The following is a 288,358-nucleotide window of genomic DNA, read 5'->3' as shown; positions in this document are numbered from 1 at the left end:
AGCAGGCTCCCTGCTGAGCAGAGAGCCCGATGCGGGGCTCGATCCCAGGACGCTGGGATCATGACCTGAGCCGAAGGCAGCGGCTTTAACCCACTGAGCCACCCAGACGCCCCTCTATTTTTAACTTTTTGAGGAACATCCACACTATTTTCCAAAGTGGCTGTACCAACTTGCATTCCCACCAACAGTGTAAGAGGGTTCCCCTTTTTCCACAACCTCGCCAATATTTGTTGTTTCTTGCCTAGTCAATTTTGGCCATTCTAACTAGTGTAAGGTGGCATCTCAATGTGGTTTTGATTTGAATTTCCCTGATGGTTAATGATGATGAACATTTTTCATGTGTCTGTTAGCCATTTGTATGTCTTCTTTGGAGAAGTGTCTGTTCATATCTTCTGCCCATTTTTTGACTTGATTATTTGTTTTTTGGGTGTTGAGTTTGAGAAGTTCTTTACAGATCTTAGACATCAGCCCTTTATCTGTAGTGTCACTTGCAAATATCTTCTCCCATTCCATGGGTTGTCTCTTTGTTTTGTTGACTGTTTCCTTTGCTGTGCAGAAGCTTTTTATCTTGATGAAGTCCCAGAAGTTCATTTTTGCTTTTGTTTCCCTTGCCTTTGGAGATGTGTCTTGAAAGAAGTTGCTGTGACTGATGTCAAAAAGGTTACTGCCTTGGTTCTCCTCTAGGATTTTGATGGATTCCTGTCTAACATTGAGGTCTTTCATCCATTTAGAGTTTACCTTTGAATATGGTGTAAGAGAATGGTTGAGTTTCATTCTTCTGTATATAGTTGTCCAATTTTCCCAGCACCATTTATTGAAGAGACTATCTTTATTCCATTGGATAAGAGCCCCGACTCTTAACTGACTAAGCCGCCCAGGTGCCCCTGACTTTATTTAAATTTTTAAATATATTGGCATAGAGCTATTACAGTCATCTTATCATCTCTGTAACGTTTTTAAGAGCTGTAGCTTTGCACCTTATTCATTTTACATCTTGGTTATTTGTGCCTCCTCTCTTTTTTTCTCAAAATGTCTCTTTGGAAATTTATTGTCTATTCTTTGCAATGACCCAACTTTTATCTTGTTGATCATCTCTATCTTATGTTTGTTTCTTTTTCTTTACTGTCTGTTCTTTATTTTTCCTTTCCTTCTATTTACTTTGGATATAGTTACCAGTCTTTAAAAATTTCTTGAGATGGATGCTTAAGTCATTGATTTTAATTACATTTATCTCCTTCGTGATTTTATATATGCCATCATTATATATATATTATATATATAATATATATAAATATATATGGTTGTGTATATATATATTGCATATATGTGAGATAGATGTATATTCATAGAGAAATTACAGAAACAAAGAGTATAGTATTTTCAATTACATATCTATATCTCTAAATTTATCTCCCTCCTGACTTCTTATATGCTACTATTGTGTATTGTGTTTGTGTATGCATATATATTGTGTTTGTGTATGCATATATTTGTGTACTATATATAGTACAATACACAGTATTTAGTTTAAGCCTTCATATATTTTATATATATTTATAATACATATAGTAAATACTATGCTTTTTGTTCCTGTAATTCCCTTTAATCTGGGCTATTGCTGTAACTTGCTTTGACTAATAGAATGCAACATCATGACGTTGTGTAACATCCAAAGCTCGATTTAAGAGACTTGTTAATTTCTGCTGTGAGCCTGAGGTGCATGGAGAGGCTAATTCGAAGAGAACAGGGGCACTTCAGTCAAAAGCTGCATCAGACTTCTTGCCAGTCATGTGTATGGGCCATTTGCAGCATGGCCCAATTAAGCATAATGACTATAACCCTAGCTGATACCACACAGGACAGAAGAACCATCCAACTTAGCTCAGCTCACATTGCAGAATTGTGAAAGATTATAAAAGGTTGCTTTTGATTTAAGCCACAAAGGTTTACCAACCAGCAGCTGGCATCAAGGATTGAATGATTGTCATCTGAGCCCTGTCATACCAACGGGAGGAAATGACATTATTTCCTGTGGACTGGATGCCAGATACTAACCTTGAAAGTGTGAATAATAAATGTTATTGTCCTAAAGAGTAACATAAGTCAGTGAGGAGGTTGACATTGCTCCTGTTACATTGTATGATAACTAACTGGAATTTAAATAAAAACAGAAAACCCCAAAACAAAAAAAGAGTTAAGTGAATTTGGGCACTGTTGATGGGAATGTAAATAGGTATGTAAATACTGTGGAAAACAGTATGGAGGATCCTCAAAAAATTAAAAATGGAAATACTATCTGATCCCATAATTCCACTACTGAGTATTTACTCAAGGAAAACAAAAACACTAATTTGAAAAGAAATGTGCACCATTATGTTTACTGCAGCATTATTTACAATAGCCAAGATATGGGAATGACTGAAGTGTCCATTGATAGTTGAATGAATAAAGGGGATGTGGTAGATATATATACTGAATGAAGAGGGTGTGTGTGTGTGTGTGTGTGTTTGTGTTACTCAGCCATAAAATAATAAGATCTTGCCATTTGTTACAACATGGATGGTATTAAGTTAAGTGAAATAAGTCAGGCAGAGGAAAACAAATACCATATGATTTTACCTATATGTGGAACCTAAAAAAGAAAACAAATGAACAAACAAACATAAAGTAGAAACAGACCCATAAATATAGAGAATGAACTGATGGCTGTTGGAGGAAAAGGGGGTGGGAGGATGGGCAAAGTAAGTTGAAGGGGTTCGGGGGGTATAAGCTTCCAGATGAAATGAAGAAGTCACGGGATGAAAGGTAAAGCACAGGGAATATTGTCAATGGTATTGTAATAGTTTTTTATGGAGACAGTTGTAGCCACACTCATGGTAAGCACAGCGTAATAGATTTGTTGAATCACTATATTATATACTGCAACTAATGTAACATTTTATGTCAACCATGCTTCAGTTAAAAAAAAAAGGAATTGAGTGAATTAATACATGACCTTCCCTTTTTAAAAATTTTTAATAGTGATTACATGCAATGGTGATTATCCGGATAAATTTCTGTCAATTCTTCATTAAATGAAGAAGAAAAAAGTCAAATGTAGATTAGTAAAAAAAAAGAGTGGATGAAAATTAGCTGGATTGTGGCAAAAGAACTGGAAATGCTTGGAAAATTTTTGAGCTCTTTAATGCAATTATGTACTTCTCTGGATATGGGATCATCACATAAATATGGACTTGTAACAAATGTCTTTGTTATTTCCTATTAGAAGGTAAGTATTATTAGTAAATTAGGCTATATATCTGGTACATAATATAGAATCAGAAGTTAGCATGGGGATATTGTGTTTTTTGAAGTTCAGTTCCAGTTTTGAGTTCCTGTTATTATTAAGTTTCTCAAAAATAAAATAACCCTATATTTTTAAGAAACATGTCAGTATCTTAATACTTATTAATTGTCATATATTTATAGATTTTCAATGCAAAGCACAAAGCTATTAGTTATAATTCTATGCTCCATATTTCACAAATACATGCCCAGACTATCTATACAAGGTGGTCATATTTATCTTTAAGAAGAGGGACTTAAATTTTGCAGTGAATCCTGACAGCTAGTTCTTTAAACATAGTCTAAACTTTCCCATTTATTTAAGTCCTTTTTCTCTTGTTTATTTTCTCATGGAAAAAGAAAATGTTTCTTACAAATCACAAGGATAGTGCTCAGTAATTATTGCTTAAAGAAGCAAGTGATTAAAAAAAAAAACCAGAATTTTTAATTTTGGGGGGAAAAGGGAAGAATAAAAATATTAAAAAAGGAGACACACAGGGAGGGAAAAAGCTAGGTATTCAGCATTTAAAAAATACATTTTTATGGTATGCCCCATGTATCTTCACTGCCAAAACTGCCTTTTGCATAAAGAAATAAGATTTTTGTTGAGGAGGCTACAAACAGATTCTTCCAATTTTCATTTTCTCTATGGTGTGAAAGGAGTGCACTTTAACAGTGACAGACCTTTCATACTTTATACTGTTTTCATTTTAAAGAAGGAGAAAAATTCAAGGAACCAAAGGAATATCAATAGTTATTTGACATCATAAAAGACTGAAACTTTCAAGAAAATAAACATCAAAGCGTTTATTATTTCTGATGGAATACCATCTATCTCACTTCCTAGGAGTAGGCCGCTATGAGGACACATGGGATTTTTAGCATTTAAATACACACCGATATATTTCAGCATGTATTGCCTAGGAACAAGGACATTCTCCTCTATAAACAAAATACAGTTATTACACTGTGTAAATTTAGCATTGACAATTCTGTTATTTTCCACAGAGTTCATATGCAAATTTCCCCAATTGTCTCAATGGTATCTTTTACAACTTTTTGTTGTTTTATGTGATTCAAGATCCAACCAAGAATCATGTGTTAAAATTTCATTTGTCATGTCTCTTTAGTCTCCTTAATCTAGCGTGGTTTCCCAGCCTTTTTGTGTCTTTCATGATATTGCCATCTTTGAAAACATCCAGCTATTTGTGTTGAAAAATGTCCTTGTTTGGATCCTTTCCTCATGATTAAATCCCAGTTAAGCGTTTTTGACTGAAAGGCTACGGAGATGAGGTACTGCGGTTTCTGTGGTTTCTGTGGTTCCTGCGGCTCAGACTGCTACACTTGATTGTTTTGGTTACGGTGGTGTCTGTCAGACTTCGCACTATAATTGATACGTACTTTACAAAGATGCTTGACCCGATGTATAGCTTGTTCCTAACATTTCTACACCCATTAGTTTTCTTCTCTCTTTTTTAAAGATTTTCTTTATTTATTTGAGAGAGAGAGAGAGAAAGTGAGCACGAGTGGGGAGAGGAGGCAGAGGGAGAAGGAGAAGAAGACTCCTCACTGAGTGGGGAGCCCGATGAGGGCTTGATCCGAGGACCCCAGATACCTAAGCAACTGAGCCACCCGGGTGGTCATCCATTAGTTTTCTTGACTGAGTCAATGGTTACCTTGGTGGATACAATACAGTGATTCTGTTTCTATTGCCTGAGGGATTTTTGCCATTTTTTCTACTGAGGTAATGCGGTGCATGTGTTTTGTTTAGAGTTATCTAACGTCCTTGCTCCTTCCTAAACATATCCCAATTGGGTTTCCCTTCTCGAATTCAAATTCAAAACTCAAATTTCCACTCCCCTCTTCTCCTCCATGAGATTTGGAGTTCCTCCTCAACTCTGGGGGTGTGCCTAGATCAGTCTAGTCTCACCTCTCTGACCATGATGACCGCTTCAAGAATGCCCGTCATCCCATACCACAAGGAGATCAGTGGCTACATTTGTGCCGAGACTTCTGCAAACATGAAGCCATCTCTTTTTGGCAGGAAGTTTCTGAGGTAGCCGTGACTCTCTCCCAGGAGCTTCATACTGTGTGCCTAAATAAGTTACCCGGCTGACTACCCAGCAAGTACTGTTGTTATGGGCTGAATTACGTCCCTCCCTTCCCCCCTCCAATTCATACACTGGAGTATTGACCCCAATAGTGGAACTCAGAGTGTGACTGTATTTGGAGGTGGGCCTTTAAAGAGGTGATTAAGGTAAAATGAGGTCATACAGGTAGGTCCTAATCTAATGGGACTGGTATCCTTAAAAAGGAGAAGATTTTCGGGAGGGAGACAATCCATAAAAGACTTATTCTCACAAAACAAATTGAGGGTAGGGAGAGGGTGGTTGGTGATGGACATGGGGGAGGGTATGTGCTATGGTGAGTGCTGTGAAATGTGTAAGACTGATGATTCACAGACCTGTACCCCTGGGGCTAATGATCATTATATTTTAATGAAAATAATTTTTTAAAAAAGGAGAAGATTAAGACGCAGACATTCAGATAAAAGGCCATGTGAAGATAAAGGAAAAAGAGGGCCGTCCGCAAGCAAAGGAGAGAGCCCTCGGAACAAAGCAACCCCCAGCGGACACTTTGATCTCAGACTCCCAGCTTCCAGAACCATGAGGAAATAAATTTCTGCTGTTTAAGCCACCCAGTCTGTGGTACTTTGTGATGGCAGCCCCAGCAGACTAAAACAGCCATCTTGACGTGACATGATGGTGAGACTCCTGAGCTATGGAAATATCCTACGGAATCTGAGGATGGAACCAGAGTCACAGAATGCAGAGCGGAGAGATACATGTGAGATACAGAGAAGCAGCTCTCAAATCAACATTAACAGAAGCCAAACTTCCTGCAAAAAATATTGAGTTAAGCGAACCAGTACATTTTCTTAACTGCTCAGACCAATTTAAAATGTGTATTTTTTTCCTTCAAAATGCAGATTGCCACAGGTGCAGGGAGTATAGCCCCAGCAGACTAGCCCCTTCCTGCACAAGTCAAGAATTGCTGACCAGCTTCAGGTTATCTAGGTCACGCAAGGTGCAGGCAAGCTCTCAGAGCTCGAGTTTCCCAGGTAAGGGACGAACTGATCTGGTGACCACTGCGGGTAGGCTATGGGGAGCCGGTGAGCCTTCTTGTAATGGGTGTGGTCTTCCTTGAGACAGGGGAGAAGTTCTAGTTTAGAAGTGATGAGTGTTATCAAAGTGTGTAGAAATTGAAGAAGAAAATATGTAGAATTGGGCTTTGTCCTTTGTTCATTGATGGCTCTGCTCTCCTGTTCCCAATTTCTCGATCACATTGTGGCTCCTGTTCTTACAATCAAAATTATCATACTTATCTCTATTTCAATGGCAAGGTGTGAGTAGGAAGTGAACAATCTGTAGCCCATTTCAATTATTTTGGAGAGGAATCCTTGACCTCTAGTTACAGGTTCTGACCTGAATTTTCCTTATGTAATGCATCTGTGGTGGTACTTTAAAGAAAAGCAACTTGGGGCACCTGGGTGGCTCAGTGGGTTAAAGCCTCTGCCTTCGGCTCAGGTCATGATCTCGGGGTCCTGGGATTGAGCCCTGCATCGGGCTCTCTGCTCAGCGGGAAGCCTGCTTCCCCCCCAACCTCTCTGCCTGCCTCTCTGCCTACTTGTGATCTCTGTCTGTCAAATAAATAAATAAAATATTAAAAAAAAAAAAGAAAAGCAACTTGAATTTAAAACATAATGTAAAGTTTCACTGATGATTTCTGTGTTTGTTTTAGCTCTCCATGCTAATTAAAAATAAGATTTTGGGGGCGCCTGGGTGGCTCAGTTGGTTAAGCGGCTGCCTTCGGCTCAGGTCATGATCCCAGCGTCCTGGGATCAAGTCCCACATCGGGCTCCTTGCTCGGCAGGGAGCCTTCTTCTCCCTCTGCCTCTGCCTGCCACTCTGTCTGCCTGTGCTCGCTCTCTCGCTCTCTCTCTCTCTCTGACAAATAAATAAATAAAATCTTTTAAAAAAATAAAATAAAATAAAAATAAGTTTTTGTGGGGTGCCTCAGTTAGGCATTGGACTCCTGGTTTTGGCTCAGGTCATGGTCTCAGGATCCTGGAATAGAGCCCCGCCTCAGGCAACCCAATCAGCAGAGAGTCTACTCAAAAATTCTCTCTCTGCCCCTCCCTGGCTCACGCTCATGCTCACTCACTCTCTCTCTCTCTCAAATAAATAAAAATCTGTAAAAAAAAAAAAAAAGTATGAATCTTAGGGAATCATACTGAAATTAGTTTTCTCCCAATTATGCTAATATTGCATACTTTTAATGAGAGTAAGTGTATAAAATCTAATAAAATTCCTAGATTCAACTTCTAAGAACATGGAGAACTTCCATTTACTTATGACTTAAGCATAAATATGACTTCAAAAAGAGGTACAGTTTCTTTGGTTTTTATAAAGCAAAATTTACCATTTTAAAAAGAATTTATTTTTATTTCCAATAGATAAACATGACACCTTATCAAGTCTACTAAAAATCAAAGAAAAGGACTGTTAATCATAACATTTTTTTAAAAGATTTTATTTATTTATTTGACAGAGATCGCAAGTAGGCAGAGAGGCAGGCAGAGAGAGAGGAGGAAGCAGGCTCCCAAGGGAGCCTGATGCGGGACTCAATCCTAGGACCTCAGGACCATGACCTGAGCCGAAGGCAGAGGCCCCAACCCACTGAGCCACCCAGGCACCCCAGTCATAACATTTTTTGATTGAATGAGCCAGTTCTTGGTGGAATAGGTAGCAATTATAAAAGATGTCAGGGTCATCTCAGTTCCTAGATGTTTTGTATCAACTTCTTCATCTTGAGGTCCCTTCTGTATTTTTAAGGAAAAGCAACATGTGTACTACATAGGTTCTAGGAAGGCCCTGTGATTGATAGAGGAGTTGCTTGGATGGTTCAGGTTATTCGTTTTTACTTTAGTTAAAAGTGAAATCCTAGGGGCTCTGAGCGGCTCAGTAGGTTGGGCCTCTGCCTTCGGCTCAGGTCATGGTCTCAGGGTCCTGTGAAATTCTAGTTAGCAGAATGCTCTTGGGATCTAGATTACCTATATAACATTGTATCTAGATAAACTTGTAGCAGGATAAATTCCAAAAGCTTAGATTGTTAATCAATAAGCGTATCTTATTTTAAGCGAGTTCAAAAGGTGAAGACAAATTTTTCTCCAAAGTTTTTTTTTTTTTTTTAAGATTTTATTTATTTATTTGACAGACAGATCACAAGTAGGCAGAGAGGCAGGCAGAGAGAGGGGGCAAGCAGGCTCCCCGCTGAGCAGAGAGCCCAATGTGGGGCTCGATCCCAGGACCCTGGGATCATGACCTGAGCCGAAGGCAGAGGCTTTAACCCACTGAGCCACCCAGGCGCCCCTCCAAAGTTTTTAAATGTGTAAGATTTAGCAAAAATACAGTGGAACACTACCACCTCCACAGGTGTAACTTTGGTATTGACGGATAACTGTCATATTTTTGTGAAATACATGTAGTCTGCTCTCAAGGAAGAAAAACGTGATACATAAGGGCATCTCACTGCCTGGTGGTGAAACAAACAGGAACACTAGGGGAGGTTTCAGCCAGCCCTTCAATTGAACTTCAAGTGATGCGATCAAATTAAATAGAGTCACAGAACATTATTCTCTCTGACTTTTCCCTAAGACAGGTGCCCAGGCTTGTGACCTTAAACCTTTATTCTCTGAGGACATCCCGTAGCGGTTTGCTGAGATCATCCTTCCTATAGCTTCTTCCAGCCCCTCTTTCTTTCTGCTTTGTCAGTTGGTTTCAACCAACTATGGGTTAGCATCCCCTCCTCCCATGACCCTTCCAACCATCTCTGAGCATGGGGACTCCTCTTAATTTGGGTTTCCTTGAAAGATGGGGTGGGAATGTAGTTGAGTCCTTTGGATCCCAAGAAAGAAAGGGAGTGTGCATGGGCCCTCATCATTTGGGTTCTCATGCTGGATCAGTAAAACAAACCTCTACCCTTTGAAGATCCCTACTTTTCTTATTTATTTACTGCACCAGAAGAATCGTTTCATTTTTCTCCTTAGCCCTAAAGTTACATGACACTATTAACCATGCCCTTTCTAAACTTAGCAGCTATTATGACTTGGTTTATGGAACCCTGTATAACCAGATCCCTTAAACTTCACCCTTTCCATTTTCCTCTCAGCCATTCCTCTGCCACCTCTGTGCTCTAGCTGTATTGGGTTGGATTTCGCTGGTTTCAAATACGTAACTACCTCAAGGCATTCATAAATATTTGTGTCTAGAATGATTTCATAACACCCACACTGTATTTCACTCTGAGATCTTCTTTTCTCTCAGAAATCATCCTAAGTGCTTTTCAGGAACCTTAAATGCTACTTTCTGAGGCAAACCCGCTCAGAGGCAAGGCTATATTCCCCTGCCGGGTCCTGTAGCATCCTATACAACTCCTTTGCAGCAGACATCTTTAAAAACAAACTTTTGTAGTGTAAGTATGTGATTTGAAACTTAAAGAAGTTGGAAGAATAGTAAGTGGCACATTCCTTACCCTACTTCACCTGCTGTCCCCACACTCACACATAATATTTTTCTGAACCATTTCAGTGTAAGCTGCATATGTCATAGCTTTTTATCCTTAGCCACTTCAGAATATATTTTCTTTTTTTATTTTAAGATTTTGTTTATTTATTTGACAGAGATCACAAGTAGGCAGAGAGGCAGGCAGAGAGGGGGGCGGAATCAGGCTCCCCGCTGAGCAGAGCCTGATGCGGGGCTCGATCCCAGAAACCTGAGATCGTGACCTGAGCTGAAGGCAGCGGCTTAATCCACTGAGCCACACAGGCGCCCAGATTATATTTTCTAAGAATGGAGATATTCTCTATCATCCTCACAGAGTTATGAGCCTCAGTAAACTCAGTAAAACTGAACAATGATATATCACTTTTACTACTTACATCTATATATCATTTTTATTAATTCACCCACTAGGACAGGAAGTAGTTTGGGCTCATCTACTTTCCCCTTTAGTCATCTTTAATTCAGAAAACTTCCATAGGTTTTCTTTCATCTATCAATAAATATATATATATATATCTCTCTCTGTATGTGTGTGTGTGTGTGTGTGTGTGTGTGTGTATACATATATATATATATGTTAGGAATAGAGTCCTAGATTTTCTTTTAAACAGAGCTGATGTCCCTTCAGTTTTGTCTGATGTTTCATTGTCGTTACCTATGTGTTCTGTATTTCAGGCTAGAAGATTGCCTAAGTGACACTGTGTCATGTCAGAGATATCACTGATCTTTTAATTTTTTCCTTATGTCTGTTCTTGCTGGAGAGTAATCACCAAGAGGGCAGTGACCAAGTTCATTTTATTTACTTTTTTAGCTCCAGAACTAACTACAGGGCCTGGCACATTACAGGTACAAAATAAGTATTGACTGGAGTCACAAAGTAGATTTTCACATAACTTTTCAGAGCCCTGCCTGAAAGTGAGGAACAACTTCGCACTGTCGTGCAGGATTGCCTTGTTGCTACTAAATTAAAATGGGTCAGGATGGAAACCCCAGGATCCTTGTCTGGATCAAGAAGTAAAGCTAAGCTAGTTTTAGCTCCTTCGATAGCTTCTTCCTTTTATTGTTGCAAGATGCACAACCCTCGGTGATCAGCAAGCATGCCCCATTCTGAGTGGCCTTAGTGTGAAAGAATACACATTTCTCTTCATTTTGCCAAAAAAGCTGAAGGCATTTTTTCCCCTCAGACAGCCATGAATGCATATTAAACCAACTGTAATTGTCTGCTAAATGTATTTCATAAACAAGCAAACCAGAGCTAGATTTTTTTTTTGAGCCTTTAAAATACTTGGGATACTAAAAATATCCTGTCAACCTTGAGCACAAAGCTGTCAAGCCAGAAACATTCAGCTTTTCTGAAAAAGAATTCGGAGGAGGTTGGTGGAGAAACATTGAAATTCATTGTGAATCTCATTTTTTAAGAATGAGGAGGCAGCTATAACATTGATGTGTATTTATCCTAAATGAAAAGAATGAATGAATTCCACTCGCATTGTGAGATGCGCCACTTGGTGAGATTTTGCACATTATGAAAGTTTCTTCTTTTGCTTTTCACGAGTGATACCTGTGGCTGGTTTGTCAAACAGGTATATGTCATTAGAATGGTGAGATTAAAGCAAAGATATTTAAAAATGAGAATATGTCTCTATGTTTATCGACCTTGAAGAAATGTTCTCAAATATGAAAATGTCTCAAAATGTTTTGCAGAGTTTGACAAATTTTTAAAACCCTCCCGTTTGAAAAGTATCTACGGTAATGAACTGTTAGCAGAACTAAACCTGAGAAATATTTAAAAAAAAAAAAAAAGAAGAAAGAAAGAAAGGAAGAAAAAAAAAGGAGAGGCAGAAATGATCCTCACTGAAGAGTATTTTCCGCTGGGGAGTCTATCGGCATTCAGTTGTCTCATTTAATTATCCCTTGTGTGATTCAACCATTATTTATGAGCTTCTTCTTCTTAAAGAGCTCTGGGCTCTGCTTGCCAATGTTATGGCATATGATGAGGCAGGGGTGTGCGTGTGATAATGCATCCGTCCACACTGCTGGCATGTTTTCTATCTGAACTCATCAGCTGCCAAAAGGACGCAGAACTCTCTCTTTAAAGATAAAACACTAACTGGGGTTTCAACATTGTGTGGGATTTGGCAGGCATCACACGCTCCTGCATTATTTAGGTAGAATACAGTCCCTAAAATGTGCACAGTACATGTTCAATAAAAATCATTTGCATGGGATTTACACCCATCTCTGTCTGGTAATATCTGTGCCACTTGCACTGAGGAAATGAATTCACAGAAAAAGGATGATTTTAATTAATGGAGACGTTAAACATGCAAGCAACCGAAGAATTTTCACATTTTTACTTTCAACCCAAGCTCCCCTCCGCCCTCCATTCCCAGTTTGAGTTAAATACTCCATTGTGGACCTGCCTTGCTTTCTGCTGAGTTAAAATGTTGGGATGGCAGGAAAAGCAACAGAAACATCCCACTAGCCTCTGGATGGAAAAAAAAATAATAAAAAGAGGGGATGATGATTAATAGGGAAAAACACTGAAAAAATTTGGTTGCTGAATGTTGCCAGCAGTATGACAGATGCTTAAAACAAAATAAAATGAACTTGTAGCATTGATTTAGAATATAATATGGAGGTAAATGGTCTCTAATGAGGTTAACAGTGATTTTTATTACGAGTAGCTAAACTTGGCTCCATTTCAAGTTAAGAACTCATCCCTTATTAAAGATTTTTTTTTCCTGAAAATTATTGCTTCAGTTAGAACGAATTGGTACTTAATAGCTTTTAATTAAAATGGCGTCTGTAATGAGATTTTTTTTTTTCTTTTCCGTAGGAAAAGGAGATCCCTAACACTGAAAAATCTCTAATTGACCAGGACTCGAGGATGCCAGTAAACAAAAATTATTTAATAGAAATGACTAAGCCCATTGTGGTAAACCATTGATTCTACTAGCTTAGAACAGTTCACTAAATTGTATTCTCAAACTATATTTGCATAATGCAATAGATATATAGCTGAAACTGAAAAAAAATTAGTAAGATCTTATTCATATTTTAAAAGGACTAGGAATAATGGAACATGCTTTTAGTTTTACAGTGAGTGTCAGCCATTATTGTATTGATCTAGATTAGTTTCCTAAGAAACAGCCAACATGGTCAGAAGGAGTCTGCGTGTCTAATTTCTTTTAAAGAAATATTATAATCTTCAGTGTCATTAGTAAAAGCAGCAAATTTATCCATCTCTTCTGAGGTTTGATTCCCTTCCCTCTCACCATCCCCAACACTAAGTTAAGAATCTAACAAAGTTTAATTTATTTTATTTCCTTACTTATTTTAAAGATTTTATTTATTTATTTGATGGAGAGGGAGAGAGAGAGGGATAGAGTACAGCAGGGGCATCAGCAGAAGGAGAGGGAGAAAGCAGGCTCTCCACTGAGCAGAGAGCCCCTGGGATCATGACCTGAGCTGAAGGCAGATGCTTAACTGACTGAACCACCCAGGCATTCCTCTAACAAAGTTTAAAACAAAGAAATCCTATTTGTTATCTGTACACCTGGTATGTGTAAGGTCTTCCTCTAATCACTGAGCAAAAGGTCTTCTGCTAATCACTGAGCAAAACATGATTTCAAGTTTGACTTATTTGCGGTCAGAATTTTCTGTCAGTCATTTGGCCATTAAGATGAATAATTTAAGGCACCCACAAACAATCCCATATTTTAAGATTCTTTAAGGTTATCTCTACATCAATAATGTAATTTGAAATTAGGCACTTGCTATCTTCTTCTACTATCTCTGTGGAACTGCTTCAAAAGTATAACTAGTCATAATTATTAATATTAATGATAATGGTCATATCATCATTACTTTCAATTACCTAAATATGGTTATAAATATTTCAATATTAAAGAAACTGTCAATTAGGGCTGTTTTATTCATCTTACCTTCAATATGGACAAGATTCCGTATCATCTATAATTATTTATTTTACAAAATACAATAATCTTTGCTGTTCATAGATCAAATATAAATTTTTGTTATGTATAAGTTAAATTCCTTTTGAACATGAATGAGTAAATAATAAATTGTGATAAAATTTGTTTTCTTTCAAAAAGCAACTTATGTATTTTTAATTATTTTTAGTGATACATTTCAAATATAGAGAAAACCACAGAGAAGGAATACAACAAATGCCTTTTTACCCACTATTAGCAAAATGTTAACCTTTCCCATTTCAGCTTTAGAGATTTTTCAACTCGTCTCCAATTCAATAGCCCTTTCTCCTTCAGATAACTACTACCATGAAAGTAGCACTTGTCCTTCTTGACTATGTTTTATAGTTTGCTGCGTGTTACTGTATTGTACTATTTTGTTTTGAAACTTTATATAATTGGTACTAGACCATATGCATCATTCTGCAACTTGTTAAGTTGTTTTAACATTTATTCATAATGCTATAGGCAGATCTAGTTTTGTCATTTCAGTTGTGATGTAACAGTGGTTCTCAGAGTGGGGACTCAAAACCAGCAGCATCGCTGGGAACTTGTCAGCAACGCAGATTCTCAGGTCCCACTGCAGTCCCACTGAATCGGAAACTCCAGAGGGCAGCGCCCAGCCATCTGTGTTCCCATAAGCCCTCTAGGCGGCTCCGGTGCTGAAGTTTGAGAACCACTGCTACATACTGTTCTAGCACATAAATTTATTTATTCACTCTTACATTCATAGATATTTAGATTATTTCTATTTTTTTCAATATTACAAGCAATGCTTGAATGAACACTCTTGGGCATACGTTTTCTGCAGAAGTTGAATTGCCAGGTATAAGAAACAGATGTAGGACGATGCGAAAATGGAACTTTTGCTGTCTCAGTGTAGGCTGGAGTCCCAAGACAGCAGATTTGCTGATGAGCGATACCATCAGGAGAGGCTCTGATGAACTCACAAAAGCACCCAGGAAAGGAAGAATGAGCTTTCCTTGCCTGTCCAGACTAGGCAGCCCTGACGGCAACCCACGGTAGCCCGAGCCAAGTAAGGCTGATCCTGACCCCTTCTGTAAAGTTGCAGTGGAGCTCTGCTCATCTCTTCTCCAGAGAGGATTTGTTGTGAGAAGTGCAGTCAGATGACAGCCTCGAGCTGCTCCAGAGTCAGGATTTCCCCACAGCATCCAAGCCACAGGGTTGCTTTGGCCTGACCATTTCTGCCCAATGAGGAACTCATCAATGGCCAGTGTTTTTGCCAGAACATTCCACTGGGTGTGCCAAGATGTTTTCAGATTTACACCACAGTCTGAGGCTTTTCCTTTGCAATCTCCTTTTCTGTCCTCTTCTTGTAATTCTGATCAAAGTCTGAACTCTTTCCCTGCCTACCCCTTCTTCCTCTCTCTTTCACAGGTGTTATCCCCAGTAAATCCTTTACACTTGGTGTCTGTTTCCCATAGGACCCAAAATGACACACTCTCTTCCTCCCAATTCCAACATGACAAAACTATTTCCCAGAAATTTAAAAAAACCGTCGTTTGAATGGTGGGGGGAGGAAGCACAGAAGCAACATAATAAAACAAAACAAAACAAAACAAAACTAAGGGTCATGTTCTTCCTTTCCTATTACAGTCTCCTCCCCTTCAACAGGCTGGAGCTGGGGGACAGACAGAAACAACTTTTAACTCTGTAAAAAGTATATGGTATTTAAGTATTAAATACTAAATGCAACTGTCTTAAAGTAACCAGGGGACTTCAGATTCTTCAGTAACATGTGGCTGAATTATGGAACTTGTCACAGGAGAAAACATAGCTATTTTATGATTGCATTCTGCTTGTTACAAGTTTGAATTATAGGGGCGCCTGGGTTGCTCAGTAGTTGAACGTCTGTCTTTGGCTTGGGTTGTGATCCTGGGGTTCTGGGATCAAGCCCTGCATCAGGCTCTGCTCAGCAGGAAACCTGCTTCTCCCTCTCCCACTCCCCCTGCTTGTGTTCCCTCTCTTGTTGTGTCTCTCTCTGTCAAATGAATAAATAAAATCTTTTTTTTAAAAAAGTCTGAATTATACACATTTCAACATTTACTCGACATTGCCAAGTTCCTCTCCAAAGTAGGGGTTCCAATATATACTTCTGCTTGCAGGAATCAGGAATTCCTGTTTTCCCAATCAACAAAACTAAAAGCAACCTACAGAATAGGAGAAGATATTTTCAAATGATATATCCGATAAAGGGCTAGTGTCCAGAATATATAAAGAACTTGTATAACTCAACCCAAAAAACAAATAATCCAGTTAAAAATGGGCAGAAGACATGAATAAACATTTCTCCAAAGAAGACATCAAGATGGCCAAGAGGCACACGAGACAATGCTCATCATCACTTATCATTAGGGAATCACAAATCAAAAGTACAGCAAGATATCACTGATACAATGTCCTGTCAGAATGGCTAAAATCACCAACATAAGAAACAACAGGTGTTGGCAAGGATGTGGAGAAAAAGGAACACTTGTGCACTGTTGGTGGGAATGAAACTGATGCAGCCACTTTGGAACACAGTATGGAGTTTCCTCAAAAAGTTAAAAATAGAGGGGCACCTGGGTGGCTCAGTTAGTTATGGGTCTGACTCTGGCTCAGATCATGATCTGGGGTCCTGGGATGGAGCCTCATGTCATGATCTCCAGGTGGTGGGACTGAGTGCTGCATCAGGCTCCCAGCTCAGCAGGGAGTGTGCTTCTCCCTCTCCCTCTGCCCCTCCCCCCACTTGTGTGGTCTCTTTCTTTCCCTCTCTCAAATAAATAAATAAAATCTTAAAAAAAAAAGTTAAAACGAGAACAACCTTATGATCCAGTAATCACACTACTGGGTATTTGCATAAAGAATACAAGAACGCAGAGGCACCTGGGTGGCTCAGTGGGTTAAAGCCTCTGCCTTCCGCTCAGGTCATGATCCCAGGGTCTTGGGATGGAGCCCCGCATGGGGCTCTCTGCTCAGCGGGGAGCCTGCTTCCCCTTCTCTCTCTGCCTGCCTCTCTGCCTACTTGTGATCTCTGTCTGTCAAATAAAGAAATAAAATCTCAAAAAAAAAAAAAAGAATACAAGAACACTAATTCAGAGGGATACATGCACTCCAATGTTTACTAGAGCATTATTTACAATAGCCAAGATATGGAAGCAACCCAACCGTCCACTGACTGATGAATGGATAAAGAAGATGTGGTATAATACACACACACACACACACACACACACACACACACACACGCACACAGGAATACTATTTAGCCATAAAAAAGAATGAAGTCTTGCTATTTGCAATGGCATGGATGGAGCCAGAGAGTATGACGTTAAATGAAATAAGTCAGTCAGAGGAAGACAAATGCCATATGATTTCACTCTTATGTGGAATTTAAGAGACAAAATGAATAAGCAAAGGACAAAAAATAAGAGTGAGAGAAAGCAAGAAATAGACTCAATTATAGAGAACAATCTGAAGGTTATGGGGGGGATGGGTTAAATAGTTGATGAGGATTAAGGAATGGGCTTGTGGTGATGAGCACAGGGTGATGTATGTAAGTATTGAATTACTATATTGTACACCTGAAAGGAATATAACTCTGTATGTTAACAAACTGGAATTAAAATAAAAATTAAAAAAACAAAAAATAAAAGGAATTCTTATTTTCTCACATCCATGTCAATATTTCTGTTATTTAGCTAAAAGTTATATAATGGTTATAATAGGCAGGCTCTGTTCTAAGAATCTTGAGAATATTAACTCATTTATCGTAATAATTCTCAGGGCTCCTGGCTGACTTGATCAGTGGAGCATGTGGCTCTTGATCTCATGGTTCAAGCCTCACATTAGGTACAGTTACTTAAAAATTAAAAAAAAAACTTAAAAGAAATTATAACAATTCTCTGACACAAGTAATATTTCCATTTTACTGATGAGAAAATTAACATAGAGAGGTTAAATGATTTGCTATAGTCAGACAACCAATAAGTGGTAGGGTTAGGATTTGAAACCAGACAAGACATGTTATTTGAAAATTTTTACTAGTTTTTTTCCCATCTGTTAAGGTGTTATCTTGCATTTTCTTAATTATTGGTGAGACTGAACACAGATTTTTATGGTTACTGGCAATTCAAGTTTCTTTCCTATAAATCGTTTTTTGATATGCCCACTTTTTCATTGAATTATTTGATTTTCTCTTGCTTATTTGTAGGAGTTCTTTATAATTCTATGAAAAAAAAAGTTCTACACTGAGAATGCTGATGCCTATTTGAATTTATTTCAAGCATTTCATTAATTTTTATAACAATGTTATTATAAAGTATATTAATTAAAACAATAACAAGTGAAATATTACTATTATAATATAATAAAATAATGTATAATCATATATATTATGTTTATAATAATTCTTTTATCACAGTTAAATTAGCTTGATAGTTTTTTCTTTTCATTCTTCTCCAACTTTGGAAATAAGATATTTAATTTAGATTTTTAATGTTTACTCTAATTTTTTAACATACACAATTAGCTTTTAAATTTTCTAACAAGATCCAAAATTATTCAGTATCTGTATCCTTCTGACTATTATAAGAAACATTTCCTGTTTCAACTACCCACAGAACAACACCCCACTTCTTATTCTTTAGACCTTTTTCCATATCTTTCTTAATAAAATATTTTAGGTATAAGCATATTTGTTCCTCACAGCAAATGTTTGATTAAATTTACCAGCACATTTTTTATAGGTTCTGTGGTTATACACTCGTGTTTTATTTAACTCCCGTGTGTTCATTTTTCATTCTGCTGATGAACATGCTTTATTGATTCTTTCAAAATGTGTCTATGGATGACAAGATCTTAATCTTTTCATCTATGTAAAGATGAACATTTATTTTAATTCTTCATAAACAAATGTCCAAATTCATTTCCACTTTATCTATTATATAGTCTATGACATTCATGCCAAATGTCTTGGGAGAATTAACCTAATAACTTTAATAATATTTACATGAGGCTTCTAGGTGGGGAAACCTATAAAACAAAATGGATATGAAGTGAACAAAACTTCATATTACTTCCATTTTCTTTTAGCCACAAAGAAATAGAGGTTAAAAATGATAATATTAATATTATTTTGTTTCATTACACTTAGTTCTGAAAATGATCACCTTTTCTTCCTTCAAGTTCTCTATTAAATGTCTATAAAAATATTTCTATAAAGATGATAAAAAGAAGTGAAACAGAATTGTTAAATATTATATGTATATGCAGTTTCACTTACTACAAGTATGAATGGCTCTGAAGTAATCTTGTTCTTACCCTTTTATAAATCAAAACTCTTTGAACATGCATTTTTGCAGAGCTTGCTTTCAGCACTAGATTTTTCTCTTTGTATTCTCCAAGAAGAATTTTTAGAAAATGAAATATTATTTCCTCTTGGAAAGTGCATCACTACCTGGCATATTATTTAAATGTCCAAAATTTGTCCTTAGAAGGATTCATTTTGTTGGATTCCCATGTTTTGTGAAGAAAAACAAAATCAAAAAGACACGCTAATGTCTGTCATCCTAGACAATACTTATTAGTAACTTAAGAAGAAATAGTATATACACTGGACCTTGTCAACATGCACTCTTGTTTGTAAGGTTATCTTAAATTGCATAGATGGGAGAGCTGGATTCCCCCAACACTGAGTACTCCCTTTTGTGGTGATAGCTCACTGTAAACCAAAAAATGCCTATATGAAGAAACCCTACTGTAATAGTAATAATAAGATTGTTTTTTGTTAATTCCTTTGAAAGAGTTTTGCTTAAAATAATTTTTTATAAAGCTCATTTGACTTCTATGAAAAAACTTCTTAAATCTACTATCCTTAGTAAATATTCATCATGTTTTGGGAAATGTGTCTTGAGTTGATGTTGTCACAGTAACTGATTATCTTTTTGGGAATGCATCAACACTGAAATATATAATGCCATCAGAAAATATGGAAGGAACCTAAAATGATAGGTCATTCCCCATAATGTAGTAATTTCCCCAAGTCATTCGAAGACAAGCCTCACAGAAACAAAACAAATAAAAGACCAAGAATACTCTAAACAGGCTATATGAGCACAACTTATTCTCAGAGGTATACCACAACGCTATCATTGTGATTTAATACTCTGGTGAGTTTTTGTACTGAAGAAAGGAAGTTCCATAAACATTCCAGATTTAATCAATGAAACAAAGGCACTGAAGTCTTAGAAAAATAAGAAAGTAGAATTGGAAGCTAAATATTGTTGCTCCAATCTAAAGCATAAAAGTGTTTTCTAGGGTATACGTTACACCAAAATGGATGAAAGACCGGGCCTGGCAAACTCTCAGCTTGGACCTGGTCAAGTTGGCAATGACAGGCATGCTCATTAAAGATACTAGAAGTTACGCCAGCTACCTGGAAAGGGTCAAGATGGTGAAGTAGGGCTCCTTCTTTCCTCTCAGTCACCTCACTCCCAACACTTCTGAAGGGAAGAGCTGTCCATCCCTCCAACTCCCCAAACTCACCTATTAGGCTCCTCCAAAATATACTGGGTTTCCATTAACATTCCATGTACTGTGCTTGGTGCTGGAGTACAAAGGATATAAATAGGACTAACAGGAGAGCAAGTCTTTTCTTTTTAGTTGTTTACTGCTCTATCCCTATTGCTTGGCAGTGTCTGGAACACAGTTAGGGGGGGTTCAATAAATATGTGTTCAAAAATAAACATGCGGGAGTTCAATTAATAAAAGTGCCTAAAGTAGACTTAAAATGACCATAGATTCTTCGCTTTTCTACCCTTTGAGAGATGGAGTCTGATTTCCTTCCCCTTGAACCTGGGCCACTGATAGCAACTTGCCTGAACATACAGTGAGATGGCACTTGTGCTCTGGGACTTCTGAGGTCAGGTCACAAGAAGCCATACAATTTTTCCTTGTGCCTATATGAACAATCACTTTGGGAGCCTTGAGATACCCTCGAAGAATTCCTGCTACTCTGAGACCACCATGCAGAGAGGCCATTTGTAGGCATTCCAGAGGATGGTATCAGCTAAGCTAAGCCTTCAAGCTATCTCCTTCAAGACACCAGACAAATCAGAGGCCAGTTTGAATTACCCAGACTAGCTTATCCGCCAGCTGATACCAAGCAAGGCTTCAGCTGATGGCACATAGAGCAAGAAAACTGTCCAGATGAGCCCTGTTCAAATTCTTGACATATGACATTTGAGAAAATAACATGGTTGTTATTTCAAGTTGCTAAAGTTTAGAGTGGTTTATGATATAAAAATAGATAACTGGAACAGTCCCCCAACATTACAATTTAGGGTGGGAGTGAATAAAGATAGAAAGTCTAAGAGATTCGGATGAATAAACAGATATTTATAATCCAAAGTTTTGTTTTCTAAATCAGAGACAATAAACTAAACATAGAAGCCTGAGTGTTTACTCCTTGAAAGAAATGAAGTCTAAGCTGATGTATCCTTTGTGAGAGAGAAATAAATGAGAATATGATATGCTATCTAATAGTTTCTCCTTTTTGATTTAGATGGTTTATGTCAGTGAATGGAGCAAATAATAACTGCCCCCCTTTTTTTTTCATTAAAAAAGTTGTATTCCTCAGAGATTCTCTGTGGGATATTAGAGACTAGGTGTATAACACAAGGACACAAGGCATGAAATGTAGTAGTTGATTATCTAGAATTGACCCAGCTGCTGGGAACAAGGCAAATCATTTCTTATCACTTAGTGGTTGGTATCATGGAAGCTCTAGGTAGGGGGATGGTATTTTTTTTTTTTAAGATTTTATTATTTATTTGAGGGAATGGTATTTTTTACAGCATTTGAGGAACAGTATTTGGGGGCAATGTCTGGGGTGCTGCTTAGGCCTTTCACAAGATTGCTTTTTATTATTCCCTTAAAGGTCTCTTAAAGTAGAAAGCCATAGATTTTCTTTAGGGAAGACATTCAGTGTTTGTGAATGTAGAGCTACCATTAGTATTTGGACAAGAACTGAAAACCTCTGAACTAGTGTTGTTGAAATATTAGACATATTACAAATTAAATGTGGAGGTGGTTGAGCTGCTGCTTCTATAGCTGAGTGACCTAGAATTTTAAACTATGATCCATGAGGTGTTTTCCACCTTTTTTTTAAAGACGTTATTTATTTATTTGTTTGATTATTTATTTATTTATTTATCTGACAGAGAGCGAGAGAGCACATGAGTTGGGGGAAGAGCAGAGGGAGAGGGAAAAGCAGACTTCCTGCTGAGCAGGGAGCCTGAAGAGGGGATGGAAGGCAGACACTTGACCCACTGAGCCATCTAGGTGCCCCGAAGTATCTTCCACTTTCTAATTTATGAGTCCACATGTCCCTTAATTCTTACTTGGGCTGTTGGGAGTACTGTGAGGGCGCAGGCCACATCTGTACATCATTTAAGAGCCCTGGAGATCTCACACTCAACTTCCAATGGAGAACAAGGGCTGCATCCTCTGGGAAGTAGTAGGCACCCCCTTGAACTAGAAATCCTTGAAGGGCTCCATTAGGTTTCGGTGTGTGTGTCCTCTCTCCTGGAACTAGTACAACTGTATCATATGTGACAGTATATGGAGTATATCTTACATCTTTTTCTAGAACTACACCTGAATGCACTAGTGCTCTCTGATGCTGAAGAGTGAATGGGGATTAGCCGCTTAGTCCTTCTTAAAGTTCAGAGTGACTGGGTTTCCCCTTTCTGTGTTGTTTATTTTTTTTTTAAGATTTTATTTATTTATTTGAGAGAGAGAGAGTGACACAGAGCATGAGAGGGGAGAAGGTCAGAGGGAGAAACACACTTCCCGTGGAGTTGGGAGTCCAATGCGGGACTCAATCCCAGGACTACGGGATCATGACCTGAGCCAAAGGCAGTCGCTTAACTGACTGAGCCACCCACGCGCCCCTGTGCTGTTTAATTTTTATATTTTATTTTATTTTTAGTCAGGCTTCAACTGGAGGTGAGTGGGGAGAAATTTTCAAATAGATAAGTAAAGTAAGTATCATTATATGATTATGACACTGGACTAAAAATTTATTGCTAAAGAAAGCCTGTTCTTCAGTCTAAAATGATTTGAGGAGTTTTAGTCTAGAAGCAGTGGTAGGGGAAATAAAGTTTTCTTCTGGGGATAATAAAAAAAAGGGCTTTCACAGTTCACAGGACATAATAAGAACCCTACCTTGGCTCTAGCTAAAGGCTGGTGTAGAACAATAAAGGGAGTTTACCCTAACTGGAAAGGGAAGTGGGGAACATTCTGTGGAGGACCTAGGATCATGGGGCAGGAAGTTTGAAGGCTATTGTGAGGTATTTGGGGATAGTGGTGTATATTTAAGCAAGGAAATAATGAAATTAATGCAGTATTTTAAGATCAACTCAAGAAGATATTTAACAACTATTTGGAACTGAATGTATCCCAAACAGTTTTTATATGTCATCGAATTTATTATCACTATATGGAAATATTAGTCCCATTTTATAAATTAAGAAATTTAACCTTGACTGATGAACAAACTTGCCCAACATCACACACCTGAACAAGTGGAACAGTTGGGTTTTGACCCCAATTACCTAATTCCAAAGACCTGGCTCTTTCATGCATCCGGCATGTATCTAGAAATGAGTTAGTTAATTAAGCCAGAGCAGATTCAGGAGGGACAGCATGGCAACGACAAACGTGAGAGATATTGGGAAGTCAGATTCAAAGAGACTTGAGACTTAACAAGTGATGTGGAGGGTGACCTAGAAAGAAAGAGTGAAAACTACGAAGCTTCTTTCCTAGGTGGCTAGAAGAATGTCATTACTAGCAAAGCTTTGAGTAGCACTTCGATTGAGGGGAAAGATCTTCCCTAAAGTCTCCTCCAGTCTTCAAATCCTGCTTCTCTGTGTGAGTCTGGATTTATAAAGACTGATTTCCTACAGGGGTATGCTCAGTTTGAAGTGGCAAGTACTTAGCTGTCATACTCTGGGAACAAAACTGGGAGACAGTTAATTCACTATGTTTGGTGTGGCTAGATGGTGCCCTGGGGCGGATTAGCACTAGATCCAAGATCCAGCTAACAGAAGTCCCAGTGAAGACTATCAACGGCACAGGGCATGCTCGTAAAGAATGAGTGCTCTAATGAAGAAATGGGATGCACACAGACTTTCATATGTGATACCGCAGTCCCCGCAGTCATGCTTATTATCTAACATTTTCTCCTCTGCCTCCCAATGCCTGACACTGGTGCCTGCCTACTGCTATTTCATGGCTCTCCATTCCATCATTCCATCCAAACATGTCTTTCTTCAACAGATTCTCAAGCTATAGTGCCCCCTCCTTCCATCAACAATGGTGTAGGGAAAACCCTGCTTTGACCTATACATCATGTTGAAAATATGATGACCTTTACTACTACCTTTATGTTCCTAAGATATTTGAATTTTAATTGGCCAGTGAGGTAATGACCCTTTCAAGCTATAGCTCTAGTCTAATGAAGTAAGCACACCAACTGGAATGCTACGATTCGGGGTGCCCCCCAGAAGAATCTGAACCTGGTTCTCAACCAACCTCTCCCCAACTAGGGAATGTTGCCTATGGTTTTAGGTCAACTAAGAGCTGGCTTTGCCCAATACCACAATACAGCCTAAACTAGAGAGTAGCTACTTTCAAGGTTACTTTCTTATATAACTCTATAATTGTCACCCATTTTTTTCTCTTTTTTTCCCCCTTAATCTTAAGAAAAATAGAGAAATTTGAGACAAGATTCAAGTGGGAATTTATAAATAATTATTGACTTCATTTTAATTTATAGCTCATGGGCAAGCAGCTTAGAAGGTATAAAGAATCTTTTGGCTGCAGAACTGAGGCAAGAAGAGAAAACAAACGGAAACTGAAAGCAGTACCTCAAGTGTTTGGAGGAAGCACAGATCTCTCTCGCTGCTCACTCTGACGCTGCCCACCCTTCTGGCTGATGTATTCCTGCCCAGCGCTGCTTTGAGGGTGGCTGACCTATGGCAGAGGGAATCATGTGACCAAGTTAGTCTCTTCAGGGTATATTCAAATTATGTAGAACTGGTCTGAATTGTAAGAGGCAAGAAAATGCAAATATTATATTAAAACTTACAAATTATTTTTGTACATTGTTCTGCTTTTTTCTCATGACTTATTCAAAATGGATTTCCACTGTATTCCAATTGCAGCTAGTACCCTAGACACTCGCTCTCCATTTTTAGTCAAAAGTCTTCCATTAGTAAAAGTAAATTGAAATACATAACTTATTTGTCTCTTTTCTTCAGTTCCTTTATAAAAGTGAACATGTTCACATTTATCTCCACAGAGTTATTTCTTCGTCTCCTAATTTTTGGCTTGAGAGAGAGAAACAGAGAAAGGAAGAGGGAGAGAAGGTGTGTGTCCGTGTTGACAATTAGGCCTTTTATAAGGGAAACAAATTTTTTCCTAAACATTGGAAACATCTAGAAACAACAACATACTGAAATTAGCACTAATGGAGATCATTATTTATTATTTGAATGCCTGGGTTTTCTTAAGGATTGATATATCAAACTAACTATATGAATTAAATTTAGGAACTTCGAAGTTAAGACCTTTCCATTAGAAAACATTCATAAAGACAATAGGAAATGGAAATAATCCCTATCCACCAGTTTACTAGGCTTCAAAGGAAAATCACAAATTGTACACAAAAAAATAGGAGGATGAAAAGTATGGTAAGTGGGGGACTCAGCACTTTGAGGCAGCTTCCATTTTTGGTTAGGAACTCAGCATTGTATTCTTTCCTCTTTCTGAACATGCTCAAAAAAAAAAAAAAAAAAAAAAAGCCCATGGCACTAATTCATACCAGGAGAAAATGGTTGTCTCTTTACAGCTTTTCTTCTGTAAGGTATATTTGCATCATAACAGAGTTCACTCTTTGAAGCCATGTGGATAAACTTTCCACAGAGGCATTTTCAAGCATCAGTCAGCAGCAGATGGAAGAGATCTTTTGGGGAAGTAGCAAGGAGACTTGGAGATGTCACATCCTTGCAGAAAGATTCCTGTACCCCTCAGTGTGGCATAGTTAAGAGCTCCTGGACTAGATGGTGATTATGTTACTGAAAACGTGTGGTCAGATGACTCAGGGACCCATTCTGTCCCTTCCTTCTTAACTCCTGGCACTGAATAAATCCTCCAGAAGGAACCCTAACATAAGCCCAGAAACAAGAATGAAATTAGAATTTCCTGCCAGCTTTTTTGGAAAGGACCTTGAAACACAATAGAAATTGAGTTGAATTATAAATCAAAAAGAATTTTTTTTAATTGCATATTATACTCCTTAGGCCTAAAATTTGCTTCCCTTATGTAAGGTGCATTGCCTTCATTCAAAGAGCTTATGTTCTAGGGTGTTTCAATATAATGATTTTTAAAAGAAATAAAAATATTTATATCATCGCTAGAAGATCATCTAGATCTGAAGATAAGAAAACACATTTAATACTTTCTTTAGCAATTATTTTTAGTACACAAATTTCCATAGGATGCATTTGTAAAAGCACACCTTTGCCATTTGACTATGGACTCTCCTTGGCAGAGAAGGGGCTCAGGAAAATATACACACTGGTTCCAGACATACTCAAATGTGTACCTTTTGATCTTCTGATGGTATAAATACATACAGGGCACCTGGGAGCTAATTAACCTAAAATCTGGTTATGCTTTTCATCAGCAGATGGGCCTTCAGTTTAACTTCACCGGAGGAAAAAAAAATACGGTGATATCTCAATTATCAAATCACCTAAGAAGTAAATTGCTTTGAGTATACACCTATCCCTTATTTAATGACTTTAACTCTTTTCTGAAAAGACCTGCCACTAAGTAAAAAGCTGTCAAATGAAAAAAAAAATCTATTAATTCTAATAAGAAAATTTATGAAGAATTTCATCCCAAACCACAAAAAGAAATAAAAACATCATTGAAGAATAAAAAGAATTTTCTATCAGAAGGAAATAATCACTTAGCAAACAGGAAAACACCTTCTGTATGGTGTTTTATACACCTCCTGTATAAGAAATTGTATTTCTTATATATGTAGTTAGTGTATTTTGGGTAGAAAAGTCATTGTACTAAAAAAAAGAGAGAGAAAGAAAATAGAAAGTGTGATGTAAAAAGTTTCCTAGAGGCTTTTGCAAAAGTTCTTCCTCATTCTTCTTGATGAAGTTTTAGAATATAAGTGAGGTTGAGTGGGGTGGAGTCCGGAAGTCTTGAGATGTCTTTGGTGCAAAATAAAGTATGGGGACAGGACCCGTGGGCAGAAAGAGTTGCTGCCCTGGGGTTGTGAGGAGTGGCCCATCATATACTTGCAAGTTTGGAGGCGGTCAGGGATGGCATCAGTCTCTAAGGAATTTTGGAAGCAAGGTTTCCAGGATCTTGAGGGGCTAGCTGTTTTGGGGAAAAGATCATTTATTACCGTCTAATAAAACCTTAGTCATGAGACCCTTCAAATGTATATTGGTGGGCTGTATGCCTGGGGATGATTGCCAGCATGTATCTTGGAGGGTTTAGAGATAAAGGAAGTTTCCAAAGGAATTTTTATATGTTAAAGTATACTTACAGAATTCTGGTTGGGGGGTGGTTGGGGTGGGATGGGGCAGTCAGGCTAGGATTGCCTTTTGCCCTTAGCAAAGTATTAAGGTGGACACAGTTGAGTCCCTAGAGGAATGTCACTCTGCTTGTTTCAAGGACTTGTCAGTGGCTCTAGGTAGTAAGGAAATTTAATAACTTTTCTTCTGCCTTTGTTTCCCACATCATTCTGGGTGGACTTTTGGAAGTGACCTTTTCTTTCTCTTCTTATGGGCATTACTGATCATGGCCATGAGACCTAGAACCACGATAGGCATTTCAGATACCAGTGTGAGGATGAAGCTCACCTGGGAGGAAGACAAGACAGAAGTTCATGGAGGGATTAAGAGCCATTGGATTAATACAATTTTGCATCAAATTACTTAAGGTTGAAGGCATTCAAATTCATATAAGTAAGATTCTAGGTAAGGGCACTGGTAGAGGAATCATATTGGGGGCAAATTTGAAGAATAAACAGTCCCAGAGGAACACAGATCCTAGCAAAAATTGATGCTCATTGCACTGTGTCCTGTATGTCCAGACTACATGGAGAGACTAAAGGAGAAAGGGGGCTGCTGGGAGCCAGAGAGAGACTATTTATCTTCCATATAGCCATGATTGTTGTTTGTGGTTTACCTATTTGGAGGGGGGGAGGGCACATCCTACACTGGGTCAGAGGTTTGACTGTCACTGCTTAGATTCTTCCTAAAGAAAAGAAACATTGATAAATTACAGTTGGATTATGAAAATATGTCAGTAATTTGAAAGTCAGAGTACGTAAAATTGTTCCTGGGGTCTTGGGCTTTTAGATAAGCCAATAATAATGTGGTAGATTCTGACTAGGGGTATACCATCATTCCATGGATCAGGATGTTGGTAAATGGTGAGATCAGAATCACCCAAAGAACTGCTATCTCCAAATATCTCTCCTAACTGAGGCTACCATATTGTGTGAGGTAGACACCAATAGCCAGTTCATAAACAATGTGCATCTCTGTTGAAATGCAGAGTCGTTACTAGAGATAAAACACGAAGCCCATTGTTCTCCAACTGAGCACTGAAGTCACCTGGGGCCCCATTACAAATCCAAAGAGGCATGGTAAGATATTTTAAAATTGAGGAAAAATACAGTAACATCTGCTGGACATCATGTGAACTACTAGTTGAAGGTAATTAACATTTTTAACATGAGTTGCGATCTTCCTTTCAATGAGACTGGTGCAGACCAATTTGATTCCACAATTTGAGAAGTTTGTGTAGTGTTCAATAGGTGCTAAGTTTTTAGGACATAAGTGTATGTTAAGGTGCTTGGACCTAAATGCTTAATAAATGATACTGAAGGGTTTTTCTTTTGGCCTAAGGATGCTGTGAAACACTTACTGAGACAATTAAGAATGCCATGAACCAAGATAATATGGGACTCTGCATTCAGCTATTATCGTTTATTAATCATTTGACAATATTTTAACCACTTACATCAAATAAACACTGCATGGGTTTTTACGAAAAAGAGGGAAACAGAAAAGCTCCTTTGCATGTGGGTATGTGGTTTCAAAGAAGGCTTACTTGGAAAGCCATGAAAACTTTGGGTTCTGGAAGAGGGGAGAGAAGCAAAAAAGTAGAATGTAGCTAGTGAACAAAATGGTCATGACCTTTGTGATTTTGTCTAAGACCAGGCTTGCTGCTACTTACTACCCTGACAGACTTCAGGTCTGGTGTGATCTGGACCTACATTTCCAAAGCTTGGACTGAACTGGAATGTTTTTAAACAGAGTAAAGCAAATGGCCATTTGCTTATTATATTCTACTCTTTCTTTGGCATTGGTTTCCTCAAAATTAGATATGGCTTTAATAGAAAGCATTCAAGTTTAATAGATTTTTATGAAGCAGTCATTCTTCTTTATAAGACAAAGTCCAAAGCACCGAAATAATACCACAGAAAGAAAATATATAACTGATATTCTAATATCTATTGACCACGAGGAATCTTCTTTTTTCCATGTAAGCGATATCAGAAAACCATGATCAATAACTATCCAATATGCCTTAAGCTTCGCAACTTGCAAGACCCCCTCTGCATTACCTGTTATGACATAACTCCACTTTACTCAGACTCACAATACAAACAAATACCACTTTTATGTACCAAATTTTTGAGTGTAAGCATTCCCTGTGTTCAGGGTTAACACTAGAGTAATTTCTACCCATGGCTTTGCTTAAACTCTACTATTTCATCCAGAATTATTGTACAGTTTAACATTAAACAATAGAAGAACACTTGGGATTTCTTACCAACTTACTCAGACATTGACGGAAAGCATTCATAAACTGGGATTTTTTTTTTTTTTTTTGGATAGGTTGAAGAAATTCTCGTGTGTCAAAACTTTCCTTTAGATTATTCTCTTTTGAGTTATATCATCATTACTGGTTCATCTGCGCTTTTTTCTCTCCGTATCTGTCAAACAACTGAAATGATTTTGTGGAATTTTTTTCTCCATGTTAAATATAGGCTTTTTTTTTTTTCTTAAATCATTGCAATTGAGCATGTCATTTATCCTTCTGCCCATTTTTCTTATATTAAAAGGTCTCCTGCTGGAATTTAATTTCAAGTTAAATCTTTACCCCACCCTCAGGCTGTGAGACTGAATTAAATAAATCCCACTAAAAGTAATAAACCACTCTTAGCTGTGGTCTTGTGATATCAGTTGTCAGCCTGTCAGAGCGAATCTGAGTGTTAAATTCACTGCCTCTGCTAGTGAGGAAAGAATCAGAACACCAAAAAGCCCAGGATAGCAGAACTGCTACAGTCATTCTGGTTTTATCTCAGCAGCAGTACTTAGGCATGCAAGAAAATAACTTTGAAGGTGATTTTCTTGATGACACTCTTTTAAAATTCATATTGATGGTAAAACATAAAGGCTCCGCTATGGTTATTATACTTTATTTAGTGTGTTGCCAGCCTGCGAGATCTATCAACACAAAGGTAGATTTCTTGTTGGGAGGGAGGGACAAAACAGGAATATCGTCCTGATGGAGACTGATGAATGTTAGATGTGAAGTAAGTTAGTCAGGATTTGTGCTTAAATGTATGATTGAAAGGTAGACAGTTTAAGAGAAGGAAAGAAAAATAATATATGTCATCCATTTATTGTGAAAATTTACAAGGAGGTTAATCCACAGAACACAGACAATCTCTCGGACTTCCAAATGAAAATGCTCTGTAGAGGGGGACATGATACCCTCCCTCAATGAGCTCCCTTCAATACTGTGTCTGTGATGCAGGGACACTGGGAATGATCCCAGGACCAGGCTGGATTTATGGGTGTGACTAATAAAAGGTGACAGCTGGCTTCAAATCTGTTGGCTTGTCATTCAGTGGACCAATTTACAAAATACTTGTTTACCCTTAGAGCACTGAGGTTGTTCAAAAAGAAAGGTCTTTTTTTTTTTTTCAACATTAGTTTCTCCATATTAAATTCTGAAGAGTTAAAGTTTTAAAAAGAGCCAAAAATCAATATTGTCAGTGATCTGGTGTTTCTAAAGAACAGGACAACAGCTCAGATCAACTTCCTCCTCTCCATGGGTAAGCACAATATTGCCTTCTGTAGAAATAGAGCTGCACGAATTCCCGGGGGTGGGGGAGATGAACACAGATGATTCTCTGAACAAAATTGCAGTAGAGAATTCTGGCGTGTCGAAGATGATAGACATCTCCCGATAATTATTATAGTTGCAACCCTTACCTTTCTACAGACGTAATATCTTTATCCAGTCACGTGCTGGGCATATGGTTTACAATGATGCCTAGTAATTCCTCAAGCCCCTCCTCTCAGCCTTTTAAAAACTTCTTACTGCCTGATTTGGAAGTGGAACTGACTCTAGGGAAACCACGTTCTAGGAAATAGCCTTTTTTCCTTATTTTGGAAGTAATACGGACAGTAAATATTGTATTTAATTTCCTACACCTGAAAACATAGTCATATCCTTTCTTATCCTTAGGAAGAGATTATTTGCAAAATACAAATGCGAGGAATATATTTTTCAAGTTCTTATAGGAGACAGACAAACAATATATCACACTGATCTCTACTATACAATTGGACTCTTTAGATGGTGGAAAATACTTCCACATCTGCAGTTTGGTTGTTTAGCAGTGTTAATTCAAATAAAAGCCAGTTGATTTTGTACTCCAAGGCTGGGTCTTAATATTAAATCATTAGATTATATGTTTGTTACATTTTTTTGTATTTATAAACCTGTGCTAATTTATTTTCCCTTGAATTTTATTTGCTTATTTAGCAAGTTATCTGAAAAAAGGGAAGACCTAGAACTAGAGAGATCTGTTTTGAAGTCCACGCATTCCACCTACCAGTGGTTTAACCTCAGCCAACCCTACCATTCTGAGCCTCAGTTTACTCATTTGCACAATGGGATCACACTGTTTTCCTTATGGGATTATTGTAGGGATGAAGATTAACACATGAAGCATCTGCTGCAGGGCCTTGTATGTGTCAGACCCTCTCTTCTGACTCTGATTTACAATAGGTTTTGCTGCCTATGATAATCCAAATTAATTTGTTTAGCTAAAAATCTTATAATAAATGTCTTCCAAAAAATTAAGAGTATAAAGAATTTCTCAGTCAAGTACATGACTGATGATGTGAATAAAAAAAGATTTTCTTATTGAAATGTGTACTTGAGATCATGAAACTTGATTTTGGTCTTAACAGATTTTCACAAGACACATCAGTTTCTCAGTTAAAGAGTGAGTACACCACATGCAATTTTTTCACTTATTTACTCAACAATGATGTACCACTAGCCCAGTCTGGGCTAGGATCTCAGCAAAGCCTAGGACCCAAAAAGTGAGCAAAATTACCACCAAGCTGTTAACAGAACAGTGGGGAAGGCAGATGAGAAACCTGAAAAATCACAGCAGTGATAACATATGGCAGCACAAGGGGCTATGTGAACCATCAACAAACATCAACTGTAGCCCACAGGAAAGTTCCATTTCAAACCTTCTGCTCCTACCCCATTCCATACTTGCAATCGCTTTCTATTTTTATACCTGGGTCACAACTTATTTAAGATCTCAATATTCACCTAGAGGGAATATATGAAGAAATGAACACTTTCTAATGTTTTTGTGAGCCATTTGCTAATTTAACAATGGTAGATTTTACACCAAGCACCAGATCAAGTAAGGCTATACATGGTGGCAGTGGAGTCCAGCTGTTCAGAGATAAGCTAAACAGGTAGAATGCTAAGCCATAAAAAATGCCATAAGCCATAAAAAACATCCTTGTGGCCAGTATCTCTCCAAGACACGTATAACTGCTCAGTATTCTGAGATTTTTTTCCCCCTGTGAACTCGGAGATTTCCCAAGTACTTATTTTAATTGTAAAGTGAAATCCTATTAGAAAATATCAGTGAACAACATTGGAATCCCCCACTGAAAGAGTAGACTCTTATAATAAGAACCAAAATAAAGACAATAATGATAATAAAAACTGAAAACATCTAATGTTTATTGAGCACTTACTATGTGCTGGTCATTGTTCTAGCAGCTTATATCAACTCACTGGAGAGCAGCAAGCACATTAACAAAAGATTATAGTCATTGGTCACAAACTTCACCTCTGTGACAGGACAGGTAAATTTTGCCTAATATCACCAAAATTAGAAGAGTAAACCCTTTGGAAACTAAAGGGTAATCAGATTCTCCGGGCAAATATTCTTATAATGAAGGGGAGAAGATGGAGGGTGAGACAGCTAATGATTCCATGCTCATCCACCTAAGCCTCTAGGGCACAATGAATTTCTTTATTTCATAAACTTAAAAACATCCCTTTCCTCATTTATGTTGCTGTTGATTTAATTCAGTATGACCAAAAGGGATATGACTGGCAATTTCTTTTTTTTTAATTTTAATTTTTTAATTTTTTATAAACATATAATGTATTTTTATCCCCAGGGGTACAGGTCTGTGAATCGCCAGGTTTACACACTTCACAGCACTCACCATAGCACATACCCTCCCCAATGTCCATAACCCCCACCCCTCTCTCCCTCCCCCCCTCCCCCCCAGCAACCCTCAGTTTGTTTTGTGAGATTAAGAGCCACTTACGGTTTGTCTCCAATCCCATCTTGTTTCATTTATTCTTTTCCTACCCCCCAACCCCCCCACGTTGCATCTCCACTTCCTCATATCAGGGAGATCATATGATAGTTGTCTTTCTCCGATTGACTTATTTTGCTAAGCATAATATCCTCTAGTTCCATCCACGTCATATGACTGGCAATTTCTGACTTCCCCAAATCTCTTTGATTTTATTTATTTCATAGAGAAACATAGTTTTGATTTAGCATTTTAAAATCTGTTGCCACTTTTCTGGGATCCAGGCACAAAGTACATTTAGAGGCTGATGTATTGTTAATTTATAAACTAGATGAGATGCTTCCTCTTGGATAATGACAGGCATGTGGAGTGCCTCTTTATATATTTCTGTGTCTAGTCTAGTGCCGTGCACATCACTGATGTCTAACAGACATTCATTGACTGCTTTGACATGTGATTACAATATAAAGATTTTACTCCAGTTAATGCTAAGGAGATGCCATATTCCTATTTCCTTTTCTACAAATAACTGATGTCTTCTGAAGATGAGAAGGTCTTTGCCTTTAAAAAAATTCTTTTTCTTCATATCAAATTGAGTGTTAGAATTTTTTCTTTAATGTTTTGATGGCTCTGGGTACATATTTCAGTAATTCTAAATCAAATAATCCCGGAGTATGAGAGCTGGAAGAAACTGTCTGTAGCATTGTGTCCGGGGATTACAAACTCAAATGCCTCCAAGGGTCAGGCAGGTAACATAAATATGTGAATCTGACCGGGCTTAAGATCACTAGGAGGAGGAAAGCAAGGCCTGCAGCAAACTAGAGACTGCATACCTTGTCAAATTCAAACTCAATTCTGACCACAGAAAACAGATCTGAGGGTTATGTTTGATTCACCAGTTACCGATGGTAAACACTGAAGTTAATCCTTTAATTTTAATGATTATTGCATTTAATCCTTCCTGTGTCACTTTTTCAGGGTGTTCAAATGCCATCATATGGTTTAGGGTCAGAAGGAGCCTACCTAGCCTAACAAACTTAAATTACATGGTTGGTATATCTAGACTTGGTGAATTATTATCTAAGTAAATATGCAGAGGCAGGGGAGAGAGCCTTAAAATTACTTCCACTTGTGCTTTTTAGGTTTTTGAAATAAAGACGTAAAAATACTCTGGTGAATTTCTTTGTGTGTCTATTACTGGCTTTGAAGCCAGATAAATGAAGGCCTATCTTTTATGAGCTGTGTCACCTTGAACAACCTGCTAAATTCACTGAGCTTTCCTTTCCTTAACAGCACATCCAGTTTATTTACCATAAGTTGGTTTTAGGATTAAATAAGAAAAATTTCTGTAAAGGGCCAAGCACAAGGCTTGTTCAGATTTGATGATCAGACAATGTGTTTGCTCCCTCCTCTGCCTTAAGCCTCTTCCTTTCTTTTTCCCTGGATGTGGGCCTATAACTTCTTTTAACCAATTGGCAATAAATTGAGCTGCATTCTATGCTCTCACTCCAGCTGAGATCATCAACAGTGTTGTGGTTTTGTTTGTAATACATTGTTAGATGAGTCTTTTATATATAAAATGAATGTAAACATTTTCTTTAAGGAACTTCCTTGGAGTTGTACACCCTCTGGTTAAATGACAATTTGTATTCTTCAGAGCATATTATTATTATTGCTGTTGTTATTGTTATTATTTTGGTTAATGTATCTTTCCTCTTTGTATGTTTTCTTTCAAGAAAAATAAGATGTTACAGAAGGCCTCCAAATGTTATGGGGTCTTTAAATGTTTGCTGTAGGAAATCTGGGTCTCTAAAATTAGCGCTGGTAATTGGACAGGGTAAGAAGCTGCTGTGTTATCATTTGAACATGTTATCAGAATGGCTACAACTTAGAGTCTCGACTGGGTTCTCTGAAAAAGAAGCTCAACCAGACGCTCTGTTTCAAGATGCCGTAACTTTTTAGAATTAAAAAAAAAATTAATGAATTTGGTTATTGGTTCTGTGCTATGCGACCTCTCACACATACAAAAAGTGAAAACAGGAAACAGGACTGCTAGAGGCTTAATTAATTTAAAGCAGAACTTTGGGTGGGTAGTATCAGTTAGAAGAGTCCCCTTTTTGACTTACCGAGTAGGTTTTCTTTAGATGTGTATTAATAGGAATATGTTCTTTCAGTAAGCAAGGGGAACCCAAATGTGTTTTCCCTATAAAATTCTACTTCACTGAGAAATCATCAGAGCAGCATTTGTTAAGTATCTGGTGTATTTCTCATTGCTCTGCAACTAGTAGATCATGTATTTTAAAAAGTTTTAAAAAGTTAAAAAGGTAACAACTAAGAACACATTTGCTTGTCCTGTTGAACCTAATGGTATTCAGGCCACTTCTCTATAATTTTTGGCTGCTATCTCTGTAGGCAGTCCATTTTCTTCCTAAGTCCTGGCTACATATTGATCCGTGTGTGTGTGTGTGTGTGTGTGTGTGTGTGTGTGTGTGTGTGTGTGTGTGTGTGTTTTGACAGCTGTTCAGTTTAAGGGCGCAAATAAACTTTAAAATATCTCTTTATCCTTGGTGAACACTAATTGCTCTTAATTTTGTTTTATTTTTCTGGTTATTTGAAACTGTCTTTTTAAAATGTCATCTTGGCTGCCTCGGTAGCTCAGTCGGTAAGCGTCTGTCTTTGGCTCAGGTCCTGGGATCGAGTCCCACATCGGGCTCCCTGCTCAGCAGGAAGTCTGCTTCTCACTCTACTCTTGCTTGCTCTCTTTCTCTCTCTCAGATAAATAAAATCCTAGGAAAAAAAAGTTTAAAATGTCATCTTGTATCATTCCTAAATCATTCAGTCACTTTACATCACTCCTGTGATTTGTGGTTGTTACTGCGTGTGTCTTTTGAACAGTTTCCGTCAGGGATTTTTTGTTTGGTTGTGTTAACTGCCTTGCCACTTGTCATAATTCTTGATTAGTTTTTCGACTGACATGAGGAATGGGCCTCTCAACGTCTGCACCTCTTCTCCTCCACATGCTCTGGGTGCTTGCCATCTCCAAAACCATATCACTACACCATCTCTACATCATCACTACATCATCACTACATCATCTCACCCTCAGCCAGTTGGTGCTGGCAGTACGGCAGGGTGGAGAGGTGGGCAGTTACTATTTGCACATGTCATCAGAATGGCTACAAACTTGAGCCCCAATGGATTCTTCGGAAGAGAAGCTCAACCAAGTGTTCTCTTTCAAGACACCATAATTTGGGGCGCCTGCTCAGTGGGTTAAAGCCTCTGCCTTCAGCTCAGGTCATGACCTCAGGGTCCTGGGATCAAGCCCCGCATTGGGCTCTCTGCTCAGCAGGGGGCCTGCTTCCTCCTCTCTCTCTGCCTACTTCTCTGCCTACTTGTGATCTCTGTCTGTCAAATAAATAAATAAATAAAATCTTTAATAAAAAAAAAGACATCATAATTCTGCCTCTCATTCTCATCACTGCTCTTATCCTTCCAGCTCAGTCCTCCAGTTTTCCATCACCCCAAATTCTGCCACTCCACCCTCTTTGATTTCACCACCTTCTCACTGCGTCTCATCCCCTTGCATGCCCCCCTCTCCTTGTGCATCAGATGATATGCCATGGACTATCATGCTCTTTCCCCTGCATATACTCATTCTCAACCACATTTCCCCTCTCTTTCTTCATCAATCCTCACCTTCCTAGCAAAAACCCAACACAGGTTCATCCAGCTCTGGGGGCATCTGTGTGGCTCATAGGTTAGGCTTCCGACTCTTGATTTCAGGTCAGGTCATGATCTCAGGGTCATGAGATCTAGCCCCGAGTTGGGCTCCGTGCTGCGTGTGGAGTCTGCTTGAGATTCTCCCTCTCCCTCTGTGCTCCCCCTGCTCACACACATGTGCTCTCTCTCTCTGTTTCTAAAATAAATACATAAATAAAACCTTTTAAAAAAATCCAACTCCGATTGTCCAGATACTCTGCCTGTGTAGCTGGGCACAGCTGGGAAAAACAACACACCTTATGCATACTAGTTTCACATTAAATTCATGATTTAAACCACAAGTGGGCCTTATATATCTCAGAAAGCCAACCCTACTTCCCTCACTAACTCACTTCTCCCTCTCTTAGATGACTACTTCATTTCTTTCCTCTTCTCAAACTGGCTGCCAGTTTCCGCTGTCATCACACTCAGCTGATGGCCTTGCTTCCTGTTCCAGTCACGAAAGAACTTCCATGGGACATCACTGCCAGTACACAGTTTTCAAAGGAGTTAAAACTCTATTCTCAGAACATTCCAAAATCATTAAATCCAGTCAAAGAAAGCATTTACATCTTTGTTTGATGTTTTCAAGGTTCAAAAGTAATACGCACTTGTCATTACCAAGAAATTGAATGCCTGAGACTTTACTGGCTTTAGCACTGAAAAATCTACATCCCCAGAAACCTCTTGTTCTTATTAGGAAAACTGGAATAGTTTGTCATCTTACCAGAGGATAAAACACCATATAGGGAGACACAGCAAAAATGAAAAATGAGTAGTTTTACCTGACTGCCTTCCCTTTTTCCATAGCACTATGCTTATACCAATATATGTAAGCATACGTGCAACAAATACAGGTAGGTTGTCTTTTCTTTTACTGAAATTGCATACATTTCTCTGCAACTGTCTCCTTTTTTACTGATTATAAAAAAAGGGAATAAATTTCCCTTTAAAGAGTGTCAAAAAAAACGAAACTGAATGTTGTATTTCAACATAACTGGATCCAACCAGCTGAAGCTGATGAATAATCATGAACTTGAAGTGATTCCAGGACACTAGAATCTTAGTGGACCTAACCACTCTTTCCGGACCAAGGAACAATGGGAAGTGTTTAAGCAAATATGTATGGTTCCAGGGATTCACTTAGTATTACCTACAGTTTAGTTTTCAATCCTAATTGGTATAACCACATTAACTCCACCTTTATAACACTTAGAAAGTCCTGACTTTCTCTTTCAGAGAACCACTCGGTAAATTTTAATAAAATTTACTCAGTAAAACTTCCCTATGGAGTACTCCATTGACTAACCAGGTGAGTTTGCCTTTTTTCTTTCTTTCCTTCTTTTTTTTTTTTTTTTAAGTTTTGGTAGTCTTTGTTTTGAAACGTAATATTTAATGGTATATAATGGCTATATATAAATACACACACGTACAAGCATGTATATTATGTTATACACAGATGTCATACTTAATTTTGTTATCATTGTTTTAGTAAAGTCTCTCTTTTCCTTATTTCTTGCCTCTCCCCAATAGGTTGTGACTAAATTTCCTGTGTTAACCTGTGACATAATATTCTCTGATTTTCACCATGCTTATACTATACATATAAAATTGTGTATGATAAATAGTGACTTTTGGTCTCATTTGCTTAATAAAAAAAATGGTATCGTATTAAATTTAGGGTAGGAAGCCTCCAGAAATGGCTAAAAATGAACCCTCTTCCTGGTAATCACATCCTTGGCTAATCTCTTCCCCTCGAATGTGGGCTGGAGCAGACACTTTGCTTCTCATGAATACAGCAAATGTGATGGCAGATCAATTCCAAGATTAGGTCATTGAAGGCTGACTTCTAATGGGACGTCCCTTCGCTTGCTCATTTAGAAGAAGCCAGGTGCCATGTTTTAAGCTGCCTTTTGAAGAGGTTCAAGTGGCAAGGGATTGAGGGTAACCTTGGGTAACGGGGGAATTGAGGTTCTCAGTCCAATAGCCTGTAAGGAACTGAATTTTGCCAATAACTACTGAGTGGGCTTAGAAGCAGATTCTGCCCCCATTGAACTTATGGATAACTGCAAACCTAACTTACACATTGATCGCAGCCTGGTGAAAGACATGCCTGGGTCTCTGGATGAAGAGAAAAGTCTAAGATAATACTTGTGCTTTAAATCACTAAGTTTTGAGGTAATTTGCTATGTAGCAATAGATTATTTATTTATTTTTAAAGATTTTTTTAAAAAGATTTTTATTCATTTATTTATTTATTTGACAGAGATCACAAGTAGGCAGAGAGGCAGGCAGAGAGAGAGAGAGGAGGAAGCAGGCTCCCCGCTGAGCAGAGAGCCCGATGTGGGGCTCGATTCCAGGACTCTGGGATCATGACCTGAGCTGAAGGCAGAGGCTTAACCCAATGAGCCACCCAGGCACCCCTGTTTTTAAAGATTTTATTTATTCATTTCAGAGAGACAGAGAGAGAGAGAGAGTGCACACACAAGGTGGGGGGCAGAGGGAGAGAGAAAAGCAGACTCCCTGCTGAGCAGAGAGCCCAACCCAGGGCTCAATCCTAGGACTCTCAGCTTATGATTCATCTAAAGGCAGATGCTTAACTGAATGAGCCAGCCAGGTGCCCCACAACAGATTATTTAACATATTTCTTTAAACATTACTTTTCTCATTTAACCAAACGCTATGAAATCTGTTCACATTAATTGATGTAAGTTTGATTAATTCTTTGTAATGGCAGCAAAGTATTACCTGGTGGGGATCTGTCAAATTTATTCAAATATTTCTTTATGAATAGTCATTAATTTGCCACTATATTTCTGACAGTATAAAAGTTTTAAATTTGATGAATGTTTTGAAAATGCTATTATAGGTTTATTATCTTATTTTTGGTATTTCAGATATTCATTTAGAAATTGGGAAAACACACATGCAAGAAAAAATATTAAGGGAGTCACTTTTTTATACTGTATAAGGAAATCTAAATCAGATTTTGACAAAATAATTTTGCAATAAAATGCCATTATCAGAATTATACTTTATTTTTTGTTTGTTTGGAGAAAGCATTTTGAAACAGAAAGAGACACTTTAAGTCTATTAGCTATACAGATTCTCTTCAAATTCCCTGCAGGAGTATAAACTTAATAAAATTATTATTATTATTTTAAATTTAAATTTGAGTTAGTTAATATATAGTGTAGTATTGGTTTCAGGAGTAAAATTTAGTGATTCATCACTTACATATAACTTTAATAAAATTATTTAATCTTAGGATGGAATGAATGTTAAAAATTACCTAGTATAATCACATTTCATATCTTAACTCCCATTAAGTCCTTGCCATTGAAAGACATTTTAAACAGTAATTTCTAATTGTATAAATAATATAAATATGTATTTTTGTGTAAAAAAAATATGTTATGGATAATACTGAAGTTTCTCTCCTGCCACCCTGAGGGAACTAGGGATTTGTATATTGATATGTGGTATTGCGTATTCTTTTGTATGCTTTTGAAGACCTTTAATTCATATAGATAATGTCTATTGTTATTTGCTGAAACTATAAATTATATCATATTGTATATCTTTTTGTAAAATGCTTTTTTTTTTAAGATTTTATTTATTTATTTGACAGAGAGAGAAAGAGAACACAGAGAGGCAGAGAGGCAGGCAGAGGGAGAGGGGGAAGCAAGCTCCCTGCTAAGCAGGGAACTCCATCCTAGGACCCCAGGATCATGACCTGAGCCGAAGGCAGAGGCTTAACCCACTGAGCCAACCAGGCACCCTGCAAAACCCTTTATTAAGTGGCATTTGAAAATGTAATTTTAATACTGCCCTTTTCAGTGCTTTATGACTGATAATTAAACTTAAATAATGAAGAAAGGTGTTTCTTTCCTTCTTTGTTATTTTCATATTTATACTAAGTTATTTATTTTTGTTCCTTTATTATGTGGAATCAATATTGTTTTTACTTTCCAACAATGCACTGGCTTCCATTTGAACAAAATGATGTTAGTAGCTAAGCTGGCAAACAAAATTCTTTCCATTTAAAATATCTCTAAGTACATTTCACCCAAGAAAACATTTTGAAACCATGTGAAGCTGAAATCTTGCCTGCAAACAATTCTGACAATCACTTTTCTAGTTTAAGGCCTAGATATGTTTTTAACACTCAATGTCCTAATGCCTTTAAAACAAAATTTTTCAGCCTCAAAAGCAGAAGCACATTTTAAAAATGCCTGTTAGTAAACATTTCAGCCAAAATACACATTTGGGCTGCTAAATTCCCTTGGTGAACCAACTGTTTTGCTTCACAAATGGTTTTTAGGTTTGTCTTGATTCAACTCTATTCCTTCTTAAACATTACTGTGAGGATTCATGAATTAAAAGCCCTTCCTTCTTAGAATATCTGCACAATTTAGATTCAGTTGGGCAGATATTTACAGAGCACCTTCTTTGTGCTGACTATCATGACAGGTATTAATTCAATGATAAGTACACTACATGATCCTTGCCTTTAAGGAACATGTTCTCTAATGGGAGAGGAAAACAAAATCATGCAATTAATTTAGTATAACATGACAAGTGAGACTCATTAACTAGTTAATAAATCAATTGATGAATTCTTATTTCTAGAAACCTTTTAATGGATCAGGCATTATCCTATATGTCTGGCCTATCACAATTCTTGAAGGGACATGCAAAAGGGCTCAAAAAGTAGGTGCCCAATCTCTGTAGACAGAGGAGATGAGGATATGCTTTCTGAGAGATGACACCATCTCTCAGATGGTGTCAGATGGTCATTTCTGAGGATGCTGAGGATATGCTTTCTGAGAGATGACACCATCTCTCAGATGGTCTCAGATGGTCATTTCTGAGAGATGAACCAGGACTAGAAGAAAACAAAACAAACATTGTACATGCAAAGAAAACCATTATCAGCAAACATGTGATGTCAAGAAAAGAAGTGTGTTGCAGATATACTGCAACACATTTTAGCAGTGGGCATGGCAGCAAGGAAAGATCAACTGGGAGATCAACTGGGAGAAGCAGCAAAGACCAGGTCATGAAGGAACCTGCAGTTTATTCTAGGACACTAAGAAGTCAAGAGCTCACATTACATCTTATTATATATATACACCAATATTTATGCTGAAGCTCAGCATCATACAAACTCACTAACAATAAATTTAGGCTTTCTACTGTGGTATTAATTCTTACTAAAGAAAATCTGATAAATTTTCAATGGATTGGAAAAAGGATGTTTAGCAAATTGTACCTAGTAATATATTGGTGTTTAGGTATAATATGACTCACTGTGACAAAAAGTTCAGACTGAAGTATATTAACAGTCTGGTTTCCCTATAACATGATATGGTGGCAAGGACCTTACATTCCATTTTAATGTGAGATAATAATAATAATGTGAGAGTTTTCCATGATGCTTTTGGTTTAGTTTGACAGGCAAGGAATTTGTCTAACATTGAGTGGTATGTATGATAAGTTTATGATTCTAAAATGGCTAAAGTGATACTGACTTTCAAAAATTTCTACAGAGCTATCAAAATTTAAAAACATTATAAGGTGAGTTTTGGGGTTATCAATGTGATAGGAACACTTCATATTTTAGTCAGATTTTCACTGTTAAACTCACAGCAGAAATTTGGAAAAATCATGTAAGCCTCCTAGGTCTTAGTTTCTCTAGAACTGAGGGGATTAGATAAAAATCTTTTAGTCTGTTCCAGTTATAAAATTGTGCAAGTCAAAGTCACCAACTTTGTGGCAAACTTGATCCACTTCTGAATGGCAGAAATATGTAGTAGCTGAATTACTGGCAGAGTTGTCCATTATCAGATTATATTAGTTTATTAGTTTGATATTTACTAAGTACCTACAATATTGAAGTGCTATTATAGTTAATGAGAATATGGTGGCTGTGGTCATGTGTGCTAGAAAACAAATCTTTCTGCCTTTCTGACCTCATGGGTGCTGAGATGCACTGTGCTTCTTGGTCCATTTGTAGTTGGATAGGGCCACATGAGTACTTCTAGCTAAAGAGGTATCAATGAAACTGACATATGTCATTTCTGGGCCCTAGCAACTGGCGGTTAGAGATCCTCAAATGCGCTTTTTCCTCTACATGAAGATTGCCAATGGTCCAGATATCAACTGTTCTACCAGCCTGAGTTCTAGAGTGAACCCTCAGTTGAGTTACTATGGGCATACAGAATGAGTGAGAAGCAAACTTTGTTTTAAGCCAGCGAGATTTTGGGCTTGTGTATTATTGAAGGCAAACCTAGCCTATACTGACTGACAGAATGGGAAACAAGACTAACAAGGCCCCTGTTCTCATGGTACTTAAAATCTAGTGGGTGGTGATAGATAAATAATTTGAAACAAGTAAACCAAGTGATTTCAGATAGAGAATGGCTAGGTTGATGGGAGGGAGAATCTGATTTGGGATGGGTGATTATGGAAGGCCTCGTGATAGCTATTTGAAATGAAGCAAACTGAAAACAAGGAACAGCCATTTGAAGATCTCTGGAAAGAGCATTCCAGAACTACAAACAGCAAGTATGAAGGCCCTCAGATGGAACAAAGTTAGTATGTTCGAGAAATAAGAAAAGATCAATCTGACTGGAGCCCAAAGATTCTTTGTGAATTATAGCGGATAAGGTTACAAAGACAGACAATGGACTCTCAACTCTGGTGGCACATTAGATTCTCTTGGAATACTTCAACAAAATACCAATACCAGGCTGTAGCTCCAGAGATTCTGGAGTGGTAACAGGCATGAGTATTTAAATTAAAAGAAAACAAAATGAAAAAAAAAAAAGAAAACATTCCCTAGCTGATTCTAATGTGACCTAGGTAGAGACTCTCTGATGTAGAGTCTTGTAAGTTATGGGTAAGAAGGCTAGATTTTTACGCAAAGTTTTAGAAAATGTTTAGCAGAGAGAGGCGACAGGATCTAACTTTTGTTTTATAAAATCAGTCTGACTGAAATGTGGAAGATATATTATAGGATGAATCCAAAAGACTGTTGAGGAGGCTGTACCAGAAATTCTGATGAAAGAGGGTGGTAGCTTGGACCAGGTGTTAGCAGGGGACCAGTCTCATGCTTAAAATTTCTTGGTTTCCTCCTGAGTCCTTTATAGTTCAGCTCCATGGTGGAGAGATCTTGTAAACGTATAGATTAGGTCCTTTGATTTATCTTATTTTGAGAAATCATCTAATGGCTTCTCTTTGTACTAGAATAGATTATAAACTTCTCACAAAGACCCTGAAGGCTCCTGCCTATCACACTGCCCTTGTCCCAGAGCTCCCCATCTTGACCTTTGTACTACAGCTGCTGTTATTTCTGCGTGTGTTCTCTAAACATGCTGAGTTTATTTCCAGTTAGGGTACATGTGTTCTTTCTCCCTGGAATGTTCTTTCTCCAGATTTTTGCCTAGCTAGTGGCTTTTCATCCTTCAGGTCTCAGTTCAAAGGTAGCCTCTCAGAGTCATTTCCCAAGCTGTCTTTCTTTTCCCTCACTACTCTCTATTGCCCATTAGAAAGAAATGGTCTTCATAACACTCATTATTAGTTTTCTTGCTTAATTATTAGCTTACTTATTATTTCTTTCCTTCCCTTATATCGTAACTTCATCAAAGGAAACCAGTCTTGTTGGCTATAGCATTCTTATCATCTAGTAAGGTATAATTGCATAATATATGTTAGTTGATAACTGACTAAATAAAGCATCTGCTTTACTTTTCAAGTAGGTGATTTCCTGCCAAATTCACCTAAAGACATTTTTTTCTTTGCACTGTGCAGTTTGTCTTAAATTCTTTAAGAAAATTGATCACCATGCACACAGTGAAACTGACTTGAATGAAATATTTGGCTCATTGGTCTGCCACTAGAGAAAATACCAGCTGGCTACCAGCTGATGGTAAAAAGCTGAAATCTCCAAGTTCACTTACAATTTTGGTATTACAACGAGAAGGTGAATTGCAAAATATCATGACTATTATGTTCTAGATTTTCATTCTTTATATCTGGACCTGCTAGTCCTAGTAAATCAAGTTACTTTACTTTTTTTCCTTTTTTTTCATAACATCCTGTTTGCATTATGTCCCTCCCTCACTGTCCTGAAATTTCCACTGGGGAAGGGCAGACCGGAAGTAGACAAGAAGTATCATCTCCTTCCTTGTCTATGCTTACTTAGAATTACATATACTAAAGTTTGGGATTTTAGCTCTGGGCTAGGTTTGCTTATGCAGTCCTCTTTGGGCTGCAATCAAATTGTACAATTTTTCCACTGACAAGATTAATCTCTCAAGAAGCACGTTATGGCGCTCTGATGTTTATCATTTGTGCCAATGACAAATGTCTTTCAGTCATTGGCTGTGATGGTTATTTTTTAGTGTCAACTTTACTGGGCTGAGAAATTCCCAGATGGCTGGTAAAATATTATTTTGGGTATATCTGTGAGGGTATCTCCAGAAGAGATCAGCATTTGAATTAGCAGACTGAGTATCAACCTCACCACAGCTAGTGAGTATCATCCAATCCCTTGACACTCTGAACAGAACAAAAATGGCAAGGCAGGTGAAGAGTCTCTCCGCTTGAGCTAAGACATTTATCTTCTCCATCTTCAGATATTGGTGCTCCTGGTTCCTGGGCTTTTTGACTCAGATCAGGATTTATACCATCAGCACCCTGATTCTCAGACCACTGGAGCTGGACTGATTTCTACTACTGGTTTATCTGGTTCTCTAGCTTGCAGATGATAACCCAATGATGGGTGCACAGCTGGAAATATTCCTATGAAACTTAACCTTCTTATAGTTTAGTTTCCTTTTTCATTGTTCTTTAGGTACACTTGATTGTACATGTTTGAGTTACAGCCATTGAGTCAACTATCCAAGACTCTCATCTTTTCTCTGTTAGTACTAAAATGGGTGCTCCTTGAAGGATAATGCCATGTCTACATCATTATGTCTTCTTGGTGCTGAGGTAGCAAATAAATTCCATCTTTTGTGTCAACTACAAATAGATCGCTAGTGACTGCCTAGAGAGGCAATCTGAGGCTATGTTTGACATCACTGGGAAAGATTTTTATGTCAGATTAGCAATGCCTACCATGGTCATGCATGGAAAAGATAACTTTGAGGCTATGCATTTGCTACCTCTGTCTTTGTGGTTAAGTAGGTATCTATGATAGACAGGCATATGATAAACGTTTGCTAGTTAGATGAATAAACTTGAGTTTTATTTGGACAATCCTATGCAGAAAGAAAGTTCTTTTCATCCTAACCTTCAGAATTTCCTTTCTGACACATTAAACCCAATCGGTCCAGAAACTCTTCTTGGATTGGCCCGTTAACATCAATGCATTTTTTTGGCCTCACCCAAATTGAACTTCTAAAGTTGTCAATATCTACCATTTACTTCCCACTTAAATTATGTATTTGTCTTTAAACATTGTTTGTATATCCCTATCTATCTGAGGTAGTGGTATCTGTGATCTAGCCACTTTAATTTTGTTACATCTATGGCTATGACTGATCATGGTCAAGAATGATGAAGTAGACTAAGCATGCTCCGTGGTGTTCAAAGCTTAACTCTAAGATCTATTCTCTACTGCAAGGTCCTTCCCATATTATCAAAACCTGCTTTCGGGAAAGGGTCTGCTATTATACAATATAATACTTTTAAGATAGCATATTAACCTTTATAGGAGCATTTAAAAATGCCTTTTCTAATTCTAGAGTAAAAGTCTTATCTTCCATTTCAAGCCATGTTGATCAAGTAGTAAAATAATTTTTGAGCATTTAACATTTCTTTCCAGAAGCTTGTGTTCACTCCTCCTTCATATATATATCCTTTACAATTTTCCATCTTACACTTTATAATTTTTCATGATTATTATAATATTTATACAATCCAAACAGGACCTAAGAGAACATTTATAAAACAGCAAACAAACAAACATCAAGAAAATCAAGAACATCAAGAAAACAACAAAAATCTTGATATAAATGCCTAATGGCAATTTGAAAAATGCTATTCTTTCTGCCAACTAATTATACCTACATCCTTAGTCAAAATATGAAGATGGTTGTATTATTTTTGTAATCTAATGCTTGTCCAAAATTCAAATAATAAAATCTACTTCATAATTGTATTAGGAGCATACAGAGATATACACAGGTTAGCACAAGGACACTGTAATGGATACTCAACAGATGATAGGTATTATCAGTGTTAACTCTAGCCTGTATCTCAAACATGTTTTCCCTTCGCTACTGTGCCTGTGAAAATGTCACTTACTACTATATTAAACTTAAATATTTGTAGCAGTAAGGGGAGAATGAACATGACTTTGAAATTCTTCAACAAATCCCCACTTTGTTTTTTCCAACCAAGTGTTTTATAAGGACTGAGGACAAGTAGCAAAAATGATCGGTTTGAATTTCATATGGTTTTTCTGACTGTGCTTTTTGTGTGACTATTTCCCATAATAGAAGGTGAGTGGAAATGATTATGTCACTTTAGGTCCAAGTGGTAAGAAGGGTATGTGTTTGCTCCACGTTCTCTCTCTTTCTGAGGACTGTGGATTCAGACTCTGAGGGCTTGAGGTATGTGGAGACAAGACAAAAGTTGCTAGAGCCTCAGTCACCCCCGGGGTCACTCATGGAATTGTCATGAAGAAACTTAACTTACAGAGTTAAGATATTGAACATTTGGGGTTTATTACAGTGTTATTACAGTTTGTTTACAGTGGCTAACAATCACCAGATTAATTACAACACTCATTTTTCATTCAGATACCCTGGAATCTGCCTAGGCCTTGGCAAATTTGCATTACTTTCAACATCAAGCACAATTCATGACTCCATTGCTAACTGTGATTCTCACCCTTGTCTTAAATTTCAACTTTTGACATCTTAAATATCTAAACTTTGACACCTTAAGTATCAAAGATTTGGACATGCCATGTGTCAACAAATCTAGCAGAATATTCGTTTTACTGGCATTTTAAAGATGTTCTACCTTTTGGAACATCAAGGATGAAGCAAGACCACAACCGTGTACGCTATTCTTGTGAAGTCTTTCTTCAAACTTGCTTGGACTGATTATATATTTGATATTTTGGTATGTAAGTACTCTGTGGCCTATCAGGACAGTTAGCAGCCTGTTTTTTGAGTTAGGAATGTTACTGTCTTTTGTTTTCCAGATAGTCTCTGTATTAGGAAAGCCAGGATATTTATAAACATCCCTGAATGAAAACAGAACAAAACAAAACAAATCAAAACAAAACATCCAAAACAGAAGTTTTTGTTTGGATGGTGAAAAGGACTAAAAATCAAAGAGTAAATTACTTCAAATTGGTATCTTTCAACTATAATTTCACTAAGTTGTTGTTCGGAGCATTTTATGTCATATTTTCAAACATATTTTTTTCTTTATAATGGTAAAATAACGGTTATTTGGTCTTTTTCAAATCTGAGTCGTTTTGTGCACCAACACAATTGTCCATCAGTGGACATGTTATGAGAAAGGCCCAGAATGATAAGTTTACTTTATTTCAAACACCCAGTACCTTTGTAAGACTGCAAATAAAAAACCGTCTCCCAAATCTTCTCTGATAACTTCCAAAATAAATGGAAATTCTAAATTAAAAATATCAAATTACGTTATGTATGGAATTGGAATGTTTTAAATATTTTCATTTTCTTATATGAGGGAAGTCTAAACAATTTGGTACCCACCAAATATCGATCATAAACAGAAACTACAACTAGAATATAACGTTAATTCTGGGAGTGATAGTATGGTAACCATCATTAACTGACATCATAAATGATAATGTGCAATGAGACAGAAGAAGGTACAAACCTAGGTTTGAATTTTGGTTCTGCCACTAAATAATGTCACGATCTCGAGAACTTTAGCTAAATTTTCTGATTCAATTTTCTGACCTATAAAATGATGGATTAGAAATAATGCATATAAATAGTGTCTACCACATATTAGGTGCTCAATCATGACTGCAATTAGATTTTTTAGCTCTGAATTACATATGTAAGTCTTGTCATGTGGGACATGCTTGAATTCCATAAATCAGATATTTTTTTCTCATGTTTTAGAATCAGATATTGTGCTAATGTTACGGATAATTTTATATCAGCCAGCTCTTGCCACAATAATGCTATGTCACAAATCACCTCAAAATGCAGTGACTGACAATGGGAATTTATTGTCACGCTCTAAGGTCTGCAGGTCAACTGGGAGATCTGATTTAGGATAGGTTCATCTGTGCAGATCTGATTTAGGTGGCAAGGTCAGTTGAGTTCAGCTCCAGGCTGTGCATTAAATCCAAGTTGGCTCAATGTGTCTTTCATCTAGGGTCCAATTAGAAGGAGTAGCATCTACCTGGGGTGAGCTCTTCTTGTGTTGGATCACCAGGCACAAGAAGCCAGACAAACCATTCAGGGTCATTTGCTAATGTTCATTATAAAGCAAGTGACAAGGTTAAGTCTCAACTAGTAAAGTGGGAAAGTACAGTCATAATAGGTCGGAAGGCAAACAGATATTTTTGGAACACACAAAGTATCACCATATTTCAGAGTATAAGGTGCAAAGGAAAGAATAAAAAATGATTTAGGTCTTTAGAGCAGAAGAATCAAACAGAGGGTGTTGCTAGACTTTAGTTATTGTTCAAAAGACATGGAATAAGATGAGGAAGAGAAGAAAAATAAGAAAGAAAAATGGGCAGGCAGTTCTGAAGCCTGAAATGCAATAATATTAAGAAGAGACTTATTTTCAATAGAAATGATTTTTTTCAATAGAAATTATTTTAAAAGTATCAGCTAATTAAAAAAAAATACCATGTGTATTTAGCTTCAACACAGATTGAGATAGGCAAAGTATAGTTATTAACATGGACTTATGTGTATTCAAAATTCAGACTTATTCAGGCACAAGCTAGTTACTCTTACATCAACTTGGAAAAAGATATATTATTCATGCAATAAAACATATGGTGAATTTAAGTCAGGAAAATGATTATTTTACATGAAATAAACTGTTTCCACATAATGCTAAAACCATTTGGCAATGTCTATTTATATGGAAAAATATGTTTATATCTAATGACTCTATTAATTAAAACAGATCTATCAAAATACTCATTCTTTAATAAATTATTAGCTTTAGTTTCATTACTGTGTATGCTGGAGAATATATTTTTAAAAACATCACTTTAAAAATGTTTATTTAGACTTTTCATGTGCTCAGATTGATTCTCCTGAATAGACTCAATGAATATAGTTTTATAATAAAATATTACAATTAATTTTCATTTAAGTGTTCAATCAACAAATTGTGTAGATGCTGAAGATATAAAGATGAGTTAAAAATAAGAATCCCTGCCCTGAAGAAGTTCAGAGAAAACATGTAATATATAATTTTATATAATATGTTAGGAGCTGTAACTGGAGAATATACAGAATATACAAAATCATTTGTAGTACCTGGGAAGTAAATAATCATCTCTGTGGTGGTGTTTGGGTTGACTTGGAAGGATAAGCAGAGGTTGGTTAGGTGAGGTTTGGTAAGCAGCATTCAGTCAGAAGGAACAAGGAATGTGGCAATGTATAGAAATATGACAGATGAGGGGAGCCTGGGTAGCTCAGCCAGTTAAGTGTCTGGCTCTTGATTTTGGCTCAGGTTATAATCTCAGGGTCCTGAGATGAAGTCCTGTGTTGGGCTCTGCACTGAGTGTGGGGCCTGCTTGAGATTCTCTCTCCCTCTCTCTCCTTCCGCTCTGCCTCTCCTCCCACCCCCCACCCCCACTCTTGAGGAAAAGAAAAGAAAAATTAAAAAAAGAGAAAAAAAAAAACCATGACAGATGATAGCAGTTGTTGGAAATGAGTCATCTGATGTGGCTGTAGTATTCCTTTCATAGGGAAGTGGTAGAAGACATGGTTGGAAACATAGTATGGAGTCAGAATTAACAGACAAATTAGTCAGGTTGTCTGCTCTTCTTAGACCTTACACTCTTAGCTGCCTCAAGATAACCAATCATTTCTAGGCTCACAGAATTTTTGAAAACGGTTTCTGTTGGGGCTTGAATTGAGAACACATGAACACAAGGAATCTTGGGACAGTAATTTGCTTTCATAAGCATGGAAAATCAGCAGAGAAAGTCTTAAGAGAGAGAATGATAGAGTGAGAAGCATGGACAAGAGCAGATGTGGGCTCTGGAAAGAAAAGAAAAGAAAAGCAAGCAGCTCCTTTGGATCATAAAGCTTTCCAGGTCCTCATTCTGGAAGCCTGTGAGGCTAATGGTACTCTTAGCCTTGAACTCTTGGAGAGTCCCCTTTGGTTTAAGTTGCTTACTTTTAATTATATTCATCCAAACTCTCTTCCTAAGCCAATTCCAAACTTTGGCCTTTGACAGGTGAGTATTAGGAATACATTTAGATGTTATAATTGTATTAATTATACAATAACAGCAACGATGATACCTCACAGTAATTATGTGTTACTGGTAACAAGGTACATGTGAGCATACTTAACAAGTATTAACTCACTGAATCTTCCAAAGAATCTGATATCAGGTATTATTATGAAACCCGACTAATAGATGAGTAAACTAAATTGAAACATGAAGTAAACCATTTTTACCTAAGGTTGATATGCCAATCAACAGTAAAGCCTATTAGAAAAACTAATGCATTGATTTGGAGACTGATGAGATTCAGAAAAGCCAGTTAGGAAGTTGCTATAATATGGGCAACACCCAGGCTGGCATGTACCGAATGGACTAGTGGCAATGGGCAAGGTAAGAAGGTGAGTCAGGAGATATTTAGAAAATAGAACCAACAGAACTAAGACGTGAAGTGGGAGAGTTGCCAAGGATTTCCCCCAGATTTCTGGGTAGAAGAAAGGTAGGTGGTGGTGCTAGTCATGCTCTGAAAGAGTGTACCCTTTGATGGAGGCTGGGAAGGGTCCAAATGCAACACTGCCTTTGTCACTGTAATCTCTCCAGGTTATTCCATCCACTTATTTCTCCCCCTTCTCAGTTCCTGCAGTCTTCCCTCTCTCAACGTTACACCCTTGAATTTGGGAGGCTTACAGACTTTTAGATCTAGATCTCTTTGTCCATCTCCATCATCATCATCATCATCATCATCATCTCCAAAATCTATCCTCTTCGCTTTTCCCCAGACACCTGAACATTTGAAACTCAAAAAAAATGTGTTGTTGTATTCCATCTCATCCACCCTTTTCTTTCATTCTTTGTCACCCCTTGTTGAGGCAGTGAATGGAGAATGCTGTCCTAACCAAAAGGTGGAATGGCCAACAGGAAGGAGAAACTAGAAGAACAAGTAACATAAGGGATATTTTAAAATATAATTTTGCCATAATAGTTGCTTTTGGGGGAGGGATGGGGGGGAGAGCTTATTGATACTAGCTAGTATAAGGAGCAAATAAAGGGTAGAAAAGCAAATTATAAGATAAATATATACTGAATATAATATTTATAAATATATAAATATATCTTAAATATATTTATTCTTTTAAGTAGTTTCCATAGGAAATGAATGGATACTAGGTCACAGTTAGAGTGAGAAACTGGGTGAGGGCAAAACTTTGAGTGAAATTGATGAAGATTTGGACACTGACTGCCCCTACATGGATTTCTTCCTAAACCTCATGTCCTGTCCCTTTATCAGCTCTACTCTTTCTTGACTCAGCACCTGAACTCATATTCAGCTTTCACATTCACTATCCTTTACCTTTAGCCAACACTGCCTCACTTATTAACCCAATGATTACATTTTAGGCTATGTTTTACATTTGTTTTCTATTCTTTTGTAACTTATCTCATTCTGGTTTTGGCTTCCACCTTGCTGTACCCTACTCTGCAGGTGAAATATACAAAGCTTTCTATAACATTATCTATCCTCTTCAAGAGTGTTCATATCCCTTGTTCTGTATTTATGGTGTATTGTGATTATTTGGAATGACTGTAAGTGAGAGCATTTTGGTTAAGTTAAGGTTCTTACTATCAGAGAATTCTTAAATGGTTCCCCCAATCTGTCTCTCTATAACCAAAAGATGATTCTTCTTCCTTTATATCTGACATTCAACTACACTGACAAACCATCCTGGCTTGCCCAGGACTTTGCTGATTTAAGCACTGAAACTCCCACATTCCTGCAAACTCCTCAGTCTCAGGCAAATTGGGACAGTTGGTGACACTACATCCCTCCATGACCTTATGTAACTCATCTCTCCCTTTCATGAACCCAAAACCTAGTTAAGGTACTTAATTATTCCCTTCACTCTGGATTATTTCAATGGCCTTCTAACTGGTCTCCAGTCCTAATTTATTAAAACCCAACTGCCTTTGAACACCAGATTAATTTTCCTACACGGCTGTTCTGATAATGTCATTGTTTTGTTTAAATACTTTGAATGTCTCCCTTTTGCCCATCAAATGGAGGCTTAAATGTCATAGGCTTGTATTTAATGTCCTCCATAATCTTTCAACAGCCAAACTTTCTCATTTCCCTTTTGATGACTCACATGTCACTTCAGTATCTTTTAGAGATGTGCAGTCATTATGATAAACAACTATACTGTATTGTTAAAATTAGAATACTGAAGTGACTCAGTACAAATTTCTAGTTGATAAAATCTGGATAAAGCAACTTTTTGTGTGTATTTATTTACCTTTCTCTCTTTCCTAAATGCTTATGTTCAATTATAGAGTAGATCTTAAAAACAAATTAGTTTCTTTGTAGAACAAGTTCATGTTAGAATGGTTGTTACAGCCCATACAATAGGGAAATAATCATAAAATAATCTGGAAGGTAACAATGCTTTAGTAAGCCATGATTATTTTTCTCATCATCCTCACTGACAAAACTAACCTTGCTTTATAAATTATCATTATTTTTAAGAGGGTTCAATTACTACTTATAACTCTTCTAAATTCTGTTTTATTATTTCTTGTATTTTTTTTTTATTTCTTGTGTAGTTAAAAACCCAACAGCTCTCAATTGCATTATTTACTTGGCTTCACGATCATTTTTTAATGTACTAAAGAAAATATCCTCAGTGGGCCATGAAAACAATACCCTGTATATTTCTCTTTTCCATGACTGATAAGATAGTCTTTTTCACATGGAAGAATAACCTAGAGTTTTTTCATTTATCTTAAGCTTCTTTTTTTTCCCTGGGATTTTCAGGCTGTTTCTTCTCCTTATAGTTAGTTTTATTGATGGGTTTACTTCTGTCTTTTGAGGGGTTTAGGGCATCTCTATTTATAACCCTCCAAGCCTGGTCTAAACTCCTGAGGGGTTCTGCTGGCTCATCCACTTGCTCTCCTCCTTGTAAAGACTTTGGTGTAAATCCAGTGTTGCCCTTCAAAACAGGCAAGTGGCTATTAACAGTGCTTGGGACTTGCTAATATACATACTGCCATCCATCATCTTTTTGTCCTTTTGTTACTCAGATGCCAACAGTCTCAGCACTGGTCTCTGCTGTGACTTTTCCTCTATTTTAGGTGCATTTCTCATTAAGAATAAAAATGTGTAAACATTTTGTGTTTAATATGAATTGACTCTTTTAAAAATATTCTTAGGTTGACATTGCGTTTCAAATGAGAATGCCTTTTGGATTATATATGCTTTCATTTTCTTAGGTTGCTATATTAGAGTAAAAGTCTGTATCAATTACCCATTCTTTCCTGCTTTCCTCATTAACAACAATCTACATGTCCCTAGAAATAAATATCACGTATTGATCTGGAATGGGGCTTTTGAATGTGTGACAGATTTAAAACACGACCATAAATGCTTTGACACTTCTGCCTTCAAGAGATAGGGTCTAAGGTCCCTGTCATGAATTTAGGTAGGGTTGTGACTCTTTTGGCCAATGAGAATAAAAAGTCTCAGCAAATTGTTTTATGGGTATCAACAAACTAATTCTAAAGTTTATATGGAGAGGCAAAAAACCCAAAACAGCCAACACAATATTGAAGTAGAACAAAGTTGGAGGACTGATGTTATACATCTTCAAGTCCTATTATCAAGCTACAGTAATCAAAACAGTGTGGTATTGGTGAAAGAACAGGCAAACAAATCAATGGAACAGAACAGAGAGCTAAGAAATATACCCACAGAAATAAAGCAACCAAAGTTTAACAAAAGAACAATGGCAATATAATGGAGTAAAGATAGTCTTTTCCACAAATGGTGCTAGAACAACTGGACATCTATATTTTTTTTTTAAAGGAATCTAGACACAGACCTTATACTCTTCACAAAAATCAGCTCAAAATGGATCACAGACCTAAATTTAAAGTACAAAACCATAAAACTTCTAGAAGATAACACGGGAAAATGATGGGTATGATGATGTCCTTTTTAGATACAACACCAAAGACACGACCCATGAAAGTAATAATTGATAAGCTGAACTTCATTAAAATTAAAAACTTTTGCTTTGTAAAGACAGTGTCAGGAGAATGAGAAGAGGAGCCACAGATTGGGAAGGGGTATTTGCAAAAAACACATCTGAGAAAGGACTGTTAGCTAAAATACTTTGGGGTGCCTGGATGACTCTGTCAGTTAAGCGTCTGACTTTGGCTCGGGTCATGATCTCAGGGGTCTGGGATCAATCCCTGTCTTGGGCTCTGTGCTCAGTGGGGAGTCCAGGTGTCCCTCCCCCTTTTCCTCTGCACCTCCCTCCACTAGTGCTCTCTCTCAAATAAATAAATAAATAAAAACTTTAAACAAATATGGTTTATGTTGATATGCATAAAATAAGTTGCTGCGATTTTGATCACAATTACATTAAATCTATAGAAGCAGTTGGGAAAAATTGATATATTTACACCAAGTCTTCCTATTCGTGAACAAGGAATATCTCTCCATTTATTTAGTTCTTCTTTGATTTTGCTGACAGTTTTTATTTTATAGTTTTTTAAATAGATCTTGTACATATTTTGTTAGATTCATACCTAAGTAATTCATTGTTTTTGGTGCAAATGTAAATGGTACTATGTTTTTAATATTAAATTCCACTTGTTCATTTATGGTATATAGAAAAGCAATCAACTTTTCTACATTAACTTTGATACCCTGCAACCTTGCTATAATCCTTTATTAGTTCCAGGAGTTTTTTGTTTGGTTGGTTGAGTCTTTCAGATTTTTACGTTAGATGGTCATGTCATCTGCTAACAAAACAATTTTATTATTTCCTTCTAAATCTGTATTTTTCCTTTCTTTTTCTTTTCTTACATTAATAAGGAGTTCCTGTATGGTATTGAAAAGAAGTGGTGAGAGGGAACATCCTTGTATTGTACCTGAACTTAGTAAGGAAGCTTTATGTTTCTCACTTTCTTTTTTTTAAAGATTTTATTCGTTTATTTGAGAGAGAGAGAGAGCATAGGCAAGGGGAGCCGCAGGCAGAGGGAGAGGGAGAAGCACGCTCCCTGCTGAGCAAGAAGCCCAATGTGGGGCTTGATCCCAGGGCCCTGGGATCATGACCTAAACTGAAGGCAGCTGCTTAACCTACTGAGCACCCAGAAGTTCCTGTTTCCCACGTTTAAGTATGATGTTAGCTATAGATTTTTTGTAGATACTCCTTATAAAGTTGAGAAAATTCCTTTCTATTCCTAGTTAACTGAGAGTTTTTGCCAAGAATTAGTAGTTAAGATTTTGTCAGATGGGGTGCTTTTTTATACAATAATTCTGAGTGTCAGATGTGACTAGACTATTTAATTTCTAATTTTCAGTTTCTTCATCTATAAAAAGAAAACAGTAATGATACCTTTTGTTGTTGGCCTTTTTTTTTTATATATATAATTTTACAAGAGCATGCATGTAATAATGCCTGAGGCATAAAACCTCAGTAAATGCTAGCTATTATTCCTATTACACGTAATAATGATAAACATTTTTTTTTCTTTCAGTGAGACTAATGGTTGCTTTTTAAAAAGAAGTATGGTAGAACACATGGTACAAAATTTACCTGCTTAACCATTTTTGAGTGTAAGTTCAATAGTCTTATTAATCTCCAGAACTCTTTTTATCTTGCAAAACTGAAACTCTTCACACATTAAATAATTCCCATTTTCCCTTCTCTTTATCCCCTTAAAAACTAGCCCTCTATTTTCTGTCTCTATGAATTTGACTACTCAAGGTACCTCATGTAAGTGGAAGCATATAGTATTTGCATTTTTGTGACTGTTGCACTTAGCGTTATGTTCTCAACGTTGATCCATGCTGTAGCATGTGTCAGAATTTCCTTCCTTTTTAAGGCTGACTATATATTTATATGTAAATACTACTCTTTGTTTATTCTTTCATTCATTAATGGGCACTTAAATTGCTTCCAACTTTGGGCTATTGGGTATAACGTTGTTATATACATGGGTGTACAAATATCTCTTTGAGATCTTGCTTTCAAAACTTTTGGTTACATACCACGATGTGGAATCACTGTAACATATGGTAATTCTATTTTTAACTTATTGAGGAACCAACATACTTTTTTCCATAGTGGCTGCACCATTTTACATTTCCACTAACAGTGCATAAGGTTTCCAATTTCTCCATGTCTTCACTAACACTAGCTATTTTGTTCTTTTTTTTAATTTAAATTTAATTAACTAACATATATTACATCACTAGCTTCAGATGTAGTGTTCAATGATTTATCAATTGTGTTTAACACCCAATTTTTTTTTCTTTTCTTTTCTTTCCTTTTTCTGGGTAGTCATTTTAATGGGTATGAGGCAGTATCTCACTGTGGTTTTGATGTGCATTCACCCAGTGATTACTGATGTTGAGTATCTTTAAATGTGCTTATTGGCCATTAGTAAACGTTCTTTGGAGAATGTCTATTCAAATCTTTGCCCATTTAAAAATTATAATTATATATAAATATATAAATAAAAATGTGACTATTGTTGACTTGTAGGTATTCTTTATATATTCTGGGTATTCTTTATATATTCTGGGTATTAACTATAGGTGTTCTTTATATATTCTGGGTATTAACCGCCTTACCAGATACATGATTTGCAAGTATTTTCTCCCATTCTGTGGGTTGCATTTTCACTCTGTTAATTGTGTAATAGTTATATTTGCTTTTTAGAAAATATCTTGATATAGTATTAATTCAGTCAGAATCAAGTTTTAAAAATGAATCATCATAAATGTAGATATGATAGTAAAATTACCTTGAATCAGGGATGCTTCTCATTTTAAATCAAGCTTCACTTTGAGATTCACAGAATGGATAGCTGTGATGAGACAATCAAGTAATCAAAGGAATATTCCTTCCTAGCATGACATATTTTCAAGGGTAAAGGAATATTCCTAGTTTTTGAAACTTTGTGAGTCACTGTCAATTTCCAGTGAAATGTACAGTACCTATCAAGTGCTATACTAGTACCCTAACTGTAACTCACAGAGGCCATTACACTGACTTCTACCCAACATGCCTTGCAATTTGCTGATGGAAAACCTCTGTAGTCACTGTTGTAGCCTTTGAGGCATATGCAGGGACTTAGTGTAGTAGTTATTGATCTTATTTTGGCTTCAGGTAACGCTGCATAGAAGGAAGATCAGTTTTTCTTTCCTTTTAAAAAGTTCAATTTACTTTTCTTTGGTGTTGCCTTACAGTTACATACTTCGAAGTGTATTTTAATTGATCACTTGAAGTTTTCTCTATCCAGTTACCTATAAATCTCCATTATGCTTGCTTTAGCACAGATGCTTTAAATAAAGATTTATGTTCAATTCAGACTCCCAGTTAGAAAATGTATTCTCTTTCAGCTAGGCAGAAATCAGCATGAGAATTCTATGTAGTTTAGTAAAATAACAGGAACACCCTATGGAAGTTTAAAACTCACTAACCTTTGGGCAAAATTTCGACCTTTTTACATGTGAGAAATGGTGAAGTAAGCTTAATATATACGTTTTTAGGCATCAGTGAACAAAAACTTTTACCAGAAATTAAACACTTCATACATTCCCCCACCGTCCAAAAGAAAACAGGGAACCTTCTCTACCTGTAATATACTTTAAAATGCATTAATTATAGCTTAACTTGAGAAACTACTGAAAAGATATTAGGAGCAGATATTCGTATGCTGGAAAGAGAGGCAATTGGAGCCAAGAAACCTATCCTAGGTCTGCTCTGTCAGCAATTATCTCTGTGGCCAAGGGCAGGTCACTCATACTTTCTAGCTGTCATTTTCCTAATTAATTTAAGCCCACTGAAGGCTCTAGAGTTTATTTTCCTATATGTATACAGAAATTGTACAAAAGGTAAGGAAAATCCTTTTCCTTTTACAAATACACACACACACACACACACACACAAACCCCTTCCTCTTTGAACTCACCTCATGTCAATTAGTACTGTCAACTTAACTCATCTGAAATAACAGCATACAAGAAGGACTTACTTGCTTAATTACTTATATATCGCACTCAGAGGGCAGAGCACACATTATGATGAATCCTTTATAAATGCAGAATGGACAGAATAAATATATTATGGATCTTGTTACTGAGACTCATAATTTTTGATATATATCTATATTACTCTGGCAGGGCGTCAAATAATAGTCAAATGTATCAAAATAAGAAAAAGTCTTATATGAAAAGAGGGAAAGTTATGACTTTCACTGGACTTTGCTATACATACTAATTTCATCATGACAAAGAAGACTGTGAAAATTCTCTTTTTGTCATTAATATCTAGATCATATCCAGAAGTAAATGACCAGAAAGACAAAAGTGTTGAGAATCACTGACACAGGTGGGGAGGTTAAAATAATTAGGATATTTAGCCCAGATTGAGAAGTCGTAGGGGAAACTGATGACTACCTGTTCGTAATCAAAGTGATGCTATTTAGATTTGGGAAACAAAGCTGAGACCAGACAGTGGACATTCGGTAAATTTAATTTGAGTTTCATGGAAACAGAGTTTTATTCAATATGAGGAAAAATTTTCTAACAATTTGAAGAGTCTAATAATAGGTTGAGTTGCCTTGTGGGACAAACCATTTTCCATAATAGGAATCATTCAAGCAGAGGTGAGATCAGTAGACAAAACTCAAATGACTTTCCAGGAAGATAACCTAAATAAGCAAAATGGTTTAGCTGAGGCGAATGAGTAGAGTATATGCCACCTAAAGTTTGCCAGATCTCTGATTTTGCTAAAGAAGTAGGAAATTGGGATTTTTATGTTAGTTTTCTGATATATACATGTTGACTTAAATTTTTTTATATACTGTATGGACTAAACAAGAACCATCTGGCTCGAGCATAGCCTGATTCATCTAGTTTGATCTCTGAACTTCATTTCTTATACCTAGTAGCCTTGTCATTTGTAGGTCAATCACAGAAATGGGTGTTTGGAAGATGGGAACACTAAGAAGCTGGGGTATCAGGTCATCACACTTAAGGAATGAAGGGTATTTACAATTAATTTATGATGTAAAGTCATTGTATGTACTAAGCTATGCATATGCATAACCATATAGGACCAAGGACCATCTCTCCCAACAAAATCTTTTAGTATGAAAAAAACAAAAAACAAAAAAAAAAACAAAAAACACAAGGCTGTCAACATTTTCCCAGGCAGTGCTTTCAAAGTAAACTGTGTAAAGATAGAACAGAAGGGAGGAAACTTCATGTAGATTCTGTAGATCTGCACAGTGCTTCAGGTAATGAGGTCCTAGGATTCAAGGGCCGCCAATTAGGATTAGCATAATTCAAGAATTGGTTGTTGGTGATTTCCTGATTTTTTTCATCCTTATGAGGTCCTGTACTATTTATAACTCTTTGAATCTTTTAAAACAAAAGTTAAATTCTTTATTTTTCTTTTCTTCTTTTCTTTTTACTATTTAAATAAAATAGTACTATCTTTTTTCTCACTGGGAGTCTGGTCCAGAGCCTTCTCCAAGATTTCCACAAATCCTCAAGACTTATTTTCTCGGTACCCTTTTTTCTCTGCAAACTTCTTTTCACTCATGGCTGTTGCTCCTCTCAGCTCTGTATCAATCCAGATAAAAATCAGAAAGTGGAAACTATCAGGACAGGGGCCATTTAAAGGTGAGAGGAGGGAGGTGTAGCTGCTACCTAGTTCTAGCCAGTTGTTGGAGATACAGGCCTTTCCTTTTCCCACTGCATTATAGAAAGGCAGTTGTATCAGAATTTTTCCCTTCTATGAATTAAAGTGGTCTTCTTAGAAAGCAGTGATTTCAGCTGCTTTTGTTCTAAATTGTATTTTTTGTTGTTGTTTTCAATTACACAGAGATAGTATATATGTATGTGTTTTCCAAACACTTTATAGCATCTGGACATCTGCTGCCTGAAATCTGCTGAAAGTGAGCGGCTTAGAGTAAGTCTTAGAAAGACTGGAGATTGGGCAAGGGTTCATGCTGGTGGGAGAAAAGGTCCAAAACGAAAACTTCAGAAGCAGACATCATGGGGAGAGGAGAATGTGGAACGAGAATACAGATTTCTAGGTCTACCAGAATAACAGTTACCAGCATTGTTGTAGAGGTTGAAGAAATCCTCCTCTTTCCCCCCCCCTTTTTTTTAAGACCAAAGAGGGGGAGACTCTCTCATCCTTTTTCCTCTTCTTTCCTTCTTTTTTTTTTTTTTTTCTCTGTCTGACTCACTTTCATTATATGTGTTGGCCTAAATTACTATTAAGTGTTCCCAAATCATGGCAGGTTTCGTCTTGGCTATTAGACCTTCCTGCACTCAAATGAAGGAAGCTTTCCTTTCAGCGCTCTGCAAGTATGCCGTAAACCATCTAGCCCACTAGATCCCTAAGTGTGGTTCTCAGAAGCAATATCTCCATCAACTGGGAACTTGTTAGTTCTCCATTGCTCTTCTGGACAAGTAGTGTGGATTTATCTATGGTTCTGTGGAGGGACTGCATGCCCTTGTGGGTGTCCCTTTAATAGAGAAATTATGAGAGCAATCATCAGTAGAGTAAGTCAACTTTGGCACTAAGTCGTCTGGATTTGGTTGTCAGCCCTTTATAAGAATAATCTAGAAATTCTGTCATTTCGGAACTTTACAGATTATGGGAGTTATTCCCTACTGAATGAGGGAGCTATTGCTTCTATGTGGTAATGAGCTTGGGTAATCACGAGCAGCACCCTCTATTGTGAGAATTGTGAGATCATTCTTCCCCATCATCTTACCCTCCTCCCACTTTGGTCCTAGGTGGTTTACTGTCTAGGCAAGTCTGAGGAATCTTTCAGGTTCACTCTTGGTAATTCTGCTCATCTCTTGACACATGGTATCTATTCCTACTCAAAGCCTGTGATCCCACTAATTTTACTAACCCAGGAACTGTCACCATTAGCCATTTTTAGTCCACGTGGTTTAGAAAACCCAAAAACCTTGTCTGAAGGGGAGAGAAGTACAGTTTTAGAGAGGAGCAGAAATGAGAGAGAGAAGGAGAGAGGTGAAGAGGGAGACCAAAAGGAGAGAGATAGGCTTGATAGTGTTTGAGTTCCTATTTGCAGAAATTTCTGAGACCTGGCTAGATTTCAGTCCTGAAGAGAAGCCGTGAGACATTTGCCCTAACCTGGTCTGTGATGGATTTTTGCTATTTTAAGAAAAAAAAAATGCTGAGAAAGATATTCTGCTTCCTTTAGAAATTGTCATATCCAAGCAGAATGTTAAATTTAGTCATAAGAGATTTCTCTTTTAAAATGAGTCTGAAAAAAAAAGTGAATATAGAAGAAGCCTTCAGAGTTTGTATTATATTGGATTACTTTAGGTTTTCTTCTTTGTAGAAGTTGCATTATGTGGTGGGGAGTCACTTGGAGTCACTTGGATCTGGGTTTCCATCACAGGTCTATTAGCTGCAAGCTTTAGAAGTTTGAAATGTCATTTAAATTTTCTAAGCCTCAGTTTCCTCACCTTTATTGAAGGAATATGTCATTTACCATGCAGGATTGCTTTAAGAATTGGCATAAAAAATTAAAGTACCTAGCACAGTCTGATTTTAATACATTCAAATTTCATATCACATTTTCTAATTTTGAAGAAAACATCCCTCAAACATGAGATAGAAGTGTAACAAGTATACTAAGCAATAAAGCAAACTGAAAAACAAACCAACCCAGGATTATGCAAAAGAAGAAAAAAATCATCGGGGCACACAACATATTTTATAGATACAGATACAGATATATATCTTTTCTACTATATATATAATACATATATCTCTTTTATATATATATTTCTTCTATTAAGGCCTTCTGATTGGATGAATCTTACCCATATATTGGAAGGTAATTTGTTTTACTCAAAGTTTACTAATTTAAATGTTAATCTCATTCTAAAAATATCTTCACAGAGACATATAGATTAATGTTTGAACAAATATCTGGGTACTGTGGCTTAGCTAAGTTGACAGATAAAATTAACCATCACACTAAGACTGATTTTAAATTTAATTTTGTAATTTCTAGTACGAAGGAAAAAATGTGAAAAACACATTTATATGTAGTTTTTAAGAAGACATTTTCCTTAGCAGAGATAATTTCCCCATACATTATTATTTATAAACATGTGGCTACTTTTACCTCTTTTCAGAGTTTAACTAAATCAATTTTCTAGGTATCTTTGAATTAGAAACTATGCCAACTTCTGCGTCCTACCTGTCACCAAATTCTGTCATTTCTGACTCCAAAATCCTTTAAAAAATGTGTATTTCACTCCCTCACAAAGAGTTACAAGGCCTGAAAATCCTTAAAGTTGCCCATTAAGTAGGGTATGTAAGTCTGTATTGATGCCACAACAGAAACTGACATACTATTGCTCTGTGAGTCCTACAGAGTGGTGTTTTTTTTTTTTTCTCTTCTCAGATGTTGGAGCAGTTTGTGCTTTCATTAATTAAGCACCAGTAAAGCAGTTAACTTTTAGGTAGCTGTATATGTATACAGATATATATATCTGTGTATATACACTCAATGCTCCACATGAGTAGCACCCCATGCCTAGCTGAAGCTGACTAGGAGGACTGTTGGCCACCATTTTCTGTCACATGAACACCCTGGTTTACATGCTCATTGAAAGGAGCAGTATGGAAAATTATTTGCAGTGTTCTTTTCTTTTTCTTTGCTTCCTTCCTTGCTTCCTTGCTTCCTTCCTTCCTTCCTTCCTTCCTTCCCCTCTATGCTATGCTTCCATAGCTTAATACAAGCAGGGAAAATTATGATACTGTCCAGTGTGTAACTTGATCATACTTCATTAATCTAGATACAGCACTCAGTAGCATTGTGGTGTAAATCCTTGTTTTATATTCTGTCAATCCAGTCCATACCTGAATTGAAAGCTCCATGAGGGCAAACCCATATTTTTTCATCTCTGTTTCCTTCCTCATGCACAACAGGAAGGACTTCAGTGGCCACTGAGTGCATGGATGAGATCAGTTAGTCGAAGGCAAAGGAAATGACACTGAAATTTCTTTCAGCTCTAACTATGAACTTCCTGTGTGATGAGGTGGAAGTTTGACATTTCTGGGTATTTGTCATCAGCTTCCACACAGGGATAAAGCTAGTCTACTTGATAGACTTCTGAAAACTAATATAGGACAGTTAAAATACCACATAAATGCTAAATAATAAAGTGACAAGCACAATATGTCAGGGGACGCATGGTAATGCAACTATGTCTGTAAAACATTTACTGTATTTTGTCTCTAAAATGTACAACAACAACAACCCACCAAATGGCAGCATCTGTGCTCATTTCCTCCCTGGTCCTCGATATTTGGAATACTTTCAATGTTCAATGCCCAAAAATGCAATAAATATTTTTACTTTGGTACATTCTTATTTTAACACTGGAGTTGGTACCAGCCAGAATTGTGGGGTTACTCACATCACGTGACTCTTCCCACCATTCGATGTGTTTACAAGTGAAAACAAAATGAACATCGAAGGCAGCCTGGGAGGGAGAATAGATGAATGGGAGGAAGCACTGCAAAATGCACACTGAGGCGAAAGTGTGGAAGGCCCAAGAGGGGTACTGTTTATAGGCAGTCTTACTAGAGGTGGTGGGTGGGGGTAGGAGGTAGGCATAGTAGGTATGGATGAGCTCTGGTCTCTGAGCACCAGGCGGCACTACTGCCTTCTCTCCTGGTTACCATATACCTGTGTCAGGATGATTTCAGAAACCTAGATTCTGCAGGAAAGGCCGAAGGTTGGACAGCTAGGTGGGTTGGGAGAGAAATGCGTACATAACACCGAGATCAGAATATTCCTTATTTATCATGTCCCAGGAATGACTCTAATCATGGAATCCTGCCAGTCTTCAGTATTACACAAGACGTAACAGGACATGGTACGGTATTGTTAAATTCAAATATATGAATAGGAAAAACTCTTCAGCTTAGGGTAATATTAGATTATAAATTTATTGGCAAGTTGGCTTGTCAAGATCCTAAAGACAAAGAAATGTGTAGAAAACAACCAAACCAAATCAATCCAAACCAAAAATAATCACTGTAAGTTACTGAACATATATTTAACAGTGCACTGGTAGCATCAGGAAAATCTACTTGTAGTATCAAGAATATTCTTTCTCTTCTGTAGTAATTGGTTTCTTGAGGAGACTGAATTGTGTAGCTTCTCAGCTTTCCCTTTTCTGATTTGCTGTTAGTAAGCTTAGAAATGAATATGGGATCTAACTGCAGCCAGTATAATATTTTGCAGGATGGTAAAATCCCTGTCATATCCCTGGCTTCATCTCACATCTTGCTTATCCATTTTCATCTATGTCTTATGTTCTTTTTTCACTTTCACTTTTAATTTATTTTATCTTGTAGAAGTTTATATTCCCTTGAAAGCTTCTTTAAATGCTTTCTCAACTAAAAGGGGAAAAGCATGTGATTAATTACATGATTATAATAAATCTCCCTTAATATACATGGGTAGGTACCAAGAATCAATAGAATTACTCCTGCCCTCAAGAAGTTTACAACCAAATGACAGACTTGTGAGGACCTGTGCCCTAAATAAAGAATCTTTTTAAGATATAAGTTTTCGGAGTAGAGATATCTAAGAGTACACTCAAGGGAAGGAGGAATACTTGATTCCGCGATTAACTTTGTAGTTCTACTGTTGGCTTTGTGTGGCCTCGGGCGAGATGGATAACCCTCTCCAAGCATCAATTATTCATTAGTAAAAGGTAGCTTCATCTTGGGACAGTCAGACACTAGGATAATGTAAAGGGATGAAAGGAATTGGTGCATAATATTTGACTATTGTTATTTAACATTTGATTATAGTATCACTCCCAGTAAAATCAGTAGAAAAAAAGCCAATTTAAATCATGTACTGAAAAGAAAAGATGTACTCTGAGTGAAATTTAGCACATTTCAATAGGAAAGTGCCACACCACAGAGGGTACAGGTATGGGAGATGCTGTTTTCATTTTAAGCTTCTATTTTCAGCAGCTTGAGACAAATATTTGGAATTGTGTTCCTACTGTAAGAAAGTAAATATTTTTGAAAAAAAAACAAACAAACAGAAGACTCTCTAGGGTTTTAAGGCTAGAAAACAAAGAAACTGAAGAGAGTAAATTTGGGAGTATTCTCCACAGACTACTTTTAAGTAAATTTTAGAACAAACCTGACATTTACATTGACTTATTTTCCCAAACTTTTCCTCATTTTTGTTTTTAATATTTTATTCTTTTTTTAACAGATATGAAACAGATGTAACAGGGTACACTGCTTTGTGGAAAATGGTCGTGAGAATATTTTGGGATAAACGGAGAAGATACAGAAGACACAGAGGTAGAAGATACAGAAAGAGGCAGGTGACTTGATTATTACCTTTAGGCTTTATGGCTTTCGGGACATCATGGGCCAAAAATGATAAAACATAGTAGGTTCTGGAGTTAGATAGACCTAGGTAGATCCCAGTTTACCTAGTTTACCTAAATTGTTTACCTAGTTTACCAGTTTACCTAAATTGTTTACCTAGTTTACCCAGTTTACCTAAATTGAATTTAATTTGAATCTCTAGTTCAAATCTCTAGCAATTGATTCTAATTTGAATCTCTAGTTTACTAAGTAACATCCACTTAATATCAATCAAATTGGGGCTTCCCCACTCCAGATTTTATGTACCAGCAGTTGGGACAAATTACAGTTACCTTCATTTGTCAGTGCTGACATCTGCTGAAATATCTTCACGCAGGTCTGGTTCTGAGAGTGGTCTACACAGGTCACCCATTAGACCTCTCTCATTCCTTCCTTCCAAACCTCTAGGGGCAAGTTCAAGTCTCCCAGGACATATCCAACTACTCCTCTTCCACTCAGGGAAGGAGCTTTGCTTCTGTGCGCATCCCAGGTATGTGGGCTGTGGGCTTTCTCCTCTGCTGCCCTTTGGTCCTCAGGGGCCTGAGAGGGTTGACTGAATTAAACGCATTTGTGAGGAAACTGTGAGTCTCAGAGGGGCTCAGGAACTTGCCCATCACTTTATATTTCACATGGAGAGGAGCACATTTTCAAAGCAAAGTCCAAGTATTTTCATCACTTAAGTTCCTTCCATGATGCTGGGCTACCTCAGAATGAAAGTATTCGACCTTTTCAATTCCCATGCTAAATTCTATCATCTAGAACCACTGAGTTTAATTCATAATTTTAAGTTAAGCATAAACTGGGAAAATGAAGACCAGAGCTTCGAGGTCAGTGTTTCCCAAAATACATGCTACATCAGGATTACCTGGACCGCTTACTAAAAATGGATACTCTTGAGCCCTATCACAGCTCTCCAGGATTGGGATCTCTGGTAGCTAAGCCGTGAAATCTGAGTTATTAATAAACTCACCTCACAATTATTCCTCATCCCAAATTTTGCAAAACATGTTTTAAACATGTGTAAATAAATTTACTATGACCTTAGTATGGAGGGTCAGAAAGGTCTGAAATACAAGATACTATAGCTAACTACTTTTGAGGCCAGCTAACTACTGAAAACTTTGGAAACCAAGAAGTGACCTTCATACTGGGGTGGGGTGGGGGGAAGAGGAAGAAGAATGAGAAACAAAAGATGGGTTCCTGAGACAAATTTCCCCTCCTTCCTGATTTTGCCTATAGGCAGACCTGTGTGAGCATGTATAAGCCGGTGAGAAAACTTACTTAATATTTAAACCTAAAGTAACTTCTGGGTTAAGAACTATATTCTCAAATGAAATAACTCTGTTATTATTTTTAATTCCCCCTGCCCATTACCCCAAGGCATGAAGTGCTTGATATAGCAATCTAGGTGCTGGTACACTTTCAGAACCAAAGCAGCTTTTCTATTTTATTCTTCACATCACAGTAAAAATGTGTTAGATGGGTTGAATGTCTGGTTTCAAAATTTCAGAAATTTGCACCTAAATTGCACCTGTAAAATATGTCCTCACACATGCAAGCAAGTCATTTTACTTGCAAATTATTGTTTTGCATATGCAATTAACTTGCTTGCATCTGGATATACATTTTGTGGGACAATTAAGTGTTTATGTTAGAAAATTAGATCACTAATTTTATGTTCATTTATATAAAGCTTAGAACTTAAACTTCCAGAAATTTTTTCAGCAGAAAGATCAATATATGCTGCATATGGTCTAAATGGGTTTTGGGGGAACATTCTTTTATCCAGTCATTTGTTAATTTGACAAATATTTCCTAAATGCCTACTGTGGGTGCAATGCTGTGCTAGATGTTAGAGTTTCAATGATAAACCAGCAGCCCACATTGTGGAACATGGGTATTAACACTGTCCAGTTGGGTTTACAGAGACACGCATCTTGTAAGTATATTGTTTGGTAGCTTCAAAATAAGCATTTTTCATTATTTATAATCATCTAAATCTCAAGTTACTTCCCAATATGTGTCATACCAAGTTGAAAGTTGACAATTGCCATTTATTCCTTACTATGTCCAGCTGATGGAATGAATAATAAAATGAGGAAACCATTTCTGGATCTATTTTTCTTTCTTTCTTTGAGATGTATTTATTTTATTTATGAGAGAGAGAGAAAGAGAGAGAGAGCGAGAGCACGCCAGCTTGTGGGCTCATGTGTGCATGTGCACATGCATGTGAGCAAGGAAGGGGAGGGGCAGAGGGAGAAGGCAAGAGAGAATCCCAAGCAGACTCCCTGCTACGCTGAGTGCAGAGCCCTATGTGGAGTTCAGTCCCAGGACCCTGAGACCATGACTTAAGCAGAAATCACAAGTCCTTTGCTCAACCAACTTAGCTACCCAGGTGCCCTTATTTTGCTTTCTTTAAAATTCACAAAATCACTATGATAGTTCATGTGTTTTCTGTGGAATTGTTGGACTCTGCAACAGATATTACATGTATGATTCATAAAAGTATAATTTGGTCAAAATTAAAGGTTGAAATAGTTTTTGAATGAATGCCCTTCCAACGTGGATGATATTCAGGGATTTTGTGACAAACACTGAGGTTTTTACACTTCTCTGTGTGTATAAAACTGGATTTTAAAGGACTCAGTTTGTTGGAACACTCACTTCATGATTCAAGAGATATCATTTTGCACACCTCCACATTGTTTCATAAATAAAACTATTATTGATACACATGCATATATATGTATCTTATTTCTATAAAGTCTGTAGAAGAACAATGGTTTGTAAAATACATTCAATTTTTCATTCAGAATTTGATCATAATAATTGATTTATAGACATTTTGATTTGAAAACACCTTGAAGGTATTTTTGTTTCAGTTACCTTATTTCACAAGCAAGTAAACTGGGGATTGGGGAGATTAAATGAACTTTAAAGATCATATAGAAGCCAAGACAAAATACAAACGATATCTGTTATATACATCTTCATAATTTAAAAAATAAAACAAAACTTTTGTGAAGAAATGTAACAGAAAGCAACTAACATTATCTTTGTAGATCTTATGATGATACTGAATGTGGTCTTTAAATAAATGAAGGCATAAATTATATGAAGTCAGAAAAGAGTCAGAAAAGCAGGAGAAATCTATCCTCTTTCTAGGCTAATGTTCTAGTAACAACAAAGCCTGACACCCATCAAGAGCCAAGAAAGGGAAGCAAAGATGGTCAGAGAAGGAATAAGAACAGAGATATCTAGGCGTTTTATGTATGTACACATGGTCCTTTTTGTTTTAGTCAGATGCCTGTGTGGCTCAGTGGGTTAAACCTCTGCCTTCAGCTCAGGTGATGGTCTCGGGGTCAGCGGGGAGCCTGTTGTCCCCTCTCTCTCTGCCTGCCTCTCTGCCTACTTGTGATCTCTCTTCCTGTCAAGGAAATAAACTAAATCTTAAAAAAAAAAAGAAAACAGATGTCAAACATACATTAAGAAAATGACAAGAAAGCTTATTACATAGGACATAATTACAGAAGTGTGGGCTTGTTAGAAGAACTATGAAGAAGGTGAAGTACCTCTGGGCGAGTAACTGTGGAGCTAGTACCACCCCTAGACTTGAAGTAATAGGGGAGAATTGTTACTAGAACCTGGGAGAGAATTTTTCCCAGAGAGCTGCAATGGAGCAACACAGCCAGACTGAGGTGAGGGATCCTTGGGGAAAAATACCCAATATCATTCTCTCCTCAATTCTCATTTCCTGCTGCTGTTTTCATTGCCAAACTGTAACTGGAAGCTAGAGAGCAACGAAGCCCACTGATATCTCCCATATATTGGAAAGAAGGCTGGATAAAGAGGTATGGCTGGATAAAGAGGTATGGGCAAAGATCTGGAGATGTAAAGAGATCATGCATGGTAGACTCTTCCAAAAATGATTCAAGCACTGTCACAAGGTTGCGTTGATGTCCCAATGTTGTACAAGTTAAAATACAGTGAAAGAGAGGAAGGAAGGGAGGGAGGGAGGAAGAAAGGAAGAAACAAATGCTATTGAAACAAAAAGACCCATTTATATTATTGCTCAAATTAGATGGAAATTTATTTATCCCTTATATTACAGTCCAGAGATAGATAAATGATCAGACAGGTAGCTGTTGGGCTCCATGAAAGTATCCACTGTTATAGATTTATTCTCTCTTTTGCCTTGTTCAACACCACTGTGCTTACATTTTAGTCTGTACGAAGATCAAATTGTAGGAAAAGTGTGGAGGGCAAGTAGCTTTCTCTTAAGAAAGTGACTAAGACATTGCACATATCATTTTCTGGGTTGGATACAAATCTATACCTTCCCAAATTCTTTCAGTGTTGGACCCCTCTATGATCATCAGGTGTGTGCTTTGCCCTGGCCACCAGTGGCCTGATAATTCAGGGCAAGTGGCTGGGCATCCAGGATTGATCAGTCTTTTACCTTAGGAAAGCTGGGCCCTCTAGTCCATCTAGAGAAGTTCTGCACATTGAACAGATGAAATTTGCAAGTGACTAGCTGGGTATCATTGAAAAATCATTTTACATCTTGCATACTTCACTTCTCTTTATCCTCATCCCAGATCCCCTGAATTTACAACTCCCCAAAGAGCATCACCACTTTCATCCCTGGCTCCTAGGGCACCTGCAATAAGACGTTATCTATTCACATCCAGCTGATCAGTCCTGTTCCACGATGAAACTTGAGATAGGAATCTCCTTTAATAACACAATGAAAGAAACATGTATTTTGGGGAAGAGTGAGCTGTTTTTGCCAAAGGGGAACTAAATAAAGTCAAGAGTGATACCAAACAATGAACTAAAGCAAAATAAAATGCATACCATAACCCTTTGCACAAAATAGAACTAAAGTTTGCTTTTATTTGTATAGAAGCCAATGTGAAAAAGACATTGTTCATTCCTATGTTCATGATACCTAGGAAACAGAGAAAAAAACCCCACAAAACTTGTATCCTTAGGAGAATTCCACATTCTTGATATGAAGAGCAATAGAATTTTCTTCCTAAGTCCCAGATTAGTCACCAATACTATTGGAAGTAAGTAACAAAAAATCCCAGTAATTGTGATTTTATAATGAAGACATTTGATGACCTCACTTAAGAAATCTGGAAGTAGGGGCGCCTGGGTGGCTCAGTGGGTTAAAGCCTCTGCTTTCGGCTCAGGTCATGATCCCAGGGTCCTGGGATCGAGCCCCACATCGGGCTCTCTGCTCGGTGGGGAGCCTGCTTCCTCCTCTCTCTCTGCCTGCCTCTCTGACTACTTGTGATCTCTGTCTGTCAAATAAATAAATTTAAAAAAAAATCTGGAAGTAAGCATCCTACTTTTTATTTAGTGGCCCTTCAATATCATTAAGAGCCCAGGTTCTTTTCATCCTTTGCTTCCCCATCCTGTCTTTGATCTTTTAGCTTGTCTTCTCTTGGTGCCAAGATGTCAGTATTCCAAGCATCAAAAATAGGAAGTGGGGAAGGAAGTATAGGGCTAGGGAGAATTTTCCTCTCAAGTCTCTATTTTTATTGGGATAGGGAAAATTTCCTGCAATCTCCCACCCCACCCCAACCTCTATTTATATCACCTTGGCCAGAATTGGGTCATCATGGCCACTGGAACACACAAGAGAAGCTGGAGATATAAGCATCTTCCTTTTTTGAACCTGGGAATCTGGCATATAGAAGGAGGCTGAGAAAGATTGATGGGAGAGGCAGCTAGCAGTGTTTTTGTAAGTTCTCACAACATTATACTATGCACATGGCATATTCTGTACAGCTATACCTTAAGTGCTCTCCATATATGCTGATAGCATTGTATTACTATATGATACAATGGGAGTGATTCTTTGCAGTGAGGACAGATAGGGTACAAACGGGTGTAGCCTTGCTATGAATGCACCTAATCTGACTTGCATATTTTACAATACGGGAGACAGTGTTTAGACTAAGTGTTCTGGAAACCTGTTCCTGAATTTTATTTCTTTTATCCAGATTTTCAAGGCTAATGTATACAGCACTGAGCTCGAGATGATGCTCCCTGGCAAATGCCTGAGCATGGCTATTCAATTTTTCCATTTGTATATAGACCCAGCTCTAAGTTAGGGGTATGGCTGCCTGTCTTTGGGTGAAAACTAAGAAACCTAACGTGAATGTATGCTTGTTATCTTACTTGGAAGTAATCTTGCCGGGAGGCCAGAATTGTGCTCAAAAATAGTTTTGAATTGGCTTCTGTGCGTGCACAAATGGGCAATAAAGTCCCCCAAGATATACTCCATATTGTATTGCAGGAATCGTTATACCTGAAGAATTTTAGGGCAGGTGAAATCAAATGCTTGCCTGGACAAAAGTAAAATATCCATAAAGTACCCATAAAATGCTAAGCTTCCAGTCGTGCCATTTCCTGGTGTACCTTCTAAGATAAACTGTTAGTGAATATGCACCAAAATAACTAAATGAGGTAATTCATTGTATGGGGTTGTTATTTATAGACCAATTAAAAGAAATAGAATGGCTTCCAAAAATAACTACTTTAGTTTTAGAATAATTTCCCTGTGCTTCTTTTTGGCAATAATCAGCAAATAGGATTGGTGATTCAGACCATTACTAATATGAAGTAATAAAACTATACTGTTTTTATATAACACAATCTTTGCCTTTTTCTTCTTTAAAGTGAAGTGAGTTAACTTGTATTGAGTACTTTACCTACTTACATCTCTCAACACCAATAAGTAGACACTATCTTTAAAATGCTAAACAACTTAGAAAAAAGAAGTGATTTGTCCCAATCATACAATTTTAAGTGGTAGATCTAGGATAACAGGGCGGCTTGAATGCAGCGAGTCTAAAAGTGAACTAGGATAATTAGGAAACAGGAAAGAGAACTGCCCAGAGTTTCTGTTTGGCATAGACCCATGATCTTTGAGTTCAAGGTCATAGAGTGAAGGAGGTATAAAGTGTCTGTCTACTTTTTTCTCAAGTGGTGTCTACATCATGAGACAAAGCCTAGCATGTCATGAGGTGAAGTTTTCATAAGATTTTTCACAATCTATCTCCATCTGTTCCACAGCAAATGAAAATCCCACTTACTCCAACATTGGTTGTTGGTGGCATTGTTATTTTTCCCCCTTTTTCTTGGTTTTCATATGTACATTAGTGATAAGCTAGATGAGACTATGTCAGGCATTACTAATCAGATACAATTTTAAATTTGAAGTCTTGTTTTATGGATTTTTAAAGTGTGCTTACTTTTAATTACTTACTTTGTCTTGTTTTTAAAATTCCTAAACATGTCTTCTAAGGCTCTAATTTTATGCCTTAGTTTAATATTCAGACCCCCTCACACACACACTCCATAGATGGCACAGGAACAGCACATGGCCCGCACACACACACACACACACACACATTCATACACCATGCATACCACACAGGCACACACATTCACACACGCTTGCTTTCTTTTATATCTAGCAGCACTCACATGCAACTGAGCAGAAACGAGGAAATGGGAAAATGTATTCCTGGAAGGCGGTCTTCTAAAGTCAAATAACATAAGTAAGGGAGGATAATGGAGAGCCATACTGGCAGGGCTTACAGAGAACGAAATTTTTTCAAGTCATTCACCCATTCAGAGTATCAGTGACACAGACCTGTCTGAGTTGACTACTAATCACTCTGCTGGCCACATCACAGGCCATGTAATCCAAGGGACAGTGGTGTTTTGCTTTGTTTTTTAAAAAGATATTTATTTATTTACTCATTCACTCATTCATTCATTCATTCATTTTTGAGAGAGAGCATGAGCAAGGGAGGGACAGACAGGGAGGAAGAGGCAGAGAGAATCTGAAGCAGACTCTGTGCAGAGCACAACATGGGGCTTAATCCCAGGACCCTGAGATCATCACATGAGCCAAAACCAAGAGTCTGATGTTCAACTGACTGAGCCACCCAAGCGCCCTGGCACAGTGGTGTTTTATGGTTAGAAATGCCTAGTCTTGAGCACATTTTTCCCCATAGCATCTCAAGGGTCACCTTAGAGGACCCTAGAGGATCCAAATAGACTTTCATTTATCTCTATACATGTAAGATTTGTTTTTGTTCAAAGTGGATGATAAGTATTAACATGCATAGCCAAAGAACATTTGTGACAGGACATCACGAACCCAGGCTGGCAAGAATAGAAGAACAGAATCCAGGATAGAATCAGTTAGAAAGAATTCAATTACAAAAGGCACAATATTTCAGATTTATAATAGGAAGAAAGAAAAAAAATATATGATGGAATAGAATATAGGTAATTTGAAAGCCTGGGGGCAAGAGCAGGGTCTCTTTATTCCCTCCATTAGTAGTTTCTTGAATTATTTCAAGTTTTTCTGTCCCATAAGATTGTCTCATATCTCTGAAGCAAATCTGTTTTTTCCTTATCTTGAAAGATTTACTCTTATATATCTCAGAATTACTGAACGAGTTTTCACTTTGTTGGTGGAAGCTATACATCCAATAATCAGGCACAGTAGTGATAGTTATGAAGCAAAATTACAAAGGAATAATTGTATCATCCAATCTAGAATATCACATGATGCTTTGTAAGAGGCAGAAGTGAGTTGGAAAACTGTTAGTAAAAATGAGAATAACAATTTTTCCAGATGATTTTTCATTTCAAATTATTTTATGTCATCTTCAGGGCATGTGTGTTGAGAGAGTGCGGAAATGATGCAAAGTCAGTGCTAAGCATGACAACAACAACAACAGTAGAAAACTATGTACATTTTCCAAAAGTTGTTTTTTGGTCTCCTGGCAGAGATATAAAAAATATATCATCCTTTCTCTTAAAGGAACACATATACAACCATAATGCCAAATAGAAATTGTCTAAGCTTTAGTTTAAAATGGTAGATATGGAACTACCTGCCTAGGGTGGCAGAAAGTGCCTTGCAGAGGAGGTTAAATTTGAACTGTATCTTAGAAGATGGTCATAATTGGGACTTCTATCTAATGACAGTAAACTATACAATTTGAACTAACTTTCTCTCATTTTTAAAAAACACTGTATTTAATTCCAGTATAGTTAACATACAGTGCTATATTAGTTTCACGTGTACAATATAGTGATTCAAGAATTGTATCCACTACTCAGCGATCATCATGGTAAGCGCACTCTTTATTCCCCATCACCTATTTCACCCATCCCCCAACTCCCCTCACCTCTGGTTATCTTCAGATTGTTCTCTATAATTAAGAGTCTGTTTGCTACTTCCATATCTTGGCTATTGCAAATAATTCTGCAATAAACATAGGGGTGCATGTATCCCTTTGAATTAGTGTTTTTGTATTTTGGGGGTAAATATTCAGTAATGCAATTACTGGATCATAAGGTAGTTCTATATTTAAATTTTTGAGGAACCCCCTCCTACTGCTTTCCACAGTGGCTGCATCAGTTTGCATTCCACCAGCAGTACATGAGTGTTCCTTTTTCCCCACATCCTCACCAACACTTGCTGTTTCTTGTGTTTTTGGTTTTAGCCATTCTGACAGGTATGAAGTGTTATCTCATTGTAGTTTTGATTTACGTTTTCTTGACGATGTTGAACACCTTCTCATATGTCTGTTGGCCATCTGGATGTCTTGGAGGAATATCTGTTTATGTCTTCTGCCCATTTTTAAATCGGATTATTTGTTTCTTTGCTGTTGAGATCTATAAGGTCCTTATGTATTTTGGATACTAACCCTTTCTTGGATATGTCATTTACAAATATCTTCTCTCATTTTGTAAGTTATCTCTCAGTTTTATTGATTGTTTCCTTTGCTGTGCAAAAGCTTTTTATTTTAACGTAGCCCCAATAATTCATTTTTGCTTTTATTTCCCTTCTGTCAGGAGAGATTTCTAGAAAAATGCCACTTCTGGCCAATGTCAGAGAAATAACTCCTTGTGCTCTCTTCTAGGATTTTTATTGCTTCAGGTCTCACATTTAGGTCTTTGATCCATTTTGGGTTTATTTTTGTGTATGGGGTAAGAAAGTGGTCTGGTTTCATTCTTTGCATGTAGCTGTCCGGTTTTTCCAACGTCATTTGTTGAAGAGACTATCTTTGTCCCATAGCACATTCTTGCCTTTTCTGTTGAAGATTAATTGACCCTATAATTGTGGGCTTGTTTCTGTACTTTCTATCCTGTTTTACTGATCTGTGTGTCTGTTTTCGTGACAGTACCATACCATTTTTATCACTACAGCTTTGTAGTTTAACTTGAAATATGGGATTGTGATACCTCCAGTTTTATTTTTCTTTTTCAAGATTGCTTCTTTTTGAAGATTATTCTGGGTCTTTCGTGGCTCCATATAAATTTTAGGATTATTTGTTTTAGTTCTGTGAAAACTGGTGTTGGTATTTAGATAGGGATGGCATTAAATTAAATCTAAATAAATTAAATCTGTAGATGGCATTGGGGAATATGGACATTTTAACAATATTTGTTCTGAAATAAACTTTCTCTTTAGAACAGCTTAAAAGCTGCTCATAGGGACCCCTGGATGGCTCATTGGGTTGAGCCTCTGCCTTCAGCTCAGGTCATGATCTCAGGGTCCTGAGATCAAGCCCCGCATCGGGCTCTCTGCTCAGCAGGGAGCCTCCTTCCCCTGCCTCTCTCTGCCTGCCTCTGTGCCTACTTGTGATCTCTCTCTCTCTGTGTCAAATAAATACATAAAATAAAAAACTTAAAAAAATTTAAAAAGCTGCTCATAATTATTAAAAAACCTTAAATAAATAAAAGTGTTAAAAACAAAAACAAAAGCAATGAAAATGTACCAAGTAGGAAAAAAAAAAAAAAGAAAAAAGGAAAAAGGAAACATACCAAGTAGGATTCAGGGGAGGATAAAGGTCCAGGGAAGTAGACATGGCATTTGAGTTTGTTTTTCCCCTGGGGTACTTTTCAATTCTAGAAGGCACAGCTGAGAGGATGAAGGACTGAGAATCAGTTTTGAAAATCCTCAGGCTCTTGGCTTTGCGGCCAAGAGGTAAGGAAACTCCTTTTCTTAGGGTAGAAACCTCAAAGAGCTGTACCCTAGGAGTAAAGATAAACCAGTATGCTGCTTCTGAACTTGTATAACGATGATCCTAGAGTGTTAGTACTTGACAGATGTAAAGATAACTCCTCTCAGGAGAAATAACATTATCCTAGTTCTCAAGCTATTTCTATAAACAATTTGTAAATAAGATATTCAGTACAAATTTAAAAAAATTAATTAGGCACTCAGGAAGACAAAAATATTATGAACAAAACCCATAATGTAAAAATATCAGATGAAAGAAATAGCCTACAGTTATCAGACACAGACTTATTTATTTATTGATAATTCATAGCCACTTTACTCCCAAAAGTCCCGAACTGCAATATATCTATACAATACTGATAAACAATTTGTGGCACATCTATGCAAAGAAATAATACTCAGCAATACAAAGGGCTGCACTACTGATTCACCCAACCACATGAACAAATCCAGTGATGTGCTGACAACTGGCTCTATGGGGCAGGGAAAGCCTTAATTTGTAGTGTTTGTCAATTTCCATGATGTAAATATTCCTACTACAATATTCCCATTTCAACTTGCAGCCCCTGAATGCAGAGTTCGAAAGAGAGGCACACAATTGACTCCCACACTGGTTTGAGCTGGCTCCAGGGCACCATTGGATAAATGTCACAGACATGATGCTGAGCAAAAGAAGGACACACAAAAGGGTACACAGTATGTGATTTCATTTATACGAAGTTCTAGAACAGTAGTCTAAATTTAAATAAATAAATAAATAAATAAAGTGGTCACATTTGGGGACTTGGAATGAGGTATTCCCTAGAAGGGGCATGAGGGGATTTTCGGGAGGGAGAGAAGTATTCCATATTGTGGTAAGGGTAAGTATTACATAGGCACGACTATTTTATTTTTTTATTTTTTAAAGATTTTATTTATTTATTTGACAGAGAGAGATCACAAGTAGGCAGAGAGGCAGGCAGAGAGAGAGGAGGAAACAGGCTCCCTGCTGAGCAGAGAGCCCGATGCGGGGCTTGATCCCAGGACCCTGGGATCATGACCTGAGCCGAAGGCAGAGGTTTTAACCCACTGAGCCACCCAGGTGCCCCTAGGCATGACTATTTTAGATACAGACTTTAAAATAACCATGTTTACTGACTTAAAGGAGATAAATTCAGAAATTTAACAGAAAATCAAAAGGAAATTCTTGAATGGAAAAATTTAATGACAAAATTAAGAACTCAATGAGTACATTTATTGGCAAATTAGAGCTGAACGGGAGAATAGTTAGTAATCTAAATGACAGGTCAGAAGAAAATAACTAGACTGAAGCAATGAGACCACAAAGATGGAAAGATGGAAAATACAAAATATAAGCTGACATAGAAAGAAGGTACTACATACCTTATTTAGAACCCAAGAAGAGCACAGAAAGAGAATGGGTCAGATGCATTTCTGAAAAATAAATGATGGCCAAAAATTTTCCAAAACTTCTAACAGATATCGAGGCACAGATTCAAGAAACTGTTGAATCCAAGAGGTGGAGAAATTTAGGCTTATAATAAAATTGCTCAAAGTCAAAGATATAGGAAAAAATACTTAAAATCAACCAGAAAAAAGAGGAAGATTGCCTTCAAGGGAGTGATTCTTATATGCAGCTGACTTCTCTACAGAAAGAATGGAAGCCAAAAGAAAACTAAATGATGTCTTTATAATATTAAGAGAAAATAATTTCCAATATACAATTATATACTATTTGCATACTCAGTACAAATATTCTTCAACAATGATGCTGAAATAGGGAAATTCAAATAATTTATTTGTCAAAGTATATTGAAGTTTGACATCTACAGCCTTACAGTGAAGGAAATACTAGAGTGTCTTTTAGGCAGAAGGAAAATTATCCCAGAAGGAAATGAAAAGAGGTAGGTAGAAATGAAGAGCAAAAAACCTGTACAACCATGGGCTAATTTAAATGAATAAATAATATAATATCATCATAATATTACTATTATATTTATTGTAGCAGCTTATATATTATAATTTATAATTGGATTATATATAATTAGTATGTACTTACATAGTATATAATTAATATATAATTAACATAAAATATTATATATCATGTATTTATATAATTAAAATACATAAAAACCAATTGCATTTCATTCTGAAAAAGTATTAATGGAATCAAAAGTGTCTGTATTGCCTAGATAGAAGGTCAAGTGACTAGCTATTAGACCTGAGAATGTCAAGAACACAACAAAATATAATTGAATGAAATACTCCAATTAAAAGACCAATGAAATCATACCGCACTTAAAAAAATGAACTCTATGCTGTTTAAAAAAAGATGTACCTAATATATAAGGATTTAGACAGTTTGAAAGGATAAGAGAGGGAAAAAGGATGCCTCAGAATTTATCAGGTAAACAAGGATATATTTATAGCATTGTTTCTTTCTTTTTTTTTTTTAAGATTTTATTTATCTACCTGACAGACAAAGATCGCAAGTAGGCAGAGAAGCAGGCAGAGAGAGAGGAGGAAGGAGGAAGCAGGCTCCCTGCTGAGCGGGGAGCTCGATGCGGGACTCGATCCCAAGACCCTGGGATCATGACCTGAGCAGAAGGCAGAGGCCTCAACGCACTGAGCCACCCAGGCGCCCCTATAGCATTGTTTCTAAAGGCTACAATTCACACAGAATCAAGAGCAACATAGCATTTAGTGTGTGGGTTACAGAATGGAAGAGGACAGAAAACACTAACATAACTCTTATCCCTGATACATTTAAAACTGAGGCCAAAAAGGGGAAAGGCTTCCTATGATGAAATTTAAATTTCATGTGTCTTAATTGGTAGAATTGTAACACATTCCATAGGGCCAGTCTAGATCCGAGGATCAGTGATACCTGTATCTTTCATGGTTCCTGTACTAGGGAAACACACACATATGCCATATATGCCACTTAGGAAATTACTGTGTTCTCCTGACTATAACCAAAATAAATTGTTTGCTATTGTAATCAGTGTGATTTGTAATTATCCCATTTGGTCAAAATTTATTTATTTATTTATTTATTTGACAGAGAGAGATAGACACAGCAAGAGAGGGAACACAAGCAGGGGGAGTGGGGGAGAGAGACAGGCATCCCGCTGTGCAGGGAGCCCGATGTGGGGCTCGATCCCAGGACCCTGGGATCTTGACCTGAGCTGAAGGCAGACGCTTATTGATTGAGCCATCCAGGTGCCCCCAAAATTCATTTAATTAAGAGCAAATAATATCTTAAATTAAATAGTAGTGCAAGAGTGTAATTTATATCCAGTTAGAGCGACACACAAAATTTGTCGTGAGCAGCAATTAATGGACTTCACCTTTTGTTTATATAAAGAACAATTTTTTTTAAAGATTTTATTTATTTATTTGACAGAGATCACAAGTAGGCAGAGAGGCAGGCAGAGAGAGGGGGAAGCAGGGTCCCTGCTGAGCAGAGAGCCCGCTGTAGGGCTCGATCCCAGGACCCTGGGATCATGACGTGAGCCGAAGGCAGAGGCTTTAACCCACTGAGCCACCCAGGTGCCCCAAAGAACAATTTTTTTTTAAACTTTATTATCCATCTACCTCTGTCCATAAGCTTGAGCTATTTTAAGAACTGTTACAAGGTGTTTATTAGATGTAGCAATTTTACGAACTATTTTTTAATCATAGAGGCTATAATATTACTCTAGTTCTTCATTTTTTACACATTTCTTTTTAAAAATTTTCTCTTCTTGGTCAAAATTTTAATTTAACCAGTATTGCATGCTCTTCTTATATGGTTAAGTTCATATCCATGAAGCATTTTAACTCCTGGGGTGAATACCATTAGCTGATGCAGTACATTTACTTAATGAGACAATGATACAGTTAATTATCTGTAAGGAACTCAGAACTAATATAGCAAGACCCTCCATTTATAAGGAAAGCCACTACATACATATTTATATTAGTCTCTGCAGTGTGACTAACACTGGAAATTCACTGTACTTGTGGAAAAAAAAAAACAAACAAACAACCTAGAGGTCTCTGCCAAGTAGGATTTACTTTTTCTGATCAATTGTTAGAGGGTTTTAAATCCAGGAATCTCTTAGCTGGAAAAGTATTAAGTACAGGAGGGTAGCAGAGGAGATAGGAGGTTTTCTCCCCTACAGAGGTTGGCATTTTGGGGCTGGAGGTGGGGAGAGGCGAGCCAAAAAAGGAAAACATTCAATATAGAATTTAAAAACAATACATTGAAGTCAGGACCTCATTTTAAACAGAAGACAATTTGTTTTGGTTAAAGGTGTTTAAAAGGTTAGTATAAATTTAAGCCATGCTGAGTGTCCTTTGGAGAAAATCTATGATAAAGATATTTTTCAGCATGTAGGAGCAAAGTAACAAACTAAAAAATGTGTCTTGCTTCAGAGGTATTACTGTAATCCGTAATCGGTGAGTTATTTTGGCGGCAATTATGAATTGCTCAGTGGCCTGAAAGATCTTGGAAAACTTTAGGAATTACCTGAAGAAGCAAGAAGGGCTCCAGGGAGAGCTGCTAAGCTTCCTGCGCTGTGCCAATCCAAAAATCTACAAAACACATGGCCTCAAAGCTTTGCGTGGGGCGAAGTCTTAGAAGAGCACTTGTACCTTCCCCAGTGAAGGGAATTTACAGAGAAAAGCGGAAACGAAACCAAGCGGTAGGTAACACTGATTTCGGCAACTGTGCCAGACAGCACTCCCAGCACACTCAGCTGATGTTCTTAACCTGGCAATTGTTGGAGAAAAGACACTTAATCAAATCACTTTTGACTTCTGAAGTGGAAAACTTATAGGCAAAAGGAGACGAGGTTAATTATTTAGCCAAAGTCAGCCATGAACTCATCAGTAATTTGTGGAGAGAAGCCCACATCTTTATTCTAATACCATCTGACCCAACCAGCACGTCTGTTGTATACTTCATGATTATATTAAGGATTTGAATGAATGAAAGGTTATTGCCACTTTACGTGGCATAAAATTAAGGGTGGATAGAATGAAAATATATATCTTTTCATGGTCAAGGCCTAATGAATTTTCTTTCTGCCTTTATCTGGGGACATTCATGATCTAAAATTCTCTTTGCCCGTGAGGTGGTTCACTTTTCTGACAGTCCCCGCTTGCTGAAGCTTTTATTCCTGAAGACATAACTATCTTGTAAGTGGCCATACTTTTGCTCGTAATTTTAGCAAATATAAATAGATGACTCAGCCTTCTAATGAAGTGCATGTAGTGTCCTGTGGAACAAAATCCTGTCTTTATGTCATCTCTTACCTCAGCACCATCTGTGGAGGTCAGGAAGAGAGAGTTAACACACATCCCAGTCAATCCCTTGTGATGGTCCAACTGTGAAATGTAAATAGATTCATATAATGTATTTGACTGTATCCATGGTGATCTTCTAGACTACCATTTTCAAGTTTTGCTTAGGCTACAGCAGGAAATAGGGATTCATGTGCTTTTGATGGGAGAGAGGTGGAAGAATGAGAAACTATACCCCAATGTCAGTCAAAACAGAAATCTAATAGTTGAGAAGAATTCTAGCCTTTAACAACCAGGAAACAACACATAAACCCTAGTTGTGAGTTGAATGTGACTCAAATCATGATAGGGTCAGGTTACTCTGTTACCTCAATAGAGAAATGGCATAATTCAGAGATGTAGCTCTTGCTAATACCTGATCACAGAGCCCAGAGACCCAGGCTACACTAATCATAGTCATCATCTGCACCATTACCATTTTACAATCAAAGAGTTATTAATTTAAAAAAGTTAAATTCAAAATGAAAGTTATTAACCGAAAGTTATTATTAATTCTAGAAAGCAGTTTCACGTTGATAATGTCTTTGATTTTCACAGATAAGCAGGTGGGTATTACGATGGTTCATTTTATAGATGAGGAAATCAAGGCACAGGGCCATTAAATAATTTGCTTAAAGTCATATAGCTAATTAGTATCAGATTGGAGCCTCTTCACCATCAGACCTGGGCTCTTAATAGAGAAATTTCTCAAATAAGAAATTAACATTCTAATTTGTACCCTATGCAAAGACAGTGAAAATATTATTAATGATTTCAGCAGAGAGTATGACAGGAGCTGGGTAATATTAATGCTTAAGAATAAGTTTATCCTATTTGATTAAGATCTTTTATGAGGACTTTTTGGAACAATTTATTAACTTGGCCCCCAAAATATGGCAGAAGTTGTCAAGACAGTAGCATAAGCTTTTAGAGCTGCAAAATAGTGAATGTTAGAATAAAGATGTTATTTACTAAAATTAAATGAAATGTACATTACTGTTTCATTTTTACTTAAAAAAAAAAAAAATCTTTGAACAGGTAACCTAAGGCTTGATCAGAATAATTTCTGTTCCAAATGAGGAACTTGGTGGGAGATGTTCAGTTTAACTTCTGTGGGCCAATGCCATACTTAAATTAATTGCCAGTAAATGTGTTTTAATCATTAAGGACATATCCATTTGCTAAATCATCTAAATTCAATTTTTAAAATATTTGCTCCAAGAAATACCTTAAAAAAATAAAATATCTGCTCCAGAGTATTGATTCTATCAATTGTGTGACTCAAGAAATGTTATTTGACTAAAAAAACCCACCTAATTTCAGTGGTTTTAATTTTAGAGATACAGCTTCCTCATATAAATCAAGTCCTACCTCAGATAATTTCCAATTTTGAATTTTGCTCTAAGCTTGACAGAGAACAGAATCCTCTAGTTTTCTGTAGAACATGATTTCATTTTATCTCTTGTTGGTGAGGAAAGGTGGGTTGGGGGGAGGGGACTGTCACAAAAGCACTTACTGAATACTCTATCCTTTCTCCACTGTCATATTTTCAAATAACAACTTGAAGAATATTCTTCTTCGTTCTATCTGACCCTAGCCTAATTTGCTGTTGTCACTCGTTTCGTAAATACTGTCTATTGGTTCCAGACAAGGTGAAAGAAAAGGGTTTCTAAGAAATCTTCAGAGATACACAATAAACTTTAAGGCCTAACAATTTTATCTTTATTTTGTCCTTAGGAAAAAGACAGAGAGACATGGAAGAAAACGAATTTTTCTAAATATGTGTTGCTTAATGAGACTTTTCTATTTTCTCTCACATCACATTAATTGTTTTTAATTTTTCGAGCTATCTTGGCATTCATGTCATATGGAAAACTGAAGGAGCAGAGGGAGGCATTTATTTCCAGAAGAGGTCAGAGAGCATAATCAGGGGACACAACTAGTAAGTAATCAAGCATGCGGTACACACTTTCATTAAGGCCCATGTGTTGCAAAACCACAATATTTTAATTTTCTGGTTCCTGCTGTTCAGGCTAAAGAGGTTCTGTTAGGGTTTGTTTCAGTTATGTTTTGCAAAGGAGACAAGTGTGACATTTTCAGTGTTATTAGAGGTGCAATGTTTTATTCTGAGGTTCATCTTCACTTACATGAAAGGAAAAAACTCCTCATGATGGTTAAATAATAAAGAAGGCTGATTGCTTACAGAGTCAAGTAACAGGACTCGACTGTGTGCCATGATCCAATCTCTCCTTAAATCTTGAAATTCTTATCCAACTTAATGATGGCATCTGCTGGGAGGGAAAATTTCCATGGCACATCTTTGTAACAACCCCAAATCTCATGGAAAGAAGCCAGGAGGAAAAAAAAAATAACTAGATGAGTATAATCTTCTAGGAAAGATACACTTAGAATTTTTCTCCTAATGGGAACTTTGTTTGCTGACAGTGAACAGTCTACCCAGATAACACCAACAACATCTGCTCCTGTTGGTGAAAACTGACCTCTTAATCATGAGCTACTCACATCAGAATGACTGCGGGCTATTGGAACAACATGAGTTTTCCTCAAGAAGCCAGTTTTAACAATATCATACAGACTGAATGCCAAAATAATATTTTACCTTTTCGTTTTAAATGCAATTTGCTAAGACAAGGTAAAGGGAACACAGAACAGGGCAGAACAACAGATCAATCAGGTGAGATGAAGGTGATCTGATTTGTTTGGCACCTGCTCTAGGAGAGTAATGCTCAGGCATGCCTTTATTTCAACTTTCATTTGTCAATTTGAGGGCATCACCTCTTTTTTCTCTTCAGTAAGTCCATCTTTCCTGAGACTGTACCAGCTGTTTGTCTGGATTATAGGATGGCAGATACCAGCTTCCCGACCAACATGTCTGTGGGGAGAGAAAGGATATGGGGGCAAGGAACCACCAGGCTTTACAGGTTAAAGGTCCTTACCTTGAAATCTGTCTCGGGCCACTGACATGATAGAATATGACTTACATGTCATGTAGCTGGGGATTTTATGGCTGTTTTATTTGCTGTGATCCACAGCAGTTCACTCTGTTTTCTATCTATTATCACTGAAGGTAAAGCAGCAAAGTAGAAATATCTTTCTGTTGATACTCATGGCTAACTCGGGAACAGCCTCTCCTGGCCCGGTATTTTAGGTCCCTTTAGGTTCCCTAATTCTAGAGTGCAATCAGAGAACTTAAAAGGACCTAGGATCATCTAGTCCAATTCTACCTATGAATTCTTTCACAATATTCTTAGGAGAAAATCATCTTTCTTGCTTGTATGCTTTCAGTTATTTTATATAAGTTTTTCAACAGTGGCAGTAGGGAAAAGCCCAAATCTGCCTCTAGGTAATTTCCACAGTAAAAGAAAAACAAAAAAACCCCCCAAAAAACAACTGAACCTCTCTTCTATAGATCATCCCTTAGGATAAATGGAAAACAAAAACAAACAAGACTACAGAAAGCTTAAGTATTTCATTCTTTCCACACTTGAGTCCATTTATCAGGACTATCAAGAGACAAGTCCTTCTGTGATGATGTCTTACATGTCCTATGCTTGTAGATCTCTGTCCTGGCATCCTTCCAGTGGACACAACCTAGGGTATTTAGGTCTACTCTAAAGTGTGTTATGCGGAGAACGGAACAGAATGGGACTGATAGAACCAAAGGATTTCAGAGCTTAAAGGAACATTCAAATTTATTAAAAGCAGAAATGGGACCCAGAGAAGATAGACAACTTGTCTAATGTCACACAAATGGCCTCCACTTTCCCAGAACAATTGTCTTTTCCCAACCCCCCACCCCCCCGAAATGGAACTTCCTATTTTTTTTTAAGATTTTATTTGTTTATTTGTTTATTTATTTATATGTAGAAAAAGAGAGAGAGAGAGAGAGAGAGAGAGAACACGCAAGCAAGGTGAGGAGCAGAAGGAGAAGGACAAATGGGCTCTGTGCTCAGCACAAGTCCCAATCAGGGGCTCCATCCCACCATCCTGAGATCATGACCTGAGTCAAAATAATGAAGAGTCAGACATTTAACTGACTGAGCCACGCAGGCACCCCCGAGCTTCTTTTTAACGAAATATAATACTTTAGATATTATATGATCGGGCCAGTCCTGGTGATCATATGCATTTGCTTTTTTAAGAACCATATTATTTGGTTGTTTGTTTTATATTATTTACATGGACTATAGTTTAATCAGGTCCTATACAGTTATGTTTTCCCTTATGTTTTATCTTTTGAGGTTTAATCACGGTGCAAGCTTTTCAAGATGTTTTTGTATCTTTTCAATCAATACACCATCTATCCTTTTTTGACTTGTGCAACTGTCAGAATGTTTTCTGTGTCCTTGTTCAAATTATTGTTTGAAATAGCCAACAGAACAGAGACAGATAAACAAGCAAAAATAAAAATAAAAAATACAGCCTTGTGCCATGACATTGGGATCTAGCACTACACTGATAATCCATTAATCAAGACATTTTTTGGATTGTTGCTCAACCATGCATATTTATGCTTAACTGTGTACTCATCATGTTACGGTTTTCTTCCTTCCCTCCAAATGTTCTTTACAGGCCTATTTACAAAGATCATACTGGAAGTAAGACATTGTTTAAGATCCGATAACCCTACTGGAAAAGGAAAAGAGGTTACTGTGAAATAATTTAGTCTTAAACTCCTCATATTGCTTAGGGAGCTCCTCTTTTTTTTTTTTTTCTACAAGCTCACAAATCTGTTTAGTATCTTACCCTAGAATCTTGCCAGGAATTGATGGAAGTTTTGTAAACCTTTAATTTTTTAAAAACAATTTCTGAAATTCAGGACTTTTGTTGGACCTCACATATTCATAAATTCTCCCAATATTAGTGTTTTGGAAAACCATAAGTGCAAGTGCTTAATAACCTGGCACATAATTATGGTGAGCCTAACTTCAAATAGATTTAGCATTGTTTGTGCTCTGCTACTAACCAATCCTTGGTTTCAGTTTCCTTTTACTGATGCATGTTCTCTCATTTCTAAATTTTTTTAAAAATTAAATACTGAGTACATGAAAAGAACATTTATGTGTCATTTATGGAGAAAATGATATAAAAATACCCATGTGCATAGACACAGTTTAATACTTAGAACACTTCCATTAACTGTGAAGTCCTTTGGTTGCTTGCTCCTAATTCCATGTCTTTCCCTCCCCCACTGGAAAAAAAAAAAAGTGATATGTTAGTTTCTCCTTGCTTGTCTTTTTTGCTTCTCTGTGACTTTTTCCCATTGGCTCTCCTAGAGCCAAGATAGCAATTTTCATTGCAGTCTCCATTGGGTGAAGTGCTAGTGGTCACAGTTTTGTTTACAATTTTGTTGAGGGCTTTGTATTTTGGGAAATTCAAATTTAAGTGTGTATGTATGTCTCCTATTTGACTTCCCATCTTGGTACCTTGCTTTTATGTACTTTATTCCAGTGCCTTGAGGACTGTGAAGAAGTTCATTGGAGATTAGCAGATGCCCTCAAGTAGGCTTCTGTGGGATTTGCTCATCTCTCTGGCTCCTGTTGGCTCTTAGATTATGCCTTAGTCAGGTTAGTGATACGTTGACCTTAGGTTAGTGATACATTTATAAAAATAAGTTTTCTATGTCTTATCCAACATAAATCATTTTCAGCAGGAATAATGACTAAAATATGAAAGTGTGCTCTATGCTTTTGAGTTTGAGGTAATTCTCCTTGATGGAGAAAGCATAATCAAACAGGAGTAGTATCAATTCCATTATTCAGTAATATCATAAAATTGTGGCCCTATCTTCTGCTTTCAACATAGCTTCCATTTTAGAACTTTTCCCCACATCTTTATCTGCTCATTCTACTCTTGTACTTATTCTTAGTTCTGATCTTCTGTATTTGTTTGCTATTTTTAAGCAGATCTTATAATTTGTTTTGTCTTTTGGGAACTTTTCCTTTTTAAGCTCTTTGGTAATGGGATCATAATTATCTTTACAATGATATAACAGAGTTTTAGATTAAGAAACCTAGAACATTTCTAAGACCTTATGTAAAATTATTTTTTTCTGTTTTATAGATCCTCCTTATTTCATGGCTTTCCTCCTTTATGAAAATATCTTGGTTCCATATATTGTGGGGATGAAAGCCATAAAGAAGTTCTCTTCTCTGAAACCAGTGACTGTTCATTGTCCTGGGGAGTACTTTTCAATTGCAATGGGAAAGCAACAGATTTAGTAAGATATTAGGACAATATAGGTAGCCAAACTGACTTAGTTTAATAATGTACAGTCTGATTTCATTTGAAACATTTAGAAAAGAAGTTGGGTTGATCTACTCAGGGCTCTTTTCTACAAAAATAAAGTGCTTTTGGTGACTCCCAGTTCTTAGTATCCTACAAAGACGGGACCACTAAGTGGTTGAAATTGCTTTGGTATAATGGAAATAATTTTTGGCGTATTTCACCTAATTCAGATTTTAAATACTACTGGAATGCCTACTTTAAAGCTTATAAAACTAGGGGTGCCTGGGTGGCTCAGTGGGTTAAAGCCTCTGCCTTCAGCTTGGGTCATGATCCTGGGGTCCTGAGATCGAGCCCTGCACTGGGCTTTCTGCTCGGCAGGGAGCCTACTTCCTCCTCTTTCTCTGCCTGCCTCTCTGCCTACTTGTGATCTGTCTGTCAAATAAAGAAATAAAAGTCTTAAAAAAAGTAAAATAAAATAAAAAAATAAAGCTTATAAAACTAGATATAGGGGCACAGAGGTGGCTCAGTCTACGGAGCACCCAATTCTTGGTTTTGGCTCAGGTCATGATCTCAAGGTCATGAGATCGAGCCCTGCATCAGGCTCTACACTCCATGTGGAGTCTGCCTGAGGTCCTCTCTCTCTACCTCTTGTGTACACACTCACTCTCTCTAAAATAAATAAATAAATCTTTAAAAAAATAAATAAAAAAATAAAATTGATGAACTTATACTGACACATGATAATCACCCAAAGTCCACAGTTTATATTAAGGTTCACTCTTGGTTTTGTACATTCTATGGGTTTGGACATACGTGTAATGACATGTATCCATAATTACAATATAATAAAAGAGTATTTTCACTGCCTTAAAAATCCTCTCTATTCTGCTTATTTATTTCCCTCCAATCCCCAACCATTGATCTTTTTATTGCCGCCATGGATCTGTCTTCTCCACGTGTTATATAGAGTCATATAGTATGTTGCCATTTCAGATTGGTTTCTTTCACTTACAATATGTATTTAAGGTTTCTCCATGTCCTTTTGTGGCTTGATCATTTCTTTTTAATACTAAATAATATTCCATTATTTGGATGTACCATAGTTTATTTATATATTCACCTACTGAAGAACACCTTTGTTGCTTCCAAGTTTTGGCAATTATAAGTAAAGCTGTTAGAAATAAGTCAATTGGAGAAAGACAACTATTATATGATCTCCCTAATATGAGGAAGTGGAGAAGCAACATGGGGGGTGCGGGGGGTAGGAAAAGAATAAATGAAACAAGATGGGATCGGGAGGGAGACAAACCATAAGAGACTCTTAATCTCACAAAACAAACTGAGGGTTGCAGGGGGGAGGGGGGTAGGGAGAGGGTGGTTGGGATATGGACATTGGGAAGGGTCTGTTCTACGGTGAGTGCTGTGAAGTGTGTAAACCTGGTGATTCACAGACCTGCACCCCTGGGGCTAATAATACATTATATGTTAATAAAAAAATAAATTAAATTAAAATAATAAGTAAAGCTGTTATAAACATCTGTGTGCAGGGTTTTGTATGGACATAACTCTTTTGGGTAAATGCCAAGGAGCACAACTGCTGGATCATACGGTAGGGATACGTTTAGTTTTCTAAGAAACTGCCAAACTGTCTTCCAAAGTGGCTGTATCATTTTGCATTTCCAATAGCAAACTATGAGAGTTCCTGTTGTTCCACATCCTCATCAGCATTTGCTATTGTCAGTATTCCAACATATTTGAGATAAGAATGAGATACTTTGCAGTGGTATCTCATTGTTTTAATTTGCATTTCCTTGATGACAGATGATGTGGGGCATCTTTTCATATGCTTATTTGACATCTATATGTATTTCCTGGTGAGGTGTTTGTTAAAGTCTTTGGTCACTTTTTAATTGGGATGTTTGCTTTCTTACAGTTGAGCTTTAAGTATTCTTCACATATTTTGGATAACAGTCCTTTATCAGATGTGTCCTTTGCAAATGTTTCTCCCAGTCTGTGGCTTGTGTTCTCATTCTTTTAACATCACCTTTCATAGAGCAGAAGTTTTAAATTTCAATGAAGATCAACTTATCAATTATTTATTTCTTTTTCTTTTTTTTTTTTTGAAGATTTTTTATTTATTTATTGGACAGAGAGAAAGAGAGATCACAAGTAGGCAGAGAGGCAGGCAGAGAGAGAGGGGGAGGCAGGCTCTCTGCCGAGCAGAGAGCCTGATGAGGGGCTCAGTCCCAGGACCCTGAGATCATGACCTGAGACGAAGGCAGAGGCTTTAACTCACTGAGCCACCCAGGTGCCCCCTTATCAATTATTTCTTTCATACATCATGTCTTTGGTGTTGTATCTAAAAATGCATCACCATCAGATGACAGCTATACTAGTGGTGAGTACAGCATAACATAAAAGCTTGTCAAATCATTATGTTGTACACCTGAAACCAGTGTAACATTGTGTGTCGACTGTACTTCAATAAAAAATAAATAAATAAAAAAGGTATCATTATGCCCAAAGTCATCTAGGTTTTATTTATATGTTATATTCTAAGAATTATATATTATGTTCAGGTCTGTGACCCATTTTGAGTTCATTTTTGTGAAGGATGTAAGGTTTGTGTTTAGATTCACTTTTTTACACGTGCATGTCCAGTTGTTCTAGCACCATTTGTGGAAAAGACCACTTTTTGCTTCATTGTATTGCCTTTGTTCCTTTGTTAAAATTCAGTTGACTTTATTTATGTAGGCCTATTTCTTGGCTCTCTATTCTGTTCCATTGATCTGTTTGTCTATTCTTTCACCAATACCACACTGTCTTGATTATTGTAGCTTGATAATAAGTCTTAAAGGTGGATAGCATCAGTCCTCCAATTTTGTTCCCCTTCAACACTGTGTTGGCTATTCTGGGTCTCCTGCCCTTCCACATAAACTTTAGAACCAGTTTGTTGACATCCATAAAACAACTTGCTGGGATTTTGATTGCAACTGCTTTGAATCTATAGATTAAGTTGGAAAGACCTAACATCTTGACACAGTCTTCCTATTCATGAACATGGGATATCTCTCCTTTATATGGTTCTTCTTTTATTTCATTCATCAGAGTTTTGTAGTTTTCTTCATACAGATCTTATACATATATTTAGATATACATATATGTATATGCATACATATAGATCATATACATACAGTTTCTTCATATAGATCTTATACATATTTTGTTAGATTTACACCTGAGTTTTTAACTTGTTTAGATACTAATATAAATCATATTTTGTTTTTAATATCAAACTCCATTTGTATCAAATTCCATCAAACTTTATTCTCACATATAGGAAACAGATTGATTTTGTACATTAATTTCTATCTTAGAACCTTGCTATAATCATTTATTGGTAAAAGTTTTTTGGTCAGTTCTTCTGGATTTTCTACATGGATCACATAATCTAAGAACAAAGGCAGTCTTATTACTTCCTTCTAAACTATATACCATTTTTCTTTTCATGACTTATAGCATTACCAAGGACTTCCAATACAGTGTTAAGAAGAGTGGTAAGAGGGGACATCCTTGTCCTGTACCTGATATTAGTGTGAAAACTTTGAATGTCTCATTAAGTATGATGACAGCTATAGGTTTTTTTGGCAGATGGTTTTTATCAAGTTGAGAGATCTCCTCTGTATTCCTAACTTATTGAGAGTTTTAAATCATGAAGGCATGTTTGTAATAGTTAATTTTTGATGATTGTGGCACATTAAGTATTACATTTAAAATCCTTATTAATCTGATGAGAGGAAAGATTATCCTATGTACTATAAAATTTATTTAATTACTAATAAGAACATAAATCTACTGGGCATTTGCTTTTTTTAGAGAGAAATAAATCTATTGCTTGTTTATATATTTGACTTATGGGAGAGAGGGAGAGGGATGATCACATTTTCCTTGTTCATTAGTTTAAAAAAAAAAAAAAAAGTCCTCAGCTTCTGTCCATGATGGAATAAGAGGGTCCTGACTTACTGTTCATAAACAACTAGATAACTTGACAAAGTGTATGAAACAACCATTATCAAACATTGGGTAGTTGAGAGCCCTAGGGTAAGGAAAACAAGTGAGGTGAGCCTATGATCACCCTTACTTTCAGTCAGGTTGCACATTTTTGACCCTACTGCAGAGAAGGAAGTTCCAAGCTGAGCATTGGCAGTCTTGTTAAAAAGGGGAGGTAGACATTGGAATTGAGGATGCTTGAGAGATTGGAAGTTGAAGTTTTGGAGAAGAAGAAGCTACTGAGTAAAAAGAACTTCAGTAATTTGGATGGGAACCTCTTTTCCAGTCTTTGTTCAATACAAATTTGTGCATGGGTAGAATGAAATTTCATGAAGGTAGACAGAGGATCACTGGGAAAGTATAACCTGAACAATTCCTAGAGTTCACACAGAATGGAATGCTGATCAATTTTCAATGTTTTAGAGTAGAGACTCCTCATTTCATGCTCAGAGAATTAAGACTGACTTCAATAAAGTCATTCTTTAGTACGGCTCAATTACCCCTAAAATGAAGGGTACTTTAGATTACTCTAAAAACAAACCTGAAAAAAAGAACTGATTTGTAAGTAATTTATTTGCTTTCTAAAACAAATTTCAATTGTGCATACAGGAAGACAACAAAGTTTAATACACAGCATGATCGCAAATTCTAGCATCCAAGGAAAAATTGCTAGATGTGAAAACAGCATTTAATAGAAAAAATCAGTCACTATAAAGACATCCAGAAATAACAAAAGTATTAGAATTGACAGAGACAAATCATCTATTAGAATACACTTGTATGCTCAAACATTTAAAGGAAAATATAAATAAAAGGAGGAACAAATGGAATAAATAAAAAGAACCCAATGAAATCTTGGAAATCATAAAGAAAAAATCAATTTGAAATGACAATTTTTCTGAATGAGAGTAAAAACAGATTAGATATTATAGAGGAACAAACACCAATAAATTTGGAAATGGGGAATAGAAACTATCCAAATTGAAGCACATACAGAAAAAGACTAAAAATATTTGACAGAACCCAGTGACCTGTTGGGTCTTGTCTAGAAGAAACACTTGCAAGTGGAATCTCAGACAGAAAGAAGAGAAAGAATAAGGCAGGGAAAAAATTAGAGGAAATAATGGCTAAAATAGCTTCCAAATGTGATAAAAATGATAAATTGACAAATCTAAAGCTAAAATTGCTAAGAACCAATGAGGAAGAGAAAATCATCCGGGGGGGGGGGGGAACCCACACACAAAAAACCCCACATTGTGTACAGAGGAACAAACTTAAGAATAACTGAACATTTCTTATCAGAAACTTAAATCCAGAAGTAAATATGGCATCTTTAAAATGCTAAAAGATAAACTTAGCATAGAATTTGATAACTAGGGAAAATATCATTCAAGAATGATGACAACAGGAGTGGTCAGCAAGATGGTACAACAGGAAGACACAGAACTTGTTCCCCTACTGAGACACTGAGTTAACAGCAATATATGGTGCAAAAAGTCTTTATGAAAACTCAAGAAATCAGTTAAGAAGTCACAGTACTCTGGGCAAGCACAAAACCAAGAACAAGTGCACTGAAACAGGTTAAAAAAAAAAAAACGTTGTTGTTTTTAGCCCCCAACAGTTGGTCTCTTCCCCAGGCCAGTACAGCTTGGGGCAATTAGAAGGAAACAGAAATTTGTAGATTTTTCCTTGGGAAGGAAAGAGAAAAGTAGAATATACATCCAGTATCCCAACTTTTCAGGGAACTGAGGGACTAGTTTCTGTCTTACTTAACTTAGAATGTTGATGGAGTACCAGCATATTTTTGATGTTTGGGGACCACTGAGAACTAAGAACTCAGCAGCTTGTTGCTACATCAGAGAAGCTGTAGTACCAGTGATAGACACCAGAGGGAGCAAGAGAATAAAACCACTGGGGTGGGTGGGGGAGACAAGAAACTGGCAAATCTGTCTAATTGAGAAATGACCTACCCAAGACAAGCAAGATGAATCCCCCAAAAGGGCTGAGGTCTCCCAAATCTCTATCCAGGCTGACAGTGAAGGTCTTCCCTGTATAAAGCCAGTACTGTATGAAGCCAGGTGACTGTTTGTATGAATGTCCAAATTCCAGCAAAAACCAACCAAACCAAACCCCAAACCAAACCAAACCAAACCAAAACAAACAAACAAACAAAAAACAACAACATAAGAAAAAGGTAATATAGTTCAATCAAAGGAACAAAATTAATCTCCAGTAGCTTACCCTAAAGAAACAGATACATGAATTATCTGATGAAGAACTAAAGATAGCCATCTTAAAAAAGTTCAATGAGCTAAAAGAAAACAGATAAACAATTTACATGAACAAATACACAATACATGAACAAATGAAGAATATCAACAAAAATACAGAAGCTATATAAAAAAAAAGAAACAAACATTCTGAAGCTATAGAATACAATAAATAGAATACAATAACTGAATTGAAAAATTCACTTAGAGGTTCAAGAACAGGCTTTTCAATCAGGAAAAAAAATCAATAAAATAGATGTTAGGTCACTGGAAATTATCAAGTCAGAGGAACAGAGAAAAAAAATGAAGTGAAAAAAGCTTGCAGGTGACAATAAAGTGGACCAACATACTCATTATGGGAGTCTCAGAAAAAAGAAGATAAGAGAAATGGGCAGAAAGCTTATTTGAAAAAATGGTTAAAATTTTCCAAAGTCTGAAGAACAATATGGACATCGAAATGTAAGAGTTACAATAAACCCCAATTAGATCATAGACTACTTAACATGTCAGAACTAAACAGAATTTAACCTAAGAATGTAAGATTGTTTGTTAATTGTTAATTCATAAAATAAGTCAATGTAATTCACCATATTAACAGAAAAAGGGATAAAAGCTCTATGCTTATTCCAGTAGATAAAGAAAAAGTACTTAAGAAAATTCAACATCCATTTATGATTAAAAACTCTTAGCTAAGTAGATTTAGAAAATTTCCTCACTTTTATAAGTGTCCTCTATAAAAATGTACAACTAACATCACACTTAGAGATGAGATTTTGAACACTTTCTCCCTAAAACTGGAGACAAAGCGAGGACGCTCACTTTTCTCTGTAATCCTGTACTGAATATCATACTAAGAAAACTACAAAAACCTACTGAATCTAATAAGTGAATTATGTAAACTTGCAGACACATCAATAAATAAAAACTAACTACATACTAGCAACAAACAATTGGAAATTGAAATGTGAAAAAATACATACAATGAAAAGAAGAAAGTCTTAGGAATAATTTAGCATATCCTTACCTACAACGAAAAGTTTAAACTATTGCTGAGAGGAATGAAAGAAGGTCTAAATAAATGAAGTGATATACCTTGGTAATGCATCAGAAATTTCAATACTGTCAAAATGCCAATCTGCCCAAAATGATCTAGAGATTTGATACATTCTCAATCAAAATCTTGGCAAGCTTTGGGGCGCCTGGGTGGCTCAGTAGGTTAAAGCCTCTGCCTTTGGCTCAGGTCGTGATCCCAGGGTCCTGGGATCGAGCCCCACATCGGGCTCTCTGCTCTGCAGGGAGCTTGCTTCCTCCTCTCTCTCTGCCTGCCTCTCTGCCTACTTGTGATCTCTGTCTGTCCAATAAATAAATAAAATCTTTAAAAAAAAAAAATCTTGGCAAGCTTTTAAAAATACAGATAAAATAAAAAACTGATTATATAATTTATGTTAAAAAGTTAAAGGATCTGGGGGTGCCTGGGTGGCTCAGTTAGGCATCTGCTTTTGACTCAGGTCATGATCCTGGGATTGAGCATCTCATTGGGTTTCCCAGCTCAGTGGGGAGTCTGCTCCTCCCTCTGCTCCACCCCTGCTCAGGCTCTCATTCTCTCTCTCAAATAAATAAAATCTTAAAAAAAAAAAAAGTCAAAGATCTAGACAAGCCTATGTGATTTTCAAAAGAACAAATCTGGATTTCAAGACTTACTATAAAACTACAGTAGTGGTTTTGGTATTGGCATAATTAAGAAACTGAAAAGAATATCCTCCAAATGAGAGAAAATACTCATTGTGTATACAGTGACAAAGGAACTCTATCTGGAATACATGAAGAATAGTTGCAACTTAATAACAAGACAAATAACCCAATTAAAAAATGGCCAAAAATTCTGAACCAGCATCTCACAAAAAAGACCTATGAATGACTAATAAGTGCATGGAAATGTGTTCAACATATTTGAAAATATGCTCAACTTGTTCAACAGTATGGGCATTTCTTTTTTTTTCTTTTTCTGCCTCCAAATTTTTATTTAAATTCTAGTTAATTAACACGTAGTGTAATATTGGTTTCAGGAGTAGAATTCAGTGATTCATCACTTTGATGCAACACCCAGTGCTCATCACAGTTTGGACATTTCTTATAGAGCTAAATATACTCCTAACATATTACTCTGCCATTCTACTCCCCAGATATTCACCTAAAAATCAAAATGAAAATAAATGTTCACACAAGGTCTTATACAGGAATCTTCCTAATAGATGTCTTTGTAACAGCTGAAAATTTCAAACAACTCAACTGTTCATAATCAAGTGAATAAACAAATCACAATATAATAGTAAAATACTATCTGCAATAAAAAAAATGAACTACTGATATATATATGTGTGTATATACACACACACACACACACACATACACACACACACACACACAGAGTGGCTGAATCTCAAAAAATTTAAGCTGAAAATCTGGACACAAAAGAGTATATGACTCCATTTACATGTACATGTAGAAAAGACTGATTAATCTGATTTATAGTAATAGAAAGCAGATTAATAGCTGCTTAGAGCCAGGGTGAGGGCTGAGGTCAGGATGGAGAAATGATTAACTGAGAATGGGGACAAAGAAAATTCCTGGAATAATAGAAATAGATCTTGAATGTCATGGAGGTTATAAGGTTTACAACTGACCAAATCCATCAGGCTATCCACTTAAAATCACAATAATTTATAGTATGTAGTATAAACTTCAAAAAAAAAAAAAAGCTGACTTAAAAAAAAATCTTTTCCTTTAGTCATTTGTTTGTGGTAATATTGGCACATAGAAATTTAAATTTTTATCCAGTCAAAATATATCAATCTTTCTCTTCACAGTTTGTGAGTTTTGTGTTAAGTCTAGAAAAGCTTTCCTTGCATATTTCATAGAAAGGCTATTTGACTGAATGTTTTAATTTAATGTGCAGATTTGGCATCAGATAGCCACCAAAGACTGTTTACACTTAGGCAAATTAATCCCTATTTTATATTTTCCTCATTTTAAAATCTATGGAAAATTACAATTTCGACCTTAAATGGTAGACAGTGACAAAATATAGGTAAGTTAGAATACTAATGGAATGCATTAAAAGACTTACCACTAGCTATTTTATTATATTTTCTCAGTGTTTATCATTTGAACTATTACAAACATTAAGAGCAGTATAGAGATTATATGAACATGTGTGTATCCACTACCCAATTTTGTCAAATCATTATTTAACATTCTGCCAAATTTGTTTCAGATGTCCCTCTTTTAAAGGCAATTGAATTTCTTTTTGTACTCCTTGATTCCAGTCTTTCACCAAACTACATAAAATCATTTTACTGAAATTTGTGTGTATTTTTTTTTATCTATATGGTAAAGTCATTCTATTCATTTTGATTTTAAATTTCACATAAACGGAACACTGTACACATTATACAACTTGATTTTCTTAGTCAACATAATAGAGTTGAAATTTATCCATATTTTTACATGTTAGAACAATTTTGCTTTTTGAATTTTCACATTTATATTTTTAACCTATCTGAATTTTGTTTTTGTTGTAAAGTATGATTTAGGGTAGTTATTTACTGTGTTTTCTTTTCTTTTCTTTTTTTTTTTTAAGGTTAGCTGGTTTCAACACCATATGTGTAATATAAACCCTTTTTTCCTCATATATTCAAAATCATGTTATTTTATATTTGGTTATATGTGTATATATATATGCACATATATACATATTTAAAAGTATGAAAAATATTTGGGTATGTGTCTTGATTTTGTCTGCTGTTACTTAGATCTACATCTTTATCCATTAACTACCTCATTGTTTCAAATATTTTAGCTTTTTTATATAATTATTGCTGCTTTATTATATATATGAGTGTATATATGTATATATATATATGAAATGCTTATATAATCACAATGCTATAAATAATGTTAGTTTTTAAGTTTTAGACTTACCTTTTACAAAATATGGAAAACAATTATTGTTAGAGCTGAATATAAACATATGAATCTTGACAATTTAAAAATAGTATTAAAAGTAGCACATTTGGATAAAGGGAAGATTGGTGGAAGGAAGCTTAAGAGTGTTAAAACCCTAATCTTTCCAAGCAGGAAGTCAGTAGATACTGTCTAAGCTTACTAAATCAAGTAGTACAAGCCCGAATTTATTAAGTTCAAGTTTAAAGATCAATTCTAAACAGAAATCAGGAAGCAGAAGAACAGTGTAAATGTATTAGATGTTTTATCTTTTAAAGGACTCTCAATAGATAATATCCAAAGAGGTCAAATCATGATACAAGGGCACATATATATTACATAAATTATATTGGAAACTGCCAGAAGATCTAAAAATAGAATTTGTTACTAGTGAGTAATTATTCCTAGAGAATGTACTGTAGACTGGGAAAGAGATTTTAATTTATATTTTAAACATCTGCATGCATGACTTTCATAGTAAAAATAATTTAAAAACATAATTGTCTCCAGAGTATATTACTGGAGTTTGGGTAAATTATGCCAACTGTATGCTACAAGGCAAAAGCATAAGATCCAGGGGTTGGTGTGGGACTCTTTCCATTAAGTCTCCTTCTGAGGAATAAGGAGTTATCTGACCTTAAACATTACACAGGAAAAATAGCTCTGTAAGTAATTAATAGTCAAAATCCTAGCACCAATTTCAAAAGAGTCAATTTACAAGCTATTTATTCCTGGAATATTTAATCTCGTTTTTCTGGCAAGATCAAGAAAAGGTTTTCTGAAGATATGGCTTTTCTGATTAGGAAGGCTGAAAAGCTGGCTAGAGTATATACATGGTTAGAGTATAGACAGCATATATACATATATACGTATAGACAGAGAAAAAATATATGGCTAGTGAGTGTGTGTGTGTGTGTGTGTATATATACATATATGTATATATATATAAACAGGATCAGTTCTAATTTGTTAGCTGTTCTGCTTGGAATATTTGACTTTCTTAGAAAACAAGATCTTCAGTAAAGAGGCTGACTTCCTCTCAAATTATAGTCTTACATCTCCCAAGAAATGAATTTGAGAGCATCAACACTGATTCAGGAACATCTTTCATCTGTCATTCAAATGCCATCCTCGGGATTAGAGTCATAGCAAGGGAAATTGTTAAAACGTCAATATCATTCTCTTTATATTATGCAAGTTTCCTCCTGTTTGATCCCCTGTAGGTTATCACCAAGAGTGGATTCCTTCTTTAGGAATGCTATTACACTACTGAAACATTCATTACACCTCACATGCACACATTTTCAAAAGTAATTTCTTCTTTGGCCCTTCACTATTGAGACATAGAACTTCAAAGTGACTATCTCCCAGAACACTGAATTCTTGATATTTTTCTAATTTCCTAATTTCTCTTTCTCTTACTGAAAGTATTTGGGGAACCTAAATTTTCTCACTTATAGCTCTACTGCTAATGCCTTGGTTTAAAAAGCCTGTAAACTTACCTTCCATCAGGAACTGGTTTGTTAAGGTCTATTTTGGCCCAGCTCATCTGCCAAATTAGGATAAATCACACGCAGTGTTCCCAGGGTTATGAGAAGCAATAACCCTGGCTGATGATAAGCCAAAAAGAGCTATGGAAGAATATTTTTAGGTCTGATAGATTCCCTTGGATTATGCTCCACAGTCACCACAGATTATTTTATGAAAATGGGTTCATCAGCATCAAAAGAAAGGAATTTTATTTATTTTATTTTTGAGGGATTTTAGAATTCTATGCTTGTAAACACATAATAGTTTTTTGTTTTCAAGGTTTTAGGAATTTTTTCTTTCTGGTCATTGGAGTGTAAAGGAGGAGGGGAAGTAATTGTAAGGTACTTTGTATATTGGTCAAACTGACTCTTTAAGGTTCAGGGGTACTGCTGTCAAGCCGCCCTTATCTTATCAAATGATAAGAGCTATTTTATTCATTTTTTAAAAATATAATTTTCTGGCAAGCATACTATGATCTGCGTTAACATTTATATTCCCTCTGCCAAAGCACATGCAGTATGTTTGGACATATGGTCGCATTTTTCTGATCTTTTAACCTTTATTTATTCTACATACCCTATGGCAGAGGTAATCACTCGTGGGACTTGAATTGCCAGGAAAAAGCCCCATCTGGAATGTCTGAAAAAGAGGACTGCTTCCACGAGGGAAAACTTTTATAGATAGATATAATCATTTGAATGGAATAATTTCAGTTCCACTCTCGATGTTCATAATCTAGTGGTATAATATGTGGGAAAATAATCAATGGGAACTTTTTCTATATATCTTCTGTATGGTTAGCACCCTAAAAGATGGTGTAGTAAGCAACTGGTGCTACCCACCAACCTTGGTTAAGAAGTATTTTTTAAACCTTGGTCATAAAAATCTTAAAAAAACAAAATAATAATTAACATAGTATTATATTAATTTCAGGTATATGATATAGTGATTCAACAATTCTATACATTGCTCAATGCTCATCACCATAAGTATACTTTTAATCCCCTTTATTTCACCCATCTCCTTACCCTCCTCCCCTCTGGTAACCACCAATTTGTTCCCCAGATGTAAGAGTCTGTTTTTTTGAATCTTTCTTTCTTTGGTTTGTTGTTTTGTTTCTTAAATTCCACATAGGAGTGAAATACTCTATGTCTTTCTCTAACTTATTTCACTTAGCATTATACCCTCTAGATTCATTCATGTTGCTACAAATGACAAGATTTCATTTTTTTTTTTATGGCTGAATGATATTCAATACACACACACACAAACACACATATATCACTCTTCTTTATTCATTCATCTATTCAGTCATTATTATATGTACATAGTTATTATTAGATATAGTTTATCATATGATTTCATATACACACACACATATATATCAGTCTCCTTTATTCATCATAACCCAGTGGTTATATATATATAGTATATATATAGTAATATATGTATAGTTTATACACACACACACACACACACACACATACACAGTTACATATATATCACGCTTCTTTATTCATTCAAATATTGACGGGCACTTGGGCTATTCCTGTAATTTGGCAATTGTAAATAATGCTGCAATAAACATAGAAGTGCCTATACCATTCTGAATTAGTGTTTTTGTATTCTTTGGGTTAATAAGAAATCTTGAAACGTATTTTCACAAATAGCTAGTATATCATTTAGCTTTTATGTTTGCTACAAATGGTAGTGAATTCTTAAATTCAATGGCTTAAACAAGATAGACATTTAATTTTTTTTTCATAAAAAAGCATAAGAATTATGCAGCTTAGATCTGTGGAATAACAATATGACTTCCATACAACTGCCTTCAATGTTTCTGTTCTACTATTGCTATTGTGGTATCAGAATGGATAAAATAAACAAGACCCATCTATTTGCTGCCTATTTTAGACCTAAATTGAATTTAGGCAGATTGAATGTGAGGGGATGGTTCTCACCTATCATGCTAATGGATGTCAAAAGAAAGCTGGAGTAGCCATACTTATGTCAGACAAACTAGATTTTAAAACAAAGACTAATAAGAGATGAAGAGCATTATATCATAAGGGGTCTATCCATCAAGTAGATCTAACAATTGTAAATATATATGTGCTCCCAACTTGGAAGCACCCAAATATATAATCAATTCAGAACAAACATAAAGAAACTAATTGATAATAATACAATAATAGTAGGGGATATTTACACTCTACCTACAGCAACAGACAGATCATCAAAGCAGAAAATCCACAAGGAAACAATGGCTTGAATGACACACTGGACCAGATAGATTTACCAGATATAATCAGAACATTTCATCCCAAAGCAACAGACTACACATTCTTTTGGAGTGCACATGGAACATTCTCCAGAATAGATCACATACTTGGTCACAAATCAACTCTCAATGAATACAAAAAAAATTAAGATCATTCCATGCATATTTTCGGACCACAACACTATGAAATTGAAGTCAACCACAAGAAAAAATTTGGAAAATACATGGAGGTTAAAGAACATTCTACTGAAGAAATGAGTGGGCTAACCGGGAAATTAAAGAAGAAATTTTTAAAAGTACATGGAAGGGGATCCTGGGTGGCTCAGTGGGTTAAAGCCTCTGCCTTCGCTTCAGGTCATGATCCCAGTGTCCTGGGATCGAGCCCCGCATCGGGCTCTCTGCTCAGCCGGGAGCCTGTTTCCCACTTTTTCTCTGCCTGTCTCTCTGCCTACTTGTGATCTCTGTCAAATAAATTTAAAAAATCTTTAAAAAAAAAAAGTACATGGAAGCAAATGAAAATTAAAACATGACAGTCCAAAAAATTTGGGATGCAGCAAAAGCAGTCCTAAGAGGGACATATATTGCAATACAGGCCTACTTCAAGAAGTAACAAATAAAGTTACAAATAACACAACCTAATCTTACACTTGAAAGAACTAGAAAAGGAGCAGCAAATAAAGCCTAAAGCCAGCACAAGTGGGTAAATAATAAAGATTAGAGCAGAAATAAATGATATAGAAACAACAAAAAAGAATACTAGTAGAACAGCTCAATATAACTAAGAAAAATTGATGTAACTCAATGTAATGTACCTCAATGTAACTAATAAAATTAATAAACCCCTAGCCAGACTTATCAAAAAGAAAAAAAAAAGGACACAAATAAATGAAATCATTAATGAAAGGGAGGAGATCACAACCAACACCACAGAAATACAAATAATCATTAGAGAATATTATGAAAAACTATAATGCCAGCAAACTGGGCAATCTGGAAGAAATAGATAAATTTGAAATCTATAAAGAACTTAACAAACTCAACACCCAAAACACAAGATATCCAGGCAAGATACGAGCAGAAAACATGAACAGACATTTCTCTGAAGAAGACATACAAATGGCCAATAGACACATGAAAACATGCTCAACATCACTTGGCATCAGGGAAATACAAATCAAAACCACAATGAGATACCACCTCAGACTGGTCAGAATGGCTAAAATTAACAAGTCAGGAAACAATAGGTGTTGGTGAGGATGCAGAGAAAGGGGAACCCTCTTAAACTGTTGGTGAGAATGCAAGCTGCTGCAGCCACTCTAGAAAACAATATGGAGGTTCCTCAAAAAGTTGAAAATACAGTTATCTATGATGCAGAAATTACACTACTAGGTACTTAACCCAAAGATACAAATGGAGTGACCTGAAGGGGCACTTGCACCCCAATGTTTACACAACAATGTCCACAATTGTCAAACTATGAAAAGAGCCTGAATGTCCACAGATGAACTGATAAATAAGTTGTGATATATATATCACAACTTATTTATATATAACTTATTTATATATTTATATATATATATTTATATATAACTTATATATATCACACCTTATATATATACAACATATATGTGTGTGTGTGTGTGTATATATATATATAATGGAATACTACTCACCCATCAAAAAACAAAATATTGCCATTTGCCACGATGTAGATGGAACTAGAGGGTATTATTCTAAGTGACATAAGTCAATCAGAGAAAGACAATTATCATATGACCTCACTCATACATGGAAATTAAGAAACAAAACAGAGGATCACAGGGGAAGAGAGGGAAAAATAAAACAAGATGAAATGAGAGAGGGACACAAACCATAAGAGATTTTTAACCATAAGAAACAAACTGAGGGTTGCTGAGGGGAAAGAGGGATGAGGTAACTAGGTGATGGATGTTAAAGAGGGCATGGGATATAACGAACCCTGGGTATTATAGAAGACTGATAAATCACTGAACTCTACCTTTGAAACTAAAAATGCACTATATGTTCATTAATTGAATTTAAATTAAAAAAAGTAAAATTTTGAAGAGATACAAAATGTTACAAAATATACGCAAAGTTTAGCTTTTTTTTTTTTTTTAAAGATTTCATTTTTATTTATTTGACAGACAGAGATCACAAGTAGGCAGAGAGACAGGCAGAGAGAGGGGAGGAGGCAGGCTCCCCGGTGAGCAGAGAGCCCGATGCGGGGCTCTATCCCATGACCCTGAGATCATGACCTGAGCCAAAGGCAGAGGCTTTAACCTACTGAGCCACCCAGGTGCCCCAAAGTTTAGCTTTTTATGCTTAGTTTTTAAATTGTGCCATCAAATAAAAATAAATAAAAAAAATAGCTTCAGAGCCTATTCAGATGTACTTCTGAATCCCAGGAAGTAAAATGGAGGCTGGTGGAGTTGAGTCGCATGAGTTAATGTGCCCATGGAGAATCTGTTGTAGTAAAATATTGAATAAAAGTAGTCACTGAGGTCAGTTTTGCCTTTTCCTCATTCCCAATCTTGAGAACTCTTTTAATATTTCATAGTGATATATGATGTTTAAAGTAGGTTTAAAATTTAAAAACCAATTAAAGAAGTTCCTTTGTATTTATAATTTGCTAAATTTTAAATTATAAATGGTTGTTGAATTTTATCACATAAATTTTTACATTTATTAGGATGTCCAACAGCTTATTTTATTTATTGATTTATGCGGTGAAATATTGGTTCATTTTGACAATTAAATCAACTTTACATTTATGGAATAATTACATCTTAGTCATCCTTTTAAGATATCCCTAGATTCGGGGCGCCTGGGTGGCTCAGGCGCCTTCGGCTCGGATCATGGTCTCAGGGTCCTGGGATCGAGCCCTGCGTCGGGCTCTCTGCTCGGCGGGGAGCCTGCTTCCCCCTCTCTCTCTGCCTGCCTCTCTGCCTGCTTGTGATCTCTCTCTCTGTCAAATAAATAAATAAATAAATCTTTAAAAAAAAGATATCCCTAGATTCAATTTGCTGATATACTGTTTAATATTTTTAAATTTTTATTTATGAGAAAACTTGCTTATAATTATCCTTTTCAAATTATAACCTTATTAGGTTTTATTATTATGGTTCTATAGAATGAGTTGGGAAGCGATCACCATTTTTACATTTGTTAGAAAAATTCTTTAAGATTGATAAGGTTTCTATCTTCTACAATTAGAAAAATTTATGGCTGGGGGCCTGGGTGGCTCAGTAGGTTAAAGCCTCTGCCTTTGGCTCAGGTCATGATCCCAGGGTCCTGGGATGGAGCACCGAATTGAATTGAGCTCTCTGCTCAGCAGGGAGCCTGCTTCCTCCTCTCTCTCTGCCTGTCTCTCTGCCTATTTGTGACCTCTGTCTGTCAAATAAATAAATAAAATCTTAAAAAACAAAAAAAAAAGAAAAATTTACTGTTGACACCATCTGTGGGCTTTTTCATTATTGATACTGGTGTAACTTCCCTCCTTCCTTTCTTCCCTCCCTCCCTTCATTCATTCATTTGTTCATTCCTTCCTTTCTTCCTTTCCATTCCCCCAACCCTTGATCAGTATTGCTAAAGATCTATTAATTTTGGTAATATTTTCAGACTTAATGGATTTTTCTTTACTGTACATTTGCTATTTCATTATTTTTCTTGTTTTTATTATTTCATTCCTTCTATTTTATTTAGGTTTAATTTACTGTGATATTTCCTCATTTTGGAGACTACTACTTAGATAAATTATTTTTAGCTTTTTTCTTATTACTTAATACATGAACTTAAGACTATAAGCTCGTTTTTAAAACCTGCTTTTGCTCATCCCACAGATTCTGGTATATTGTATTTTCATTACCATTCAGTTAAAAATATCTTCTAATTTTTGTTGTGATTTCTTCTTTGAATCACAGAATACTTAGGAATATATTGCCCCATTTTTAAGTATGTAGATATTTTGTACCTATCTTTTTATTTATTTCTAGTTTAGTTCTATGAGGTCAGATAACAATACACATTATTTTAATTTTAAAATTTGGTTAGACATGCATTATATGCCCAATATGTGATGAAACTTTGATGACAAAAAAGAAATCCGCAGTTGTGTGAAGTATTGAGCTGAATTTATACTGTTTTATTTTCTGTATCTTTACTGATTTTATGTCTACTTGGCTTCTCAGTTATTGAAAAGGTAACTTAGCATCTATAATTGCGTATTTATTTCTTTTTTTAGTTCTTTTTTTATCTTGCTTTATGTTTGTAACTATATTTTCAGTGCATATAAAATTAACATTTTAAAATATTCCTTAGAATTGGTTTTCTTGGGGTACCTAGGTGGCTCAGTTGTTAAGTGTCTGCCTTTGGCTCAGGTCATGATCCCAGGGTCCTGGAATCGAGCTCTGCATTAGGCTCCCTGCTCGGCAGGAAGCCTGCATCTCCCTGTCCCACTCCCTATGCTGTGTTCCCTCTCTGGCTGTGTCTCTCTCTGTCAGATAAATAAATACAATACTAAAAAATAAATAAATAAATAAAAGAATTGGTCTTTTTATCATTATTAAGTACTTCTCTATTTCTTTAATAATCCCTCTTGCATCAAAGTCCACTTTAATGTTACTACCTTTTTTCATATAGTTGTATTGACTTGATTTTTTAATAAATAAATAAATTTTTTGGTAGAGTGCTTGAGAGTGTGCAGTGGAGGGGCGGGGGCAGAGGGAAAGGGAGAGAGAATCTTAAGTAGGTTCCATACCTACCATGAAGCCCAACGTGGGGCTTGATCTCACAATCCTGAGATCATAACATGAGCTGAAATCAAGAGTCAGACACTTAACTGACTGAGTCACTCAGGCACCCCTGCATTGATTTTCCTGAGCAGTGTTTGTACAGCATAGCTTTTTTTTCCCTATTCTTTAACCTTCAATCTTTTTGGCTTCATGTATTTAAGGTTTTTCTATTATAAACAGCATTAAATCATGTTTTGTTTTCTACTTCAGTCTTGAAATATAAATCTTCTAATTGGAGTGTTTAATTTAAAAGCATAATTACAAAATATGATTATTGATAGATGCAGGCTTATATCAAACACCTTACTAATTGTTTCCTTTATATCCCACAAGTTTTTTATTCACTTCATATTTGAATGGTATTTTTACAGAGACTAGAGCTCTATGCCTGCAGTTATTTTCTTTCCACACTTAAAACATACGATTCACTTATGCTTTGTTTCCATTGTTTCTATTGAGAGTTCAGTTGATAGTTTTATAATCTCTTTCTTTGAAAGTAATTTTTCAGGGCACCTGGGTGGCTCAGTTGGTTAAGCATCTTCCTTCTGCTTGGGTCATGATTCCAGGGTCTTGGGATCAAGCCCCATATCAGGGTCTCTGCTCAGCAGGGAGCCTGCTTCTCCTTCTCCTTCTGCCCCCAACTCCCGTTCATGTGCTTGTGCTCTCTCTGTTTCTCTCACAAAAATAGGTAAATAAAATCTTTTTTAAAAAATAAAAAGTATTTTGTCTTTTTACTCTTTACTTTTTTCTCCTTGTATTTGACTTTCAAGAGTTTCATGTTGTGTCTAGTTGTGATTTTCTTTCCATTTATCCTTTTCAGTGTTTTTATTTTCCAAATCTTTGTCTTAATTCTTTCAAAAGTTACAGACTATTGCTGTTCATTATTTCTCGAAATACTGCTTCAGCCTCTTTTTCTTACTCCTCATATTTTGTGTTTCCAATTACAAGTATCTTAGATCTTTTCATCATATCCCATATGTCAATCACATTTTTTTTTACATATCTTCTATATCTTTTGCTTTCTATGCTTTAAACTTGATTATTTTTTACTATTCTGCTTTCTAGATTACAAACATTCTTATGTGAGGTGTCCCTTTTATTAGTAAGCCCATGTATTCATTTCTTAAATTCAATTGTTGGGCTTACATTTGATTCCACTGTATAGTTTATAGTTGCTTATTAATTTTTACATCTTGTTAATGTCCTTGTGCATATTAATCACACTTGAGGTTCATGTTTCATAACTCTGAAATTTGAATTGTGCTATATGTCTGTTTCTATTCTGTGTTTTTTCTCTTGACCCTTTGTTTTGATAAGCCTAGTAATTTTGTATTAAATACTGTACATTTTGTATGAAAATTATAGTAGCTATGGACGATGACATTTTCCCCTAGAGACCATTCATCCTATTTACTCATAGAGAGCTTGAATGGAGTCAGATCACTTCATTTCACTCTGGGACTGAGCAAAGGCAAATTATAGTTTTTATAAGCTTTGATTTACCTTTGGATCGTCTCCACTGCTAAGATGTAGTCTTCTTGAATTCCGAACTTTGGGACTGGCATGTTTAATAATATCTTTATTCTCAAGGCTGTTTTGTTTTTGTTTTTTTTTCCTCTTCATTACAACTGCTGAAAACTAGCTTTGTTTTTTAGAGCTTTTCCATTTGGTTTCTTAGTTTCTTTCCTAGTGTAGTTAAAGAGTTCAACAGATACTCAAGTTAAACACTGTTGAGTGCTGGACCCAATTCACTGCATCTCCCTTCTCTTTTGAATTTTTGCTCCATACATGTCAGCTGCTGTGAAAGTCATGAACTTGAAGTTTTATCTCCTAAGCTCTGTGAAAATATCAAAAGCTCTTCTGGCTTTTTGGCCTCTTCATAGTGCCCTACTTCCCAGATTCTCATCCTCTCACTTGCACAAAAAATAGAGAAAATGCCTAGAGCAGAAAAGTAGCCTACAGAAAGTATCAGCTGACCTCTTTGCCACTCTATCAATTTCTTTCTCTCTGAACTGTATGTCCCTTACATACTGGCTTTTGGGACAGCTCTATTTTTTTTTTTTTAAATCCAGATTTTTAAAATATTTTCAATGGAATTATTGACTTGTAAAAAGCTACTCTATTTCATCTAGAGATGAACCCTGCCCCCCACTTTAAAATTAATATTATATTAATCTTTGCTGTAAGAATCAATAAAGAAAGTCACTAAAAGTTAAAAAAAATAGCCGTACTTTACTGGTGGGAAAACTGAAATTAAATAAAATGCTTATGGAATGCTTCCTATGAACAACTGGTGGAAGTATGCTTAAATGATAATTATAATTGCTTATAATACTGACAATAAAAGGCAAAATGTAGTTTTTTTATCTGATAGAGCTTATAATTTTGTAGGAAACACAAAATTATTTCACTGAATTATTAGAGAAACATGTCAGAATATGGTCATACACAGAAAAGTATGTTTACATTCTAGTTCAGAATTTGGTGAACTATATAGCCAAGTGGCAAATCTGGCCCATAGGCTATTTTCACAAACAGAGTTTTATAGGAATACAGCCACATTCATTCCTTCATATAGTGCTAAAATAGCATAATAGCAACAGAGTTTGGGTGGCCTACAATGCCAAATGTATTTATTAAAGTACTCTATTACAAAAATAATTTCCCAACCCTTTCTATACATTCAATACCATTTTAGACCACCATATTTTCTTTTCAAGATTGAATCATTTTTGTTAATAGAAAATTTCAAAATATATCCAAGAATTAATATACTTCTTCTTTTATTGCTACTTTAATATATTTCCTTGCTGGTTCAGGTGTAAGGACTTTAGTCTGTGGTTGCAATGTTGAATGATTGCTATTGCTTGCACTGAACCTACAACAAGATTGATTCTGTTTGCAACTGGTACGGTCTTCAATCTCCTTGCAAAATTCTTGTGCCCTCTGTTGTTGCATTTTTTCCTATCCTGGGTTCAATTTGTCTTGGTGAGACTCTAACTGGAAAAAATTACTTGAATTTTTGCCAGTTGTGGAGTCAGGAGGTTCAGTAGGGGCAAACAATCTCTTTTATGTCTGGATGCTTGCCATGGGACATTTTACTTCTCAAGGACCACCTCTTAGGGAATACTAGTTCACATGGAATATTCCTAGGAGGAACAGAGGACTCTAAACAGCCAACGATAATCTGTGTACTTGTCAGTTTAGAGTTCTCAATGAGGACATCTTTTCAAACTTATTTTTTCCTTCCTGGAATCTTCTTTTCTACCACCTTCCTCATTTTTTTATGGTGTTTCTTTAGTGATAGCACTCTTTATTCTCTGCCCCCCCCTACTCCTATTTTAAGAGAATTTTAAAAGCTTTGGCTCTTTAGTTTGAATTGCTCTTTGGGGCTTTGATCCATCCTATATTTTGTAGTACCTGGTACTTATTTTGGTTCTTTGTGTCAGTAATTGCAGAAGCCATTAAGAAAAGATTAATTGTTGGTTGAATTTCATTACTCTTGGAATTAATGGAAAGTCTATGGACTGAGATTGAAGAGGCAATAGAATAGTCCTGAAAATCTAGAGTGTATACACACACACACACACACACACACACACATTCTTTTAAATAAAAATAGAAAATGTAGGGGATAGATTTACAGAATATATTTCAGAGGCATCAGTGTTACACTTAAATACACGCAGCATGGATTCCTTAAGTTCCCACCCTAGAGTTCCTCAAACAACATAAAAATATAGGAATGGATGGAGAAGGAGAAACCTTCCAAAGGGAAGAAATTCATTTTCAAGGCAGGAGCTCTCATTAGGTGAATGAGTTAATACATGTGAGGTAACTGGATAAAAATAAAATTCAGTGTGAACAAATTGTTTTGTCACCATAAAGTCAAATGCTGGTCTGATGGATTCCCTCACTACTTGGCCAAAGTGATTGTTTAAATTATAATGTACATTTAAAATGCTGTCAATTCTTGTGAGTTTTCTACTTGATACATTCGATGCACATACAGGGGGTTACGGTCATATCTCCTGATGTTTCTTAACCAACTGAGCCACCCAGGTGCCCCTCTCCTGATGTTTCTTTGTGGATGTATGCTTAAGCAGTACTGGTGACCTAAAACCTCCAACATGATTCACACTCTGAAATTCTAATAGATGATACTGCCAGGATTCATTATAGACAATTATGCAAAACCACAGGTTCAGGTTAATGAAGGGGTTTATTACTGATAACATTTCAGTCCAACTGAATTTGGTGATGATTTTTCATACTAACTCTAAGTAGAGGGGTGAATGCCTACATAATGGAAATCACCACACTGGTCAGTCTAATGTAGGCTAGCCACAACCCCAAATCTACATAAATAAAATATTTTAAGTATGGCCCCTCATAGTTGATAGTGGATAATCATACAATTGACAATTTCCTCTTGACCACTGAATGGATTTTTCTATTAGATGTGGATGACTTAGAATTTGGGCTTAAACTTGGACATCTTTCTATCTAAAGAGCCATTTTGTTACCCTTTTTTTCTGTTTTCCTTTCTCACTCAAATGTGTTGTGAATGGAAGGTAGTATTTTGTTTGAAACAGCTATTGATGGGTTTTTAGGGTAAAAGCATCTAATTACTGGTGGGGAAAATCCCTCCAGCTCTCCTCTGTTTTTGAAAGATAAATGAAGAGACTGTGGATGTTTAACCAACTTCAATTACGTTTCCATTTAGTTCATGCTATTGAGGTTGATTTGTATGTAACCACAGTGAATTGTTCATGTCCAGAATCAGGGTTTTTTTCTCGTAATTGTAAGAGATCATAGTGGCATTTACACCTGCTAACCATAGGCTTTCATTAAGATGATTGATTGCTTGCATTGATTTGTTTGATATGTGGGCATTCCTGTGGTGTGAGTTTTCATTTTAAAATGTACACAGTTCATCATTTGGGCTCTTCTCTTGCATTGCTATTAATGGAATTTTGAGCATACATTCTTCCAAAAGGCTTTTCTTGATTAGATAGAAATGTATTGCCTTTGAAGGAATAAAATATGAATCACTGAATGCTTTTCTAGGTTGGAGAGTGGGACGCTTTGTGAGCATTATTATTCTTAACTTTTAGATGCCTCCTCAACTTGGTATCATTGATTGCCAGTTTATTTAGACATCTGCTCCTAGAGTTGGAAGCAGATTTATAATCAGAGAGATGTTCAATGTTTAACACTAAAAAGAGTAGAACCAACTCACACTGTTTCTTCCTAGGCCCCAGAGTACATTCTGAAACTCTTTGTGAACTATAAATAACCAAGATCATTGAACTAAATTAATCCCTGTTAACTAGGAAATCCCATTCATATATATAATTTTTAAAATATATGTAATTTTTAAAAAATGGGTAATTTTGTATAGAGGGAGAAAGAAATGTAGGTAAGCAAGTTCACTAATTCCAAGTTTTAGGGGCACCTGAGTGGCACAGTCAGTTAGGGGACTAACTCTTGGTTTTGGCACAGGTCATGATCTCAGGATCCTGAGATCAAGCCTGAGTTGGGCTCTGCCCTGAGTGTGGAGTCTGCTTAAGATTTTCTCTCCCTCTCCCTCTGCCTCCCATGCACTCTCTCTCTCATTCTCAAAATAAATATTTTTTTTTAAAAAAGAAAGTTTTAGAGGAAACTCTGGTAAAAAAAAAAAAGATGCCCCCTGCCTAGTAAAAAATTCTAGAATCTTTACTAAATTTTTAATGTAGCAAATTGGAATTGTAAACTAGATTTTGAATCTAGTAAACTGTAATTTGAAAACAAAAGAAATTTACATACTTACAGTGAATTGTATTGTGTTCCCTCCACCCCCAAAGATATATTCATGTCCTAACCCAAGTACATATGAATGTGACTATTTGAAAACGGGGTCTTTGAAGATCCATTTAAGTCAAGGATCGAGAGATGAGATCATTCCACATTTAGGGAGGGCCCTACATCCAACAATTTATATAAGAGAGGGAACTTTGACAGGCCACGGGGAGATCATGTGAGGATGGAGGCAGAGACTGAATTATGTTGCCACAAGGCAGGATGCTTGGGACGAGGATCCAGAATGGCAGAAGACTCCAGAAGCTACAAGAGGTGAGGGAAGATTCTCCCCTAGGGCCTTCAAATGAGGTGAATGGCCCCCAGCAGGGCGACTCATCTCTCTCAACCTGCCAACACCTAGATTTTGGACTTCTGGCTTCCAGAACAGTAAGAGACTTTAATTCTGTTGTTTGAAGCCACCACTCTTGTGGTTATTTGTTGCAATAGCTCTAGAAAATGACAATACTTATATTGTAGTCTATGTGAATGGCTCCTCCTAATATTTGTGTCATTTGCTACCTGCATGACTTAACTAGAGAGCCCGGATTTTCATGCTTAGAAAATATCCACTTTTCCATTGCAAAATTTACTTTGCAATGTAGGCATCCATGACACCTGATTCATGGAATCTCTGTATTGTACTTTTATTTATTTTTTTACCCCAGTCAAGAAATTACAGGTTCCTATAAAGCTTTCCTTCTGAAAGTTCAATCAAATTAGTCTTGAGGCTTGGGCATTTTACTTAGATTACTTAATAGCTCACTTTATGTTTTCTATGGTTGTCTCTTCAGCTTTTACACATTGCTTACAAATTTGGCACTTCATATAATTGTATTTTTTATTGTCCTTCACACAAAACCAGCATACACAAGAAATGGAAACACATACAAGTTAAGCTTCTTGCCCTTAAATGAAGAATAATAGGGACTCAGAAGGAGAACTTTCTCTTCCCAGAACACTTATTGTAGTTATTGACAGTATATTCAGGTGAGCACTTGGATATACAAAGATGGGCTTCATTTCAAATTGTTTCTTGGGTATAAATCTTATCTTGACTATGACACAAACTTTCCGAAAGCAGCAATTGCCTTAAATCCTGTACCTGAGCATTGCCTCCCTAGGGATATTCCTGGTGTAGTTGCTCGATAAATGCTAATCCAACTAAATTGATGTGTGGGCTTCTGACTCAGAGTTCAGTATTTTAGATCATTTCCAGAAATTCCTACAGGATAGTAAAAAATCATCCCATCCCTCTCTTCAATATCAATTACTTAATAGACTCTCAAGTTTAGCAGAGAATAAATTAAATATTATAGGCAAGATTTTATAAACTATAATCAATTGTTTAGGAGGGCACTAACCTCAGAAAAGAAACCCACGTAACATATTCCTAGAGGAAGGTAACTTTGGAAGCTAAATTGTGACAAGGTTTTTTTTTTTGTTTTTTTGTTTGTTTGTTTGTTTTGTTTTTTTTGGTGTGGGGAGGAGGAAATGGGTTACTTTAGTCCAATGGTGACTGGTGGGGGGTGGGGGGGTGGGGGGAACATGAATTGGTCACTCTGTATTGAACCTGAGTATTTCTTATTTTAATTGACAACACTCATATCTTTGAGCTTCTCATTTAGACTTTGATAAAATCAACTTGCAGAGGCAGATGGCAGGCTGTTATTTTTAATTCACAAGCCATGTTAAATGTATGCCATATGTTATAGAACTTTTCAGGCTCAGCCTTTTGAGTGCTACCACAATAAACTCACCAACTTACAGAAAAGGAAATCTGACAGGAAGAATTATGCACTTGCGGGTTACATTTTTGAAAACTGAAGTCAGTTACTTGTCTCTTTGCCTGATTTAAAGAGGGGGTGGGTGGGGAATAAAAAACGCGCAGCAAAATGAGAAGCCACACATTGAAATGGTAATATCTGTGTAAAAAAGAAATGGGATTAGGGGGTCTGATTGTTGCTCTGTATTCAGAGTGATATGTCACATCAACAGTATGACACCTCCAAAGAATATACGAGGCAGCCCGTTATAACCCAGGAAGGGACTGAAACATGAGTACTCATTTGTGTACTGCTAATGATCCTCAGTGGGGGACTCAACTCTCAGGCCCTCAGTAGTTCATATGTCAAATAAAAAAAGCTGTATTGGATAGTCTCTAAATCACAATCTGTACTCATGGTTAATCACCGCCATCTTTATAGGGGCCTTATTATAGAAAATTGTTCTTTTCTGGAAAAATTACTCGCTTATCAAGACTCTAAATTTCATAGACCTTCTTCCAATTGCCTTAATGAAGGCCAACATAGTAGTTATGGAAACATTTTATTGAGTTGTTTTTATGAAATCTACCTGTTTCTTTATCTTTATGTCTCAGATTATTTTTATCCATTACAGGTTTACTATCTGAGTAAATAAGTAAATAAGTAAAACTTATTACACTAGTAATAAGGATACAAGGAAAGATTCTGGCCACCTGCCTCTGTTCCTCTAGACACAAGTCAGTTTGTAAAGACATGATTCTAGGAACCTGAGTAGGATTTGGGGGAATTCAGGGATCTCTACTCAATGATGAGAAATTTTGTGTCTACTTATTGTAAGATTTAATATGAATATTAGTATTAAGAGTAACTTGTCTATAAAATGAGTTTTTATAAACTTGTAAGGTTTTTTTCTCCTTAAGCAGAATAACAAATACTTTCTGCTCCATGAGCAAAAGACGAGAGGGGAATGTCAGATGATATCAGAAGTATTTGAACTAGCCTGTTGAGGGTCTAGAGGGTAGAGATGGAAGAACATTCTGCACAAGAAATATAAAAGAAAGCTATGACTTTCAGAAAATAATTTATAAGGCTCTTCTTTTTTTATACAGGTTCCTCATCTTTTCAGTGTTCTCTATTCTTACTCTTAGAACCCTGAATATCACAACCATATTTAGTAGGAAGCACAAGAGGTAAGTCAGAATTTACCAGGTGTGTCTTGAGTAGGGTGGATGTAAGTTAAGAGAGCGCCTAATGCTGAAATCTGAGATTCTTTCATAGAGCATTCATTTGTTTGAATTAAGTTGTGCCTTCCCTTGAAGGTAGAGATTGCACAAGAAATGTGCCCTTTTTCATAACCCGGAGTCACCTCTGTATAGCACTTAGGGTCCTCTCTTATTGCAACTTCCTGATTTTTCTTCCAACCTTGCATGCTAATGTAGCAGCTCCCTGAGATGGCTTTCTTGCCCCTATCTGCCTTCACTTTTGCCACCACAAACAGCACTGAAGGAGAGCTTTCCTTTATTCCCACACCCCTACCCATACACACACTGTCCATGGCTCTCCTTTTCTTTCACATTTGCATATATACACATACAGGGCTGTGTTAGGCATCTGGTGTGTCCCTGCCGTTGTACAAAATAGGTACACTACTTTCATACATACCTCTTTGTGTGTTTCTTTCCCACTCTGAATCTGAATTTCTCAAAGGCAACAACTCTGTCCTATGTATTTTATTTCCCCAACATCTAGCTGGACCTACTACATAGTAAGGACACAAAGATGTGTTTACTGAGTGAAAAAGATGAATGAAAGTGCAATAAAGTCTGACTTAACAAACAACTTATCTAGTTAGGTCAAGAACTGCTTAGTTTCTAGGTCATTTATCCATTCATTCATTCATTAGACAACAGTGTCACTATTTATGGTATGGAGGAGGTGGATAACATCAGAACTCACTGTTTACTACTATGTAGAGTTTGCTGTTTGTGTACGTATATGTGCATGTAAATCTGCACATGTATATTTAGAATGAAATTAACTATTAAACTGGAAATTATTCATTTCACAGTGTTGGTTTAATCATTCCCACTGATCTTTCTGTTGCCTTCAAAGTTTCTAGAACATTTTTATATATAGATATCTGGTCAAAGTGTGCTGCACTGCCAACTGTAGTTGAGATTTAAGAGTCCAGAATAGACGGACCAGATGGGCAGCTTCCCTCACAGCAGAGTTTCCCAAAGTGCATTCAGCAGAATACTTGTTTCATGGGGTGTTAAATGGGATGTTACTAGGTGTTATGAGAAAAGGAACAGAGACAGACGAGAGAGAGAGAGAGAAATTATATATATATATATATATATATATAAAATACATATATAATTTATGTGAAAATAAATGGAAATTATATGTATAATATCTAGCATTTTTCATTTATTTTTTCATGAAATTTTAAAATTTTTAAGTATTTTAAAGAACTATTGTCCTATAAAATCTTAGAAAATTGTTGGATTATTAAATGGTAACTAAAAAGCATACTTCTGTCTGATTGTGATACTCATGTCTGCCACATTTCATGAATTCATAGTTTTAAGTGGATATGACATATTTGTGAGATCTGAGCTTGTCCTGAATTCTGGTATACATAAGCAATTTTTCTGGATATGATTTGACATCTGGCTTTTGACCATAGTATGATCGATTCCACTTATCATCTTGGTCCCCATTCTTTTCTACTCTTTATCAGGTAGTATCGAACGAGGAAATTGGAAATGGCTCAAGATATTTCAAGCAGAGAGGATTAAATTCAGGGAACTGATTAAAAAGTTTTTAGAAAGTCTTAGCAAATAGAAATAGAAGGAAACTGGAAACAAACAAACACACGGGGGAGACGTTGTTTGTTTAAAATCAAGATCTAAAGCTGCTGAATGATCCTAGGCTGGAGGTACCCTGTCCTCCTTAACTGAGTTGTTGGAGGAGTTGCTGTTTGTGTCTGCTATAAATGGAACCTCACTGATGCAACTGAGTTGGACTCATCCAGGAGGCTGCACTGACACTGCACGGCTGAAATTGCCACCAACACCGCTGGAGTCTACAGTCACCTAGAGTTACTCTTAGTTGCCCATGGATATTACTGCTGCTGCTGGACAGCTGGCCAGAAGGATGGGAAAAAAAAATGGGATCTCCCTTCTTCCTAATTTAATATCTCCTAGTATTACCTTCCATTGACCCATTGGAAATTCAACTAGCAAGGGGGTTTCAGCAATGTGGCATGCAAGCTTTCAGTCAGAGGTAAGAAGGAGATTGTAGAAAGACAAGGACGGAGATAAAAGCCACAGACACTCTAGAGCACAGTCCACTTCTTTGGGCACTTGACATCCACAAATGCCTTTCTATTCATACTTAAGCTTTTACAGGACAAGAAGCACTGAACCTCTACTTTACAGATTTACTACCGCTTTTACAAATAGAGCCCCAAATTTAAGCATTGGTAAAAATCCTTTGAGTTATTTACCAAACTTTACCATGTAGCTACATGGGTCCTCTGTGTAAAAGCCTGTGCTTTTTACCTTCATTTGCCTTTTTATGTAGCTTACAGTCTAAGGTTCATCACTGTAATTGTTTCCTCACAAATTTTCCCAACTTCTCAGTCTTTAGCTGTTCCCTTTGACAAAACTCAGTCTTACATATGCCACAATCAGCTAATTTTTTTCTATGCCTAATCTTTTTACAGGTAAGCCCTACTGGAGAAAAATCATGTAAAGTAGCTGCCTTGTATTGGAATAAGTTAAAATCACCAGCCTGAAGTGAGTATTCAATATTGCCCAGGACTTCTCTACAAAGCTCTTCCTCTACTATGTTCAATGATTATTTCAAAATTTCCCTTCTTTACATTCATTCAATTACATTGGGGAAAAAAAAGAAACCAACAGCTATAAGTTCTGTCGTTCCCCCCACCCAAGCCCAAATCTTACACGAATCTGCATCTTTATCTACTTCCCCTTCCATCCTTCTGCCACACACAGAAAAGTGTCCTTCATACTCTTGAAAGCTAATACCTTCTGTAAACCCAACGTCTCTATTTCTCAAAATCTCTGCTTCAAAAAATATATTCACACCATTATTTCAATCTCTACCTCTGCATTATTCCCATCACTAGATAAACCAATATAAAATTTTAAATCACAAAACAAAGCAAAACAACCTTCTATTGTCTTTCATTACCTTTTAGCTACTTTCTGTATTATAATTCATAAGCTGTCTAACTATACTGCTTGTTTCCTCATTTTCAAGGTCCTTTTCTCTGCACCCCACCTTGACTTCTGTTATCAACACCCTCCTGAGACTGCTTATGCCTACTAACCAGTGAACTCCTTTTAAGGAAATTCAGTGGACACTTTCATGTTCATCATACTTGGCATGGTTGACTACTTCCTTCATCTTGAAATTTATTCTTTTTGTTTGTTTGTTTGTTTGTTTGTTTCCCAAAATAACTTCTCTCTGAAAAAGCACTTCCTTCCATATGTTGATCTTTAGGTTCGTATCTTAGGAGGATGTTCTCCTTATCTATAGTCTTTTCCTAAAAGATTTCATTAATTCCTAAGGCTCCTGATGACTCTAAAATCCCCATCGCCAGCCAAGAGCAAGCCTCTGAGCTCCAACACATAACTAAATACAGAACTGAATTCTTTACAATTCCACTTACATCTCTCTCAGGCATCTCAAAATAAAAATCTCTAAAATGGAGTCCATGGCTTTCTCTTCTAAATCTACTTCTTCCGCCATCTTCCCCATCCCAGAAAATGATCCTATCCACTTGCAAAACCAGATGTTTGAGAATCATTCTTATTATTCCATTTTTTATCTTCTTCATTCATTTCACCAGTATGACCTATGAATTCCACAGGAACCATTTCTCTCCATCTTCACTGCTATCCAACATATCCAAGTTTCCATCATCTCCCAAATAAAGTCCACCCTCTTACTATGCTCCATGAGGTAGTAGATGGTAATAGTCTTGATATCTCTCTCCTGACTCTATCTCCAGTCTTATTCTCTCCATTTACTGCCTCTCAGCATCCTGGGATTCCTTTCAGTTCCTCAAATACATCAGTCTCTTCTCTGCTTTAGGATCATTTGTACTTCCATCTTTTCTGCCTGGAGCTTTCTTCCTCTGATACTCCAAATGCTCACATTTTCTTATCCTTCTTATGTAGTCAATGATGTTTCCTCATTGCCTTAGTTAGCTCCCATCAGGACCCTATTACAGTATTTACTTCCATCTTAGCACCTATTTTAATCTGTGATGATGTAATTTTGGCTTTATGGATTGACTGGGTCACTTTCTACGTTGCAAGCTCCAGAAGGCAGGAACTTTGTCAATTCCATTTAGTGACAGAAAGTCTAGTACCTGGCACATAATAGGTATTCAACAACATTTGGTGGAAAGAATGAAAAGCATGAAGATATCTGAATGGAATTGTAGACAGGTCTTGATAAAGGAATGTGATTGTTTGAATTTCATATGCTGAGCTCTAACAAAAAGCCTAAATAGAGAATTGCTCAGTTTTGAAAATTAAATAGAGGAAAGTAAGATTTTTCCACTGAGATTTGGACATTAATCATCTGTGGCCTATATCAAGCTTGTCCTCACAGAAGAAACTGTTTGTCAGCCCAACGATGGAGAGGATTTGAAGTTAATTGCTCCTGAGGACATACTATCATGAAACTGTTGGCAAGTGTCTATTAGGATTATTAGTTTATCTTAAAATGTCTTGGCTTTTGCATGTAGTTTATTCATAGACACAAAATTCTGGGTTTTGCATCACTTTCTCTTATAACAGAAGGCTGAAATGTTTGATATTATTGAAAGTATTGGGGAGAAACCAAGACAAATTCCACTTTGAATCATCTGTCTCTCTATTCTCATGAAGTGGAAATGAAATAGAAATAAGGATACTTGAGAGGTAACAAAATGCATTATTTTCCTTGGCCTAACAATTCTAGGGGTTGGGCAGAGGTTGGGTACTGTTGTTCTGTTAACATAAGGAGATAAAGGACTGTATGAAAACTCTTCCTTGCTTTATTCTGTCAAAACTCCTTCAGTTTCCATGGAAATAAGAGCAGAAAGGCCAATGACATGCAGCCACGGTGAGTGAGTTCTCCCTAACATACTTTGGTTGCTTATAGACACGGGTTTGTAGACTCAACTACTAATTTAAAGTATATTTATCTTTTAGTGTTTTGCCCATTTTTAAATTTTTATTTCTTTAACTGTGTAGTTTGCCCAGGATCATTAAAAAGGAGAGAAATAGGAAATAAAAGAAGAGAAACAAAAATTATGCAAGAAGATCTCTCCATGACTTTAATTTTAGTACACTTGTCTGGGTCTAATGAGGACTATGAGGAAAGGGTGAGGAATTTGGGAGACTTATTCACACTTTGCCTCTATTTTAAGAGTGATGGGAGCTACTCTTACCGTCACCCCGTCTCTCCCCAAAAGATAGAATGAATGGCAGTTTGAGTGATAATAAGGAAAAGAGGGGGAAAATTTTGAAGAATTCTGTGGTATTGCTCAAAAAAAAAAAAAAAAAAAAGAATGAGTGGAGACCAGGCAGAGAAATGACCCTGGAGAAATGACTGTCAATGAGGCCCACTGAGCTCTTTATTATTTATTGCATTTTTTATTTATATCATAGCTTACATATTTTCTCTTGAGAGTCTTTGCAAAATGTGAGCCCCCAAACTCTAAAAGGCACCTATTCAGAGGAAGTGAGACCTGGTTTTCAAATTATCAGAGCACCGCTTATCTCTTATTGATTTTCTTCTCATTTATTTCTGTTTCCTTAATTGAGATTCATCATTGATACCTGGAGTTTAAGATCATTGTATTTTGACTATGGTTGAAACTTTTATAATTATTAAATTATAACCAACCAGGAATGCTTGGAGACTATCTTAACTATTTCAAACATAATATTTTTCATTTCAATTACTAAGTTTGAGTTCCTTCCTTTCCACAGTACTGTGTGGAACACAGAATTTGATTCAGTACACTAAATGCAGACAACAAGTACTAATATAGCCAAATCTGGCTCTGAGTTCCTTAGCATTCAGGCAATAGTGTTATTGGTATTAAAAGACAGAGTCCTAAAGACAAAGAATGTCAGTTGCTCAGAAGAAGTTTCTTTGGTACTGGGAACCCAGATAGGTGTCTCAGGGATTTTTACACAAAGAAGACAATCTTTAATAGAGATAAGAATAGAGCCAAGGGCAAATTTTATATGCTGAATCTTATATAGTCCTATGTAGTCCTTCAATACATTTGGCCACATCAAGCTGGAGTAAAATTGAGTAATTGCAAACACATGGAAGCCAAAGATAGTGGTCCGGGGAATACTTTGGGTTCATCTAATAATAAAAATATACAGTACTAAGGGAAGTATGTCATATTTCAGAAGCACTACAATATAATCCCAGAAAAAAGTTAATTTTCTCCTATTCCACCAGAAGATAATAAAATAGTAAGCTGGACTATATTTTTAGCCTTTTTGTGGGCAAAATTGGAGCAACACTAATTCCTTATTGTTTGAGAAACTAACAAAATAAAAGTATTTTTTACCGTAAAATTAGTTTATAATTGTCTTATTTAAAAAGAAAACAAATAGAAACATCAGTAGGTGATGTGGAAACATCATCAGATGATTCAAAAGGACCATTTTCTGTCTCCGATGGCTATACATTTCAAAACATACACATTCAAAGACACACACACACACACATACGCACAAAGCCAAACAAAGAATTGCTGATTGATGCTAAGCTGAATATTTTATTTTTAGATTATAATTGAAGGAATTTGATTTACAATTTAAACAAGTGATATTTTTACAAAAGAAAAGATTTTTTTTTTCTCCTATGTATTTTTGGTAAAGGACAGAATTCCCTTTAGGAATGAAATATAGCTGGAGATCCATCCATTTTCTCTTTTATCATGGAAACGTATTCTAGCCTCTGTAAATCTCACAAATCCCTTAAAAATCATGAACATAAGCTGACTATATTATAATATTTGGAGAACTCAACTAGAGGGAAGGTCTTCTTTGTAGAAGTTTTGTTGAAAGGTGCTGGACTTCCTAGAGGTATTTATACTCCATCCACTTTTTTCCCCCCCAGGGGTATGTGGGGCTCGATCTCATGATCCTGAGACCATGACCTGAGCTCAAATCAAGAGCCAGATGCCCAACCAACTGAGCCACCCAGGCACCCCTATACTCCATCCATCTTAACTCAGATTATGCTACACCATCTTAAGTATTACTCAAGTTTTATTCACTGGATCAAAATATAATTAAGCTTAAGCCAAACATAACTTTTTTACATTTAATACATGTTAAAGCTTTCCTCTCACCTTTGAACATCATAACATAGCTGGGATTTTCCACCTTCCCCAGTTTTAGTAAAAAACCAGTATTAGTGATATACCATAGGTTTTGGTTGTCTCAAAGTGACAGTATAGTCAGGTAATCCAGATATATCTAAACCCTCCTTTGTCAGTGCTGCCTCTTTGCTGTGAGACTTCTAAGGTAGCTGCATATATAAGGTATAATGTGAGTGGAAATCAAGGTGTCCTTCTTTCAAAAGTTTTCATGGAACATCTACTTTATGCCAGGAACTATCCTAGGTGCTACTGCAGTGAACAAAAGTGACAGAAATGTCTTGCTGTAGAGCTTACAATCTAGTAAGCAAGTCAATAAAACATGAAATATGTCAGACTGACTCAAAACAGTAACAACAGTAATCTAGATTATTTAAATTTCTTTTTTTTTTAAGATTTTATTCATTTATTGACAGGCAGAAATCACAAGTAGGCAGAGAAACAGGCAGAGAGAGAGGGAAGCAGGCTCCCTGCTGAGCAGAGAGCCCGATGTGGGGCTCGATCCCAGGACCCTGGGATCATGACCTGCGCTGAAGGCAGAGGCTTTAACCCACTGAGCCACCCAGGCGCCCCTATTTCTTAAATTTCTTATTCCAAAGCAGATGTCTATCTTAGAACTGATTTAAAAGTACGTGAGTTAGGCTCATCTCTTATCCATACTTTCACTGCACCCCCAGCTGGCCACCATGCTCCCAGTGATGAATGCATTCTACCCACAGCACAAGAGAGAGGAAAAGCAGAGTGCTTTTACAGCAGTGATCTTGCCCACTATTAAACAGACCCTATAGCATTCTTTTAGACCAATCGATTTTCAGTTCCCTTTTGGGATAGAACTGGTGTACTGGAAAGGGAGCGACCCTCTGAGTTAAAAGCAATGCAGGGAGAGCAAACCCCCCACCCCACCCTTTCCCTGACACACGAGAACCCATGCACTGTGGTTCTCGTGTAAGGACTTCTTATCCATGCAACAAAAGAATCCACCCTATTTGGGCTGCCCTCCCCCACAAACACAGAAGAGCAACTGTAGTGTTCATTGGATTCATTCTCTGGAAATACAGCTGATGCAACTATGAACGCCCACACCCCATAGTTTGTCTATGCTCTGCACCAAGAAAACCTCCCTTCTATGCATTCTCACAGCCAGGGTTTCTCTTTTTAATTTTTATAGTCAATTTATTTTGCTTAAATATTGAGTAATGAGGATAAGTTTTTCATCTCCCTAAGATTACAGTCCTAGAGTCAGGTAAAAATTTTGTGGTGTACATGGCAATCATTTTAGGAATACGTAATTTCTCTTAAACCGGCTGCTCCTAGTGCAAGTGTTCAGAAGGCACTCACTCACTCACAAAGAAGACATCAGAAGCCAAGCCAAAGAGGCAGCACACCTGCCTTGTCTAGTGAAGGTAACCCGGTTCGGGGGGAATCTCTCTCGCTCTCTCTCTTGCCCTCCCTCCTCTCTCTTGCTTTCTTGTTCTTTCACTCTCTTACTCTCTCATTAATTCAGCTTTCAGGGCTGCTGCAGCAATGGGGGGATTTTATCTTTTCATCTCATTAATCACTTGTGGGTTGCTGAGGAGAGCTCTATTAATACCTGGTCAAAAGACGGGATAATCCATAACATCTTCTAGCAGAAGCAAAGCCAGCTGTGGAGCCAGGGTGTGACTATGTAACCAGGCTGAAGCAACTGATGCAAACTAACCTGAGGCATCTATCTCTACAGGAAACCTGCTGGCTCTGCGAACATGATTAAAGTTGGTTTTACACTCCTAACATTTCTGCCTTGTATCTTTTCTCTTTCTTACTGCTCTGGCACTATGGGATCCTCGGAGTTCTCCAGAGGTCTGCTCGACCCTTCTCCTGTCCCACTAACTGCTCCTTCAAATCTGTGATTCTGATTTTTTTTTTTTTTTTTTTTTAAGTATCATGCCTTCTACAACTTTCACTGTGGCTAAACTTTTAGTTAAGATGTTGGAATTTGAGGGGCGCCTGGGTGGCTCGGTGGGTTAAGTCTCTGCCTTTAGCTCAGGTCATGATCCCAGAGTCCTGGCATCAAGCCCCACATCAGGCTCTCTGCTCAGCAGGGAGCCTGCTTCTCCCCCTCTATCTGCCTTCCTCTCTGCCTGCTTCTGCCTACTTGTGATTTCCTCTCTGTCAAATAAATAAATTAAAAATCTAAAAAAAAAAAAAAAAGCTGTTGGAATTTGAAAGTGAAGTCATATTAGTTTACTTGAAACTCCTGAAAACCCATATGGGCTGCTGCTCTTCAATCATTTCATCACCAAAATCTTCCATGGCCCTCACAAAAAGCTCCATGTAGTACATGTTAACAAATGCATTTTGTCATTTTTTAAAAATCACAGACATTATACAGCTGCTAAATGGATTATCTGATGCAGGAGATCAACACACTAAGCTGATACAATTTCAGCCAAACGCAAAAGACCCTGTCATTTTAATTTTTATAAATTTCTCAGTGGGAAGTAGAAGAGACACACTAGATCTTCTAAGTACTGAACATAGCTTGGAGATCCCCATAACCTGCTTCATGGATTTCTAGAACAGACGGCAGCCTTGGCTGATATGGCCTAGGCTTCACACTTCCCAAAGAACCAAAGATACAGTTCTAATAATGAAGAACTTTCATTCTAGAAAGTTCGACAAACGATGTTTTATGCCGTTACTAAAGGAACTGTGAGTAAGCTATTAAGTAAAGAGACTCAAAGATTAAGGTTTAAAGTTAGATTACAGTGAGTGGAGTAGCTAGTTAGATCAAGCTCTACTGCCATATATATGTATTTGTATATTTTTAAAAATTTAAAAAGAATTTGAATATGACTATCATATGGTTAGAAAGAAGAAATAACCTCTGACTACTGAATAGAGTCGGTGTTTCTGTGGTTCCGCCTCTTGAATCTGTGCTCTACCATATTTCTTCTAAACCTTGCACCCAAACTAGCATCTGGGGCCATGGTTTCCCACTGAAATTTACTGTATTTGGTGTGCTTCAACTTCGGTGTGCCATAGACTACTGTGCGGCCTGATGAAGGCCACGAATCCCACAGTACCACTGAGATTTTGTGTCTCAGAGGCATAACTGAAAGAAATTATAACTTCCAGTGTTTAGTGAAAATAAGGATGCAATTTTTCCCCACCTAAATAGCTGGACTCCTTAAATTCTATCTTGAATTAAAGACCCCCACAAGTAAAATCCCTTTTTTTAAAGTTAATTGAGGTATAGTGAAGATTGGGTCCAGATGAAGTTGCATGTAGAAAGATAACGCTTGGGGCATCTGGGTAACAATTGATTAAGCATCTGCCTTTGGCTCAGGTCATGATGTCCAGGTGGTGGGACTGAGTCCTGCATTGGGTTCCCTGTTCAGTGGGGAGTCTGATTCTCCCTCTCCCTCTGCCCTTCCCCACTCTCCCATTTGTGCTCTCCCTCAAATAAATAAAATCTTAAAAAAAAAAAAAAAAGAAAGGAAGGAAGGAAATGCTTTGTTTCGGCTATTTTCATCTACAAAATCCACACCATTATTTCAGAGCCAGAAATAGAGGTAGGTCGCTAACACTCCTCTGCCTTTACAGTCCTGATTTCCAGTCTGTATTTTCAGTTGTTTTGGAGCTAACTAATTTAGACTTCTTTATTATGTCTACAGTTAATGTGTGGCCACTGTCCCTCAGACTTGGTTCTCTAAAATGCTTTGTGTTTAAAAAAAAAAAACCTCTTTCCTTTGTATTCTCAGTTGTCCTCTGACTTCCCTGTATGTTGACATTTAGTCTGTCTCCTGGCTACCTACTATTGCTCTACCTCTGAGGAATGGCCCATCTCCAGCTCTGCAGAGGAATGTGGACAAATGAGAAGAGAATGTGTTAATTAGGGAGACTAGAAACTTAATGAAAATTTGACACGGTACTTTGCCGTTTGCTATGACTTTCTTTTTGGCACAGTTACGCAGTGAATAATTTTAACTGTATTATGAGTTGATGCAATTTACAATACAATGTTTGTTTATATTTGGGAATGCAATAGAGAGTCCTTAATGTAGTTCAGGTCATCAGCCCCATTTAAATTTCTGCAATGGCTCCTAATAACTAGGATATAGCAATAGACCAAAGTCTAGCACCCTGAAGTGATCTGGCTCCATGTTGCATTTAGTTGACAGATAATATACAGGTCAGTCTGTTTACTTATGAGACAACAGACCCTTCACTTTCCTTGATGAATCAAATTTACTCCCTTAAACATATTCTATGTGTCTCTCTAAGTTTTCCAAAATTTTATTTAGGAGGAAACATACACATATTAGCTGATTACACTGGATTTATAACTAACTTGGTTTAGGTGGTAGAACCTTTATAATAGAGAGAAATTTGCAACACACTTTGTAACTAGATAATAATCTTGCTCATTTTTTAGATGCACAGTGACCAAACCAATGCTGATAGATATCCTATTGCACTCTGGGCTTATCTGTCCAAACTTGGCATGAGAATGGAAAAAGAAAGCATATAGAGAAGAGGGGGCATCATGGACTTGGACATGACACTGTAGGAACACCGTCTGAGGGAACTGGGGTATTTATCTTGGAAAATGACAATGACGTTTAAGAATCAGAGTAAGTGTCTTGAGTAAGTGCGCTTCCATCTTGAAGGAGCCATTGAAGGACTCCTTTGAACTATATTGTTGCTGTATCTTAGTGGAGGAAAATTAGTTGAAAAGATACCTGCAACTCATTTTTGCTCATAGGTTCAACTTATGTTAAATATTCTCCCAGCATTCCTAATTTAGAAAACATGATGGCTGTGGGTTTTATGTTCCTTTATTCTTTTGAGGTATCCCAGGAAGGGAGTGTTTTTGTTCGCACAGCAGGGTGAATTCTGGGAGGTGTTCTCTCCTTGTCTATTTTTTGGATGATTTTATGAAGAATTAGTATTAATTATCTAGATTTTTTTTTTTTTTTTTTTTTTTTTTTTTTTTTTTTGGAATTCACCACTGAAGCCATCTGGGCCTGAGATTTTCTTGGTGCTTTGTGTTTTGGTTACCATTTAGTCTCATATCTTGTTATAGGCCTATTCAGATTGCTTCTTGAGTAAGCTTTAGTATTTTGGATCTTTATAAGAGTTTGTCCCTTTTATCTAAGTTATTTAATTTACTGGCATATAACTTTTCATAGTAATCACTAATGTTCCTTTTTTACTTCTGTAAGGTCATAGCAATGTCACATATTTTATTTTTTAAATATTTTGTTACTTGGCACAGAGAGCGAGTGAGAAAGCATCAGCAGGGGGAAGGACAGAGGGAGAGGGAGAAGCAGGCTCCTTGCTGAGAAGGGAGCCCAAAGTGGGGCTTGATCCCAGGACCCTGAGATCATGACTGAGCAGTTAAGTGACTGAGGGGAGATGCTTAACTGACTGAGCCTCCCAGGAGCCCACCTGTTTTATTTCTGATCCTACTAACTTGAGTCTGTTCTCTATATTCCTTTCCTACCCTCCTTCTTCCCACCCCCCCAAACTCCCACTATCAATCTAACTAGAAGTTTGTCAATTTTGATCTTTTCAAAGAACCAGCTTTGGCCTGTTTTTCTCAAATCTTCCCTCTTCTCTAGTTAATGAATTTTCAGCTTAATCTTTATAATATCCTTTCTTCTCTTGCTTTCAGTTTAGTTCATTCTTATTTTTCTCGTATTAGTTCATGTTACTGATCTGAGATCTTTCTTCTTTCTTAATATAAACATTTATAGCTTTAAAGTTCTTAGTAGCACTGCTTTAGCTGCATCTTATGATTTTGTATATGTTGTATTTTTATTTTGATTCACTTCAAAGTATTTTCTGATATCATTTTTTATTTCCTCTTTGGCCTATTGGTTAAGTATGTGTGTTGTTTAATTTTCACATACTTGTTAGTTTTCCAGCTATCGGTTTTTTACTTCATTCTATTGGGGTCAGATAATATAACTTGTATTTTTCCTATCTTTTTAAATTAATTAAGGTTTCTTTTATGGCCTCACATATCTTAGAGAATGTTCCATGTGCTCTTGAGAAAAATGTATACTCTATTGTATTGGGCAGAGTGTTCTAAAAATGTCTCTTGACTTCAGTTGGTTTATAGTTATTTAACTCTTCTTTTCCCTTGTTGCTTTTTTCTCTAGTTCTACCTACTATTGAAAGTAGATACCATCCATTATTGATTTAAGTTTTTTCCTCAAAATATTCCCAGTTTTATCATAACTTCATTGAGTTGTGATTATAACACGTGCTTATAGTTTCTCAAGGGTGAAACAACATTACTTAAGTCAAAACTCCTGAACTTTAATATTCCGTTCTTCAAAATATAATAATAATCTTGTATTATTTGTTTTAAAAAGATGATGTTTGGATTGTACCTTATAATACATATAAAGGTATTTTGTAATTACCTAGACTGCCATAATATTGATTCTCAGCTGGGGACAATTTTGCTACCATGTGATATTTGGCAATGTCCAAAGACATTTTTGATCATTACAACTTGGGTGGTGATACTGACATTGGTGGATGGAGGTCAGGGTTGATGCTAAGTATCTCACAAGGCACAGGTGAGCTCTCTTCAACACAGCATTATCTGGTTCAAAATGTCAACAGTTTCACTGTTAAGAAACCCTATGCTACACATAGGTGACCCAGCTATTGCAGAAAAAAAGCTAAAAAAAAAAAAAACGAGTGATGTTTATAAAACCCCAGAGGGTATGGATAAGGGGATGTCAACTTCAGTCTTACGTCATGAATGTCTTAAAAAAGGATATATCCATAAGCCGTCAAACAAACAAACAAACGAAAGTTGAAAAAATGCATATACTGAGTGGTTTTACATTATCCATATTATTATAATTAAGTAATTTATATAAGCAAAATAAAAATTCCAGGTCTCCTGTTTTTCCCACAATGACTAGTACAATAGTAGTACAAACATTGGGGAGAAAAAGGCGGTATGGGTTTAGATTCTCATACTGAAAGCATATATAAACTTACAAGCAAAATTTTAAAAGATTAAGAAGTACATTAAAAGAAAAGAAAAGAAAATATAAGACCTGTTTGTCTGCTCAAATCAGAGGATTGAGTTACAAAGAGGAAGATGGATATTTTTGCAGCCCGAACAGTAGAGCTTCTCTAGTTCAAAGGGCTAATGAACAGGTACCTAAAGGAAGCACAATGGGGGAGATACTTGAAAAAGCTAACTTCTGCCATGCCATCCTACCAATCATACTTCCTAAAAATAACCACTGTTAACATTTTATGTTTTTCTAGAAAAATTGGGTCCAGTTTTAAAAACTAGTAAATGCACTGAAAACTGTGGAGATGGGTTTATGTGAGTTCAGGGCAAGATGTTTCCATTCTGTTTATTAATGGAAGCCTGGGATGTTTTAGAAAAGACCTTTGACTGTTTTATTATGCCACAGTGAAAGGCAACTCTGATATACCTCAGTATTTTTTATCAGTTACAGTCTCAGAAGCAGAATGTAGTTCTGAGCAAGTGTGGCATTTGGTTGTCATTATTACTCTGATTATTCTGGTCTCTCTGAGTTTGCAATACTCTCAAATCTAATTCACTCCTACACCTATCCTGAAAGGACATAAACAATTTCAGTTACTAAACCATATCTCTGGTATATTCATTTCAGTCAAACTCTAAACTTAGCTAAGTCTTTCAGGAGCTTTAATGTTTTCAAAAGCTCCTTAGAAAATCTTTCAGGCAAAGGAGACTTAGAGTCACACATTCCAAAGCTGAGCAGTCAATGAGAATGCAGATAATAACTTAGCAGACTATTAGCATGCAGCTGCTTCATTCCTTAGAGAATAATTTTTTATACAAGTGGACCTCATTCTTTCTGGGCTGCATTTTACTGCAGAACACCTTAGGAACAGGCATCACTGGCAAGATTTTCAGTACAATGCACCATCCTTGGAACTTTTCAAATCGCCCACCCTCAGTCTTGCATGTGATAAAGAACCATGAATTTCATGGGATTCTTTTTTTTTTTTTTTATGATAGGCCACTAATCACTCTTGATCCTATGATAAATTTAAATACTAACTAATCCACTCTGAATAGGGATTAAGCTTCAATGTAGAAGGAAAGGATTCATTAGAATTCATTACATCAATTTGTCATTTGAATGATGCATCTTCTAAATAAGATACTGCTGTTTCTAGTGATTGTTAACTGGGAGCCTAAATATCCTCATTATTCATTAATGGAAATGGTGATAAAATCTGTAATAATTGAGGGAATGTTTTAGTGCCTCCTCCTCCTTTAACTTCTTGAATTGTCTAACAGTTATTATTTTTAAGACAAACAATGCCAAGATAGAACCATCATCATGGCAGAAGGGAAAATATAACAAATTCAAATTCCTTGTCAAGGATAATTTGATGTGCATGAAAAATGGAATGCATATTGTAGACTTCCTTATTTGATGCATGCTTTATTCTTGTTGGACTCATTGTTGTCAAATTATTTTACAAATTTGGGATAGAAATCAGATTGAATAATCATCTATCACTGTCATATTTTCCATATCTGAAATGAAAACATCCAGCATTACTGAGCTAAAGTTGAATAATAGCTTCCAAACCTGAGTAATATTTCATTCCAAACAATTGTTACTAATAGTATAATGATTTAACTTCTGATGTTCAGAATGAATTAGACATTTCTCTTTCCCACTTAAAAGACTTCTGTAAGTAGTTAGTCATTTGAGAACTGAATAGAGAACATGAAATGTTCTGGGACCTTAGTGCCTATCAAAGTTATTTCACTCAACTTAAAAAACTAAATTATGGTCTTTAATGGAGTCAATTGTCTTAAATTTTAATTCTGTACTTTATATAGGGTATCATCAAACTTGTTGCTTAGTATTTTTATTCTACTGACTTTTATGGCTTATTAAAGTGATTTTTGAAAATGACATAATGGGAGGGTTTACACAACACTAGGTAGATGCCGGGCACTATGCTAGTGCTCGGGAGGTAATTTATTTAGTCCCCACAACAGCCTTTTAATGCTGTCAGGTTAGGATTCTCATTTTAGGGGCACCTGAGTGGCTCAGTCAGTTAGGCATCCTAACTCTTGGTTTTGACTTAGGTCATGATATCAGGGTTGTGGGATGTGCTCTGTGTAGGGCTCTGTGCTCAGCAGGGAGTCTGCTTGAGATTCTGTCTCTCCCTCTCCCTCTGCCCCTTTCCATCTCTGAAATAAAAAAATAGAATAAATCTTAAGAAAAAAAAAAGAAATCTCTTTTCACAAGTGAGACACATGAGGCTCAGAGTGGTTAAACAACTTGTCCAAGGTCACACAAAGAGTTAACAGTGGAACTGAGATTCGAACCTAGGTGACATAGCAGTAGAGTTCATGCTTATATTTGCAATACTGCCTTGGTGATTGTGTTCTCCCGGTGATCCATTTCCTATACGTATGGGCATGATTCTTGACTTCCATAATGGAATAATCTCTTAATTACTCTTCTTCAGCTCATGTCTGAGTTCTTTGTAATCTTATGCCTTAAAAGGAAACCAACCCATTTTTATAATACTAAAGCTGGTACCAGTGCAAAATGACACGATTGCAGGCAATTTCCAGAAAACTTCTTCAACTCTTCTATTTATCTTCTTCACTATCTTTTTCCCACCAGTTAGGTCCTGATAGATTTGACCTTTTTGATGTTGTCCCCTGTTCCTTCACAGATCAGAGCTTATATACTCACTCATCTCTTCGATTTTTTTTTTTTTTTGGCTCCTGATTTTACATATCTTATTTGTCTTACCTTTCTCAGTTTATATATACCACATGAAATTATTACATGTTAGACATAATTGACTAGTTTATGCTGTGGTAATGGATACACCCTGAAATTTCAGTATCTTAACAAAATAAAGGGCCTTTTTTCTCTTTCAGCTCTGTTATCAGGAGTGTGTGGTCTCCAAGGTCTCCACAGTAGAAGAAGACAGGGATGATGGAGACATACTGACTCTTAACTGCTTTCTCCCAAAAGTGGCATATGTATTGGTCAAAACTAGTCTATGGGGGCGCCTGGGTGGCTCAGTGGGTTGAGCCTCTGCCTTAGGCTCAGGTCATGATCCCAGGGTCCTGGGAGGGAGCCCCACTTTTGATCTCTGTCAAGTAAATAAATTAAAACAAAAAACAAAAAACTAGTCTATGGATTCAATTTAACTGCGAGGAGACTGGGAAACAGGAGAGCACATGGAGTATCTGGCGAGCTTTAATAATCTTTCCTAAGACTTCAAAATGTTTTGATGTATAAATTATAAAACTGCCTTTTAATTTTATCCTGAGAATGAGTTTATAACCCTAAAGCAAAAAACTATTGCTTTAATCGTGTCGTTGGGGAACTCTTGTTTATATCATTCTAAGATGGACAAGCTGGCCTGGATTATCCAGGCTTACATCATCATTTTCCAAAGAAGAATGGAAGCGACACTTCAGTGAGGAAGTTCCTTATAAATAAGAGAAATTCTTACTATGCATGTATGTTTGTATCTTCCTAAGATAACGAAGGTAGACATTTATTTTTTTAAAATGTGAGGTTATTTCTTCTTAGAAGATAAATAATGTCCTTGTGGAAATTGATTGTAGGAAAAAAACAACAAAAAAATTTTTTTTAGCCTGCTTAAAGAAACAACTGTCTTATAGAATGGATCTCCAACTTGAATCTTCTCTGAATGTCTAAAACTTTCACTTAGGGACTTTCATCTGAAGTTCTCAAATGTATATGAACATTTATATTTTTGGGCTTTCAGAATTAAGTGATATCACCAGTTAAATTTCTACTCTTGTTACTACATCAGATAATGATATCTGATAAAGAATACTGAAATAATAATTATGGGTTACTGACACTTGATATAAAGAGAAAATAAGTCTTAAGTTGATCAGTTATTTGTCTATATTTGCTCAAATCAAATGATCTGCTTGGAGGACAACTTTAATGAATGCATATTTGTAGAACTCTTAGAAAGTGACTAATGCATAGTAAGAAAAATATAATGAAATCAGCTTCAAATTTTTTAATTTTCATTTTTGATCCTTTATCTTTAATATTTTAAGATGAATTTTTGATAATGATAGTGCTTGTCTTTAATTTTGGTTTTATTTATCAATGGTGGATAGAATGTATAACCCATTACATTCTGGAAAATGGCTTCACATAAAATTTATTGTGGTAATTACATTATCTTGTTTCATTTCATTGAGAAATTAGAGGAATATAATTTTTGTTCCATTTTTCTAGCATTTATACACTAAGTCTAATGTATTCGTGCTTTTTAAAAGTTCATATCAAAATATTATTGTCAAAATTGAAGAGGATAGCAAGATTACATTTTTGCCACTAATTATGCAAATAGACTCAGCAGGAGACAGCTTATGTAAAGTCAGGCATTCCAGGGATTCACACTGACCTTCCCACAAGAACTTCAAGGGCTGAATATAAATACCTTCACTGCCCTGAAATTTGTCCAGTCAAATCCTCTCTTTCAAACCCTGCACAATAGAAGTCTTGGGTCCCCACCAAGTCCTTGTTTACATATTTAAGCAGATTTTCTTTCCTTTGTTTCCCTTTTGAAAACTTGGCCCTGCCTTTTGGCATCCTTGTTACCCACTCCTTTTCAGAGGCTGGTGATCTTTGTAGTTGGAAGATAGTGAGGATCATAGTTTGTATAGAAGATGCCAGACACACCACTAAATTATCAGGCATAAAATGACTATGGATCTTCTTCATTAACTACGACACAGTAGTAATTCTCCTTCACCAGAGAGGAAAATCTTTTTGACTATGATTTAGCAATTTCTGGATACTTAGGTTGATTAATATCTGAAAGAATGACTGAATGGAGCACCACCATAATCAAGATTAGAGATTGCAAACTGATGGCCAGCAGGTAGGCTCTACTAGGCTAGAAGTTGTGCTTTGGCCATATCCACAGGTTGAGTTTTACCTTGTTTTAAATGTATTAATTGCCTACATCAAACCACAGAAAACAAAGGGGCACCTGGATGGCTCAACCTGCAGAGCATGCTACTCTTGATCTTGGGATTGTAAGTTCAAGCCCCATGTTGGGTACAGAATTCAAAAAAACCAAACCAAAACCAACCAACCAATCAACCAACCAACAAAACAAACAACAAACAAAACCAGGATATTTTACATAAAGATATTAGCGTCTCTTCAAAAATCAGAAGCTCTCACAACATTGGACCTACATTGCCTACATACAGCTGTAAGTGCTCAGCATCCGTATTTGAGGTGGGTGTTCTTTGGGTCACAGTTCCCCTGCTGCACATTTCCACCTCTTAATTGTCTTGTCAGACCCCTTCTCTTGCTGGCATGAGAGATCTGCCTCTGTAGCACTGGGATTTGTGACCCTCTAACCCAAGTTATTCTTATTCTAAGTGTGTACTATTTATTACTAATGCCATTACATCAGAATCACCTGGGGTGATCACTAAGCTTGTAGATTTCTGGGCCTCAAAGTTTTGGGCCTTTTACAGAATCTGAATCTTTACCATGGTAGGAAATCTGCATGTGAACAAGTTCCCCAGAGGTACTTAAGGTATACCAAAATTTGCAAATCACTAATAGAGTTCACTGGGTATTTTCTGGGGGTGCTTATGTGAGTCATTGGTGATTTCCCTTGCAAACAGCAAGGCCCAGATCCCTGACACAATACCCCTCTCTTAACCTCTGCATTGTTTGAATTTTACATGTATGTATTCCATATGACTCAGAAAGAGGAATGTCTCTATAAATACATGCTTTAAACGTATTTTTCCCCTATGTGTCCTCTGTTGGTACAGAAGACCCATGAATTTGCTGAATTATTGGACAAACAGGATTTAGAAGAGGTGGAGTGGCTGGGCATGCCCTGTGCGTTCCTGGAACACCTTTGATTTCCCTCTTTTTTTCCCAGTCAGACTGTATTTGCGTGATAGCTTTCCCTATTGGGAAATCAGTGTGCTCACCAGTCTTATAATTTTTGAGCAAGTCTGGATTAGCTAACTGCTGAGTTTCTTAGAAGTCACAGGAGTCTTACTTCTTTGGTCCTTTTGTTCTTTTTCCTTCGTTTAACAAGATTACATGCTAGAAAAAACTTTGCTTCCCATGTAGAATTGGACTTTTTAAAAACTAGATACTGAAGGTTTTTTTTTTAAATAAAGATTTTTTAAAATTTATTTGACATAGAGAGATACAGCGAGAGAGGGAACACAAGCAGGGGGAGTGGGAGAGGGAGAAGCAGGCTTCCCACTGAGCAGGGCACCCGATGTGGGGCTTGATCCCAGAACCCTGGGATCATGACCTGAGCTGAAGGCAGACGCTTAACGACTGAGCCACACAGGCACCCCTAGATATTGAAGGTTTAATGTAATATATTTTTCACTTTTCACTTGGGTTAACAGGAACTTCAAAATCCAATTTTTAACTCATATTTGATAACTGTATAGATCTCTATGGCTAGAGTATCTGCATTTTAGTTCCAATATTTGGAATCATTTCTTGTGATTTTTTTTTTATTAAATTTTTTATTTATTTTCAGCGTAACAGTATTCATTGTTTTTTCACCACACCCAGTGCTCCATGCAATCTGTGCCCTCCCTAATACCCACCACCTGGTTCCCCCAACCTCCCACCCCCCGCCCCTTCAAAACCCTCAGGTTGTTTTTCAGAGTCCATAGTCTCTCATGGTTCACCTCCCCTTCCAATTTCCTTCAACTCCCTTCTCCTCTCCATCTACCCTTGTCCTCTATATTATTTGTTATGCTCCACAAATAAGTGAAACCATATGATACTTGACTCTCTCTGTTTGACTTATTTCACTCAGCATAATCTCTTCCAGTCCTGTCCATGTTGCTACAAAAGTTGGGTATTCGTCCTTTCTGATGGAGGCATAATACTCCATAGTGTATATGGACCACATCTTCCTTATCCATTCATCCGTTGAAGGGCATCTTGGTTCTTTCCACAGTTTGGGGACCGTGGCCATTGCTGCTATAAACATTGGGGTACAGATGGCCCTTCTTTTCACTACATCTGTATCTTTGGGGTAAATACCCAGGAGTGCAATTGCAGGGTCATAGGGAAGCTCTATTTTTAATTTCCTGAGGAATCTCCACACTGTTCTCCAAAGTGGCTGCACCAGTTTGCATTCCCACCAACAGTGTAAGAGGGTTCCCCTTTCTCCACATCCTCTCCAACACACATTGTTTCCTGTCTTGCTAATTCTGGCCATTCTAACTGGTGTAAGGTGGTATCTCAATGTGGTTTTGATTTGAATCTCCCTGATGGCTAGTGATGATGAACATTTTTTCAGGTTTCTTGTGACATTTTTAACCTGATTCTGAAAATTATTTTTTACGTACTACAACTAGATATATTAAGGTTAATTCAAAAGACTTTGAACTAAATTGGGTGCCCAAATGCAAAACACACACACCAAAAACAAAACAAAACAAAAGCAGGAACAACAAACACGAAGCTAAGAAGCTTTTTCTAATGAATATAAGGTTTTAAATTAAGGCACACCATTATAATGGAGTTTTAATTCCTTTTTTTTTTTCTGAATGTCAACTGATCACCATTTCAGACAAATAAATTTTTTAAAACTGAAGTTCCATGCGTGTTGACAAATATACATATTCATTTAACACATATCATTATTGAGAAGCAAAATAGTTCCATCATCCTAGAAACTAGAAAGTTCCTTCATGATCTTTCCCAGTTAATCTCCAGCCCCTAGAAACAATCACTATTTTAATTCTGTTAGAGAACAAAATTCAACTGAGTAAATTCTAAAGAACTTATTGGCTTATTCAATGATTCATGAATCAGACAGCATTCAATCTAGCAGACAGAACGGAGCTCTGAGGAGCTGTACAAAATGAAAGACTTTTGTAGGCAGAATGGAGCTGGAACAAGGAAGGCATACTGGACAAAAAAGCAGGTTGGTTACTGCAAAGTCACTTTTCCTTTAGGAGATAGTAGGAATCTATCAGGCACATAACCTAACAAGTACTGATCAGGTGATTCCTGATTGACTGTTTTAAGGTTTCATTTTTAGAAGACCTTAGACTATAATTAAGTTAGGTCTCCATTTGGTGACACGAGGTTGGCATAAAGTTTCATTTTGAAGCGGCTGTCTTTTTAACAATTGCCTCCTTCTGATCAGACTCTCAGCTTAACTTAGAGATGAGATAAAAATTTAAGGCATTAGCACTACTCCCAGTGACTGCTCTGGAGTTCTTATAGGTGTTTGCTTGTATTTTTACTGAATTTCCTTATGGCATTCACAGGTCATAATACTGGCTTCACATTTGGATGTTTTTTTGATGTTTTAGTCTTAGGGATATCATTTGCTTGGTGGTTAGCAGTTGCAAACACACATTTAAAGCTTTTAAGAGAATACAGAATAGCGGGGAGATTACTATGATTAGTATAATAAATAGGATAATTCCCAATATCTGGAGTGCATTTCAGAGTCATGAGCTCTAAGACCCAAGCCAGTCAGAATTAGTGAGCCAGAGAAAGACCCCATTGAAGGAGTTACTTTCTTAAGGCAACTGGCTTGTTCAGTGATCTTACGTGTCTGAGACTTGGCTTCCCCAGCAGTGTCCATCGGCGTGCAGCAAGTAGTGTTGGTCATAGCACAAGCACAAGCACCTCCCTGCTCTGCTAAAAGATATCCAATGGCTATCCTATAATCAAGAACAATTTTGGCGAAGAGTCTAGGGATCTTTGCTTTAGCAGCAGAATCTACAATATCTTTAGGAGTTAAGGAGAGATTACTGATCATAGCCTCATTTGCCAGGTGTATAGGGAAGCAAATTTTGAATCATGAGTATCTCCTGGATACTTAGACTTAAAATTCCTGTTTAAGTCTAAGGCTTGGGATTAGAAAGCTGACAGCCTTGGAAGCCAGTGAAATTTAAGGGCTACATAGACTGCATAGGTTGTTGTATTCTGCTTTATCTTACTTTGTGTTCCTTTCTTTGCACAGAGCCTGGCTGCAAGTCTTTCTGGGTTTGGAGTTGTTAACCAGAGGCAGGGCAATGGACCCACAGGGGAACAGGACACAATAGTGAGGAGGCTGAGTTTCTGATAGAGAAACTGAAGTGTTCAAAATGAAGTTTGTGACAGTAAGAACTACAGGATCACCAGCGTCATGGCAAATTCAGTGGTCATTTAGAGGTTGGATCACTCTTGCTGGCAACGGCCTGAAATATATGAACGATGACATTATCTTTCCAGGCGAGAGCAGGCAAAAAAGGTGAACAAAATAATCGTAAAGACCTTCGTGGTAGAAGAATTAGGAGAAGAATAATCAAAGAGGAAGAAGGAATGAAAAGAAATGTTCTTGATCCAATGTTTTGGCAGAAAGCACTCTACCTTGATGTTGGTTACTTCTCTTACTAGCTAATTTGATTTTGAGCTTTCCAGCATTTTGCATAGGACTAAATGTAGGGGGGGCCTTCTTTAGTTGTAAAATATGCACCCAAGGTTTGACACTTAATTTAGCAGGGGGGACAGTGGTCAAGAGTACTTGGTAAGGTCCTTTTCATGAATCTCACTGTTGCAAAAATCATTACCGTAAAATAATTATTTGTAAATGACAGAAAACTATGCCCCTGACTAAAGAACTGATGAGAATTTAGTATAATGAAATTGACAAAAAATATGGCAATTTCTATGAAATACAACATTTTAAAGTCATGACTAAAATTATGATTAATAATATTATACTAGAACATATCAGATCTCTAGGAATTGCATACAATTTCTGTAACACTTATATTAAGTATTTCCAGGGACCTTTTCCCAAGGATCCTTTGGGATATCTCAAAGTTATTTTGAGGCTGAAAAGACTCCATTTAGAATTTGATTTTGGGAAGTTGTCAAAACATCGAAAGATCTGAACATCTGACTAAACAGGATCACAGATCATTATGAAAAAAGTAATTCTATTTAACGAAAGTGACAACCGAAAATATTAAAGTCAAATACAGAAGGTTACATTGTTGTGAGCAAAACTTAATTCCTTCAATACTGAGACGATTGGGTTTTCTTAAGTAATTAGAGACCTACTAAAGACACTGTGAAACACAGTAAATTATTTTGCTTAAACACAAAATCTCTGCTGTCTAGGTGAATTGCTTACAACGTAAAGAAACTTTTATAATTGCTAATCAAAAGCAGACCAAAAGTCCAAGAGAACTTTGCCCTTTGAGCAGAGAGCAAGCCAAATTCTAATTCTGCACCAGTGTACTTCTGATATTAAAACAACAAAAATAACAGAAAACCAATTTAAATCCATTCCAATCTTAGCCAGCTTCACTACACATAAAATTACCTTCCTAAAGTTGCTTTTACAACTTTTTTACATCCATTTGGGTTTGGTCTTATCTTTTTTTTTTTTTAATTCTGGAACAACCAGTCACTGTATTTTCCATTACACAGCTGTTTCCTTTCACCATTAATTTTTCTAAGTAGTTTTAATTATATGTATCAAGTAGAATTCTTAACCCTTAGGATCCTTAATTCCAAGTGAAAACTAAGAAGTAAACAATTGTGGACTTTCACACTAGCATTCTGTGGATTGGCACACTAGTAAAATATTTCATTAATTTCTAGAAGTATATTATTCCTCATAGTAAATTTTTCAATGTGACATAAAACATGTTTACTAATAGACCCAAATATCTTTAGTTCCTCTGTAAAAGGAAACCACAGTGGATAAACCTATGTTCAGTAATTAATGTTTCAGTGTTCTATGTTATTTAGAAATTATCTAGACATTGAATGAATATCCATCATTTAACTTACTGCAGTATAACTTTAAGATTTTAAGTTGTTAAAAATTTAGGAAATATTTAAGTAGAAATACAATGAAACATCATTTACCTAAAAACTGTTATCCCACTTACATCTACCTAAATTGCTTGTTTTTAAATATTTAAATTATTCATGAAAATTTCACATGGCATTCATAAAAAGGTAGGGATATACTAAGTTATTTTTCTTGCTGACAAATTTTGTAACAGAGATAACAACTTATTTAACTAGCAAACCCAGTAAATTTAAAGCTGTAGTTCTGCATTATAATTAATGCTGATAACTCTGAAGACATTCCTATTTTAAGTAAGATAATAAACTGAAACTAGCTTTTATTTTATTTACCAAAGATTATCCCAGATCATATGACCTTGAAAACCATTTGGGTTAGTTTCATTACTCTGAGAGTCTGAAAATAGTTTAATTTGATAAGTGCTTATTTTTCCTCCGCCAATTAAATAGAGCTCCTTTACAAATTAATTTTGGCAATATCATCCAGAGGTAGATAAATACCACAATCTATAATGTACATACTATAGAGTATCTATCTATAGAGACAAGCACAGAGATTTACAGCTTTTAAAATTTTAGCTATGTGTCATGTATAATAATACAAAACTGACTAGTTTACAAATGATAGTTAAATCCAAACTGTGTTTCTGGCAGTTGGAATAAGTTATCATCTGCTCAGATGACTAAGGCTTTCTGCTAATATTTCTAGAGAAGACACTTAAGATTTTCATTTGCCTATTTTCCAAAGAGCCCCCCACCCCCTCTTTTTTCTTCCTTCTGATAAGAATTACCTCCTTGAAGTTTGCATTTCAAAGAGATGGTCTAGATAAGAGCTCCTGGAGAAAACCTGGTAGAATATTTACACCTCAAAGTCAAGTGTGAAAGAATGGAAGTTCCTCTAAGAGGGATTTTAATTTCCTAAAACTAGAATTTTAGAATACTTGAAAGCCTTTTGATGTGAATAGGGAAGGTTTGGGGACTGGTAAAAGGGATAAGTGGACTTTGAACAGTTTCCAGAGCTCCATTTGTAAGATGTGGGCAGTTGTTCATAAACCCTCATGGAACTGGGTTACAACTTGAATGGCATCATGGGCTGACCCACCCAACCAACTCCATTACCTTCAGCTTGCTTCTTTAGAAGATCTCCAACTAAAATGGAAATCAAAAGATTCCTATGTTCTAGATTTAGAACTGTTTGCTTTTGGAATGTTTTTCTTTTCCTTTGGGTATATACTTTCATGTAGCTTAGGGATAAAGGCCTAAAACAGAGTTCCTATCAATCTCTGAATATCAGCTTTCAATCTGGCCAGCTTCTGACCAGAGCGGGACTTAAAAAAATTCTTTCAAATATCTTCTCAGGTTCATCCAGGACAAACTAAATATTTTTGGCAGTATTGAACAACTCCTTGGACTCAAGATACTCAAGCACTCCAAAGAGAGTGCTAAGGATACTACCCTCCTGAGATCCAGAGCAACTCCCAAAGATAGCCCAAAAGAAAGAAGACAGACAACTCCCTTGAAAATTGGCAAGAGTCTGTAGGGCCAAGCTGCAAATCATGTACAACCCACGTTTCTGTCCAGCCATATTTTTGATGGTTGCCAAGCCAAATTCTCAGGGTTCTTGGTGGAACTGTCTGCCAGCTCAAGTTAACCTACTAAGCCCTAGACTGGAACCTGGACTCACCAAAGGTTAAGGGCTAGTGATCTGTTAGTCTTTTGTCAGTCTAGACAGACCCATTTCTGCGGGACTGGAAAGTCAATTATATCAGGAGCTTAACACAAAAATAGTGGAGCTCAGATTCTAGAAGAACTTACCCACTGTCATCAAAAACCAGGACAAAGAACTCAAAGGGTCTGCAGATAACAATGCCTGTGTTTCTTCTTGTCCTTGAAGCTGATCACTGCTATAAGACAGTTAAAAAACAAAATTTAAGCAAATATGAGTACATTTTAAAGATTTCATGGGGTTTATTCAATGATTCGAGAATTAAGTAGCATCCAATCTAGTACATAGAAAAAAGGTCCTGGAGCCATACAAAATGAAAGACTTGCAGGCAGAAAGGAGTGGGAACAGGGCAGTTATACTAGGCAAAAAAGTAGGTTCGTTACTGCAAGGTCACTTTCCTTTAGGGGATGGTAAGAGTCTATCAGGCAGATTATCTATCTACAGCTGATCAGGCAATTCCTCATTGACTGCTTCAAGATTACCATTCTTTGAAACTACGACCTCAGACTTCTACCCTCCAGAATTATGAGAAAATAAGTTCGTTTTTTAAGCCAAGCTGGCGGGGGATTGTAAGATTCTATTTCTGGGAGAGCCAAAACTGTAACTGAGTTCAGTCTCAGTTTGGTGATATGGGGCTGAACATAAGCAGCTACACTTTTTGGCCTGTTGGTCTGGTTTTTAACATTTTTGCCATCCCGGCTTAGTTTGCCTGTTCTAGCTCTCCATACAGATGGAATCATAAAGTATGCAATGTTTTATGTAAGGCTTTCTTCCCCTCCACGCAACAAAATTTTTAAAGATCATTACTGTATTTGTAAATATCATTTGTATTTGTAAATATCATTACTTTTTATTGCTCAGTTTCCTACTGTATGAATAGGTCACTGGTTGACAGCTTTCTTACTGATATTTCTAATTTTTAGTTATTATAACAAAAATAGGAACTGTTGGGGCACCTGGGTGGCTCAGTCATTAAGCATCTGCATTCAGCTCTGGTCATGATCCCAGGGTCCTGGGATCCAGCCCTGTGTCAGGCTCCCTGCTTGGCAGGAAGCCTGCTTCTCCCTCCCCTACTCCCTCTGCTTGTTCCCTATCTCCCTGTCTCTCTCTTTGTCAAATGAATAAATGAAATCTTTAAAAAAAATAGGAACTGCTATTCACATTGTTACACAAGGCTTTTGTGAATATATGACTTCATTTATCTAGATAAATATTTAAGAGTGGAAATCCTTGCTTGTAATGTAGATGTGTTTAACTTTCTAAGAAAGTGATAGGATTTCCAAAAGTTCTTTCTAGTATTTTACACTCTTGTCAGAAATATTTGAGAGTCTGGTGGCTCCACATCTTCATCAACATTTAGTGTTGTCTTTTCATTTTAGTTTTCTAGTGGTACTAGAGTGTCATCTCATTAATTTGAATTTTCATGATGGCAAATGATGCTGGCCACTTTTCATGATGACAAATGATGCTGGCCACTTTTCATAGGAGTATTGTTCATTCACATAACTTATTTTATGAATGTCCATTTAATCCATTTTTCCATTTTTGTGTGTAGGGGGAAGGTTTTTTTTTTTTAAACTAATGAGTTGCAGGAGCTCTTTGTATATTTTAGAATCAAGTCAGATATATGGATTATAAATATTTTCCCATTATATAATTTATATTTTCATCATGTTTTATTTATTTTGATAAGTAGTTTTTAAATTTTGGTGAATTCAACTTTATCATTTGATTTATGATTAGCATTTTGTTTCTTTTCTAAGAAATTTTTGCCTACCCCAACATTACACACATGGTCTGTATATTTCTTTTTTTTTTTTTCTAGGTTTATAGATTTAGCTTACTTTTTATATCCAAGATGCCTCTTTTGTTATTTTTTGGTATGTGGTGTGAGGTCAAACTATATAGATACAGCTTCCCATTGTTTCCCAAAACACTCTAATGAAAGACTTTCATTTCCTCATTGAGTTGCTTTGGCTTCCTTGGTGAACATCATCTGGCCATATATATATGTGGATTTATTGCTGGATTCTCTATCCTTTTATGTTCATATATTTTTCTATTCTTTTGCCAATATCATACTCCTTGGATAAATTACAATTTATTCCAGCTTAGGATAAATTCTGAAGTCATGTACCCCTCTAATATCAATCCTTCTTTTCCAAGATAGATTTGGCTATTCTAGGTTTTTTTTTTTTTCTTTATTGGCATTTTCAACTAAACTGTAGTATAAGTTTGTGAATTCCTACCAAAAAAAAAAAATCATGCTGAGATTTTCTCCAGAGTGCACTGGATCTATAAATGAATTTGGAGACAAGTGACATCCTGAAAATACTAAATCTTCTGCATTCATAAATACTGTGTATGTCTTTAGACTTCTAAGTCCTTTTAAATTTCTCTCAGCAATATTTCATTTTGCAGATGTCTTTCATATTTTTGTTAAATTCATTGCTGAATGTATTTTAGTGTACATTGTAAATATCATTATACTTTTAATTTCATTATACAATTGTTCATTGCTAGTGTATAGAAATACAATTGAATTTTTCTATTAACTTTGTATCTTGTGATTTTGCTAAATTTATTAGTTGTAGTAGTTTTTAATATATTCATTATTTTCTACATAGATAATCATGATATCTTTAAATAAAAACAATTTTGCTTTTTTTCTTCTCAATCTTAACATGATGTCTTCATTTTATTTCCTTATTGTACTGACTAGGACCTCTAGCAAAATGTTTATTAGACGTTTGAGAGAGAAGACATTCTTGTCTTATTCCAGATTACAGGGAGAAAGCTTTCAAAATTTAACCATTAGTATTCATGATAATTAACGATAATAGCCATATGTTCTATATAGATGACTTTTATCAGTTTTTTCTTTTATCTCTAGTTTGCTAAGAGTTTTTTAAAAATCATAAATGGATATTGAATTTTGCCAAATGCTTTTTCAAGATCTATTTCGTATGATTTTTCTCCTCTAATCTGTGAATGTCACAAATTACATTTATTGATTTTTAAGTATTAAATCAATAAATATGGCATTTCTAGGATAAACTTCACTTTGCCATTATGTTTTATCTTTTTAAATATATTTCTGGATTTGATTTTCCAATATTTAATTATGGATTTTTGGGCCTATGTTCATGAGAGATATTTGGCTGTAATTTTCTTTTCTGGTAAGTTCTTGTCATTTGTATCAGAAATTATGCTGCTGTCATAAAATGAGTTGGTTAGTATTTTTCCCTCTTCTTCTTCTGGCATTATTCCTTCTCTAAATTTCTGATAGAATTCACCAGTGAAACACTTGAGTTTTGTTAAGTTTTTATATTCCAAATTTAGTTCATTTAATCCATATATATCTATTCTGATAATCCATTCTTTTTTTTTTTTTTTAAGGATTTTATTTATTTGAGAGAGAGAGAGAAAACAAGCATGAATAGTGGGGAGGGGCGGAGGGAGGGGGAGAAGCAGACTCCCCAACAGCAGAGAGCCCCATGTGTGGCTCTATTCCAGAACCTGGGATCAGGACCTGAGTGGAAGGCAGGCAGGTACTTAATATTGTCTGAGTCACTCAGGCATCCTGGTATGTTGCCTTTTAACTGCACCACCCAGACACCCCACTGATAATCTATTCTTATTGTCTCAGTTTCAGTAAATTGATTTTTTTTTCTTTTCTTAAAAGATTTTATTTATTTATTTGAGAGAGAGTCAGAGACCAGAAGCAGGAGGGGGGTAGGTGCAGAGGAAGAGGGACAAGCAGACTCCCTGCTGTGCAGGAAGCCCCAAACTGGGCTGGATCCCAGGACTCTGGAGATCATGACCTGACCCAAAGGCAGAAGCTTAACTGACTGAGCCACCCAGGCACTATGGTAAATCAGTTTTCAAAAACATATTTCTATTTCATCAAAATTGCTAAAGTTGTTAGCACAAAGTGTTCAGAATATTTTTTATAAACTTTTAAAGGTCTGTAGAATCTATAGTTACATTTCAGTTACATTGGAAATCTGTGCTTTTTTTCCCTTTTCCTTGCTGAGTATTACAATGATTTTTATCAATTTTATTAGTCTTTTTAAGGAATCCATTGTTGACCTTATTGATTTTCTTTTTTTTTTTTTTAAAGATTTTATTTATTTATTTGACAGACAGAGATCACAAGTAGGCAGAGAGGCAGGCAGAGACAGAGAGGGGAAGCAGGCTCCCTGCTGAGCAGAGAGCCTGATGTGGGACTCGATCCCAGGACCTGGGATCACGACCTGAGCTGAAGGCAGAGGCTTTAACCCACTGAGCCACCCAGGGGTCCCCCTTATTGATTTTCTATTTTATTTTTTTGTTTTGTGATGGATGTCTGCTTTTTTTTTTATTCTTTTTTTAAGATTTTATTTATTTCTTTGACAGAGAGACAGAGAGTGAGAGAGGGAACACAAGTAGTGGGAGTGGAAGAGGGAGAAGCAGGCCTCCTGCTGAGCAGGGAACACGATGTGGGGCTCCATCCCAGGACCCTGGGATCATGACCTGAGTTGAAGGCAGACAATGACTGAGCCACCCAGGCGCCCCTGTTTGCTTTTATTTTTAATTAGAGATATAAATTTCCCTCTAAAGATGCTTTAGCTACACTAGATACTTCGGTTCCATCAGTTGTATTATTTTCATAGCTTTTGTCTTTATCACAGATACCTTCCAGGACTTCCAGATAAAATATTTCACTCTCTGGCTTTAACTGTAGCATTGATATTTATTTATTTATTAGATTTAATTTTTTTTTCAGTGTTCCAAGATTTATTGTCTATGCACCACACCCAGTGTGTAGCATTGATATTTAAATCACATAATAATGGCAATACTTTCAAGGAATAGGCCTATAGGTCTTTTAAAATAATCTGAAACACTTAGAATGTGGAGAACAAAGGCAAAAGAAAAAAAAATTTAAACTTCGTTACAACTTACAGCCCATTGACAAGTACTTGAGATAGGCAGTGCTTCAATGTTAATATTTTGCTAGAAGCAAAAAGCACCCTTAGGCTGACATTAGCTCACCCTCCAGGATCCTCTAAAAATTCCTTTGGAAACTTTCTTTATCCCTACCCTCCATCTCCCGCAAGATATACATTAACAATCATTCTCCAAGCTTATGGCTGACTGATATATATCTAAAGGGTCTCATGACTAAGGTTTTACTAAAAAGGATTAATGACCTCTTCCTAATAATAGCTGGCCCCCCAAAGACTGTGGAAACCTTGCTTCCGAATTCCTTAGAGACTTATGATATCCCTAACTACCTCCCAACTTGAAAGTATATAGTCAGCTACCCCTTACAACTTCACTGTAGCTTGTTCTGCCCCTGGGGCCTGTCCCTGTGCTTTAATAAAACCACCTTTTTGTACTGAAGACCTCTCAAGAATGTTTCCTTGACCATTTGCTCCCAAGCCTCAATATTTTACACCAACTTAGTATATTTCTCTGGTGAAGATTTCATTGTGAGAAAATGATCACATTTTTCATCCTAATTAAAGAGAAAACTGTGTTCTTGAAAATAAAAAGTCACTAACTTACATGCAAACTTTTTGAATTATTATAATTGTTCCTGGCAACCTGGCAGGTCTCCATTGACCTAGGATCCAATATTCAAAGGGAGAGAGTAAAAAATGAAGTAAAAATTAATTTTAGAGGCTGTCATCTTTTAATGTTGGTCATATATTTTATTAGATTCTCCTATGATCAGTTTTCTTAAAACATAAGGATAGGGGTGCCTGGGTGGCTCAGTGGGTTAAAACTTCTGCCTTCGGCTCGGGTCATGATCTCGGGGTCCTGGGATCAAGCCCTGCACTGCGCTCTCTGCTTGGCGGAGAGCCTGCTTCCCCCTCTCTCTCTGCCTGCCTCTCTGCCTACTTGTGATCTCTCTGTGTCAATGAAATAAACAAAATCTTCAAAAAAAAAAAAAAAGGATATATTTACTTCAAAAGGCTCAAACTGAAATGCGGAACTTCTTGATTTCAAACTTCAATTATTTCACAGTTCAACATAGTTCACTGTTCAACACCTTGAGACTCAATGCTCAACTGCAGAGCAGACAGGAACACCTTAATTGCAGCCAAAGTGATTTCTTGCACCGCTCTTTGAGAACACCTCACCAAAAGTATTAACCACTCTTTTCCACCTCTCTGCACTTTAGAGCTTATCTATTTGATCATTTAAATGTACATGTCTCAAGAGAAGCAACCAGTCCCTATTTAGTGAGTACCAATAAATTGAAGGCCAGTGGTAAAGAATATGTCCATGTATCTCAATGGAAGTGTCCAAAGTTCTCAATTTCTCCCTTTTTTCTTCCTTATCTTCCCTTTCTTTTTCCTCCTCCTTTTCCCCCTTCTCCTCTTCTTCTTCCTTCAACTAGATTCCTATTTCTTAAGTGGAAAAGAGTGCACTTTCTTGGAGAGAATATACATACGAGAAAAAGGCACACATAAGTTTTCATTTTTTGCATAATTGAGTTGAGACATGGATGAAATGCAATGTTAATGGCAATGCTGTGGCTTTAGTAATATAGAGTATCACTATTCAGATCCTGCCATGAAGACCAGGAGAAATGGATAATATGTGGCAGTTATGTAATTATTACTGGGGATGCCAGAAGTTGAACCAAGTGTATTTGGGAGAGTAAGAAAGGGACATTCAAACTGAAGTAGAGAAAAACCTAGAAGTCATTGAAGGTATGTTTAAAAAGAAAAAAAAAAAGACGGTTAATTTAAGAAAAACTATAAATAACGGATCTGAGGAAGAAATCTGAGAGGAGGAAATACTAATAGCTGATAAACATAAGAAAAGATGCTTACCTACAAAAGACATAATGAGGACAATTCACATTTAAATGGTACATCATTCCACATCCATTAGATTAGCAAAAAGTAAAATGCCTAAAAGTAAAGCATTGATGAGAATGTAGTATCTCACATACTTTTACTGGGAGTGCAAAATAGTACAATGACTCTGTAAAGCAATTTTACTACCTTTATTATGGTGGAAACTTTCTGGTTATCCCTCCTGATCCACTCTCTTTGCCCAGGCTTTTGGCCTAGGGGAAAGTCTCCCAGGTCCTTTGGCTTCCAGTTGGGTTCAACTGAAAACTGGAGGATGAGATGGAAGTGAGTTTATGGTATTTATTTTCTTGCCCCTCTCACATATATTTGTTGTACTCTATCCCTTACACCATAAATCTTGTCATAGAACTCTCTCCATGGAGTTACACTTAGATCCTTAAAACTGCTTCCTCCCTTTGCTACTTAAGGCTTAAGAGTAGTGATAGCTAGCTGCTCTTGGCTAATTCCAGAGTGTTGTGCTATTTCCTATGTCTCCAAACCCTGATAATGCATATTAAATAGTTTTTATTACATTCTCCTTAAAATGTCCACCTTGAATGTGTCATCTGATTTTTGTTATGATTCCAAGGATATCCTTGGTGAAGTTGATTAGGTATGTATCTATGACTCAGCCATTATTTGGTATATACGTCTTCAAGATACTCTTGTGCCTTTGCTCACTCTGATATACATAAATATTTATTGAAACCTTGTAATAGTAAAAATCAAAAACAACCTAAGTGTCTAAAAACAGAATGACTCAATACATTGAAGTATAATAATACAGTGTAGCATCATTCAACAGTGAAATAAGAGAAAAAGTAGAGATGATGTACCAACATAGAGACAATGCATCAATGAGTATAACACTCAGAAGTGTAATTTCCAGCAGGTAAAGTAAGTTTGAGAAGTATATGGACAGGGGCACCTGGGTGGCTCAGTGGGTTAAAGCCTCTGCCTTCCGCTCAGGTCATGATCCCAGGGTCCTAGGATCGAGCCCCACATCAGGCTCTCTGCTCAGCAGGGAGCCTGCTTCCCCCTCTCTCTGCCTGCCTCTCTGCCTACTTGTGATCTGTCAAATAAATAAATATAATCTAAAAAAAAGAAAAAGGTATATGGATAGAAAGAAGGCATGCATATAAAGATTAATACCTCTGTAATGACATTTTTTGTTTAATAAATATATAAATTTTTTCTAAACATAAATAGGAACAAAAACATAGGAATATAATAGGAATAAAAATATGCATGACAATGATAAACTCCAAATTTAGGAAAGTTGTTAGCTCCAGGGAAGAAGAATGGGATTGTTTAGAGATCTGCAAAGTCTTCAGTTCAGTTGAAATTTTAACGTTTTATTTTTTGAGATGGTAGAGGATGCATGAATTATTTAACTTGAGTTGTTTTGTTGCTATTTTTGACCCCATAGAAAATGTTACTACAAACCTCTAAAATCCTGTTTAATTATCTAAGGATAAGGCCATCTGGTGATATCCTATATACCCTTTTGTAACATTTGTGCAGTTTTGGTTAGAGTGGAAATCCTTTATCTCTTAGCTATTTCTTCTGGACATTAAACTTGGGAAGAACAAGTATGGATTTAAGTGAGAGCCATGCTGCCAACTTATTGCTTGAACCCAGCTGGGGACATTTTTACTGTTGCATAAGACACAGTATCAAGAGACTCTGATAAGGGCACTCCATGAGGACAAACATCTTCACTGCTCTCATCTTTCAGGATAATGTCCTTGCATTCATTATGGGATTATTACGGTGATGACAGGGGAATTTGAAAAATTTTGCAATATGAAGAAGAGATATAAATTCTACATGAACTTTGTACAAATGTATTCTTTAAGCTATCATGTAGTATCTCCCAAGCACAAATCAGTTCCATGAGATCCTTAAGTTTTCCTAAGAATTTTTTTTTTAAACCATGTTAACTAAGAGATGCTGGGAAGAGATGCAATATCTTCATGGTGTTAACAATTAGCATATTATATCACATAATAAAATGTTTATTCTTACTGGTAGCATTGGAATATATACATAACTTGCCTGAGTTTGAGTCCTTACTCTGCTAATTACCAGCTGTAAGATCTTAAGAAAGTTACTGAACTTCTCTGTGCCTCAATTCCATCATTTGCCAAGTGGGAAAAATAACACCAACATCATAGTGTTGCTGTGAGGGTTTTATAAGCATTTAAACGGAAGTCTAGATGTGCAACCACCATGTAATTCAGAAATTGCACTCCTAGGCACTTATCCCAGAGAAATGGAAGCTTAGGTTCACACTAAAACCTATACGCAAATGTTCATAGAAACTTCATCCATAATAACCTCAAATTAAAACAATCTTGTTATTATTCTGGTATGGTGAGGCCAAAAGATCCGGAGATGACGGCCGCTGAAAAGACAAAGTTTGTTACTCCCACTTCCCAAGAGGAGGAGGAGGCATACCTTGCCCTGCAGTTATGCCTTTGCAGGCATAGCTGCATCAGATCCTATTTGGAGGAAGGCCCCCCTGCACCTGGGAGGATATTCAGGCTGTCAGGCAGTCCACAGCCTCCCCCAGGCCTGGGGAACTGACGTACACTGCGCATGCACGTTCCGTGGTTCCGAGCCCCGGATCTCAAAACAGTTCCAAGCCCATGAAAGGCAGGATCGCTGATTAAGCTCTTGAGGACCCAGGGATCTAATTCCAAGCCATAGTCTCACTAGTGGAGCCTGTTCACCCCTAAGGTAGATCGGGGAGAACTTAAACCTCTTGCCTGTGCTTGGTAGGGTGGGGCTGCTGAGGAGAAGTCTCCAAAAAGAGACATTTGGGAGCTGTGGTCGATCCAGCAGCACTAGCGGCAGCCATGAGCCTGGCGCAGGAGGGTGCACTGCGCATGCGGTTCTGTTCGGAGGTCTCCGGAGGGAAACGAATTGTGGACCAGCGGGGACCCGTACCTCGTCAGGACCCAGCTCACTCTCGTGGGTTCTTGAGGGAAGCCAGGCATCTGCCAAGGTCGGGGACCACACGTGCGCAAAGGCTGCTGTTCCTCATGAGCCAGGTATCGCGGGAACGCTGAAACTTTGCGTGTTGGGACTGGTGTCTTGCAATGAGAGGAGGAACTGGGAGCCCTGGTTAAGGGTAGCCGGTAATCTGGAACAGTTAAAAGGTCACGAGAGGCAGGATCGATGGCTCAGGCTTCCCAGGGGTCCTCATGAGGCAGAGGGTGTGGGAGGAAAATGAGCAAGTCTTTGTGGTGGTTCTTGCAGGAAGGAAAAGGAAAGGCAGTGCAAAGGTTTAAGATGGGCGAATTTGAGTAATTTCAGCCAGTTCTGGGATGTAGGGGCTGGTACCTGGCCGTGGGGGTGATTAGGGCACAGGGAATAATGGTTTGCAGTGCAAGTGCCTAATAGAGGAAGTATGCACGTGAAGGTAAGGCAGGTAGGTAAATGTTCACTATCTCTAGGAATTAGTTAGCCTTGGAGGGTGGGGATAAGTTTCCACGGGAACAATGAGGACCTGGTTGTCAAAGCATCATAAAAAGACATGTTTAATACAAATTTGCGTTGTTAAACGAGCTGGGGTAAATCTGTACCATGGAATACTTCTCAGTAACAAAAAGGAAGAAACTATGGATGCGTGAATAGTTTGGGTGAATCATTTCTTAAACATAGGATGTGGTGATAGTGATAGTGATGGTGATGGGATGTGTGTGGCTATAAAAGGGCAACTCTTGTGATGGAAAGACATTGCACCTTGCCTGTATCAATGCCAATATCCTAGTTGTGACATCATACTGTATAGTTTTGCAAGATATTACCATTTGGGAACATCTGGGTAATGGGTATAGGATCTCTATTATTTCTTACTACTGCGTGTGCATGGACAATGATCTCAAAATAAGAAGTAACTAAAAATAAAAGCCTGGCACATAGAGCTTATCAAATATTAGTTGTTTATTATTATTATTTTTTAAAAGGACTTTATTTATTTGACAGAGATTCCGCACAAGTGAACAAATTCAAATTTTATTATTAGGAAAATTCAAATTTTGTTTTTACATATATCAAAAAAATTTTTTAAAGATTGTATTTATTTATTTGACAGAGAGCATGAGAGAGCACAAGCAGGGGGAACACCAGAAGGAGAGAGAGAAGCAGGCTCCATTCTGAGCAGAGAGCCTGTTGTGGGGCTTGATCGCAGGATCCTGGTATCATGACCTGAGCCAGAGGCAGATGGTTAAACAACTGAGCCACCCAGGCACCCCCAAATATTAGTTATTTTTAATATTACTTGCTTTTTTATTTTAATTTTTATTTTTTAAAGATTTTATTTATTATTTTGGCAGACAGAGATCAGAAGCAGGCAGAGAGGCAGGCAGAGAGAGAGGGAGGAAGCAGGCTCCCTGCTGAGCAGAGAGCCTGATGCGGGGCTCATCCCAGGACCCTGAGATCATGACCTGAGCTGAAGGCAGAGGCTTAAACCACTGAGCCACCCAGGCACCCCCAAATATTAGTTATTTTTAATGTTACTTGCTTTATGATACTAGTAAATTTGTTATTGAATGCATTAGGATCAATTGATTCATTAATTCAAACATTAATTTGGCAATATTCACTGATGCTTACACATGTTAGGTCCCACATAATAGGTTATAAAGATAAGACTCCTGTGCTTATGTTACTCTAGCACAAAGAAGAAAAGAAAAGGGGCACCTGGGTGGCTCAGTTGCTTAAGCTTTCGCCTTCAGTTCAGGTCATGATCCCAGTGTCCTGGGATCGAGCCCCGCATAGGGATCCCTGCTCAGCAGGGAGCTTGCTTCTCCTTCTCCCTCTTCCCCTGCCCCCCCCCCCCCCGCCTCACTCATGCTCACTCTCTTATTCTCTCTCTCAAATGAATAAACAAAATCTTAAAAAAAAAAGAAGGAAAGTGGAATGTGATAATTATTATAATAGGAAACAGAGTGGAGTAGTTTAAAGCAAGGTTTAGAGCCAGGAAGATCTATTGAATCTTCTAAATTCCTACCCGCATTTTCTCAGATGAGTTACTTGTTTATTTTTGTTGTTTTTGTCTGTAACATAAATGACAATGAAAATAATAACTCCTTTTAATATTTTTTGAAGTTCAAATGAGATAATATAATACTTCAACTTCAGATGAATATCCATTTTGCATTTATGACCTGGCTCTTAGGAGATATTGGAGATCCAACAGTGCTTTAAGAAAATGATGCCATTCTTCATGAAGTCTTGTCAGGTCTTTGAACACTCAGAATTGCTAAGGAATTGAATGCTTTCACTGCAAGGTTGTGGGCCTTATTTTGGACTCAAAAACAGTGATATATCTCAATTTTGAGATAAATGCAAACACCTAATGTTTGCTACTGTGTGTGCTGTATAATGTTTTCTGTGTATATTACTAAATATGTATGTGTAAACTGAAGAATAATATAATGTTATAATTTCATCTTAGTGTATATTTGATCTTTATAGGCAGCAGGTCATATGCAGTCACTTACTTAGAAAATGATCAATAAATAATAGCATGCAAATGGGAGAAATATATAAAATATATGGGGACAGAAGTGATTTCTTTCAGAAAAATCTTTTCGAAGGAAGTAAATTTGAGCCATACTTTAAAAGAACAGATAATATTCTAAGCATCATTCAGATCACATCAATTGAAGAAATTAAGCACCTGTCATGTCCTCAAAATAAAGGGCTTTATTCATTTAAAAAAAAAAGTTTTTCTTAAAGATAAAACAGTTTGAAATGAATGGGGAAAATCGAAGATATTTTCATACTTTAACTTGTTTTACCTTTACATGGTACCCTAAAAATCTAAGAAGTGTTGGCTTCTGAGATTAAAATGTATTAATATATTCAGCTGGGTTGAGTTTTCTTTGATATGAATGTACTGAAGGTATACAATAATTTTCTCTAGACACATTGAATGAAATATTTTCTTGCTCACTCATGATGCGATGGTCTTTAAGGTCAAGGCAGCAAGTTCAGTAGTATTTCCCAGAAAAATAACAGTTCAGTCACTGTTTATCTTTATCCATTATAAGATTGGAGGCTGATTGTATCTTTACTCTGAAGCAACTCTGATAACTGTTAACTTCCCAAAGAAGCTTCGGAATTTGTGTAAAGTATTATGCAAAATGATTGGAAGGCATTTTAATTGTTAAACCTGGAAGGTAGTTATAATTTCTTCTTGAGAATTAATGTTCTTTTCATGAGCTTTACAGTTAACATTACCCAGAGTCTGAGTTCATCCTTGTTGAAAACACAGAATGCGTTGAAAACACAGAATGCTTTGAAAGTGTGTTTAAAGTTCTATCTCCCCAAACTCCTTTCTTTTCTTTTATATATCACTTGTATTTATAGAATATTTACTGTATGTCCTCTTGTATCTATCGAAGAGTATAATGCAGTTTGTAGCAAGTTGAAAACCAAGACTGCTCTTAACATCTCAACACACCAGATACAAAAGAAATGTGTCACAGAGGAACTTAGGATCCTAGAGGGGAGGAAAAGATTTGAGGATCTGACAATAGATGAGTTCCCCCAAAGGGATGACCACCACCCAATTTAACACTCAGTTACCAGTTCTGCATGTGGCTTGGCCTTCTGGAGTTTCTGATAAAGAAGAGGAGAAATGATTATTTTCAGCTTTGCTGTCATACAAGAATCTATTAAATATCAGATACAAACACAAAAGTCCTTTGAATCAACCATTTTTCCCCCTCACTTGGTGTGTGATTTGCTTGAGTCTTTTTTTAATTAAATTTCTACTCACACACACACAAAAAAGACATTTCGTCTTGGAAAACATTTTTGGAAACAGTTTTTGTCTATGAGAGAGAGGTTATAAGTTTTGTATTCAGTCAGTTACTTAAAAATGGAAGGTGAGTAACTGTTCTCTTAGGTATCTATTTAAAGCTACTTAGAAAACTTAGAAATAATGGTATTGTATATAGTTACTATACATCATTTACAGTGATTTGTTTCTGGTCTTTAAATTAATTTAATTGACATCTATTTAGGTGATTTGAAAAACAGACACATCATTTAGAAGACGTTCTGTTATTATTAGGAAGAATGTTTACATTACACAAACTATATGGGGTGTCCCGATATTTTCAAATAATTTTTAGGGATTGTTTTATTTATTTATTTAAAATCTTTAATCCAAATAAAGAACTAGAAAGTGAATTTCTCTGGGACTTAATTGAACATCTGGGGGCTTATGGAATGCTGAAAACAGAGTTAAGGTTAAGAACATGAAAATTGTAAGCCTACCGCTCACGTTTGCTGTTGATTTATTATTTAAAATATTTCTGTAACAGCTGCATTTTCCTTACCCGACATGGCCAGGAAGGGTGCTGTGTCCATATGTAAGTGAACCTCTACGTCTGACAAAGCGTGAAAAGAGAATGCACAAAGCTTTCTTCACATTACACAAACATCTTTCCTCCTTATTTGGAAGAAGAGAAACTTCTCTCCGTTAAATCTGAAATATCACAAAGCTCTTTTTTACTTTTAAGTTAGAGTTTTAAAATACCATCAACATAATTAAAAATAAAGACCTACTCATCCTGGCTAATGGATGCAAATATACTGATATTATTTTTAATTATAAAAACAAGCAACAAACAAACAAAAAATAAGCCCCTCACTCTGAGGCAGGCATTTTTGTACATATTTTATGAACGAGGAAACTGAGACTAAGAAAATTTAAGTAATTTGCACAAAATCACATGCTGACTGGTAAAGCTCTGAATCCCAAGCCCACTCCCAGCGAACCAGGTCTGTTGCCTGTCCTGCCGGAGTCCTTGGAAAAATTGTGGAACTCTTTGTGTTTTCTCAAACCAGAACCTGAATACGTCTTGTGCTTCATTGTCACACTGTTGATAAAGTGGCTTTCCCACGCAGAAGGATGGCAGAGCTGCTACCCGCCAGGTGGGGTCTGCTTGCCACCTGTTCAGTTCAGGCGATGGATGGAAAGGTTGGAATGATTGGACTGGTAGGAACCTGGGGCCCCTTCCTTATCTGCAGTCCTATTGTTTCAGATCATTTACATTCATGGAGCACTTCAGGACTCCTCTCAGCAAACTGCCAGGGCTCTGCTGTGGGACTCTCCTTGGTATGCAGGCACAGATGAAGCCCCTTGAAGATGGCTGCTGCCCCAGGTAGGAAGTTGACCCAAGTGAGTTCCTTGACTCTTGAGACAAGAGCTTGGTTATAAGAGGAAAGAGTGTTCTGAGACTTGAAACAGAGGAAGGAGAAAGTGAGTGAAATTGGATTTAAATGGAAATCTGATGTTCATTTGAATTTGTTCCAGTTATGCTTGGAATGCCTGATGCATTTGAATTTTCAAGTTTAGAACAGTATTATGTGAAAATGCCTTGATAATTCCAGAAAAGAATATGTCTAAGGGGAATGAGGAAGGAAAGGTGTCTTTTATTACTTTCAGCTTTTCCTTAAATCCATTTAATTATAACAGCAGCTTACATCTTTAATAGCTTTCCAGGGCACTTTGTGATATGTAACTTTATTTTATTCTCACAATAGAGCTTCATTGTAGGCAACACAACTAGTATTTTCTCCATTTTGTTGATAATAAAACTAAGAGGCAGAAAGATTATGTAAATCTATTATTACTATTATTACTGGTGGTAAGTCAGTTAAACAACAAAGTCGATTATTTTAAGAAGTATATCTATGTCTATAACTATATCTGTCTATAACTATGCCCATTTTATTTTAACTTAAACATGGAAAATGTACATTTTGACTAGGGCTTAAGGTCATTTTTTTGGTGATTGAAGTTTCTTATGATTTATTTCTCTTTTGTAAATTAGCCCCATATTGAATCATCTGTAATTTCCAGAGTTTTTTTCCTAGGTGAGGGGTAGAGTTAAACACTTAAAAGCATTTTTTAAAGCAATGAGTACACCTTCTATATTTTTATGGTTAATTTAAAAATACTTTATTATCAAATCTGGCATCTTTTTTTTTTTTGTAGCAATATGCACTTACTGAGTCTTACTAAATATGTCAATGGCATTTTTATAGTGATACACTCTATTTTCAGATCCATAATCTAGTCGCATATGAATATTTAATGAAGTTGTAATAATTACAACAAATGCAATGGGCATAAACAGATTTGGCAACAAACACAACTGATTCTTCTTAACCATACAATAAAATGAGGAGGAAAAAGTGTATGGGTGGACTTGTGAGCAGTCAGCTAGCTGTGAGCATTCAATATGCCAAAGAAAAGAGGTGTTTTTAGAGATGGAAAGACAAGCCTCCATTTATTTTGATTATACATAGTTGGGAGAAGAGCCATTGAGAAGAAGTAATCTTCAGGTAGGCAAAGATTTAGCTAAAGTCTATTCATCATAATATCTACTCAACTAATATTTATTAAGTATCAAGTATGTGTTAGATATACAATTCTAGGAACAGGAGACACTCTACTCTTATAAACAGAGTTCATAGTTGAGGGAGAAGGACACTAAGCAAATTAGATGTGCGGAATGGCAGTGTATCTATGGAAGAGATAGTGTGGGGTTTGTGGTAGAGACTGATTTTGAGGGCCTCTCAGAATTGCTGTTCCAGTAAGATGTGAAAGAGGGGAGAGGGTGGAGTACTTACACGGTCATGGCATGAGCATGAACGAAATGCAATGCAGTTCAAAGGAGTCAAGTTTTCTTTAGCTAAGTCTGGGGTTGGGTAGACCCTTGGGGGGAACAACAGGTGCAAAGTCTCTGACTTGAACTACTGGGGTATTTGAGGGAGAGGAGGGAGACCAGCTTGTCTGAAGCAGGGTGGAAGGGGGGAAATTGGATCAGAAAAAATAATGAGTGGGAAGAGTAAGAGTGCTGAAACAAAGAGTCATCTTGTCTCTTTTTGGGACTTTGTCTTTTACTCTGAGTAAAACAGGAAGACATCAGGTGATTTGAGTAGGTAGGGTATATGATCTGACAGGTGACAGATCATTCTGTGTGCTTACTTGAGAATATTCCAAAGAAAACCAAGAAGGAAAATAGACCAGTTAGTAGACTGCTGCCTAAGTCCATGTGAGAGAGGTCATGGCGGTAGCTATGATTTTAAGCAATGGAATTAGCAGTGTGGTGGAAAATTATTTATATTATTGTTAAAAATAAAACAACAAGCTCAAAATGGATTTGCTTGTGCTAAACCTCAAATCTGCAAACCAGGACTTAACTGCATAATAGTTTTGGCTCTCCTAGAAATGGAAACTTAAAACCAATCAGGAATTACCTGATCAACCCTGGTTAGATAATATGCCTGATAGACCCTGGCTATCCTCTAAAGGAAAGTGACCTTCCAATAACCAACCTGGTTTTGTTTTTGTTTTTGTTTTTTGTATTTTTGGTTTTTTGTCTAATATAACTCCCTTCTTCCTGCTCCCTTCTGCCTATAAAAGTTTTTCATTCTGTACAGCTCCTTTCCAGATGCTATAAGATTCATAAATCGTTGAATAAAGCCAATAAAGTACTTAGGATTTACTTAGTTTTGTTTTTTTAACATTAAAAATTTTCAAGTTAGGAAGATGAAGACAGAAAAACAATAAAGATATTTAACAGATGAGTATTATTTAAATGATGCTGTGTCCATATAGTGAATCCTATATAAATGCATATAATATGTAAGAAAAAGGTATAATGTACATTCAGTCATGATATCTGGGACTGTTAAGTAAATATAGTAGTTATGAAATAGAATATATTTTGAAAAACAGAAAGTACAAATCTATGCTGTTTGTACACACAATGCAAAAAAAGATAGGAAGCATATATAATATACACATGGATTATGGCTCTTTTTAAATGCCTTGTTGTTCTTCTTCATTTAATTTTTTTCTTCAGTGAATTTGCATAGTGATATTAGCTCATTTATTCCTTTGTTCAATCTGTATTTATTTATTTATTTATTTTTGAGTAAGGACTAAATTTAAAATTCTGCTCTTGGCTTTGAAAAAGATTTAAAGATAAATGAGACATAGTTCTTGTCATCAGTTGTTACAATTTTATAGGTGAAGAGGAAAAGACATCCTAGTGCATATATTGATAGATCAAAAAAATAAACCACTGCAACTAGAGAAGCATAAACAGAATACTGTGAGGGCTTATGAGGTGAAAAACATTTAGCTGTTGGTGGCATTTGAGTTGGGCTATGAAACAATCAGGGGGATGTTTTGACAATTTGTGGAATGGCCTTTTCAGCTGAGAGAATAGAATTAGCAGAATTATAGAGACAGGGGTGTATTTAACATGTTTGAGAAAATAAATTCTGTATGGCTAAAGTATAAAGGAAGTAAATTACTATAGTATCAGGAGGTATATTTATAAAAGTATATATGCATAATACAGCATGAGGAAGTGTGTAGATACAGTAGAATTGAATCAGATACAAAATATGAAAGAAATGTGATAGGAAATTGTCTGTCATTGAAGAGGTTTATATATATGCTCTGCTTATAGGTGACACACATTTACATAAAATACTCTTAATCTCCATAAATTTCTGTTTAAATATTAGCTAAAACTAAATTCGGGTTACTTGGGTTGTTAATTTTAGACTTATGCCACAAAATTGATACTTATTGAGAAGAAAAATACCTTTATGACTTCTCTCTCTTCCAGAAATATTTACTGATTTATTTTGAGGTCTACTAATACAAATGTACTATAGAAATGTATTTGTGGATTGGAGTTTTTACTCTAGGCCCTCATGCACTGAATTTCTTCTGAGTAGCAGCCCGGAAAATCTGGTTTTATTATATGTGAAGTTTATTTGGAAGAATGAAAAGAATTGCCGCCTTCCAGAAGAACTTGGTAGTGACGTCTGTGGAGAGGTGCTGGGCATCTCCTTTAAATTCCGTGTGACTTAGGGCTATGGAATGGAGCCAAAGCCAGCATCCTGGCTGCCCTTTGTCACACTGCTGCCCCTTTGTAAGTTTGCATTAGTCAACAGCACTTGGAGGGTCTGATTACTTACTTGTGAACATTTGCTCTTGGCTGTAAACTGGTAAATAAACAAAGGCTCTGCATGAGAGAGCAATGGCATTTTGGTAATTCTAGGGGAAAAAAAGTCAATTTGAGCACTTGATTATAAAGAGAGGAAACCAAGATTTTACATTTTGCAGTCGTTTGCCCCCCCACCCCCCATTTGTAACCGACAGATTGGATTTAACACATGGAAACTGGAAGACTACTTGTCTTTAAAAAACGGTCTAATTACATTTGAAACTTAAGGGAAATAGAAGATTCCAGGATATTTTTGTTTTGAATTTGAAATTGGGGACAGCGCATGCACAGTTGTTTGTTTTCACACTTTATGGGAATGAATCACACCATGTCGACCGTGAGATTTAATTATGTATTTAGCAGAGAAGCTGGAGACGTGCCAGTGCAATAGCTAAGCTGCTGGAATAGCCTGTGCACAGCCCCTTCCAGTTTCTAGACACGGCAAACCTCCCCTAATTGCGCGCTTAGCATAGGAGATGGAACGGTGTTGATGAGATGCCTCAAATCTCAGGGGAATGCTTTTGCTGGGAAACAAAATGCTGATGTCAAAAGAAGGACATGTTTGTAGTGGGGAGCAAAGCTACTGAAGCTCTGGGCATAGGGTCTAACTTTCATTAAAGCAATTCGAGCCAACGTGTCATCTCTGCCTGGTCCCATTGTTCTCTTCGTCTACAGGTTGGTGCACGATCTCCCTCCATCCTAAACTTCACATGCACAAAGAACTTAGCAAATATTTAGAGCCTGGGGCCAAGGAGTGAAATTGAAACTTGAACTGTTTTACTGAAAAAAATTTACCATTATTTCAATGAGTTTTCTTTGATACTCATTGTAGGACTGGATTGGGTGAGAAAATTCTTAGATTAATATAGGTTCAAAGATTTTTTTTTTCATTGGTAACAGTTGACTATGTTAACTTATTGATGAGGGGTTCATGAAGGGTATTTACATAAACTAAAAAGGAAGAGACAAGGCTTGATTTTGCCATAAAAGAGATCTCCTCTTAAATGTGTCTGATCCAGCGTTTTCATCCTCAGGTTCTTGAAGGTAGCTAGGACAAGACCAGAGTTGCTTTTTGTTCTCAATATGTCAAAAGCCTAAAAGACGTCCTATGTTTACTAGCATGAGAGAGCTGTAAGGTTAATGAAATATATATATTTTTTCTTGCTTGCTATAATTGTATCACCCTGGCTGATTGACTGTGGATGATTATGTAGGGTTTTATTGACCATGGTGGAAAGTAATAAAAAATCTTTCATGATAAAGAATCTGAGATACAACGACATACCTCTAACATTTATATGCTTATGATTATGTGATTGGCTAAATTGTGTAGATGGGACCCCTGGGTGGCTCAGTAGGTTAAGCGTCTGCCTTTGGCTCAGGTCATGATCCCAGTGTCCTGGGATTGAGTCCCATGTCAGGCTCCTTGCTCAGCAGGGAGTCTGCTTCTCCCTCTCCCTCTGACCCTCCTCCTTGCTTGTGTACCCTTTCTCTCTGTCTGACAAATAAATAAATCTTAAAAAAAAAAAGTCATTCAAAGATAGTCTTTGAAAATATGTAAAATTAGTTAAAAAAAAAAAAAAGACTAAGAAAGTTCATTCACGACCACAGATAGAATTATGCCTCTGTGGTTGATAGGCAAGGCAGCAGCACACAGCCCTGATCCCCTTTAAAGAACCCTCTGCCTTAGCTGACACATCCAAGGTCATGGCCTTTTCTAGGGCTGGACATGAGTGGGGTGTGGGAAAGGGACACTTACAAAGGCCTGACCTCTCATCCCAATTTGGGACAGCTTCCAAATCAATTCTGTCTTTAGAACTTCCCAAGAATTCAGCTAAGGCTTTCATTGAGACCACATCACAGCTCAGCTTCTCCCTCTGCTCAGCTCTGTCTTTTTCTCTTCTTTCGATGTTGGTCACAAAGCATCCCCCAACAGCTTCCTGCACATTAATTCCTTCTGAGTCAGTTTCCCAAGAAACCTAACCTGCAGCAGCCGCCACATGTACAAATGAAAGGGCTAATCCTGGCTGCTTTGCTGTCTCGTGTATGCAGTCTGGGGACTGTAGTGTCGCCTGACTTGGAAGGTGCTGTAGCCAGCCTACCTCCTTACACCTCCTTATACTTACGCTGGCTTGTGCTTTTGACTATATCTAGCTGTATATACTAAATCAGCCTCTGTGGTCATAACAAACCCTAAGACATTCATGTATTCCATTTTAACTACCTTGAGGAAGATTCCCTCTCCTCCCCTGTCTCCTTATATTTAGATTCAGAGGATGGAAGATGATTTCCACTGAACTTAAGCTGTGACCAGAAATTCAGCAGCATCATCTTTCAGGCTAAGAGGCTCACTTTGGGTATCTGAATCCACGCATACATAGTGTTATACACCTATTCTGTTTTCCAGAAGTTATTTCTTGGATCCCAGATGTTGTAAGCATCATCATGTTAGGAGCCAGAAAATGTTTTGTCATTTCTGTTATGTGCAAAGAGTAATATTTAAAATATTTCCCCGAATTTGTTATTTTCCATCTTGCTTTGCAATTTTTTTTCATTTGTAAGCTTAAGTTGGCTTCTCTATGTATGTTTTCGGTGTGTCTGATTAAACCTGTTATTGTGGTTTTATTTTGACACTTTTAGTGTCAATTTTCAGGAAACACCTGTCTAAAGAACAACGCAGAGCTCATCCTATAGGAGCGAGCCAGCCATCTCTGCCAGGCGTAGTAGAATTCTAGCATCTGTGTGTTCAGGCCAAATGGTGCCTGCATCAGTTTGCATTAATTTACTTATTGTTCACATTGGAGGAAATTTGTGATATAAAGATATGTTTACCAAGAGACCATTTTTGCCAAACCAAAACCGATTTCAAAGTGTTCCTGGAATGTTTATTGATTATTCAGTCAGAACCTCCTCTCAGTGTAGCAAGTCTCCCATTATACCTTTAAGATCACCGATGCAAAATGTGGTTAACCGTGACTCTAGCTAATAAGTGATGTGTTGCTTAATGTGAAAAGATAACACACTTCTTCAAGTATCTTTTCCTAGTTGGCTGTGATTTGTAAATATTGGAGAAGATGAGCTTTTATCTCTGGAAAAGATCCATCTTCTTAATTATTTTTTTCTCTGTTTTCTTGGGATAAAACATATGTTCACCTTCAGATTAAAAAAATGATAGTAATCAGTGGAAGAGGTGACTTTTAATCTACATATTCAAGTGTCCACACAATGTTCCATGTCTTTATTTTTCAGTGAGTGAACTAAAGCCAAATTATGAGGACCTTCCCTGCTGTGATGATGGGAAGCTTGATTTCTTTCTTCTTTTTTTGGAGTTCTCCTTTCCCTGAGTTGGGACATGAATCTGGGACCTTTTGCAGACATAAAGTATCAGAAAGGAGGCCCTTTATCTTTTATCATGGGACATCTGTGTCCTGGACTTGTATCCCCTCTAAGTTCATTTGTTGAAGCCTTATGCCCCAGTATGATAGCATGGGAGGGGGGATCTTTTGAGGGATAATTTGGTTTAGATTAGGCCATGAGAGTGGGGCCCTGTGATGAGAATGATCTTATAAAAAGAGGAGGAGAGACCAGAGCCGTCTGTCTTGGTCTGCTGTGTGAGGACATGTCAGTATCTGCAGGCCAGGAAGAGAATCTCTCATCAGAAACTGCTACTGCTGGCTCTTTACTCTTGGCCTTCACAGCCTCCCGAAGTGTGCGAAATAGTTATGTGATGTTCAAGCCGCTCAGTCTGTGGTGTTTTATTATAGCAGCTCGAACTGACTAATACAGTCTGTCTACATTGATGGCTTCTGAGGTGTTCCTTGCTCCTGTCCACATGGCTGTTTCACTGGTGGCATGTTTCTCCTCTTTCTGTGCCAGCTTGGGTCCTGGAGATCTCTGCCGGGCTCTCTGTGGTCTCAGTTATTTGAAGCATCACGCAACACCTCTCTCGAATTTTGTCACCTCTTTCTGAGCAGCACACAGGTTGTCTTTTTTTTTTTTTTTTTTAATTATATTAGAGAGAAAGAGAGAGAGTGCATGTACAACCTGGGGGAGAGGCAAAGGAAGAGGGAGAAGCAGACTCTCCACTGAGCAGGGAGCCCGATGCGGGGCTCCATCGTAGGGCCCTGGGATCATGACTTGAGTCGAAGGCAGATGCTTAACTGATGGAACCAGCCAGGTGCCCCAGTTCTCTTACTCTTGAGACCTATATGCTTACTCTGCTTTTAGGTTCCTTGCCTCTATTTCTAGCACTTCAGATTCCTTAATAGTATATGCATTTGAGAGGAAAAATTCAGACAGAATTATAGGTAGGCAATTTCTATATCCACCATTCCTTGAGATGCAGAAATCCTGTAATTCCCTCAAGAGCAGATTACTTCCTTTAATTAATAATAGCAGTAGCAGCAGTAGTAATAATAATACTGGGGGAGATCACATAGATTTTTTTTTTCTCTTCTTTCTTTCTTTTTTTTTTATTAATATATAATGTATTATTAGCCCCAGGGGTGCAGGTCTGTGAATTGCCAGGTTTACACACTTGATCACATAGATTTTAATATCTCAAAATATTTTTAACCACAAGTCGTAGCAGCCGTTTATTGACAAGTTTTTTCATTGTAGACAGGTAAATAAAGGAGGACGCAGGTGCTTTGTGCAGTTTCTGACCAGCCAGCAGAGAGAAATTCTGAAGTTTCAGTGCAAGTATACCAGGCTTGGGTACCAATGATCAAAGATGGTTCGTCCTGACAATAACACGATATAAGGATGCTCAGTCATGGGGAACCAAAGGTCTTTCTCCTGACACCTGTGTTTAAACCCTGACTAGCTATGAGATCCAGACATGCCACTTAACCTCTCTGTCCTTCAGTTTTCTAATCTGTAAAATGGGTCAATTTTAAAGTACTTGAAACAGTGTTCCACACATATTATTGTTGCTGAAGTGATTGTCATGGCAATGATTGTTGAAGAAAATACCAGAACTGTTAGAAATATAGGTCACCTTTCATCCCCTCCCCCATGGCAGGAAGGCAAGAATAATGGGGAGGAGAAATATTGAATTGACCCCATATTTATCTAGATGGAATGGAATTAAAAACAAGGAAAAAATTTACTCTGAATTGGTAAGATTAAGTTTCCTGACATCAGAGGAAATGGGTGTCTATAAATCCATTTTTCACAAGTGGGTCAAAGTGTCTATAAATTCATATCTTGCTATGATAATTAGATAATTACCTTTTAAAAATAACATGTGGTTTATAATGCATCAGACACAAATGCAGGATTTATTGGCAAGAACTAATTGATTCTAATTAGTTTGATACCTAATTTGGTTTTATGTTTCTCTCTACATTTTACCTTCAAATTGAGGACTCTTTACCTTAACAGCTTATACAGCATAATCTGTTAAACATTTCTGGAGAAAGAAATATATAATTCCCTTGGAAGTTACTCATTCCAATCATAAAATGCCACAGGCTTTCTCCTCCCCCCATGTCACCCTGCCCCCATTCAGAATTCTATAGGGGAAGAAATGGTAGGGAGATGAAAGTCCTTTAAGACTTCTCCTTTTAAGAAATGAGACTCTCTTTTCCCTAATTTAATTAAAATAAACATGACTTGAGAAAGAACAAGAAATACCTGAAGGTTTAATTCTAGTTTCTCTCCATCTGTCAGACCCATATTTTTTGAAATGACCTAGCAGCTGTGAGGCAGAGACACCCTACACTAATGTTCTCTTTTATACTTGTGTAAGACTCACATTTTGGTAAATATTTCAGTATTTTATTTATATCAGATATAGTCACCTTTTAAAAATGCCATCGAAAGTTCTGTGGTTTCCTTTGAAGGTGGCATATCGCGGACTGAAGTGAGTTCTTTAGCTATATTGTTGACCTGTGAGAAGATTTGGGAGCATCTTCTGGTTCACAACGAAGTATCAAATCATATAAGGAGAATCACTTTCATAACTCCGAGTTGGCCATGGTCTGCTACTCTGCGCAGCGGCGAGCGCATGTTTTGTATGTTCTTAACAAAACAGATTATGGGGTTATAAACCAAAGCCAAAGTAACTGAGTACCTATCACTCTAGGCACTCTTGGAGAAGTAGGGGGCGCTCGTTTAGATGCAGCTCTTGCTCTCAAGTACAGTAATGCTTAGAGAATCCCTTCGTAGGGATGATATAATGTGTGTTACCTGAGAGGAAGGAGCCAGAGGGTTACTTCTTAAAGAGGGTGAGAGGGAAAGATGTGTGGTTCTTCAGGCTTCCATGGAAGAGTTTTAAATATGACCCTTGAAGGATGGATGACATTTTACAATGTATCTATAAAATTCATTTGTTTTAGAGGAGGAATAGTATGGGTGCATTCAAAGGAGACAGGAAGGTAGAGGCATATAAAGGGGGAGTGCGTGGTGCAAATAAAGTAAAAGATGATTAAAAAATAATATTTATTATAGTTGATAATAGTTTATGAAGGAGGTTTCTCATTCAAGAGTGATTCTTGAAACTTCCCTGGGAGTATACGAATAGCCAAGGGGAGTGCGGTAGTGTAGCTAGAGATGGCCAGCTGCGGGATTTAAATCTCTTTGAAGCCAACCTTTTTTCCTAATAATTCATACAATGTTTGCATTTTTATTCCATAATACAAGTACATTTGTTTTTAATATAAACAATGTCTTAAATCGTTTTTAGGAAGATGCCACTATCCCGTGGCTGCACAATGGGTACCTCATAGCTCTGGGTGTATGTGCTCTGAGTTTGAGAGGCGTGGGCACCTACTTGCTCAGATATGAGCAGTAGAAAAGGAAGATTAACACCATTGTGGCTGACCTTGAGCAAGCAGTTTTAGGCTAAACCACTTGGAAGGAATTCTTTAGGTAATGGGAAAATGATAGGAGGTTTTAAAACGCAGCACTCAAAACATTTGAGTTTACTTTGGACAAGCAGGATTGGCTTGGTAGCAATATTTATGATAGATTAGGAAGAACAGAAAGGAATGAAGAAGGCCAGTGAGTAGCTGCCAATGAAATTCAGGGTAGTGGCAGAAGTAAGGTAACAAAAGAGAAGAAATTCAACACAGACCCTCAAAAGATGGAACTTGAAAATTGATTGGATATTGGTGGACAATGGTGAGAGAGGAACATACTTTTCTTTGGTAAATGTGAGTTAGACAGTCCAGAGTCCATTAAAAAGACATAAGAAATGTGAGAGCCAGAAGAGCAAAACTGAAAGTAAAGGGTGGTAAGTTCCACTTGAAACCATAAAATTTAAGGCAGCCAAGAGTCATTCTAGAGTCTGTCCTACACAAGCTTGGGCAATTAAAAAAAAAAAAAAAAGCATCCACTTATCTCACTGGAGGTTCATATATTTCTAATAAAATCTTAGGCATAGTTAATAATTAGACATCAACATTTCAAAGATATTTCCATATTTTTATGTTTTTTAATCAAATTTTATTGCTAATAAAATGATAATTCAAAAATAATTAATAGTAGAGATTTAGGGTTACTGGGAATAAAATAAACTTTAAATTCCAATTAGTACATACAACATATTTTTGGTGTAGAGAAATATGGTAGAAGATCAATAAAATACTTTGAAGGATAACATATATTTTATTAGGGTAAAATTAAATGAGAGAAGTAAAATGAAACTATGGGTTCAAGAAGACAAGGGAAAGATAAAATTCCAAATAGTAAAGAGTAGCATGTTCATGTAGGTTTAAAATAGATTGTGACGTATAGAGTTTCCATTGGATACCCTGAAAATTGATGAGAGCTTTATTCTGAAGTAAAAATATTTACAGTATTCTGGAAAGTGTATGCTTTCAGTTATTTAAGCTTATAATGAAAAACTTTGGATATCAACTTAGAAAATGTAGGAGTTGTACATAGTTATTCAAAATTATTTTAGGAAATACATGAACAAAAAAAAATTTTTGAAGAGCACTACCCTGGCATATTGTCTCACAGTTATTCTGGAATCATCTCTTCGGATGCTGCTCCTCTGAATTTGTGTTTCCTCCTGTTGGTCTTTACTCTATTTAGACAACAGTGTCTCACCTTGTGGCCAGTGTCAGCATGGAGCATGTGGCCAGCAAGAACGTCCCCAGGAATGAAGAAGTATTGCTAACCCTTAAGAGGCCTTCGGGGTAGGGGGTGGAGGTGGTTCAGATAAATACCGAACACTTACCAGGCTTCATCTGGGGTCAGAATCCCCCCTTTATTTATTTATTTTTTTAAAAGATTTTATTTATTTGACAGAGAGAGATCACAAGCAGGCAGAGAGGCAGGCAGAGAGAGAGAGGGGAAAGGGGGCTCCCTGCTGAGCAGAGAACCTGATGCGGGGCTCGATCCCAGGACCCTGAGACCATGACCTAAGCCAAAGACAGAGGCCTAACCCACTGAGCCACCCAGGTGCCCCCGGAATCCCTTTTCATCCTAGCTATGTGGCCTGGGGCAAGTCACCCAACTTCTCTGGACCTCATCTATAAATAACTGACAGAGTTGCTGTATGGTTAAGGAAGACGACATGTGAGGATTACTCTGCACTGTTTGGTGTACTGAAAGAACTCAAGAAATAGTAATTATTCTTTGGGCAATCAGTCCCTTCCAGAGCAGATGAGTTTATAGAGCTATATCACTTAATCTGTTCTCCTTCTCTCTCTCTCTCTCTTTTTTTTTTTTTTTAAATTATTTGACAGACAGAGATCACAAGTAGGCAGAGAAGCAGACAGAGAGAGAGGAGGAAGCCGAGCATCGAGGCTGATGGCAGGGCTCCATCCCAGGACCCTGGGATCATGACCTGAGTTGAAGACAGAGGCTTTAACCTGCTGAGCCACCCAGGGGCCCCTCCTTTTCTCTTTTAAGCAAAACAAATCTTTCATTAAGTAAATAACTGGAACAATAAAGTGACAGTAGAATGTCAGAATAGGTATTTGTGATGTGTTTCACTGTCTCCCAACTATTAAGCACCTTTTTGATTACTAGATAGAGTATTTCTCTCCTTGTGAGGCAGCGCCCTTTGGTAGAAGCCAGAAAATATCCTTGCAGGTGGGATACGACAAGAATGTTACTGTGACTTTACAAATCAGACGCATTAACCAAATCCTTGGGTTGGGAGGTGAGTAGTGTGAATCTACTTTCAAGAGGAAGGTTTGGCAGAGGCGTGGAGCCTTTGTGGCCAGTTTCCAATATCTGGTGTAGAAGTGATACTGGTGCTGGGACCACAGGGATGGTGGTGGAATCATGTTCCTGGTGGCTCTATAAATTCCAGCATCTGGTTCGTGATGGCAGCTCTATCAGATGATCGTAAGACTGGTTCTGGACAATTTATACCTCTTTCCTGGAAGGCCAGCTCCTGATCTGAAACTCTGCCCTTCTCACCTGTCCTGTGAGCCTCTAACATCCTTTCAACAAACTTCTTTGTCTGCTTGCCCAGCCTACACCTCTCAGACTGAAGCAAACATAGAACAGATTGTTTTATAGGACGGGCTTCTAAAGGAACCAGCACCTGTGTTCTAACACCCAACAACAGCTCCAGCTTCCTCAGGTTGTTTCCGACTCTCCCTTTCCACAGTACTTTATCCTTCACACACAGTCCCATCTCGGTGGTGTCTGCAGAGCTCTGAGCTTGTGTGCTGTGTAAGGAGTTACATTCTTCTGGTCTTTTAAATCAGGAGTTCTCAGCTGTGTATCTGTCACCAACACAGGACCAATATGAAATCAGACCCATCACAGCAGTGATGTAGATGGAGTGGGACTGGGATTGGAGAGGAGGGGAGGGCACTGCAAACTGGGGAAACTGGGGTGAATGGGAACATCCAGTAGATGACTGTTGTTTGAAAAAGCTGAGAGCCAAATCTGATTTACTACTCTTTACCCCTCACACTGTCCCTTCAGTTCCAACAACACTAATCTGGAGTTGAATTGTTTTTTGTAAAAATTAATCGAAATAACAGGCCCTAGATAATGGTGAATAACTTCTGCATCCCCTTTTCATAGGTAAATGTAGGGGGAAAAATGATGAGGTCTAGAAATGTGAGTCCCTGAGAGTGACTTTATTTTATAATCCATCCATCCTTGGAAAGTACATGAAACAAAACTAATAAACAAAAAAATAGCTGAGTATTTTGATTAGCAAATATGAAAGTTGTGTACAACACTTTTTGTGTGTGTGGATTTTTAGTGGGTACGATATTTGATGTAGTCCACCTTTTGGTCTCCTCTTCACTTTTCCATTGATCAGAATATTGCTAGTGCTACACGATGCAAGTACCTTTTAAAAATCTTCTTCAATTGCACTGATAAATGTAATATGTATATATTAAATTTGCTCTTTGTGAACTAATTAGTGAATAAATATACTGCAGCCTCTTTCTGAAAGCTGAGGGCAGAGTAAATGAAGCCTGTTATTTCAGAGGGCTTCAGATTTTATCTCTAATACTCAAGATTTCAAACTTGGATATTACATTAACCTTAGATATGCTAGTAATCAGTGTGGCCAGACAGCTGTCTCCTGATTACATATCTGAGAAGATAAATATGGTATTTATGCCAATCAAAGTCAACTCCAATTCACTTGTTGACTAGTCTCAAGCTTAATAGAGGGTTCTGCAAACAGAAGAAACTTAGGGGATGTCAGCTGGAAATGAAAAAATTATTTACCCCCCAGCCATCTTCAGGCTAAAGATGCACAGTCCCTCAATACATTCGTTAAATGTGAGAAAGGCTGCAAAAACTTGGCAGGTTTACTGATATGTCATAACTTATGTAAGAATTGTCTGGTCTATGGAAAAAAAGCCTCTCTTTTTCTCTCTCTCTCTCTCTTTTTTAATTGTGAAAACAATGTCACAACATTCCAGGGAGTTTGGCAAATAGAGGGGAAGATATCAATCATAATCCCAACATACAGACATTAAACTAAGTACAACATTTGTGGGTTTTCTTCTTTTTGTTTTACATTCAAATGGTAAGCTTTCCATTGTTGCAATCATGATGTACTTATAACAACTTTGTTCCTTCTTAGTGAAGTCAGCTTAGGAAGGATTTTTTATTTGTTGCCATATTGCCTCATAATTAGCCATTTTAAAAAGTTGTGTGGTCTTTTATCAGGTGGATATACTATATATATATTTTTAAAGATTTTATTTATTTATTTATTTATTTATTTATTTATTTATTTGACAGAGAGAGAGAGAGAGATCGATCACAAGTAGGCAGAGAGGCAGGCAGAGAGAGAGGGGGCAAGCAGGCTCCCTGCTGAGCAGAGAGCCCCATATGGGCCTCGATCCCAGGACCCTGAGATCATGACCTGAGCTGAAGGCAGAGGCCCAACCCACTGAGCCACCCAGGCGCCCCAGATATACTATAATTGATTTAATCAAACTCTTACCTGTGGTCGCTGAATTTATGCTTAATGTTTGGGTTATAAAATGTGTTTCCAGGAATTTCTTGGGATCATTGTGCTTTCCATATTTGGGGTAACTTCTTCAAGATAGATTACCTGATTATAGGGGAATCACAACTGTAAGTGTGGATGCAAGTCAGCCTTCTTGGTGGCAAGAAGCAGAGGGAATCCTTAAGTGATTGTAGGTCATTTGTTGAGAGGAGAGCAGAGTATGCCTGAAATAGCTACTGGTAGGAATGAAAGAAAATTGACAAGTAGTAATGGCTGTCATTTTCTTTTGGGTGCTCGCTGTATGCTTGCTGTGTGCTTGTTGATGTGGTAAGTGTTTCATGTGCACTGTCGCATAATGGTTGTATAATTTTTCACCAACCCTCTGCAGCACCTGTTTAGGCAGAGTAAAATGTTGATATTCACGTCTGGATGTTTGCCAGATGGTTCGATGGAAGGGTGATGATGAAAGGGCATTGATGATGTAGCATGAGAGAGGTCGAGGGGAGAGATCATACGTCTCAGCTAAATAGGAGAGTGGTAATAAGAGTGCGCACCTTTGAATATGCTGTGTGGTGCCAAGGACAGATTTTTGCAGCAAAGCACTAGCTGGGTGGACCATAAATAAAAAGATAATTTCTTCAGACAACCTTTGTATTAAGAGAAGAGACCTGCCTTGGTCTTGCTGGTTTATTACCCTACTGGGTAGGCAGCCCACTCTTTATAAATAAAATTCCAAGTTGGAAAACCAAGTGGAAAAATGAATTGAGTTAGAATGTTTTGACTGCTCATCCTAGGAGCGGCCATGTAATCATCTTTGGCATCATTGTCCCTGATGAGGGATGGGCATATTGCACAGTGGTTACTATACAGTCTTTAGGACCAGCCTCCTTGAGAGAGATCTTCTATCTGTCACTTACCAGCTAGTAACTTCAGCCAGTGTGTCTGTGCTCTTAGTTCGCTCATCTGTAAAATGGGGATGCTAATGATATATACCTCATGATACTGCTATGAGGGTTGCAAAGTCAAAATATATCAAAGCACTTAGAGAAGCTCTTTGGGCTCGCCATCATCATATGTTTATTATAATAACTACCACTATTATACGATTCACAAGTGCTAGCATTATGACAGGTACTTTATTACTGTAGCTCATTTAATTCTCCCAAAGAAATTCTGCATTTTACAGTTGAAAAAACCGAGGCTTAATGAAGGTAAGTTATTTGCCTGATGTCACCCCAATTTATAAATATGAGGGGTGGGATTCAAATGCAAGATTGCTTAAACCCAAAGTCTTAGATAACTTTCTTGAGAACACTGCTGTGTGTTTTTTTTTTCCCTGTCTCTAACTCTGTTTAAAAAAAAAAAAAAAATCAAGTTCGTTTGGAGGGCTGTAACAGCTAGTATTGGCTCATCCATATTCTCTGAAATTTCTTTACTGTTTCCCGCCCATCAGCCCTGTTATGTTTTCCTTCACTACATCCAATATCAGTGTCTCTTTGGGAGAGGGCTGCCTTGAGGCTACTGAAGTCAGTAGTATATCCATTGGCTCATTCAAATCCTAAAATAAACAGAATCACCAGGAGGGCTTGTTAAAAACAGATTGCTGGCCCTTTTTTCCAGAATCTGTGATTTTAGAGGTCTGGGGTGGGTTCCTAGAATTTCCATTTTTAAACAGTTCCCAGATCTGGGAATCATACCTTTCAGAACCACTGTCTTAGAGTCTCCATTTTAATTAATTATAAGTGTTCAACATTACTATGAAAACAAACATTGTTGTGTCTTATCAAGGAATTTAAAAAGTCATTTAAAAAATTGTAAGAAAACAAAATACTTCCTTTTGGTCTATATTTGTCTAGTATCTCTGTTCTCCTTCCTTTATCATTTTCACATTGATTTAAATGTTGCTTTAAGTTGGTTTTTGCTTTTTAACCTGTGTTTTGAATACCTGAGTCCAGTCTATTCTTTTAGTGTTTTTTTCTTTCATCTTTTCCTACATTTTTGGTGTTTTCAATTGTTTGATTCATTTTCCTTGTTTTCAATTATTGTTGGTTTGATCAAGGCATTTTTCATTCAGAATTTCTGCATTTAATTTGGAGGGCTTACTGTCTGTGTATTTGCATTCCAGTTATGTTCACCACCCTCTCCTTGCTCTCCTATGTGCAGATGACTGTATTGTAAATGAAAGTTGTGCACAATGCACAGACTTCCCTCTAGACCCACTGTGTCTCCCCAGGGCCAGGCTCTAATACCCTGCCCCTCCAGACTCATCCCTCCTTCCCTCTCCTCCCCCAGCCCTGTGATATCTTTGGAATACTTTCACCTTTCTTCTTTCTCCATCCACCTTCAAGTCCTAGGGTTTGCAAAAATAGTTTCAGAATTTCAGAAATGATGTTGTGCACTTCCACATGGGAGTGGCAGTAGAAGAAATATGGAAGCAGTGGGTCCCTTGGCTTTCATTAAATCACAGCAGTGAGACTTTTCTTCTTCTTCCTCCTCCCTTAATTAAAGGTTCATGCTCTGTAGGTGGCTATGTTGAGCTTTACTGTCTCAAAGGAACTTAGCCTTGGCTGTGGATTGTTCTCTGCAGAGGCGTACTAACAGCAGCACGGATAGGAAAAGTTCCCAACCATAGAAACTTCTAGGAGTCTGGCTGTTGTTCTGCCTATTTCTGTGTCTGTTTGGAAAGCTAACTGGAAAAAAAAAAAACCCCAGAGTGAGCACACCACACACACACACACACACACACACACACACACACACACACATATATATCTATCTCAAACATCAAATGCTGTATTTTATTTTAAGAGGGTAAAAAATTTTCAATGATGTGTGTCAGACCTCACAGCAGCCTGAACACCCTCTGTTACACCCTGACACCTCGCCACCTCCGCTTCTTGGTGTCTCTGTAGTTGGTCCTCGATCCCCAAGGCTTCCTGAAGACCTCAGAGTCCTTGACAAAGCACGGGCACCTGTCTGGTTGCACCTAGATGAGCATATCGTTACCCTGCTGTTCTTTACACAGCCAGAGCATGCTGCCCCCTAGTCCAGTAAGGGGAGCTGTCAAGGGGCTGCTGGATTCACTTTTTGTCAGTTTGTTTCTGAACTCTGTGGTCAGGTTACATCACAGTCTTTACTGAACCTAGTGAGGTGTGCCCTCTAGTCTCAGAGAGATACCACCATACTTGCTTGTGCGATTTTGCCTTGTTTCCTAATTTTTTTTTAACCATTTCAGTTTGAAGGGTTTGCTGACTCTGTCACCATCTTCTCCTACTAGACATCCTTGAGGTGTGTCCCTGACACTATGAAATGGGGTTTGTTGAGTGTAAGGTTTATGAATATGAAAAGCAGGAAATTTGCATGATGAAAGTACATTCTTCATTGAAATTCTCTTTTGTTTGAGCCTACAGCCTGGATCAGTATATGAAACAATTAATTAATGAACCCCCAATTGTTGAAAAAAGGGTAAAATTTAAAAAAAAGACTTAAGTGGGATTGTAACTTACCTAAATGTTTTCCTAGTTTGCCAACCAGTTTATCTGTGAAATAAAGTATCAACATAGTTTTAAGATTTCAGTTGTCATCTCTTTTGCAATTTTGGATATTAATTCATTGGTTTGAGAATTGAAAAAAAAAAACAGAAACCTTAAAGTTTCCTTTAAAATAACAACAGAAGCTTTAAACGAAACTTTTTTTTAAGATTTATATAGTTTTAGAGAGAGAGGGGGTGCGCAAGCGAGCACGCATAGGGGGAGGAGGGGCAGAGGGAGAAGCGTGCTCTCTGCTGAGCAGAGAACCCTATGTGGGGCCCCATCCCAGGCCCCTGAGATCATGACCTGAGCCAAAGACAGATGCTTAACTGACTGAGTCACCCAGGTGCCCCAGAAACTTTTGATTATAGTTTTCAACATAACATAACATACCATAACATACATAACAAAACATAACATAACATAACATAGCATAACATAACATAACATAACGCAACATGTATTTCCAAAGACATGAGGATTGTCCTGATGAGATGAGGTAAAGTATAGAAATTTGAGGAGAAACAAATCATGATACATGCCACTTTAATGTGAACAGAGGTAATTATCTTACTGAATACTGATACCCACATGAGAAAATTCAGTTTAATGTGAATCTTTTTCTTGAAAAAGTTAAAATAAATAGCAAAAGGAGTAGAGAGAGAATGAGATAGAGGAACAGAGGGAAGAGAGGAAGATGAGGATACTTTTCTTATTCCATTCGCCCTCTTAGCTCTGGGAAAGAGGAATCCAACTCAGAAAACTCTTGGTGCCATTTTTCTGGACCTGTTCTTTCTAATGAATGCACTTTTCCAATAGGTGTTATGTTTGAAATACCAACCTTATGGTGTTATGTAAATGAGAAAGTGCGATGGACCTGCGGTCAGAAGAGCTTTAAACTGAAGAGTAGCCTGAAGATCTAGTCCCTGTCTAGAAAATTCCTTAGCTGACCTTGGGAAAGTCAACCATTTTGAATCCCATTTTCCTCTTTGTCTCAGTGTTTTTGTAAGGCTCAAAAATGGTGGACGTGCAACATCTTTTCTGCGTTTTTTTTCTTTTAACTCTTTCCAAAACTATTAAGTGTGATATAAACCGAAAGCAACCTTTCATTTCTCCAATATTTGTCCATGATCAGGGAGTTTTCAATTTTAACTGATGTGTGTACTCTTATGGGAACACATTCAGAATGAATTTACAATTAATTACTTGTTTGCAGCAATAAATGAAAACACCCAAATTTAAATCTTTCAGAAAAACAACAAAAAAAGCCTTATTCCTTATCTAATATTTTCACAGAGCTAAAAACGCAGGCCCTCGACAAGATGGAGTTATGGCTACATGTCCTCCACAAATGCTTTTGACTAATCACCATATGCATAGGTATCCCTGTAGCTTTCCCCAAATTCTACCTTACATTCCACGTGGCATCCTCTGCTTGAAGTCCATCTACAGCCTACACATACGCTAGCTTTAGCAAAAACAGCCACCTGTTCTATTTTCCCTGAAGGTCTATTTCTTCATTATTACATAGCCCAACAAAGCAAGAAGTTTAGCCAACTCTAAGTTTGTGATGGGACTCAAAAAAGACAATATGCTGAGGGCAGGCCTAGAATTTGGATTTTTATCTTTAATTCACACAGTATCTGTGAGGGATAGAGCAAATGGCTGTTCTTGATCATTTGAACTGTGGAGGAGGTTATCAAATTGCGAAGGGATGGGGAATGCCTGGCATTTCTCTTGAAGTAGCGAATAGACAGAGTTTGGAGATATTTTAATCTTGTTCTGTCTCCGAGGCTTCATGACCTTTGAGAGGAAACATGTGACTCAGCCCAGAACAAAAAGGAAGACAAAACAAAACAGCAAAAAACTCTTAAGGGAGTAGAGATGGTAGTTATCCTAAAGCATTTTGGTTTTTCTTGATAGTACACTCCAGTTCTCAAAACTAGTTTTGCTGAAAAACAAAATAAAACAAAAAACAAACACCACTGAAACCTCTTTATGACCTGCCAGATCACCTTTCTTAAGTTTTTTAATATTACACTTTTCTGTAGGTTATATGCTGAGAGTGGAAGATAGGAAACCTCCTTTGACTTACTACTTTTAATAAAGTGATTGTCTTTAGTAGGCTCATGATTTGACACCAGAATTTTATTTCTTGTTTGATTAACTCTCAAGCATTATGATTTGAACAGGTATCAGGCCACTGTCAAAACTTGAAATACTCTCTAAATTCATTTTTTAAAAATTTATCTCATCAAAAGGATTAAAAGGAGTTCTATAACATGTATATGTAAAAAAGGATTATCTAAAATTTAAGTAATATTGTATTTATACTTTGGTGTTTGTCCTAAAAATGTTCCAAAATATATATATATATATATTTTTTTCTGTGTCACTCCCCAAATATAAAATTTAGACATTCTTTTTCATTTCTATGCTGTAAGTTGATTATATGCAAATCTCACTTAAAAAGTGATGTAAGACATATTGGGACATCAGATAGAAATGTGACCATCATCCAAATCCTAGGTTTTATTCTCATTGGCACTCTGAAATAACCCCATATTTACCCCAGATAGCTGAAATAGACTTATCAGAGAAATGCAGAAATTAAAAAATTTTAAATGAGCGTCAGATTGGGTGGACAATGTTGGTTTCCTAACCAATAGCCGTTCCCTTTTTAGTGAGCAGAATGCCAGTTACATTGAGAGAGTGATGGGAGAATGAGGCCCACCCCTCCCTGACTTCGGGAGGTGAACCATTGAGTGGTCTGGGCCAAGTAAAGTCATCTTTTGCCAGTATTTGTGTTAGAGATGGAGATATGACACCTCAAAAGACATGAAATAAGACTTTCTGCATAGTTTCAGGGAATTCTGGGAAAGTTCTTGCTTTGATGGAAAGAGAGGGACCTAGGAGAAGAACTGCCTCTCCCCTGCTTTTTCTCTTTTCGACATTGTCAGTTAAGGTTGTGTTGCTTGGGATGGTGTCAGTTATTTGGGGAGCATTAGAGGAAAACTTGGGGGGTTAAAAACCCACTTGCTGTGGATGGCAGCTCAGAGAATGGGAACAAGCAGGATCTTCTGGTCACCTTTCCATTGAGTTAACCTGAGCTGCCTAACTTTGTACTTGTGTTTATGGAATAATCAATGTACTGATTGTTTAAGCTACTAGTCATTATTTTTGTTACTTACAAGCAAAAGTATCCTCATTGACAAAGAAGTGTACTTTGATTTGCTAGTTGGCCCAGGTTGAGATTGCCATTTTTCAATTTTTAGGCCTACTGTCTGGTTTCTATTGTGAGTTTTAAATTTTTGACTCTGAATTCAACACGGAAGAGGAGACATTGCAGTGGATGTCCTTTGTGCCCTATAGTGTGTTTTTACATTTGTTTCTGCAGGTTTCACAATAGGCCAGCTTTTTAAAAAAATTCTGATTTTCTAAATTTAAAAAATTTCTAAATTTCGTTTATTTATTTAAATTCAATTAGCCAACGTATAGTATATCTTTAGTTTTTGTTGTAGTGTTCATTGATTCATTAGTTGCATATAACATCCTTTGCGCTTCACATCACGTGCCCTCCTTAATGCGCATCACCCAGCTATCCCATCAACCCTCCCCTCTCCCCTCCTGCAACCCTCAGTTTGTTTCCCAGAGTCAAAGGTCTTCATGGTTTGTCTCCCTCTCTGATTTCTTCCATTCCCAGCTTTTCTAGTAACTTGGAATCTGCATTTCCTGAGGGTAGTGTTTATTCAGACCCACACTTGATGTTTAGTGTGGGTAGCCTGACAGAAATGCAGACTCTTGAGCCCTATCAAATCCAGACCTGAATTTTAGTGGGATTCCTAGGTAATTCATATCCAGTTTGGAAAGCTCTGTAGTAAAGGAATCTTCTTGGGTTTCTAATTTGTAACAAATGAGTCTATTTTTACCTAAGAAGAAAGAAGTATTCAACTTCCTTCTTCAAGCAGGTAGGGACACTTCTCAATTCCCTATTTTGGAAACTTTCAGAAACAGGGCTGCCCTTTGTCCTTTGCAGCTCATCCCCTGCTGTGACCCTGTGCCCTGGCCAGCCTCCTCAGGCAGGCTTTGAAACCTCAGCATCTACACTCCCCTGAACCCCATAGCTTTGCCAAACAAAATAATCTGCTTCTGTGGTCTTTCTTCATTTCCGGTAGCTTTCTTGATGTCAACATTTTCTAGGTTTTTTTTAAGTGGGTGTGTTTCTTTGTTAGCATTTATATATTTTTGGAAAAAGAGGCTCTTATTTCTACTCTCTCGTACTGCTCTATTAATGGGAAATCTCAGTTCCAAAGGGCTTTAGCTCAGTGAACTTGTGGGAGGTAGGAAAAGTAAGCATAAGATATTAGAAAGAGACCATAGTTTTTATTTAATTTTGATAAAATAATGGAGTAATATTGACTTAATTCTAGCTGTTAGTAAAAACTGACGTGCATAGAAGTACTGTAAAATTAATAGGAGGAAAAGGGAGAAAGAGGACATGAAGAGAAAGCTGACTAAGCTGACAAGATTAATGAAAGGTAAGTAAGGGAAAGTAATGATAATATGTGTTAAATAATAAGTAAATGTGTTAAATAGTAAAAAAGATGGAGTGCATAATTCCTCATATGTTAGTTACATCAATGCATGTTTTTCTATATCCAATAATCAGAATGGTGTAAAAAAGAAAAACAGAAATTTCGCTATTTTGTTGCTGTTATGAAAGACACCTAAAGCAACATGGCATATAAAGGCTGAAAATATTGAAAAAGCTGTAACAGGCAAATGTAAAAGTAAAAAGGGAGCAAGGAAGGAAGGAGAGAATTTGGACAAAGCAGAATTCAAGGTTAAAATCGTTCAAGAGGACTGCAGAAATAGACTTCAGGCAGGCCTTCCATTTGGTTTGGCTGAGGGATGATACACCTGGGAAACCGATCTTCGCTCTACTTCTCTCTTCCCAAATACTGAGGGATATGCTAAAGGCTGTTTTGTACCAGGTTTTTTATTTTTTATTTATTTCTTTTTTTTGTATCTGGTGAGCAGGCAGGAAAGGAGCCAGATTTTTAAGCCATGGCAAAGGAAAAAATCTCTCTTAAAAAAGCAGAGAAATTCTCACTCCATGCAGGTAATACTCATGGCAACTTTATGTTCCTTTGGGGACGTGAGGACCTTAGAGATTGGGGGTTATGGTGTGCTTGCTCCTGCTTCACATCACTATCTCTAAATCACTATATTTCATTCTTTTTTGCCATCAGAGGTATTTTACACCCTTTCATTCTGTCTGATAGACTCTTTCAGTCAGTTGCACCACCACCTCATTGGCTTTAAAAACGAGAAATAGTACAATGAGATGACCGGAACTAATACCAGATATTTCTGTTCTGTCAAATAATGTAAAGGAAATAAACTCAATTTCTAAAATAATGGTATTGAAAAAAGATCTTCCATGTAATTATAAACAAAACCCAACAAGATGTGACATATGAGAAATGCAAACATGTGTTATAAGAGAGACGCACTTACTTTTCTCTGATTATGAGTAATCAAGTAAAAAAAATGGAAAATTAATTTCATGAAGCTGATGAATGATTCTGTCTCTTTTTATAGGAAAAATAAAAATTGCCCCAGAAATTAAAGAAAGATTTTAAAAATCTTTTTAAGCAACTCTTATGCCACAGAAGAAATTAAGAGTTATAAAATATTTCAAAAAATAAATGAGGAACCAAAAAAGGTTCATATATCAGAACCTATGGAAGAATAGCAGAAAGAGGGCTCAGTCATACCTAAAGCCTTTATATTGTTATATTATTAAGACCTAAGGAAGAAAAATTAACTATCTCTAACTCAAAATGCTAAAAGCTCTAAAATACAGAAAGAAAAAAAAAGAACTATTATGTGACTCCAAAGACCAATTCTTTTATAAACATTAAAAATAGAAAATTTATAAATTTTTAAATAGTTTTGGATTTAGGTAACCAAATAGGAAAAAAAGAGCTGATAACATGTTTTAAGAAATGATAAGCATGGAGTAAGATAACACTTTAATTTTAGGCATACATATATATATCATCTGAAAGAAATTGATAATATAAGAAATTAATGATGATGATAAGTTACAAAAGTTAACCTTGAAACATAAAACTGGAAGGAAGCCATTTGCCATAGGAAGTTTTCATTTACCATTTACCATTGGTAGTTTTCAAAGGGCTGCTTCTTTCAATAAAGCATTAAACCAGAGTTTAATAGGTGAATTCTACTAAGCCCTTAAATAATAGAAAACTCTAATGAGATTTATGTTGTTCCAGAGATTAGACAAAGATTAAAGATTCAAAATCATTGCTTTTCTTTTTTTCAAAATCTTTTTATGAAATCAATATAACCTTGAAGTTGAAACTGGTCAGTAAAATGTACAGACCAGTCCCACTTACAAATATTAATGCAAACTTCTAAATAAAAATATTAACAGGTTGCCGTGTAAAGTCCAGGCCAGTAACTTGAAGTTAGATAAATATTATAAAATCTGTTACAATACTTAACCAGAACAATAAATCAAAGTAGAATTCTTCTTATTAATTTCATAGATGTTGAAAAGATACTGGATTAAGTCTAATATTTATTCATCATAAAAACTGTTCATAGACACGAATAAGTAGACATTTAATGAATGTATGTGTGTGTGTGTGTGTGTATTCAGCTCACTCTCAAAGCAGTAGAATCATTTCTATTCAAGTCAGAAGCAAGACTTTTCAAGTAATGGTGTGTTTGATTATCTGGACAAAATATACAGTTGAAGAACAATTACAATGAATAGAAATTGTAAAAAATGCTTTTTAAAAGCTTTGACAATGTTCCAAGAGAGTGATGGATTTTCAGGAAACATTCTGGGGGAGTGTCTGAACTTGGATCTGTTTCCCACAGTAAGTGTCAGAGCAGAGATTGGAATACAGCAGACGCACTTAAGAGATTATGCCCTTTGCCGTTATACAATTCTATTTACGCTGAGGATCCAGACAGTGAAAGGAGACATACAGTGAGAAGTAGCTTCCTTTCACTTCTCCTCAGAGGTAACCACTATTTCCAAATTCCAGTGTGTCTTTTCAGAAAATATATTTGCCTCATCCTCATAAGTGTATATTCATCCATCTGTCTACATCGGTCTGTCTGTCACCTATTATCTTCTTTTTCTATTAGGTGGGAATCACAGAATGCATAAAGGGGAGGATACATTTAAATATGTAAATAATTGCAAAAATTTTCTCCACTTAAAGATACCATTTTATAGTGTCAAAAGCTGACTAGTGAGACTGTGGACTCTGAGAAACAAACTGAGGGTTTTGGAGGGGAGGGAGATGGGAGGATGGGTGAGCCAGGTGGTGGGCATTAAGGAGGGCACGGATTGCATGGAGCACTGGGTGTAGTGCATAATCAATGAATTTTGGAACACTGAAAAAATAAAATAAAATAAAATTTAAATAAAAGCTGACTAGTGAACTGGAGGAAAATGAGATGCGTCTGATAGGCGCAAAATAAATATTATGAAAAAAATCTACCAGTTGATAACTGGAAGGGGGAACAATAGAATGGCAGGGAGAATATATGACAAAACAATTCAGAAAAAAAGGAAACCCAAAGAGACGTATGTGTAAAGATGATTTTTTAGTGGCTAAAAACTCAAGCAGCTTGAATTTTTGTCATTGAGGAGTGGCATGCTATTAAATATATAACTACTTTTTTAAAAAAGAAAGAAAACAATGAATTATAGCTAATTTTATTAAAGATAGGTTATTTATTTATTTGAGTGAGAGAGACACAGATAGCAAGAGAGGATGAGTGGGAGTAGAGGTGAGCAGGGAGCCCGATCTGGGGTTCAATCCCAGGCCCTGAGATCATAACCTGAGCAAAGGCAGACACTTAACCAACTGAGCCACCCAGGTGCTGCTAAAATTAGTTGTTTTGGACTGGATTAACACTCAGGTTATTGTTTATATATTGTTAAATGAGAAAAGCAATTTGAAAAATGTGTATTGGGTGATTCCAATGTTTATAAAATCCCAAATGTGTAAACTCAGAAGTTTATATATGTGTATATGTTTGTGAAGTTTGATTACAAACTAGGCTGCTGTCAGGGATTACTTGTCCCTGTCGTGGGAAAAGAGGTTAGTGATTAGGAGAGAGCAAGGTGAGAATAATTTTGTTTTGTGCATATTAATTTCATTTCATATGTTACAATGATTATATATTTATTTTCTAAATATATGTATTTTAAAGAAAAATAAAATAAACACAGACTCTATTTCAGTGGTGTTTGACTAGTTAACTGCAAATAAATGGAGTCCATAAGTTAAGATAAATAGGAGGATTTTTTTGAAGGAAACATGCAATTCTAAAAATTGAATTGCTGAGCGCCTGGGTGGCTCAGTGGTTAAGCATCTGCCTTTGACTCAGGTCATGATCCCACGGTCTTGGGATCGAGTCCTGCATTGGGCTCTCCTCTTAGTGGGAAGCCTGCTTCTTCCTCTCACTATGCCTGCTGCTCCCCCTATGTGTGTTCTCCCTCTCTCTGTCAAATAAATAAATAAAATCTTTAAAAAAATTAAAAATTTAAAAAATTAAAAAAAATAATAAATAAAAATTGAATTTTCTCCATAGATGAACATAGATGAAAGCAGAGTAGAAAACCAGCAACCTGTTGTGTGAATAGCAACAAAAATGTAAACAAATTTAGATTCTTTTGTTCATTCAAAATTAATGACTAGTATATGACCATTTGTATGTACATACTGTGATCGCTCAGGTAGGTAGGCTTGATTAAATATTTTCTTCTACTTATCGATATTCCTCTGAACTTGTGAAATCAATGAGATCCAGTTTACTTGATAGAGTTTCTGTGTTAAAAACTACACGAATTTTATAGGCCTCAGATTTTTACTGACTATTGAATTAATCCAGACGTGAAACAAGAGTGGCCTTGCCTTGGAACAGTTCTGACAACCTGAATGAACTAAGAGTCTGACAGTGCTGTGGCATTGCTTTCTTCTCTTCCACAGTTAGCCTAATAGGTTCCCTAATATCCCTATGGAAATAAAGTCAGGTATAAACAAGCAAAGAGAGACAACAAACAAGGACACGTATTCCAGGTGGATTACGTATTTAAATGTAATACAAATCAACAATAAACAACTAAAATCCCAAATCCACTAAAACAATTATAACAAAAACAAATGTGGAAATAAGTAAATATGCTTATTACTCTGTACGTGTCATTACTGTCCTTTTTCTAAGACTATTTTCTCTTGAGGTAGAAAACTGTAGCCTTTTACTTCTGTTAAATACCAATTGTTACAGGCAATAGTCAGCAGTTAAGGAAGAAACAGAATTAAAGGCATCTAAGGTTGGAAAGGAAAAAGTAAATCTTTATCAATTTGCAGATGACATGAGCTTGTACATAGAAAATCCTAAAGAATCCACTAAATAAACTATTAGAACTAATAAATGGATTCAGATGGGTTTTAGGATACAAGATGAATATACAAAAATCTGTTGCATTTCTGTATACTGTCAATGGACATTCCAAAAATGAAGTTGAGCAAATAATTCCATATACAGTAACATTGAAATAATACAAAATTTAGGTATGGATTTAATGAAAACATGCAAGACTTGTACACCGAAAACCATAGAACATTGAAATTAAAAAAAGAAGCAAAAATTTAAATAAATGGATAGATACTCCATATTCATGAATTACAGGATTTAATATTGTTAATATGACAATATCTCCAAATTTATGTACAGATTCAATACCAATTCTCATAAAATTCTATCTGTTTCCTTTGCAGAAATTAACAAATTGATCCTAAAATTCATATGTAAATTTTGGAGACCAGAATAGCTGAAATAATTTTGAAAATGAAGAATGAATTTAGAGGATTCAGATGTTCTAATTTGAAAACTAAAAATCTGCAGTAATCAAGACAATATAATACTGCATAAAAATAGATCATAGAAAGGAAATTCCACAAATAAAACCATAAACTTATGAATAATTGATAATTGATTTATGGGTAATTGATTTTTGCCAAGACAATGCCATGAAGAAAAATTATCTTTTTGACAGAGCAGGGAGAACAAGATATCTCCATGCAAAATAATGAAACTGGATGCTTATCTCAAAGCATACCAAAAATTAATTCAAAATATATCATAGTCCTAAATATAAAGGCTAAGATTATGAACTCTTAAAAAAAAGTAAGAGTAAATCTTGACCTTGAGTTAGGCAAGTTGCTTAGATTCAACACAAGTAACAAGTACAAGTAACAAAAGAAAAAACAAACTGAACTACATTAAAAAATACTTTAGATTACAGGCAGCAAAAGAAAAAAATAATTTGGACTGTATCAAAATAATTTGGACTGCAAAAATAATTTATAGCAACTTTGTGCTACAAATGATACTTTAATGAAAGTAAGAGTGACCCAATGGAAATATTTGCCAATAATGTTATTTGGTAAGGGAATTTATTAAAAAAATATAAAGAAATCTTACAGCTAAATTAAAAAGAAAAAGAAAACCTGATCAGCAAATAGCCAAAGGATCTGAACAGTTGTTTCTCTAAAGAAGATATGCAAATTGCCATTAAGCACATGAAAAGATGCTTGACATTATTGGGAAATGCGTATCAAAATTATGATGATGTATTATTTACACACACTAGAATGGCTATAATAAAAAAGACAGGCAATGACAAATACTGTAGGGGATGGGGAAAATTGGAACCCTCATTCATTACTGTTGGGAATGTAAAATGATGTCACCAATTGAAAAAATAGTCTGGGTAGTCCTCAAAGCTTAGTAGAGTTACCAGTCTAGCAGTTCTGCTCCCAGGTACATACTCAAGAGAAGTGAAAGTTTGTTCACACAAAAAATTGTACATGAATATTCATAGCAACATTATTCATGGTAGTCAAAAAGTTGTAACAGCCCAGGTGCCCATCAGCTGATGAATGGGTAAACGGAAGTGGTATATCTGTACAGTGGAACATTATTCAGCCCTTAAAATGAATAAAGTACTGATCCATACTATAGCTTGGAACCTTGAAAGCATTATGTTGAGTGAAAGAGGCCAATCCCCAAATACCACATATTGTATGATTCCATCTATATTAAATATCCAGAATAGGCAAATTCATAGAGACAGAAAATTGGCTAGTGGTTGACCTAGGGTTCAGGAATTAGGGTTTGTCAGCGGGGAATATAGGGAGTGATTATAAATGGGTATTTTTTGTTTGTTTTGTTTTGTGGTGGACAAAAAATGTCCTAAATTAGATTGTGGTGGTTGCACAACCTGTGAATATGTGAAAACAATGAGGCTACATATTTTAAATGGGTGGATTGTATGGTATATGAATTATGTATGGATAAAGCTATTCAAACGGATCCCAAACATAGCAAAACAACACAAAGCTACAGTTGTTGAAGGCTTTAAGTCAAGAACTAACTATACTATTTTGTGGCTGTCTGCCTCTGGAAGGAATGACAACTTTATCCTTCTCTAGGGCTCCTTGGAAAAAGTAGATGATAGTTCTTTACCCTCATACGGTGTTCTGCATTTCTGAAACATGCTTTCTTATATGCCATCTTAGTTGCTTCTTCTAATAACCTTGTAATGTGAACTGTCAGTCATTATCGTACACATTGGCAGATGAGTAAAGACAAGTCTGAGATATTAAGTGGTTTTCCCAAAGTCGTATCTCCAGCAAATGGAAAATCTAAGTCCAATGTTTTTCCACTATTTCTATCTGACTTGGGATTTTTTTTTCCAAGATGATTGCCAGCCAGGGTTTTTTGTTATTATACCCACCAAGGTCAAAATACCCAATCTGAGCAAGTCTGAGATCCTTTCCTGGCTTACTTTTTCTTTTTGTTGATAGGGATGCCTCTCTTTTCTACACTCAGTTTTGCTCATTGGATTTAAAACTAGAATTAGTGACCATGAATCTGACTTACGCAAGTAAAATGTAATAACTAGAATCCTTTGAGTACAGAATTAAAGATTCCAGTGGGAAATAAATCTAGAAGAGGGGCAGGGCAAGAAAAAGGAAGAAAGGGAGGCATTAGAAACTTGAGCATCAGGTACAAACAAAAAAAAAGAGACTCTTTCATGTGAACTCATATGAATTCCCAGCACATTATACCATATCCTCTGAGGCTGGAAACCTGTCTCCATGCTCAATAACATGGCATATTCTGGCAGAGATGGGTGTGACCATCTGACTGAGTTGGAATGTGATAGGGCAGAAGGGTTAGCAGTTCCAAACATTTGTTTCTCTCAGGGGCTCCAATTTTTCACTCCATGAAAACCTGGCGAGGTGCCATTTCTTGATTTATTTTTTTTTTTTTAAACTCCTCTTCTCCCTTGCCAACTTGCATTGCATGGCAACCGGGAATATGCCTGATCACATAAGGAAAATTCTGATTGAGGCCACACAGTGTATGAAGCCCTGGTTCAACTTTGAGCTTTGCTTCTGACCCAGATAACATCCAGCCTAGGGACTTGAAAACCAAATTTGGCAGTTGTATGCGGGAACAGGATGGGACTGACTTTCTGCCTCCCTGTAAAGAGAGATAAAGGTGCTGACAAAGAAGAGTGTACTTCTTGGGTTTGGAATTATTCAGGCATAGCTCAACTCCATTGAAATTAGTGCCACAGTGTAGAGTAATGGCCACATTTCAGCGTTTCAGGGGTCCCTTGTATATGGCTTTGTGTATGACAGACATCTTTTGAATTATGGCAAAATTCAAATCCATTAAACAGTGAGGCACATAATAAGAGGACTCTTGCTTTTCTTAGAAAATGTTTAGGTTTTGCTATTTTCGCTTGATACGAACAACTCTTTTTTGCATTCACAATTTATTCTCAAATTGTCATGTGTGTTACCCTAGCTCATGTCGTTTGACTAGAGGTAAGGAATTAAAACCAAACCATTATTTTGAAATTACCAGGTTGTCATGTGTGGGTTACCCTAGCTCATGTCATTTGACTGGAGCTAAAGAATTAAACACGAACCATGGAGATAGTATTTTATTCTGACTCTGTCTGCTGAACACTGTTCTCAGAAAAAAAGCACAGGTAGCAAAACTTCATCTCCCCCAAATGCACTTCAATACGTTTTAAGTGTAAAAACCCAATTTAAAATAATGTCAGCATCTTTGGGCTGTAGAATATAAGGCTCAGCATCTTTAAATTATTTAAGAGGTCCACAGAGAACCAGTTATGCTTATAACGTCAGATTTACTCAAAGAAAGGGGAGAGCAAAGCAAAGTGTTGAATAAGGGTTTCCTATGCAGTTTCATTGAGTTATTTCTGCATTCTGTAATTGCAACAATAGTTCTACCAAACTTTAAAACAAAACAAGATATGCATGTACATAAGGTTATGAAATTTAGCCTGTTAGTTTTGTGGTTTTCAAATAAATGTTTGTGCTCTAGCACTACCACTTCCCTTTTTGGCTTTTATTTACAAACAATAGAATCTATCCAAACATCGTCCTAAAAAAGATAATGCCCCTGCCACCTCAAAAACTTGTCAGTTTTTTTTTTAAAGAGGTAATTTATTTTTTCTTTCTTTCTTTCTTTCTTTTTTTCTTTCTTTCTTTCTTTTAAGAGGCAGGCAATTTTTAAATATATACTGTGCATAACTCCCTTGGTTTCCTCTTTTCCAGTGGTCTGGGAGAGAAAACAAACTTTCTTTTTCTTAAGGCATACTATATAAATAATTTTAGCAGCATATTAATTTATGAAGTTTCATCTGTCATGCAAAAGAAAACTCACTAAAATATGTAGTGTAATGCTCTGAGGACTCTTGGTGCTCTGGAGTGATAAAAAAGGACACTGAGATTATTTGAAACTAGGCGGTCTGTCCAAAATAAGCATGGTAATGTGGTGAGAGTTTATTGTCACTATATTAATCACTGGAGCATTGCCTGAAGCCTTCATAATATTTTAGAAGTCATTACCAGGAGTTCAGGAGATGTGAACACTGCATATCTGTCATCTTTTGATGGTGACACCACTTCTATGGGGAAATAGAGTTTACTGGAACTAAGTAATGGCCAGTTGACTGAGGAGCCTATTTCCATGTTAAGATCATAGGTATTTCAGGCAGACAAGCCTTCTTGAGGATGGTCAGAGGGATCTGCCAAACTCAGAACTGTTAGATCAACCCAAGAGAAACTATAGTATCAACAGTTTTTGTAGTGTGCCTAATGATAGAAATTATTCCAGGATCTAAGAAAGAATAGACTGATCTCTAATAACTTCTCTGCTTCCTTTCTATACATTTCTAAGTTCTCTAAATGAACTTTAATCAAGATATTTTCCATCAGTCTAACGGCATGGTATGATTCAACTAAGAAGTAACTCTCATTTGAGTGGTTTGCATTCTAAGGATGTTGGCAACATGGGGTGTCTGGGGCAGGCTCCCTTCTATATTAGGTAGTCTCCCTTATCCTCTAAGAAACATTGTGTGGAACATGATGCATTTCATGTAAAATCACTTTTCTCTCTGGGAAAATTTCAGGCATTGCTTTTAAACTTATTGTCCTTTTGCATTCTCTGCTTTCCTTCATAGTTTATCAGGAGTTACGGAGTTGCTTATGTTGCTGAATCAAATTGTTCTGTCACTCCCACCTAGTCTGTCCCCCTGCTTACCTTCTGTCCTGTATTCTTTATTATACTTCATTGATAGAAGTTCAGCCCTCATCCCTGTCTTATTCTTTAAGTGGTCTCTAATCTACTGTTGCCCTAATCCTACTGTTGCATTTTCCCCTTCACTTCACTCATTTGAGATTTTCTGAACCTTAATCTTATCTTTTTAAAATAATTATATTTCATCTAATTCAAATTTCTCTTAAAATGCTTATAATACTATTTAGCTAAATGAAGCTATAAGATTAAAAATGATGTAAAAGATATGAGGAAACATATAGAAAGAGAGGAAGGGGAATTGTGAGACATTTCCATAATTAAGCCTGAAATTTAATCTGCTTCCTAGAAGCCAAAGAGGGAAAGATGACAGATTATCTATCCATTAATGTCTGGTTAAAAAAAAGAAGACTGACTCTTCAGAAATAAACATCTTAGGCATTAAATTCTACCATTTGTACTTTTATAATAAAAGACATTGAATAAAGTCATGGGCAATGTATTTAGTAGTTTTACAGGAGATGCAGAAATATCTCTATATGGCTCTTTATTAGAGCAAACACTGGCATAAAATGAAATCATAGTAGTAAAGACACTTCTACAGGGACTGAGATAATACAGTTCAATCATGTTTTTTTCTGGTGACTTAATTTGCTACAATAATACAATGTAGATAGCAGAGAGAAGTGATTCATAATCTGGGTGGGTAGGGGAGATGAGGCATATATCAGTATTATCTTGTAATCATTTTCAAACTACATGTACTGCCCTGTCTCCTTTCTCCAGAGAATTTCTAATACAGCCTTTCTAGAGAGAAGTTCCACATTTTTCTGATTGATTATACATAGAGAGATGCACTTTTCTTCAGTAAGCAGATTTTCACACATGGACTCAAACATGTGCAGGATTCATTATCACAGCCTTTAAAATGTCACTAGAAATTGAAACAATTGTTTAGTGCATCTGAAAGAGCTGGAAATATAAGAATATATTTATAGCATACATTATAGTTTTCTAAAATGCTAACACATCATCTTGTATAATCTCCATTAGAACCTTGGAAGATGGGACAAATATTTTGACCCATTTAAAATTTCTCTTGATTATTGAAATTATATGTTTTTACGTCAGAAAAAAATTTCCCAGTAGAATTGGGGAAGGTTATCTTTGGTAGTGAAGATAGTAGGTAGTGGTAGGAATACTCAAGAAGGATTACCAACTAATGACTGAGAAAATGATAATACTTGAGTTATAATAAATATTTATTTGAAATAGATAAAATTTTAATTAGAAATGGTTAAAATAACAGGATACAACATAATTTTTCTGCTACTGTTAAAGAATGAGAATTCACAAAGTAATTGATTTCTGACAGCAAAATTAAGATTCAGTTTTCAACACATTTGATTTAAATGTGTCTGAGTCGTAATATTTATATATACATACTCCAACTCATGCTCATCTATACATACAAACACACCTCAGATCATAATGCATGTATAGTTCTTGATCCTGCTTTATTCACTTAAAATTATATCTTCACATCATGATAGGAACATTTTCTCATGCTGATTATTTTCTCTATAGAACCTTATGTTTAAAGTCTGTGTAATATTTGAGCATAGCACATAAGTTCTCTCTCCCTCTCTTTCTCTTTATTCCCCTCACTTTCTCTCTCCCCTCTGTACCTCATTGTAGAGCCACGAAGTAGCATAATCACCAGGTAGGTCTTTCACTACTGAGAAGTACTGCATTACCAGATCCCTGACTATGCCTGAGGCTGAGAACCTGGTCTTCTTTCTTTTCTATATATACTCAGTCTTCGCACTATTTCAATTTCCTTAAGACTACATCTATATCTGTAGCTATATCTGTATCTATCTTTTTATCTCTGTCTCTATTCCAGGGACATCAAAATTTTCGTTTCAGCCTATACTTTTCTTTAAAATTGATGTATCCAACTACCAGTGCAGCATCTTCTAACAGGTACCCTGTTTCTCTTCTTGTCAAGGCTCATAACCATGTGATACGCAGATATTTGTTGCAATCTTGCATGAGTCCCCACATGTAATATGATCAAAGTGCATTCATTACTTTTCATGTGTTCATTAAGAGAAGAAACATTCTATATTATATTATAGCTGAAATAAACTTTTCATGTGCCCTCATTTCCGTGGTTGACCAAATAAAGTGTGAATTTAAAAATTATGAAGGTAATTCCATTTTTCCTGCTTTATAAGGCACTTTCAGATAAGTATTCAGTCAGTTCAAAGTTTGAGCTCCCTGTAAGTTTTCTTTAATCTTTTCCTTTCTTTCTCTCTCCCTCCCTCCCAACCTCCCTTCCTTCTTTTTTCCCTCTCTGTCACTCTTTTTTCTTTGTTTTCTTTCAACACGGTCTTTGAAGTCTGCATCTCCCCCTGCTTGCAAAGACCCCCTTCACTGGTAACAGAAGGGGCCTTCCTCATAGCTCTTCTTTCCCACTGATACTCCTTGCCTTGCTGCTGTCTCCTGAAGCCAAGTTAATACCCTTGTTTGCACCAGTCTCCATAAGCACATGTCACTGAGAACAGTTTTTACACCCCAGACTGTTGTCCACATATGGTTCATTATGTGCCCTTTCTGATAACATTTCTCACCCCTCATCCAATCCTGAAACATTTCTGCTGTGTCTCTGGAACTCAGATTCTTCTCATCAAAATCCGTGTATACTCAGTTTTTCATCTGAATGTTGCTTCTTGTCTATGTGAAATTGACTCTTTCCAGAGGACATTGTTCTCTGCGAATGATCTCCAGTGGAGGGTTTTTTCTCTTCACCTCCATTCATTTTACTGAACCAGTATAAGCAAAGGAAACCTATATCCTTATCCTCACTTCTGGACCATCCTTCATCTCTTCCCTCTAAAAAGACAGAGTTTTACAACCTCACGTTACTAGATTATACTACTCTCTACCATGCTTTGTTGCAGTCATCTAATCATTAGGACATTTCTAATCATTATTGAAGATTTTGATGGGTTTCATGATCATTGTCTCCAGTATTACTTCTGCATAATTTTTGCTAATTTCAATGTCTATTCTCTTCACATCTTACTCCCTTAGTTTATTTACCTGTTCTTCAGTAGTGGATCTTGTGCTCTCTCCCATCTCATTGACTAACCACTCCCATGGCAGATGCTGGAGCTTGTCATACTGGTAACTCCCAACTCGTCCAGAATCTCAACTTCAAATACGTAACCTCTGACTACCACACCCTGTCTTTTTGGCTCACTTCATTCTCTCTATAGGTCTTCCACTTCATCAGAATATATTATTCTTATTTCAGTTTCATCCTCAGTATCCCTCACTCACTGCCCGATCTTCAGTTACTTTCTTATGCACTTTAGTTTCATGATCTTTCATTTCAGTCCTTCCTTTGGCTACATTCTCAAGTGTTTTGCCCTTGCATGGTATGTGGTACTTATCTGGCAAAACACCAGACCTTTATAAGTACAACCCTGTGACTACTCTATGTCTACATCAGTATAGCCAGATTTTACTAGAGGAAAATATATAGCCATGCTGTCAAGACTTCAGTTTGTGACCACTTAATCTCACCTAGGCCCATTATACTGCCCGGAAATCACGATGCATTGTTCTGATTTGTTCATGTCAGTTAATGACCATGTCATACTCTCTTTTCTGCTTAAATTTCAGCACCTCCTCTCATGTGTCACTTGCAGCTGAGGACACTGTTTTCTTAGTTTTCTGGAAGAAAATAAGGGCAATTGGAAGAGAACTTCCACAAACTCTCATCACCAACTGGGTCATGAACTTTGTATTTTTGCCTGTCTACTCCACCTTCCTTAGTGTTACATATGTGGAGTTACTGCATTCTTCTCTAAGATTAATCTGTCTCTTTGTCCACTAGATCCCATCTCCCTTCACCTACTCTAAATACATTACTTGAAATTTTCTCCGGCTCTCCTTCATTATGTTTTTCTCTTTACTGGATCATTTCCATCAGCACTGAATATGTTGCTACCATATTAAAAAGAAAATAATTTTTGGCCTCATATCAATCTCTGACGAGCTCCTCATTTCTTTATTCTATTTTGTATTCTTCAGTTTCTCCCTCTTCATTCACTTTAATCCACACCAGTCACAATATTTGCCCTACCTCACCCTAAAGAATCATTGTTAATGGTGGCCTCTTTGTTAAATCTAATAGTCAACTTTTTGGGCGCCTGCGTGGCTCAGTGGGTTAAGGCCTCTGCCTTCAGCTCAGGTCATGATCCCAGGGTCCTGGGATCGAGTCCCGCATTGGGCTCTCTGCTCAGCAGGGATCCTGCTTCCTCCTCTCTCTCTGCCTGCCTCTCTGCCTACTTGTGATCTCTGTCTGTCAAATAAATAAAATCTTAAAAAAAAATCTAATAGTCAACTTTTTGCCATCATCCATTTAGATTACTCTTTTATATGTGAAGCATTTTCTTTCAGTGGCAAGGAGCACTTTCTCCTGGTTTTTCTTGCCCTCACTGACCATACTTTTGAATGTCTTCTGCTTTTTACTTCTTTCCTCAAACTCTAAATAAAAGAATTCTGAGTTCTCAGGCTTCTATTCTTTAAGTAGAGTAATTTCTTTGGGGATGTTATTCAGTCCCATGATTTCCAAATTTATATCTCATGTTCTGGTCTCAGTCCTGAACTCTGGACTTAAATACACAGTTCTCAACAAAATAATTCACTTGATTGTTTGGTAGATATCTCTAAGATAGATAGCATGTATCTATGATAACTGTGATGTATTAAGAAATATATATTTTGGTTTTTGTCCCTGGCTCCCAGCCAAAACTCCTAAAACCTTTGTAATTTCTTAAGCAATTATTGCTAGGAGCATATTTTGTTCTAATTCTTGTCTTTGACCCTGATTCCTGACATAGAGTTCCTAATTCCCTTGGAATTTCTTGGGTGATAGGAACATTTTTTGCTCTAATGAGGTGATTCTTGGTGCACTCCTGCATGGGGCTGGTAACCAGAAAGACCAAGACATGATGAGAAGCTTAGAACTTACAGCTCCATCCCCTGTCCTCTGGGGAGCTGAAGGAGGAAGTTTATTAATAATCAGTCATAGCCGCGTGATGAAGACTTCATAAAATCCCTAAAGTATAGGATTTGGAGAGCAATTTCTAGATTGGTGAACACATTCACGGGGCAGGAGGGTAGGGTACTCCAATTCCACAGGGACAGAAGCTTCTGTGCTTGGGGCCCTATTGGACCTCCCCTATGGATCTCTTTAGATGGCTGTTTATCTATATCCTTTATTATATGATAAACTGGTACCAAACATAAATGTTTCCCTGACTTTTGTGAGCTGTTGTAGCAAATTATCACACTTGAGGGGATAGTGGGCACCCTTGATTTGTAGCTAAAGCAGACGGAAGTGTCGGTAACCTGAGACCCAGCACTTGTGATTGGCATTTGAAATAGGTGGCAGTTGTATGGGAATAAGCCCTCTACTTGTGGTGTCTGTGCTATTCTAGGTAGGTAGTGTCATAATTGAATTGCAGGATATAAAGTTGGTGTCCTGAGAGTTGGAAAATTGGTCAGTGTAGAAAACCCACATATATCTGATGTCAAAAGTGAACCACTTTGACTGCATAGAGGATAAAGGGAATAGAGGTTTTTTTTTTTTCTTTTTATTCTAAGCTGAACCCTTCTTCACAAGTCATCCCATTGGTAATCTTTCCCATCTTGGTAAATAAAAAATCTATGCTTTTAGTTCCTTAAAACTGCACATATTTAAAGTATATATAGATAAATTTTGACATATGTATATACCTGTTATATTAGTCTCAGTTCTCCAGAGAAACAGAACCAATAGGATAAGGAGATATATATATGAATTATTTCAGTCTATTTAAATTGTTAAGTAGAATATGAAACTAAATTTGTAGATAGACCAGCAAATGGACTTAACCGTTTGGGGTTTAATGAGAACAGCTTTTACATACGATCCCAAGAGACTTACAGAAAAAGAGACAAAGCAGAGAAAGAGAGGAGGTAGGCAGGAGTAGGAAGGGTAGAGAGATTTATTATAAGGAATTGATTTACCTGATTATGAAGGCTGAGAAGTCCCCAAATCTGCAGTCAGCAAGCTAGAGACCCAGGAAAGCCAGTAATATAGTTCTTGTCTGAGCCCAGTTGTGAAGGCAGGAGAACATTGATGCAGCTCAAAGATAGGCAGTCAGAACAAATTCTCTCCTACTCAGCCTTTTTTTCTGTTGAGACCTTCAGTGGTTTGGATGAGGTCTACCCGTATGGGGGAGGTCATTTTGCAATTCTCAGCCTTCCAATTCCAATGTTAACATCATCCAGAAACACCCAGAATAATGTTTCATCAGATATCTGGACACCCCATTGCCCAGTCAAGTTGACACATAAAACTTATTATCACACCTGTGAAACTACCATTATAAGCAAGATAGTGGATATGTCCATCACCTCTGAAAACTTCCTGTAATTGATTTCTCTTTACCTCTCCCCCATCCCCAAATAACCATGGATCTGCTTTCTGTCACTGTAGACTATATACATTTTCTAGATCTTTACGTAAATGAAATTACAGAGTATGGTCTCTTTTTTTCTGGATTCTTTCACTATACACAGTTATTTGAGATTCATCCATGTCATATTAAGAGTTTATTTATTTTTAAAAAAGTTCATTTATTTTGATTACTGAGCATTGTTTTATATTAAATCATTCTTTGTATGTATGTGTGTGTGTAAAGTCATTCTTAATCTGTCTCTTTGACACACTCCACATTTCAATTCATCAGTAAATTCTTAGTCCTATCTTCAAAATATATAGAGTTCAATCACTTAACTTACTGTTTTTTTTTCTATAAGCTCTGTGAGAACAGTTGTTTAAAAATAAGTTTTGCTCATTGATGTGTTTCTAGAGCATAAAACTGGCATTCATTAATTATTTGCTGAGAGAATGAGTGAATTACTCAATGCTGAAGGATTTTAACAATAGCAATCCACATGGCATTGGTAGGTATCAGTAAGCTTTTGATCAGGGAACTGTCTTTGGGTCTTACCTAGTCTGCTCTGTGTTGTGGATGCTCTGGTCTTGACATTGGCTTTCCAGTGCTTATCCTTGCTGAGTATGACTGAGCCTGAATCATCCTTTTGGGCACCCATTAGTACCCACCACTGAGGTTATTAGTCCTGGACATGTTTTCTGGTCATGAGGTCTCTCCCAATTCTCGTCTTTTATTCTGACCTCAGTGCTCTTCTGGTTCATCATTTGTTCATGTTACCCCCAAACTGTTCATTCTAGGAGCTCCCCAAGCCTCAGGCCTCTTATGGTTCATCATTTGTTCACATTATCCCTCAAACTGTTCATTCTGGGGGCTCCCCAAATCCTCAACTATGTCATTTATGTCACAGGGCAAAACTCTGTGAGTCTGCCCTCACATGTCCCCCAACTGTATATAGGAGAGGGCTGTGCAGCTGTGGGCTGGCTTTCCTAGTCTCTCACTCAGCCTGAGTTGAATTGTATGACCCTCTTAGTCTCAATTTGTGGCCTGACCTAGAGGAGAGTACTGGATCACCTCTGGACCCCAGCAATTTTATACTATGACCCCTTTCCTTATTTTATCATAGAAGGACAGTAGATTTCCCTTAGAAGTTGTAGACAATGCTATGGAACACCAACTGGCTTCCCCTGAGGGCTGTGCTAGGCACCCCCTCACTGCTGAGAGTCTTGGCTGCTAATGGTTTGTACAGATTGCCTCTGATGGGAGGGAGCTGTGCTGCCCAGGGTTGCACCAACAGTTTGGTGCAGCTGGCATCCAATGATTGCTTGATGTGGAAGTTGAAAGAGAGGCAGAGAGAGAGAATGAGACTTATTATAAGGGGTTTGAATTGAAACCCCTGGACTCAATTCAAGGCATCTCTTAAGAAGCATGCCAGGTCCAGAGCGCCACGTAACAGTGAATGGCACCATCACTGCCATGTCCGTGTTAAGATTCTCCTTCTGCCCAATTCTGCTGCCCTCACATTCTTACGGTGCTTCAGAAAGCACTCCCTGTAAACCTCTGACACACACACCTGTATGAACCTATATAAGACAAATGTGAACTTCTGTGATACTCTCCCCTATTTCCTCTATTCCCTATTTCAGAGAGTTTGTGCAGAAAGAGGAACCCTCTTACACCATCGGTGGGAATGCAAGTTGGTCCAGCCACTTTTGAAAACTATGTGGAGGTTCCTCAAAAAGTTAAAAATAGAGCTACTCCAGGACCAATCAGTTGTACTACTGGGTACCCCAAAGATACAGATGTAGTGAAAATAAGGACCTTATGCACCCCAGTATTCATAGCAGTAGTGTCCACATTAGCCATGCTGTGGAAAGAGCCAAGATGCCCTTCAACAGACGAATGGATAAAGAAGATGTGGTCCATATATACAATGGGATATTACTCAGTCATCAGAAAGGATGAATACCCAATATTTGCATCAACATGGTTGGAACTGGAGGAGATTATGCTAAGTAAACAAATCAAGCAGAGAAAGACAATTATCATATGGTTTCACTTACTTGTGCAACATAAGGAATAGCATGGAGGACATTAGAAGAAGAAAGGAAAAAATGAAGGGGATGAAATCGAAGGAGGAGATGAACCATGAGAGACTGTGCTCTTACAGTTCTGGAGTCAGAATTCTGAAGTGAAGGTGTTGGCAAACATGGAGGCTTTGAGGGGCGAATCTATTTACCTGACTTTTTCAACTTCTCGTGGTTGCTTTTATTTTTGGCTTATGGCTTTTGCCCTCCATCTTCAAAGCACATCACCCCTTTAATAAGGTTGTATAATATTCCATTGTATATATAGAACATTTTGTAACCCATTCACCTGTTTGTGGACATTGGATGGTTTCCACTTTTGGCTGTTGTTGATAATGCTGCCAGGAACATGGGTCACTGGTGTACAAATACGTGCTTGCTTCCCTGCTTTCCCATTCTTTGGGTATATGCTTAGAGGTTAAATCGCTGGATCATAGGGTCATTGTGTTTTTAATTTTTTGAGGAGCCACCATAATATTTTTCACAGTGGAGTTTCAGTTTCTCCACATCTTTCCCCTTTCTTGTTACTTTGTGTTTGTTTTCATTTGTTTGGTTTTTTGATAATCTATTGTGTGTGAAGTGGCATATCATTGTGGTTTTGACTTGCATTTCCCTAGTGATTAGTGACACTGAATATTCTTTCATGTACTCATTGGCCATTTGTATGTCTTTCTTGGAGAAATGTCTGTTCAGATCCTTTGCCCATATGTGTGTGTATGTATGCATGTATGTATGTATGCGTGCATGTATTTATTTTTTCCTTTTGCCCATTTTTAAGTTGTATTTGTAAGATTAGCATCTTGACACAGAATTGCTGGAACTCTTTATTCTAGTCTATTCCAGTCCTCTCTGTCACTGGAACAATGATATCTCTGGCTTACTGTAGAGAGCAGAGGGTTTTTAGAGGAGGGAAAAAAAGACATGCTGAAATGAACAATATATCAAAATATGTTTTTAAAATACTAAAAGGACAGTTCTGTTTGGGAAGAAACATCATTTTAGTAACTTAAGTATATATTTAGCCATTTCTATGTGCCAGGCATTATTCTAGCCACTGGGAGAAATATTTGATCATGCACACATAAAAATATTCCGGTGAAAACCTGACTAGCTGTGTCGATGGAATTTGACATTAAGTCTGGGTACAAATTAATCATGTTGGGGTGTGGTGTTAAATAATTATTCTTGTTCTTTCTGTAGATAGTCCAGTGCTAAAAGGACATGTTATTCAGTCAGAATGTACTTAAGAGAAATCCACAAAAACACCTTCCTGAGTGAGGAAAAGACCGCACCACTGTATCTGCTGCTACCAGTGGAGCTGGTATGAAGCAAAGTGCTTTGCAGGGTATTTCTACGTCAAGTTCTCCTAAAGACCTTGTCAGGATTTCTTTCCTCTCTTCTAAGAGTTTGCTCTTCACAAGACTTGCTTTAGAGGAAGGGATAGATGGTGTCGGAATTGAAAGAAAGGCAGATTTTAGGAATCAGAAAACCTGTTTTTGAGAATGTGATTGGTCTGCTTTAGTAGTTAGTGCTTTTTAAAGTCAGCAAGCATTTAGCTTCAGTGAACTTAAGAGAACTTTCTCTCCCTCATATGGCACTGCTCTCTTCAGTAAGGGCAAAATGTTCTTGCAACATCTAACAAAAGAGCATCAGAAAAAAATTTTGATCCTACTACATTTATTTGCTTTATTATTTCTGCAGCCTCGTAAAGCTTAATCTTTTACTTAGTAAGTATCTGAACAGTCATCGGTAGATGCGGAAAGATCAATGACCTAACATATCTACAAGTTCTGTATCTGCATTAGGTCCAAATACATTGCAAATTAAATATTCCAAACTGGCCACCATGCTTTTAGCTAAGGAATGATGTGGAAAATCACCATTAGTCTGTGCAAATTGATCTAATGTGAAACATTCAAATTATAACTTACCTTTATTCTTAACTTTTTCTAGGTCCTCTTACACTTTAATACCTTACACTTTAATACTTAAACTTCAGTGAGTCAGTATACTGACTCACTTACTTTTTCACTGTTCATTCTAACGTATTTACTCACCATTGATTGGGTGCTGGCTACTGCCCTAGAAGTGAACCAAAGGAGACACAGTACCTAATTTAATGGAGTTTCAATTTATATGTTACTCCAAAGATAACAGAAATAGTTTCTCAGTGCTCTCCTAAGAGCTGGAAGTCATCCACAGATTATTATACCACTCTTACCTAATTAATCCAAGTTAATGACTTCACTAGACAATAATGACTCTGAGTTAGAAGGAGATGGTTCCTGGACACAATGTTTTAATTATCAAGCCACAACTGTGCAGAAAATATTTTGAAAATGAAGACAAATTGATTTCAGTTATAACACAGACTGCTTTATTAGTAATTAAGAAGGGCTATTAATTAGGATATATGGTTAATGCTGTAATTTTTTTTCTTTAAATTTGTTCTTGATTCTAAGTTCCCATATGAAAGCATTTTCTATTTTTCCCAATCGAAGGAGCTAATGTTGTACAGATTACTTTGCTGAAAAAAACAAAAAACCAAAAACAAACCACAGAACATAAGAGAGTTTTGTCTATTAACATACATTTATAAAGTAGTTTTATAATATATAGTAGGCAGAAGAATGGCCTTCACAGGTATCCACATCTTAATCCATGGATCCTGTGAATGGCAGAATCTGTGTTATCTTACATGGTAAAAAAGACTTTGCCAGTGTGGTTAGGTGAAGGATCTTGAGATGGAGGGTTCTCTTGGATTATCTGAGTGGGCTCCATCCAGTCACATGAGTTCTTACAAGTGGAGAACCTTTCCCAACAATGGTTAGAGAGAATGTAAGGATAGAAGATGGGACAGGGAGATGCCGCACTGCTTGCACCGAAGATGGATGAAAGGGTCATGAGCTTAGGAGAGCAGGCATGTCCATGAACTGGAAAAGACAAAGAAACAGGTTCTTTTCTAGAGCCTCCAGAAGTCAACACAGCCCTGCCAACCCCTTGATTTTAGCCCAGTGAGAACCATGTCAGAATTCTGGCCTGGTCGGGGCACCTGGGTGGCTCAGTGGGTTGAGCCTCTGCCTTCAGCTCAGGTCATGATCCCAGGGTCCTGGGATCGAGCCCCGCATCGGGCTCTCTGCTCAGCGGGGAGCCTGTTTCTCCCTTTCTATCTGCCTGCCTCTCTGCCTACTTGTGATTTCTCTCTGTCAAAAAAAAAAAAAAAAAAAAAAAGAATTCTGGCCTGGAGAACTATAAGATAGTCAACTTGTATTAAGTTACTAAATTTGTTAAAATTTGGTATATAAGCAGTAGAAAAACATATACATTACAGTTTTAAAAAATTTATTCAATTTTACTGCTCTTTATTAAATATACAGGGTGGAAATGTTCTTATTTCTTTTTATGAAGACAGTGAACGTTCTTATCATTTTTACCTAGTAGAATATACACATGCACACACATCTGTATTTGTTATCTGTTTCATCTCTATTGGTTTTATTTTTTTATTAGTCAGAAGTTAAAGATAAGTTTAAGGATTTACCATGTATGACAGTTTTCTTTATGTTTCTCACTAAATAATACAGTTGTTAAATTCTCAGAATTAGATTTTCAGTGTAATAGTCAATAAGAACAACTTCAGTTAAATTGTTGCTTTTTGAGCGGTATTTAATGAACTTTTATTGTAATATCTAATAAGAATCATTAAACTAAAAACAAGTCTTCCATGTAAGAATTAATTAGTAGTCTTATGTAGACAGATAATCATGAGTTAGAAAATTACTAATTAAATAGGAATAACTCCTGTAATACAGAGAAAATAGAGCCTGTGTTTTGCTAAATATGTAGAATAAAATGTGAATTGAGGGTGTGTTGTCCAATGGCCCTCAAAACACTTATAGTGAACTTCAAGGATTAAAGGATTATGAGGGTGGGGTGGGGGGAGAGGGGAATTGGTACAGGATTCAAAGTTAAAGAAGCATTGCCTACAAAGTTCAGGGCCAGTGGAGGCAGATGCAGCCCAGAGACCTTCCACCTATCTACTGTTCCAACAGAGCTTTTTGTTCTGGGCGGTGTAGCTTGAGCCATCCATTTGGGCCCAGTTTTACTACTTTAGAAACAGTTAACTAGGCCTAAAATCACCTTGATTAGTCAAACTGACCCCACTCTTCTTTGGGTGTGATGTATGAGTCTGCCTTGGAGTTTTAGGATGTAATAAGGCATTTCCTCTTCTTTGTGAGCTTTTGGTGATGTGATGGTTAATTTTATGGGACACCTTGATTGGGCCACTGGGTGCCCAGATATTTTTCCTGGGAATGTTCTTTAGGGTATCTGGTGAGATTAACATTTGAGTGGGTGGACTGAGTAAAGCAGATTAGCTTCATCCAGTTCATAGAATACAAAGGCTGACCCTCCCACAAATAAGAGAGAACTCCTCCTACCTGTCTTAAGATGAGATCTTGTGTTTTTTTTTCCAGCCTTCAGACTCAAAATGAAACAGGTTTTTCTTAAGTCTTGAGCCAGAAGCTTTTAGAATAGAATTTATACCTTAGGCTCCTGGTTCTCCTGTTTTCCCGTTGCAGATCTTGGGATTTATCAGCCTCTATGATCAATCATGTCAGCTAATTTTTTATAATAAGTTTTATTTTCTCTTTCTCTTCCTATATATTTTGCTCGTATATTCAAATACACATGCGCGTGCGCGCACACACACACACACACACACACACACACCCCTTATTGATTCTCTTTTTCTGGAGAACCTTGACTAATGCAGATGGGTGAGAAATTGTGATGACATTCTCCATTTCCTTTTGCTGAAAGTTACTTGGTCTCTTTTTCATGAAAGTGCTACCCGCCAACATTTGGAACTAGGGAAAGGCTTAATGCCAGTGAGAATTACGGTGCATTTGCAGTGGATAAATGACTTCTTTAATAACAAAATTATTTCCCAGTCCATTCATAGTTCCAGCAGTCAACAGTTTATTTGACTGTAGTTCTTTTAGAAAGAGGAGTAATTTGTTGTAGTCAGGCATAAAAATTTTGATCGTGATACTCTTTTTGTGTCTTCTTGTCATGTCCAAAGGTACAATTAAAAAGAAAAAAAAAGAGTTTTAATAATGGTAATATGTGGATCAATGTTATAATTGACAAATAGATAATTTCAAGGCCAAATAACAGTATTAATAAAATAACATTTTGAAGGGGCGCCTGGGTGGCTCAGTGGGTGAAGCCTCTGCCCTTGGCTCCGGTCGTGATCTCAGGGTACTGGGATCGAGCCCCGCATCAGGCTCTTTGCTCAGCAGGGAGCCTGCTTCCCCCTCTGTCTCTCCCTGCCTCTCTGCCTACTTGTGATTTCTTTCTCTGTATCAAATAAATAAGTAAAATCTTAAAAAAAAATAACATTTTGAAGTGTCAACTACAGTTTAATGATTAGTGCTGTATTCACACATCTTGTACACCCAATATTTTTTAACCAATTACAGTAGATAAAAACAGATAAAATTAGTAATCGTAGAAACAAGGAGAATGAGTTCAGCAAGATTATAAGATTGGCCAAGTATACATCCATTCTGAGGGGCATGGCTGGGCTTAGAAGTAAGAATTTTCTGATTTCTATTTCAGAGCTCTTTTTATTTTATTACTAACATGCTCTGTGTGATTAAATAATAGAAACACCAAGAACAGTAAAAGGTGCTCTGTGGCCCAAGAAAGGAGAGTGGAGTTCTACTGTAACCCATAGTCGCAACAAATGGTCCTTTTCTGTTAATGTCTCCATTTTGCAAACATAATCTTACCTAATAGGCTTAAGCCCTGCTTTGACCCCTGAGATAGCTTTCATTGTGTACCTACATAAGAGCTAACTAAACCTCTGTGAAGAGAAACTCCCCTTAGAAGATCAGATCTGTAGTCCTCACACACCGATGAAGGGAAAAAAAAAATCCTCCTCTTATCTCATTGATGTTGCAGACACAGAGCACAGCCATACATCATGTGAAGCCTGTCTCTCCAAAGCAGCCCAACAGCGGGGTTCTTGGACATTAATACTCCATTTGTTTCCAAGAATGGAGCAGCTGACAGTGTGATGGGATGGTGTTACATATGCACGCAAGCCCGCGGCATCAAACCAACTATGCACAGCTGGTCCGGTCTAATTTTAGAGCCCTGGAGCCTCATACCATGGCCCTCTAGAAAAATCCCCCATATCAGGATGTAATATGAGTGGGGAGGGCATGCTATGCAGTGTTTTAACTTCTAAAAAAAAAAAAAAATTGGAAATATATCCAAGAGTGTTTCAATTGAGATGGGTTCACTATAAAATAAAATTCTGGGCAAGTTAGAATTATCCCCCCTCTTTTGTACCCATTTTAAATTGCTTAGTTTATGGAGAATAAATAATTCTATAGCAGAGACTTTACTGATCCATTCTACAACCAGAGGAACTTTTTTTTTCTTTGCTGTTAAATCATACCACAAGGTCAAGCCAGCCTACTTTAGCTTCATTTCTTTAGGTTTCTAACTGGTTTTCCCTAAACGAGGGATGTACGTTATATACTTACGTTGTCATATATATTTTGAAATTGCAAACAACACTGTTAATATTTCACATAGCTAGTTTAGTAATACAGGAATTTATGCTGACATTAAAAGCCATCCTGAATTGCTGCTAGGGATATTTTAAGAATCTCTCTATTACTAATGTGACAAATGATGACTTTAATGGCATCATAAACCAGAAATATGAAAGCATTATTAAAAAAACTGCTTCATAAAAGAGTTATCAAGTAACTATCAGTTAAGCTGTTTAGACGTGATGAAAGTTCAGTCTAAACACACTGGAGCACTTCAGATACACTAAACTAGCAGTATTATAAAATGTGGAGGTAATGAATATTATTGCTTCAAAAATTGTCTTTGCTAATCTTACTCTGAATAAATTGTGTTGGTTAGGGAAATCCTTATACCTTATGAGACCAATTCATGTTTAAAAGCCATTTTATTATTATGAAGCATTTGTTCAATCCATTGCCCGGACGTATAGTTCTCATGCAGAAACTACATTACTTACTTTGGCTTAAATATTGAAATAGTGCACTCATATTCTCCTATATTTTAAAGATGTGGGGCTCTGCACGAAAGGGTATCATTCCATTAATTATTCAAACTCTATGTGGTGGTTAAACATTTATGTTCCCTATACGTTTTATCTTCTCCCCCCACCCTTATAATTAATGGGTCCATAAGACACTTAGGGTAATATGAGCTACTTTAAGTTCTGCTAGAATATATTTTATTACTATAGTCTCCATCTTTGCAGAAGTATAGCAACAAATCTGTGTCAATGCACAAGTGAAATGGCTTTAGGAATCCCATGCTATTTATGCACAGATTTATTTGAGGGGAGTATTACCATTGTTCTCTTGAAAGCTATTTGCTTGCATATACATATCAGGAAAACATAATGGGACATTTACGCAATCACATGGGTGATCACATATTCTGGCTTTACAAATTATTAAATTGTATTTTTACCTAATGGACTTCTACAAAAATACCACTTTTAATGGTCTTCAAAATAGTTTAATTATTAATTAATTAATTATTAACATTGATAATATCACATCTACATTCTAGAGGAGAGAAAACCCACAGTGTTGTAGAAGATTATAAGGAAAGGAATGTGTATAACATAAAATGGCCATACCAAGATTCTCATAGAGGCAGATAAGGCTTATAATGTCCCTAGTGGGATGTGACCAGCAGCAGGCATTGAGGTTGTAGCCATAATAGGGCTCTTTTAGCAGCAGTTATCAAATTTGATCTTTGCATTAGAATTTCCTGGAACGCTTACTAAAACACATAGTTCTGGGCCTGCCCTCAGAGATTCTGATTTAGTAGGTCTGGGATAGAGCCTAAGAGTACATATTTCCAACAAGTTCCCAGGTAATGCTGATGTTGCCCATCTGGGGACACAATTTGAGAGTCATCTCTCTGTGGGGTCTGTCTGAATATATTGTCAGCTATTAGGTTCAGTTTTATTTTCTGCTATTTCAATACAATGTAGAAAAATGGATAATAGTCATTGCTAAAGTTGGAACTCAGAGGGTAATTTGATGTCTGTGCACAACGATAAGCCATGTGTGACCAACCATCCATAAGCAGACTTTGGTTTGTTCTTAGCCCACCCATAAAGCAGCCCACAGTACTGCCTTGTATCCTCAGAAAAGCAACTCCAATCTCCGTAATGAAACATTGCAGATTTTTATAAAATAACATCTGCTATACTTTTTGCCTGTCTTTAATTTCCTCTTCTGCTCCCAACCAGAGAAAACTCTCCACTTTTCAAGGGTTCCTATGCTTAGATTTCAGCCCACCCAAATAGGGCAGTTCTCTCTAATTTTAAGGTCAACTGATTTGGAGCATTAGTTACAGCTACAAAATGCCTTCAGAAAAGTACTTAGATCAGTATGTGAATGAATACCTGGGATAAGATGTGCTTACTTCTAGGGTTGAGATTTTGAGGGGAAGTACATCTTAGAATTCTTCCTACCCCAGATGCATTCTGATTTATCAGTATTTCTTATATATATTGAAAAATATCATTGAGGATTGCTCAGATAGCCATTTTATTTTTGGATCTCTATATCCACAGCCCAAATCATCTCTGGTGGGAATATATGTAACCCACTTAACACAAAGAACCACCTTCCCTATGTTTCAGTGAGCATGAAATGTATCATCTTTATTGTTCAGTAGGAATTTACTATTGGATCCTAAGTAGTAATCATACTGTAACTTAGTTTCCCATGTGAATGAAACAAATAACTGGGTCAAATATTTTTGAGTCAAGTACTTTTGAGTTAAGCAAATACTTTTGGTCAACTTGAGCACATTTTTCAAATCTTCTATTATAGTTGAGTTATATTACATATTCCTTTGTTATGCACTGGGATATGACAGTATGCATATAGGTTTGTCTTTGTAATTATTGGTATAATAATATAATATATACTCTCTTAATTCCAGGTAATTAATCTTCTGGATTAATTGATGTTTTCTCATTCTTCTGTTCCAATATATTCTGACATATTGGTTATGGCCTGTGACTCACTGAGTGCTTGCATCTTGTAGATACTTTCTAGGATATGCACATACTTCTAAGTTTAATTCCACGCTTTCCAAGAGCCAGTGGTAGTACTATGATTGTATTTATATTACTTAATTAACTAGTTCATAAATGTATCAGTTGGAAGTGTAGAGAGAAAAAGAGTTGCTTTTATGTAAGCAGGTGACTTTTAGGAAGTGTTAATAAAGATAAGTTGCTAAAAATTCTGTTAAATGTAGAAAAAATTGTAAAATAGTTGAGAAAAAAATCTTACAAATCTGAAAGAATTATTTACTCATATTGCTTTACAAGCAAAGATGATGTTCAGAATATTTAATGACTAGTAGGACGTGAATATAGTTGATTAGAATAGTTGCTCTACTCATTATAAGGGCTGTTCACACAGCCTTTGAATCCTTATTCCACTTAAAAAAAAAAAAAAAGTCCCAGATCCTGAAAATCATATAAGATATATTGTGGGAAGGATCTTACTATAAAAGAAGAAGGAAAAAGCCTTGGTTTTACGTAGGAAGCTTTGCAATGCACGTGCATTTTTTATCATTTAAGATGAAATGATTAAGGTATTTGGACATGTGTGTATTACTTTTATGAATTTTTGTTTTAAAAAACTTTTCAATTAGAATACCCAGGTGGGCCCTAATTTCCCCAGCAAGCATGTTCTTTCTTGTGTTGTTGTTCTTGTTTACTCCATTTTTACCAGAAGAATGAGATGCTTTATAGAGAAATCTGTATTTCAGCAGAAAAGTGATGTGATAAAAAAAAGATCAGTATTTTTTTTTAGCCCAGGTTCTCTAATAGGCTCTCAGATTGCCTATCAAGAGGTACAAAAACAAAAGAGAATGACTGGACCTCGGTCTCACTTGAATTTAAGGCTTAGTTAATTGAGCTTTGGTAATGATAGCTCCGGAATAGTGTTGATGCTGACCTGCCTCTGCCATATCCTTTGTGTCTCTCATTGTTGCCTAATGCATCTGAAGTTGTTTACTTCATGCACTGACAGAAGCTGGGACTGATGACAACAGCTTAAAATTCTCTCTTATCTATTTGAAATTTCTTGTTAGCATTCCTACCTGGTTTCCATCGGTGTATGAAAACAACAAGGAATCAGATACAAACAGAGCATTAAACAATGCCTTCTGCCTCACAGGATTGTTTAATACTCTCCCATATACCTGAGTTAATAATTCACACTCTGCAGAAGCCCAGCACGTCTCCATTAGACTTGATGTCCTCTATTAATGTGACAGCACACAGCCTATGCAAAGCCACAGTGTTGAGGATAGTAGAAAGGGCAGGGTGTTCTTTAGGGTCCTGTGCTGAAAGTGTCCTTTTAGATAAGTTTGCCCATTTAAAAACAGGTCTTAATAAAGCTAAATTGTATTAAATAGTGTTTGTTTTAAGTGGACCTAACTATAACATTGTAGTGAAGCTGGAGAATTGCAGAACCCATTTTTTTTTTTTTTTCTCCATAAACAATTCTTTTCTAGAGGAGAGTGGAAGCAAACCTTCCCTTTTTCAGTTGCCCATTAACAAAGGAGCTGACACCACAAATTGTGAAAGGAGTAGTATAGGAATAGGGAATGGGATTAATCAGCCTGGGGCCTTGTAGGTCAGGCAAGAAGCAATCTGATGTTTTATTTAAATGTTTTTATAAAAGGAGCATAAGAAGAACCAGGAGAGTATAACAGTTTGGAGTTTGAAGTGGTGAAGTAGGGAAAAAGAAGACCATATTCAAGTGAAAGCTCACAGCTTTTTTGTATTTCTGGTCTTGAGAACTGCTCATTTGGAGAAATAAATAAGCCTCAATGATGATATTTGAGCTATATTTCTAGATGTCCGAAGTTTCATGTATGTACAGCGTTGGGTTAATAACCTGGGTTGCTCTTGTAGAGATATATCATTACAAAAGGAAAAATAATACAGAATATGTGATGTCACTTTTCAGAATTATTTTTGAGGGATTTTCAGTGAATTATCAGTCCTTGTGACATAACCAATTTTGGTGAATATTTGACAAAATTTGCTCACAAAAATTTTTGTGCATAGTATACAACCTTAAGAATTGTGGATATACATCACAATAACCATAATTTGGAGCAAGAGTCAAAGAAACATAAAATCTCTTTAAGGAAAGTAAAAGAAAGAAGACAAAAGCGTCCTACACCAAAGCTATATTCTAGTTGATATAACATGTGGAAACAACCAAGTTGGACAAAATGAGTTTAATCTATAGAAATAAGGAAATCTATTATCAGTCGAGGGAATGGGATTTATTAAAAGGACTTTTATGGGGTTTCTGGGTGGCTCAGTCATTAAGTGTTTGCCTTTGGCTCAGATCATGATCCCAGGATCCTGGGATCAAGCCCTGCATCAGGCTCCCTGCTCCGGGGGAAGCCTGCTTTTCCCTCTCCCACTTCCCCCACTTGTGTTCCCCCTCTCGCTATATCTCTCTCTGTCAAATAAATAAATAAAAAGTTTTTTTTTTTTAAAGGATCTTTACAATTATATTTTTAAGTCCAGGTTTACATGGGTGGAATAAAGGAGGGGGTAGACATGAGAGAATCTAGGAAACACGATTTTTTGTTTAACAATGGCTATTAGTCTGATAATTTCAGCAAGAGGTCAGATATGGTGGGTCATCACCAGCTTATTTTCTGTATTAAAATAGTCCCTCTCATTCTTCCCAGATTGTTTCTGTTATGCCGATTTTGGATTTCACTGTGGCATAACCCAGGGCTGAAAACGTAATGCCAGTTCTCATTTATCTCCCATGCTGGTGAAGAGTAGACAGGTAAGGGAACAAACTCAATGTGAGGTCAGCATCAAATTATTCTTGCTAGCTTTCTTAGAGAAGCTTGTTATAAGGGTGTGAAGTTAGGTTTCAGTGTCATCTATATACCTTTGTGGGAAATTTAGTAGTGGGAATTGTGATTATGTTTATTATCATAAATGATAATGTCTTATTAAGCAAATCAAACAAACAAAACCTAGCCATTGCCCTGGCCATGAACACAAATCATGCTTTCATCAACTAAGTGTATTCATGTTTACCCTTATGTTTAACCAGTGAAGTGATAATTTTTATTTGGGAGCTATTTGCCAAGTTTCTTCTATGTGTTTTATATGTGTTAATTTATTTAATTCTTGTAAAAATGATCTCCATTTTACAGTTAAGAAAAGAACTTTGAAAGATGAAGTAAATTCCCAGCTGGTAAAGGGTAAAAACAAAATTGAACTGAACTCAGGCAGTATCACTATAGAACTCAAGCATCCAACCAGTGCTTTATTCTGGTTTCTGAAATATGATAGCTGAAATGCTATTATAAATTTGTGACATTATGGAATTATCTAAATAAATAGAAATGCCAACTGCAAAATGATGATATTTGCCCTGAATGTTGTATGCGTTTGTTTAATTATTCATGTATTCAAAGAAAAAAGAAGAAAAACATGCATCTCATAGCAGTTGCTGGAGATGTAAAGTTGAGTAAGACACAAACCCTTCTTTAAAAAAAATTCTTGTCCTAAAGGAGAAAAGAGAAATGAAATGAATATTTGCCACATAACTATATATTTTAGTGTAATGCTATAGATATTCACAGGATACTTGAAAACACAACTTTTGGTCATCTGTTTCATTCTGAGGGGAGCCAGAAAGAGAAAGAGTTCTCAGAGAAAAAGTTTCCTGGGATAGCTGGTGCTTAAGCCTAATTTTAAAGAATTCAGTATAAAGGGATAGAATGGTGGGTGTGGTGCTATTGATTTGATTTAAATGTCTTTCTTTAGGAAATAGGGAGCTAGTGGTATTGGCTATCCTAAGAAAAGGTAAAATTGTTAAAGGGAGTGGAACCTCAGTGTGTCCATAGCATGGCACAAAATGCATGTATGCTATTTAGTAGAAATCAGGTGAATTCATAACAGTGCTAAATTTCTACTGTAAATAATTGCACACTGATGAGAAGTTTATATAATGGGTACATAGTGGACACTTGATATTTTGAATTTCAGGTTAGAGTCATTTATTCAGCACAACGGAAAAGGCATGGGGTGCTTGGGTGGCTCAGTTGGCTAAGCAACGTCTGCCTTTTGTTTGCCTGGGTCATGATCCCAGGGTCCTGGGATTGAGCCCCCCATTGGGCTCCCTGCTTAACCTAAAGCCGCCTTCTCCCTCTCTCTCTGCCGGCCACTCCCCCTGCTTGTGTGTGCGTGCTTTCTGTCAAATAAATAAATACAATCTTAATTTTAAAAAAAGGCATAAACAGTTTGTGGTTCAAATCATGACTGTGCTGTTTATTAGCTAGTGAACTTGGGAGAGTTATTTTACCTTCAGAAACATCAATTTTTTCACCTATAATATGGGGAATAATGGGACAAAATGACTACCTTTCTGTGTCATTGTGAGGTTTTTGAGGAAATACTTGACAAAGGGTGAGCTATGTGTTTAACACACAGAGGTACTCAGAAGTGATAATTTTTGTTATTAATACGTTAAACATTTGTATAATATCTACTGTAAAGTCACTGTGTTTGGTATTTGCTCTGTGGAACACAAACAGGGCATGCTGGAGCCGCTGCATTCAGGCTCTCAGGACAATCTGTTAACATTCCGGGAGTGGGTTGTTAAACACAGCCATCCTTGAAATCAGCTGCACATGCTACCTTTCAGGGCTTCCTTTCTCCAAAGAGCCTGGTGATAATGCCCGAGCCAAATTCTAAAGGGTTAAATGTGAAGGTGAAATTGAGGGAGGAGTCTTGATGATTAGATACCAGTTAGTTGGACATAGAAATAGTAGTGGACGTAAACAAGATTAAAACATATTTCTTTGCTTACCTGTATATGGTGAATATCTTTTCCCCTTCGTTTTATTAATTTTTATCTACTCTGGGCTCAAAACAAACTACTAGTGTCTTTCCATTTCACCCAGAGTAAAAGCCAACATTCAGTGGTCTACAAGACTCTTAAAACTTGTTCCCTTGTAACTTCTCTGATATCATCTCCTACTACTCCTTATTGCTTCTGACACTACTCGTGTTAAGCACAGAAGATGTTCCCACCCATCTGGCTTATCCTTCTCCTGGAAGACCTTTCCTCCAGATGTGTGCAGTGGCTTTCTTTCTCCCATCTTCAGGTGTTTGCTCAAATGTGACCTATCCTTACTACTTTGTTTAAAAATCACACCGCCCCTCCCCCACTCCAGAATTTAAAATCCCCTTTCTACTGCTATATTCTTTCATAAGACTTTTCATCTTCTAACATAATATGTGATTTATTGATTTGTGGTTTCTTTCTTCCCCACTAGAAAGTAGGAGCTATAAGGGCAGGGATTTTTGTATGCTTATTTACTGTTCTATCATAGGCATCTAAAAAGTGTTTAAACATAATAAGTGTCCAAAAATTTTTTTTTTTTTTTTTTTTTTTTTTTTTTTTTAAGATTTTATTTATTTATTTGACAGACAGATCACAAGTAGGCAGAGAGGCAGGCAGAGAGAGAAGGGAGGAAGCAGGCTCCCTGCCGAGCAGAGAGCCCGATGCGGGGCTCGATCCCAGGACGCTGGGATCATGACCTGAGCCGAAGGCAGCGGCTTTAACCACTGAGCCACCCAGGCGCCCCTAAACATAATAAGTGTCCAAAAATTTTTATTGACTCAATGAACGTTGGATAAAATAAACAAAAATAAATGTATATGTGTATGTTATATATATATATATTCATATATAGTGCAGTGCAAGAGTTTTGATGATTTATGATGAGTTTTATTTATTTTTTTTAAGATTTTATTTATTTATTTGTCAGAGAGAGAGCACAAAAGCAGAGGAACTGCAGGCAGAGGGAGAAGCAGGCTGCTCGCTGAGCAAGGAGCATGGAGCCCAATGTGGGACTTGATCCCAGGACCTTGGGATTATGACCTGAACTGAAGGCAGACACTTAACTGACTGAGTCACCCAGGTATCCCTATGATGAGTTTTAACTAAAGGACTTAGAATTGCCCAATTCTGTTCTATAAGTAACCTCCCATCAAGGTAGCTATATACAAAAATGGGAATGAGAATACCTAGTATTGTTGAAATAGGTTTAAAGCATGTAGATTAACCTCAAGTCTCAACCTCCTTCCTCTAAACTCATAACCAAACCCTAGTTGTTGAACTGTAGGGTGTAGGAACTTGAACCAAGAACAAGCATATATTAGAGAGAGGGAGTGCACACTGAATAGAGAGAACACAGAACTGGGGTACTCAATCTTCAAGATGGCCCCTAATGATACTTTCCTTCTGGGATTTATAACATTGGCTAGTTTCCTCCCACATTGTACCAAGTTTAATTTGTGTAACCAGTCAATCTAGCAGAAGTGAGACACTTCCAAGATTAAATTGTAGGAGACACTGTGGCTCCCATTTTGGTCTCACTCTATCTTAGATCACTTTGGGGAAACCACTTGTTGAGTAGGCCTCTGGAGAGACCCATATGAATAGGAACTGGGGCTTCTGGCAATAGGCATATGAGGGGGACTGGAAGTGGATCCCCCCCCCCCAGTTTTGTCCTACATCTTGACTGTGCTTTCATGAGAGACTTAGAACTATAACCATTCATCTAAGCTACAACTAGATTCCTGGCTCTCAGAGACTGCATGAGATGATAAAAATTCATTGTTTTAAGCTGCCAAGTTTTGGGAGATTTGTTACATCACAGTATATATCTAATGAAAGCACCATTTTCATATCAACAACAGGAACAGGCAGAAGAGAAGGTCCAATGAATGTTCTAAATTTTTTTTTTTTAAAGATTTTATTTATTTATTTGACAGAGACCACAAGCAGGCAGAGAGACAGGCAGAGAGAGAGGAAGGCAAGCAGGCTCCCCGCCGAGCAGAGAGCCTGATGCGGGGCTCGATCCCAGGACCCTGGGACCACGACCGGAGCCGAAGGCAGAGGCTTCAACCCACTGAGCTACCCAGGCGCCCCTGAATGTTCTAAATTTTACCACTTCAGTGATCGTTTCTTCCTATTGGAGAGACTGCTAAAAGGCGGAAGATACCTTCCTTGTTCCCTGTATATATCAGGCATATAGATTTGTCACTCTTGGGGCACCTGGGTGGCTCAGTCAGTTAAGCATCTGCCTTCAGCTCAGGTCATGATCCCAGGGTCCTGGGATTGAACCTCATATCCGGCTCCCTGCTCAGCAGGGAGTCTGCTTCTCCCTCTCCCTCTGCCCCTACACCGTCACCACCCCCCCACCCCGCACTCATGCTCTCTTGTGCGTGCTTTCTCTATCCCAAATAAATAAATAAAATCTTTAAAAAAAATCTAAAAAAAAAAAAAAGATTTGTCACTCTTATTCATTTCAGGTACTATAGACTATAATACCTCAGAGGCAAAGGTCATCTTCCCCCTCCTCCTTTCTTTTAATGTGTTATATGGTTCAAATAGTTTTGGTAAGATGAACTCTTTAAAGATATTTTGCATGAATGAAGTTGTCAGTTAGTGTTAGGTAATCAGTTTTTTAGTCATACTCAGGACTAAGGGAGTGGGCAATATTAGAGACTTCTTGTTGGTGTATTTATAACATGCATAAGAATTAAAATGAAAGTAGAGATACCACTACACAGTCTACTGCCCGTTACCTAAAGTAGCAGAGGGGAGTGTAATCACAGATAATATAAAATATCAGCTAATTTGTCTGGGATGAACCTCTCTGCCAGAGTTGAAGCTGAGCCTCTGAGTCAAAAATTTCAAATATTATGAATCAGAGCACTAGAAAACAGTCCTTAGGAGATATCCACGGTGAAGTTAATGAATCTGGATGGTTTCTTCTACTTTTGATGACTTTTTTTTCATCATTGGGTGAGAATGGGCAATATTGAGATTGCTGAAAATTGAGACAGAATAGTCCTAACTGAGCAGACACCAGTGATCTCAGTGGGAGAAGGAATAAGTTCCCTAGAGAAAACAAAGTGAAGAAAATTAGGGTATTGGACTGGAGAATGTTGCAGATGGTAAAGGTAGTAAACTTTTTGATTTTGATTTTGTCTCCTATCACCCTCAAGAGTTTTCTGATAATCTACAATTGATCCCAGTCCCAATAAATTTGACAGCATTCATTTAAATATGCAAATTTTTACTTAAATTTTATTCCTTGTCTGGGATTTCAATGTGAAGAAGGAATAAAAAATACAAGTACGAGGATGACAGAGAAATATAGGTTAAGTGGGAAATAGCTATAGGGTTTTTGTTTGACAAAATCCATCTTACTATTTCAGTAGATGTTTTACTGATGGAGATTTTACCTTGATTTTATTATTAAACTTTCTTGGAATTAACATATTTTTTTCTGTCTGTCAATCAGTTTCAGCTGTGCTCCAGGATAGAATATGAAACAACATGAAGGTTGAGAAGTTTGCTTTCTAAACTAACCTCCCCCCCAGATAAGACATCTCCACGGTATAATATTCCCCATCTGTGACAGACTGTGCTTTGGTGACAATAACTTCTCCTGCCTCAGAACAACAATTCTCATAAATTGTATAAAATTATCCTTCCGTGGCAGAGTCTTCAAAGTGACCACCACTCCCTATGGCAGACTGCTCGGTTTGACAGCAATGATATTTCCGTCTTTTGGAAATAGCAATAGTAACCATGTCAAAAACCTAGGATCAGTTTAATGAAGGTTCTCCTACCTTGGGCATTTTTCCTCTGCATCCCTGGATATTGTAATATAGGAAACTTAAATGTAGTGTTTACTATTTTCTCTTGAAATGCTGACACCATGTTTGTGCAGGCCATTAACTGTTATGAAGAGGACCAGAAGGGCAGTTGGGTTTATCTGAATCTATCAGATAATCTTGCTCCGAGATCCTGTAGCACAGAGATTATGGCAGGACTATAACTTTGATCATAGATGGTCAGAGAAGAGATAAGAGCATGTCTCAAATCAATCTGGCATAAGTCATTTTATTACAGATTCTCCAAAGGCAGCAAAAGTCCTTGATTTATCCAAGTTGATAGTTCCAATTTTAGGATTGTCCATGGGAGTAGACATAACAGAATTCTTTGGTTATGATATGGAGCTAGGGAACATAGTAAGGGTGATAATGTAATAGAAACAATAAAGGTAGTATGTTGTTAATATGGAGAAGCCAAATAAAGAGAAGGAAGAAAGATGGTATTAAAGAAAGCATGTACCACACATACACGTTTATATAAAAACATGTTTGTATTTGTACATATATAAAAAGGTAACATATATTTCTTTTTTAAGAAGATTTTATTTATTTATTTGACACACAGAGAGAGAGAGAGATCATAATTAGGCAGAGAGGCAGGCAGAGAGAGAGAGGGAAGCAGGCTCCCTGCTGAGCAGAAAGCCTGAAGTGGGGCTCGATCCCAGGGCCCTGAGATCATGACCTGAGCTGAAGACAGAGGCTTTAACCCACTGAGCCACCCAGGCACCCTGGTAACATACACTTCTTATGAATAGTGACTTCATAAATATCAGGGTCAACTTTTGCAAAACAGACTTAGTTTTTTCCTGTTCATTGACTACCTTTGTGCTCATTGGGTCAAATGGTCATTTGTGAATTTTGTGTTTAGTTGAGTCATAGGAAAGCATATCACATCTATGAATTTTATAAGATAGGATATGGGTTATCATGACATAAGATCTCAGTTCATGTAGATCCTGGAGTGTTAAATGTTCATTAATGTGCCTCGAAGGGCAGTATGTATGGATCTGTGAAGGATGTTGGGGGAAGGGATGAGATCTGCAGTGACTAGTTCTGAGATTTGAGTCCTAACGTCTAGCAACATCTGCCCTGGTCTCTTAAAACAGTCACTGACATCATTTTGAATTTTAAGCTGTTTTGGCATAAATAATTTCAATGGAGAAGACACTTGTCATTCAGATCCTTCAATGAACGGATTTTGCAAACAACCACCTGATTAAGATTAGCTTCCTCAAGAAGACTGACTTATGTGGAGAGAATAGAAAAATGCAAAAGCTTTTTCACAAGTAATACACACAACTTGGTACTTGTATGTTTACAAAACATTAATAAATTGGCATTTGGGCTTAGGTCCTAATCGCCTATAAATTTGGCTGAGTAAATTAGCCACTTTGAGTCTGTTCAGCTCTGAGTTGCAGGAAAAAAGTCCGGTTTGGGGACTTAGGAACCTGAGGAACAGCCTTGACCTAGATTTGTCTTCTGAAGTGAGGGGTATGCTCTCTCCTTGCCTGGGAAACCAGGAAGCTCTGTTATGTTTGGTCTCTTTAAGTTCACCAGTGTCACAATATTTTTGTTAGTTTAAAGTGGTAGGAAAACTTTACAAAAAACAATTCATAGTGAAAGGATATGATTTTATAATTCACAAAATCATTTCATCAACTGTGAGGCAACAATATCCCTATCAAAATCGCCCTCCCTTTTTTTTTTTTGAAAAATAAAACTGGAACTGTCATCATAAATATTACCACCTATAAGGCTTCAGAGATGCCATCTAGATAACACTAGAGAAGTGTATCACCATGTCATGATATTTGGCTTATTTTCTGTTGAGGAAGTATGTCTACACCAATGGTTTTTAAATCATGGTTTGTGAGTTTTAGAAATGCTGCAAAAACCCACTGGGGCTGTTTCTAGGGGAGGGAAGTATTATGAGTTAAGTTTGGTTACTGCATTTGTCTGCATATCCATCCTGACTTCAAACTCTTTCCTTTGTTAGACACTTTTAAACAAAACTGTTGTAAACTCTTATTTAAGTAAAAAGTATTGGATTTTAAACACACATTCACATTTCATGGTCCCACAAGACCTATAAGGATACTGAATCATATGCAAATACTGTGTGTTTTTAAGGTTAATTTCATTAAACTCTTCCTTTGAGTGGAAAGTGAAATGCATCACAGACATGCACAGACACAGACACACATGGACAATACAACCCATACAACACAATACACACATATTCATGTCATCCTTCATTTGTAAAGTGCACACAAATAAGAGATCTAAGAGGGGCACCTGAGTGGCTCAGTCAGTTGAGTGGCCGACTCTTGGTTTTGGCTCAGGTCATGATCTCAGGGTCCTAGGATAGAGCCCCTCATCGGGCTCCATGTCAGCAGGGCGTTTGCTTGAGGATTCTGTCTCCCTCTTCCCCTTCCTCTCCCCCCAATGTGTGCACAAGAGCATGCATGCTCTCTGTCTCAAATAAATAAATAAATCCTTAAAAAAGAGAAAGATCTAAGAACTTTATAGGTCTTTATATTTTTAACACTTAGTGTTATGTGACCAGTAGGAAAGATAACATTTCAAAATATTTGGGAATTGCATATATTTAAAATCTCTTTATATTTCTTTATTTTCTTTAAGATTTTATTTATTTACAGAGAGAGAGAGAGAGACAGCGAGAGGGGGGATACAAGCAGGGGGAGCAGGAGAGGGAGAAGCAGCCTTCCTGCTGAGAAGGGAGCCCAATATGGGGCTTAATCCCAGGACCCTGAGATCATGACCTGAGCTGAAGGCAGACACTTAATGACTGAGCTACCCAGGTGCCCCCCCAAATTACTTTATATTTCTTTATCACAGTATTCTTTCCTTTTGCCATTTTATTTTAAAAATGCCGTTTCTTTCCTTCCTTCCTTCCTTTTGAAAAAAAAAAAATTTTTTTTAATTTCCCTTTGGCAGTTAAATAATATCCTAAAATAAAAACTATGGGGATTTATAATAAAATTACTATTCATTTTTCCCATTTCCACTTCTTCAATAAAATTAGAGGAATGCCAGTGATTGCAATAATCTGATTGGGAATTTAAATGCAAAGAAAGTTCTAAATTGTGGTTCCCACAGCAACTATAAAAAGACACTCAACATGACTGCATATTTATATTAAGATATAAAACTTAACAACTTCCCCAGTTATACAAATGCTATATAAAAACAAAGGGGTGGAATTATGGTTGCTATGGGAATCACAACTCTGAACCTACTGACTTTTGGAAGTTTAAATATACTGACATAGAATTTCACACTGAATATTACATAGGTACAGGAACATGCATGGGATTAGAGACAAACATGTGGCAAATGACATGAAATGAAATAATGAAAGAAAATGTCACTCTGGTGCCTAAATGTCTCCTATTTATGGATCAGTCCCTCTCATTCCGATAACATATCACCTCAGAGCAAAATATTCCTAGGTTGTGCTTTGTGAAGTGATGGTATATGGCACTACTTATCTCTCCACTTTGGTGTGATGGCTTAACTACTCTTAAATGTAAAGAGTGAGTATGAGCATTGCAAACATAGAGACCTCAGTATGAATCCCAGCATAGCAATTTACTAGCCAAGTAATTTCATTGTCCTTTACTAAAATCAATGTAATAATTCTTATTTTATAGTATTTTTATGAAACTAAAATGAGATAACATACACAAAACTGCTAGTCAAGACAGGCAATTAATACGTAGATTCCTGCCTTTCAAGACTCAACATATTTCACTTGAAGGTATTTCTTATTTCATGAATCTGTTTAATGAAATTAATCAAATGATTTTTTGAGAATTGCTAACTGTTGTAGGAAATTCTTTAAAAAAGGTAATACTCGGGGCGCCTGGGTGGCTCAGTGGGTTAAGGCCTCTGCCTTCGGCTCAGGTCATGATCTCAGGGTCCTGGGATTGAGCCCCTCATCGGGCTCTCTGCTCAGCAGTGAGCCTGCTTCCCCTCCTGTCTCTCTGCCTGCCTCTCTGCCTAGTTGTGATTTCTCTCTGTCAAATAAATAAAATATTTTAAAAAAAAAAGGTAATACTCACCTTCAACCTCATGGAAATAATATTCTAGTTAGATAATAAAATAAATAATATTTTATAAAGTTTATCATTTATTAAAATACTTAAATATATATGATTTTTAAGAAATGTGCAAAAAGAAGATTTGATTTCCTGCCTTGAGCTATACCTGATTCTCATTCTTTTACAATAAGCAGTAAGTTTCAGGAAAACAGAGGACAATGGTAATTACATAATTTTTTATTCAAAACAGTATTAAACAATAGTCAGATACTGACATTGGTTTTATCTTTCTGTTTGGGTAATTTCTTTTCTTCCCTAAAGGTCTCAGCAGTTCTACATTTCCTCTTTTCTTGAGTAGAGGTGGAGAAGAGGCTTTTCCCCAGAACGAGGAGACTGTTCCAGAGAGGAGAACTATTTAATCATTTATTATTACTCATTCTTATTATCGTCTCATTCTCTGTATAGAAATGCAAGTGGCGTTATGATCCAGTCATAACTTCAGTAATGCATGGGGGTAGTCTCATGGGTGTTTTCTTCTCTTCATTTCTTACCAGGGCCATAGCATCTTGGACAGAGCTGTCTTGCAGAGAGGAAAAAAAAAAATTAATCTTATATGTATGTTATAATGACTATACCATCTCTTCTGAAAAGATAAATCAAATCATAGTGTTACATACATAATATTTTGGTTTATTAGTTCAAATTATTCTTCCTGGTGTTTTAGTGACATTAGTAAAGCTACAAGCCTATACCCTGGAATTTAACGAAGTGTCTTCTAAATACCTTCTTTGTTGAATACTAGATGCTCATGATAGTTTTGAGGAAACTAAGGAACATAGGATATTAAGATAATATCCCCTAGGTCAGGGTTTCTCAGATTTTGACAGCAAACCATAGTAGGAAATGCATTTTATATTATGACCCCACCTACACAAACATATCCCCATACTGACACACAACTGAAATAGAGGCTTCACAGAGCAACTCACGTTTGCCACACATGATGTACTGGGATCTGTTCTTTCAAAAAAAAATTCTAGTTGCAATCCACTAAATTGATTTTATGACCTACTAACTGCCTTCTTTTCCTAGTTTGGAAAAACCTAGAGCACATTTTGAAAAAGTGGCAGAACTTAGATAAACCAAATTCTCTAAATGACATCCATCCATCCATCCATCCATTCATCCATCCATCCATCATCTATTTATCTATCATCTGTCTATTGATTTATCTATCTGGAGGATATATGACCTTGAGCAAAGTTACTTATTTTTTCTGTGCCTTAGTTTATTTTTAACATGGTGAAATAGTAATACCTTCTCCTAAGTTGCAAATGAGTTAATGTGAAATTCTTTGAATAGTGCCTGTGTTATACAGAGTACTGTACAGAGTTAATTGTTAGCATTACTGTTACTAACAAACATGGAATGCTCACAATGTGTCCTGTGATTGCCATGGGAGCTAAGATGAATAGAATAAATTCTGCCTTCAGGAGCTGACAATATATTGTGGGGTAGGGATTGGAAAGTAAATAATTCTGACATGGCATGAGTTTTATGGTAGATGATATATGATCAATTTACTGTGGTAACAGCTACCTCCCCAGAAGACACACTCATACACCTTGGTTGCTTGGATTCTTTTTGAAAGTTCCTTAATCTTCAAGTATATTAGGGTTTCCAAGGAGGCGTACTTGTGAAATCATGCATTCGTTAAGGTTTCTCCTCTCTGCTGTTCTTCCAGGGCCACATCGCTGCTCTGGCTTCTGCTTACCCAAGTGCCACCACGCTCCACCAAACCCTGTCCTGCTCCCTGTCACTTCCTTCTGAACCATCTCTACCTGCCACTGCTGCCACCCTGATGCTCAGCTCAGCTCCTCTTCCATTCCAGTGGAGGGACAGCCTCCTAGAGCATGTCACTCATCCCTGACCTTCATCGCAGCCCCTGCTGCTCTTGGAGTGCTGGGCAGTCTTTCTGAAGCAACTCCCCTGTGTATCTTATGAAGGACCCATACCAGGGTTGCTGGAGCATTGAGTCATTCCAGAAGTTTGTGTCTAGCACTTCTGAGTTTTCTCCAAAGCTGTTTCCTTCCAAGGTGCTGATGTGCCTTTGAGCGTTACCCAGAACACTTGATTCTTCCTGATTCTCAGCTTCTTTTGCTAGGAGTGCTCATCATGCCAGATCCTGTATTCCCTTATGACATATTTTTTCTCAGAGACTCAATAGTGTCCTCAGGCAATTTGGCTTCTGAATGACTCCTTCAATTTTCCAGGCATTTATGAATATATCTGAATCCCAAGTGTGATATTATGTGAGCCACTTTCCAAAAGAACTTTTAAACCCAGTGATATGCTGGCAAATGTTTAATAACCGGCAAGCTAAAGGGTTGTGGGGGGATACCAGGGGGGCCCTGATTTGTAGTATTTGCTGATTTCCATGGTGTAAATCCTTGCAGTGTGGCTAGTTTCAAGGTACCAATGTATAGGTGGAATTGGGAAGTGATGCCTACATTCAGCTCTCTCTGACTGACATGAATTAGCTCCGGGACACCACTACTGATAACCTGTGTTGAACCATGAATGTAAACAGATATTTGGGTGATTGAGGTGTTATAATACTCCATGAGCCAAATATATCCAAGTCTAGCCAGGTCACTAGTGCACACACGTGTGTACATATGCACATACATCCACTGACAGGCACATGCATAATGACACATGGCAGTAAGGAAGAACTGAGTCACTGACAGTAAGTAAGTTGGAGTTTTCCTCCGCTGTGGTCCTTCAGCACTTTGTAGGTATGTCTGTTACAATCCTTCGTATCATATCACATTCATTTGTTGCTATGTATTCCTTCCCAGCTGGATTTTCTTTCATCTTTTAGCATGTACGTAACATGTTTTTATATAATTCACAACTGTGTATTTTCTCATTTAAAGTATATAATAGTTTTAGTATGTTCATAGAGTTACACAAATAACGTTGCAGTAAATTTAATAATATTTTCATCAGCCCCAAAAGAAACTCTGTACTCATTAGCAGTTACTCTGTGTTCTCATTTACTGTCCTCCCCCCAAGTCCTAATCAATCATTAATTTACTTTCTGTCTCTAGAGATGTACCTCTTCTGGACATCACATATAAATGGGATCATTCAATATATGGTCTTGTGTAATGAGCTTCTCTTAATTTCTCTGTGGGCAAGTATTTCCATTTCCTTGGGGTATTTTCCCAGGAGTGGAATTACTGGGTCATACGGTAACTGTGTTTTTTGTTTTTTTGTTTTTTAAGATTTTATTTATTTATTTGACAGAGAGAGGCACAGGGAGAGAGGGAACACAGACAGGGGGAGTGGGAGAGGGAGAGGCAGGTTTCCCACCAAGCAAGGAGCCCAATGAGGGGCTAGATTCCAGGACCCTGAGATCATGACCTCAGCAGAAGGCAGATACTTAAAGACTGAGCCACCCAGGTGCCCCTATGATAACTCTGTTTCAGCATTTTCAGAAACTGTCAAACATTTTAAGCATCTGTAGCATTCCCACCTGCGATGTATGAAGATTCCAGTTCCCCATATCCTTACCACCACTTGTTACTTTCTTTGGTTATAGTCAGCCTAGTGGGTTTAAAGAGGCATCTTGTCATATTTTCCTAATGACTAATATTGAACATATTTTCATGTGCCTATTTGTATATCTTTGGAGAAATTTCTATTCAGATCTTTTGCTCATTTTAAAAATTGAGTTGTTTTTATAGATTCTGGAAACCAGTCTCTTATCAGATACATAATTTGCACATATTTTCTAGATTCTAGTGGGTCTTCTTTTCACTTTCTTGATAGTGTCACTTTCAGACACAAAAGTTTTTTAATGGAGTCTAATTTATCCGTTTTTTTTTTTTCTTTTGTTGCGTGTGCTTTTTGGTGTAGTATTTAAATTAACAAGGCTTTACCAAGCCCAAGAAAGAGATTTATTTCTATGTTTTCTTGTAAAAGTTGTATAGTTTTACCTTTTCCATTTAGCTCTGTGATCCATTTTGTGTGTATCCAGTTTTTGTCTTCATGTAAAGAGGAGTGTGTTTTCTTGAAATCACAGATTCCATGGTGAAATTCCAGGATGAAGAACTTGGCTTTCCTCTTAAAGAAAATGAAGCACATTCTCCCCTCTCTATGCAAATTAACCACTGATTTTCCATTAAAAATGTCTAAAAAAAATCAGCCACTGTGGAATTTATTTTGGTTATTGCACATTTTCTTTCTTTCAGTGTCTATCAATCAAAATTCTCCTGCCATCAAAGCCTCAGTGTTTTCATGTTTCACTAGCAGACCTTACTTGCGTAATGGACCCAGAACTGAAGAAGTATTTTTACCTTTTTGACAAGTAATTAAATATCTAACAATGTTCTGGATCAAACAGTTTATACTGAATTGGTAATCTGATTTTTAGCTACAATTATACATATAAACAGTTTCTTTTTTCCCCAAAGGTTGTAAATATCTCTGTAAAAATAGATGGAAGGAAAGTGGAAAGAGGAGGGTAAACCCCCCCAACTCCAAGAAAAAAAAAATCTATTGAAGTTAAAATTAAAAGGAGGTGTTTGATATGATAAATAATGATGAGATAATGGGTTTCTGTGGGATATGGAAATAGAATCCACACGAGAATGAGGACCTCAGCTAAGAGCTGGTAGGTGGATCGGCCATGAACTGAAAGTTTGGCTTACCTTTTCTACTTTTTCACAAACATTACTGGCCTTTGACAAGACTATCTGTAAGTCTTCTTGTATGCATGGATTTCTCAGAAGTGACAGGTCATCTGGGAGCCTAAAGGTAATATTGTATAGCCTAAATTGTAGCTGATCATATTTATATATTTTCCTCAGTAGTTCTGTGTGAATCTTCTAGGCCAGGTGATGAGATGCTTTCGGAAGAGAAACCAGTCCTCTCTTTAAAACGTAGATATGGCTGCCCGGCAGGAGTCTTTTTAAGGGGGCTGTGCTGAGCATAGCAGGTTGTTCATGCTGGAGAGGAGGGGGTCTTACCACAAATGTAGAAATCATAAGTTGATTAAATTTCACAACATTGCTGTGTTGTACCTTATTAAGGGGCAGTGGCACAGAGACCCTTGTCATACTAATGAGGATTCCAACCTGACTGATCTGACCTAATCATTAGGAGATAATAATAGATCTATCCCTTAAATTACTGGATAACTTTGATGATTGCTCAGTAGCATGCAGACTAAAGCAGAGCCCAGCATGGATTGTGCCATTTATTTAATCTATTTTAGACCAAAATGTGCCAGAGAGAGTACAGAAGACATTAAACTCTTTAGACTTACCAAGCTATAAATATTTGTCAAATATGACTTAATTTTTAAGCCACCCTTTCCTTTTAACTTCTAAAATTATTTTTTTGTAATTTTTTTCTCGTGCATTGTAACTTTAACACATGATGTTTAGAAGAAAAAAGCGGGTTACGAACCATCAATTTAGTAGGTTCCTACCTTGGAATGTTTTATAATTAAATCATAACACTACTTCAGAACAGATAACTAAATCTTTAAAGTGGGAAAATACATAGATTTTTAAATTTAGGGAATGTGTTAATCTATTGCATTGATTTTATCCTCATCTCAATTAAATTAATTCTCTCTGTCACCATTTATCATGTCAGAAGTTTGCTCCTGTGCTATGGCCATATGAGTTATTCCTGCAAAAGCATGTCAGAATAATTCACACTTGCTTCTTCTTTAATAATTTCCTTCGCAAGTTAGCAAGTCTCCTAAGAAAAATTCCAATCTATTATATTTTATTTGCACTGAATATTAACACAATGTATTAAATACAATGTAGAAATTCAGCTGCACGAATTTTTGCCTTGATTTTAAAAAATATTTGTTTACTGAAATGTGATATATATATATAATGAAAGTACATAAATCAAAAGCTCAATAAATTATCACAACGTGAATACAGTGAATAAAACCACTTCCAGGTCAAACAGTGAGGTTATTACTGAAACCTAGAAGCCATTCTGGTGATCCATTTCAAGTGTAGCCTCTCCCACTCTTGCCCAAGAAAATCACTGTCTCAGCTTCTAGAACTGTAGTTTAATTTGCTTCTGAACTCTATACAAGTGAAATCATATAGTAGTATGCATTGTTTTGTACAGGATTTCTTTCATCCCATGTAATATATTTATAAAACTCATTTATAGTTTTGTCTGTAGTTAGTTCATTCTAATTGCTATATAGTATTGTATGAATATGTTATACTTTATTTATACTTACACTTTGATGGTTATAGGAGATGTTTCCAGTTTTGAATATTCTTGAGTATTTTGGTGCACATGTACACTTTTTTTTTTTTTTTTGGTATTTATCTAGGCATGATATTGTCAGGCCATGGTGTTTGCAAATGTTCAGATTTACCAGATACTGCCAGCTATTTTCCAAAGGTGTTATACCAATTTATACTTCCTCCAGTCTTTTCATTGATTTAACAGATAACATCAGCAATTTGAAATTAAAATATTATTAACTAATTTTTAGGATTAGCTGCTACTTTCCACAATAAATCTTTAGGCAGAAAATTTTTATAGGTTAAAGAAAATTAAATTTTTTTTTTAGAAAGTTAAATTTTTTTTTTAAGATTTTATTTATTTATTTGATAGAGTTCACAAGTAGGCAGAGAGGCAGGCAGAGAGAGAGAAGGGGAAGCAGGCTCCCCGCTGAGCAGAGAGCCTGATGTGGGGCTCGATCCTAGGACCCTGAGATCATGACCTGAGCCCAAGGCAGAGGCTTTAACCCACTGAGCCACCCAGGCTCCCCTAGAAAGTTAAATTTTTGAAATAACGTACACTTGAGAATCTCAGCAGATGGGTGAACAATAAGATGGATTTATGATTCTGTCCCTCTAATCTTGAAAGTCAGTTGAGGCCTAACATGGTTGGGAATCTATAGATCTCTTTATTTTTTTATTGTCTTTAAACTTGTCCCCTTAGCTGAAAGGTTATTAACAGTAATCATATCTCATAAGGTTATTGGGATGAGTAAATGAGACAGTACGTCAGATGTTTGGCACATAGTGCCGAATAAGTAAGTTATTATTGATCAATAATGTGTGAACTTAGTTCTTTGTATGTGGTTTTCTTACCTGAACTCTTATTAGTATAGAATAACCAATTTAAGTTATATGATGGTAAGAAAAGTGAAAAACAAACACCCACTGAGCCACTTGGTACAGGTATTTTTTAATATTGCTACATGTGAAATAGCATGATGCCTTTATTTCATACCTTAACTAGAGAGCAATTCTCTTCACTGCCGGAAGTAGGTTCTTTCTCTCTCTCTCCCCTTCTTTGTCTCTTCGGGGCTGCATTATGACCTTTATGGACTTCATCCACTATTGCCTGCATACGTCTCTTCCTCCAGTAAAAATTAATTAATAAAAATAGTATGATGGTATCAGTATAAAGATAAATATATTTAATATTATATTGTAATTTTTTAAGCTAAAGTTTCATTTTCCCCCTGATTTTATAAGAAATTAAAAAATTTCTTGGACTATGTATTGTGGGCTAGAGGTGCTGTACTTACTATGCCCGGTATAATTTTATTCTGCTCTTAATCTTCCTCTCATTGTCTCTCTCACTTCAGATTTATGGCAGAGCATTCTTCTCAGATGAGAAGGTAACAAGACTTCACAAAAATCCATTCTGTGTGTAAGGAAAACAGGCAGCCAGCATTTTGCAGTGCACATTACAGAGAAAAAAATTCACTTAAAAACTATACATGCTAGAAGCACGGAGGAGGGGCTCCTATTGGAAGGACAAACTGCTTAAGTTTTAGAGATACTAAGAAAAATTACACTGACAGGGCACATACAGTAAATTCTCAAAAGATGATGGAACTAGCTAAGCCACACAACGACACATTTCTGTGAATATACACAGATGTGCGTACGATTCTATATTGTATATTCTTCTAAGCCTCCATTGCATTCGCTCATATTTCTTAAATTTTTTCTACTTGACATTTTTTATTTATATATTTATGTACTTATTTTTTAAAATATTTTATTTATTTATTTGTCAGAGAGATTGAGAGAGAGCAGGGTCACGAGTGGCAAGCAGAGGCAGAGAGAGAGGGAGAGGCCGACTCCCTGAGCAGGGAGGCTGATATAGGACTTGATCCCAGGACACTGGGATCATGACCTGAGTGGAAGGCAGACGCTTAACCGACTGAGCCACCCAGGCATCCCATCTACTTGATATTTTAAAATCTGATGAAATAGAAGTTGATGAACTCTGAATGACTGCTGATATAACTTTCACATTTCTTCACAATAATCATGAATATAGTGAACTCCCATGGTCCCTATTTAAACGGACTCTACATCGCTCCTATTTTCTCTAATCTTGTAAAATGGTGAACTTGATGGGCCATTTGCACCATTTTTGGCATGACAGACATGCTCCATATGCTAATACTCATAAAGCAAATTCCAGTTAATTCTGACAGAATCCTTAAGAGAAAGGTACATGTCATGATAATTCCAATTTTAAGGTCCTATACATCCTATAGTCCTGGATCATATTTCTATAGAAAGCTTTTGCTTATTTATATATTTTTCTTGCAATTATTTTTTGTTAGTAAAGTTTATGATCCACACTGCTTCATTAAAATAAATGATTTGATGAGCAAGGCAGCTTAAGATTCATATTCTGTGCTAATTAACAGATTCTTCTAATTGTTAGAAGGCTCCTGATGTCTTTCTAATTCTTTCAACTCATTACTTTCTTACAGAAGTTATAGTTCTTAAAGGAATAGTAACAGATACTACGAAACTTCCTTTCTACATACACACACTGCCTCAAAATACATTAATTTGTGAAAGCAGGCCAATAATTTAAAATCTGTTAATTGATGTGCTTTCCTTCCAAAACCAAGTGAAATATCTTCCCTATTTTCCATTTCTACTTTCCCATCTGGGATACTAAAATGCATTTTTAAAAGATTACTTTTAGTTGAAAATAATGTAGTAAAACATGTATTAAAATCTCTATATGCTTCCACTTGAATATATTTTAGTTAGATCACTAGATCAGATCTCCGTTCTCTGGATTTCTGTTACTACAGACAGGAGTAAGGGGGAGGGATCTAATTTTATTTTGAAAGTGTTCTTTTCCATATACGATTACTAATAAGTAGAGTTTGTAATGTGTCAATTTATGCTTGGATCATCATGAAATGTTGTTTCCAGCAATTGTGTAGATGGATTGTCTACCTATAAGAAGTAGTGATTGAAGGCAGACAACTTTGATTCAGACAAAAGTGATAAATATTTGAAAAATACAATACTAACTATGGCAATAAAAAACAAAGTATATATCAAAAATACCATCCAAAGTTAAGTATAGTTTGGTGAGACAAGGTAAAAGGAAAGGAAGTGAGTGAAATTGAAAAATATTTATTTATTGCTCTTTGAGGCTGACCGGATAGTACATCTTGTGCCAAGGTGGTGGTTTTTTGATTGACAGACATTAAATAACTTACGGAATTTACTTAAACCGCTACATATATGCTAATTTCAAAAGAAGACATTTAAGTCCCAACATGTTCCAATTAATATTAAATTTCAATTAATCCTGAATATAAATTGCTGAAGTGTTAGCTTTCTGTGCTTTATCATCCGAGGGATGACAATAGCAATTTAAGCTACCACTTCATAGCTTACAAAAGGTTTTCACATGTGTTATCTCATTGGATATGCTCAACGACCCTTAGAAATAAACACCTTTGCTTATATATTTTAAATAGAAAAATGAGAAACTAAGTGAGCAGCCCAATAAAACACAGGGAATAAATTCTAAATGAAAAATAACACACACTTCTTTTTTTTTTTTTAATGCCAAATCTCAAACTCAGGAAAAAGTAATTTAACAAATGTGTTAAATGATCATTGAGAATTAAACAAGTTACTTTGGGATCAGTGCTCACCTAAGACAAATATACAAATAGGTATATGAAAATGATTTATTCACACTTCAAGAAGAACGTTAACATACAATAAAACACAGAAATTCTGTGATATACAAGTTAATACAAGGTTTATTTTATTTTATTTTTTTAGTTGACAAGTCAATGAAGGGTAAGGGAAGATTTAAAAAATTTCATTAATCCACATTTCTTAAAATTTGCTGTAATTTCATAAAAATAAATTAGCTTTAAGTTGGGAAAGAGAAAAACAAGAGGTGTGGGAACTTTGTAGAACGAAGCATGTCACCTTGTGTTCATAGCAGATATTTTGTTGGTCTTGAGATCTGAAAGAAAATTATCATAGAGTCTTTGTATAAGGAGCATTTGTGTAGTCAAATATATGATATCCTTGATAGGGGAAGAAAAAATAATTCAGGTAAATTCTTTATATAATGAATTCTCATATCCCACTGGGATGCCTGTTTAAAACTGATCCTTGTGTACAGCTATTATCAGCTCTCATGGAAAAAAAAATATGGAAAGTACTGTGAGATAAGTGTGTAATTTTCTGTCCAACATCCCTAACATAAAATTATATCATGGGAAACTTGAGAGATTAGTATCCATCTTATCCCTGGCTCAGACTAACTCTCTTGAATGTGATCAATCGTAGCAAGACTTTTGACACTAGCTAATGCCTTTATTCTTTCTGCGCAGGTACCTGTCCAACATGAGAAGGTCTCTCTTATTCCAGAATCTTTATATCCTTTCTCTTGTTTGTTCTCAACCTCCTTCCACAAAGACTGTCTGTAACTGGGGCCATCTTATCCATGCCTATGGTGTTTAGGGGCTGTTCTGTGTTTAGAACCCTCATCTATCTATCCCTCTGTCGAAAGCTTTTTAATCTCAGCGTGCCTGAGTGACTCAGTCTGTTAAGCATCTGCCTTCAGCTCAGGTTATGATCCCAGGGTCCTGGGATTGAGCCCCACACTGGGCTCTCTGCTCAGCTGGGACTCTGCTTCTCCCTCTCCCTCTGCCTCTTCCCCCAGCTTGTGCTCTCCCCCCTCTCTCAAGAACTCATTCTCTCTCTCAAATAAATAAATAAAATCTTAAAAAAAAAAAACAACACAAATTTTTATCTCAGAAACTAATTGCAGACTTTAAGGAGCTCTTGCACACCTTAACTGCAGTAAAATGAATTTGCAATTGCCATTTTCACTGTAGCTCAGAGGCTGTAAGACTTATATGCCTGCAGGTGATAGACAAAAATATAAAGAGAAGAGGCAAGACATCTGGAAATACAGTAGTGGAACTAGAGCAAATGTGAGATCATAAATTCTCCTTCTAAGAGTGCATGTTCCATCTGGAAGGAGGAACAGTTCTCACTCCACTTCAGTCCATTGTTGCCCTGTTGGACTTTGGGTATGATGTGGCTGATGTGCCAGCAGCTCGTTAGCGTGGCATGTAAACTATGCCTTTATGCTCCGAGCCTTTCCCGGTAACTTCACGTAACATGCTGCTGATTCAGTACAAACTGTGTATCGTTTAAATCTACTCTACCAGGCAATAATCTAATGAAGAGGAAGGAAAAACTAAATTGGAGAAATAATACTTTGGCCATTTAAAGGAGCATATCATTTGATCACTGAAACTAAAATGGGAATATCTACACCACTGAGTAGTTATAAAAATTATATAGGTGGTAGAAGTTGTTTTGCAATTTTAAAAAATACATATGTATTTAGTGTTTTGCGTTCAAATGAATGCTTATAATTATTATTGAAAGACTTTTCAAACTTTTGAATTATCCAAGTTCTATTAACTTATAATATTTAGTGAAATAGGCAACTCCCAAAAATTTTAGCTAAGGTTTTAACTATGTTTAATACTTTTGCTTCCATTAAATACAATTTTATATTTCTTCACAAATTTCCTTCAAACTCTTTTATCTTAGGTATAGCAGGTTGTAAGCCCGGTCCCTGTCTTATTTGCCTATTTAATTTAATAATTATTCTTAGATATCTAAAACTTGCTTTATTCTTTCCCAAAAGAACCTGATAGATTCTTTGTATTCAGGCTATTTCCTTCTTAGCTTAAAAATATCTATATTCTTTCTTAATGCTATCTGGGAATATATTCCCAGGAACTAAATCTAATCATTATGTTACTCAAAGATACACATGTAAAAAGAAAAAGAGGAAGGAGATGCATTATATTTTTTAAAGGATTATCTATAGAGATTCAGTTTTATTCTATATTAGGTCACAATAGGATAGAGAGTTATCTCCATCAACTTACTTCTTTTTAAACTTCTCTTAGAGGCTTGTGAATGAATTTTAAGATGAATTTTGCTTAAATTTCTACTACTCTAATTTTTAAACTTCTCCTGTTGAGTTGCACAATGCAATCTCAACCCTTTATTGTCATTCTCTTTCTGTAGAAAATGCGTGCTGGTATCCAATCATAAATTTATCTGCATGACTTTGAGTACTAGAGAAAAGGACTTTCTAAAGAATATATAGGCACGTTTGTTTAGACAGTTAAATATTCATCCATATGTGCTTGGATACAAAAGAAGGTTTTTCCCTCTGTAGTTGAATGGTACTTAGGCACTCACCAAATTACCTATGCCTCCGGGCATTCATGCCTATATGATTCTGAGCTGGACTTGCGATGCGCCTCAACCAGTAAAATGTGGTGGAAGGAACGATTTGCCAATTTTATGGCTAAGCCTTAGGAAGACCTGGCAGTGTATATTTTTGTGCACTGAGAGTAGCTAGCTGCAAGATAAGAAGTCACACGGATGTGAGATGGTCCACACAGAGCACATGGTGGAGAACTGAAGAACCCAGCGCGCAGCGAGAGCTGAAGCCCAGGACGCATGGCCCAGGTAAAACAGTCCTGGCCAGACCCCAGAGTTTACAGCCAACAGAGCAAAACCACCTGGGACAAAGAGAAGTTCTCCCCAGCAGGCCAACCCCAACTTGCAGATGTGAGCAAACAAGCAAAAGGACTGATCCTTTTAAGCTTTTATGTTTTGGGGCAATTTGTTATGTAAAAATCAACTATCAAAATACCTCCCTAAAATTATGCAGCAGATAAGTAGTTTGTTCTGTTTTTGAGTCCTTACAAAGCCTCTCATAATTACGGGTCAGAAATGTTCTCAGTTATTTTATTTTGAACAATTGTGTTTGAAGGAGATGTTCAGCTCCAGTCCTCTCAATCATCACCATGCCAAGTTTAAAGCTTCTATTGTATATTGAACCTCTATGTGATTAGAAGCTTACGACTCTTAGCCTCGGATAACAGTGGATTCTGCCTTTACCGCACACTTCTTCCTTTGTTTTCAGTCTGCCTTTTGCCAAATCCAGGAAAGATCGAAGACGGATAGTGTTCCTGTAGCTTGTATTTTTTTTTTCTTTGTATTATTATTGGAGTCAATAGGTTTTGAATCTGTCTGTCTGCCTTTTTGTCTCTCTGTCAGTCACTGTCGCTATTTCTTTCTCTTTCCTGCTCTGTCATCTATAATAATATCCCCACCGTTTTTACAGAGTGGCTGTCTCTGTAATAACTAGGTGGTGGGCCTATTTATTGTGGTGACACAGCAGATGAGCTTTGGAAATCCCATTTATATCATTACCCGGACAAGACAATGAAACATCAGAATCTGCCAACACCCAGGATGTGATGTTAAGATGATATTGAGCCCTATGGCTTGAAAATCTTGATAGTTATTTTTTATCTTTTAGTGCTTAAACGGAATTGATGTACAAGGTGTATAATGTGTCAAGGATGACAGTAGGCATGTAATGTGTAATAAGTGGTATTTGGCTAAGGTAAGAGGGGGCTGTGAGGATATTTGTACGAGTAAGAAATGGAACAGGGGTTCTTTTAGATTTTTAGGGCACATAAATATAAGAAGGCCAGGCATTTTGATTCATAGAGTTTGATATTATTATAAACAACATTGTCTACTGGAAGATACACTTAACTCAGGACCAGCCAATATCAACTTTTTAAATTTCACATTTTATTAGGGCCAATTTTAAAATAAGATTTAATTCATGTTCAGCTCATTAACGACTCATTGATGCATGCCTTGACTAACACTGACTAACAGAACTGGAAACAGAAATCTGTTTTATTGTTAGAATTTCTGCAAGGAGGTCTTCCTTCCAAGCATTTCTAAAATCTAGAGTATGGACAGAGTGGGACTCAAAGGTGACACTACAGGCCTACTCACAATTTCTCATGAGAAAGTGGTATAGTGTTGAGGGCCATTTGTGAGGAGAATTTGAGATTTTTTTTTTATTTTTTTATTTGAGAGAGAGAGAGAGAGACAGTGAGAGAGGAAACACAGCAGAGTGAGTAGGAGAGGGAGAAGCAGGCATCTCACGGAGCAGGGAACCTGATGCGGGGCTGGATCCCAGGACCCTGGGGTTATGACCTGAGCCAAAGGCAGACGCTTAACGACTGAGCCACCCAGGTGCCCCCATTTGTGAGGAGAATTTGGAAGACATTTGTAAATATGTTAATTCCATGGGACAAAGGAATATAGGTAAAAATAGGTTTGGGGATAGGGTACATTGTCATTTCTCAGGGTGCTGTTTTTCAGCACTTTGTCTGGAATGACCTACAACGAAAGCTCTTGATCATGAATATCCTCTAGGCCCATCCAGTTGTGCTGATACGGAAGTTTTGGTCAGAAGCTTAAGAATGAACATTTTTAAAAATTCTCTATTTTCTGCACCTAAATGCTTGAGAGTGATTGTCCAGGGGCAAACATAGGCATAGTAAATAGAAACTCAGAGAGAAGCCATGGTTTTGGTCAGGCTCTTTATCGGAAGCTGTTCAGATCACAGCATAGGAAAAGAGTGAATACCTAAAACCTGGCATAGGTCAAAATACAAAACCATATTTAGGAAGTTGTGCTTAGGTCTAAAGCTTCCGCAGGCCAAAGGCAAAACCACAGAGTCATTATTTCCTTTTTGGGGTTTCCCTCTGACTTACAGATGCTGAAATTTCTGTATGACTCAACTGGTAATCAAAAGTTGTATCATTCTTTTCACGTCAGAGGAAGTCTAAAGTATTTGTCAGGGGAGGGGAGGATATAGAAATGGGCTAAGAATAGGAATTCAGTACAAAAACATGACACATATACGCCATTAAAAAAAGTTGCCTTGAGAACATTCAAAATACCAGGATGTTTCGTTGTTTGAGAATAGATAAAGAAACAAACATCAGCAAAAACCAAGAGTTAACATCCACTCAGTGAAAAGTTCTGCTATATAAAAGGCAATAAAAACATAGGATTCAAGACAGACCCTCCTTACATTTTTGTGTAACGGACATAGCTCTTCTTTTTTAGTGAAATTAATATGTGTTGTAGAAATAAATTAAGAAAATATGAGGGAGAAAATAAACATTGTTTCTCATCCCACTGTCCAAAGGGGAAAAATACTGTCAACATATTGATGTATACCTTTGTGTGTGCTTGTGCAGATGTGTAACTATGTATATAACTATTTTTGTTAAAAATTTTTAAAAAATCAAACAAAAATAGATTTATGTGCTGCATGTTCTTTTATTTTATAACCATATTTTTCTTACTATTCTGTAGTGATAGTTCATGATGTTTCTCTTTCAGTGAAAATAGCAATTCCATCATTATTTTTGTTAGGAAAATTCAAATTTTATTTTTATGTACTCATGTATATTAATCTTTATATTTTAAGATTTTATTTATTTGAGAGAGAGAACGAGAGAGAGAGCACAAGCAGGGGGAGTGGCAGAGGGAGAGGAAGAAGCAGGTTCGTGGCTGAGCAGGGAGCCCGATGTGGGGCTCGACCTGAGGACCCTGGGATCATGACCTGAACCGAAGTCAGACTCTTAACCAGCACCCAGGCACCCCAATACTCATAATATCAATCTTTAAAATGTCTTCATACCTTATTTATGTGTATATTGTATAAGAGAAAAATTGCACTGAATCAGGTAAATAAGCAAGAAATATTTTATTTAAGGCTATTGCATCAGGCAAGAGAAACTATTGCAACAGGGGTGAACAAATTAACTCTGCTGAAACATAAGTCAGGAAGACTTAAATGCTGGGACAAGTTAATAGGAAAATATTGGACATCAGTAAGCAGGCAATCATTGTGATTCTACCATCTGTGTTTGGGAATTGTCACTCATCAAGGTTAGGCTCCTGCTCCCGTCTAGAGACTGGGAGATAGGGGCCCTATCATTCTTGATTGTATTTCAAAGGAGTGGCTCCCAGGTCAGTAAGAAAGACATTCTTGGGTTGTAAAATGTTTTCATCTCATAGGGAAAGAGAAAAAAATTATAATTGCAAGTTTTCTAAAATAAATGCTCTAAGAAAAGGAGGTCAGGGACCTATCATCGGGAAGAAGCCCGCCTATAGTTTAGACCAGGAGAGGGAATATTAAGGCCCTCTTAGTTGTACTTTGGCATAGCTTGCTCTTACTGAAGAGTATAAATATATTCAAATTTATTTTGTCCTAATATACTTATTTTAGTCCATAACTTACATTAACAATTTAATTTAGTCAAGATTGTACTTTAATTTGAAGTGTAAAGTTGGTTCTAAATTCCTATTTCCTAAGATTCATCATGGTACTCCAATTGATAATGAAATTTAGTCTTTTCTGCCTGATTTGAAATGCCATTTTTATAGCTCTTCTTTTACGTTTTGGTTTTTAACCTGTTGATCTATCAGTATCATCATGACTTAATTTGTATAGCATTAAAATTAATTTGAACATCTACTAGGACGAAATTTCTCTTTAGTTAATACTAGTGCATTATAACATTCATCACTATTTTCATATGTAAAATCCTATTGGGATTCTTTTTTTTTTTTTTAAAGATTTTATTTATTCATTTGACAGAGATCACAAGTAGGCAGAGAGACAGGCAAAGAGAGAGGAAGGGAAGCAGGCTCTCTGCTGAGCAAAGAGCCCGGCGCAGGGCTCGATCCCAGGACCCTGAGATCATGACCCGAGCCGAAGGCAGAGGCTTTAACCCACTGAGCCACCAAGGTGCCCCTCTATTAGGATTCTTATTATAATTCAATTTATAGATTAATAATTAGAGAACTGACATATTTAACTCTTCTATTTTCCCATCCAGAACCATAGTATGTCTAAATCTTTTATTTTCTTTTGTATATTAATTACTTTTCTGTATATTGGTTTCTGTCATATGTTTCTTATTAGCTTTAGTCCTACACATTTCAAATTTTCTATGCTTTGTTTTATCTACATATTTAATAAGTAATCATGTGAGGGCATTTACAGATTTTTTGGCATCTATTTTTTATATGCACATACCAACCTATTCCAATGATTCTAGATTGTTGGTTCAAACATGAATATGCCATTAAGCAACTTTTAGGAAAAGTGAACACATCTTATAAAAACTGCTATGTTTTAATTGAAGTTAAGGAAAAAAGTAACTGCTATGAAAATGCATACAATGAAGCAATGGTAGGATGACAGATCACAGGTAAAAGAGGGATGAGCTGTATAAAATGAAACTATAAGGACAGAGGTAGTAACTTGCAGAAATTTGACATATCATTTAAGTAGCAAAGACAAGCATGTGCACTGGAGAAGTTCCAGTGAGTATTGTAGGAGGAAAAGCTTTATATGCTTTCTAGAAGGGCAGAGTTGAGGGATATAGGAATAAGAAAAATGAGTGAAAAAATTACTAGATTTAGAGGGTGAATAATAGAAATCAGTACATGGATCATCAGAATTTCTGAAGAGGTGGTTGGAGTAAATAGGACTCAAGCAGTGATCAGAGAAATGATGCAAGTAAAGACAGAAAGGATTTTAAGTCCAAAGGACTCTGAAAGATTACTATGTACAGTCAAAATTAATGTAAAGAGACAAATAACATACCCTATTTGTATTTTGAAATGATTGAAAATATTCCCACATAAATTCGTGGAGAAAATCAATTATCTACCAAGGAATGGGTAGCAGTTATGATCTCAAACTTGTCTTCATCTTAAATGTCAGGAAATGTAGACTAATATCTGAACAGTTTTGAAAGGAAGGCAATGATATTCTTTTCTTACTAAGGTTTGCATTAATATATAAGAATATCAAAAAATAAGGAGTATCTGGGTGGCTCAGTCATTTAAGCATCTGCCTTTGGCTTAGGTCCTGATCCCAGGGTTCTGAGATCGAGTACTGCATGGGGCTCCCTGCTTCTCCTTCTGCTCCTCCCTCAGGCTAGTGTTCTCTCTCTCTCTCTCTCTCTCTCTCTCTCATAAATAAATAAATATCTTTAGAACATAAAAAATTAGGCATACAGCTGTACAAATAAAGAGCCTGTATTCCCTTCTATTAAGAAAACTCACATGGACTTATTAAGGCAATTGATTAATAAAACAGTATAAAGAACTTGCAAATAAGAAAACCATGGCATAGAAACATACATAGTAAGAATTGAACCCATTTCATAGAACTTTATTTAGATAATAATGTGTCATAAATAATCCTTTGAATAAAATATTGAGATAGCATATTAAATATGGTAACAACAAAATAATGTTCCTAAATATCTCAGATTATACCTATACAAACTAGGCAATATGTTAGAAAAAAGGAAAACTGTATTTAATTTACTCCTTTTTACACAAGGAGAACCTATTAGATATATGCAGTATTAGGCATGTGTTATTAAATGATGCATAATTATTAATTTTTATAATTATAGAACTAGGTCATTAAATGTGACAGAAAAGTTACAAGTAAATGACTGAACATATACATACATACATATATATATAATGTATATTTATATAAATTATTCTTGGGACAAGTGAGGTAAAGAGAAGAGAGAGAACATCATACAAAGCAGGAATTTAATAAGTACTAATTAAGTGTGTTGAGAAGGGTCAGATTCTGTTGCTAAGGGGACAATCTATAATATAGTTTTTCAGAGAACACTGATTCATGCAGTAATGGAGAGTTAGAGGAATCTGCTTTCAATGACAAAAGCAGAGGGCAGGATGTCAATGGGGGTGATGTAAATAAAAGGAAATTTGTCAGGGACAACAGTAGCAGAAACTGTAAACACAACTACATCCATGACACATCAAATATTACAAACTAAAGATCAGGATTTTTAGGAGAATAAGGTTGAATTTGTTGACAGATATATGAATTTTTTACCCTGCAAATTGAGAATACACTTCATTATTTTAATAATAGTTTTTAAAGTGTGGTCTCTGGGGCGCCTGGGTGGCTCAGTGGGTTAAGCCTCTGCCTTGGGCTCAGGTCATGATCTCAGGGTCCTGGGATCGAGCCCTGCATTGGGCTCTCTGCTCAGCGGGGAGCCTGCTTCCCCCTCTCTCTCTGCCTCTCTGCCTACTTGTGGTCTCTGTCTGTCAAATAAATAAATAAAATCTTTTAAAAAAAAAATAAAGTGTGGTCTCTGGATCTCTGGGCATTCTCAGGAGCTTTCAGAGCACCCAAGACATTCAAATTGTTTTCATAATACTAGTGAGGCGTTATTCATCATTTTCACTGTGGGGACATTTACACTGATGGTGCAGCAATGGTGGGTGAAACTGCTAGTGCATTAAATAAACCGAGGCCGTGGCACCAAACTGTACAAGTAGTCGTATTCTTTACCACTATGCACTCATAGGAAAACAATGTTAGTTTTATTTAAGAGTGTATTTGATGAAACAGTGAAAAAGATTAATTTTATTTACTCTCAACCCTTAAGAACATGTCTTTATAATATTCTGTGTGATTAAATTGGGAATGTTTAGGAGGAATTTATGTTGCATACCAAAGAATGATGCTTGTCTCAAGAAAAGGACTGTGTAATTGTTTGAGTTGCAAGCTGAATTAGCCTTATTTATTTCTTTATTTATTTAGTAGAATACACTTCATGGTTGAAGGAAAAACTAAAAGCAAATGTTAAATTTTCAGATTTGAGTATTGGCAGACATTTTATCGAAAATGAATAAAAATCTTAGAGTATTTTTGCCAAAGTAGATTTCAAGTTTGTAAGTAAACATCAGAATTTCAGAAAACTTGTACTCCCCACTCTACACTTGACAAGTTCTCAGACTTCCATGATGAAATTGGTGATGGTATTAATGAATGTGATTTTTTAAAATTTTGTAACTAAAAAATAAATAACTCACTGAGCCAGTATTTTTTAAATGATGTTGCAAATCATGCATTCAAAGTGCAAGATAGACCCATGGATTTTAACATATTAGTGTGACAGATTAGTTGATGTAGTTTCAGATTCCACATTGCACACATTGTAATGAACTTTTAAGAAATTTGTCTTTAAGATAACTTGTCGTTTTGATGTATTAGAAAATAAAAATATCCATAATCACCTCAAAAGTCTATTAAGATTCACCACCCTTTCCCACAAAGTAGCTGCATGAAGCTACATTTTCTTCATATATTTCAACCAAAACTGCTCAAAATAGATTAAAAGCAGAAGCAGATAGGAGAGTCCACCTGTTTTTCTATTAAACTTGGCATTGAAAAGATTTGCAAAAATGTAAAATGATGCTATACTTTTTTTTAATCTTGTATAATGTAGTCCCCCCAAATGTGTTATATTAACATCCAGCTATAATAAGGCTATTACTGTCATTTTTCTTTTTTACTTTCTAATTCAGTAAGTATTGATGGATACAACCCATATAAATAAAATATCTTTAAAGTCTTCTATGATTTTTCAGACTATAAAGAGATCCTGAGGTCATATATTTGTAAACTAGAAAGCAGAAATTATATGGACCTCATTCTATGACCATAATGGAATATGACTAACAATTGTTTAAAAACACACACACATACATTAAAAACAACAACAACAAAACAACAGCCCAGAAGAAATCCAGCCACCTAGAAGTTAATATGCCTGTATTCCCCTAACTCAACTCTGGGTGAAACTGGAAATAAAAATTCAGGACTCAGCAGACTTGAGCAATAGCAATAACGAATGCCCCATATGTAAATACTCTTGAGATGCATCCAGTGAGTAGGTTTATAGGGAGCTTTAGAGCCTGGAGTGTTGTCATTATTAATTATGTAATGCACATAAATGAAAAATGAAATTAAAAAAAAGATGGGTGGAGAAAACAAAATCAGGAGTATTAATAAAAGTAAATGCAGAAATAACTTATAAATCAAAAAAATTACAGATACATAGAAACATGTTTGTCTTAGAAAATAATATGATAGACAAATTCTATATACTTAACATACCAGAGTATATTTGAGAGATAAGAAGGAAGCAACCAATACAGATGGGAATGAAGTCTGTTTTCTCTTTAGAGCTCTTCCCTGGTGCTCTGTTCTAGCTCTGTTTGTCTACCTGGCTAGATTTGGAGCATGTCACTGACCAGCTGATACCTGTTTTACCTCATCCGTGGCCCAAGTTGTAATAAATGTAAACCAAAGGGGTTTTGTTTGTTTCTTTTTTATGAGGGTGGAAATAAACTGGTCATAAGAAAACTGGGAAGTAGGTGAGGTGACTTTTTACAGTCACCTTTTTGAGCCCCTCCCTGGGGACCAGATACCTTTTCATCCGTCCTCTCAATCATCATCATTACTTCAGACTCTTCTTTCATGGTGGGGCTTTAAAATATTAAAACCCGGTGAGGTAGATTGTCCATCCAGAAGTATTAAAATTTAAACAGGAATAAAGCACTATGCTAGAAAAGTAAAGCTTGGAATGTAAATGCAGAGCTTTGCCCTGAGTATGTACTCTAAACATGGACTAATTAAGCTTTTTGAAGGACACAATGCTAATTTATGCTATTTATTAGAAAAAAAAATATATATATATATATTTTATTTTGGGGGGAAGGCAGTGCTCAGAATATATTTTTCCCCAGCATCTTTCTGTATAATGTGGTATTCTTCTCTGCCTAGACTTACTCCCTATTCTGAGGCGGAATAAGCCCTTCAAATGGCCGCTGTATTCATCTTTGGTTCCCTTTTGTGTGGTCAGTTGTGCTGGTAGTTCTCCTTTGTCCTTCCACCCTTCTTTACTTTTCTTTTTGCTCAGGAAGATCATGTTTATAGACAGTATTAAAGAGCCCCCTTGCCCTTTGACCCCCAGTTGGATGTCAGTGGAAGCACCTACATGAATCTGGAAGATGGAGGAAAATGCATGACTGTGATCTCCTCCTTGTGAGGTTGGTATAGCCTGGCCCCATCTCTCTCAAGGACCATAACCCCTGCCTTGCGATCCCTCCTCCTCCTTTATAGCTAGTCATTCTGGGTTCCAGTAATGATGTCTCACTGTTGCCCCTCTTTGGCAAGTAAGTGGTAAAGTCTTGCTGATGTTGCTAATCCTGGTCTAGTATACCATTCCTTGCTGGTTTCTTTTTTAATACTCTCCCTTTTTGTCAGAATCCCTTTTGTCAAACTCTTCCCAGTTAACGTGTTTCAGTGTGTCACCTCTTTTCTATAAAGACTACAGCCAAAGTATCAACTACTGAATCTCTCAATTATAGCACGTGTTCTTCGGTTCTTTACCAAGAGGATCACAGTGTCTATACTAACAACACCAGTGGCAGCACCAGTGGCAGTAGTGTGGTCAGCTAATGTTTAAAATGGACACTGTGTGCTTGGCACTGTTTCAAGAGCTTTGTGTGCACTAATTAATGCAAGACTCATAATTCCTTCATAAATTTAGGTGCTAGTTATCAACCCCATTTTGTAAAAGTGTAAACTGAGGCACAGAAAGGTGAATATGAAGCTAGTAAGTGGTGGCATCGTCCTCATGCTTTGTGCATTTTCACCCCTTGTTTTGGCATCTCAGCTGCCATGTTCCTAAACTTGTTCCCTCTTGGCAATGGCAATCATGCATTCTAGATTAGGTTCTCAGTGACATTTTACTTTTTTTTAAAACAATTAGCTGATAATTTACTAAGAAGTAAATTGTATGCCTTTGTAAGACTTCACATGAAGTCATTTTTTAAATTGTTAAAGGTAAACATTATTTAGCCCGGCTCCTTACTCTGTTACTTGCTACTTTAGAAAATGGGGCCAACAGGAGTACTGTCTTGAGATCTGTTGTTCTTGCCCTAGGGCCTCTGCCCTCCATGCACTAGATCCTTCGCTCATCAGTGAATATTCTAGTGCCTTGCTTTGTCTCCCTTGTATTCATAGACCTGTACTAATGGGGGAGGGGTGCTGAAAAGCATCAACCAAATGAGATGATCTATGGCACATGTGTGCATTTTTTTTATAAGCAAAGATATTACTTTACAATTTAAAATAGAAATTTTTCAATGAAGTAAAATCAATCTAATTTACTCACCTAACCTTATTGAAATGGCCACAAATGATTTATTTCTGAAAAAAGTCTACTTTTTCCCCTCAACTTATGTTTGCATCTTGTTTACTTAATTACGGTATTGTATAGAAGAGTGGGTTATAATGAGGAATTAAATCCTCTAGGTAAGTATCAAAAATGACGTATTATTAGCGCACCCAGATGTCCGTTCAAAAGTAAAGTCATACATGCAAATCAAATACAGATATGGGGAAGGTCCCATAGGGATGCATATATAATAACCAAAAAGCAAGGAATAACAAAAAATAAAAGTTGATACCAAGTCAGGTTTCAGTGATCCAAAGGAAGGACTAAACTAACATCTTTGATAACTGAGCTTTACAACACTGCTTCCACTATCAACACCAAGAGAAGGGTGTGGTGCTGTACGATTTATTGTAGGTGAGAGGGAGGCATGACACCACGGCGGGCTGAGTCATAGGCAGAGTCTTGTTGTTCCTCTCAAGTCCCATCACGTAGATTGCTGTCTTTTTGCTTGGGGTTGTTCTGCTTTCAACCTCTTCTGGAAGTCATCTGACTTTTATCTTGAGTGCTCTTTCTCATCGCAGAAGGACTCAAGAGAATGACATCATAAAATATTTGTGCTGGGAAATATCTTGGAGATCCTTTAAATCCTCAATATACAGCTGAGGAAGTTGAAACTCAGAGAGTCTGGGTATCCTTCCAAGGTCATACTAATCCTTGGTGGCAGAACAGAATCATTTGACTTGAAATTTAGCACCCCTCCCCTTTCCCCAAACACACACTTCTACTTAGAAGCAAAAGGTTCACTCTCTGAGAATTTCTGTGATCACACATTATTTATAGTCTACCCAGACTACAAAATTTGCTGGGAAATGTGTCTTATTAGTAATATATTCTCTAGCCCTGCCAAATCTATACTTCTACTTTCTGTGCTGTAGCCACTTTGCCTCCCCACACTCTGGCTTGCTAGGTCCTATTCCATATGGGATGCTTGGCTTTTTGGTCCTAGACTTATCAACCTTAACTCTCGTATTAGTCTTTTTGAGCATATCATTCTCGTAGGTTCTCAGTAGACATTTATAGAATAGAGTATAGATGGATTTTATCCAAGATTTCAGTGGTAGTGGGACCGGTGCAGATTCACTCTGGATACTGGTAGAGTGCTTTACTGAATAATCACTGGTAGTAAATACATCTTGGAAGATTTCCAGTAGAGGTTTTTATTAGGAAAAGCCTCAAATTAGCCAAAGCAACTGTGCTGTTTTTGCAATGTTAAAATTCTGTGGTGTAGAAGTGTAGTTTGGAATTTTCTGTAAAATATTAAAATATGATTAATCATTCCTCAAAAATGTATTCATGGTATAACTAGTCAGAAGCATATGTAAATGAAGAAATGATCAGATTATGTGGGTCAGCTAATGGGTTTCAGTCTCTTCTCTGTGTGTCCAGCTGGGAAAATCCAGTTAGGACCTTTGGGATCTAAGAAGCCAGTTATGCCCCACAGACTAACCAGTCAGGAACACAGAACTTGCAGACAGTGAGTTCCTTTTTTTTTTTTTTTTTTAAGATTTTTATTTATTTGAGAGAGACTGAGACAGAGATAGCGACAGAGAGCACAAGTGGGGAGGAGAAGGAGAAGCAGGCTCTGCACAAAGCAGGGAGCCCAGCTCAACTTGGGGTCAATCTCAGACCCTTGGATCATGTCCGGAGCCGAAGGCAGATGCTCAACCGGCTGAGCCACCCAGGCACCCTGACAGTGAGTTCCTGATGCCTAACTCAGAACATCCCTCTAAACATGTTCCTCCCCCTGTGGGTTTTTGAATAAACTGAAGTATTCTTAAAATTGGGGGATTTTCAGCTCCTCTTGGCATAAACACCATGTAAACCAAGTTTATAACAAAGTAGAAATCCTTACTCCTATCTTTGATGATGGCAAAACATGAAATACAAAACTAAAGATAATGGACAGATAAAAAGCATGCTGAAAATGGAAAAATGCTTCTAGAGAGGATATTTGGCTTAGTAAATTTTCTGAAAATTTACTGAAAATTTAGGATTTTTCAGAAAGAGTAGTCATGGGGGAAGGAAAGCCAAAAGTAAAGGCAAGCAAGTATCTTGTCTCTGAAACAAAGCCTGAAATTCTCCTCCTGGTACTTCAGACAAATCCCCCTAGAAAAGCTGGACAAAATAGGTTGCTAAAAAATTGGTTTGAAGGCATTTGAGAGCAAACAGAGGAGTAAGGAAATATATAAAAAACAAAAATCAGAAAGACATTAGCCTTTGGGGTCACTCATTTTCCTAGGAGGGCATTTGCTGATTCCAAACTGATTCCTGACCAGGAGTCTGACAATAATAGCAATGCTTTTGATAGCTTTGTAAGGTTCTTAGGCCAAAAATTGGAAAGGGCTACATTTTTGGAAAGGAAGGGAGTTAAATTATTTGTTATTCACTATGTGGTCAGTTGCCATGCAAAGTACCCGTGTGTGTGTGCGTGCATGCACACACGAAAAATAAATGGTGGCTTCAGTGCACTCTCCCACCTTTGTTGCCAAATGGCTGATTGCAAAATCCAGTAGCCATTTTCCAAACAATTGGCCGTCAGTAATTGTCTCCAAACTGCTCTTAGGTCTCATGATTGAAGAAGGGTCTCTTTTTCAGTAGGACCAGAATGCTAATTGACATGAAACCACAATAATAATTGTTAGACTTACTTGTTTTCAAGTGACTCATTTAAAAATGGGAGCAGTGTTCTACTTCAGTTTTAAGTTACAGGAAATGAGATCCTTTTCTTGACTTTAGAAGCAAAACCTACTTGTATGATACAAAACTTTCTTGAAAAACACAAGTAGTCTTTTTTTTTTTTTTTTAAACAGCTCAATGCTATTAGTGTCTAACAGGCCATTGGTGTTCAACATATTATACATGCTGTATATTAAGAATAAAAGCTAATTTTTACCTTTTATTTAAAAATAAAATATAGGAAATTATCAACATTTTAGAGTAAGCAATATATAAATATCTGAGGCATGGTATAAGAACATTATTTATTGAGACGAGTTTACAAATCCATTTTTTTAACTGAAGAAAATTTAGTTTATTTTTTTGTGAGTTATTATCTTTAATTTGGTTTTTTGTTTGTTTTTTGGTTTTTTACTCTATCACAATTTTTAGTGATTTTGTTTTTCTTTTCTTAGAAAATGAATTTTGCCAATCAGGAGAGCTATTCCTTTCTGTCTTCTAGTTGCAACCAATGTTTGATTTTAGAAATTGTATATTTAAAAAAAAATTTTTTTTAGATTTTATGTATTTATTTGAGAGAGAGGGGAAGAGCATGAGCAGGGGGAGTAGGAGAAGGAGAAGCAGACTCCCTGCTGAGCAGGGATCCTGATGTGGGACTTGATCCTGGGACTCCGGTATCATGACCTGAACCAAAGGCAGATGTTTAACTGACCGAGCCACCCAGGTGCCCAAGAAATTGTATATTTTAAAAATAAATTTTCCTTGGATTTTGAAAAGTAGAATATTTATATTAGAACTGACTGAGAAGCAGTGTGTACACACTGTTCTTTACAATGGGACCCTTTTCTCATCATCCACTCCCATCCATATGTGAACTGTCTTCCTCTATGGACATTTCTGCTTGCCCTGTTACCTAAGTTAGGAAGCTCTAGCTATTCTCTGCAACTCCTCTCCCAACCTCCAATTCTAATCATTCAGTTATTATCAAGTCTTCATCTTCAGTATTCCTTTCATTTGTTTCCTATTACAGCAGCTCTTGTCTTACTACAGACCATCTGGACTATTTCACAAACTTCTCTATTAAATCTCAGTCTCTGGATATATCCTCTTTTATCCATCCTTTGCCGGTAATCTTTCTGGTATACGATCTGATCATGTTCTTTCCCTGTTTAAAGACTTTTACTGGATCCTTCTGGTCTACAAAATGAAGTAATCGTTCTTTGATTTGTCACTCAGGCTGTTAAGCATCTACCCTAGTCTATAGCCATAGTCCACCCTGCCCCGTTCCACCCCCCACTTCCAGTGGACTGGAACCACACACTCCAGCAATCCATGTTCATTAGTAATCAAAATCTTTGTATCGGATGTCCCTTTGGCATGAACATTGCTCCCTTTTTCTCTGCCTGGCCATTCTTATTTAGCCTCATTGCCCATGTCAAATATCAGTACCTCTTGGAAGCTTCCCTTTGCTCTCAGTAGTGAAGCATTTTATCATGAGAGGGGTACGATGAAAGGCCTACCTGGTTGATCTTGGGAAGGAGTTTGGGGGTCTTGGAATTTGACTGTGGGAGGGGGAGAAAAAATTTTGGTTACTTCTGTTGGAAAATATTGAGACTGCCTGTCATAGAAAGATTGATTTTAAAGGCATTTTGAAATTTTTAACTATTAATATATCAAGATGTTGTGTCTTCAGATTCAAAAGCAAAGTCTACTTCAACTATGTCTCCTTTTACTACTAATGCTCAGTACATAACAGGAGCTCAATATATATGGATAAATAAATAATTGAATAGATGTACTAAGTAATTATCCGATTATTTTACTGAACTCCAATTGAAATCACTGAAATTCTTTTTGACTTTCCCACTTGAACTTAGTTCCTGATTTTAGTCAGTATTGAGTATTCTTTTCAACTGATTATTCATATAATATTTGAATAAATGTGGTCATTCTATAAGAGTTCTGTCCTAATGTTATAGTAAAACTCAGCACTTCTTTTCAAAGAAAATGCTCTCTGTGAGGCACTAGAGAAAAAAATAAAATAAAACAGGTATTTTACTAAAGATTTCATAGGGCAGAAAGACAGTAGAAGTTATATTATTCAACCCATAATGTTTTATCTTCCCAACACTGGAAAATTTCCATGCATGATTTTAGGTCTCTCCTCTTGCTCAAAAGCCACCAAACTTGTGGTTCTTTTAAACCTTACCCCCAACCGTGTCCATTCAGCCTCTAGTCCTGAGGTGGTGAGCTGTTCCTTCTAAGTCCTAAGTCCTTTCAGATCTCACCATTTCTTATTCAGGGCAAGTTAACTGCCTCAACTTCTTTAATTGTACATTCATAATCAACCAGTTAATATTATTTTCCACAATGCATAATATATGGCGTGTTTTTAACTAAAAATCCTTCTCTAGATATAAGGATCTGTTTGTTAGAAACAGATTGAGAATGTCTAATTTTTTTTCCAGTAGTTGTTTTTTTTTTTTTTTGTCCCAGCCATACATAGTGTAGAGACTTAAAATTATTTTTTTAAATTCTAGTTTAAATGTGACTAAAGAACCAAGTATTTGGTTAAGCTCATTCTAAACTCTGAAACTACTAAAGTATGAAGAAGTATATATGTACTATAAATATTAGAAAGTTCAAGTTTCTCAATTCATTCTAGGGAGGTCACATCTAAGCTAACTTGATGAAACAGAGAAAAGAGGTAAACTTTAGTTTTTGCGTGTTTTCAACATTTTTCTTCCAAAAAAATGATGTTTCAATTGGAGACTAGTCATGAGAAACAAACAAAAAATCTTGTCAGTGATTGGATATATATCTTTGAGAAGTAACTCTAAGGATTATTCTTAATAGAATTAGATTAATGTATTATATACAGCCATAAAGATTTCCTTGTATATGCTTTTGGAACGGCTTTCATTATTTTTCTTTTATAAGGAAGAGTATTTTATAAGTGCCCATTGGAATTAGCCAAATTGGACTGAAGTGTGGTTAACTTGGAAGAAATCACAATGATTCTAATTCAGTTCTAAAGCACATTTGAAGTAGATCTGTGGGCTTTATGTTTGAATTTAGACTGCTCAGTGACCAATTCTAGTCAAAGATAACATCTTTTTCCCCCTTCATCTCTATAGGGCAAATTTCCATGATAATAGCAATTCTCTGTTCTTAGAAAGTGTGAACTGGACCAGCTTGCTCACCACTTAGAAAGTACCCAATTGTGATACTATCCACAAACCACAGCCCCACCTCCATCCCTAACTCTGAACATTTTGACAGTGATTCAACATTAATAAAGAAGATCATTTTAAGTCTGTCAGCATACGTATTGGGGAGTGATTTTACTATATTAGTGATTTACAGTTCTGATATAGTCAGTGCGTTGTCTTTTATTTTTATGGAGAACTAATAAAAAATAGCTTTTGATACTGTGTGTCTCAGTATAGGACTTTATCTCTCTGGACTGTCATTTTCCCTGTAATAATATCTGCTTTTCATCTTTTTTTTTTGCCCATCAAATTTTAAAATTTGGTTAATAATATACTAAGAAACTTAAGGTGGGGTGCGTGGGTGGCTCAGTCAGTTAAGCATCTGACTCTTGATTTAGGCTCAGGTCATGATTTCAGGGTTGTGTGACTGAGCCCAATATTCATATATATGTGTATATGATATTGCGCTTCAGTGATTATCCTTGCTTCCAACCTCCTTGCCCAGCATAAGAAAGGAAAAAGGAAAAGAAAGCTTGCATTGAGAACTTTCTGCCTGCCAACCACTGTTTTAAATTTTTTTATATAGATCATTTAATTTTGTGAAAAAAATATATCTTTGCCTTTTGTTCTACAGATGTAGAAAAAAATACCAACACAGATTAATTCACTCAAGGTGATAGAAATACCAAGTGATAATTTCAAAGTGCATGCATTTTCTACTTGGCCATGAAAAACTGTTTACACATATAAGCTTTTTCCTTCATAAAGCATTACCTGCAGATGTCATGCTTTATATATCCCACCCAATATATTATACACTCTGCAGAAAAAGTGGGAGAGGGAGCATTTCTGAGTGCCTGCTCTGTGCCTATCGTGATCCTGAAGCCTTTAATATGTATTTAATTAGGCAAAGACACACTGATCACCTGTCGTGTGATCAGGCATTTATGTTGGTCATTTTGTTTTTGAGAGTGTGTGAGCAGGGGTGGGGGGAGGGCAGAGGGAGAGGGGAAGAGAGAATCTTAAGCAGGCTCCATGCACAGTGTGGTGCCTAACATGTGGCTCAATCTCAAGACACTGAGATCATGACCTGAACATGAAATCAATAGCCAGGTACTCGACCTACTGAGCCACTCAGGCGCCCCTATGTTGGTCATTAGATATCAACCTGTGTCATATCTTTGAGTCCTCAGATAGCTCAAAGACTGGCATTGGTCCAACCATTATCACTGTAAGGAAACTGACCAGAGAAGTGAATAAAATTGTGTTAGTAAGTAGCAATACTCAAAGTCACACTTAGATGTTCATGCCTACTGTAGTTCATGTTCTTTCTGCTACCCAGTTTCTCCTTTCTCAGAACAGTCAATTTGTTTGACTTCTCATGGACATGAGTGGATGGCCCTTCTGTGTGCTGCCAGACAAAATAAGTATTTTTTACCCTCTGGACTCTTCTTGACCGCAGTCCTAGTGTCTGCCATGTTACTGAACTTATATGTTTTCCATGGAAGCTTTCTGACCCCCATAAAAGTAACCTGAGCCTTTGTTTAGCCCTATGCTTTTGGACTGAGAACAGCTTTTCTCTCTCTGGGAAGACCACCTTCACCAATGCAGATTCTGTTGGCAGAGTAGAGCCAGGCAAGGAACAGTAGGGAGCGGGGGGAGACTTGCTTAGCCAGCATAGGTGCTAGAATCAGTTCTGGCAAACGGTGGGTTAACAAACATTTGACATATATCGTCTGCACGCATGGTTGATGTCACTGAAGTCCTTCATCTCTTGGACTAGAACAGTGGAGGAAAGCAATGGTCTGATGCAGTGGCATACCAAGGCAGAGGAGGGAGAAGAAACGAGAGCAGTCCATCCCAGCTGCAGGCAGTACAGCAGAGCACTGTCTGTTGAAAATGCTACGACAATCTTGCTTAGAAAGTCAGGTGTCTTCTTACTTACTCTGCACCAGCAATTCTAAACAACAGGGATGATCAGGTATATCCCCACCAGACCAGGCCATTCCCACCCTCCCTTCTTAAACCACTGAAGCAACAGACCTTGGTTTGCTTGAACCCAGTGGCAAACACCATTCTCTGATTCCCAGAGACCTGCCACAGGTTAGAGATGAAGAAGCCTGGATTCTACTTTAGTGAGTATCCATTTTGCATATTAGCTCTTGTGTTCTTTGGACTCTGTATATCAAAAGATTCATGCAAAAATGTTCTGTTACCAAAGCAGCCCACAGTAATGGGATCTTAGCTCTAAGAAGCAGCTCTCATGCCTCAACGGTTCTGCCACCCCTGGCGCTTCATAGTGCAACCGTGCTTTCACATGTGTTATTTCATTTTGTCCTCGTAACAACTCACAAGAAGAAATTCAGTGAAGCTGGTTTACTGATCAAGCAGGACATATGGGGGTTAATCGGACAAGTTAATTCTTTTCCCACAGAGACCATTCAAACACCTTCTGAAGAGCTGGTTCTTTGCCAGCCTCAGGATAAAACCTAGAGCCGGCCCCAGAGATTTCCTGGTCACTTGTAGATTTTTTTTTTTTTGAAAGTCCAGTTGCTTTTAGGCATAATGTGGTCTCTTGTATGCCAGATTCAATGCTATAATCACAAATTTCAAACTTCTCACACTAAAGCTTAGTATCAGTACTATGAAAGTTGAAAGTGGCTTGTATTTTCTCTCATTTCCATTCTAGAGTTTACTCAACTGGCCAGCTCAGACCATCTTTATCATTGAGAAAAGGAGGGGTTGAGGAAACCAGGAGGGGCTTACCTGCCTGGCCAGGTGCCCACATGGTGTTGGCATCTTCTGGTCATGGCAGATGGTTAAAGCTTATGTTTTCTTTCACAGGTCACTTTCGTGGGTGCTTCTGAGTCCCTCTATCATAGGAAATTACCACTTGTAATTCATTTAAAGCAGGTGAATACCCACTTCCACTTTAGTTGGTACTTATCATTTCTTTCTTATATCTAGGTGGTCAGTGTGTACATCCTGACATCTTCACTGGTCTTTTCACCACTGTAAGTGGCCTTCTTTGTTGTTTTTTTTGGGGGGGGGGTTCGAAAGGGGCAAGTAACTGGGTACCTTTGACCCGCCATCGGCCCTGTCTTTATTTAGCTACCTTAACAATTCCAGCTACAACTCTTTGCACTTTTTTCTTTTTTTTTTTTTAAGATTTATTTATTTATTTATTTGACAGAGAGAGATCACAGTAGACAGAGGCAGACAGAGAGAGAGAGAGAGGGAAGCAGGCTCCCTGTTGAGCAGAGAGCCCGATGCGGGACTCGATCCCAGGACCCTGAGATCATAACTTGAGCCGAAGGCAGCGGCTTAACCCACTGAGCCACCCACGCTCCCCAACCCTTTGCACTTTTATCAGATAGAAACCACGTGCCAGTCCCTAGTATCCCCCAAACTGTAAAGCACATTAAGTGTACCCGTTACATAGTCTCCTTGAGACCCTTCTCACTAACCTTGAGGTAGAACTAAAGTGTTCCATGTTACTCTCCATGGAAGTGGAGGAAACCCTCTCACATTAACAACTTTCTCCAGGAAAATCCTTCCTCTAATCTCTAACCCACCCTGTGGTGGCCAACTTTAATCCTTTTATACCCTTAAGTCTTTGGTAAAGATTGTGCAAGGGCAGACATATTGCAAAAGTGGGTTTTTCTCACTGCTGTGAAAGTTCCATCTAGATGTTTCGGGTTCTCACTTTGAAAGGTTGACCTCTGTGATCTTGGGGCCTTAGCATTAACCAGTTCTAAAAAAATCCATTTTAACATGGTGCAATTATTATCCACATTTTATATAAAAAAAAACAGAGGCTTAGAGAGTTCAAGTCGTTTGGTGAAATGTTGATGTGTTGCTAAGGAAAGGCTGACCTCGCTGTCCCTGGATTCCCAGGCCCGTGTCCGTAACCTCACTGTGTCAGTACTAACATGATCGTCCATATACAAACTTGCTATGTGAAGAAATCCAAATTCCAGCTTTGAGTGAAATCTCCAAGCCTGCTTTATTTTAAAACCCAGGTCACTGACTGACTTAACAATTGCTTAATGTTAAGTTGGCTTCAGAAGAAGTATATGGAGCTCATGAACTCAAACTTCCCAGGTTGAGGTGTGAGCCTTTCAGACTCGTGTATGAGACGGAAACCACCACAGTGGGACCTCACAAGGCTGCTGAAGATTTGTTCAGTGTTTCTCTGTGTCTGGATTCCTCAGAGGAAGGCGGGAAAAACGGGCTTTCAGTTTTAGTGTACAGGTTGCTTTAGAGGCATCTTTTAAATCTCACACTGCCTTCTCATTGGAACTGTAAGGATGTGAGCCAGAAGCGTTCAATATTTCACAGCACTTTGAGAAAGGAAAAAGCAGTAGCTCCGTGTCCTGGCACATACTTCCTCTCTCAGTAAAATAGCTCTTATTTCCCAGGCTGATGGGAGCTGTAATGAGTGTGCACTTGCCCACTTTGGGAGAGTCTGTGCCTCAGCCACTTTAGATGTGGATTCTGAAGATGGATGGGTGGATGGTAGATAGATCACAGCTCCATTTGATTAGAGTCATTGATTATGAGTATTTAATTCATCACTTCATGAAGCTCTCTGAGATGACTGGATTGTGGGAGGCAGTGTGCAGTGAAAACAGTCTCCCCTGCTCTGAGGTTCTGCCGCTTCTCTATTCAGTGTTGCAACAAGAGACTAAAAAGCATCAGCATATGTGATTCTTTGCCCCAAATGTTTATATTCTCAAGAATGAATGACCCATTAGGCAAAGCCTTGAGCTGAAACACCACCAGCCAAAATAAGGCAGAACACGCTGGAATGATAAGATGAGATCCTGCCTTGACTTCCGTAACAGAATGTGGCAGATACCTTCCAAGCTCTTGTATTTTTAACTTACAAAAAGAAAAAAAAATAAGAGTGAAAAAAAGGCGAAAAACAAGTTTTTCGCTGAAAAGCAAAGTTTAATTAAGAGAAAGTGTAATAAAAAAGAAATAAGCATAAAAACAAGAAAGTATAAAATGCAAATACATTTTTTTCTGTGTGCACATAGCTTTCTTCTATAGGAGCATATTAAAATTAGTATTCATATCTATGGGATAGAGATTCTATTATTAAAGCAACTGAAGAGTTTTAATATTATAAATATGTATGACTTTGTGAAACCATAAGAAATATATTCTGCTCAAAGTTCTACTAATGCTGAATATTTTAATGAAACTTAATGCATTTTTATACAAGTGGTATAAATTATCCACTTTAAAATTAGATAAAAACTATTTGAGAAATAATTATGAGTGTGTGTTCATTAGGTTGGAGTTGGAGGATTGCTGGATAAGGGCATTGGGTCAAATCCGTCATCTGCCTCCAGGCACTCAATTCCACAATAATGCCCCTAAGCATATTATGGCAATTGAATCTCAATATTTAGAGAATTCTAATTCATATCCACTCTTCCTTCACAAAACTCAGCCATTCATGGGAAGTACTTATGTGGTTTTTTTTCTCTTTCTTTCTTTTTTTATTTTTTTGAGTCTGTGAGTCTGTGAGTCTCAGCTTCTCATCCAGGGCCAATCAGTAGGCTGGCTTTTTCTAGTTGATGGCAAATGTTGTGCACAGATTGTAGTATGTACTTAATAAAGGCCTGGATTTATCCTTGCTTTAAGTTAATCACAAACAATCCTCCTCTCCATCCTTACCAGCAAGCGTCTTGTGGGTCCACTGCAAATTGTCAGTACAGTCTGTGTAAATAACTAATCTGCTCCAATATTAGTTTATCAACACCTGCACGGTTAACTGATTACTGGAGACACAGTTACATTTTTATTGAATTTAAGTATGTTTTGTTTTAAAATGCTGTTTCTCTGCTGAATGTCTATTTTTCCTTTGTTCCTCCACATTCTCAATTTTGTACAATACCAACCCTTACCTCCCTTTGTCAAATCCTGATGCCAATGTCCATGAAGGATGGAGTGTAGATGCTGGAAACCGTATATTCAATATAGGCACAATTGTTGAGTTGTTTTACATTTATACTTCAGAAAAGCTATATTACATATTTATATTCCTATTTATTTCTATGTATGTCTATCCAGACTTATCTAATTATTAAAACACATTTCTCAGTTTACACACTATTTGGATGAATGTTTCTAGACTTGATGTAATACAGTTGTTCATTTTTAAAGAAAAGCATACTGCTCTGACACTAGTATATTTTGTGTGAAGAACACTGTTTTTGTTTTCAAAAAGATTCACTCTAAAAAGATTATTAACTGTATAGCAATCTAATCTGAATATTTTCTAACCTGTGGTACTAATTTGTGCAAGAATGAGGATGGAAGAGGATATGCATGAGAATGATTGGAGAACATTTTCAAATATCTCAGCCCTTCTCTTCCTCCACAATAACGTGTTATGTTTTTCTGGATTTGCATGTCTTTCTGTGCGTATCAGAATCTGTGCTTGGGACAGGCAGGCTGGGAATGATGTTCAGGGCACTTGATAATTTGAAAAGACCTCCCCAAATGATTTTAATACAACTCTTCCCATGCCTCCTATATATGAATATCAGCAATCTAGGTTTTGTATTGGGAAAATTATATAATTTCAAACTATGTTGGCTCCAGACCAAAAAATATTATTAGCTATGCTTAGGGATGGAGAAGTGGGAAAGAAAAGGGAGGAAAGGTTGTTTTTGCCACACACTGTCTATTTTTAAGCCCTTAGCATCAAGGTTCTTTTCAAACGAATAGAATCTTTTTCACCAGCAGGTTTAGATTCTCTTCCGGGGATGAGATTTATTTTGGTTCAGTTTGTTTCTATTTGGAGGACTCCTAGTGTAGACTCAACACTGGGTCTCCACTATGACTTTCAATTGGATTAAAAAATACTTGCATTTCAGACCATGGAAAAATCATCGTCATCATTATAATCATCATCTTGGTTATTAATGATTTTGGTTGGAAAAATAAGGCTTGCTTGAATTTTTAAAAATGTGTCTTTTATGGCACTTGGCTTTTGCTAGCCTTTAAAGAATGCTTGTCTCTTTATTTACATCACCCAAATACCAAGTGTAATGATAGGAATTGGGGTAATATTGTGTTTCTATAGTGCCTTATTATTGGCAGTGTGCATTCACTTATGTTCTCTCTTTAATCCTCTTGATAGCCTTGCAGAGAATGCTTCATTAATTGCATTTTAACATGAGAAAATGAAGGTCTGTACAGTTAAAGCCTTTCCCAAAGCCATTTCTCCAGAAAATGGCAGAGACTGAAACACATCTTTTCACATAAAAGTCAAGTTTTAGTCAAAATGGAAATATTTTAACTTAAACTTTATGAATGTACGGTAAAACTATCTTTAAAGTACCAAATTTTTTTGTATCTTAGTAGACATTGTCTTTCTTTTTTTCTCTAATTACCATTTGGGAACTTCAGGCTCACTCTCTACTTCTCTGTCCTTGGGTTACTGATCGACATTGGTCTGGGAAGTTACATAAGTTTCATGTGATTTTAACGTATCTATTGCATGTTACAGAGATACCAACTTGATAAGAATTTCTTCATTCAGTCTTAACGAACATGTTTATGTATGCATCTGGTTGCCATTTAAATAGCAAACATTTATTTAATAACCTAATGAAGAAATACATAAAACGCGTCATAAAGAAAAATGCTATTGATAGCTGCAGTGATTCAGTTGGCTCTTGTTTCTTCCTCTATTACTCCTCATAAAAAATTCCATGAGCTCTCATACGCTCACTAAAGTTAAACCTCACGTTGCCCCTGCAGCATAAACAGTTGAAAAAAAATCCATGCTGCCAAAGAGACAGCAGTAATGCACCTCCCTTTATTTTTACCATTTCAAAAATAATCAGGTTCATACCTGAGCAATGACTTACCCAAAGAAAAGAGACGTGATGACAGATTGCATGGTTTGACAATAAAGAACTGATAGCATAGGGTTATCTTCATGATATGTTCTCTATTGCTGGGAAGATCCTCTCTAAAACTCAATCAACTGTACCTTCCAGTGCAACCTGTAGGAAACAGGAAACACCTCACCTAAGACAGTGTGGTGATTTAAAGTAGAGCTAAGAGCTATCTGAAATCTATTCCTTTGCTGCTCAAAGGTTGTTAGTCTTGAAAGGAACATCAAAGAAGGTGCAGCTCAGCATTTATCAAAAGGCCATCTCTAATCTCAAGAACTTACAAAAATCAAGATTCTAAGATTCCACACCAGACCCATTTAATCCAAATTTCTGTGGATTGGTCCTAAAAATCTGAATTTTTCACAAACATCATACTTGATGCTTATGCACATTAAAGTTTGAGAACCACCATTTTAATTTTTATTTATTTTTGTTTTTAATTAATCAATCAATTATTTATTTATTTTTGAGAACCACCATTTTAGATCGGCCTTCACTTTAGATAGGAGGAAATTGAGGTCCTTAAAACACTTTTGTCCCCCCTCAGTGTACTATACACGGTACCTGAGTTGGTTCCGAAGCCCAGATGTTCTGATGCCGAGTTGGGTTATTTTATTCAAGCCTACAGATTTTGGTCTCTCTTCTTTGATCCTTTTCCAAACTGGGCAGGAGAAGTCAGTAAAAAAGTAAATGCCACAGTTCTAGAGCTAGATTTCATGTTTTATTATTCTGAAGTTATTCAAGTTTTTGTAGATTCCTGGAACTCTTCAGAGCACTGAAATCATTAATATCTTCAGCAAAACCCTTTAAATATTTGGGTGCCACTATAAAAGTTTTAGATTTTCTCAGTTGCTGAAGAATTATTATATTACATGTGAGCAGTTTATGTGTGTGTGCAAAGTACAAAAGACAATGGAATATAAGCCAAATATACAGAAATAAGAGGCAATACTTAAAAGTTTCTTCCTTGTTTCCTTTCCTAGTGACTATGGCCAGTTTTTGCCTTGTGGAGGAGGCCCTAGGAGAAGGGAATAAAAACTCACAGGGCCCCATACTTTAGTATGAGATGGTTATTCCAAGGAATTGATGTTTACTGTATAGATGTATCAAGACTGATGTGGGCTGGAAGGTTGCAGTGGAGTTAGAGTGATATCATGTAAGTGGAAGAGACAAGATGTCCAGACTATTTCACAATTCTTTATTGGTTGTCTGAACTTTATCTTTTCACTACCTGAACTATCTGCATGCTTGTTTTCATCTATGTATTAGAATTATACATATATATATATATATATATAGAGAGAGAGAGTATTGCATTAAATATTTTATTACATATCACATTTTATTATTTATTTTAGTATGTATAATAAAACAATAGATAAGAAAATATGCGACATAATTTGTATAAAACACTTATGCATATGTGTATATAACAAAATATTAGATACCAGATATTTTATATTAGAGTAAAATATTAGATATTTTTATAAAATATTAGATATTTTATTTATTATTAGATATAATAAAATATAGACCTCCCAAAGATCAGATCCACATACAAAAGGCACTCAATCAACCACAAGACATAGCTTACTTGTATTTAAAGTATTGCATTATTTAAAAATAGGAAGACCGTCAAGGTGACATTGGTTGGCTTTGTGATTTATTGTCACTACAGTCAACCATGCTAGTTGCTTGAGCCACAAAATCAAAGTTTGCCTGTTACCTTCAGCCTGCAAACTGCCTTCCCTCCATTTGGCTTTGTGGTATAATATTTACATGGATTTAATGGTACATGTAGGTTGGGTTTACTACAACTGAAAAAAAATTATAAGGAGAATCCTTGTGGGTGATTAAACTTTGGTGCAAATCTGTCATTTTGTACGATGATATCAAATGCAAAGATTTATCTTGACTAAAGAGCTTGACTGGCACAGAGCTATGTTGTAGCATCAATGGAACCAGTGCACGTGGTAGAAAAATTACTTTTAACCATTTTTTTTTCTGATACAAGTTGCTTGGGAGGATATAACAATAGATATCAAAGATATATAATTAAAAAAAGACAGTCAGGGAGAAACTGTAATGGTCCTTTTTGATGCACATGTGCCTGAAGAACATATCATATAAAATTACACAAGTAGGGAAACCCCAGTGTTAAGAGTTCTGTTCAAATTCACCTTGCCTTATTGCATCTTTTTTTTTAAAAACTGTATCTAAAACTTTTTATATGGAAATTTACACACTAATAATAAGGGATTTATTTTCCCCCTGAATTTATCTTTATGATTGCCTTTGCTATTAAGAAGCTTTGGACTTGTTGCTCACTTTCATGACCTGTTATTTAAAGAGAACAAGAAACAGGATGCCAGAATGAAATTCTTATGCCACTCTATTATGAACAGGAACCAAAACTCAAGTAGTGAGGTTCAAAAAATATGCTCTGCATTTTTTTCTTTCATCTTTCCATTCCCAGACTATGACCAGGATCACAAGCAGCAATGAAACGATATGAAAAAGAATGTTTCCCCTCTATTGCTGGCTTGATAGAAAGCAGAAAGTAACATGAACTTTTATGAGATTCTGTTCAAATGAGATTCTAGCACAATTTTTTGGACCCCTGAGATCTAACTAAACTGGGAATCAGAACTTGAGTTTCTCACTTGGAGTTATTATATGATACATTATTTACATGGTGTGTTTTCTTTTGCAGTAGAGTATGCTTTTTCATTGTACTGGTTGTTTCTTTGGGCTGCAGGACCGTAGCATTATCAACAGATCCTCGCTCTCCTTAATTTCCTACTGATCTTAACATCTTTCCTTAACCATGTCATAGAAGATAGTTTTAAAGCTATGACTCATATACCTTTTGCTAACCATTATGTTGAAAATTTGTTCATCGGGCTTCTTCTAAAGGCCAGTGAGTGCCTTTAAACTTCTCAGAACCTTGATTGAGATGATCTGTCAGTTACTCCCTTAAAATAGTTAGAGGACCTTTAATCTAAATGAATGGAGCCTAAGGTACCTTCTTTAGTCTTTCTGAAGTCTTAACAAAGGATTTTATAGTCACAGTCACAGTCACAGTGTCATCTTTAGACCATAATTTCCTGAGAGTTTCCAGAGTTTGACCTTTACTCAGGAGCCATTTCTTAATTTCAACATTGTTTGCCATCTGGAGAGACTGAGAATTTTCAGAACCAGCCAGTGCTGGCTTCTTTTTGTTTCATAGTTCTTCCTTTAGCTTATGTATTGCCTCTCACATTTCTCTATTAGCCTCAAGAAGAAACCAGATGGCATCCTCAACACTGTCTGGTTGGCAGTCTCCTTTGCAAGATCACCTACCCTCAGTTCAACGTTCAGAATTCCAGAAACAGTCGTATGCAAGGCACTGAAACTTTCACTAACCCTCTCTTCAAAATCTCTCCAGCTTCTGACTGCTGTTTGGTTTCAAAGTCATTCCCATGTATTTGATTTTTTGCTCACAAGCATTGGGTACCAACATCTGCATTAATTATCCATCATCAAGGAACAAGTTAACCTAACAATTAACAACTTAAAGCCACTGAAACTTATTATTTAATGAAGCATATGAGGATTAGAAATCCGTAAATGTCTTAGCGTGGTAGTTCTGCTTTAGGGTCACTCTTGAAGTTGCACTCAAGGTGTTGCCTAGGGTTGCCCTCATCTGAAACTTTTCCTGGGGCTGGGGAATCTTAATGCCAAAATCACTCAATTAGTTGTGGGCAAATGGTCTCCTTGCCACATGGATTTCTCCGTAAAGCTGTACGTGACATGGCAGCTGGCTTCCCTCAGAGTACATGATCAGGAGAAATTAAGAGTTATACTACGCTGCCTTTTATGACCTAGTTTGTGGGTCACTTCTGTCTTAATCTGTTTGTTATAAGTGAATCAATAAGTCCAGCCCACACTCAACAGAAGAAGATTACAAAGAACATGAACACCAGAAGGCAAGGATCATTTGGGTCCATCTTGGAGGCTGGCTACCTCAGTTGCAATTAAAAGAAAAAATTTACTTGAGGAAACTGATTTATTTTTATACCAATGTGTTAACATTATATTTAAAGCTTCAGAAAGGAAATAGAATTAATAGGTTGGTATAGTGGTGTGGCCTCACTTTCAGACATATTTTACATACATACAATATAGCAACAGCTCCTATTCGATAGCGGTACAGATTTTTCAAAATCCTTAACATCCAGTACCTCATAAGACTGTGAGGTGGGTGGATGACTATCATGTCCTATTTACACGTATGAAAAACACCCTACTGCATTCTTCCTTCTGGCCCTAATAATTCACACCCTTCCTATAGGCCAAACACAGTTACACTGTTTTGTTTAGTCACGTGGAAATAGAACCCAAATTGTAGAGGGGCATTCCCCTGTGATAGTCAGTATTAACACAAGCCTGTGTGCATTTCTGCCATTTCAGCACCATGTTCCATCCAAAGAGGGGTGAACAATCTAAGAATGAACTTATAACAAGACTGCTGCCTCTGTATTTTGAAATGATGAAAAATAATTCTGGAAGCAGTATATAATGTAATATCCTTAACTCTGAAGAGAAAGCTTATTTTATCATTAACAGTGTTTTGTACACTTAAAGTATTTAATTAAAACAACTTCATATATTTAGAGAAATATATTCTTTCACTTTATCTTTCATATTTTATCCTCCTTCTTTTAAAGTTTCACTCACTAAAACAATAAAATTTTCTCTAGAGAAGTGGTTCTCAATTGTAGAGTGTTTTTATCAATATATCAACAGAAATCTATTACTGCTACTAACAAAATTACCATCAGACTTTCTAGATATAAATTTAAAACAAATTAGGGAGCTTTAAGATTGTTTCTGTAAGAAGATTACATTTTTTCATTGAAATGCAGTTGACACAGAATGTTGCATTCGTTTTAGGTGTATGGTAGAGTGATTCGACAACTCCGTGCATTATGATGCTCTGCTCGTCATCTCTCACCATACAGTGCTAATACAGTACCATTGACTGTCTTCCCTATGCTGTGCTTTTTTTTTTTTTTAAATCAGCATGACTTAATCGTTCCATAACTGGAAGCCTGTAACTCTCACTCCCCTTCACTTTTTGCCCAATCCTTCACACACACCCCCACCCTGGTAACCACTAGTTTGTTCTGTGTATTTATGGGTCTGTTTCTGTTTTTTATAGTATTACTACTCTTGTGTCCTGATACACATAGATTAGGTAGTTTAGGTAGGTAAATAGATAAAGTTTAAATTAGAATTAGAGTAGCTTATACAATGAAAATCACATTAGTCCATATTAAGTAGCCATTACTATTACATGAGCAGTTCAGTACATAAAACTAAGTTCAAGAATAATAAAAAAATTATCCATGAAAACTTCTTGAGTAACCAATGAAGTACATTAAATATGTCACACACAATTTCTTATTAAGTCAAACAGAGTTAGCTTTTTCTTTGTTATAAAAAATAGATTCCTGACCCTGACATGTGTGTGTGTGTGTGTGTGTTTCTGTATATACACACACATATATATGTATATGATTTATTATTCATTATATATATAATATATACTAGATTTATTTATTTTAGAGAGAGAGAGTGGTCGGGGGGAGGGTAGAGGGACAGGGAGAGAAAGTCTCAAGTGGACTCTGTGCAAGCCTGACCCGGGGCTTGATCCCACGACCTGAGCCCAAACCAAGAGTCGGACACTCAACTGACAGCCACCCAGGCACCTCTATATATTTTTTTGTTTTGCTTTATGTTTTTCTCTCCTTTTTGGTTTTGTTGAGTGGATAGTTGTATCATCATATGTTCATTGAACATACGATGTAAGTGTTTTGTATTATTAGCTGTGGTGCTGATGACACATTACTGTAGTTTTTAAATTCAGTACAAAAATATTTTCAGGTTTTCTTAAGGTATGATTAAGTCCATGGAAGCATTGCAAGGCTGTGAACATGACTGTTCATTACATAGGTTGCTACAGAAGAAAGCAACTACTGGTGCTACCAGTTATGTTTTGCTCCTTGGGGAAGAACAGTTTTCTCATGTGAGATATATTTTAAGCAGTGGGAAAAAAAGGTGGTTGTGGAGGAATACAGAGTAAGTCTAAATATGGCCAATGTCACATTGCTTGTTTCTTTTGAAGCTTCTTTGTTTTCTCTGTTTGATATATAGTTCTATTGGATATAGTATTAGGGCAGTGCGCCTACAATTTGATAAAGCAGGCTTTCAATGTCCAGTTGTCATTCCTTCCCAGCCCAGGGTGGCTGGTGTGAAAACACTAACACTTGAAGTAAGATTTTCCCTTCTAATACTTGTAACTATTAAACTATTTCTTTCAAATGCAAGGGGAAAAAGCATGTTTCTTTGGCATTAGCTCTTATTTTCTATACTTTTTCTTCATAAAAATGAGTTATATTGATATTATCATGATACGTGTGTGTGTGTGTGTACCATAAAATAAATGGAAAAGGAGGTGAGACTAAAATACTGATAGGTCAAACACTTGGATAATTTTAAAAACCACTATCTAAAGAAAGTTCAAACAACCTGAGAGTTTGTGCTCCAAGAGAGGCAGGCAATTGATTATCCTTGCCTGTAATTCTTAGGGTAAGAAGAAAAGAGTAGATTTACCTAATAAATTCATCAATGACTTTACCTTTTATGTTTTATATCTCTAGTTTATGTCAGATGCACATACCCATCTCACATTTTGGCTTTTATAACAATTTTTCTTCCCAAGTTATCTGCATTAGAAAAATATATTAATATATTATATTAAATATATATGTTTAAATGCATATTGCATAATTTAACACATGAGGTATATAATTATATTTTATTTTTCAATATTTTAAAATAATGTTCAAAATGTATTTTAAAATATCCATTCATATCATTATATATATGTCATATATTAATATATTAAATTTAACATACAAAATAATCAGATATTAGATATATGTATTTAACTCAACATGTATTTAATATACAATTATATTTAATATTATATATTGAACTTCCACTATTATAAATTTAAAGATATAAATATATACTAAGTATATTTATATTAGGTATTTATATTCTTATATGTAATATATGCACAATAAAGTACTTGAATATGTAGTAAATTAAAATGTTTCAAAAACCATATGACTCTTCCAGCTTTCCTAAAAATTTTAAGATTTTCTGACTTAATTTTTGTGGTTTAATTTCATTTTAAATTTTAACAAGAAAGTATCTTTTTCACAGTTACCCTTGTCCTACATTGATGGCTTTGCTTTGCTTTCCTCTGAGTAAAGGATTGTTTTATTGAGTGACGCACAAAATTTTGTGGAAAAACAAGTTTGATTTTGTTGTTGTTGTTATTGTTGTTTTTAAAGGGAGCTTCATATATAAGTAAGTGTTAAAAGTTGGGTTAAATGAAGCCCTGTCAGCTTTATTTCAGGATTTCCCTGAGGTTTTGGGAACTAGTGTGCATTACGAATTATGAAATGAGAATCTTAGAATTTTGAAGTGTATTAACATTTTTTGCACTCAGAACATCTTCTCATTTTAACCCTCTGTTTCTGGATATATTTTTTAGTGGTATTATTCTTCCATGGAAAATATTGTTCTTTTTTCAGTTTCTTCATTCTTAAAATTCTGAGCTTCCCAACTTGGAATACTTGAAAATTCCACTACAAATTGAACATATTTCAAAATTACTTGGTGTATGTCAACATCAGTGCTATATATCTCTGTATCAAAGCTTATACTCAAAGCCAAATAAGGATACTGTGAAATGCAAGTTATTATAGTAAAACAAAAAATTTTGTAGTAAAAAAAAACTTGCTTAATGTTTCCCATGATTTTTCAATCCCACGATTTTATTTAAATCTCTCTTATATAAGATGGATGTAATTGTCTCTACTATATCAGTCTGAGTACTTGGGTGATTTGTCCAAAATCATAGCTAATGAGTAGCAGAGGCAGAATGTGAACTCAGAGGTTGGGTTTCCATGTTCAGTGACCTGTCTACACTATCTAATATACTTGAAGGTGTCACCTCAAACAGACATACACACATGCATTTTGCTTAATTCCTCACTGGTCCTGATTATTTGGGGAGAAGTAAGAAGCCTAAAATAGTTTATTGAAATTGACATCATGAATAATGGTGCTTCAAAATCTGCTCAACAAAAAAAATACAGTAGTTGTGTGACAATTTGTCTTGTGTTCGTATATCAGATTTCTAGGAAAGTACTTCATTACTGAACTATAAATCTCGTATGTTAAATAGAGCAGCAGGTCAATAACATAAATAACATAGCATGATTGTTGACAGGGTGTGATAAAAATAAATTCCCTTGAAGAAACTAGAAAAATTTTACAAATACCGGTTAGAATTAAACAGCACTGGTCAAACAAAATGTTACATGCCTTGAGGTATAGCCAAACTATACATTTTTTATTTAACAAACTTGATATAGCCTTCTCAAAGTCAGCAATATTCTATAACAGGATAACTTCAGAATTTGTGAATCAGACTCATTGTATGATGCTGGTAACACCCTGCTACCAAAACTGGACAAAAAAGCTTATAAATAAATGTCTCTCATGGGCTTAATTTTAAAAATCAACAAAATTTTAGGAAATTGAATCTAGCAAAGTATAAAAAGACTTTCACATCAAGACAAAAGAAGAGATTATTCTATGTACGTAAGGATGAAGTAATGTTCAGAAGTTAATTAATGCAGTCCATTGTTTCAGTAGGCTAAAGAAGAAAAAAAATCGTTGAGTGTAGCAATTGGTACAAAAAAACATTTGGCAAAATTCAACATCTATTTGTGATATGAACTCTGAATTAAGTAGAGATAAAGAACTTTCTTACATTGATTTAAGAAAACCCTACTAAAAACCGAAGCTAATATCATATTTTATGTTAAAATCCTGAATGTTTTCCCCTTAATGTGTGAAGGAAGACAAAGATGTCTACACTTACTACATTTATTGGATAGGATATGGAAAGTTATAGCCAGCACAATGAGACAAGAAAAAGAAGTAAAAGCCAGACTGGAAAGGAAGAAATAAAATTGTACTTATTTACAGATGTCATGATTGTCTATGTAGAAAATTTGAAGGACACTACAAAAGAATTTCTTGAACTAATATATGAGTCCTGCAAGACTGATCACAGGAGGAGGAGGACAAATACTGCATGATTCCTTTTTTTTTTTTTTTTTAAGATTTTATTTATTTGGGGGAGAGAGAGAGAGCACAAGCAGGCAGAGCGGCACATGAAGTAGAAACAGGAAGGAGAAACAGACCCCCTGATGAGCAATGAGCCTGATGCAGTACTGGATCCCAGGACCCTGGGATCATGACCTCAGCCAAAGGCAAGACACTTAAGTGGCTGAGCCACCCAGGCAACCCTGCATGATTCCTTTTATCTAAAACTCTTAAATAGGGGCACCTGGGTGGCTCAGTGGGCTAAAGCCTCTGCCTTCCGCTCAGGTCATGATCCCAGCGTCCTGGGATCGAGCCCCGCATCGGGCTCTCTGCTCAGCAGGAAGCCTGCTTCCTCCTCTCTCTCTCTCTCTGCCTGCCTCTCTGCCTACTTGTATCTCTGTCAAATAAATAAATAAAATCTTAAAAAAAAATAAAACTCTTAAATACATAGAAGTTGACAATAGAATGGTGATTATCAGAGAATCAGGAGAGGATATAGGAAGTTGTTGTTCATTGCATATAAAGTTAGTTATATAAGATCCCAAGATCTGCTATTTAACATTTTGTCTATGATTAACAATAAGTGTGCATTTGAAATTTTTTTAAGAAGGTAGACCTCATCCTAGGTAGTCTTACCACAAAACAAACCAAAAAAGGAGCACACAATCTTTTGGAAATGATGGGAATATTTATTACCTTGGTTGGTGATAACGTAAGTGTGTGTGTGTGTGTGTGTGTGTATAAAACCAAACTAAATTGTACACACTAATTATGTGCATATTTTTGCCTACTAATTATATTACAAAGATGGGAAAAAATATCCTTAAAGCCAGTACAAAAAATATCAATTGCATTTCTACATACAATGAACATGTAGAAAACAAAGTTAAAAATGCATTTGCTCCAAGGAAATGTACATACTTTAACTAAATCTAACAAACCATATACAGAATCTCTGTGCTAAAAATTACAGTGTTCATGAAAGAAATTAAAAAATAATATAGACATAATGTACTCATAACCTGAAAATTCAACATTAATAAGCGTATAAATGCTCTGCAAATTAATTTATAATTTTGATGCAATTCCTATCAAAATCCCAGCAAATATTTTTGTAGACCTAGTAGACAAACTTATTCTAAAAATTTATATGAAAAAGCAAAGGTCCTAGAATAGTTTAAACTATTTTATTCTAAAAAAGAATAAAGTGGAAAGAATTTCCCTATTAGATATTAAGGCTTACTATATATAAAAGCAAGACTGTGGTATTGGCAGAGAATAGAGACTTCGGTCAATGGGACAGAGAATAGAGGACCCATAAATAGATCCACCAATTTTCAACTAAAGTACAAAGGCAACTCATTGGGGGAGGAACAGCCTTTTTACAGATGGTGCTGGGGTAATTTGATATCCATAGGCAGAAAAAAATAGAGGGGCACCTGGGTGGCTCAGTGGGTTAAAGCCTCTGCCTTTGGCTCAGGTCATGATCTCAGGGACCTGGGATCGAGCCCCACATGGGGCTCTCTGCTCAGCAGGGAGCCTGCTTCCCTTCCTCTTTCTCTGCCTGCCTCTCTCCTTACTTGTGATCTCTGTCAAATAAATAAATTTAAAAAAAAAAGAAAAAATAGAAAGAAAAAAAAAAGACCTTGATCTAAACCTCACACCTTATACAAAAATTAAATGAATCACAGACTTAAATATAAAATGTTATGCTACAAAAATTTTAGAAGGAAATATATGGGAGAAATCTTTGGGACCTAGGACTAGGTATACAGTTCTTAAACTTGGCAACAAAAACATGATACAGAAAAAGGAAAAATTAATAAATTGTATGTCACAAAAATTGAAAACTAGTGCTTTTGTAACAATTAATAGACAAACTAGAGATTAGATAAAATTATTTTCCAACCACATATCTCATTTGCATCTAGAATATAATGGACTCTCAAAATTGAAAAATTCAAAAAAATGGGTACCTGGGTGGCTCAATCAGTTAAGCATCTGCCCTCGGCTCAGGTCATGATCCCAGAGTCCTGGGATTGATCCCCATGTCAGACTTCCTGCTCAGTTGGAAGTCTGCTTCTCCCTCTCTGTCTTCCTCTTTTCTCCCCCTGGCTTATGCTATCTTTCTCTCTGTCTCTCTTTCTCTTTCTCTCTCTCTCAAATAAATAAATAAAATCTTCACACACACACACACACACACACAGAAATTCAAGCTAGGAAATGGGCAACAGACTTGAATAGGTGTTTCACTGAGGAATGAATACAGATGACAATAAACATATGAAAGGATGCTGGACATAATTAGTCTTTAGGGTAATTAAAATTAAAGCCCAAATGAGATTTTAGGTGATGTGATAATCATATATAATGATAGTTATATTAGAATGGCTAAAATTAAAAACAATAGCATCAAATGCTTGTGAGATTGGTGAGAAACTGAATTTATTCATACATTGCTGGGGAAATGTAAAATGGTGCTATCTCACTGGAAAATATTTTGGCAGTTTCTTATAAAATTAAACATGCAAGTATCATATAACCTAGCAATTATACTCTTGGGAATTTATTTCAGAGAAATGTAAACTTATGTTCATACAAAACCTATATACATATGTTTATAGCAGTTATATTTAGAATAGCCAAAAATTGGAAACCCAAGTGTCCTTTCCTAGGTGAACGGTGGAAGAATGTGGTGTATGCATACTAGGGAACACTACTCAGCAATAAAAAGGAACAGACTCTTGATACTTGCAACAACTTGGATGGATCCAAAAGCAGTTATGTTGCCTTAAAAAGCCAATCCCAAAAGGTTATATATTGTATCATTGCATTTACATACATTTTGATGTAAAACAAAATTATGTAGGTGAAGTAGAGATTGGTGGTTTCCGGGGGTCAGAGATGAGGGGAGGATGAGATGGGTGTGTGCCTAAAAGGGATACCACAAACAAGATTTTTGTTGGAGAATGAGCAGTTGTTAATGTGAGTGTTTACACCCATTAAAAAAAAAGTGAGGCAGAAACATCTTTTAACTCCATAGTTTTAGGAATTATTTCATCAAAAAAGGAAATAAGGGACAGCCATGATAATAAACATCAATTCTTGCCAAGAGAAAAGTAAAAACTAAGTAATCCATGAGATTACTTTACTTTACTTTAGATTTACTTTAGAAATTACCAGGGTGAAGTTAAGATGACATCGAATACCAAAGCAGATATAAAAATTATATAATTATATCAATAAAATATTTAGAAGGAAATATTTGAATGAGTTTATAATATTGGAGCAGGGAGACTTTCTTAAGTGTGAACTTAAACAGAGATGATGTGAAGAGAAAAAAAAATGTGAAATTGTCTACCAGCAATTTAGAATAGCATTATACAATATTTAAAGGGCAAAAGATAAACTGGGAAAAAATATATATGTTGTACATTGCATGAGAAAAGGCTAATTTATTTCATTAGAAAAATTTTTTAAATTTTTATTTGAAAATCAAAGGAAAACTAGAGAAGGTTGCAAACAGTTCACTCAGAGAAACAATAATATAAATGACTGACACACACATAAGCAAAGCCAGACCCCTGAGTGGCTCATTTTTAAAGAGTGCTAAGGATAACTCCATGCTTAAGTTGCTTTTATTTCTATTTTACTGATCCAGCAAACAAAAAATCAAAATAGGACTTGAATGAAACAAGCATACAGTTGAGTAGACAAGTCCCCAGGGCCTCCCTTAGTTTGTGGGGGAGGTGGACTCATGGTTCTGCTGTCCAGGTAGCCTGTGTGGTAGAAGAAATCCACAAGGTCAGAGGATTTCAGAGCTGCAGGCTTACAGTTTTTACACGATTTGGTCAGGGAGAGATTTCCTAAAGCCTCAGGGAGTCATCTATTCTCACGTAAGATTATACACTTTGTTGTTATTTCTGAGCCACAGCACCTACGGCAGACTCTGTCCCATGCTGCAACACACATGATGAAGCTCAGCCTTACTTGGGGTGGGGGGAGGGGAAGAGAGGGAGACGGAGACAGGGAAGGAGAAGGAGGAGGGTTGGTGTATTAAAGAAGAAAATGCCTTTTTTCCCCCCTTTCACGTTGTTGAAGATGAAAAACCCTTTAACATTGAGAGTTGGCAAGGGCATATAGAGTAGACATATTATTGAGAATAAATCAGTACAGTCATTCTTTGAGGGGGCAGTGTTTAACTTTGCTTAAGCACCTGTGGTTCTGGAAAATATGGTTAAGAAACCCTTGCACAGCACTTTTATGTTCCCAGAAACAGCTTATTGCAAAGACTCATTCTTCCTCATATGACGTGGATAAGACTTATAGTTGACTCCCTTCTTCCCTCATAACAAGATGACACACAGACCCTCCAAATTCCTGTTTTATGGCCTCATAAATGATTAACTGTACTGTTTGTCCCCACTGACCAATCTGGACAAAATACCTGCTAACTTAACTTGACCAAACTTTAGTAAGGCTTCCTTCCTTCTCCAGGCCCTGAATTTTGGCCTAGCCTTGAACTTTATACCATGCAGAGCAACCTCTCTTGAAGGGTCCCTCTAAAGAATCATCTGACTTCAGGGAAAAACATTTTCTGATCAGCTGTCCCATTAGATCACCTGTTTAGCCCACTCCCCAACACGTGATTCTTAATAGCTCTGCTTATTCTTTCCCATAAAAGAAAAATCCTTTTCTTCCAGACCTTTGAGATGCTTGCACATCTTTGAAGTAGGCACCTTCACTAGATTCAATAGTATTTTTGATTATTGCCTCTTCTTACCTATGGTAATATTTGTTTTTTTTTTTAAGTTTTTTTTTTTTTTTTAGATTTTATTTATTTATTTGACAGAAAGAGAGAGAGAAAGAAAGAGATCACAAGTAGGCAGAGAAGCAGGCAGAGGGGGAAGGGGAAGCAGGCCCCCTGCTGAGCAGAGAGCCCGATGTGGGGCTCGATCCCAGGACCCTGAGATCATGACCTGAGCTGAAGGCAGAGGCTTAACCCACTGAGCCACCCAGGTGCCCCTTAATATTTGTTTTTATTTGAAGGAGGGAAATTTAGCAATGTCTGTAAAGACTTAAAATGGGTATACTCTTTTATACCTCTCTTGGATTGTTTTTACAAAAATATTCATCCAAGTATGCCAAAAAAAATATGTGTCAAGAACATTCACTCCAGTCTTACTTAAAATAAATAGTAAAAACAAACACAAACTAAAACATTTAGAAAAAAATCTAAATACCAACAAGGCACACCTAAATAAATCATTTCATCCACACATTAGAATATAATGTAGTTATAAAAAACGTTACTATGATGTAGTGCCAACAGGAAAAAAGGCAGATGACATAACAATATAGCTCGATTCCATTATTCCAAATCTATCTGTGTGTCTGCAGACACATAGAGGCAAATATAGATATATAGGGATTCCTCTATCTGTATGTCTGTCTGTCTGTCTGTCTGCACTAGAAAAGGTATACAACTAGAAATTTTTTTCTGGAACTACGTAATCCCACAGCAGTTACCAACTGAAAATAGAATTTAGAGGAATAGAGGAAGAGGCCTTTAGTATTTTTCTTTATATGCATTTTTTCTTCTGTTTGGTTGTTTTACAACACATTCAAACACACACACACACGTGTAGGCCTATGTAGTTAATTTTTATCTTTAAAAATTGTCATATAATAATGTTTTTTTGTGCATACTGTTCTATGAATTTTAACACATCCAGATTCATGGAACACCCACTGCAGTCAGGATACAGAACAGTTCTTTCACCCTGAAAACCTCCCTCATGTGATCTCTTTATAGTCACTCACTCACCCTGCTCCTAACCCCTGGCAACCTCTGATTTGTTTCTGACCCCATCATTTTGAATTTTTGAGCATATTGTACAAATGACATCATATAGTTTGAGATTTTTTTTGGTCAGCATAATACTCTTGACTTATATACAAGGTAGTGCATGTATCAATAGTTGGTTCCTTTTTATGGCTGAGTACTGTGCCACTCTTCAGGCCTACCAAGGTTTATTCATCAATGCAGGATGCTTGAGTTCACTTCCAGTTTTTGGAGATTATAAATTGAGCTTCTATAAATATTTGCATGCAGATTTTTGTGTGGTTATAAGATTCCATTTTTCTAGGGTGAATGCCCAGGAATGGAATTATTAAATCATATGGGAAAAATATGTTTAAGTTTCTGAGAAATTGTCTAAACATTTTCTAGAGTGGCTGTAGATCATGTATATTTTTTACAATAAAAAATTAATTAAAATAACATAGAATATGTGGTTATTAACATTCTTATGAGCCATTTGATTTTTTTGTTGTTTTAAACGTTTGATTCGTAAGGATGTTCATGTCCTACAGGATTTTGAATTTTTTAGGACATTTGAAACACTTAAATCTGGATACAGAAGGGCTGCCAGAAAGGCAGGAAGATAAATTAAAATATTTACATGGTGATCCTTGAGGTGTTGACATACTGTGGGTTCTGTATTAAAAAGCATGCTGAGATTTTAGCAATTTGGGACTAGTGGAGAGCAGAGCTTCCCTCCCTAAAGTCAAGTTATAATAATAAGAATTGAAACTTAGAAGCAAAAACCGAGCTTGGTAAGGGCAGCTGGGTGGTCTGATATTCAAGGGCATTAGACACTCAGACAGGATTGTGGCAGGATCTGGGAGATGTGGGAGAATTTCCAATCCCATATGAGCTTTCAGCAGCTCCCTTGTTTGGTCGTCAGGCAGTATGTCAGAAAGCAGTCCTTGAACCGTATTTTTTTTTATCCTTAAACTCATTAGAGTCTTTTGTTTTTTTTTCAAAATAGCTTTTCTCACTGTACTTCATCTACTTATTCAAGATCTGTATGTTCTCTCTTTTAGCCCAGTGGATCTTCATCTTCATCCTCCTTCTTCTGACTAGGAGTCATTCATTCATTCATTCATTCATCCATTTATTTATTCCAAATTATTTCCTATTTTAAAAAAAAATTTTAAAAAGATTTTACTTATTTCTTTGGGAGAGAGTGAATGAGAGAGAACATGAGCGGGGAAGGAGTAGAGGGAGAGAGAGGGAGAAGCAGACTCCCCGCTGAGCAGGGAGCCCAATGCGGGGCTCAATCCCAGGACGCTGGAATCATGACCTGAGCTGAAGGCAGACACATAACCTACTGAGGAACCCAGGCACTCCAAAATTATTTCCTAGTTTTTTACTGTATTTTAGGTAAATAAGACAAAAACAAAACAAAAACCCACTCATAAAGAAAATAAAGTAAGTAAAGAGAGACCAAACATATTTTATACAGTAATAGGCGGCTAGGCAGAGGATTAGAATAAGATGCCATGATAGAGAGTGATCGATTGTCTCTTGTTGACTGGGTGGTCAGGAAAGGTTGGTCTAAGTAGCATGCATGAATTGAAATCTGAATGACTGGAGAAAGCAGCCCTCAGAAGATTGAGAGGAACAACATTGAGACAGGCAGAACAAGTGGTACAGAAACCCTAATGTGCATGTGATCTTGTTAGGAGAAGAAAGACCAGTGTGGGTAACACAGAGTGGGCAAGCTAGTAATATGATGTAAGAGTTGGATCAAATATCACTTTGCAAGCCAGGATAAGAAGTCTGTGCTGCACTCAAAGTGTGTTGGGGAATTTAAAAGAAGATCTTAAGTAGGCGAATGATACGATTTGAATTATGTCTTCCAGAGATGACTTTGGATGCTTTGTGGGGGCAGCAGAGGAAGCAAGAGTCCCAGTATGGAAGATATCCCAGTGGTCTAGAGCAGAGTTGATGCAGATCTGAACTGGTGATAATAGTAGACAAGAAAAGATATAGACAAAATAGGGATATAGTAAAGAGTTAGAAATTGAAGGGATTTCCCTCTCTTTTATTTCTGTATAGGAATTCTATAACTTAGATGCTCATTTTTTATTTTATGTGTGGCTACTGAGACTGGAGAGAACAGAGGTTTGGATCAAGTGTTGTGCCTACTGCCAGATGTTGGGAAAATGAGATGTATCTGGAAATCTTTCAGCGCTAATTGAATTATAAAATGTCACACTCACAATCAGCATATGAAGGCACCAGAAGTGCCTCTCTCCTCTGTGGATAAACATCAACAGCTCCATTCTTCTGCATTCTCTCTTAATAAAAGTCCTGCTTTGTAAGGAAGGAGGATTGCTACAGTGATATGCAGATAAGCTTGATTGAAAGAAGATACGTAATCAACAGATGTACTAATAAAATAATTCATTAAAGGTTTTCATCTCTAACTTGGGTGTTCGATGCCCTATTGCCTGCCCCAGAATGGCTGGTTAACATCACTCAAACACTGATTCTATGAATGATTTTGGCTAGTGTCTTAAATTCAGTATTCTGGGACTTTAGGAGGAATGTATCTATTAAAGGTGGGGATAGAGGGTTTATAATAATGATGGCATTCTTAATGTTTCTCAGCTCTTCCGTAAAACGGGAAGATTTTATTCTTATTTATACTTATCTTTGTTCTTTATACTTATCTTTATTCTTATTTATACTTATCCATATCAGTTACTATAAGGAGAAAAGAATATATAAAGTATCATGCATTATACATGGCATGTAGCCATGTATGTTGGCTATTATTTATTATTAGACTTTGGAACATCTCTTTAGATCTGAGGGCCTCCATCCAGTAGGAGAGAAAGGGAAGAATCCAGCCCAGGAATGGAGAGTTGATGAATGTTGGCTATTATTTATTATTAGACTTTGGAACATCTCTTTAGATCTGAGGACCTCCAACCAGTAAGAGAGAAAGGGAAGAATCCAGCCCAGGGATGGAGGAGAGTAGACAGGAGCTATGGACATTACTCAGAATTTAGCTGGGGTTCAATAGGGGTGGAAAGCTAAACGATGTAACTGACACACCCAAGAAGAACTAAATGAAGCTACTATATTAGATATGAAGAAGTTTGGATTGGAGGCTTTTCTTAGATGATGGGCTGGTACTTGGTATGAAGTATCTGTGTCAGATTAGCAGAGAGATTGTCTCTAAAACATGGCTCGTATTCCCCATGCAAAACTTACCACTGAGACACCAGGCCCCGCATCTGAAAAGCATGATTTAATTTTTTAAAACCCTCTCATTCTTCCTTATAGTAGTGAAGCTTGAGGATGCTGGCTGTTCAGGGTTGCTTGAGTACTGGAGGGGACTTTACCTGCATGAGATAAGGCATCAGGATCTCCAAATGAGAGGAAGGTAGAGATAGAAGATACAAGGTTGGATAGTGGATGTTGACTCTGAGTCATGACCATATGATTTCTATCTTGAAAACTTTCGATTTCAGGGTCTGAGGAGCCTCCGTAGAGGGGAAGGGGTAGAGAAGAAATCCCCTGCACCAGTGGGATCCCCTTGCTTCACTCTTTCCTAAATTTCACAGGAAGGGAGGACTGCACTTGGTGCAGGTTTTGGAGACTCCCCCCAGCTTTTCTGTGTGAGCTGGACTTTGCCATTTTTCTTGAGAGCTTTGGAAAAAGAACTAGAGATTCCCAGAGAAGCTTGTTCTTTGTATCCCTTCCTATCCCTGCCTAGATCTGGCAGGAAAAAGGAATTTGCCTTCATTGGCAGCCTAAGTTCAGGATTGGGAAGTCTCGTGGGGGATAAGATCTTCAAGGAAACAATCATGACTGCTGTGTCATCTTTCTCAAATTAATTTTAGCATGGTTATAATAACTGCATTTTCCTTCATCCACACTACCTTTTTCAGTTTAACAAAAAGACCAGATGTTACTAAATCAAGATCTTCCTCACAGTACAATGCTGTGGTCTCCTGGGTCTTAGGCTCATATGCACAGTCTTTCCATAGTCACATGCCCAGGGAATGCGGCTGTGTTTGGGGTTAGTAACTCCAAAGACATTAATTTTATTTAGCATTTCCTCAGCAATAGCTCTGCGTTCACTAATGGCACCTTAAGTCCCCTGAGATAGTCACATATTAAACCAAAAAAAGACAAATTGTCAAAATGGTATAAGTGAGAGAAAATTTTAACTCTTGAGTAACCATTACATTTTTTAATCGGGGGGAATTATCTGATGTACAACTCAAAACTGTAATTTTGAAATGGGACCAAAAATAAATAATTTTTTAGGCATATACCAGCACTCATTCATACACACACACACACACACACACACACACACACACACACAGATACATACACACACACACACATATATATGTATATATGTGTGTATATATATACACATACATCTATACCTACCCACACACACACACATAGTGCTTTTTTGTTTATTAAGAAATTTTTTGATCAAGACAATTAGATAAATGTGAAGTCATGATGCTTATAATATAATTGGCCCCCAAATTATCAGTTTGTTATTATTCACCCATCATCGACCTTGGTGTACATCAGAATTATGTCAAGCAGAGAAAATGGGAAGACTTTTTAGAGTTGAAAAATGTATTTGATGTCATCTAAGTTTTATAGCCTCATGCAGAAAAAAAAATGAGTCCTAGAGAAGGCAAATGGTTAGAGATGTCATAAATTTAAAGAAGACAAAGGACGCATTAATGGGCATTGTGGCCTGAAGATACAAGTTTGAATCTTTTGTCTGCTTTGTATTAGCTGTGTGTCTTTGGGCAAATTAGTGAGCCCTTTCTGGCTTCAGTGTAAAATTGGAATATTAATACACAACTCATTATGTTGTTTGGAGGTCAAATGAAGAAAGTTTTGCAGAATTATTTTATAAACTATGGAAAACTATAAGACAAGCCTACTATTATGAAAGCAAGGAACTGATGACCTTTATTGTGTTCATGTGACATTCCAGGAGCTCTTTTTGAGAGTTTAGCATAGCTGCACCGTGTTTTGTGAAAGTTGCATTAATTTCTTATTTTTACGGTTGAGAAAACTGAGGCTTAAAACAGTAATGTCTGGCCCAAGGTCACAGTGGATGGTAGAAGGCCCCATCAAGCTTGGTTTCAACTTGTCTCCTCCTTTTATATTATCTTGCACCAGATGATTCTCCTAATGTAGGGCCTCTATAGGTACTTTGATCCATTCCGCTGGAATATCCATTTCAAAGACATTTTAGTAAGGCTGGTAAAAGGGAGAAGTTTGGTGTTTAACTTATGTTATCACTTAGAAAATAAATATTTCTTTAAACTAGTGGGACAACTATGGTAGGAGAACGTGCCCAAGAAGATGTGGCCGGTTTTCTCCCTTGTTGGACAGAGGCAGTCGTGGGTGTTAAGGAATTAAGTGATGCCGTGTGTGGTGCAGTGAAAAACGTGTCCGAAGGGGCTTTTTGTTAATTCCAAATAAATGGATATTTTTCTTTGCTGGGTCTTTGTCTATCATGTGCGTTAAAGGACATCTGTATACATTAGATGTTTTATGGCCTTGGTTCTGAAATTTTTATTCTGTGTATATATGTATGTATGCATGTGTGTGTGTGTATAAAATGAGTGTTCTCAAACTGCAACACAATCTTTTCCCTACCCCCTCAGAGGACATTTGGTAATTTGACATTTTGGTTGTCACAACCTAGGGGATGGGGCTGCTACTGGCATCTAGTGGATAGAGACCAGTGATGCTGTGTAAATATAATGTACAGGACAGCCCCTACAGCAATGAATAGTGTCTATAAAAATAATACTTTTTGTTAGAATAGGGTTGCATTGTCTTCAAAACACCTTAACATGCATTATCTTATTGATCCCCACAAAATCACTGCGAGGTAGAAATGTTTCTCTCTAAATATAGACGAGGGAATAGAGGTTTGAAGGGGATATGCTACTTGGCCATATGATTAGGAAAGTGGAAGTGTTAGAGCATGGATATTTATCATTACTTTGATCAGATCCTACTTTCCAAGGTACCTTCCACCTGCTGGAGCTTCAAACATATGTGTTGGTTAATTGGCTAATTACTAAAAACCTCAAGGATAACAGTCCATATTATTCTGTCCTGTTTTTTTACAAGAAATGTCAACGCATGCCCTTGGGTGGTATTTTTGTGTAATTTTCACATGCATTTTCTATTTACTATAAATACTGTTTTATTTCTGTTTTCATGATTTTTCTGTAAATTTTAGACCAGGTCAAAGTGTAGAAGTCTGAAATTGGCAACTCGCCAAAGGAAGCAGTCACTTTGTGTCCCGCCCCCCTTTCAGCTGAAATATCAGGTACACTTAGGCAGAGGAGCCCAGCAGGAAGAACCAGCTTTTTGAATGACAGCACGTTTCAATGGCAGGTAAAGGACTAACTGGAAACAGAACTGGAAGTAGCATACTTCAAAACAAAACAAAACCCAAACCAACAATTACAACAAAAGCAACAATATATATGGCTGTCTGCCAGGATTTCCACCCCAAAACTAATTTATTAAGGTGGTTTGTTAACACTGCACAACAATAGTAAGGCTGCTTTGTTTTATATTTAGCTCAAGAAGCAATTAAAGACAAAAATAAGAAGAACACCCAGGCTGCACATGATGGACAAATCACAAGATGTTCAACACATTTGTTTAGCAGATAGTAGCAACAGCCCACCTGCAAATTTAAAACTTTCTCCATCCTTAGGTTGAAATTTTGTAAAACGCAAGCAATCAGTTAATTTGGTCAATTCACTTAGAAAAAAATAAACCCATAGTTATATGGCAATATGTCAAAATATGTTCTGAGGGAGGAAAAAAAAAAAACATACTCTTAAACTGATGATTTGGCTGAAATTTTCACTTTTTAATTGGTGCTTCTGTTCTGAGACAAGCGTTCTTTCTTTTCTCTATTTTCTCTTTCTTTCTTTCTCTATCCTTTTTTCTTTCTTCTTTTTTCTAGAATTCTTTACCTCTTTCCATGTTTATAGCTTCATTTTACTCTAACATTTTATCTCCCAAAAATATTCTAGTTACTGCTACCGACTAGTATATTTATCCCCTTTTCTGTCTCTTGTTTCAAGTGTGCATTGAAAACTTTTCTATAAGTTGAGGCTGCAATTAATTGTGTATATTTACTGCAAGTGGTTGATATTTAACATTGAAATATTGAACAGAAGATGAGAAGCAGATTTGGGATCAGCATGGGAGATCGTGATAAGTTTGTTTTTTTTTTTTTTTAATCTCAACTTTAGTTTTGTACTTTCTCAGTATTTACAAATATATGGGAGAAAATTGGATTTTTTGGGAAATCATCAAAACAACATTATCTTAAATAACTAAAAAAAAACCCCAAACTAAAAAACAACATTTAGTGCTGCTCTGGCATAAGGTGAATGAAAATACTCCCTCTCTCTTTTAGTCTTAGTCTTGCCTCTTATGACCTAATTATCTTAAAACAAAACAAAACAAAACAAAACAACAACAACAACAACAACAACAAACCCTCAGGATGACTGGCTGGGTGGCTGAATGGGTTAAGCATCTGCCTTCAGCTCAGGTCATGAGCCTGGGGTCCTGGGATAGAGCTCCACATCAGGCTCCCTGCTCAGTGGGGAATATGCTTCCCCCTCCCTCTGCACACCCCCCCCCAACTCATGCTTGTGCTCTCTCTCTCAAATAATAAAATCTTAAAGAAAAAACCTCAAAAAACCTAACAACAACAAAAAATTAACCCTCAGCTTTGGTTTAAATAAATCAGTGGCATTTGATGGAAAGTATTCAACATGGTGAAATAATGCTGTTAGAAAATAAATAAGTAAGCCAAAGTTTCTGCACTGTTACTTTAAAGCTCATGAAGTACTTCTTCACATGGAACATCTTAAATCCAAACCAGTTTTTAGTTGAATGGTGTTTCTTCCTCTCTCCTCCTCTCCCCTCCCTCTTCAAATCCACTTGAATTTCCAGAAAACAAGAAGCTCAATTCTTTTCAAGGAAGGACCCTTTCCTTCAACTCATATATGTGCTCCTACAACCTTACACCGTAAAGGATCTTTTTCCATCGAGGTTCTTTTATAAGGCTAAGGAAATTCTGAGATCACACTTTATTCTCATTTTATACACTCTATTACACTTTAACCTACATTACATAAGAAGACATGAAAATAATTTCAGTGTGCCGGCGTGGAGGGACGTATTTCCCAGTTACTTGAGTGATGGCTCCCATCCTTCCTCATTGAACATGGTTATTGTGATGCTGTCTCAGTACCCACCAATCAGACAAAACCGTTGGATTGTGTCCTGTAGCTTCCCTCTCAGCCCATTCCACTCTCACCTGCCTTCCAGGAGTTGACTGTAACATCAGCTTTTCTCCACAAGGGTCAGGCCAGCTGATGGTGCCACTTGAGTGCTGATGAGCAGGGCAGCGGCACCTCCTGGGTAGTGACCTTGTCACATGGCCTGCAGCACAGCTGTGCGGCGCTAGGAAACAGCAGCCGCCGGCCAGCCCAGCTCGCAGCCTTCCCAGATGGCCTGATTTGCTTTGATCAAAGAATCAAGATGACTTGCAGACCAAGAGAAAGAGCTCCAACCTGAAGGACAGTCTTTTTATAAACATCCTATAATAGACACATCCTATGTCTGTTTTTTCTCATACATGGGGGGGAAAAAAAAATATATATATATATATATATGTATATTTGTCTTCTCACTGCCAGTTTTAAATACAAAAGAAGATTTACATCAGTATCTGTACTTACCAATGGCTTTCACTTTCCCTAAGACACTTAAAGTGTTTGGTAAGTTTTGGACTACTTATCTTCCAAATGTTACATGTGTATAGTGTGGCAGACAGAGCTGTTGGCTCTTTTGGAGAATCTAGGAAAAATTACGACTCTTTCCTGGATCAAAAAATGGATATGTCTCATGCTTCAAATTTACAACTAATTTTTTCATCAAAAGTTTACAAGAGGGGCACCTGGCTGGCTCAGTTGGTTAAGTGACTGCCTTCGACTCAGGGCATGATCCCGCGGGTGTAGGATCCAGTCCTGCGTTGGGCTCCCAGCTCAGCAGGGAGTCTTCTTCTCCCTCTGACCCAATCCCCTCTCATGCTCTCTCTCTCTCTCTCTCTCTCGCTCTCTCTCTCAAACGGATGAATAAAATCTTTAAAAGAAATAGTCTTCAAGAAATAAAGAATTAAAGGATAGAAAAGGAAGAAAATAACTTTTTCTTGTGAACAAAAGACTAAGCATAAGCTTGAAAAAGTAAAAATCCTGTGGAAGACAGAAGTCTACACACACTTTAAGCTCTATTTTCCCTCCTTTTGTTTGCAGTGTTATACAACCTTTATTTAAATTCTTTTTTTATTCAGATTTATAGGATTTAACTATTTCCCTTCTAAGGTATCTGTGTAAGGATCTTCTACCCTCTCATCCTTGTTGCTTTCTTTCTTCTTTTTTTAAATCAATTTTGATGACCTTCTATATTTATCTTGAATTTGAAATAAGACAACTCAATTTGCCTGTGATATCTTTGATATAGTGAAGAGAGGACTGAGGAAAACACTATTTTCTATGCTGGGTGTAAACATTTCAGCGTAAATATTAACAGCTTCAAATTCACAGTGTAATAACCAATTTCTTCCAGTTTTTTAAAAAAAGTCTTTGCTGAGCTGTGTAATAGGTTAGTTTCCTTATCTGAATTCTAGCCCATTTGGTTGGTTCTACCACTTTGTGGTCATTTGCTAAGTGATAACTGCCTACCTGCCTTGTCTTTGTCATCGTCTGGATGCAGAACACGTTCTCTTAAAACAACTGGAATTTTCTTCCTAACTTCCAAATGTCACCATTTGGGGGGAAAAAATGTATTCTCCAAGTTGGCAATATCTGTATTAATCTTGAACTTCTTCCAGGTTTTATTCAAAGTGCTTACTTTTAGGTATTTTTATATTCAATGTTATATGGATCCACAGAAGCTGAGCGAAAAGACAAATGCTGGGAAGGTGTGTGGTGCTGTGGGTGAAAGGCTAGGCCTTAATTTGGAAAATGACTTTAAATTAGGCCTCAGTCTCAGTTGGTTCCCTATTATTTTGTTCCATTAACGTGGTTTTAGAGAAAACTTTCAAACACTGACCCTTGCAAAGTCTTCCACAGCCACTTGGATTGTCTCCTTAACAGAAAATGAGAGAAGAAAAAAGTCAGGAAGAGCAAACATTACTTGAGCCTTGTACCACACTGATCAGAACCAGGCTCTAAGTCAGTGATTGTAAAACTTGCCAGAATAACCTAATCACTCCTTTTTGCAGAATGCTAATCTTGAGAATCAGGGTCAAGAACAGCGAGAGGATTAAAGACATGTCCTCATAATGAGAGTCAGCACTGAGGCTGACATGAGTCACAGAAAACATTGTTACTCTGGAAGTCACTTTAATATCAGGAATTGTGAAGAAGTATTCCATTGTGATGCTTTTCTCCCAATTACTCCATCTGCTTCTAATTTTTAACTCGATCAACTTAATAAAGAGCTTCTTCCAATAATGATACTTTCACCACTATGCTTTTCTTTGTGGAGAACAGTTAGTGTGCATAGATTTCTTTAGCACATGCCTTTTCTTTTTGTCATATTAATCACTCAGAAATTACGTTGAGAAGGAGGAGGGTCAGTCTAGAAAACCATCAACTGTCAATAAATACATAATTATCTAAAATAGAAATAGAATCCAATCAGAATTCTTGGTGTGGATATTGTTTAAAAATTAGCACTTTTGTCATCAGTTAACAGAATAGTTAATTTATTTGTTGGGGGGAGTAGGACACAACATGATTAATTAGCTTAATGTATGTGTGCTAAATGCAAATACAGAGACAGCAGTGCCAAATTATGCATGCTTCGTGTTCACTGGGTTGAGCAGGAAAATACAGTCTGGAAGCACACAGATTTCTACTGAGTCCTTTCTTTATTCTCTAGGGACTAATTCTCATATCAACCACACAGCATTTTATTTTTATCATTGAAACTGGGAAACAAGCTGGCAAAATTTTCTGAATTTTAATTAAGCTGTTTAAAAACATTTCCTCACAGCCCACTTTAAATGTATTAATATTAGAGCAATATTTGCCTAAAACGTATAGTATATTTAAACAATATTAGTTTGGTGGCACCGTAATAACCATTCTTCCCTTACATTAAAAAATAATTTTAAAAAGACAAAAACAGCAACAATAACACGATTATGTATATGCAGGGGGAAAATGCACTTCTTGTTACTGAGGTGAGTCAAAGGAAAACACCGGTGACATTTAAGAAAATAGGATTTTATATACTGTACATAATTAAAGTAATTGGCAAGAAGTGTCCAGGTTGGAAGCATAGCAGGAACACAACACAGTGTTTTTCTAGGAACTGAGGTGTATTTTGGGTTGGGGGTTGATACACTAACAAAAGTATCGCCTATTAATTCTAATCCTAATGTGTTTTAAGGCCTGACTCTACTCTGGTGTGTTACACCGCAATTCTGGATTTATTACTACTACATAATTGTAATTATAGTCATTTTGTACTATTACCTTTGCTTTCAGTCTCTCCTTTTCTCTCTGCCTCTCTCTTAAAACCTCCCTCAGAGGCATTAAAGCAGGGAGCTAATAAAAAAAAAATGACTGGATGCTGTAACACAGATGCCGCCTGACAGGTCTGAAAGCCTCGGTCACACACAGACCACTGGACTCTGTGGCTTTTCTGATATGCAGTGGCTATGACAATTTGTCCTGAGTTACCTTGAACTAGAAAATTTGAAATACATATTAGTTTGCTGATGAACTGAAGGAATGGAAAAAGGGGTTCATTGTTTCATTAACGTTACGTTTGTGGAACCCCATTTAAAAGAAAGGAAATTCTTCCCTGATATAGGGGAGTTATCTACAAATAATGTATAAATATATATCAGTCAGGAGGTGTAGAGTCAAATGGAAAAGCTTGCGATGGCCTCTGCCAAAGATTCTTAATGCAAAGCATAGGAGTCTTCCTGTAATGTCATAATTATCAGCTGGAAGCCCTCCATACAAAATGTAAAAATAACCATGTGCCATCTGGTAATTGGTTTTCCTGGCAAATACATATGCAAAAGGGAATCAAGAGCGACAACAAAATTGAAAATCCAGTGCACAGGAATGCTGTGTGACGGCCGGAGTTTTAATAAACCACTTGCTGTGAGATCAGTTTTACAGTCCCATAGCATGACAATATAAATCATTATAAGGTATATACTTAAGCATGAAAGTGCCATTCTATTTATGGATATGGGCAAAGCTCTCCCACTTAACATTTGGGCTTCCCATACTGAGAGGCATCGTTCTTGGAAGATTTTACCT

This window comes from Martes martes (genome assembly GCF_963455335.1).
Source record: "Martes martes genome assembly, chromosome: 12".
Taxonomy (NCBI): Eukaryota; Metazoa; Chordata; class Mammalia; order Carnivora; family Mustelidae; genus Martes; species Martes martes.
The sequence above is the reverse complement of the archived record's forward strand: the minus strand, read 5'-3'. Positions refer to the sequence as shown.